The sequence below is a fragment of the Pipra filicauda genome, unplaced genomic scaffold (assembly GCF_003945595.2).
Source record: "Pipra filicauda isolate LSUMZ 115617 unplaced genomic scaffold, ASM394559v2 scaffold279_size1008630_pilon, whole genome shotgun sequence".
In the NCBI taxonomy this organism is placed as follows: Eukaryota; Metazoa; Chordata; class Aves; order Passeriformes; family Pipridae; genus Pipra; species Pipra filicauda.
In genome coordinates this window covers 710,774-999,131 of record NW_024104397.1, presented here as the reverse complement: position 1 = coordinate 999,131, position 288,358 = coordinate 710,774, and the positions used below count along the sequence as shown (strand labels likewise).

At 40.3% G+C, this 288,358-nt stretch overlaps 6 protein-coding genes and 2 long non-coding RNA genes across 16 annotated transcripts; 4 read left to right on the top strand and 4 right to left on the bottom strand.

Annotated features, from left to right (window-relative positions):
- Window positions 1-65,734: 65,734 nt before the first annotated feature.
- TMEM74 (transmembrane protein 74) lies at window positions 65,735-72,701 on the bottom strand. Of its 5 annotated transcripts, none has more exons than XM_039382658.1 (2): window positions 72,635-72,701; window positions 65,735-70,995 (listed from the first exon to the last, which is right to left on the bottom strand). In XM_039382658.1, exon 2 carries the CDS (start codon window positions 70,835-70,837, stop codon window positions 69,896-69,898), a length of 942 nt encoding a protein of 313 aa, XP_039238592.1. In that variant the 5' UTR covers window positions 70,838-70,995; window positions 72,635-72,701; the 3' UTR covers window positions 65,735-69,895. The 5 variants fall into 5 exon arrangements, with proteins under 5 accessions (XP_039238592.1, XP_027599089.1, XP_027599087.1 ...); XM_027743288.2 differs by lacking the exon at window positions 72,635-72,701 and adding an exon at window positions 72,097-72,134; XM_027743286.2 differs by lacking the exon at window positions 72,635-72,701 and adding an exon at window positions 71,781-71,923.
- Window positions 72,702-84,140: 11,439 nt separating this feature from the next.
- On the top strand, window positions 84,141-107,670 carry LOC120323512. Its single transcript, XR_005564027.1, has 4 exons — window positions 84,141-84,227; window positions 84,746-84,896; window positions 106,253-106,374; window positions 107,547-107,670. It is a non-coding gene; the product is annotated as an uncharacterized LOC120323512 (long non-coding RNA).
- A 22,199-nt stretch (window positions 107,671-129,869) lies between these two features.
- TRHR (thyrotropin releasing hormone receptor) lies at window positions 129,870-143,850 on the top strand. Its single transcript, XM_027743290.2, has 4 exons — window positions 129,870-129,931; window positions 132,943-134,295; window positions 141,002-141,388; window positions 142,215-143,850. Exons 2-4 carry the CDS (start codon window positions 133,501-133,503, stop codon window positions 142,218-142,220), a joined length of 1,188 nt encoding a protein of 395 aa, XP_027599091.1. The 5' UTR covers window positions 129,870-129,931; window positions 132,943-133,500; the 3' UTR covers window positions 142,221-143,850.
- Window positions 143,851-165,391: 21,541 nt separating this feature from the next.
- On the bottom strand, window positions 165,392-203,040 carry NUDCD1 (NudC domain containing 1). Its single transcript, XM_027743278.2, has 10 exons — window positions 202,826-203,040; window positions 193,813-193,967; window positions 185,422-185,607; window positions 182,974-183,157; window positions 178,478-178,663; window positions 176,024-176,231; window positions 173,895-174,039; window positions 172,480-172,605; window positions 170,184-170,343; window positions 165,392-169,058 (listed from the first exon to the last, which is right to left on the bottom strand). Exons 1-10 carry the CDS (start codon window positions 202,941-202,943, stop codon window positions 168,766-168,768), a joined length of 1,761 nt encoding a protein of 586 aa, XP_027599079.2. The 5' UTR covers window positions 202,944-203,040; the 3' UTR covers window positions 165,392-168,765.
- A 136-nt stretch (window positions 203,041-203,176) lies between these two features.
- Window positions 203,177-209,020, top strand: ENY2 (ENY2 transcription and export complex 2 subunit). The gene is made up of 5 exons (XM_027743277.2): window positions 203,177-203,236; window positions 203,575-203,668; window positions 205,340-205,410; window positions 207,777-207,851; window positions 208,753-209,020. The coding sequence occupies exons 2-5, from the start codon at window positions 203,601-203,603 to the stop codon at window positions 208,827-208,829; spliced, it is 291 nt and encodes a 96-aa protein (XP_027599078.1). The 5' UTR covers window positions 203,177-203,236; window positions 203,575-203,600; the 3' UTR covers window positions 208,830-209,020.
- Window positions 209,021-210,991: 1,971 nt separating this feature from the next.
- Window positions 210,992-219,051, bottom strand: LOC113999677. 2 transcript variants are annotated; one of them, XR_005564028.1, is made up of 4 exons: window positions 218,584-219,051; window positions 212,715-214,377; window positions 212,276-212,365; window positions 210,992-212,081 (listed from the first exon to the last, which is right to left on the bottom strand). It is a non-coding gene; the product is annotated as an uncharacterized LOC113999677 (long non-coding RNA). The 2 variants fall into 2 exon arrangements; XR_005564029.1 differs by having other exon boundaries at window positions 213,434-214,377.
- EBAG9 (estrogen receptor binding site associated antigen 9) lies at window positions 218,872-241,236 on the top strand. Of its 4 annotated transcripts, none has more exons than XM_027743276.2 (8): window positions 218,900-219,035; window positions 224,946-225,121; window positions 226,041-226,138; window positions 231,712-231,836; window positions 232,043-232,201; window positions 234,620-234,727; window positions 235,741-235,832; window positions 240,682-241,236. In XM_027743276.2, the coding sequence occupies exons 4-8, from the start codon at window positions 231,717-231,719 to the stop codon at window positions 240,800-240,802; spliced, it is 600 nt and encodes a 199-aa protein (XP_027599077.1). In that variant the 5' UTR covers window positions 218,900-219,035; window positions 224,946-225,121; window positions 226,041-226,138; window positions 231,712-231,716; the 3' UTR covers window positions 240,803-241,236. The 4 variants fall into 4 exon arrangements, with proteins under 4 accessions (XP_027599076.1, XP_027599077.1, XP_027599074.1 ...); XM_027743273.2 differs by having other exon boundaries at window positions 218,906-219,035; window positions 231,758-231,836; XM_027743274.2 differs by lacking the exon at window positions 218,900-219,035 and adding an exon at window positions 219,192-219,431 and having other exon boundaries at window positions 231,758-231,836.
- Window positions 241,237-244,930: 3,694 nt separating this feature from the next.
- On the bottom strand, window positions 244,931-285,110 carry SYBU (syntabulin). Its single transcript, XM_027743271.2, has 7 exons — window positions 284,977-285,110; window positions 284,595-284,781; window positions 271,166-271,363; window positions 251,928-252,030; window positions 249,283-249,486; window positions 248,168-248,317; window positions 244,931-247,024 (listed from the first exon to the last, which is right to left on the bottom strand). The coding sequence occupies exons 1-7, from the start codon at window positions 285,001-285,003 to the stop codon at window positions 245,920-245,922; spliced, it is 1,974 nt and encodes a 657-aa protein (XP_027599072.2). The 5' UTR covers window positions 285,004-285,110; the 3' UTR covers window positions 244,931-245,919.
- Between the last annotated feature and the right edge of the window lie 3,248 nt (window positions 285,111-288,358).

Here is a 288,358-nt window from a genome sequence, read left to right as displayed (position 1 = left end):
TTGGAGCAGAAAAGAGTTCAGAGAAACAAAAAACCAAGGAAACTATTAGTGAGAACTTCTAAAAAGTGATGACTGGTGCTCAAAATGTGTAATCGATGGAAGCAGAGGCCACTTGGTTATGGATTCATTTTATCAGCACACAGAAGCAAGTTTAAGACCCATGGGGCAAATTAGAATGAACAAACCCATTTGATTTTGATATTAAGTATTAAGCATATCCCTTTTATGAGCACTCTATGTCTTGGCTGTTATTTCCCTGACTGATGCATTGCATTTCAAGCAGTGGTACTGCAGGGTAAACCTAAATCAGATAAAAGTGTTTAATGGAGGAAATTGGTATTTCTATTTCACTCTGTGAATAGGTACTTTCCTTTAAGATTTTTAAATAGAAATAACAATAGTAATAATAAATGTTGCCAGCTAATGTATTATCTTTTATAGATTCTTTTAACTTACATTAATTAGAACCCTTGCTTCACACATTTCTCCTTTTTGATTCGGATTATCTTATGTTTCAGCTTCCTTTTCAACTTTCAATTTTTGATCTCCTTCATGAGTCAGAACTCCAGAGTACTGAAGATTTTTGCCCCTTTTTGCCTTGCACTGCTTTCACATTTGTATCTATGGCTCCCTACTCCACTTTCTCAGTGCTCCATTTGAGCTCCTGCTAAAACTGAAAGCTTTGGGGAAAATAAATCTAAGATGTCAGTGACTTAAAGCCCAGTGCTGTAAGTTTAAGATGTTTGCCTAATATCACATCACCAAAATGGAACAGATAAAGATGAAGTGTAAAGTATATGTAACAGTTAAGTGCAGTAATTGGAGAATGCAGGCAGCAGATCTGGGAAGGTGATAAGGTAAGCAAAAGCTTCTTGGGAAAGGTAAACTGTCTGAAGAGCTGACAGTGATATGCGCTGACTGGAAGGAACCCAAAATTGTTTTAGCCTTTAAGCATCCAACAGACATTGGAGTAATTGAGTAATCATACACTCTGGGTCCAGTATTCCTGTCACTGATACCCCATGAGTCTCAGTTATTGGTGTAATTTAAATCTGATAGCCACATAATGGACCAAATTCTCTTCTCTACTTTTCAATAAGTTGTCCTATTGGATTCAATATGAAGAATGTTTGCTTAAGTGCGGTGAGCAGGATTTGTGTCATGAGGCTTATTTTGCTTCTCAAAAGTGGTATTCCCTGCTGTAGGTACTCTAGAGCACCATAGAAGACAGAATACTTACTCTAAAGGAAAATTCCCTGAAGCACCATAGATTAGTTTAAATTCTCAAAAAGGTGTAAACTTTCCTGTTTCTTCCAGCGTTTAGGCACTTTTCCTTAATTTTTACACCAAAAATTGTCCCCAAGTCTCTCTTTGGTGCCAGCATTTTGAAAGTTTGTCGGATACTGCACTGTAAAAGATGACGTCTCCCCCTATGTATTTTTTGGAATGACAACTTCTACCTTTCAAGGGTCATTTGGGTCAGAAATTTTCATTAAAAAATATTTGAGTACATGCCACATACCTTGTCTGTTTATTCAATCTTAATATTCAACAAAACATTTCAATATTGCTAAGCAGCCAGATCGGAATAAGCTCATTGCAGCATGGGAACATCTTTCTGTGCTGGTTTTGTATATAGCACCTCATACACTGAGGCTTGGGGTGCATAGGCTGTACTGTGGTGCAGATAATAAATACTAATCATCAGGAGAGCTTTAAGGTGGGACTTTTGCAATGAGCATACAGCTTTGTGGAACAATCTGGCCCTAATTTGCCCAGTAAAATGGGTGATGGGCTTTCACGTTTCTCCCGAGTACTAAGGTGTTTGATCAATATGTATGAAGTGTTATAGAACATGTTAAAAGGATCTGGTCAGCCCCACGGCCTGCAGTGGGTGGAAAGCCAGGCCCACAGCTTAATCCAGAAATTTGGCCCTTGCAGGATTTTTCCAACTAGTAGCACATATGCCATGGGGGAGGCCTTTCTTGACATTATGTAAGTTAGTTAAATTTGGGATTTGTTCAGAAGCTTTGTTTTGCAAAGTCTTCCCTCTACATGTCTCCTTCCATGGTCTCCACTCTCCCCAGCCGTAGGGAAGCTTTCAGGTTGGTTCTAGCAAAGTAGCACTAGTCTGGTAAACTAAATTAGTCTGAACGACTCCTAGTAACCTAAACAAAACATGGCACTGCTGTGCAGTGATACTGTGTAACTGGTAGCACACTTTCTAGCATGATTTGGGCCATGATAACCATCATTTCTCCAAAGAGGTCAGCCAAGGAATTGTTCCAAGAGCAGGCATAGATGAGAGCACCCTCTTGGAGGAGAGAGGGGCAGGGTACAGCTGCATTGACAGGACCTGTGCTGTGCAAAGCCAGAGAACACTCCAGCACATTTTATGCAATAAAATAGCAACAGATAAATGTGCATCTGGGGAAATAGTTCTCTGGTGGCAGCCTGGTTCTGTTCACTGAGACTCTGTATGTAGCTGAGGTATCTTGTCCCCTTTCTACCAGGAAGCAGCCTCCCACACTCTGAGACTTCCCTGCATCATCACTTCTGCAGGCAGCAGTACCTCATGGCTGTCACCCCACCTAACTGACGTATCACCTCCCCACATCTCCACATCTTTCAGAGGTTTCACACCTGGAAAGAGGGGTGAGTTTTCAAAGAGAAAAAAGGGTTGAAGACTGCCCATCCTCTCCAAGACACGACCCTTCCTATCTAATTGCATGGCTAAAGCTCGCCCTGTAGCTTTCATGGGCTCAAGACTTGATTTCTCTGCACACTTTTTCGAGGTATGATAAATGTAGCCTTGCCCTTTGCTTCCATCAAGCATATTGCTGCATGGGTCATCCTTCGGGTTTGTTGCTTTGACCGTGACACTTCTCTTTATCGCTTCAAAAAGAAGCTCCTTTCTCTCAGCTCTTAAAACCTTTCAAAACCTAATTTTCATCCTGCCCATCCTTCAGTATAAGGGATCAACTCCAGCTTCCATTACCCACGTGGCAGATTTTCAGACAGATACTGCCAAGCTCTCTCCCTTGCTGTCCTGCAGCATGGGCAGGGCTCTATCCACATCCCCATTCTTTACAGCCATATGCCCATCTCCATTTTACCTGCTGCCTATGGAAAACTAGACAAATGTGAGGTGTCACCAACTACCGATACCTCATATTTATGCTACCTTGCTGATCTATATCAAGCCATTGTCTTTTGTTTTAAATTCGATTCAAAAGATGAGGTTTGCAAATATGTTTAAGCTTGTCAAACCTATGAATTTTAATAGGACATATGAAGCTCAATGTTTTTTCTGAATTTGGGTATAAATTCTTCTGGAGGAAGGGTGGTGTTTTATTTAAATGAGACAGGTCTAGTAATAAACTCTTAGATGTTATTGTAGAACACATTATTTTTTAAAATAATAGTACTTGGAAAAATATCTGACCCTACTTCATTCTGCAGGAAATATACTCTATCTTCTGCTGCCTCACAGTGTTTGCCTGTTTTCATATGTTACACTTTTGTTCGTCTGGAATAGTAGCACCTCACTACTATTTCTGATTTCAAAGTAGGTGTTGATTCCAGCAATTTCCCGAGATGTATTTTTTAAAGTTGAAATCAAAAGAGAATCTGGTTTAAGGATATGACTGAGAGGAAATGGTACATACTTGCCCGTGTTTAATTCTGAATACTGATAGGAAAAAAAATCTCAAGCCAGTCTCCCCAAAAAATTTCTTTTAGAAAAAGTTACTTAAAAAAGCCAGGCCAAGGTGATTTTTGTGGCAAACAGTTTTCTTGCTGTTTGCTTCCTTCTTTTGCAAAACACACAATTAATTTCTTCAGTGCAAATAATGAACCCCACAAATCATCCAACATGTATGATTTTATGCTAAAAATGGAACCAGTTGCCTTAGAGATTTGTAGATGTTGGAATAATATATGAGATCATCTTTCCCAGTGCCCCATAAAGGTTAGATTTTTCCATTGAGAGATGTCAGCTAAGGTGATTATGCTGTGAGCAGACTAAGCCTTGGGATTTCACAGCAGATCTCAAATGTATTTAGTAAGACTAATTAGCTCATTTTAAACAGGACTTTGGTATTTTGTTAAAAGAAGAGCACATTTATATTTTTTATAGTATTTCTATAGGATCAGTTCAAGGTAATTAAGTGGAAAAACAATGTAATAAATTCTTGGAAACAATCCCCTATAAATATTGGTTTATCATTTGGCATTCTCCTCTCATTTCCACCGGATACCAGTGGGATTTGTATATCCGCTTCCTTTATGTTTCTAATTAAGAAACCACCTCAATTTGTGGAAAACCTACACAATCTGTCACTTTGACTGCTGAGGAATGGGCATGCTTCCCTGACCCCTATCCCCATCAATCTGAATAGATCCAATTTCATTGATTTATATCGAATAGAATTTCATTGGTGGCTACTGCATAAATCTACAATGACTTGCACATTTTGTTTCACCTAAGCGATGATTGGGTGGAATGTGTCTGTTTAAAAGTGACCTTCTCCAGTTTTTGAACTTTGGCTTATAACAGAGGGAAAAAGGTTTTAGTCGTTTCTATTCCCAAAGACTCGTAAAAGTCATCACTGAGTTTTCCAAGGTATTTGGTTCATTTAAAGTTTTTCACCCAAAGTCTGACATTCTGTCACACTTAAAATGCGATTTATTCAGAAAGTGGCTTTAATAAATGTAAGAAGACTAATTAGGATAGGGTTATTGTTTTTTTTTTAAATTACATTTTTTTGTAGAAACGTGCCTTATGTCAGCACCACACAGCTAACAAGGCCAAGCTGAAGTGCATTAAAAAGTTGAAGGCATTTGGTTTGCTTCCTTGTAAATGTTGAGATGAGTATTTTCTCTTTGTGCTGGACTCGCAAGAGGCTCAGGGCTCAAGGGCAGGAGAGTTATGAGGCTGTAACAGTGCCTTGCACACTGCACTCCCGTTCCTGGGTATGTCTCTGAGGGACCTGACAAGTGAGTGAGGATGGTTTGGCTGCTCAGTGCTAGGTGCCTGTGTGCTCACTGCCATCACCTGCAAAGGTGAAGCACACTGCATTTTCGGAGCAGCATACTGTATCTCTATGCAAGTGAAGTAGGCAGTAGCCAAGGCTCTCCTTGCCTTGGGAAATTTTGGAGGGCCCCTTCAGCTGATGCAGGAGATGTCACAGGATGGTTATCACCCACAGTGAGCAGCCCAGATGCAGCCCATGTTTGGGGTGAGGGCACAGGAATTCGATGGTGCAGGTGGGATTGTCACATTTGCATCATAAGCCATCATGTCACATACACTGTTCACAGACAGCAAAAGTATTTAACAGATTTGATGTTCTACTTTAGAGTTTTAGCCACTACTTACCTCAGCCTCACCTGATCTGGGAGCACATTTGCCATCCACAGCATGCATTAGGGTTCATCTTCCATTTTTGGGACTGAAACCCACAGTTGTTTATTCTAGCTCACCCTCCAATTGCAGGAGTTGGGGTGTCCACATAGACAACACGCTGAACCCCAAGACAAGTCAAAACAAACTAGGGCTCAGCTTAGCTTACCAGTAATTGAGTCTCCTCTGCATTGATTTGAATCACAAAGTCAAAGTCAGCTTGCCATGAGGCATTTTTTATGAAGTCTTCTAAAGCACTTCTTCTGCTTCTAAAAGAGACTATTTAGGTGAATCTTTGGTATTTCTGAAGATTGCTTTTTTTTCTTGGTGGTTTATTCAAATACAGTGTTCTTGCATACTCAATTGCTTTCTTTCTGGTCACTGTAGTGCTAATTCCCATTCCAAAGCACTGACAAATGTGATTTTTGTTAGTGCAGTGTGTGCTGCAGGAAGCACTTTTTGTAGTGCAAGATTTCATGACAAGAATCTGTAGCCTTTCTGTCATTGTTTTTGAAGTGCACAGGAGACAGATCACCACTGGGTTCCGCAGGTTCCAGTAGCAGGCTTCCCTGTCAGAGGTTAGTCTTTAGCATTCTGTCACTCTCTTTAATTATGGGTACTGCAAAATTCCTCATCCAGATTAACATATTACATGTAATTACTTACAGTTTTGGAGTTCTGCATCATAAACTGCTCACTTTAAGATATCTGAAATGATAAATTAAAATTTTTATTCCAGAGTTGTAAATAACATCTCCAGCCACTAAACTGGAATGCAATTTTAACCCTTGCCTTACTTTAACCATGATAATTCTTATAGTGGCCTTCTGTATTGGTCATATATCTTCCCTATGTCTGATGTTGGTTTGCAAACATACACATTATGGAATTTTGACCAGCAACAGATCCCAGGCTTGACCAAATGGTTGCATGAACATGCCTTGATATTATGATTTCTGTGTTTCGATCTTTGCATTCTTTCCTCTTTGACATCAGACAAAAAGAGGAGAGAAACAGTAAAAATGAAATGTAGATGTTTCTTTCAATATGCCTTGTCTCCAAACACCTGCAGAAAGACCCTGAGCAGCCCACCTAGGGCGATACAGCTGAGAATATGGTGCAGAAGCTCTTGCACATGCTTGGGAACGGTGTTTGAAGTTGTTTGGGAAAGCACCATATGCACAATCTGCCTGGCAGACACTCAGCTGCCTGTGCCTGGCACTGACAAGGGTAAGGCAGGGAGAGGAGCAAATCACAAACATGAGATAGACTCTGCATACCACCATTCACATACTCTTGCCTTGGCGTCTCACCTGGTAGCCACGGATAAGCCAGCAGTGCAACTTCCTGACAGTTTAGGATTTCAGGCCCTGCCCAGCCCTCCTGCACCAGTGGTGTGTCACAGGCCTGGGGGCAGACAGACAAGAGAGAACATGTCCTCCTTTTTGAGGGGTGCAGGTGTCCCCCGAGCTGTTACCCACGCCTTGGTCCGAGCCACAGGGACAATGCTTCAAGTGGAAGTTTGCAAACGGCTGGAGGGAGATCCAGCCCTGAAAATGAAAGCCCTGTAAATATGTTGATGCTAATGCTCTGCTACTTTAGATACAGATGTAACTTAATGCCTTGGGGCTGGAAGGTGGGGGCTGTGGAGATTACTCTTTGTTTGCTGACAGAGCTCTGAAACATTTGGATAAGCATGGAGATTACTTTTGTCAAACTGAAAAGTCCAGAGCTGTGTAATATGTCTGTGTTCCTGAGATGGAGGAATTATTTCTGATACTTTAGAGGGGAAGAAATCATATATGTAGGACAGTGCAAATGTTATGCTGGAGACTTACATTTAAATGTGTGCAGCAGCGGTAAAAGAGGGAAGTCTGTGTACAGAATACAAAAATTCTATGTTTGTAGTCTCTATATAAAAGATGGAAAAAGGATTTTCAGCTTACCTATGGCCAGAGGGAGCAGGTTATGCCAAGGGCAAGAAAATGTAAGGAGGTTGCACCTGAAAACCATTACACCCATTTACCTACAACGGAGAACATCGACACTTGGCCTCGGAACCATAATGTTCCCAACCTCTATGCTTAGTAAAATTATGCCAGCAGGACACAATCAGAAAATGTTAATTCTGGCCATAAAAACTATGCCACAAAGCCAGCCAGATGCAAACTGATCCCTTTGATTTCTCTGGCTGTCAGAGAGTAACCCAAAACAGGGCAGCAAACGTCACCTGTGAGGGCCTACACCCTCATCTGACTGTGCCACTGGGGTGCCCAGTGCTGGTGGTGCTGGGCAGTCAGCTCGAGCAAGACTGTGACCAGGGGCCCTTCAGAGGCCCCTTCCCTCCCCACCCCTCGCGAAGGGGTGCCTGTGTGATCCGGGGGCAGCAAGCTGTGCCCAGGCCGCCGGCAGGAGGCAGGTATTCATGGGCAGCACTGCCCCTGCTCCTGAGGCGTGGGCAGCTGAGGTGGCGGCGGCTGGGGATTGTGGGGGATCGTGGGTGGGTGGGAGAGCAGGGAACCACTGTAGCACAAATAACACCTCACTACTTAGTTCTGCAGTTCCCTGTGCCCGTAAATTCCATATAGCAGCAACACATGAAAAACAAGTATTGCCTGCATTACTCGGTCTTGCAGTGGATGGAGGCCGGGCAGCTCTGAGGCGAGCAGCAGCGCACAGAAGCTCATTCGGCGTATGGGTTAGATTAGGGCTGCGCCTTCCCGCTGAGGTCAACGTGCTAGGCAGGCTGTGGATCAGGGGAGGTTCCTGCAGTGGCTGCTGCTGCCACTGTGGTGGAATTTTCTCCTCCTATGCAGTTTATTTGCTGCTCCTTCCCATCCCTGGAGGAAATCTTCCTTGTTGAAGGTTTAGTGGAAGGCTTCAACACGCCTCTGGTTGACAGGACATTAAGGGTAAATATTTCACGAAGTGTTTTGAGGGGAATAATGCTTTTTTGTTGTTGTTTAAAAGTGTTTTGACTGCATGTTTTTCAATGCAGAATAATTGAGACATTTTCAGCTTTAATCACAGAAGTTTGGCTTCTGCCAAATAATTTGTTATTAATTACCTCTAGGCCTATATGAAACCTAGGAGGTTTCATATAAAATGTCACAAGTGAGAGAATAGATCATGCAACTGAGAGAATGAGAATTGGGCCATGAAAAATACATCAACATAGAATCATAGAATCATAAAATGATTAAGAGGTCGGAAAAGACCTCCAAGATCATCGGGACCAACCTTTACCTCAGCCCTGCCAGTTCCACCACTAAACCCTGTTCCTAAGCACCACATCTACATGGTTTTCGAACGTTACCAGGGACGGTGATTTCACCAGTTTCTTGGGCAGCCTGTTCCAGAGTTTGACCACCCTTTCAGTGAAGAAATTTTTCCTAATATCCAATCTAAATCCCCTTTGGTGCCACTTGAGACCATTTCCTCTTGTCCTGTCAGTTATTACCTGGGAGAAGAGACTGACCCTCACCTCAAGTTTATTCTCCTGTTATACCTGTGACCCCATCAGACTGCATGTGATAGACCCACTGGTATGTGTCCTGGCCATAGGCCTGACTCATCCCTCAGTTATCCTATACTCACACAAGATTCCTGAAGGTCAGATCTCACGTACATCAGTAACACTAAAGATGTCCTATAAGCATTGTACTTATAAATACATTTTCAGTAAGGATGACACTGCCACCCATTTAAAAGTCACTGAAACTGACTTATTTCCAAAGCTACCTTTCAAAAAAAATATGTGATGGTATAAACAAAAGGAAAATTTTGGCTTGCCTGTAATTATTTCATGTATCAGGTATGTGTGTGGCCTCATTATTGTAGTCAATTTTGAAGTGTTGTATATTCTTGTTGCCACTAGAGAACACACCAGAAAGGTTTTTTGAAACCCCACTGAATTATAGTATTATGCAAGTAAGAATAAGGGCTTTTCAAATTAGTACTTGACATGTGCAACAAGAGAGACAAATCCAGTAGCATCAGCTTAAAAGTCATGTCAAGAGAATTATCCTTTTGGGGTGGTGCTACCCAAATGGTGAGAGATCTTGCCAATTGGATTTTCGAAAATTTGTGTAAATAACCTATAACACTCACTGGGACTGTTTTAGGACTGCAGTATACTAGCTCCAAGGGTTGGGAAATGTTTCAGCCTTGTCTCTCACTTTCCTTAAACAGAGTCACTTACTTTCCTTGTACGTATTCATTGCTTAGTTTCCTTTTTGACTTCTGTTTCTTTTGACTCCTGAATATTTAAATCTTGCATCACTTTGTTAGCACTGACAGCCAAATTTGAAGGCTTGTTTTCCAACGCTTGGTTAAGCATAAGTTAAAATTTTGCTTTCCAGCTGTATTCCTCAATTTGATTTAGAAACATGCTTTCTACTATCTTTGACAATTATGCTGGTCAAAACTGATTGGTTTGATGTTTTCTGCAAACACTACTTGAATATATTTTGCATGATTTCCCTAACAAAATTGCTAGTGAATGAAAAGCTGAATGTAAAATTGCTGGAGAACAGGCGATTAACAGAAATTAAACAGACTAGTTTGCAAAATCAATACCGATTTCTTTTCCTGTGGCATTCTGTAGAATTAAAGAATGCAATATCCTAGTATTACTGTATTATTTTCTTAATCTGCCACACACACATGAAGAATGTTCCCCATTGTATAATACCTGCTTTGAGCAAGAGTTTGGACAAGGTGACTGTCACAGGTCCTTCCAAACTTTGCTAGGGCTGAGTAATAATCAGTAGCTGTGAAATGAAGGCATTCAAGAGAACCTCATCATCTGCACAGCTGAACATTCGTTTTGCAGTTGGTTTTTCTGACTCTGCAGGAAGAGTTTCAAAGGATTCAGCGAGTCACAGAGGTGTTCCAGCCTCATCTTGTCAGTATTTTGGGAAACTGAGATGTCTCAGTGCTTGGTGTGGGCCTCATAGTCAAAGAAGCAGGGCAGGAGCACAGCATGTGACTCCTCCCCAGCTGCATCCCACAATCAACAGGTTGCCAGCTGACCTCAGCCTCAGGTTTGGAGGGAGGTCGGTCAGCAGGATCTGCTATTCACGAAGTAACCATTTACCCTGCAGCCTCTCCCAGCCTGCAGTGGAGAGACTGAGACCATCGTTACATGGGAAATGACGTGGGATATCTGCACGACTAGGTCCGGGCATGGAATCTGTCAGTATGCCAGTCCCTTGTCAGGGTAAGACCCAAGCATGTACTTGTGCCTCTCTGGCACCAGCTCTTCATGACTGTGGTCTGGAAAGGAGATATAGTATATCCGACTCCTGCTTGCACTGAGACCCCAAAGTGGGCTGTGTGGTGTTCAGCCCTCAGAGAAAACCATGTTCTTTGAGCTGTCCGGTAGCTCAAAACTGTTTAGCTCTCCAAGACCTCCAAAGCAGAGGTAATGGAGATGGCCATTTTTGGTATTACAAGGTCAGGAAGACTTCCTCTCTGCTAGAGTGACAGAGTGTAATCCAGGAGTGATGAAAGGGTTTAGCTAGTGGTTCATTCCATAGATCTGACAGGTGGAGGAGCATTAACGACATGGTCGGTGTGCAGTGTTAGTTAGACGGGGTATGTGGGCACAGTGCCCCAGCCAGGTGGAGCAGTAAGGCAGGTGACACTTCACAGCATTGCAGCTTTGCAAGAGGCCCAAAGGACTTTAGAAGTCTACAAGTCTTTGGACAAGATTTTGGTGATATCTTGTGATCATTATAAAGATTAGAACAATGGTGCTGAAAAAAAACCCCAACAACCTATGGCATGTTAGTGAAGTTCCCAAAGTAAAAAATTATCTCTGCCTTTTCCTCAGTGTCTTCAGTTCTGTGTCTCCCCACACACAGTATTGCAGCAGAGCCTGTCATTACAGCATCCTTCATCATAAATGCTGCCATTTCCTTCTGCATGTCACTTGGCAGCTGAAAGTGAACTCACTGTTCAATAATTTAAAAAAAACAGAGGTTATACTCAAGTATTAATATAAAATAGGAATCGAATGTTTGCTTGAAAATCTTATATGTTCTTCTAATTTTATTTACTAACTAAAGACATCAAATTTCTGATATCAGCCCAGGTGCTTGGTTACTGTTCACTCTTTACTCCTGACACACACTTGTAACTTTTCAAAAGCAATTTTTCTTAATGGTTTTCTTAAAAAAATTCTCTCAAGAAATACTGTATACTAGTCCAAGACTTCAGCTGATGCAAATTTCTCCAGGTCTGTTCACTTCACCAGAACTATGATGATTTACACCAGATGGCCCACCATGTTCGATATTATTACATTAAGATATTAGCGTATGTATAATTTGCTTTGTACTTTTCTTTATCAGTAGTATTTGCTTTCTATCAGCTTCAGTGGACTTTTGCAACCTTTACTCAGGGGAATGGAATACATTCCATGTGAATAATCATGATCCATGATGGATAAATAAGAAACTGCTACCACTTATTTGGTGAAAGGTTTTTTAGTCTTAAGACATATTTTGAAAATATTTGTTATAGCAGGGAGTTGTGACTGTGAATGGAGTGTCCTTTGTGTAACAATATTGTGGTTTTCTGTTTTATAAAAAATGTGTGTAATTTGAAATGGACAGCTCTATAGCAAATGCAGGCTATGTAAAATCATACATTTCACCTATACTTCCTCTTGGGCATGAGCTTTTTTTTTCATTAATAGATACAGAATCATAACTAGGTAATTTTAAACTATATATTAGGAATCCTGTCTGTTGTAGTAAAGGGAAATACAGTTAAAGTGCCTTCATAAATAGCCTATAGCTTTCCAAATATGGGTTTTTGGTTTGGCATATTGACTTTGCATTTATGAGGCAAATGTAGGAGAACATCTGGTTTGTTTTATCATTAATTCTGGGAATGTCCATTAATAATGCATTTTTGGGAATTGTTTTTGTTATTCCTGGAGAGCACTGTAATGAACAATCCTATGCTTGTTCTGCCGGGAGACACATTTCAGTTTAGAGGTTGTTTTGCAGTCTTAATTATTTTAGTTGCTATCTCCGTTTTACTGCCAGAAAGTGTGTGCTATTAAAATGAATTTCTGAAAAAGCTGCTAGTGGCCACTGTGGAAAACTAAACTTCATAGTAGTTTAAAAAAAAAGCATTTTGCCTTTTTTTCTTTTTTTTTTTTAATTTAATTCAATTTTTTTTTCTGTAATTCTGTCCTGTATTCATACAACCCTAGGAAAAACACAGTATTAGTAACACACACCTTTTTTGTTCTCAGTTATCAGTCTAGCTATGAAACAGTTATGAGTGGATAGATTGTTCTTGCTGTTGGCAGGAAAATGAGACATCAAACACCTCAATGTTCTTCTAGAATTCCTAGTTCTAGTGTAGCCAGATCACATAACTCCATAAATTGAAGCAAGATTTTCCCAGGTCAGTTAGGCAAAGCAGTGGTATATGTTGGGATGTGATTGAAGGCCCCACCTATGGCAACTTGGCATGGTTAAGGAAAATCTGGAGCTCCCATCAAATCCCGAGGTGAAGGAGTTGTGGGACTCAGCACTGGAAAAACAGCATTGTCTGGTGGTTCAGACTACAGTCAGGAAACACAGATTCTATTCCCCATTTTGGTCTGACGTCTGATCCATGCAAAGTGTCTCCGTAGCATAGCACTTATGGATCTAATGTGAAGCTAATTAAAATAGCATGAGATTCTTTCCCTTAACTTTCTGGGTGTCAGATTGGACCCACACACACGCTCTGGGGATTTCTACCTTGTGTCTGTGTAAACACTAAACCTTCATCCTCTTTTCTTTGTGATTTCATTCTGTTTATTTACCTGAGAAAGAACCTTTTCCATAGGTAGCAGCTGAGCAGTGAGGGGCAGGTGGCAGGAGTGCAGTGCTGACATGGACTGCAGCAGGAGATCTGTGTGCACCCGTGGGAAATGACAACATAACATGTAACTGGACTCCCAGTGGTCACGCCTGGGCTCAGAAACATTACAAAAGACCAGATCTAGACAGTTCAAACATAAATTTCTTAAAGAACCAGGGATTTATTTTTATTTTTTTAACACTGTTTGTATAAACCAAGACTCAAATCAACAGCCTTCTCTTCAGTGAATTTTTCCTAGAAAAGGGGGAAAGTTTCTCCAATTGCTTATGCATTCTACCAACCCAGCAATGTATATAGCATCACTTAGTGCACTGATTTTATAATTTTCCAGGACCAAGTATAGCAGCCTCTGAAGAGATCAGCAGCTGGGGAACATTTTGGATATCTAAATTCCTAATGACCCCAGAATAGTATTCCCAAACCTCTTGGCAGTTCCAAATTTCATGCCAAAATTTGCAGGCATCTGTCTTACATTTTGAACATTTGTCATCAATATTCTTATTTAATTTAAACATCCGCTTAGGGGGGTCATGTATTCTCAATGAATAAAATTAGCTGCATGTAACCAATCTGTGAATTTGAGTTTAATCATAGAGCTCCGGTCTGGTTACAGATGTCTTTGTCCAAGGACTGTAGTTTACTACCGAATGCCTTCCCCTTTAGCTCTGGGATTATCAAGCAAGGATTTATACCGTGTAGAAACCTTTTTCCTTTCTAAATACATAACTGAATGCTCTCACTGGGGGGATTAAATTCAGGCTCTCTGAAAGACCTACAGCTGGTTATCTCCTTTAGTACTGACTTTGCAATCCACACTAAGGTGAGGGGCAGGGCATGGTCTCACTGCCTCGGGAACATAGCAAAGATCAAGTTGCCAATGAAAGTCACAATTCAGTTCCTACTCCCTGTTGCTCTTTGGGGGGGAAGAACAAGGTTGCCACTATCTATTTTTCAGGGTCAGTTTACTACCTGCTACCACCCTCTCAGCTGCATTGGCTAAAGCTTTGGGGATGCTCAGTCAAACCACTACCTCTTGCACCTTTGTGTTAGCCTTTGCTGCTCCTTTTGCTTGTGGTGCCCACTCACTGCCCTGTGCAGGTGCAGAAGGAGGTGCACAGCTGAGCCTGTGGAAAACGACTGGGTTACCTTTCTTTTGAATATCATTGTTATGATGTGGTAATTGGTCACAAACTCCTCAAATCCTTCTTTGTATCATAAACATCATGCACAGATGTGATATCCAGTTCTTCACACAGCACAATTTAATTAATTCATCACTGCAGTTCATTTTAGCAGAATCGTAGCTTTGATGTGACAGTGTGCTAGCAGTGCATAAACTACAAACATTTTAACTAATGTTCTTATTTGCATCTTATCAACATAAACAAGGAAAAGGCAGAAACAAGATTTGAGATTCAGCCTTTGCTCTCCATCCCGGTACAAATAGTGTCTATTTGTACAATGTTTAGGTTATAGCATATGTAAACCATCGTGAATGACAACCTATTCAGCAGATGAAACTGTAGTTCATAAGCTAGATTCTCCCACTTTCATCGTTAAATCTAGAACCAACCCTCCGTAAGGAAGAAATAATACGTACAACTCTTGGAGCTGAAGGGTTTGATCACGATCCTCATGTCCTCACATCTCCAAAGTCCAGGAATAAGTCCATTGAACTGCATGTAAAACCAGCTGATTTTAATGCTGAATCAGTAAGAGGTAAAGATAAAATGAACCTTTCTCTTTGCTGTGATGATACATACAGGTTTTCTTTCCCTGAAAGACACCGGATTGCTCAGTCAATACTGAGTTTCCCTGTGAAGCAGCATGGCCACATTCCTCTTCAAGTAGTAGGAAGTATAGTGGCCTCAGGCAGCTCTGTGAAGGCCAAATGTACCAAGCTGAGTCCAAATAACACAGTGAATACTTGCTGCATATTTTTCCTGAACTTTTTCTATATAAAAACAATATAAAGCTTTCAAACATGTTTGAAATACTGAAAAAGGTGTGAATTTGTGAATTCCTGGTTTAGGGGATTGTTCTGGATAATGCCTGGTATTAATTACTCGGTTGTGAGAATAAATTCATATGGAAAGTAGAAATCAAGGATCATGAAAATTACTTTGCTAAGAGATCTATGAAGAGCTAAATGACTGATGTGTGTGTGTTGTGTAATGAACTAATCCTTCTTCAAGTAATTCTGAGATGTCTTCAAGACACATACTCTTCAACCATTCATTAACATTATCAGATCAAATTCTTGAAGTATTTTTACTCATTACAGTGGATTTAATCCAGTTCTGGCTTTTGCACTGTATGTATTAAAAATCTCTCAGGAGCTGAACGCAGGGACTTGGAGGCCAGAGGAATACACATTGTATTTGTCTTTCTCAGTCATTAGTCTGACAGAAGAGCATAGAGATGTAATTTGGGGTATGGGATGTAAGCCACCACCAGCACTCAGCCAGGCTGATGGGAGTCATTTTCTCTTGTGCATCTTTTCACAGAAACTATTCTAAGATGAACTGGAACTATAACTGGAGATGGTATCTTCTGCACCCTCACAGGTAGAGTACAGACCACAGTGGCTGCTTCAAAGACAAAGCCTGAACTTGCTTAAAATTCTACCTGGGAGCTGTTTGAACTCACCATCCAGCAGTGCCTGGTAGGTGTCTGATGTTTTGCACCTAGTATGTGCAACAGCTTGTGCAACACCTATCATATCCCAAACTGGACATTTCCATTCCTCCCCACGATTCCCTCTTGCCTGTTCAGGTGCTGCCTGAGCACACCTAATTCTCTTCCACCCATGAGTTCTCTCTTGTCTCAACCACTGCAGCATATGGACATCCCATCTCCTGAGACATGGGTCTCTGGCTTGCAATTCTGTGTCTGCTCAGCTGGACATAACCCAAAATTTCCTATCTCAGAGCTCCTCTTTTTCTGTGTTTCCACTGTTCCATCTTCTGTCAATTTGCTAAATAGTCATTAGCATAAAGCCTGGACTCTGGTGACTTTTATATTCCACTACAAGTTTTCCTGATGAGATTAAAGCCAGTTCTGCTTTTTTTTCCTTTGCCTCCTCCAGCTTCATCACACTATGACTAATACAAATAAAATCAGAAGATGGATTTGATGTTCTCCCTTGATCTCAAGATGAGAACACAAGCAGCTCTAGTACTGAGTATAAAACACACAAATCTCTTCTTCTTCCTGACTATTTTCTTGGGGGAAGAAAGGAAAAATCTCAAGAATCACTTTTATTCATTCAGTGGCTCCACAGAAAAGATGGATGTCACCTAGTAATTTTTCTGAGGGATGAAGATCAGTCTATAGCCTTCTCTTGTGCTTTTTCTGTTATATTAAGCATATTGGATTTGGAATTTGAAGGTAATGCCAAGACACTCATTTGAATTTTCCCCATTTGCTGCTGAAGGTAACATGGACAACAGCTCAGAGAGGGGATGTCAGCACCAGGCAGGAGCAACAATATATCCCTGCCTGCTGGCCCTTGCTCTCTGCTTAGGGAAGCTGTGATGGGGCACAGTGCATCAGGAGCAAAAGGGACAGTGACCAGGGGCTGCAGTTATCAGGAGTACCAGGAACCATGTTTTCCCCCGTAAGAACTATGTGTGTGTGTGCAAAATCATCTGGTTGCCAGAGGTTCTGTAGCAGCAGCAGCCAGCGAGGGTTTGTGTCCTCTTTTTCCCTTCCAAGCTATTTTACAGGTATGCAATCTGCTCAGAGAAGAAACAGAAACTGGTGAAACAGAGAGAGCTAAACCCTCTTCCACATTGCCCTCTTTTAGCCCAATAGTGTTGAATCAGAGAGAAACAAAGTGAGAATTCTCCTAACGTGAGAGCAGAGGTAAACTGCTGCTTTGCCATCTCACCAGGGTAGGGGTCCTGGCTGTGAGCTGCCCCCAGGCAGCTGCTGGAAGGGGTGTAGCTGGGGTCTAGAGGTTCAGCAAGGAGCAATGAGCACGTCTGCAGCAAAGTAAGGTCCCAGAGGCTCCTGAAGGAAAGAAGCTGTGAGCAGCAGTGGAGATGACATAAACTAGCACAGCTCAGGAAACCTCTGGGGCGCAGAGCTGGAGGATCCATCCCATCCTGCAAGGACAGCAAGGAGCTTTACTTTCAAGCCTTTTACTTGAGCAGTCTCATCCAGACATTCAGAGTTTTCCCCTATTTACTGAATTTAATGTTTGATTTGTTATTTTGTTCTGTAATAAAAAAATGCTTTAGGGATTGGAGGTCTTCTGGTATGCTGGCTTCACAGAAAGTCTGGAGCAGCTTCACTTCAAACTTCTCGCCAGTTCAAGTCCCATCACAGCATACAGTGGGGAATTGAAGAACTGGATATGTTTCTCCTGTCTCCAGGCTTAGCTCACTGTCTAGATTTATGTCAACTTAGAAAAGCTGGGATAATTAAAAAAACTGGAAATTTAAAAAGCTGGAAAATAATGTCAGCTGTTTTAAGAGAGCCCAGTGGACCTGGGGATCAGTACATGTGGGGTTTGTGGTCTGGACAGGGTCTGTATCTGGTCTCTTTAATGTCATTCTCGTGGTTGCTAGGACAGTGCCGAACTTCCAGAGACTTTTCAGGCAATCTCAGTAGTCTTCCCAGTCCTGCCAAAAACTAGTCTCAGAATTAATATATTTTGTCTGTCAGCTGTCGACTTTCCTTTTAGAGCTGCTAGACCAAAAATATATCTATCTTTTTTAGCTGTAACAGTGACTTGAACAAGCAAGCTGTAAGTACAATTCGGGTGCCCCCAGCTAAGGAATATATCTGGCTCTGCATGGATTCTGCAATCCTTTTGAATTTAATTATTTTTTCATTTAATCTCCCATAGCTACAAAACCCCATAGCTACAAAACCCCATAGCTACAGGACTATAATAGCATCTCCGAATCATAATAACATCCCCAAATCAAATCCCTAGGTTCTTCTCCAAAGCATGGAACAAGGACAGGCACCCACAAAGTGAACAGCATTACCTTGAGCAGACCTCTCTCCCTGTGAGCGGAATACACTCAGGGCAAGGATATGTCTCAGATCACTCATTTCACCCTGTAGTGTGAAAACTTTTCTGTCTCCTGCACAGGGCCTCCAGCTCTCCTCTAAAAGTCACTGCCAGCAAGCCATTTGGAAATCAGCCTGTGGTCATTCCCTTCTTTCAAAATATGGCTGCTCCTTTGACTGGCTCTAATTCATGTTTAAAAGGAGGAGCTGGGCTCCACTCCCTCACATCCTGGCAGAGGGAGTCCCTTCTCTCACTGGTGGGATGAGACAATAAAATTGGAAGGGGGAGGCTGGCAGGGAGGCTACAGGCATGGCCAGTCCTAATTTGCAGGTCCTGGTGCACTGTAGCACGAGCAATGGGCCTCACTGCTCATCAGGAGGACAATGCAGCCACCCTCATCAAACCTTTAGCCCTGTGAAAACTGCAGCACATATAAAATGTCAGTGCCTCCTGGTACATGTAGTAGCTAAATTTCAGCTTTGGTCTTGGGTATTTAGCCTTGGATTGAAGCAGAATTTATCCCTCTCTCTATGTGATGCCGATCTATAAGAATATTTTTAAAATCCCAGGTTGACTTTTCTTGTTTTTTTCTTGCCTGAAACCAGTAGTTATAACTAATTCTTGAGTCTTCTGATCTGTAGGAACTTCATACTGCATGAAGTATGAGTGTGACATTATGCCTGTAGTAATAGAAATGCTTTACATGAAGGTTGCGCTTTTTTGGTTAACAATTGTAAAGGGTGAGGTGCAAAATTCCAACATACTACAAAATGATGTAATTTTCACACTGGGATCTCTTTTACAAAATACGATGTGAGTTTCCATGACACAGATTAAGTTATTAGTAGATAAACTAATGCATTAAGTAAGTGGAAACAGCTAATTGTGTGAGAGGACCAGCGAAAGGTCACAGTCAAGTGTTGTGTGATTTATCTTGTCACTCCTCCTGTATTTAGTTAGCTACAAGCACTTTTGTTGTCTGTTCAAAGCTATTTGAGAGTAAGCTTTGGGGAGAAGCTCCACAGATGAAGTATGAACAAGGGGAGATGACTTACAGTCAGAGAGAGTGCTCTGCAGTGCTCCTTCACTTGAGAGCTGGCACCTGGGGAAGAAACTGCCTTGGAGGTTCTGTCTCTGCACAGTAGAAGAGAGAAGTTACACCAAAGGCATGTAGAATAGGCCAACATTACGAGAAAAGGATAGTGGTCAGCTGTGTGAGAGTTTAGTTAAGCTGAACATGACGAGGACAGAGGGTGAGGTCACAGATCTCACCGAGGCAGGTCGTCACAGACGGTTGTCAGCGTGGCGCCAGGGGACAGCAAGGGCAGACGCTGCGTGTAGAGCAGTTAACACAAAATTCAACAAAACATCCAGACAATGGCTGCAAACAGTGATGCCAGTGCACCTTGGGAGGAAGGGTGATGAGGACAAATGCAACATCAAGCGAAGACGAGCTGGTCTTTAAAACCAGAGGAATTAGCTCCCACTTTATTTTGAGGGGAGAGAAGCAAGTGAAAACGATGAAGAAAAAATCATACTTGTTTCTATTTTAAAGGAAGACTACAGAACTATATTCAAATCTCCCCCTGAGTGGCTGTTTTGTCTTCATGGTCCAGCTTCCTGCCTTGGGCTGTTTTAAGACTACCAAAGCCAAAGCAGCTCCTGGTTATGCTTGGCTTTCACAGGGTGACTCACTGGAAACTCTGCTGCAGCTACTTCTGGTGTGTTTTTCCTTTACAGTGTAAGAACTCCTTGCAAATTAAAAGGCTTCTAGCTGAAGAACTAATCTCATTGCGTCTCAGCCTCCTCTGAATGCAATTCATTTTTTTCTATATTATTATCATTACCTTATAAATTATATTTATTTTCCAAGGCTGATTAGTGGCTGATCTAGGGAGGTGATTGTCAGGCCATCCACATCTTTTCTTTTAGATCAGATTCCTGCTTATAAAGAAAAAGATAGTGCCTCTTATTATCCATAAAAATACTCAGATGATTTTATTTAGTCACATCAATCAGTGATTATTTCAAGTTGTCAAAATTTTTCTCCAGGCAACTAGAAATAGTTCTAAAAAAATATCCTATTATTGGGTTTTCATTAGGAGAGTAAGCCTGTAAAAACCAGAATTTTTAATGGATAATTGGTGGAGGTTTAAGGAAGCATTCCAAGTGGATTTTATGATCAGGTGCTTCTTTATAGCCTTTCTACTCACTGAGGGTAACAGATTCAATCTGAAGGGGGATGTGAAGGTCATGGCTATGTTGAACCACTCTGGAATGAAGGATTGACATAAAGGTTCAGCTGTAAAATGGTACCTACAACTTACTGAAATTCCTTTAGGCAGCATGGTTTACTAAGACCGTTGATCGAAACTGTATATTTGTGGCTTGACATAGCTAAAAGCTGTGTCCTAGGGATGGGTTATGAAAGGTAACTACGATTTTTCTTCTGTATTTTCTACTCCTACTTTGCAAAACTTTGAGGTAATCATAAATATCTGACCTGATGGAAGCTGAATAGTGTGTAGTCTTTGAGATCTGAAGTTTGCTTTGCACACCACATAGTTTGTTAAAGATTGCATGACAACTCTCTTGAGACTGTCTCCTCAGCTAATGGAAATTAGTGTAGTTCCACATGCTTCAAAGGATCTGTCTTTCCTTCCTGCTCTTACGTGTAAACAGCCTCTTAAACTAATGAACCGAGATCTCAGGTTCATGACACAGTTAGAAAGAGAAAGGAGATAAGATGAGCTCGTGCAACATTCACATCTCGAGTTTCGGTTGTTTTATTATTTAGTATATCAGAAGCCAAACTGTAGCACTCAATGTGGGCTAAGAGTAGATCTGGATGGGGCAGGCAGTCGATTTCAGCACACAAAGAGGAACATCATATTTAGTAATTTGTATTGTGTACCCTGGGGTTAAATCTGTGCATCTGAAGAGGAGTATACTGCATGATCAGGGGGCTGAATAGTAAAATGGGATATGCCTGACTAAATGTAGGAATTCTTCAGAATTTCTGAGGTACGGAATGAATCAGAGCCCAAAGGTTCCCTGCAATAGGTTTCACTTCCTACACTAGGAAGTTTCTCTCCTGTGAAACCCTCACTCAAGCATTTGCTTGTGCTATTCATGGTTTGCTCAGGTCTCAGTGCTGCACCCATCACTACTACCTGAGCAAACAGGCTGGGACCACACACTCGTCTCCCCCTGGGAAAATAGTGTCTACCTGGGGACACTGTCTGCCCCAAGCCGTCCCCTGAAGGGACGGTGGCAGTGTCTAGAGTGCTATAGCACGTCCGTAAGGGTTTAAAGGGCAGCAGCAGAATGGTCTGTGGTCTACTTAGACTATGCCTGTGAAGGAAAGTTGGACAAGGATGGCTTATAAACGGTTTTGCATTTACTAAATTTGATATCCATGAAGTTTAACTTGGTTAGGAAATGTACTTACATGCCAACTTACTGATAGTTTAAAACCAGAAACAAATAACTCTGCATGCTACATATAGCAATTAATAACCTTTTAATAGTCTTCAGTGATGGTTTTCAGGAAATAAAGTTGTACTATTAACATTCCTGTAAAACCATTAGTCCTAAATGCATGTAATTGATGGCAGTACTAATGTTTGTAAAATGAACTGAGGCTGATTTATAAGTCTGATAATAAAATAGTTCACTAAAGGGCTTTGATCTAATAGCTGTGAAAGTACTACACACACCTTAAAGATTATCCTTGCAGATATCCATCCTCCTTTCAACTTTTACTAGTGTCAGTCAGGACTTTTTGGAAAGGAAAAATCCCAACTAAATACAGCTTCATAGAGACAACCACTAATCAGTTACACAGTTCTCCTTCTAGACATGAACATCCAGTAGACTTCTTAGGCCATTTGCAGTGATACTTTATTCATTGCTATTGACCGAGATTAAGGAAAATAAACCCCTTACCTGCTTCCTGAACTCATCAAAGATTTCCCCTACCCTGCATATACTGAAGTCTAGCAAACTGGGTCCTCCAGCATGATCTTTCTTCTGCAAAAGTACTCATGCATGCAATGTTATCCATGGTAAATCCCCAGTTGCTTTGCTCTGTTGGATCCACTCACTTCGCTAGTTTTTCTTTCCTTTTCCTCCTTCCTTATATAAATTGTAATTTAAAAATAAAATAAAATCACTCAATATTCACTCCGTTTTTCCATAGTATTGAAACTTTGTTTGCTAAATAAACACTTTCTATCAACTTATAGCACACTTAATAAACTCAAAATATTGCATTCATAAAGCTAGTGAGGGGTAATAGTCTTGCCATATATGGCTCAGTATTTAAGGTCCTTGTCTAAGAGCCTCTCCTGTGTTTGCACCACTTGGTACTGCACCACAAGGTTTTATGGGCTGATTGTCTTAACCCTTTAAGATGAAGATATTGTCCTCTGCATAAATAATTTGGGATTATTGTAGTTGTTTAGCATGTCGACTGTCTCAGCTCCCTCCTCAGTCTATCTACCACAGCTTTTTTTGCCTCAGGCAATAGGTAAGCAGTTTTGAGCAGGAAAGGTTGAGAAGAGCAGCTCCTCCTCAGTGTACCTCCTGGTCTGGCAGGTTGGACACCCTCGCGGAGAGTGGGAGAACTCACATCAACCTCCTGTGCTGAATCAGGCAGCAGGAAGACAGGAATATGAGTCTCACAACCCATATGCATGTAATTAACTACTAGGCAGAAGAGGGTAAGCAGAGGGAAGGGGGAAGCTGGTAGCACTGCAGGTTTCATCTGTTCCTGTGCATTTAGCCTCTGAAATCAGCGTAGCTGATTTGGAAATATTGATGTCAACAGCTCTTCTCTCTTTCTTCTCTCTTTTCTCTTCTCTGTTCTCTGTTCTCTCTCCTCTCTCCTGTCCTTTCCTCTGCTCTCTGCCTTGCCGTGCCTTGCCTTGCTTCTCCTATACACATATGCATGTAATTTAATTTTTAAAAATATGCAAACCTGACAAAGCTGTGGTTTCTGCAGAAAATTACCAATTATGTCCCCCCCACACTAATTTTCCTTATAGATGGACAGTTTTACTTAGATTACTAACTTTGCTGACAAGCTAAAAGTTTAGCTGTATTTATCCACCTGATTGGATCATTATTCAAAAACTGGAATACAATTACTTCATCTTCATAACATAACTTTAAAGGTATCTAGTGTGGTATCAATCCTCAGAATTCATGTAGGTAATAGGCATATATCACATTCCAGGTTATATTTACTTCTGATTTCTTTCTTCTGCTCTGAATAAAAAGTATTTCTTACCAGAATCCAAATCTATTTCCCTGCTCGGTGAAACTGCCATTCACTATGCAAAAATACACAAAAATTGCCTCCAAAAAATCCCTTTGGATTTGTCATCACTCTTTGAGTGATGGTACCGGGAAGAATACTTCATGGTCAGAGTGACTTCAGCCAGGAGGAGGGCTGAGTAAGCTCTGTGGGCCACTCTCAAGCTGGATGTTTGCTTCGCACACGGCTCCGCAGTCATTAATAATGTATCTGTGCACGGCTGACTCATCCGCCCGTATAAATCTGCTGCGGACCAGGCCCGTGTTTGTGTCAAATTAGGCGGAGCCGGGACCGCGGTGTTTGCACGGGCTGCGTGCCGGGCCCTGGCGCTCCGCCAGCTGCGGGGAGACAGAGCCGCGCTGGAGCTGGCACCGGCCCCCGCAGCCCCAGCCCGCGGTATCTGATCTGGCCCGGGGTCTGCCGAGACAAATTCACCCTGGCAGAGATTTTTGAACGCGTCTGACAGCGCAAAATAAGTTTGGTTGGACACTTGGACTGACGCGCCCTCGCTGGTTCCAGTCCCGTCGGAGAGTCCCGGGAGCTGGGTTTGCTCTGGAGGTGCGGGGCCGTGCTGAGGAGCACAAGGTGGGGCTGGCCCGGGGCAGACACACAAGCCCGGGCTTAGATCTGAGATCGTGCCTACAGTGAAGTGTCTTCCAGCTTTTACAACTCCCTTCCCTCCTGTGAGGGCAAAAATGTTGATATGAAGCTAAATTCACTAAACTGGGAAGAGCTTTGAGTTTCCTGAACGGCATAATGTGTAAAAATATGCATAAATATGCATAGTGCAAAAATATGCAAAAATGTAAATGTATCGTTAGAAACTTGAAGCTAAATGAAGAGCTATTTACCTAAAAAAAATCAAATAAGTTCTAACTTCGTATCAGTGTCCTTGCCTTATCCTATGTATTCTTAGTGACAGGGAAAAGCACAGCAGGTAGTGCCTCCCCATGAAGAATTTTTATTTTCTCTTCATTAGTTTCTTCAGTGGAGAAGGGCCACTGCTCACAAGATTTGCTTTTACTTAAATCTGAGCAGTAAAATTCAACGTTTTCTGCTGGAACCATTCTATATACAACCTGTCCATTAGTCACCTAATACATTTTTTATCACTTCATAGTTCATTTTCTTCCTTTGACCTTTAAGGATTCCCAAGGAATTCTAAAACCCATTAGTATCTATGAACACTCACAGTAAATCCATAAATGATTGCTTAATGGTCATTGCTAATCAGAATTAAGCAATCTTGGCATAGCTAAAGCTTTTGTATGTTTTGGGGTTTTTTTCTATGTGGTACACAGATTTTTTTTCTTTATTTGCAATACTTATTCTAAGTATCAGACGATAAAATGAATGTGCATTTCTGAGAAAAAGCCAATAAAATACTGTGTGCATCAAGTGCTGAAGTCATAAATGCATTTAATGAGAGGCTACATTTTTACAAATGATAGAGAGGCTGTTTATGAGCATCACAGGGAGCTTACATAACTTTGATAGGGTTAGATGCAGGATGTCAAAGCAACAGATAATAGGAGCTGAAGAAAGGGATAGATGAACTTCAAAAGATTTGATTTCATGTAGATAAACAACATGGTTCAGATGTTTATCTGCAGTTTATCTAGCTGAATGGCTTAGGGCTGTTGGAAGCTCACAAAGTCCCTGATACCTCTGCTTCCAGGTAGACTAGAAATGAAGTGAGACTATGCACACTTGCAGTATTTTGGCACTTTTGCTTTTATTGCCTGCTGCAGCCTTGAAGTACAGAGGTGAGAGCAAACTGAAAGTAGCACACCAAACACAGCCCCATCAGATCTCCTCCATGCTGGACACTGTACAAACATAAAGGCACTGACAGCTTTGCCTGCCTCAGTGAATTTACCTTCTACAAAGGAAACGAGGGAGGGTTGCACTGCACAGAGTGGAGAGGTGTTGATTTACAAATGTTCTGTAAATTCTGATGGTTTTGCAGTAAAGTGCAACATTTATTTATTGGGGTTTTTATCAATTTTAAATATTAAATTCATGCAGAAGGTATGAATGATGCAAAGCCCTGAGACACACTGAAAAATTCCTGATGATTTCAACAGGCACTTCATTCTCCCATCTCTGGATGACATCAAAGTTATGTGAGTGAAACACATATGCTGAAACACCAAAACAACTGAGTTGTTTCTGTGCAACGTGTTTCTAATATGAGACTCTGTGTTTGGTACCTGTTTAACCTGACCAAGTGGAGTACTGAAAACACAAACTAGACTTGGAAATTTATTGCTGGACTCAGAATTGTTGGTTGCTCCTTTAAAAGCCCCATCCCCTGACATCAAGTGAACAAGGGAGAATCTGAGCTGTGTTTTAAAGATGTCAATTTCCATTTCTAATGACTGCAGAGGTACAAATGCCAAAATATGGAGACATTAATAAAAAAAAATGCTCAGTTTTTACTACTTTTTAAAAAACTTAGTTTTTATAGCCAAATGATTGTTTTCAAGGCTTGAATCATGATTTTGAATATCTTGACACTGAAAGCTTTGACCTGGTTATTCATGATTCACAGAGCAATTACAAAGCTGTAAATAGATTTTGCTTAGTTTTGATTTTTAAATAGTTACATTTCCATTGTGTGCCAAATAATCTCTGCCTGTATTTAAGATAAACGGTATTGGAACCCATAAATTGAGGTTATCTGTTGTTGGGTGTCTTGGAGGAAAGGCAACTGAGTTCAGTATAGGAACGGCTTGAGCCAGAAGCAGATGTCACACTCTGAACATCTGAGGCTCATGATTTTTTGGCTGCCTCGTTCTATGCCTTTGTCACGCATTGTGTTGCAGTCTCGTTTTTGGGGGAGTGGCGAGGGAGCACCAGGGCTGCCTGATGTCGCTTCATGTTGCTGTGTTCCACCATCATTTATGGCCAGGATTCTCATCCAAAGCCCTATGAGATCCAGCAAGAGCCTTCCACTGACCTCCATGGTGTCAGAGCAACCCCGATGTGCTCAGCATATCCCATCTGCCAGAGGGTGGGTTCTGCTCTGCTGAGCCTTACATGAAAAATTGTTGCTTTTCTCTCCTCTAAAGAATATAGCTTTCATATCAGATTTTTCCTAATATTTTAATGTACATTTAATTTAACATTTCAAAAGATACATACTGTTAGAGGAACACTTACATTTGCTTAAACTAACCCAGTGTCTAGTGTATATTTAAGCTGGATTGCTTTCACCACTTAGTGTATCTGTTCTGGTTTTCTTCTTTGTTGATGTGATGAAAAAGGGCTCTTGCTTTCCATTTCATTTCTCATCGGTTTCCTTTCCTGGTTATCATGCACTGCTGTACCATTGGGTATGGTCTGGGGACATGAGCTGGCTGTGAACTGAAGTCAGTGATGTCCCTTGGAGAGCAATAGTGGAGCACACAGGCAAAAGCCCTCAGTTGAGGTCACGGTCTTCAAGGTGCAAACCAGCTCAGGAAACAGAGCACCTTGACGGCTTAGGCCCTTTGTGAGGAGCAGCAGGGGAAAATATATTATTAAATCTTTAGCTGACTGATTTTGTTTCAGGAGACCATAGCAGAAACAAACAGAATAATTGAGGAAATTACAATAATAAACCCTTTTCTGAAATGGTATTTAACTACTGACAGCTGATGAAATGAGTCCAGAAACATGCATAAAACAAGAAAGGAAGAAAAAGAAAAACATGTTCTTGTTCGTGGACGTTGAGCAACTTGGCCCAGATCAGTCTCCATTTGGCTTTATTTCAGCAGGAAATTTTTTGGTAAATCATAAATTCTTTCCCAAAATATACAATGCACTAGTTTAAAAACAATCAATCATTCAATAGAAATTGAGGACGAGTTTGTAGAGACGGCTGTCTCATTTTCAAGTAGCTCGTCAGAGATACCAGTGGGATTCCTGCCTGGAGAGCTGACGCGGTGCCGACAGACTGTCCTCCGGCACTGGGGATGGGCAGGGACTGGGGAGGAGGAGAAGGACGGGCTGGAGGGGCACAGCCTCTTGCTGGTCTGTGCTGCCAGGTCAGTACCAGGGGGCCTCTCGCCTTGCCTCGGGGCAAGTGGCCTGGCTACAGACACTCTTTTCCCCAGCTCCAGTGTATGTACCAACATTTCCATATGTCTCAGGCAGGCAGGGAAAGAGCTTCCAGCAAATCGAGTTTGGGTCCCACCTTGCAGGTAGACTTTGCAGAGCACCCACTGACATGCATGTGGAAAATTTCAGTGAGGTCAGTGTGATTGCTTCCAGACAATGGGGATGGCTGATGTGGCTGAGCGGTGGTAGAGGGGGGTCTGGGAACTGCTCGTGACATCTTCAGAGGTTCTGGAAGAACATGTGCTTTATATAACTGTATTCCCTAGTGCAGAGGCAGCTGCCGGTATGTGTCTTACTTGAGGCTGCCCAATTGGTCTCCATCTTTCACACACACCCTGCTTTTTAAGAAACCTTTGTATTTGTTTTTTTTCTACATTGTTTTTCACATCTGAAAAGTTTGCTAGCTTAAGGATGAATGCTTTGATCTTCATATACAACAAAGTTTGTTGTAAATCCATTGAGAAGGGTGGAACTAGAAAATAGAAAACTCCAAGGCATTTGGAACAGTAAGACAGCAAAAGTGAAGTAGTAATAAAGATGATCCTGTAAAAAGTAGAAATAAATAAAAACCTTCCTAATTAATAAAAGGAAACAACGTTTGAAGCATAACCCGCAAAGATCAAACAGAATTCTTATGTCAATATTATTAAAAAGGGAGATCTCTTTCCCCCTCCCCTCCATATTAAGGTTGTTGAACCCCAGACTAGAAGGTTTTGGAATTACTTTGGATTTTCACCAGTCTAATGAGATCAGAATCTTGTCTTGTTTAAATAAATTATTTGAAACCATATTCCCCAATGGCCCAGCCTTCACTAGATACTGCTGTTGAAAGGCTGGTCCCTTTGTTTGTTTGCCAGAAAAATTACTATATGCATGTGCTTTGGTTTTGAAGTCTTACTATTAGTGGACATGAGTCTGCTTGTCCTGTCAGGTCCTCAGCCAATACTGAACTTGAACTTTACTCTTCTGTTCCAGATCTGGTGAAGCTTCTCCATTTTGTCCAGATGTATCTCATGTCCCAGAAAGGGTATTTTCTCTACTCACAGACATTATCTTGCCCCAGCTCTACCAAAAGATTTTTATAATTTCTCAAATAGTCACAGAAGGAGATTCCTGGTTTGGTTTTTTTTTATTTTGCTTGCTGTAAACATATTATTATTGTCTTTTGAATCTCTTTCACTTTTTGGCCTCAAGGGTCCAGAGCTGTCTTCTCAAGGTGCACTGTCATCAAGGGTGGGAAACTATGCTATGGCATCTGCAGCTTATCATTAATTTGGAGACACAACAGTCCTATATGGGACTGTCCAGAAAGTTTTCACAGACAACTTGAGCTGAATGTGTTTTTACTTGTGCCAGAGATTCTAGGCAAACTGGTTAGACCTTTTAATTGCGCCTAATGGATCTACCTGCCTATAATTTGAAATACTGGCCTTTTCCAGAATAACTTTATTAATTCCCTGGTGACAGTTTCTTACTTTTGTGTGTTAAGAATGCAACTCTTGTAAGGAATTTTATAATGCTGGTTCCAGGAAAAACATTGAACTAACATGGAATTGCAGAACAATGGTTTCAATACATTTATATTACAAGAATTATTAATAATAGTATCAGTATCATACTGACTGATTTTTCTCTGAAACTGCAATTATACCCAATTATAATCTCTGCTGCAGTCATGCAAAATCCATGAGAATTTTGTCCTACAGGCAAATCAACTTATATGTGTGAAGAGTCCCAAGCCAAAGTCTGAGATGTGTGAGTTTTTTGAGTAACTCTGTGTGAATGATGGCAATGCAAATGATCTCAGTAATCCCATTTTGTTCAAGACTGACTCTGCTATCATGGTAGTTCTATTTAGATACCATATTTTTCCCATTAAATGACTCCTTCTGTAGCAAAAGCACTAAGAAGTGGTTGAAAGTTTTAGTTTTCAATTTACTGCAGTTAAACAATGCAGTTTTCTGAGTACAGAATTTCATAGGACTACAGAAGACTGTAAATCCTCAGAACATTTTACACAATTCTTTAATGACAAAGACAGCCTGTATTCTGAACTGCTGAATTTGCAACTTAAAAGGAGATAGGTTTTGTTTCCAGACTTCCTAATAGGAATTGAATGAGGTTTTTTTTCTCTGATGGTCAAAAACCTTCTTCTAATTTTTGTTCAGAGTGTATTCATGATAAGTTTACTTTTCGAGTTTTAATGTAAGCGTTACCTGGTACCTAAATATTTTTACCTGCCTATCCTTTCCCCTCAAAGAAATTCTAAACAACAATCATACCCTAGGAAATAAGTCATATAATTTTTTTGTTTATTCTGTTACTGTAAATTCATATTCTTTTCTTGGAAGGTCGATACACCATTTCCCTTTCTAACCTCTATGTCCTAGATACACTCATTTTCTGCTACAGCTTGGATTGGTCTTTCCTGATGTAATGGTTTTGAGTCTAGGCCTTCCTTCCTGGCAACCAGGAAGGAAGGAAGGAAGTATTCCATCCTATTCCTTTAAGTAATCAAACATATAAATAAGATGGAGAGAGAAGGTTTGGAGACGGCAGGCTCCCGCAGCCAGTCTCACTCGTGTGGGAGCTGAGGCCTGGTCGGGCCTACGGGGCCTGTTGTTTCTGCTGATCCGGGGTCTGGTAGTGTGGCGGCGGTGTTTGGCGCAATTGTGCTATCTAAAGGAAAGTATTAAGGTTTTCTTTGGCTAGTTCTTTATTGACTGTGTATACCTGTGGTTTTTTTGTTTGGTTGGTTTTTGGTTTTTTGTTTTGTTTTGTTTTGTCTCTTTTCCCTTTCCCTTTGGGGGTGTTGGGAGTTTCTTTCTTATGTATATGTAGTCTTTGTAATTGTATATAAATGTAATATAAGTGTAAATAGATTTATATATTGCTTTAGCTCTCTTATTTCGGGTCTCTTGGTTTTTTTTTTCTCTTTTCCCTTGACTTTTGTCGGGGGCAGGGGGAGGCTTTTGCTGTGGTGTCGGCGACTTGGCGGGGAGCCAGCTCCAAACCACCACACCTGACTAGGGAGGGTAGCATATTGCTGATTTTTTTGGTTAAGGTCTCGCATGGGTATATTGGTATTCATGTTTTTCTCTTCTACTTGGTTACTATACATTCTGCAGCTGAACCTGTTCTTTTCTGTGTTGCAAATTGTTAATGGTCCTAATCATCCACTGTCAATTATCACTACACAAAGTTTTATTTTCATGTCTATTTTTTTTTTAAATATTCTTAAAAATCCGCTAAATTTAATTATCAGATTTTGGTTTTGGAAACCTTTCAATAAATTGGATGGAAATTCAAATACAGGAAGTTTTATGGATTTTTCAACTCTTTTTCTGTTTTTTTTTTAATAATTTTAACTTTTTAAAATTACTTGAAATGCTACTTGAAATGGTTAAATATTGATAAATATGATGAGTGTGGAGAATATTCTTCTACAGCATTGTCTATAATGGGAATCAGCAATATCTGAATGCCTGAATTGGTGTAGGACATTAAAAAATTGAACCAAAGTGACTCTTGTCTGGGGTTAATCTCTGAGATTCCACAGAATATAGATGCTTGTTAGTCAAAAATAAGTTGTAAAATACAATTTTTTTATGTACTTTTTGGCTGAGGAAGAGGAAAAATAGTTAATGGACTTGTGAATTATATGTCAGATAAATATATATTCAGCAGTATTCCAGCCTGCTAATTTTGCAAAATTCTGGCAAACATGCATGTCAGACTTAAAAAAACCCCACAAACATCTTTTAAAAGTATCCAAAGAGATCACAGAGCCATCAACCTATAGTGTGCATTGCAAGCAGGGAACATTTGGATTCTATATAAGCAATTCTTGTTTTTTCTCTGCTGTGTAGCAGACACCACATTTGATTTACTACTGTTTTTATTAAAATAAAAATCACACTTTGATAAATATTATATCAGACTAGGTATTATCCCAGACATATTTTATTTTTTAGTCTTTGCTGCCTCTTCAAATTTTGGCACAAAACAGGAGGATATAACAGACTATAAAGAAAAAGTTACAGAGGGTCTTCAAGTTTGTGATGAGTGAGAAGGCTGTCCCAGTTATTAGTGCTACCTAGACATTCAAAAATTGACAGGAATGATCTCAAATCCAGGAAGGGTCTGTCACAGCGTTTATGGTAAAAGGTCATGAGTAAATTTTGTTTCCACTCCTTTAAGCTAGATTTATCCAGCAGATTGTTGCTATTGAAACTTTATGTTGTTTTTTTGAACTTTGAAATACCTTCATATAGTGAAAGGTTCCAATGCACAATGACATTTATTGAGCAACACTGAACTCCATACCAAGTCCTAGGAGAGCCTGGGAGAAGATAGACAGAAATCAAGAAAAAGTGAGTGATGCAGAAATCTGTGTTGCACCTTGCTTTGTTCACATGTGAAGGATCCTCATGCCACAGCCATCCTGCTTATCTGTAGAGTTGCCCAGCTTTCTGTACAGACTGTGTAGGATATGCAGGCTGCTACTTATATGAAGTGATGGATTGACCCTGGCTGGACACCAGGTGTCCAATAAAACCACTGTATCACTCCTCCTCTGCAGCTGGGCAGGGGTGAGAAATTATAACAAAAGACTCATGGGTCGAGATAAGGACAGTGAGAGATCACTCAGCAATTATCACCACGGGCAAAACAGACTTGACTTGGGGAAATTAATTAATTTTATTATCAATCAAATCAGAGTAGGGTAAAGAGAAATAAAAAAGAAATTTTAAAACACCTTCCCCCCACTGCTCCCTTTTTCCTGGGCTTAACTTTACTCCTGAATTCTCTGCCTCCTCCTTCAGAGCAGGGGGATGGGAAATGGAGGCTGCAGTCAGTTCATCACATATTGTCTCAGCTGTTGCTTACTCCTCAAGGGAAAGACTCCTTACACTCTTCCCCTGCTCCAGCATGGGATCCCTCCCAGAGGAGACAATCTTCAAAGGACTACTCCAACATAAGCCTGTCCCATGGGCTCCAGTTCTTCACAAACAGTCCCAGCATGGATCCCTTTCCATGGAGTGCAGTCCTTCAGGAACAGGCTTCTCCAGTGTGGGACCCCCATGGGGTCACAAGTCCTGTCAGCAAACCTACCCTTACATGGGCTCCTCTCTCCAGCGGGCCACAGGTCCTGCCAGGAGCTTGCTCCAGCACAGGCTTCCCAAGGGATCACAGCCTCCTTTGGGTGCATGCCCCTACTCATTACTCTAGTCTGTTTTAGACTGGCAATATCTCTTCTGCCCATGATGGTAACTGGTGAGTGGTCTCTCCCTGTCCTTATCTCTACCCATGAGCCTTTTGTTTTATTTTCTCTCCCTGTCCAGCTGAGGAGGGGATTGATAGAGCAGCTTTGGTGGGCACCTGGTGTCCAGTTAGGGTCAACCCACCACACCAATACAGATTCAGTGTGCATTGTTACATCACTCACACTTCAGAAAGGGCATTGAAAAACTAAGAACTGCCAAGAGGGTACTGGGTTAAAAATCAATAAATTAAAATTGATCCCTAAAAGAGCTGCATATATTTAACTTATTTAGAAAAAAGTTTAGGGGCAGTCATATGATTTTTTTTGTAAATAATCCTGTTGGTACATACTGTTGATAGCAGATTGAAATTTTTAACAGACTCAGTGCCAGGAAACTGAAGTGAGCAAAGTACAATCAGGTAGTAATATCATATTAATGGTGAGCATTTGAATCCTAAAAAGAGTTTACAGAAATGTATAATAAATTATTTACAGCTAGAAGTATTTAAAAGAACCACTTTTCCTTTTGTGACAGGAACAACTGTGACAGTGTACTGCCCACATAAAAAAAATTTCAGGTGTCCTCCACCATGCTCTGGCTATTTCCAGCCATGTGGAGGATATGTGGACCCTGCAGCTAGAGGCTGCTCGCATATCTTACCTTATGGATGACTTGAATCTGATGTATTGCTGAAAATATCAATATTCCTCCACTGTGTAGCAGGCCAGAGGACTCTGTTCATGCATCTAACTCTATTCATTGAATTTCATTTGCATGTGGTTTTGACAGAAGAGGAACCCCATCTGTTAAAAAAAGGCAGCTGAGAGTGAAGCACGAGCTGCGATGGGCCCTTACTTACATCCCAGGGATCTCAGGGAGACTGGAAACAAGAATCAAATAATTTGATAGAAAAATCTGGCAGAGTAGGTGCATGTTGACCACCCCTTCTCCAGGAGATTGACTAGACTCAAGAATTAGTGTAGAGTTTTGTATGGTGGAAGGATTAGGTTTTTATAGTGGCCTTGCTGATCTGAATTGTCTGTACAATGTACAAAATACAAAGTACATATGTAGAAGATGTTTTTAAAAAAGTGAAAGAATATGCCTGAAAGACTTTTTTTTCAGTGTAATGGAAGAGATTAATGCTGAGTCAGTTTTTAAAATGGATTTAAACACAGAAACATAACAATTTCTATACTAGATCACACCCTTAAATTTTAGTCTATTTAATTCAGTATTTAGCTTTAACAAGGGAGTGGTCAGTATCAGACGCTGGAGAGCAGACCATCTATGCAATAATATGCAAGGAATTTCCTAGCTTATATCAATAAGTCACTGGTACTGTGATGGGTGAGTTTCTGATTTTTGTTTTTAATTTAATATAACTACCAGTCTGCTGTGTATTTGATATGGCTGTTGAGAAGAGGCTGAGTTACGTTCCTGTGCCTAGGCTGGGATCTCTTCTTGTTTTATTTGTTAACCAAAGCACATTACCTTAAACTGATTATTTTGTGCTGCTGTCTGATAAAGTAACTTTCTACAGTTTATTATGTTAATATGTGTTGACTGGTTTCTGGTTTTGCCTTAATTTCAGCATTGCCAGTGTAATTTTAAGATTATTTTAAGAACATATAATCTCACAAAATAAAAGATGTTAAAATTTAATTTATGTTTCCTCTTTGGCTTGGTGGTACCTATTGGCAATGAACTCCCCTATGTTATGTACTATGGGAAGAAAACAAATTTATTAACAGCTTGAATCTTGCTCTTTGGTTTTGCTGAAAGTCCATTAAGACGTGAAAGGACATGGAATATTTTTGTACCTTTGTGCTTATTACTTTGACTCCTCTCTCTCCTAAAATGACTTTTACTTTTAATATCTCTTGTCAATAATTTCTGTATTTCTTCGAATATATGTGTAGTTCTATTGTTTGAAACAAGAATGTGTTTTATCCTCCCCAGAAACTACCTGAAAGGTGGTGTCTAGTCCAAGATAGTAATTTAGGATCTCTCAGTAGGAAGACTGAAATCTACGGAGAATCTCACTGCACTGTAAGATGAGTGTTTGAAATAAATCAGACAATTCCCATCCTCAAGATCTGTCTGTCTGTCTTTTAATTACAGAGGGGAATGTAGTCTCCGTTATGAGACTGCACACTGACATTTTGGACAGCTAAAGTTAGGTGAGATCGATCCTACACACATGACCTTACCTGAATCGTGATCCTGGATTTGTATATCACCCAATCTTTTCAGTGTCACATTCCATACCATTCTTCAAAATAACCATAAAATTCTCTTTCTTTTTTTCTCCCACAACCATTGCATAGAAATGATTTAGATTAGACAACATGTCTGGAGATCATCTAGCACAACCTTCTACTCAAAGCAGACCCAACTTAGGTCAGTTTGCCCAGAGCCTGTGTCAATTGAATGTTGAATATCTCCACAGATGGATACTCCTCAGCCTCTCTACACAGGCCTTTCCAGTGCTGGACCATTCTTATTATGAAGACTTTTTCCTTATAAATATATTTCCCTTGCTGTTATTTATGTCTCTTGTGTCTCATTCTTCCACTCTGCACCACTGAGAAGCATCTGGCTCAAGTTCTCTATATGCTTTCATTAGGTAGTTGCAAACAGCAAAAGTGTTTTCTCTTAGCCTTCCTAAGACTGAAAAATCCCAGTTCCCTCAGCCTCTTCTTGAATGTCCCTCCTTGCTCTAGCCCTTTAATCACCTCCAGAGCCCTCTGTTGGACTTCTTCCAGTTTGTTGGTGTTGCTTACACAGAGGAGTCCAGAGTGGGTTACAGCACTTGAGATGAGCTTCCTCTCTTGAACCAAAGGGAATAAACACTTCCCTCAACCTGTTGGCTGTGCTTTTGCTAATGCAGCCCCATATGAGCTTGGCTTTTCAAACTGCAAAAGGTTTGCTCTAAGCAAAGCATTCCTAGAGCTGAACGATGTGAAGCCTGGGTCCTTTTCAGGGTGGATGCAGTTACTGCAGAACTCATTTGATATAATTCCAGTTGTGTCTTTCAGTGTTAGTCACTTGACGTGAAGCAACATGAAATGCTAAGTGCCATTGCTCAGTCACTGGGTGTGGGATAATTTCATCCATCAAAATGTTAGCTGTTGTGTCTGAGCTCAACATCTGTGCTTGCTCTATGGGCAATGGACAGAGAGAGAGAAATCTGCAGAGACTGATTCTTCTCACCTATTTTAGACTGTTATTTTATGAGGAAATTATTCTTATTGGAGGGGTCTGGCTCTTTTCCTTGGTTACAGAATACGCCTGGAGAGTTGGTTTAAACTAAACTCCTAAACATTTGATAGATTTTCTTAGGTCAAGTGAATCTTACCCTTACTGTAGGGTATTTGCAGTCTTCTCTTGCACAGGCTAGGCAAAATATGTTTACAAGTAATCTGATGCCCATATGTGCAGTTTTCCTGCTGTTACCTTTCTAAATGTTTTCTGCAAGTTTGACCTCCAGAGTAATCAAGTGTGATGAGATAGATGAGCCAACTTAAAATTCTATTTTACCAAGCAAAACAGATAAAACTCATCTAATTGCTCTAATAGCCTCATTCATCACATGACCTTGGTGATCTGATGTTTTCCAATCTATTTCACTCTTGTAATTCTTGTAGTAGAGGAACACAGAACCACTGCCAAGTCTGTGCAAGAAGAGATCTCCTTCCTTCCCAGAAGGAAAGTTCTTTTCCCCAACTGGAAAGATGTTGACTTTTTCTTCTTGCTTATTGAAAAAACAGTGGCCCTTTGGTTGATCAGTGAAGATGGCTGCCATCAATACTGATAGCTGCTCAAAGATACCTGATATCAGACAAGAAAAAGTTATGGTACTGTGAATTTGGCTTTATATTCAAATATTTAATTTTAATTATCCTTTTTTAAAGGATTTTTCTACTTTCATGTTGTATTTTTACCAAAGTTGTTTTTAATGCTTCAATATTTGAAAGAAGTGTTGGATATTTGTTGGCAGAAGCAAGTATAAAATTTAAAATGACATGAACATCTTTCAAATTCAGAGCACTGCCTAAATCCTTTGTGAATGACAAAGGCAAGGTGTTCTACATAAAATGGGCCTGTGCTAGCCCTGGATGTCCTGCATCCTTTGGAAGCTTCATACCACTGGCTGAAAATGGAAATATATCTCGCTAATGAAACTGAACTTAGAAACGTTGTCGTCTGCATACAGTCCCCTTTCAGTGGCAAGCAGAAAAGCTGATGGTTAAGCATCTCCTCACCTTTCTGTCTGTCATCAGTCATTTTTAAACCAAAGCCTGCATTTCTCTGTGAGTGGGACAGAACTTTTCTCACCAGAGGGCCAGATGTTACTATTGTAAAATTCATCAGCAGCTTCAAAGGTTCACTGCTGTGCATCAACACTTTGTTCCCCCAGTCCCTTCTCATGCTCAAGCTGGTGACAAACACAGTGAGGCAATTAGGCTGTGTTGTCTTTAACCTATAGAGGATATCCAGTTTTGAACTCTACTGGGGCTCACCTGAGCATCATTCAAAATCCACAGCTGTTGTCAGATGTTGTTCTCGTTGGGTTAGTGACACATCAGAGGGCATTGTGCTCACCCTTTTTGATCCATAGAATTTTTGTTTGTTCTTGATCTGAGAGAGGAGTATGGTTTAGCAGAAACAAAAGGCCTCTGAGAGTAAATGTACAAGAATACATGAAAATGTTTGCTTTAATATTATTTAATCCTGCCTTGAGATAGTTTGAATAATTTATTCAAAGAATGAATAGATTCATACAGTCTATGGGTAGAGTCCCTATCAACCAAACTCTGCTGAAAAAAAGTTCCTCCTAGTTAAAATCTTGGGAATATACAACACAATTTACATTGTGAAGCACAAAATAATGAGACTGATTAGGTGTGTCGACTGCCTGTTATTTTAACATATTTATGTCTCCAATGTATTATTTCAACTGCCGATTTAAAATTCTTGATTTTAAAAAGATCTTTGACCGGTTATTGCTATTGTGAGCTTTTGAAGTGAGAAAATAAAAATGTTCAGTGGAAGACACATCATGAGAAGCATACATTCTTCATTTGGAGTGACAATCTTGGCTACTCTAGATTAAAATGAGAATGAATTCTGGGCAATTTAGATCAGAGACTTGACTTGGGGACAACAAGGAAGTCAGAGGGCAAAATCGAGCTGTTAGTATGAAATGAAACTGTTTTCTTACTGTTATTCTAATGCCAACTAGTCAAAATAAATAAAGTTATTAAAAATGCGTCATCTTTCAGTGTAGATGTATGTAAGAACAGCAAAGCTCCAAGTAAAAGCAAGAAATCCATGGCCTGAGTACTGCCAAAACCAAATGAAATGTCAGAAAATGAAGAACGAGAAAAATTTTTGTTCAGTGTAAGTGCATTGTACATCTACAGAGGAGTTCACATATTTCAGGTGTCACATCTCAAGAAGATGTGAAATTAAACATAAAGAATCACAGGAGGCCAGCAATAATGATCAAGTGTGTGGAAAAGCTTTAACATCAGGAATAAATGGTCTAGGACGCTTCAGCTTGGAAAAGAGATGAATGAGGGTAGAGAGGACATATGTCTATAAAGGAAAGAATAAAGTAAGAATGAAATGGCTGTTCACTGTCTCTCTACATTAGAAATAGAGAACATCAAATTAAATGACTGATTGATAGTTTTGATTAAGAAGAAGATGAGATTTTTTTTTTTTAATCCCTTGCTAGGGAAGCTGTGGAACACACAGTTGTATGGTCAGTGGCGGATGCCAAAAGGTTTACGTAGCTTCTAACTTGAGTAGCCAAATTTGTAGTAAAAGGAAAGAAGTCCCTCAAGAGCTATTCAACACATAGATCCCTCTTCTGGAAAGGAGGTTGCTGAGCTGCAGACTGCTGTAGGCTGGAAGGGGGGTCTGGGGAATCATCACTATATGCTTGACCTGCCCTTGGACTCTTCTCTTGGCCTCAGTTACTGGCTGTTGACAGAGTTTGGCCACCAGATTTTTTGTTTGATTCCTGACTGCTGTTTTTAAACTATCACACAGAGACTGGCAGCACTGTTATACCTGTCAATCTGGCCTCTGTAAAAGTGTTCTACTGGAACACCTTAATTTTGTGTTCTCAGAGTGAGCACAGTACTTGTGCACAGCAGATCATTACACTGATAGTGATGTCCATGAAACTGTATTGAAACAGACTTATGGGCAACTCTAAGACTATCAGTTGTTTGCTGAGGACTTTGAGGATCTAAAATTCTTGGTTTGTATTGGTCATAATAGGCTTCTAGCCATTTTAACTCCCTCCAGTTTATAGCTGAGTTAAAGCTGAGTATCATTTGTGACACCTAATTCAACAGGGTGTTTAAGTGATTACTCAGTCATCATGCCAAAGCATTTTCTTTGGTAGTCCTTAGTTAATATCAAATTGAACGATACCATTTGTCAGTCAAGAAATAGAGTACCTGTTCTTTCCCTACATCCTGCACCTCCTGTAAATCTCTTAGTGATACCAGCAATAAAAATCTTTGGCAGAGGCAGCTGCTTTTCTAAAGGAGTGAACTGCCAAAGGTGTGAATGACAAAGTGGCTCTTACATTATTTCTACCATCCATAAAGCAAAGATGGAAGTGAAAAAAAAGCTCCCAGTGTTCCAGTAATCCCAGACTGCAAGCATATTTCTACTTCATTTGCCAGCATCTTAAAGTCCCAATATTTGCCTTGCTGACTACAGTAGATTTAAATTGTGGGTGAAGGAGATCTGGGAGGACTGAAAATCCAATCAGCTATAGGATGATGTCTTGGCAAACTGAGCTGGAATCAACTGTTGGGATGCAACAAAGGCCAATATGAAGTAGTCTGAAGGAGAAGAAATCGTGAAATAGGTAAAAATAGGTGAAGAGAGATAAATTAGGTCAGTAGTAGTTTAACAAAGAGATTGGGAGTGGGAGGATAATTGCTGAAGACAAATTAAACAGTGGTCAATGAAGACTGAGACACTGTCATAATATATTGTACCTACTGGAGGAGTAATTGAAACGGCTCTGTTAATTTCAGTGGGAATTGGATTAGAGTCTGTAAACTGCTGGAGGAATACTTAAGTTAGTTTTTCACATTAAGTTTTCATGGACATAAAAATGCTTTCAAAGGAAGATCCTAGAACTTCCACCATTGTGGACAATAATGCTCTATTTGAGTTAGTTTCAGGCTAATTGAATTAACACTGCTGAAACATAGAAATATGCGTGGGTGAGTTCCCCTGAAAAACACTTAAGTCTTACAGTTGTTATATAAAATCTGTGAATTTCCCTATTTTTCCTCAAGTATCAAAGCCAAAACCAAACAGTGCATTTTAATACATAAAAAGATGGTTCACTTAAAAGTGGTGAAGCTGTAGTTCTAAAATTGTCGCATCAAATGAATATTCAGTGGCTCCCAATATTGGATTTGCAATCTTTGAGAAAAGCTGTCAATATTCGTACCTCCATTTAGATTCACAGTCTTTTAATATTAGCTGTTAAGGTTATGCTCATTAGTTTTAACCAATGTCTGTAGATCTAAAAGTGTTGCCAAGTGCCAACTGCCTCTGAGCAGGTACTCTAGGGTGGTGCAGAAAGGAAAGCACTGGAACAGAGCTGATGGGCATAACAGCAGATGTGTTGTTAGATGAACAGCTACAGCAGGAGGGATGTCTTTAAAGAATAATTTGTAGACACTGGGCATCAATTGTTTCTTTTTCCTCAGATTTTAATATGATTATGAAGCCAGAGCCAAAGAAAGACAGGCAGCAAGGTTACATTTTATCCAACTACCACGTTTGAAATGGGTTCCAGTTGACAAGTGGGTTTTGATTTTATCGCTCTTGATGCCTAGTTCAAGGACTGGAACATCTGTTATTTCAACAATATTACATACACCCGGCTATGCATTCTAAATAAACCTTGTCAGCTTGGTGTACACAATCTGAGATGAAAACAGATGCACTTCTGTTAAAGGGAAAAAAAAGTTGTGCTAGCAGATGTTAGAAGTGCTATGATAGCTGAGGACCAGAGACTATTTCCCTTAAAATCAATGGAAAGCTCCTGTCCCTTTCAGTGAAAGCCAAGAAATTACAATATCAAGTATTTCTTTTTGTTTTGATGAAACTGTGTCTACAAATGTTCTTTGTTTGAGAAATAACACTGTATCATGAAAAGCACTTATACACAGGGTAATGAGAGAATTTTAGTAGTGTCATTGCTGACTGGAATGTAACTAGTAGAAATGAAAGGGCTTCTGGTATTTTCCGAACCAATATGCCCCGCAAAACTACTCTGCTGATTTTTCGCTACCTCCCTTCAGCCTTAGAGAAGGAGCCTGTGTATTTGCACAGTCTGACTCTAAAGAATTGAGCAGGTTAGATGCATGGTAAATCAGGCAAAAGAAATGGTATTGTGGCAAAACCCACCCATTTATTCTGGAGGCACCTGTGTCTTCTCAGAGGTGTGGAGCTGTGTCAGCTTAGACTCACCTGATATGAGGATGGAAATAGAAAGCATGTATAGAAAGTCTTTGGATGAGATTTATTTATAGGCACTATCTCAATAAAAATGTAGTGGACTGTGTACTTTTACATGTTTGCACTAGGGGGACAGAACAGAAAGCTGCACAAAATCTTTTATCTAGGATAAAAGATAGAATGAACACTTCAAGAATATTGGGGAATTTGTTTGTTGGGGTTTTTGGGGGGGGGGTGTGGATTTGAGACTAAAGAACAAAATACAGAGTTCTTTTTTTATTAATTTCTTTGAGTTTCCTATTCCTTTCTGGATATCCTCTTCCAACTGTCCCCCCCATAGGGTTTCAAACACAGATATTATTGCACAAGTGAATTAAAGGAAAAGAAAAAAGGGGAAAACCCTCTCAATGACAGTCACTAACAATTGTCAATTTGGTGAAGAAACAAGGACTCAAGAAATCAGATGCTTTGTAAACCCACAGGGCTTTCAAAACTGTATCCAAACTCCTGAGGCAGCAGGTAACCTGGCATCATTTGGCATTCCAGCTGATTCTAGGAGGTGGAAGTAGATATGAATGTGAAAAGCATACTGATTTTTTTAACCTCAAAACATTTCCTTAGTGCTGAATTATGGTTCAGGTCAGTTTGTAAGTTATATGAGCCAGTTTGCTGATCCCTGGATATGAGACTCCAGGGAGATAAAGCCAGACTCCAAAACAATCATTCAAAAATCCAGTCAGAAGAAGGATGAATATGATACTTTTGGGGATGGTGGCCTGTGGAGGGAAGAAAAAGAATTTTAAATGGGAAATTACTCAGAAGATCATAAAAATGAACAACGCAAAATGAAAAAAAATGACAGATCTTTGCATTATGGAAAAATATTTTTCTCTGTGAGACTTTGCAAAATAAAAAGGTATCTGTTATTGTAGTTCATACTTTCCCCTGAATTTCAGGTGAGTCTGCCAGAGTGTGGCACATCCAAATGCATGTGCTTCCTGCTTGTCACAAAGATCCTCACTGTGCTCATCAGTAGCAGCATCACCAAAGATCTGTGTTAAAGGTTTGCTTCAGTAGTTCCCAGAACATGCATGGATTTAGTGAAAAAGCAGCATATTTTGGTAGTAAAACAGAAGGGTCACTGAAGCTATCTGCAAAGCTGCATCAAATGCACCTACAGATTTCCTTCATGACATTAAATCCTGGAGTTCATGAGTTTAGGGGTTACAAACATATATAAACATTTTTATGTTTACTTTGGCCAAACAAGAGCTGGATGTGTATTGAAGGCACCATTCATGTGTTTGTCTGGTCATCTCCACATGTAGTTAATGAAATTAAGAATTGTTTTCAGCAATATGCCTGCATTGTGCATGCACATTTCTGCACTGAAGGCATCTGAAAATTGAGCCTATGACCTCTGTCAATGTTTCTATTGGTAAATGTGATGAAGTAGTTCCTTCAGTAAGCACCCAGGGATATTGTGAGGCTAAATGAATTCTTTTTGAGGGCACCTAAAATTCTTGGAAGGAGAGCACAATGTAAGTACAAAGTACTTTTTTGAGTCAAATTCCTCTGTCTTATGTATACAGCTGAAATAGCTGTTTAGTATTAGTCTTAATTAGGAGAGGCCTGCAAAATGTTCTGTGGGTTGTATGGTATGATCATCACTGATGTAACAGCACTGGTGTTGAGGTCCTGTGAGCTGAGTGCTTTCTTATGAAAAAAAAATCAAACTCAAATACGGCAACAGAACCCCAGCACAGGTGACCCTTCTTTTATGAATGTGTACATCTGCTACAGGTGCCTTGAGCCTTGCAATTATGTAGATTTTTTTCACAGGGAAAGGGGATGTCAAATTGTTTTGTTTACATTGATGATATATATTATCGAAGGGTACCAATCATGAAAGCATCTGATGTAGGACAGAGGACTAAAAGGGGCAGCTGGATAACTGCTCCCTATCATTCCTGAAGCACACTATAACTACAACAGCCACAGTGTCACATGAACTTCGTCTCTTTGGGCATTATCCATGGACTGGCATAGGAAATAAGTTGTGTTTTAGTGAGCTACAGAGAGATTGTCTCTTCATTGTAAAGCTGAAAATGAGAATGGGATTTTGAGCTATTAAGTGGAGAGGCGAGCTAGGCAGTCAACCTCTGTAGAACTCTCGCTGAAATTTTCAGAAATAGATCTGTATATTTGGGTAACTGGATCCATCCTTGGCATCCTGCCTTGAATCAGCAATAGTGTGGCCAGCAGGACCAGGGCAGTGATCAACACCCCCCATACTTAGCACTGGTGAGGCCACACCTCAAATCCCGTGTCCACTTGTGGGTCCCTCACTGCAAGAAACACATTGAGGTGCTGGGGTGTGTCCACAGAAGCACAACAAAGTTGAGGAGGAGTCTGGAGCACAAGTCACGTGACGATCAGCTGAGGGAGCTGGGGGTGTTTATCCTGGAGAAAAGGAGGCTCAGAGTAGAGCTTCTAACTCTCCTCACAAGAGGAGGTTGCAGCAAGGTGGGGGTCAGTTTCTTCTCCCAAGTAACAAGCAACAGGACCAGAAGAAATGGCCTCAAGTTGTGCCAAGGGAGGTTTGGACTGGATATTAGGAAAAAATTCTTCACTGAAAGATGGGTCAGCCTTTTGAAGAGGCTGCTCAGGAAAGTGGTGGAATCACCATCCCTGGAAGTGTTAAAAAGATGTGGATGTGGCACTTGGGGACACACTTGAGCGTTGAACATGGTGGTGCTGGGCTAATGGTTGGACTCAGTGATCTTAGAGGTCTTTCCCAACCTTAATGGCTCTATGTTTAAAAAATGCTGTATCTATTTCCACATCTACAGAAGTTCATACTTACTTAGCCTACATGTTTTTACCATGAGAAAAACAGGGACATAAAGACCAGACTGGCTTCTTATTTATGTTAAAGCACCATTAAAAAAAAAAAAAGAGAAAACCACCCATCTAGAAGCCAAGCCCTCTGCCTGGGACTCCATTTGGCTTCAGTACAGCTACCTGCCAGGCTGATTCCAAATTTCAAGTAGTCTAGTGAATTGTGACAAACTGGCGTCAGTCTTGTATTCCTATCTTATGAAACATTTCCAATGGAATATTTTAATTAAGATCAGCTTTGCACACTGGCATTGGTAAACTCCTAACCTTCCCAACAGTCAAATATCAACTGGAGAAAGCAGTAAGCAGTTGACCACAGAGCTGTTGTTTAACTTTGAAACAAGGTGGGAACCTGCTCAGGTTTTCAGGCAGTGTCTACCTGCTGCCCTGCTGCTCAGGTTGAGCTTTGACTCCTCAGTAAGAAAACAGTAATGTAGAAAAAACAGCCATGTATCTTTTCCACAAATATTCAACTCACTCCCTGGATTCAGATGGATTTTCTGTTATTTAACAAGTAAATCTGTAATGGAGTAGGGAATTAAAATTAATCAAAAACAGAGCTGTTGAAGAAATTCAGTGTCTGCATTGATTTTTTATTGTTGTTTTCCCCACGGATTTCAGTCACTGAGCACTATTTCCAGCTTGCCCTGTTGGCAGCATTCACAGGATCCCCGCACAAGCTGTCTGAGGAAATCAGGTTGTTTTTAAACAAAGATGAAGAATGTGGTCACTTAATTTTTTCATCTTATAGATTCCAGGGTACTTAAAGTTCCTTTTAAATGGGGCAGTTGCCTGGGCAGATACAGTGGCCAATCACCACTTCTCCTGTTAATTTGCATATAATGAGTCTATTGTTCATAAGGGATTAGCATCCAGAGACTGTTGGCTGCTCAGTCTGCTCTTTGACGGATTACTTGGACCTGTCATGACTCTTTAAGGATCCCCGCTAAGAGGCAGAGTCAATTACTCTCTGCTGAGCTCTGTGCTGCTGTGGCTGGGCTGTGGTTCATTTAAAACGAATTCAGCTATTACCACACCACACAGCAGCATCTGCTGCAGGCAAAGAAACGTGGGGTTTCATGCAGCTTGGGCAGCGGGGCTCGGAGGGCTCCTCAAGAGCTGTTGGCTGGACTCTGCTTGCAGGGAGGGCAGATCCATAGGGGCTGGTCGTGGCCATGCCACCATAGGCCTGGTGGCTTTGGTAGCCTTAAGGGAAGTCAGTGTCCTTGACTGTCCTTTTCTTAGAGTCTGGTCACTGCCAGGAGTGACTCCCGTTAAGGATCAAGTAAGCATCTTCAGCACACTAAGGAGACCACAGAGGTGAGTGGTGGAGAGCTATCAAGTGCAGTAGCTGTATGTATTTTGCCTCCTTTCCTGGTAAAATAATAGGAGCTATCAAATGAAGCTAGCATGTAATGAGTTCAGGATAAAGCGAGGCAGCTCACTGCTCAGGGTGTGAGGGAGCTGGAGACGTCCTCGCCACAGGAGACTAAGAATGCAGTTCCCATGAGTTCAAAGGGAAGCTGGATCTATTCTTGAAGAAAAAAATTGCTGTAGATATGAAGACAGCAACTCTTCCTCAGAAAGGTCTCAAGCTATCAGATGCTGAAGGCTATGAGAGTATTTTGAGCATGTAAAACTAGATCCTTGTGCTGCTCCTATCTCTTCCTCAGAAATCTGCAAAATCGCCACCTGTGACTGATGGAGACAAGGCACTGGGCTGGACTCACCATCCACTCAGAACAATTATTCCCCCATTTGTCACAGATGTGCCCCTTGCTCCCACCCGCTTTCAAGCCACATGCTAGCCTATTCTTCACAAGCCTTCTAGTTAATTCAGGTATCTTTATTTGTTTGTCACATTACAAATTAAGAGAGAGATTTACCAAGATACTGTGGTCACCGCATAATACCAGTGTTGCAAAGTTTGGGAAGTATTGGCTGATGCGTTTTGGAGAATCTTCTATACTGATAGAACTACTTCTCAAAGTTGAAAATATAAAAGGAATTTAATACTAAAGCTACCAGTTTTCAAACTAGTGAAAATACATTGTTGGTACTGGCTTTGGACTTCTCATACAGAGAACATATATGCCATTTTAATTATTATAAAACGTCATAAGAAATGCCAGAGAACAAAGCTACATTAATCTGGAGTTACTATTAAAAGGACAAAGTACTTTAAGGAGTAAAAAAATGTTACAGGAATGTTGCTATTATCTCAGAACCAAACCTTATGAATCCAGGACATGTAAAGTTAAGTTTCGACAAAGTAATCTTATACTTAAAAAATAAATCTAGGCAAAAAATCTAGGGAATATATACAGAAGACAACTGAACGATCATAACAATCATATTAAAACAAACCTTTAGCCACAACATGAAGAGAAAAAATATGACTAAAGAAAAGTGAATGTGCCTGTAAAAATCTATTTAATCTAATTTGTTACTATGCTTGTTTCTGACTGCAGGGAAGGCCAACATTCTAGAAAGTTATATAACATTTCAGCTAGAGGTAGGATGACATTGTTGTCATCTTCCTGAGGTGTCAGTGGCACAGGCTTTACCTGTTAAGCACAGGTAACTGTGCTAACTCTGCATGGACTGCTTCACCCACTCTGAGACTCCACTACTGGGACACAGCCACTTCTCAGGGGGCAGCAACAGGAGGCTGCTGTGCTGAGTCAGGGCATAGGGATAGGTAGGAAGCATTGCAACAGTACCACCAGTGCTGTCAATAAGGTACATGTTTTTAATAATTTTTTTAATAGAAATTTCCTTATGTGATAAAGAGGGTTTTTTACTCATTTTCGAGTACTAAAATATTCTCTTTTGCACTTGTTCACCATCTGACTATCTCTGTGGAATGCTGATTTCAAAATTCTGAGATTGTGGATTTGAAATTTTTGATGTGTCATGGTAAGAAACATCTTTAGAAGGGTATTTTTAAACCTGAAAGCTTTCAAAACAGACAGTAGCCTAGTTGCTATATATTAGGATGGAGATAATATTATGCATACGTGATTAGTGAGAACTTAATGTGGATTTCCAGTACCTGAATTAATAATTCTGAACCAAGAATAACACTGCAATTTTCAATGAAAATTTTTCCTTAAATGGGAATGTTTTGATCCAGCTCATCTGCTGGCACTGTCTCTGAGCATCCAACCTCCCTAGCCCTAAATAGCAAGCTATGCTTACAGAGGCATCACACAGATGAAGAGCATGAGAGAGGACTGGTGCCAACTGTTTAACCTGCTCTCCCTGCTTCACCTCTCACAGTGCTGGTTGTCTGCCTATGTGCAAACATTTTTTCTTAAGCCAAGGATTTCTGAGTCTGTATTTCTATTTCGGGTGCCTGGTCCTTTTGAGGCTGGAGCTTGTTCTCCTTCACAAATGAATAAATGCTGCTCCCTGCTGGAAAATCTCAGTACAGTAGTCTGCTGATATTTTCCTTATGAAAAAAAAGGTGGTGGAAAATGTAAATTTCTCTTAAAAATCAGACAAGTGCAGTCCCCCAGGGGGTAAGCTCTCCAAGGATCAATGTTACTGCCATGCTGCCGCATCTTGTACCGTCCCTGTTGTTTTGCAAGGCTGCTCTTCCACAGCACTGGAGTTGGAGCCATGAGGACTGGGGCATCCTCTCTATCAAGGCCTTGGAATCACAAGAGAGGAATGAGAGAAGCTGCGCAGAGACAGCCTGGTAGCTGCTCTTGTACCTCAGGTGAAATCCAACATGCCTGCATGCCTGCAAAGGCAGAGCTGTCCCTATCGACTCAGTGTGTAAAGAGCCATGTTATCCAGCGAACAGATGAACCCTTCACTGCCAATCTTATATCAAGCATATAATTCCAGAGAAGCAGGCAAAGAGGAAGTGTTTCTGCTAGGATCGATGGACATTGACAGCAATTATGAACCCGGTCCCTAAAGAATTTAAAGCGTTCCCATCGATGTCTGAAGGCCATGTGGTGGATCCCACTGAGAGGAGACAAGGCTGTAAGAAGACCACAGATGTGATTTACAAGAGCTTGACAAGCTGTTATGCAAATCCATTTTATGCAGGTTAATTTAAGTAGAAAATACATTCAAATGCTGTACTGGATTAGGCCAAATTCTGAACATCTGTTCCACCCACTTGAGTGAGCTTCACAGAATGTGCTGGGAGCAGCAGCATCTAGTCCCTCATGGGAAGAGACAGTGTACTAAAACATTTCCACAAAGTACAGAGACATTCTTATTAAACTGAATCTAAGAGCTTTCAGATCTGGGAGATGTTACATCCTAGCACTCACTGTACTCCCATATCATCTCTCCATGGGCTGCTCCTCCACACAAGGGCTGTGGTACCAGTGTGCTTAGATGTGTCCATATATGTGAAGAGCTGAAAAGACTGGTAGAACTCTTCTTGGTCAGATTGCATGAACCTTAGTTAATTTAGCAGTGCAGCTGCAGTCAGGACAAGAAGTAGTCAATATGAGCTAAGGATGAAGAAATTTGCAAGGGCAACAGCGTTTCAAGGAATAAGAAGCACATCAGAGTACAACAACGTTTGCCTTTTAGCTGTAGGTGATACGGGACCAACTTCAGTCTCGCTTTCCTGTCTTTCAACTTCCCTTCCATATCTCACTTTGGTCTAACATCCATATTTTTTCAACCTTCACCTCTAGCAATCTTTGCCTCAATCTTTGCCTCTACTCCTTCCTCAGTTGTGGTTTCTGAATTATTGAGACATCCTTTTTTGCACCCACAATGTACAATGATTCCTTTATAAATACTGTATTTACTAAGGCCCTAAGCCAGTACTTGGTGACGTTGGTGGGATTCAGTCCACTGACTTCAGAGGACTTTGGAACACACTTTCTCTGTGAATTACAACACTAATTTAATTTCTTAACCCTTTTCTTAAGTGATGGAATATCAGCATGGAAGCCAATATGTTCCCAGCTGCAAGCTTTGCCTTGTCAGTTCCCGCAACAAAACCTGGAGAAGGGAAGGCAGCCAAGGCAGTATGGAAGAAAGCTGAGGTTCTGTTTTTCCAGTTTTGTGGGAAGCAGATGGTAATTGTTGTTAGTTTCAGGCCAGAGTTATAGCTCACGAGCTGGGTCTCAGTCCCTGGTTCCTCTGAGGTCAGGTTGGAAAGGATGAATCAGGGGTGAGATTCAATGATGCGTTAAGAGCTCTCCCAGCAAAAACAGATTTAGAGGAACAAGCAAAACCAAATCTACTCAGTTAATGTTCTTTCCTGAAGTCCAAGAAAAGCCCAGGACAACACATGAGTACATCAAGCTTCCAACTGATCTGCAACTGGAAACAAAATAAAGAGAAGTAGGTGCATCGTTGCAATACTGTACCCTGAAACTACAAAACACTGGGACTATGTGGCGCTTTTTTCTCTCTTCCACCTTATATCCCCTGGTTCTCTCTCAAACTTATCTTTATCCCTGTGCAACCACTTTTGTGGACATTCATGTCTTCTCTGTCCTCTACACTAGGCTCCCATTACTCCTGGATGCTGTTTGTAGTTGTCTCTTTTGTTCATGCAACTTGTATGAGTTCTGTTCTCTTAGCCATTGCTCAGTCAGTCCTGCTCTATCTAAGCTCTTTTCCCTTGCCATAGAATTCATCTTCTCATTCCCTGTGTATCTCCTGGTTACTTCACTTCCAAGTATGACCAGAAATCCCCCCGAAAGTGGTGCGAATCATATCCACAAATGGATTACATCAGGCAGGCACTACCCGCAACTTTAACTTCCCATTAGATGGAGCAATGTCTATGGAATAGGTAAGATTTCTGCATCTGGAAAGCAATTTGTTATGTCTTTAATGTCTATGTCTGCTTTTATTTGAGGTTTCATCTTTAATGTAATACTCTTCAGTGCAACATTTGAACATTTTTATCTTCTTCCTCCTTCATGTGCAGCAGCATCTTTTTTAGGTAAATGCTTTTTTTTTGGTGAAAGATGGAAAGTGATTACTGACTCAAATAGAAATGACAACAGAATATAGACAAGAAGTGCTGGGTATTTTCTGCTTTTTCTTTTTTTTTTTTTTCACTTGTAATTCAATGTATGTTTTACAGAAGATTAACTAAAGCTTTAATCAATTTTGCAAGAGACATCAAGTCAAATGTTAAAATCTCACTGTTAAATAAAATTACTCAAAAAAATCTTTAGGGAGAAGTAAATGCTTGGCTGATAGTTATTAATACGGTGTCAATGCCACTCAGCCTGAACTATTTCCTCTTTCATTTGTGGTAACTCAAACACAGCAAAATGAAAAGAAAGTACAAGAGCAGCAGAGAAAAGTTTTTGTGTTTTGGGTTTCTTTTAAAAACAGTTGGATGGTGTGGAATCTACGATGTTTCATGACTAATGTTCACAGTGGGGAGGAAAGTTCAAAAGCTTTGGTCAGTATTAAACACTCAAGAATTGAGAGTTTAGAGGTGGTGGTAGAGGACAGGACCTTCTGAAGCATTTTTATTGAGGTAAGGTTGCTGCTCCTGTGTTTCAGTAGGATTTGAGACAAAGGGAAAACAGGTCAGTGCTAACAGCCGTATTGATGCTTTTGATATGTTTTGAGTTCCATCACCCAACACCTAGACTCTTACATTCAACATCAGAAAGTATTTCTAAGTGATATTTTATTACAACTGTATTTTTTTGTTCCAAATTAGAAGTTAAACCTCTCTGTAGAGATGGTACATAGTGCCCATTTGATCACTTTTCTGACACTCCTTTCCCCTGTGAGACGCAGCAACTCCTGCCAAGCTTAGATGAGGTGTGAGCTGTACCCCTCACAGCTGCTTCTTGTAAATGCTTTGGCTTCTAGATGTAGAGAGCTGGTTTGTAGTAAGGAAGGGGTCACAACAGTTGCTTGCAGCTACTTAGGGGCATGGTTAGAGGAGAGGCAGATAAAGGGAAAGAGGTAGTTCTTACAACTTGCGACATGGGATATTATGGTTATAAATGTAAGGAAAAATATTCTTCATATGTGGTCCAGTGGTCAAGCACTGGAAGCAGCTGCCCAGAGAGGTTAGGGAATGTCCATCTTCAAAACTCAGCTGGACATGCTCCTGAGCAGACTAAACTAACTTTGAAGTCAGCATTTCTTTCACAAAGATATTGGCCAAAATAACCTCAAGAGGTTCACACATATTCTGTAACTCCTTTTTTATGTCATATATCCTATATAACCCAGGCATCCATTCTGGAATACCTTTACCTGATCTATTAATTACAGGTAAAAATAAAGAGGAAAGAGATCAGATTAAACTGGAAGATGAAGGGAGAAACAGTGTGGTTCTGAAATGTTCTTCACTGACTTCCCAAAAGAGAAGAAATTGGGAATTGACTTCAGGATAAGACATTCTACAGAAGTGCAAATACCACAGTAATTACGAAATATGACAAAGGATGGCTTCAAACATTGAGCTGTTTTCTCTCACAGTAGCATTAGTGAATGAACAGAAGAAAGACATTGGGTTCCTGAAGTAAACATGTCTCTGAGGAGAATACGTCCCAAAGAAAACTTTAAGCCAAGGATCATAAATTCTTGAGTGATGTCTATGGATAGAATTCAAACACAGGATACTGCCTGCATGTGTTAATGAAAGTAGTTGATAAAAGTAATTCTGGCTTGGATGATAGGGAAGACCAGGAAACCCTCTCTAACAGGAGGCTTGTGAGGCAACTGAGAATATCACTAAAAGTGGACTGGACATAATATCAGCAAAAGTATTGAAGAGATTAATCCTACATTTTTGAGAAGGTATAGTGGACAATCAAGATCTTTGCTTGATTATTAAAACAAGAAGTAATTTGTAAAAGCTAAATAACAGCCTTCAGAAATGTGTTAGTAACATATGAATTATGAACTGCATTCTGTGACTTAATATAACTGTAAGGAAAATTGAAAAGTTGGGAAAATGTCGCTGTTCATGTGGGGTATTCTTTTTTACAAGTTACTTTATACTTTTTTCTTCCTTTTTTAATTCTTTTTTTTTTGTCCCTCATGTTCTCAGGATCACTTTCTGAATACATAATTAGGAGATTTCTTCTTTTTGTAGCACTTCAAGAACACTATTTTGCTTCATTCTCAATGTTCAAAGTGCAAGACTGAAGATCATTATGGACCTGATTTTGTCCTTATTTTATACAAAGGCAAGACTAATGACTCTAGCTATGAGGTTTAATTTTTTTATGTCTATTAACACTTTATTGGCATGTTTCTTTAGTCAGTTATATTAGAGTGATTGTGCTGGGACTGGATTATAATTAATTAGGGACATTAAAAAAACCCCAAACCCTAGCAACCCATTGAATTTAATAGGAGATACTTTAACACCTAACTCCCTACTCACCACCATCACCTCCTTCCATTACACAAGTATTTTCTTTTAGTAAGAGTATGCATTCTTGTTTTTCTTTTGGCAGTGTTTATCTTAGGGCTCTCTGTGGCTCTTTGTCTACTTCCATCTCACAAACAGTATAGAAGGGTTTATAAGAGCTTTGTCACGTAATTGGCCAGTATGGTATTGTAAATAGTAAAATTAATTCCCTGGACATGTAGATGTTGTATAGCATTAGATGCACTTGAGTGGAAATAATGGATTTGATTATGTTTCTCTCTCCTGCCTGTGAAAAACAGTTCCCTTAAGTCTTTTATCTAATATCATGTGGCTTAAGTGCTGAGGCTCCTGGTAATTGCCTTACAGGACTGTTCCTCATCTAAGAGACATCTGCAGCTTGTGACTCACTAGGAGTCTACTGAGAATTCCTTTACACTGCTTTCCATCCCCAACTCCTAATTTGTCTCTCAGGCTAAGCAGTATCTTTCAACTTTACATTTTTCTAAGGAAATTCATCAAATGTACTCATGCACAAGGGTAGGAACCAGCCTATTGCTCAGAGAAATGCTCTCAGAGGACACACTTGATATCTGTTCATGATCCTGTGCTGAGAAATCAGTGTTACTTGGAAGCAGGTAAGGTGGGCTGTGCTGTGGGTATTGGCTTAGGTCTTAGTTTGGTGTAGATGCACTTGGTGCATGGAGAAAGGGGCTGTAGCAGGACAACTCATAAAAAACCTGTGAGAGGTTCAGCAGAAGCCTCTGCCTCTCTGCTTACTTGGAATAATGCAGCATAGGTTCAAACTCTAGGTTCGAAACTGGGCATCTGTTTGTCAAGTAAGAGATTAATCCAAGGAGATTCTGCTCGTCCTTTCTGCATTTCACACTAGGCACAGGGAGAAGACACCCAGTTTGAGCTTGGCATTTGCAATCTAATGCTTGTGCAGAAGAATGAAGGAGGTGGAAGAAGTTCTCTGCTGCCTTTGGCTCTCATTTCTATTGCATTGCTTCAAGAGGTGCAGAAATTGCTAATCACTGAAGTGAACTAAGAAGCAATAGGTAAGTAATGTTATATAATAGCTATGCTTAATAAAATGAGAGACATCTGTCAGTTCAAGTTCTACATTTCCCAAGAAGTTAAGAAATAACTAATATGAAACTGCAGCAGAGGCAGTACAGAAGTCCTGTTTCTATAGAAAAAGATGTCTCTAGTAAAAGTATTTTGTTCTGAGATGACATTAGGCTAATTCCTCCTGCCCATTCCTAATAAATTGAATGTTAGTAGTCAAATGACACTTGACCTTGTAAAACTCTGATCACACACTGGAAGAAAATAAAATCTAACAATACAGCGTCTTTCTGATGTAAGTAAATAAGGTTCATTTACCTGTTCCCACTAACCTGATGTTCTATGAGCTGCATTCCAGAAATACTGAGGCAGCCTTTTCTATAATAGCCATTTATCCTGAAACAGTGCAAGAGAGTCAGAGCACTCAAGAACAGCTGCTGCTTCTGCTTGTTCTCAGGGGTTTGAACAGTAGCAATTTGTTTTATGGGACATGACAACCTCCTGCCCTGCTCATGCAAAGAATTGGCTTTTTGTAAGGCCCCTCTGTGCATGCTCAGTACCAGCAGATTGCCTTTCTTGGCACACGCAGACGTTTCAGAGGGAATGTGCGTGGCTCTATTCTGCCTGACAGCTATTTTATTCATATGGGGCTAATTTGCCTTGTTAGCCATCGGCCCAAGTAAGTGTGACACCTCAGAGTCCTGGATCCAAGTTAACCTAGGGACACTGTTATCCAGAGGTAGTTGGGAAATAGCTTCTCTTCCCCTTTTCCTCCGGAAAACAAGGGGATGCATATGCATATTGTATTTCTTCCTGCAGAGGGAAGGCCTTACTCCACTCCTTGTGCCCACTAGCTCATTTGGCTGATGCATAGGAGCAGAGAAGAGATGCTCAGGCTGCTCCTTCCACAGCCTTGCTCTGTAGGGCAGGGATGTAAAGGGAGGGAAACAATATGTGTTGAGAACTGAAGCAGTGTGGTTAGGGTACATGACCTGCATGAGGTGAACCCATGGCTCTAATTCAGGCCAGTAAAGCATGATAAGGCTTCAAAGAAGAGTAATTACAATCAATTACTGCATCTAAGGTCACAAGAGACTGTAATTACCTCTCTGATCTCATGTATTACACAGTACAGAGGGTATCTATTATGATTATAATAATTATTATAGTTATTATTGCTATTACTTTAGGAAAACCATCCATCTGGATTTCAAAACTTCCAGGGATGTAAAAACTTTGGTACTCACCTGGTACTTACTCCAACTTGTTTAAACTACCAGTGCTGGTCAAGCTGTAAATCTCTCTGCTGAATTCAGTAGCCCTCTACTAACAATTTCTGGTCTACAGTAAGTATTGATAGACCTAGTCAAGAACATCCTCTATTTCTGTGTGTCTACCCGTGGTTAACCAATACAGACAAATGGGTTTCACTCTGTTGTGACAAAGGGCTGGAGCTGATAGAGTGCTGTTGATAAGGATTTGCTTCACTGGTGCTGCTTGAAAATGCCAGATTACAACACTCCTTTTGTCCTTTGCTTGTCAAAGACCAGTGTTTCATTTTCTGTTGAACTGCAGATAATAGTATGCCCTGCTTTCCTAGCTTGGTGCTGGGTAATACAGAGATCCTCTCTGTATTATGGATATATACCATTAGACTGCAAAATAACTTAGAGGCAAAAGGTAGTAATTAATCTGCCTATAAATTTCCCAGGAGGGACTAATGTAAGAAACTTGGTCTTCAAAGTGCCTTTGTTTTAGACCTTGTTTAATCTGTACTTTCTTCCTGCCTGCACTGATATAATTTTCATGGGTAATTACTATAGGAAAATCTAGCTTCATCTCTGTGCAAGATTTATTAACAAATCAAATATGCTATCAGAATGGGTAATGTTGAAAGTGTGCACATAAAAACCCAAGTTCTTATATATTACAATCACACTCAACAACCAAGAATTGCTACTAAAATACTTCAGAAAACCAAATTTGTTATAACTGTGAATATAACCAAAGCACAAAACCACTGAAAAAAACCCCAGCCTGGTTCATCCTAGTGATAGACAGTAACTTTTCAGTAGGCCACTTCCACACAGGAAAATAAGGAGGATCCGGTGCTTTCCCCATATATATATATTCACATGAACTCTTCTCTTAGCAACTTTTCTTCCATAAAGTTTGATGGCATTAATCAATCCCAATCAATTTGACACTAGGGGCAGGGGGGGTGCTAAATGCCGCATATATTGCTACATTCAGTGAACATTAGCAATTGAAAAGGAGAGAGGGACCTTTTTAGTTCTCCATCTGAGAGAACAGCATAGCAACAGCTCATGTCTTTTTAGACACCAGACAATCCAAAGAAGCAGAAACAGCAACCAGATCTTTGGAAAAGCTTCAATTAGCGATGAGACAAAAATGTGCTGGAAGTAGCACTTGCTTCATCCTGCTGTTCAGAGGACTACTTAGCACAGCACATCCCTTGGGGCTTTGCTGGAGGGGCAGGAAACTGAAAGCGCTCACACTGCAGTGGAGATACTGTGGTACTAAGCAAACACAGGCTGGGTCTCCCTATCAGCAAGATCAATTGCAATTGTAACCTCAAATTTCATTAGCTATATCTGTTTTCAGAGCTATGGAAGAAATACTTCCTCCTTTTGAAGAATTTTGCAGATTGTGGGCCACAGCTATTGGCAAAACTCCCCCTGATTCAGGGGCAGAGAAGAAACCTCTTTACATGCCATAGTTAATTACAAGCTGTTTGCATTTTTAACTCAGGCTAACAATCCAGTTGGAGGATAAATTTTTAATCATTATTTACTGATTTTTTTTATTGTAGGCCAAGAAAATGGGTATTAATCCAAAAGGGTCTGAACATCTCCTCTGGAAAAAAGAAAGAAGGAACAAAGAAAAGCAATGACACTTAAAATTTCAGAGGAGAGAGAGATTTTATCATGCAGTCTCCTCCTGCACAGTTAAAAGTAAGAAAGTGCATTACATCATTTATGAGCTAAGCAACTGGCAAAATAATGAAATGCCTTTGTCGATGGGAAGCATGAACTGATACATGCCCCAGATATCTGACTCTGTTAATTTAGAAATTGCTTTCTTCAGCTGAAAAGAAAAAAGTTACAATGCCCAATGACTGCATTTTATTTCTGGTGTTTATGAATCAAATCCACACAAAAATGAGGAAATCAAAAGGCACGAGACAGATGTTGAACTGAGATGGGGATGGTTAATAGTGATGTGATGAGAAGTAAAGTTGTCAAAGACTGCAGTTCATGAATAGTTTTAGATGAACTAAAGACTGGGAGAAATTCACAAAATAATAAAATTACCTGTTAACATTCTTCTGCAAAAAGCTTTAGCTTCTCATTTCATGTATTTTAATTTCAAACTGACATAAGCTAAGCCAACTATTCTGGATTTGTTGGGAGAAGGCAAAAACCTGAAACCCTTTCTAAAGCAAAGCATCTTGTAGTGCTTGCTTGCGTTAACGATAAATACCTTTTTTCTTTAGGAGACATCTGTCTTGAAGCAGTGTTTCCCTTTTCACCTGTCTAGAGGTAGAGATCTCTAGACCCAGCCAGAAGGTGCTGAAAGTTGTTTGAAGGTCTGTGCTCATTGCTGGAAGGTCCGTGCTCCTCTGTGTGTGACTGAAGATGTGGTGTTCTGATTTTATTACAGTCAACTGCTCAGCCTGGGGAACAGAAGGCTCAGGGAGATCTTATCCATGTGTATCAAAAACTGAGGGGGTGTGGGGGGTAGATAAAGGAGATAAACCTAGAGCCTTCTCAGTGCTGTGCACTGACAGGGCAAGAGATAATGGGCAAAAAATGAAACACAGGAAATTCTGATAATGATCAGAAAGACTGTGCAGGTGGCCAAACACTGGAAAACGCTGCCCCGAGAGGCTGTGGAGTCTCCACTAATGGAGATATTCAAAAGTCAACTGGATGAACAATGGGCAATCTGCTCTCACTGACTCTGCTTGAGCAGGGACTGGACCAGATGAGCTCCAGAGGTGTCCACCAGCCTCCACTGTGCTTCTGTGAAATGAATGCTTCTCTACTAGTACTTTTTATGAAGTTCTGAAAGCAACCTGACACACTGAATGTCATCCAGTGATCAGCTCAAAGTAAATGAATAGTCACTGGGACATGTTTCTGAGCAAAGAAAATTATTTAACTTCTAATCAATCTTTATTTTGGCAAATTATTTATCTATCAGCTTGAGAGATAAGATCAGACTATGCCTGCACTTCCCACATGTTTCTTTTGCTGGAGATCATTCAGCTAAAGTTTCCTGAATATCCAAATCTGACTTTTAGATTATTATTTTGAAACATTTTGGATAAAAATATATGAATCAAACTTTTCTGAAGAGGCATATAGACCATTTTCCTACTGCCAGCACTATAAAGATGAATTAGCTTCACTGCAGAAGAACAGAAGGCATTCTGAAGGTTTGCTAGAGATTAGTTTAATTAGCTAATAAACCGAATGGAATACACATATTTCATCGAGATAGCACAAATGCATTATCTTGAACAATAAACTCAGCATTTACATGCAGCTCATGACAGCAAAGAGACTGTGAATAATACGAGAGAGATAAAATGAACAAGAGAGGAGATGCTGAACGAGGAGAGGGGTGAGGATACAGGCAGAGCTGGCAGAGCAGTGAGGACAATTGCCATGATGGTTAAGGTCGTAAGGATGTAGAGGCAGCTGCATTTAGCTCAAGCTTTCTTTGCCCAGACTATGCATGAGGCAATTCCACCCCACAAACCACAGAGCTGTGCAGTATGCTAAGAGGCACAGCATATTGCTCAGGCACAGTGCCACACCACGGCAGCTCTGTGCTGCCTGGGACCAGAGCTGGCTCTGTGTCCAGTTAGCTCAAAACCTTGCACAGCTCAAGCAAGGGGCTGTCTGTCCCCATGCACACAGGGGTGCCCTGACGAGTAAAGGCCCAGAAGCATCTTACTTTCTCCCCAGGGTGCTCATGAGTCTGCAATTAGTTCTGAAACAAGCTGAGAAAGGGAAATACATTGTAAAGCAAAGCAAATGGGACATATGAAAACAGAAATAAGAGAAAAAAATTACTTTAATAATCATTAAATAGTCTTCTGCTGGGCCTAACACTGGCTTATAATATAAGAGGGCTGGTACACAGGGCAGAGAAGGACTGCAAGGCTGAGAGAGGTGGGGCGAGTGAAGGAGAAAAAACTGAGAAGAAACGAGATTCCTCTTCGGTACATCATAAAACTGTTGGATTTGTTCAGCTGTTCATGAAGACACCGCCTAAGGTTTTGGGGTGATTTGTGCCCTTAGGGGTACTTGAAGAGTGTAGAGTGTCCTCAAATTAATTGCAAAATCAACTTTTATTCTGAAAGACAACAGAATGATGTGAGAGAGAATTTAAGGTCTGTCCAAAGCAATTAAATTCAAAAAAGTCACTAGAAAAGTCACTAGAAAAATAATTAGTCTTATGTGGTATAAGAAACTCCCTGCATCTGGCTGTCCCCTCCATTAAAACAGGAAAGGGATAGGAGCCTTTGAACACACAGAACATAACTAGAGGACATATTTTATGAAAATGAGTCATTGCTCTCAAAATCAGGACTTTTTATTATTGATGATAAATTGGCTTACTAGGATAAAGAATGACTAATCTGTAAGAGGCCTGCCTTTGGATTTATTTTTTTTTTTGACTCACAGTCTTGACTAGCCTCCTGTACATCAACAGCATCAATCAAGCTGACTCAAATCAATTCAATACAAATTGTGAAATCTATTTCCCCAATAATTATTAACTGTAGCTATTAACATTATGAAATCTATATTCCTACCTGCTTGCTGTCAAGACCTTCACCTCCCTCCCATTTCTTCTTTATAGTTCCATATACTTTCTCTGACAAAAAAAATGAAAAATATTTTTCTTATTTTTCCCCCTTCTGGTCACCAAGTTAAAATAATAAGATGCACAGGTAACTGTGAATGCTTAAAAGACTTTACTTAAAACAGGAACTAAATCAAACATTGCTCTATATACATGACAGTAAACATCGTGTATGAACATAACAATTAGCTTGGGGATCCCATGAGGGAGACTTCAGCCCAAGGTAAAGAAAGATGGTATCTCACTTGAAGCTTTAACAAATTCACATCCTGTGGTGTTTGGATACAGACCTCCTTACTTGGATGCATTGGTTCATCCTGTGTAAGTAAATGACTTTAGTTATTTATATAAGCTTGTTATGTGTCCTAGCATTTTTAATGGGACATAGGGCAGTTTCAGTGAAGAATTCTTGTCGTGTACAAACTCTCCACGTCAGTCCTTCAAGGTCTTCACCCTTGTAAAAAAAAAAAGCCACTAAAAAACTGTTCTGTTTACTGTAGTAAGTAAGACCATGATTTTAAACCACAGTCTTGAGCTATTACCACTGTGCTGTGGAGCTGTTTATCTCTCTGAGTCACAATTCCTTTCCTTTCATCTTGCTCTGTGCAGGAGCAGTAACTTATCACTAGCCTCAAATTTTATCTCAGGCTACTTTGGCCACCCAGCTGAAAGGTAGGCTTAATCCCATTTGAATTGAAGGGAGGTATAAAAGAATTGCATTTTTATTCCTATGCACTGGACCCACAACCAGATAATAGGTAGGACAGCCAAAGAGGAGGAACTAGTTCTTTGTTGGGCCACAGAGCATACACCACGGGCATGCCCATTGACAGATGAGAGTCAGGCCCTCAAATGACAATATACAAATGAGATCTCCATGGATATTTAAAAGGATATTTAAGACTCTCTATGAGAACAGACATGTATTCCTTTTCCAAGGCTTGCGCCTGCACTCTTGGAGCTGCAGTAGTGTCATGTGTCAGCTGGACACTGCCCACGGCCACCAAGGCAGTGGTGTTTGAGTGGTTCTGTTCACCTGTGTGAAGCTTCTGAAGAACTGTGGAGCTGGCATCAAAGTGTACAGCAAGAATAGCACAAGCAGAAATAGTATGACCCTGAACCACCCCAGACATGAACACAAATGGGAGTTGTCTGGATAGAGAAAGATTGACAGCTCTTTGAATCCAAGCACTAAATAAAGACATACATTTGTGGTGCTCCTAGAATGACTCTGGTTCCAGAAATCAATGCAGAGATTTGTTTAGCCCAGTATGTGGCATTTTTCTCCCCTTCTCAGACAGACTAATTTTACCTAGAAACTTGCTGTCTGCATTATATCTCCTCTTCTCTTTTTCTGCAGATGATGAGGCATTGTCCAAAACTGACTTAGCAACAGCAACAAGAGAGATGGATTGTCACTTTAGGTTACTCAGACAGTGGTTAAAGTTAATAAAGGTTCAGGCTGCTTCTTTGTGCTGCAAATGCTGCGCGACAGACCAGCCTGCTGAGGAGCCCAGTTGGAGGTGCTGGGCCCGCGATCGCTCCTCAGACCCCACGGTGGTGGCTGCAGCATCCATTTTCACAGAAATACCACTGGAGTGTGAATGATGTATGAGGTGAACAGTTCCTGCACCCCTCCCTTTTTTTTCAGGGGTTGACCATGATCTGTTCCTACCCTCCTTCCCTCCTACTGTCCATGGATCTAAAGCTTTGACCCTCACTCTCTGAATACACTTCTCCTATGCGCAACTGCTTCCCAACAGGGGCTGCAGAACAAGGCATAAGGCAGCAGCATATGACAAATGATGCTTTTTTTGTAGACTATGCAGAGCTGGAGGTCAAGCATGCTATTAATAATGCTCTGACTTTTTAAAAGCTGTATTCCCTCCATTTGTTGGCAACACGATTTGAAAGGTCTGTACAAGCCACTTAAAACAGCAGCTGAACAGAGGCATTTCAGCATTGTCCAATATTGATTTTTGCTTCTGACTTGCCTCTTTGCTAAGACTGGTTTCAATATCCTGTGAAGTTTAAGTGAAGATATTTCCCATCTCAATATCCATGCATTGTTATTTGATACCATAGACGAGCCTGTAGTATTTTCCTTAGCAACGTGGCTTGGCTCAAAGAGCAAGAGTGTCACAAAATCTCTGTCCTGGACCATTGCTGCCCACATCAAAGAAAGGCTGAGTGGGGAACGAATGGAAGTGGGCTGGAATGGGGAACCCAGTCACCAGCCTGTTCACCAAGCACAACCTGTAAAAAAAAAAAAAGAGCACAGTACAGGGCTGCTACAGCAGATTATTTCTGCCTCCAGTCAATTGGTCCCAAGGAACAAGAAACTTCAGCAAATTCAAAGCACTAATTGGCATGCTCCCACATAACAGAAGTTTAAAGTAAAAAGACACTCAGGAAATTTAGCAAATCCTTAACCAAAATTAAGGAAACAAGAGAAGCATATGTGAAAATATGAAAGTAAAATAGTAATTATAAACATTGGTTTGTCTAACCATGACAGTGACATAAAATTTAAGAAATTTCCCTACTGGGGAAATTAGGACATATATATAATTTTTTTTTTCATTTTTTGGGGGGGGAAGCAAGTGAGATCCTTATAGAAGAGAAAAGGTCATAAGGAAGTGCTCTATATTTATACAACAACGAAAAAAGACAAAGAAAGAACAGGATTTCTCCTTTGTGGGGAGGGAGACAGAAGCACAATTAAGAATGACATTGAGAAGGCTGAAGTGCCTCAGCCTTTCTTTACCTCATTTAAAAAAATCTAAAACTATTCAGGCTATCCATAGACCAGAATTTATTAAGAACTTAGGCCAGTAGAAGGAAGAAGAGGCTATATAGATACACAATGTATCTTCAAATCATGTGAGACATAAAATTCACCCCAGAGTGCTCAGGGAGTTGAGTAAAGCAATTTCACAGGCATGAGCAATCATCTTTGAGGACTGATGGAGGGTGAAAGTTCCAGAAGACTGGAAAATGACCTCTCAAGAGCTCTTCCAGCCATGGTTACCATTCCTGTAAGGAGGGAAAAACAAAGGTAAGACTGTGACTTATTGATTCCTTCTTAAGGAAGCCACAGTGGTGAAACAACTGCTTGGTATTCTCACTATAGGCAAACCATAAAGTTTTGAGAACACAGGGTCAGGCTGGCTCAGATCAAAGGTCCATCTATCATAAAATTGTCTCCGATAGTAGCCTGCAGCAAATACTGCTGTATCTAAAACCAAGTGTAGGGCAAGCATACAGCAGCATGTTCTCTCAGCTCTTAGCAATCAGAAGCTTAGGGATTTACAGAGCTAGAGACTTTGCATCCTTCTGTTAATAGCCCTCCATGACCCTTATTAGCCCTCAACCATTACTAATCAAGAGATCTTGAAAGTGCTGTCTTTATTACATGAAAACAGAAGATAATACATAAAAACTGAAAATAGTCACATATTTTCTACTATTCTGCCTTTCAGTGAATATACTTTTGTTCCCAGCCTGGATATATTGTTATCACGTATACATTCATTTCATGAACAGCTAATCCTTCAGAAAAGAAATACCAAAACGTCAGGATAGCCACTTCATATTATTTACATTCGAGCACGGTTACTCTGGTTAGTTTGTCAGAAGTTGCTTCATGTTCAACCAAATTTATTTTAAGCTATAAAGAGACAAGACAATCTCTTGTAGATGGATACACTGCAGTTGGAGAATAGTGATTAAAGAAATTTATTTACATTTCTAGCTGATCAACATATTTTAGATCCTTCTAATGGGAAGAATTGATTTCTTTCCTCTACAAAAGGGACTTAATCAATTTTCCTTCTGGAAATGTTTTATTCAACAATAGCTAAATTTCCCTGCATACTCATCTGCCAAAGCAGAAACAATTATGGAAAAGAGAATCCTTTTGTGTTGATAAAATGATATCTGTTTTATTATTTCAACATAAGCCTATTGATTTTTTTATACTGTAAAAAATCCTCCTTACTATAATACAAATTCCTTCAATGTGCAAAACCTTTTCCAAATTTTTAAAATTATTTTGTACTTTTAAATTAAACTTTAGTATCGTTCTTCAGAAAAATAAAAAAATATTTGCCTTTTGCCTTTTGGATTATTCTAGTGGTTCTATACTAATTAAGCCCTTTCTGCAGTGCTGAACTGGGACTTAAGAAGCCTTGGTTCTCCAGCTCTCCAGCTGGCTCTCTGGGCAGAGGAGGTTTCTCGATTCATCTGTAAAATGGGGGCACTGTATGTTCTATACAGAGCTTTGGCATCTATGTGCAGGAGACTTCTTGAAAATACTATGTATTGTGCCGTTCAGCATCTCTTCTCAATGGAGATGGAAGAACTTTCAGTGCTATGGGTTATACACTGGGTGCAGATGAATAAAAAATACATGTGTTAGGTTGTAATGATCTCATTCACAACAATGGCCAAAATGCCTTTGAAGTGCAGCTCAGTTAATGGCAATAGCTCAGTATTTTCTACCATATGTAAAGGTGGGCAAATCTACACACAAATAAGCAGAGAGCTCTTTACAAGTCTTTAATATGGCAAGTCTGCAAAAGTATTTTAACTATGATTTTTTATTTAAAATCTAATTAAAACTGCATTTTGGCTCAGTTTCTACAGTGGACATTGCATTTTATTTGCTCAAATATTAACCAGATTCATTTCAAATAAGAGTTCTTGTATTGTTTGGTTTTATGCAAATTTATAACACCCACAATTCAATATAAACTGATAAGAAAATTAGAGTAAGCTTACCTCCCTGCAGTCTACAGGACTCTTGACCTTGCGAGGACTCATAAGCATAAAAAGATATGATTAAGAAGAATCCTTTAAAAAGAGTAAAAATTAATTTGTATATTTGCTTTCAGTTACAAAGCCTCCCAGATCTTTAAGCTGATGGATTTTCATACCTATAAATACATCTACTCTCTTAACCTCTTGCTAACCATCAGTTGCACACCATAGACTGCATTTGGCACCAGTGCAGTCACTGCAGCCAATTTGGCCACCTCTGGGACACATCTATTACTGCTGTAGAGGTAAGAGCAATTCATTGTGAACTGAGGCCCTGTTGTACTCAGTCCTGTGGAAACAGGTAATAAGAGCGGACAGTCCCTGCTCCAGCCTGGACTCACACCCACCACAGCGCTCCCACCCCCATGGTGATTCACATGACAGTGGCAGAGAAGGGTCCGATCCTGTCACACTGGAATGAAAAGAGACCATAACCTGCATGGCACACCTTCATATCGCATTTGGGAGGGAGTAGAGTTTGTAAAAGGTAGTTAAGGTGCTTAACTGACGTACACTGGAGATCTGAGAGGAACAAAAAAAGCCAGCCAGGAGCAAACTGCAGCTCCCTGGAAGTCCTGCTCAGCTGCTGGTGCTGGTCGCTGCTGGCCCCGCACCATCACCCTCCCATCGCTGCCTGCTCTGGCACAGCTCTTCTTGAGACGGGAGGTGAAGCCGGCCCACAGACCTCCTGGGAACACAGCTCCTGCCTCTCCCTGCATCCTCCATCACCTCCAGTGCTTTCTGGGGACCCCATGCCCACCCGTCATCACCATGGCTGGTGCTGGACCTGGCACCATCTGCCCTCCTGCCCTGGCCACAGCCAAGCTGGGCCAAGGTGAGGACGTGGTACTGAAGTGGTCACGCTTGTGATGATGGTGAACAGGGGCTCAACACCCACCTGCTGCCACAGCACCTCCCCAGATGCCTGCTCACACAGCAGCCCTGGCTGCTCCCACTCTCCTTTTCTCTTTTTTGTTCTGGTTGTATGGAGTTGGGTGGGACACATGTGCAGCCAGGACACGATGGAGGTGTGAGCTGGGAACAGGTCGATCCAGGGTGGCCTTGCTGCCTACATGGGCTTCCAGCTGCGGACTAGGGGCTGTGCCTGTGGCATGGAGGGCAAGAGCCAAACACTGGAACCAGTGAGGAGCAAAGAGGCCCAGGACAACAGTGCTCAGCTTCACAGACTTTTATTTTTCACTCTGTACAGAACACGTCTGCGATTGTAATAAGGCATCAAATGCGCTATTGAACAGCTCACGATGGACTGTGATGTTTCGCCCTGTTGTGGATCAAAAAGGAGCTTTACAAGATTAAACCAGTTGCTTTCCTAGTCAGTAAACTTTATATTCATCGCAGACAGATTTTTAAAAGGATTACAAAGACTAAAAAACTGTAAACACATAAAAAACCAGCAGCAACCCAGCATAGCTTCCTAGGAGAGAGTCTTGGACATTTCTGCCATGGGGCTGAGTTCAGGCTGGCAAGGAGCAGGTGAGGTTGGCTGTGCCCAGGAGCCATGCAGGGAACCCGTGGCCTGGGGGCTGGGAACATGGCAATAGGCCTCCATTCCAATGAATATCCATCCCCAGCAGATGCCATGCAGCTCCCAAATGGCCAGCCTCGGCCACATGTGTCTGATCAAGAAAAGGGAACTGAGAACACGGGTTACCGGGGAGCTGTTTGAGCAGCAGGGAGCCAGATGCTGGCTGCCTCCCTCCCTGCAGCACAGGCACCTCCAGGGCCCCTCTGGTGGGAAGGCAGAAGCCAGAGCAGAGCCCAGCCTGCAGACATGTCATGAGGTAGAAAACTGGAAAGCGTCACGTCTGGCAGTTAGGGTTGGTCAGAAATGAACTGACTAAGGGTATAAATCCTGATGCATTTCTGGGGTATTCAGAAATCTGTACTTGGAATCCTGATAGTTTAGAGGGCACCTAAAACCCAGATGGTATATGCCAAAATTTAGATCCCCAAAAACAGAAAGCTCTCCAATGATCCCTGTGACAGCTTTAGCTCAGGCAATGAAAAAGCACCAACAATTCTTCCCACACCTGTACCCTTAAAGCACTTAACTTTTGAGCAGGGGAAATCAAGTTGTGAGGGTGCATGAGAGGGCAATCAGTGTCCCTTGGCCTCAGCCTTTGGTATGGCCTCGTGTGAGGTCCACTGGCTTGTCCACTGGCCAGTGGGCTCATACATTCATTTTCCACCATCGGTCATCAGACAGCAAGTGCTTTGGTTTCTGTCACACCACACAGCACGAGAACCTGAGAGTCCAGAGGTTTTATATCACACCACCAACTCACACCATGCTGTAATTTGTAAAGGTGATCAGAGGAATGTCCTGAGAGTTTTTATCTGCTAAATTCCTGCACTCTGAAGGCCTTCCTTCACGTCTTTCTTAGTACACAGTAACACCAAAGTGAAGAAACTCTGTTAGTCCTGTTGTTTGAATTTTCTTACTCCTCACACTCCTGCAGAGTATATTTAGATTATTAGGTTGACTAAGGTTTCCTTAAAATGCTCAGAGAAAATTACAGGGTTCATTAAAGTATTGCAGGCTCATGATCTGTGACAGGCATTTTACAAAGTGTCAGAAAACTTCTCTCTTGATAATAACATACTGACAGTCGGGGGAGAGTTCGTTTTTCTAGTGCTAATAATCAGCATTAAGGCATGCCATGGTTCCTACAAGAAATCTGTGATCCGTACAGCTTTAGCTGTCATCTTTCTGCAGTAATGGAATGTACTCCAATTTCATGCATATGTATCATTAAAAAATAAAAATAATAGCTCTGAAAACCACCACCCTCAGTTTTAGAGCTTCTGTCGTGTAGGTGAGAACAGTGATTCCTGCTAGGATCCCAGGCAGGTGAAAGGGTTTTCATCCCCCACGACACCCATCCGCGGCCGCACACTGTCTTGCTCACTCCAGCTCAGCACCATTTACCCTCTCACTTGACAAGGCTTTCCCTGGGTCTGTGGAGGCCATGGCCAACCCCTTCCCATCCTCAGGCCAGGATGAGAAGCAGTGCTGTTCCCAACACCCCACCTCAAGCGTTGTGTCAAGCCCTGCAGGCAGCATCCACATACCCACCAGCAGGCAAAGGTCAGCTAAGGAGGAACTCTCCTCCTGTGTCCTGCTTCCTAGGCTATTTCCTTCCTCACTCTCACTGATCACAACAGGCTGAAGGCTTCTTCTTACATCTGAAAGATATTCCAGGTATTTACTCTAGACATTCAATCCTGAATCCCTGATGACATATCCAGAGGGATGCAAGCTCTCCAAAGACAACTGTGGACATGCTGGTCACTGTTGAGTTACTGCCTGTGAACACGCCGTGTATCACGACATAAACTGGGAAAATCATCTAATAGGCAGCAGCACCTCCTAACAAGGCAGCTCATTTAATTACCCAGTGACACTGAACAAAAGCACCGTCTAGAGCAGCATCTCTTTTGCAGGGCCAGTGCTAAAGCCTGCGTACCATGCTCTGCTATTTACAGCAACCAAAGGCATGAATCTGGAGCAGTGCAGATCCTTGAGTCCTCAGTCAAAGGCCAGCAAGCACAAGGGACTGAACTGGCTGAGTGCCAGACTTGGGTGCTGCACTCATCTCCTGACAGAAACAGCCAGAAAACAGGGAATGAGCAACCAGGTGGCAAAACAGCGTTCAGTCTCTCCGAGTGAAGAACCCACGTTTCCACCATCCACTTCTTATTCTGAACTTTGTGCTGCCACATATTCCTGGGTAAAGCGAGCACAAAGGAAATCTTGTCACCCTTTCCCAAGAGAACTCTTCTCTTGTATGTCACAGTGGGGAAAAAAGTATAATTGAAAAAATATTTAATACTCCTGATATTTGAAACCTAACTCATGACTGAAAAGGCTGTGACAGTGAATCACATGCTTCTACTAAGACTCTGCAGAGACTGTACAGACAGAGCTCTTCACTCATGTTTGGTTTTGTCAGGGACACATACATATATAATGACAGACATGTTAGGAGGACATATATATATTAACCACTGTTCAGTAAGAAGTGACAGTGGTGCATAGGCCAATTTTTGTTGGTTTTCTCAACACTGCAAGAACATACCTTCAATGTTCCACAGAATCTGCTGATGAAATAGCATCAGTGGTACAGGTTTTTAGCTATGGTGCCACAGAACTGTGATTAAAGTAACATGTACCCTTGATCATCTATGTTAAGTGAGTCTCATGTCAGCCAGTAAACTGCCTGATACTTAACCTTTGTACTTCCCAGTGATTTATTTTTTACAAATAAATTGGGTTTTATTGAACGAGCCTCAGATAGCTCCTTCCTGACCTTTCCTTGCTGGTTATGAGAAAGCTGACAGCCTAGTGACATAAAACTGAAGTTTCAGAAAGGACTAATAAGATGCAGACAGCCCCAGTATAAGCAAAGCCCTGCAGCTGAGCTTGAATTTCTTCTGGCATCTGTATTGAAGGAGAATCAATCTCAGCATACCCATGGTTTTTTACTCTTTGGGTCTTTTGAAACTCCAGACAAGAGCTCTGTTAATTCAAGTTATGGCAGTTTTCATACAAAGACATCTGTCCACCAGGAAATAAACCTCTTTTATATGGGTCACTATAGCTATCAGAAGTTAATGACTATCAATCATTGCTAATCTGAAATGAAATGGAGCCACTGACCTCAAGCTGAAAGAGCCTTTTGTCTCCTACCAATACCATGAGCCATATGGTTTCCTGCCCTTTGCCTCTTATTTTATATTTTAAATAATCATCACTAATTGTACAATTGTTTGAAAAGATGGCAGGGTTGTGGCAAGTCATGACCAAGTGGTGTTCTTTCTTCCCTCAATAGAAAAGGGATCAGTTGAAAATTAAAGAATAAAAAAGAATCTGTTTAATGAAATATTAGCCCTGCTATTTGATTATTGGTCCTGCTTCTTAACATTTTATCAAGTAGACTGTTAATAATCCTGCAATAATTAGCGGCTTCTAAAGTGTCAAGGTCATTCCTGTTCTATATGGAGAAATAAGAAAATTATATAGGCAAGACACCAGTGGAATGTTTTATATTAGGATAAACGAGTATCTGAGGAACCTACTTATCACAATTTTTTTTATTCAGTGGTTTTCATTATTTTGTATCATTTGCATTTCCTCTGACACATTTCCTCTTTACAAGTGCTCATATATTGCAAACATTTGATTATAGAGCTTAAGATAAAACCATTCTTGTCAGACAAACAAACTGCATCACCAGCTATCTTTAGCTGCATCTGCTTTCTTTAATGAAACTTATTTTCCTGTAGAAATGCTGCCTTAAAAATCATGACTACACTAATTATCTGTGGCAAGCACATCTTCCTCAACTAATGACAGCTCGAGCATATTATCATTTGCTCCAGACTTCATTCTGAAATTGAAAGATCCATACAGCTTTGCAGACTCCTTGGAGGATGCAAACCTGCTCCTCCGGTACAGCTCCCCTTTCCACATGGACATCATCAACAGGCTGGAGAGCACCACGCCCCCCAGGGTTAAGAGACACAGCCCAGCGATAACACAGCGGTCCAAATGAGCACCAATCCTGGCGCTCTCGTTCTCCAGCCTCTCCATCTCCCGGGCAGCCACAGTGTTGGGATCCACAGTCACATCTCTGGGTACCACGTAGGAAATTATCACCAGCAAAATGCCACTAACCAGGAACAAAATGGCACTAATGAACCCATAGTCAACGGATTTCCCGGCTGCCGCCTCCGAGGCAGCATCTTCCTCCTCGGAGACCAGGGAAGGAGAATCATGCACCCATTCAGGTGGCAGCTCCCTGCAGGAATGCTGCTGCAGAAGGGCATCCTGGCAATGTCCACCTGTAGGACTGGGGGGACTTCTTGCATGCTCCAGATTTACATTTTCATCCACGTAGGTGAATGATGTCTCAAGTTCCTGGGCACAGCAGCAGGCTTTCTTCTTCCCTCTGTCCTCCTCCCTGGGTGAGTGCTCGGGTGGGTGGCAGGGCTGGGAGCTGCTGGAGGGTGCAAGGTGCTCCTGGGGTGAGGTGTCCAGGGATGAGGGCTGAGGTGCCAGGGGGGGCTCAGCCACAGGGCCCGTCTGCAAAGGCTTGCAATGCCTTTCACAGTGGAGGGCTGCTCCGGGGTCCACCTCACCCCCCTCATGCTGCTGCTGCTTGTAGGGAGGGGAGGGCAGGCTCCAGCTGGTAGTGGTGCCCAGGGGCACCTGTCTGCTCTCCTTGGCCAGGTAGAGAAGCTCCATGCAAGCCATCAACCTCGTCCCGGTGAGCCTCGACTCCTGGGCTACTTCATCCTCCAGCAAGTGCTGCCCCTCACCTGCAGAAGCGGCTTCCCGGTACTGGAGCTGCTGTATCCCAGAAATCTTCTACTCTTTCACCAACGTTTTGTTAGGGACATGGCTTGTGTCAGCTGTTAAATGATTAAACAAATCCTCTGTGACATTCATTTTTTTTTGGTCTGCAAATGAAATAACAGAAGGGAAAAAACCCAACAACGAAACCAAACCTGACAATCTCACGATGACATATTAATAAACCAAGGAGCAGATAATGCAAATGTAATACATCAGCCTTCCTCTCAACTGATCAAGGGGAGATGACAAACAATGATTGTTTTAACCACGCATTTAAAATTGCAATCCTCTTGCTGATCCAAAATCTATTAGGGAGTCTAATCAACCTTTGACACCATTATCCCATTAAGGCAATAAGTCATCTACAAAGCACAGGATAACCAGAAAAACTGTGTAAAATGTCAGAGAAAAGAGACGTCTGTTGTTTTAGAAGCAAGTAACTTCCCCACCCCCTTCCAAAAAAAGAATTTTACAATCAGATTCACAGACTAATTAGAGAGAAACATGCAAATCCCATGTAGCTCAATAATCCAGGATCTGTATTCTCCAGTAGAAATCTGATAATCCTATGGGAAAAGCAGTGCTTTCCTATAGCAGATCTCCCATTCGATTAAGAGCTTTTGGAATGAAATTATGCCTCAAGGACTGATGACTCAAAGACGGATATTACTTCTCATCTGCAATTAATTCGTTATTACCCCCTTCGCCTGCGCCCCATCCCCCCCGAGGCCGCCCGGTGTCACGGGGCGCAGTCTGCAGCCCGACGGATGTGTTGCATGCCTAGGAAACACATGTGCGCCTACAGCACATACGTGATCGCTCACAGCCGCTGCTCACTCACGCTCTTCTCGGGACCTCAGCGAGAACCGGCCACGCTGGGGAAAGCGATGCCCGCCGGCGCGGGGAGTAGCGGGATCCACCCGCCACCGAGTGACCCGAGCGGTACCGAGGGTACACAGGCACACACGCACAGGCACACACGCACTGCCCGGCAGGCAGGAGCACGCCGCCTTCTCCTCCTCCTTCTCCCCGTGCTCCTCCTCCTCCTCCTCCCAGCGGGGCTCTCACCTGCCCGGCACACACACACCGACACACACCGACACACACCGACACACACCGACACACACCGACACACACCGACACACACCGACACCTACCTCCCGCCCGCCTCCGCCACCGCCGGCGCCCGCCCCCGCTATGCCCAGCGCCGCGGGGCTCCCCCGGGCGGCGGCGCCCGGCCCGGCCCAGCCCAGCCCAGCCCAGCCGAGCAGCGGCGGGGCGGGCGGGCTCTCTGCGGCACGCCGGGAGCTGTAGTCCTTGGGCGGCGGCGGCCGCGCCGCTGCGGCAGCGCTCGGAGCAGCGCTCGGAGCCGCGCCCGCCCCGCGGCTCCCGGGGCGCTCAGCACGTCCCTGCAGGGACACGCTGCCGGCGTTCCAGTCACCGCACTGTCCCCTCCGAGCACCCGGTTCCTGGCACGTGCCTGGAGACGAGCTTCAGTGCAGCGAGCCCTGTGCGTGTGACTAGCTCGGTCATCAGCCAGACTTGTTTTCCATGGTCACGGGAGCTCGCGACTTACTCCAGGGAAAGATAAAAATCAGATTCTCAAATGATAAGTGATAAAATGGGATTCTCAAATGGTCGCAGCACTCCCGAACCTGAGACTTCAAGAGACGTACTCGCTGCTGCAAGACTTACTGGAAGATCGCAGAAGCTCACTCCATGTTGGCAGACTCCACACGCTTCCCCTGGCCGGCACAAATGACTATTAAAAAAAAAAAAAAAAGACTGTTGCCAAGAAATACATAATGAAATGAATGAGCAGTTAGTACAAACCTTCACTGACCTTTCTTGATAGTTCTTTATCTGAAGTGATAAACTAGAATATGAAAATAAATTGTGGAGGAGCAGGAACTGGAGGTTTATCAGAGCTGGATACTATGTGGTTGGAGAAAGACCAGTTTCTGGGGGAATAAAGAGCATTGGCGGAGGGACCTTTCTAAGGAGCTGAAATGAGGATGCACATGGGAAGTAGAAGTGAGCAGCACTGGCCTGCATGGCAGCTGAATAGGAAAGCAGCTGAATAGGAAAGCAGGGGCACAAGATGGAAAGTGAGCTGGGAAGGAATCAGAAGAGAGAAGGACAGACTGTCTGAAGGAGTTGTGCTGACATCAGATGACAGGGTGATTCTGTGTAAGGACTCTTAGCCAGTTCTGAAAGAATGCATTAAGTAATTAAGTCAAAGTTTTGAAGACATATCCTGCTGAGACGCAAAAGACCCAACACAGAAGATTCAAATCTTTATGGCAAAAGCTCCCCTGAATGTCAAAATTGCTTGGCAGGACATGGTAATAACAGGGGACCTGCAGTGCCCATCTCACAGATTGCTCGATGCTGTGGGCTGCTTTGGACAGCATTTCAAAGCAGCTCCAGGCAGTGTTTCCATTAGCAGAGTGCAGTTTCAATGCACTGAATAGTGTATTATTCACTCTTTGAAGAAAAATTGTAAGGAGAAAATTATGGAGTTGCAAAAAAGGCACAGGCTGTCCTTGGAGCTTTTTGTAATAATGCCCTCTTTGAGATAAATATAAAGGAGAAAATAAAACCTAATCAAAGAAACAAAGAAGCTTATCTGTAAATTGTTCAAATACTTTAAGCTAAAAGCAAAGGCAGAAATAAACTCTCTTTAAGGCTATTGTACATTTCCATTTGAGACGTAGCAGAATATGAAATACAGATGTTGGCGACTGACACCTCAAGCTGCACCTGCCACATCCAATAGACAAGTCTTAACTAAGTGACTGATGGGACAAAATATGGTGCTCAGCCCCAGCAATGCAGCCTGGAAGGGCACAAGCACCTCTCCTGGGCCCCAGCACAACCTGTTAAGGCCTTGGGTGGGCACGTTTTTTCTGGTAGCTGATACAAAGACAGGAAACTCTCTGCACACAACAAATGTTGTTGTTCTTTCAAAACCCAGGAGATACAGCATGTATTCTGGACTGCTTACTAGGGCCTTAGTTAATTGTTATTTAACCACACAAATGTCTTGCTGCTCTGCCACCCAATCCTGCCTGTTGTGTGCCAGCATTTGTTGGGCAAGTATATTAATTTATTGCTAATAATTGCACTCCCACAAACTATGGAGCAAACAGAGGGAACCACATCTCTACTAAGCCAAGTGTTGTCTGTTCTTATGTTGTATGTCCCCATGTGATGCTGTGTAAAAACCTTTTCTGCCTGACGATGGGCACCATATGTCGCGGTCCGAAGAGGGGACAGGACACGAGGAAGGATGCAAGCAGAGTTCTTTATTCAGGCGTGCGTCCGATTCTTATCCGTCCCGCCAGGGAAAGGGGGCAGAACATCGGGTGGGGTATCAGACAGACAAACGGGGGAGCAAATCAGAATAGGGCACAGGCAAAAGGGGGAGGAGTGGGGGAAGCAGGGAGCAGGCAAACTCATGGCAAGCCTGGGCATGTACAGTTGTGCACTGTGTAGCGTGAATACAATGAAACCACATAATAACAGTAAAGTCCATAGGAAAGTCCTGCCAATTGCTGTATGCTTTTCTCCATGCCTGGAACTGTTCCCATCCTGAATCGTGTTCCGTCACAATGCTGCCCCTCCTTTGCCTAGTACAGTGCACACACTCTTATAGCAAAATCATTGTCTAGCCACAATCCATAATACTGACATTTCTTTTTCATGCTTTGGATGCAACGAGTTAACAGGATTTTCTTTTAAAGAATGTGATTGTTGCCAATGCTCGGAGATGTGGAGGTGGTGAAATGAATGCGTAGCAACACATACTCTGCGAACACAAGTACAGCTGGTGAAAAGATTAATCAAGTAAGGGCAGAGAGTAAGAACATTTGTCACAGAAAAAATGGCTATGTAGAGCTAGAAATCAGAGTGATGGACACACAATGGGACAGAAATAAAAGACTGGAGTAGACTGTCAGGGTTGATGAGTCTTATTCTCTCTGCTGCAGCCTACCACATCATAAAGCCTTTTCAGAGCCTGAGCAGGGCTATGATACCAACACTGTGACAGTAGGCTGATAAAGGTGTCTCAGTTGAGATACATGCAGTTAAATTTAAACCATGCTCTGGACCTGCTTGGAAGCTCTCTTCCAGTTGACCCACCTATAAATGAATATGCGAACGAGATATATATGGCTTTTCTGTTCTCAATAACCTATGCTCAGTATAAGACTGGAAGGAGGCTTGTGAGAACCTAAAAGCTGTTTCACCCTTTCTATTTGAAGCCTTGTTGAGGGCCTGACCAGACCTGAAGACATCAGAAACTGGAACAAGACCATTCCATCATGGTCTGATGAAGGATGAGTTTAGAAATATTCTGCTTGCGCTTGCCGTTACCAGTTCAGTGCTGCATGGGGTTCTCAGTAGAGCGTTCCCCAAACATTTTTATTCTTTTTATTCCTCTCAGCTTCCTAACATGTACACAACCCTTCAGTGATCTCGTGTTCACAGAATCTTCAATTCCTTGCCTCACATAGGACCTTGAGTTTCCAGCGGTCCTTTCCAATGCAAGTGTTGCAACTGCACAGCTTCTAAGATAAAGGTGCACTCCAACCAGTGTGGCCCAGAGCATAATATATTCAGAGAAGTCTAGAGAGAATATTGCATAAACTTCCCATTTCCACTTGAATAGATTATACTGCTAAGTAAAGGAAATTGTCTAGGGAGGCAATAACATGGCTCTGCAGAAAAATTTAGAACCTACTAAAGAAATATATGGACCTGTGTACTGATCTGTGAAAAATAACAAAGGTAATAGAAAGGAATGAAGAGGTAAAGCTAAGCTTATATATAAGTGCAAAAGAAAAAACAATATAATTTTTTGCTTAGATAATATAAGTATTCTGAGGATAACGAGCAAATATTTGGACAACTCAGTATGAAAAGAAGTATCCAGCATTTCTGTGTGTTTAAAACACATTACTGTCACAGATTTATTGATTTATAAAGCAAAAGTAGACAGGAAAGCAATTTAATTCTGCTTTGTTTGCTTCACTAATGCACATCCATTGTGCATTAATAAAAGACACAATAAGTAAATAATTTTACAGAGATAAAAGAAACTGTAGATGTGTGATATGATGTTCCAGAATTGCCAAGTCTAGATTAAATCCTTGCTAAAGCCTTCTGCTTCCCATGTCTGAGTAAGTGAAATCATGGTTTGGATAACTGGAGCTCCTGAGGATGAACAAAAAAAAGTCACACTTGATCTTAAAACAAAGGATCATCTAGAGGAGCAAAGAGTGGGAGAGTGGTGTTGACCACTTGAAAAACATATTTTTGTAGCCCAGTGTATGAGCTAACAGACATGAAGGACAGGTGAGATTTAATGGGCTGTCAGGCTGATGTCTGCTCCCAGAGCTGCTGTTTGCCACCTGCTATGCCCACACCAGTGACTTGATCTGATGACCTGACCAACCCCACTGCCCCAAGTTTTGCTCTTCATCCTGACCAGCCTCCCTGCTTTCCTCCTTCAGGAGGTCATACTCAGCCATTTTTCCTCCTGAATCCTTAAGCAACTGAGCACCCCTGTCCCAACAGGCCTATCCTTGACTGTGCTTTAATTTTTCTAGTGTCCTACTGACTTTTTCACAGCCCTTTCTCAGCAGTCTGGGCTCAGGTTGCACAGTGGGACATACCTGAGCTGGCCCTGCTCAGCTGTGCCCAAAGCAGACTGACTGCTTAGTGCCAGGTACCTGGATACCACTTAAATGCCTAAACTTTGGACACCAGGGTGGAGGAGATGCCTTCTGCCTCCCTGCATGCCTCCATGAGGCTGAGCACTGAGCTGTGTGCTGTGCTCTGGAGGAGCCTTGGCAGTGCCCAAACAAGTCCTCCTTGCTGTAGACCTGGTATTGCCGCATGTCCCCACAGGTGTCTGCCCGCTGATGGGAAAATACCATCACTGTGCTGTGAGAACCTTTATTTCCCACCATGGTCATACCTGAGACATTAAGGACACATTTCTCCCGGGTTACCCCATAGATTGAAGGCTACAGCCCTGAACCCTCTGTGGCTGCTGAGTGCCAGATGTCATGCACATGCTTGACTCTGGTCGTTGGCTTTTCCGGGTGCATTCCTGGAGGGTTATTCTCTTCATCTTCCTGCGTACTTGCATTGAAAGACAGATTCACCCCCAGTAACCACATGGTAGATCTGGGAGTTGCAGTGCACCTTTATTAAGCACAGACCTAAAAATGCTAATTATGGAATGTAGTAATTTAAAGGAAAAGTGAGATAATAGACTACCTTGGAGGGAAGCCCAGCTGAAACTCAGAGGCTGCTTGGGGGAGAAATAAAGAAATCACCAAGGAGATTTTAAGCAAGGGATTTAAAGGACAGAGGATAGTGCAGAAGAAAAGGGGACTGCTGCATAACATGAGAAGATAATAGCTTGACCCATAAACTAGTGCTTTATACTGAATCTGGAAACAAAAATTACTCATAGCTGTTGCAGTACACATAAAACTGTGGGTGAAAGAAGAAAGTGAAGGCTGCAGTTTCTGACAAGGCAAGGACACACAGCCTTCAGTAATATATATATTATTGGTGACAGAATGAGGTTTTATAGAAATTATCAGGAATAGTATGCAGACATTCTATATTATCAGCATGTGTTGAAGAGTATCTTCAACTGCAACAGAAAAGGTGTGTTCACATTGAGAGATAATGCTGATGATTTATGGAATTTACCTGTGTTAAAAAGACTAAACATAAAAAAATAGTAGAACTGTCTTCTCCTGGTGGTGTTTTAATGTCCACACACTACAAAGTACGTTAAAAAGCTGAAATCAGTATTCCCATTTTAAAGGCGAAGAAAATGAAACATGGGAAACTTGTGTAATTTGTCACAAGCCAGACAACACAGAACCAAAATCAAGGCATCAAAATTAAGATGAAAGAACTGGGCCTTGAGCCTTGTTCCTCTTTCCATCCATTTTAGCCAACTGAATTGGGCAAGTAGTGACATAGTAGGGAACTAAATTCTTCATACCTAATTAGAGGAGAACCACTGTCATGAGGGAAGAGACACATAGAGCTATTTTAAGGTCAAAAATCACAACATCAGAGTAAGATATGCCAGAAAAGTGCATCAGTGAGGTTTTGAAGCAGTGCTACAGTCCATGCAGACTCCTAATGGTAGCATTTGTAGTTAAATTAGCAGCCACAACAACCCATATTCAAGAGGGTGCAAGGCAGAGCTCTCCTCTCCTTTCTCTTCCTCTTTTCCACAGTCCCTTAAGCTGAGTATCATGCTGAATGTGTGTGGAGCAAAGCCTTGCCCATGTGTCTATTCCTGGCCCCATTCCAATCACTATAGCATTTCTGAAAATGATTTCAGCTTTAAAACAGACCAGGATTTCTCACTCTCCTTCCCCAACTCCTAATAATATTAAGGTTCCCTGTAGAATGGTTTCTGCAAGGAGTGGAAAAAAACCCCTAGTGAAATACAACAGCCTAAAACCTGGGGTAGGTGGAAAAAAAACCCAACAAACCAAGAAAAATAAGACTAATCACAGTAATACAGGCCCTGACGGATCTGGCAGACTTTTCCAAAGGGCAGCATTTCTTGTACAAAATTGAAAAACAGTTTGAACAAAGTGCTAGAAAATAAACTGCAAGGAGCAGTCCTTCTATGGGGCCACATGAATGAGCTAGACCATCTATCTAGACATTTTCCTCTCTGACGTCCAGTGATTCGATCCTGTTTACTTTCCAAGGGGGTGTGATCAGAGTTAAACTAGGAGGAAAAATATTTCATCTTTTTAAACAGACAGACCTTTAGTGTCCAGTCTGTCCCCTGAATTTTGAGAATCCAACTTGAGGTTTTTAAACAAGACCTCTATTGATATCAGTGGCAGGCATTGCAGACCAAACACCCACAGAGCAGTAAACATTTAATTCATCAGGTATGGTTAAAGTTGTTAACATTCTTTTTCTTGTCACATAGCCACTGTTCATATTCCTAAGGTCATTCTGTTTGCTGTCCTCCTTTGATAGCCTTGGAGGAAGGAGTAACATCTCTTCTTAAGGCTGAGTTTAACAGGTATCTGGAATCAATGGGGGAAAATTAAAACCTGATTTGATGAGTTTGCTTTTTTTGAGTTAAGAGGCATGGAAGGAAATATGATGTCATCTTCTATATTAAACCAGTTCTTTGAAAGCTTTTAATTGCAATGTGTTTTGAAACCATATATTCAAATAGGGACAGCACACTATGTTGGCTCCTTCACAAACAGTCTTAGAGTCACATGCTGCTACAGAAAATGTTTTAAACTTTTTTATTCTTGACTCATCAGAGTCATTTTTATCTGGTTACTATGTTATGCATGCAAAAGAACTGCAGTGATAGTAAAATCTGCGACATGCAGGCAGGACTGTGGGTACTGTATTAAAAAAAAAGCAGTCACTTACTTGAGCAGTTGAAGAGCTCCTAATACATTATTTATGAGAAATCAATATTTTTTGTAATAAATACATACACATGTCTATCTATCCCTTCAAGAAAACAAAGATGTCTCTATCCCACTGTTGGTGACAAGCAGAAAGCAGGACCATAGAGACATTAGTTCACATTGACTACTTACCAACAGTTCCTCTGTCAATGTCTGGGGAGCCAGCACAGACAGGATGGGTTTTGCAGGAAGGTTGGCTCTTGAAAAAGAGAAGATAATTTTTCACTTGTGGCAAAGACCTGGTTCCTGAGCAAACAGGTCTCCATCACACAACCCTGAATGCTATTTCCATTCTGATGGGGTTTATTTCAGTGTGAGACAGATATGTCTGGTGAGAAATGCCTTAGTGTGAGACCTCCTTGAATGCCATCAGAACAAGAATGTTGGTGTGGAGGAGCCCAGAAGAGGACTGCAGTGATTTAAGCACCCATGGGGGAGTCCCTAGAGTCGGGGTGGGGGGACAGGACAGTGCCTGGTCAGACTGAGCAGGCAGCTTCTGGGTGCAAAGGGATCCCTGCAGGTAGAGAGCTTCTCCTGTATGAGGGGCATTTGGAGGTGGATGAACAAGGAAGGAGGATTTGCTCTTTACTGTGTGCTAAATATATTACTGTTTTGTCTTTCCCTGAATAAAGGGAAATATTTGTTTGTACATTTTCTCATTCCTCATGGGTGGGAAAATCAGACCTAATGAGGGTATGGATTTTCTGGCGCTTCTTGGGTGGGAATTCCAACTTGGTTTAATCATTTGCCTCAAGAGATGTGAAATACGTTGATGCTACTGGTTTCTGCTCGTATTAACCACCTGGCTGAGGATTATATGTACACATTATATTAAGGTAATAAGAATTTTTCAGTTATTCTCACTTCTGGGGCATCCAGGCATGCATACACACATATACACTCACAAGTAGTTATATGGTTATATGGAAAATGGGAGGTTTGGAAATGAATCTCCACTCCTTTTACTCCAAGTGACACACTCTCTCCCCCGCACAATATTATACATAAAATGAACCATGGAGAGCTATTTTCCCAAGCAGACAGAAATGCTGTATTTTGAGGTGGGGAATTGCATTTCAAAGCCAGAAATATGCATGAAAGGTATTTGTACATTGCCATCTGGACAAGTTTTTAATTAACATGGAAAATAAAAAAATTAATAGAGGGACTAATTTCTTCATATTCAAAGGCATAATCATGCAGGGGAAAAAATACCCATGGTTACACTTCCAAAGGATTAATAAAGAGCATCTAACATGGATTTATAAAAATGAAATCAGACTAAGAAAAGAATATTTAAAACATTTTTTTTAGCTTTAATAATTGATTTATCAAGTTAGAAGAATTGTTTTCTTTAAGAAAAGATAGCAGGAAAGGATAATGGCAGTAGGTGAAGAAAAAATTGTGTATGTTCTGAATGAGGGATTCTTTCCTTCTAATCAAATAATAGATAACTTTGGAGGAGGAAGAAAGGAGGGGTATCGCTCTGTTTTGGTGCACACAATATAGGAGTTTAGCTATCTATCCATTACAATGTGATCACCCTTTTTGCTACCTAAGCATCAGAAGTTAATAAAACATGGTTACGCTGGAGACTGAGTTTTCTGCCTGTGTGCTGAAGTTTTGAAATATAGGTGTGTGAGGACTATTTAAATTGCATTGCTTTGCAGTCTTTGAGAAATATTGTCGCTTTTCAACTACTGATCTGCTTCTTCATCTGATTTTCTTGGGGTATTTTTAAACCAGTAGCGTTTACATCCCTATTTTTGGATGATAGGAGAAATCAAAGGTTACTTGTGACCATGAAAGATTTTATTCAGTTTGTCTCAGAACAGATATGTCCTTCTATATCCGTATATACCCACATATCCTTCTTGTCTGCTGAAACTTATTTCATGAGTTCCAATCTGAGAGGTTGGTTTTACATTCTGTGGTTTTGCGCATTGCTACAAATCTGTCTTGCCTTTTTCCTTCCTCATCATTTTCTGTAACAATTTTCTTAATGCTTAAATGATGTTCATATCTTGGAATAACAAGACAACTCACAGTTGAACACAAATGATACACTTTTTTATGTTGAAGGAGAAACAAGCAACCATTAACTCTGCAAGTGTGATACCAAAGGGGAGGGAACACATGTCTCCCATTGGGAGCAGGAGCCAACTGATTCAATGTGAGTAAATGAATGAGGTAACATCTGGACTTAAAGTGATCACTATCCAAATTGGCCAGAAGTTGGGACAGGGGGAGAAAAGACTATGGCTCTGATATTTTGGTTGCTGTAAAGTTACTTCTTTACTCTGCACTAACACCATTCCTTAAATAACTTAATAAGTACAACATCTATGGCAAAGTCTAAATTTAGGATACATACTTCGAACATCAAGACAATGAGTGTTCAAGAGAAAATCTTATTTTATTCCTGACATTAGTCAAGTTTGAAAATGAAATTGTGTCTACTTAGCATGTTAAACCCTATAAAATGTAGTTTATGGATTAGTGCAAGACGTTCCTGTGTCCTCCATATGTTCCTCCCTCCTTGAGTATGTTTATTCTGTGCAGACAGCTGAGACTGTCTTCTTTTTCCTGCTGCAAATTTCTGACTGTATTTTAAAGTCTGGATTTTTCCCTGCCTTGCTCTACCACTCAACATCAAAAATGATCTCTTTCATTGCAATTATTCAAGTGGATTCAATGGAGTCAGGTTTCCCATTCATCTGACTAAATGTGGAGCTGTGCGACCGAGACTTCTCTATTTGAACCAGCTGTGTTGACTAGGGTTGTAATTGTGAAGATCAACTCAACACAGTCAACAGGGTTAACAAGATTCATCTGACCAAATGTAGGCACTAACTTTAGAATTAGGTGAATAGTGCATTAAACTCAGTTGGCTGTGATGGTTGCTCATGTTGCTCTGTCACACACTGGCATTCTCTCTATAAAGATATATGTTTCAGTTAATATCACAATAAATGGGCAGTTGTAATTGGTTTTCAAGGGGATTATGGTAAAAATCCCATTTAAAAAATACTACCTGCCTCCTTGTCAGTAAGGCTCCAGAAACCCCATGCCTGATCTAGAGTGAGGAGGTTTCAGTTTCTCTCATATCTTATCTTCTTTTCCTCATGGCTCATTGGTTTTCTCTGTTACTCTCCCCTCTGCTTCTTCCATGCTTGCCTCGTATGTTGAAAATGACCCCTCATATGTTGAATATGATTTTACAACAAAGAAAAAGGACTGTTTTCACCTCTCTGAGCCACCACTGCCTGACAGATGTTTTTGCTGAACTTATATGTGTTTTGATCCAATATCTGAAGCATTGCTTTGAGTAAGGGACCCAGTCTTCTTGTGGGACTGCACCTGGAATACTGCATACAGTTCTGGAGTGCCCAAAATAAGAAGGACATGGAACCCCCAAAATAAGAAGGACATGGAACTGTTGGAGCAAGTCCAGAGGAGCCCACAAAGTTGATAAGAGGACTGAGTATCTCCCATAAGGAGACAGGCTGAGAAAGTTGGGTCTGTTCAGCCTGGACAAGAGAAGGTTGTGCGGACACCTCACAGCAGCTGTCCAGTATCTGCAGGGGCCTACAGAGAAGGAGGAGAAGGACTCTTCCTCAGGAACTGTAGGGATGGGACAAGGGGGAATGGGCACAAATTGAAAGAGGGGAAATTTAGGTTAGATATTAGGAAGAAATTCCTTATGGTGAGGGTGGTTAGACTCTGGAACAGGTTGCCCAGGGAGGTTGTGAATGCCCCAACGCTGGGAGTGTTCAAGGCCAGGTGGATAAGGCCTTGAGCAACCTGGTCTAGTGGGAGGCCCATGGTAGGGAGGGTTGGGACTAGGTGATCTTTAAGATCCATTCCAAACCCTTAACATTCTGTGAATCATTTTATGAATCTATGATTCAGTGGTGAAATGGGTGACAGTTCTCTAGAATCTAGAATTATGAATAAGAAATAGCAGTTTCACAACTTTGCAGTGAGTATATTTTATTGACCAAGAACTTGTGTCTTACTCACTGCCTGTTGAGACTGTAAATGCCTCAGGGCAAGTGTAGGGTTTGTGTTCTGCATCCACCTCATCATCCACATCCCACTGTAAAACACGGGTAGATGGGTGGGTGAAAGAGGGAAATTACTTAACTACTTTGCTTTCTAGGTTTATATTTATTCATCATTCTTATTTAATCCTTATTCTGCAGAGCATAGAAGCAGCTAGTAAGGATGTGATCAATACTCTCAGAAATTCACATGTAACTATAAATTTGCATTATTTTCTATTACAACAAAAAAGAGTGAATGGATTTTGTATGCAGATGTAAAGATGTAATTTTGGAGATGCAAGCAATAAACAATGGAGATTGCCAATTAGACAAGGTGTTAAAACATATGTATAGCTGCCAGCATATATATAGTCTCACTCTACTTATGTGTTTAAAGTGCCTCTTGGATATGAGCCTAGAAATTACATTTCAAAATAAATGTATTCTCTTATACTAAATTGCATTTCTGTTTAACAATATTTTTTTCTGCTTGCAACTTTAGCTTTTGATTTTTTTTCCCCATAACCAAAATTAAAAATTACCATTTTGAATTATGAATATATATTGATGGGCCAGCACCACATAAAACTTACTTAATTCCCAACTTCAGCTGCAGTGGAACAGCAGTTTGATTTAACTTTTGTCTCCAGGGTCCATTCTAACACCAGTTACCAGAGAAAATAGCCTTACTTTCAGATGTTGAATTTAACTTCGCAAATAATGCTTCATAACTAGAAAGCAGAGGTAGGCAAGTTGTTACATCGTTCTATTCTGCCAGTCTACTCTGTGTAATGTCTTTCCATTCTTCTTTTGAGAATAAATTAATTTGCTATTGTGGAAAAATGTGTTTAAGTAAAGCTGATCTTGAGGCCATGAGGTTATCAGAATATTGTTTGAAAAAACTACAATGTAAAATTAAGCCACAGTGCTTGAATTCTTCATTTTGGACCATGCTTCTTTAGAAGCATGAGATGTCAAGAATTTGGTGGGGTTTCAGAAAATAACTCTGTAGAAACTTACAGGAATATTCATCATATATTTAGGTAGGTGGTAGACTATGATTCTTTCAAGCCTCTTAGACACTTTAGAAGTTATTTTAAATAGATTTTATGATGTTTAATAATAAATAGGGTTTTTTTTATGAAGGGACCCCTGTGATTGATGTTGTTAAAGTGAATATATTTTATAAAGAAGGGAAATTGTAACCATTCTCCAGCTAGAGTTCCACTCAAGAACTCTAACCAGGTTTTTACCCTTCACAGAGAGGCATGCTGAAAATAAAATGGATCAATACTGTGCAGAGCAGAAGAAGAAGAACAGCCGTACAGAGATACAGAGTTAAAATAACTTTACAATGATGTTCAAATATCTTTGAAGATGATGTTACAGGAAAGGACAGAATGAATCATTCAGGTATGTAAATACAGACTTCTAGCATTGGTTTAGGTACTAAATAGGAGATATGACAGCAAAACCCCAAGTGTCTAGAGCAACAGCCAGGTGTAACACCCTAAAGCATCTAAAATGGCACTAGACATCCATGTCTGGCAACTGAATCCCACCCAGAGAGCCTGCCTTGATTTGATAAATAATTCCAGTGTCAGTTTAGAAAACAGATTTAAGTAGCCAGAAGATTACCTTCCAATGAGAGATCTTTTGTTTAAGGTAAAAGCAAGTTCTTGCAATCGTGTCAAAATGATTATCATTGTCTGAAGAGCTGGAGGAAATTTGGAGGCTGTAAAACCAAAAGACGAATTTAACCAGTGATGCAAGACATGCCTGGGGCCTTGATAGCATCCCCTGCCATTGTGACTGAGTGCCTGAACATGCTCATGCTCTCCTTGAAGAGCAGAAGTCTCTTTTTCCTTCAAGATTTCTAAATTATTACTTTATAAGATAGGGAGAAGTCAAAACTTGTGCTCAGAAATTGTTGCGCAACTTGATGGGCTGATGCAGTGAAAGACCAAGGCATGCCTAAGAGTGGAATTAGTCTAGCTGAAGGTTTGAACAGCTATGAAAAAGATCTGTTGCTGTTGTTTTGTTTGGATGAAACATTTTTTCTTATGCTTTTAAATTCTTGTCAACAGCATTTAGAGCACTCACTGGACATACTACAGCATGGAATTTTAAAATGGGAATAAGTAATCACTGTCTTATTTTTTACCCATAGTAGGGCACGACCCTCTAGCACAACATGGGTTGTTGAGGTCAGGCAGGAGCCAGATGTGAAGGTCTCCAGGCATTATCAGTGTTGCAAAGGACTCGGAAAAAATCCCAGTTGGACAAGATGCATTGGATAGCCAAGAGAAACTTTACATGATGTAGAGGAATGTCGTTCCCTCCATCTGCATGACTAGGAGAAGCCATGTTTTCTTACGGGAAAGGAGAAAGGCCACTGGATCTTTGGCAATGGTGATCCAAAATTTGTGGCTTTGAAAACCTCAGTGGGGCTTAACTGATGGCACAGAAGTTCACCTAGGGCAAAGTCTGGAATTATGTTAGTTGGAGACACCTCGGCTAGACAGAAATGAGGTGATGGGAAAAGGGAAGGGTGGGAACAAGAGAAGAAGGAAGCAATTCATGTGATTGCTGAAAGGATCAATATGATGTAGACAGAAATTTTCTTCCCACCCTTACTCAGACTGTCATGTTTTCCTCACTTCTCTCTGCATTTGACTTCCAGACCTGTAGCACATCTCACAAAAGATCATCCTATTTTGCTTTTCTATTCCTCTAAAATGGGAGGAATTAAGTGCAAATGCATGTTTTAATGTTATGTGATCATTCCAATGCCACTACCAATTTAGGTACAGTAAGTTGGCTTTTGTAATCTTTATGCAATGCTACCGGTGTGTGGATTTCTGGTTGTAATTTATTTAGTGTAATGGAGACAAATCGGGATAAAAAAGCCCAAATAAATTACTAACAGCAAATGCAGAATTCAAGTTTAACATGGCTGTATTAATATAAATTCAGTTATTTCACTACAGCCATTGAATTATATGCCTAAATCTACATATTTCCTGTTTGTTAAGTAACCAATGATTCAAACATGTTTTGATATTGATGTGCTTTTCCTCATCCTCATTAAGCCTTTACAATGACATTTATGCCAATGATATGTAAAAGAGTATTATTCCATCAAAGAAGATATGTCATCACTACTGTTTAGTATTGGAATGTGTGGGAGTTTTCTAGTCCAGAAGATTTCATGTTGACATTTTTATAGGTAGCAAATTAATCAGCAAAAGATAGAATGGCATTTAAAAAAAAAACCAAACATCTGCTAGTGTTGTTATTGCCAGCTTCTAATTCAGGAATGACTAGTGTATGTTTTTCACAGTGGAAGATTTTATTTTTCAGTTACTGGGTGCTCTGAATGAATAGCTGAACATGTACTGCTGACATTCATTCCGAGCAATAGAAATGTCCAAACAGTAGTACTTCTATCACGAGTCAACCTTTCTTCTAATCCCCAAATCCATCCATTGCCTGAGCATTTATTCCACTGATAAGCTTGCTACTGAAAAGGGCAAAGCAAGATCTTCCTGGAATAAGAGGATGCCTATTGGTCACAGGGTGACTTGCATTTTTTCAAGGGTGATGTCTGTGCTGTGAACTAATCCCAAGGCATCACAGGAAAATTAGAGGTTGCTTTTACAAAGTAAAGAGATTATTTGGTCTGCTTGCTCATTTTTCAGTACTGACACATTTGAGAATTAATAGCTTACTTTTAAACTTCCATCTTTTTTTTCCATAGGCGTTCTGAAATAGGGCTCTCTTCCTAAGATCTCTACAATAACATCAGAGATTGACTTTCTTGTAAAAAGGCACACACAGCCTCAAGTTCTGTCTCTAAGCCTTTTTTCCCCATGCCTGTGAGTACCTCCTCATATCTACAGTCAGTCAATAAGTACTGGTATTTTGGGAGGGTTTCAGCTGGCTTCATCTGGGCTCCACTGTCCCTGTTGTGCCTGGTGGGCTTCACTCTGATCTTACTGTGTGATAGTAGCCTTAGCTTCTACCAGGAGCAGAAGTGGGTGCAGTGAGGAGCACCCTGTGCTGTGTGCTGGGAAGGGGGTGCAGCACACACAGCACTGTCCTGTGGGCTGTATATAGGAGGTATGGTGCTAAGCAGGGAGAATCTGAGGTGGAGAGGAAACCCACAATATTGTTCAACACTAGTCGTAGACAATTCATGTTGGATTAATTAGAGAGGAAGAGAATTCTTTATCATAAGATTATAAGGAGCAAAAAATAATAGACCAGCTGAAGATATGGGGAATGCTAGATGGCAGTGCCATTTTGAACACATGCTACAATTATTTCTGCCTTTTTGATTATACACATGCAAATATCAAAGGGGATATAATTTAGAAAATCACACTGGAGTGAGGTGACATTATGACCATGTTACTCTTCAGCTACTGCACAGTGACCCATGTAGTCTTCACACAAATGTTCTGGGACACCACTGCAGCAGCAGCAGATGTAGGGTCCATGGACTTGATGCCCAGCTCTGGAGTAAGTAGCTGGTGAGGCAGCATCACTATGTCATTTATGGAAAAGTTTTTCTCAACAGAGATTTGAGAGATATGTACAGCGTGTTGGGCAATATCACCACATTTAGGCCTGAAGTTAATAGTTGCTGTCACGGCTCAGCAGCCCTGAATGGCAGCAGGTTGAGGAAGCTGATGATGGGCTTTGGTACTAGCTGGTTTAAAAAAGTTAACCCTATTAGAAACAGCCTTTTTTTCCTTACTTAAATATTCAGGCAATGTGTACAGGCAATGAAAATATTGGGAAATGAAGCAAATAAAGAGAGATGCTGAAAATACTTAATTTATTAGTTAATATATTATTTAATTAAACATATTAATCAGTATATTAATTAGTTAATTTTTACATTTATTAGTGAATGCTATTTATTTTTAGTATTTATTCTAGAAAATACTATATACCAGTCATTACACTGCTAAGCTGAGAGGTGGGCAGGCAGCTGACCAGCTTGGCATGGCATGGGCCAACAGGGAGGATGGAGCTGCGCAATCCAGGGAGCCTCTGTGAGGAAAGCAGGATCCCGCACAGCACCACCCCAGAACTGTATCTGTAGGGATTGAGTTTCCCAGCCTTCATCTCCTTGAATCTGTTACTCCCATGCATCGTCTCCTTAAATGCTGCTCCTCCTGTGGGACATGCCAACCCCAGCATGCCATCTGGAGCAAACTCTGTTGCCACCATGGTAAGCCTGCTCCCAGGGATGGAGGAGGAGTTTTCTTATTCCCAGTCCCTCTCAAGGAACTCTGCCATTTAAAAATATTTTAAGCAGAGGATAGCAAGAAGAAAACTGAGGGCAGGAAGACTTTAACATTGCATCCTAAAATTGTGCAGTGACTTGTGTGAGTCAGTGCCAGGGCCAGTGCCCCCACTGGCACTGGCTGAGACTGGCAAGGGGCAGCAGACCTCCACAATGGCCAGGGGCCAGTGCCAGCCGCAGTAAACATGGACTCTCCTCTTGCCCCCAAGCAGGACTGAAATACTACTTTTTCTCAGAGGATGACATGGTTTCAGTAGTCAGTGTCAAGGGCAAAATGGTAATATAGGACTATTTGGAAAAGTTATGTGAGAAGCGTTGCCTGCTTAATGGGCTTAATCTATGGAGAAAGCATCTGTCATTTATTTAAGATTCTGGCCTCTATTTAGTTATGTTTTCAATTAGTTTGCTTCATGAGTACTTATAAATAGATTTTCCCTGAAAAATGTAATGACTTCAAGTGAGTAATAGATAATTCACTGACAAAAAAAATGAAATGGTGCCTTAAAAAAATTAATTGGTAATGAAATTCTTCTATTAAAGTCAGATATGAGACATGATTTATATGTAATGCCATTGATGCCAAGAGAATATTCTTTCCATCTCTCCTGAAAACCTTCAGACTTGTGACTTGGTATCCAAATGCACACTTTACTGTCATTGCAAAAAGGAATCGATAGTAGTTCCAGCTTCCCGTTTTGATTCTTCCAGATAGAAATATTTTTTTTAAAGAAGAATGTATAGAATTATAGAATAGTTTGAGTTGGAAGGGACTTTTGAAAGTCATCTAGTTCCAACCCCCCTGCAGTAAGCAGAGACATCTTCAATCAGATCAGGTTACAAAGCCCCATCCAGCCTGACCTTGAACACTTTCAGGGGTGGGCCATCCACCACATCTCTGGCAACCTATTCCAATGTTTTATCACACTTGTAAAAAAAAATTAGTTTAAAGCCACTACCTCTTGTCCTATCACTGTATGCCCTTGTAAAAAGTCTCTCTCCAACTTTCCTGTAGGTACAGGAAGGCTGCTACAAGGTCTTCCTGGAGCCGTTTCCAGGCTGAACAACCTCAGCTCTCTTAGCCTGTCTTCATAGGAGAGGTGCTGCAGCTCTCTGATCATCTTTGTGTCCCTTCTCTGGACTTGCTCCAACAGATTAATGTCCTTCCTGTGCTGGGGACCCCAGAGCTAGATGCAGTACTCTAGGTGAGGTCTCACCAGTGCAGAGCAGAGGGAGAGAATCACCTCCCTCAACCTGTTGGCCATGCTGCTTTTGAGGCAGCCCAGGATACATGTAGCTTTTGGTTTGCACACCGGCAGCTCATGTCCAATTTTGCATCCACCAGCACCCCCAATATGTAATATATACTTATTTCCACTGTAAAACATTTTTCAACTAATACAGATTAACCTGCTGATGCATTACAAAAAACTTTCTTTATGAAATTAAGATCTGAATATAATCAGCAGAAGTTACATAAGTTATATATATATATATATTTCTTCTGGCAAAATCTACAGCTAAGTTAAAAGTTTTTTTAGGATGAGAAACATTTTTATCGTAGAAAATTGTGAAAAAGCACTCTTTTCGTTTTGTAAAAAGAAGGAAGACAAATTTGTCACAGATAAAAATTACTTTCCATAGCTGGCTAAGTTGTTTATTCATTTCTAAGTTACGGCCTTCAGATGGTTTTAAATTCTTCAGAGACCCCACCCAGTACTTGAACTCTCTCTTAAGGTAAATTTTAAAGAGTTTTTTGTATCAAGGTTCATTTATTCTGGCAACCAGGGACATATACAAAGAGCCAAGTCAAAAAAACAAAACAGCACCCAGCGTTTACTAAAAGTTTGCGAAATTGCCTAAGTTACACAGATGTTATGTGACTGAATTAACTGAACACCACTGTAGTTAAAACCGAAGTTTAACTAAGGAGTTTATCAACAGGATCTTTCTGTGCTACAGAAAACCTTGAAAGTACTGGAATTGGCTGAATTGCATTAGATACTTGAGGACAGAGCATATCTTAGCAGCTTTTGCTTTCAAAGCTAATTGAGCAGGGGGTTCCAAAAGGCTTGTATTGGCCTTCACATTATCTACGCGTCTTATTCAAACCTATTTCAGATGCTGATTTTCTGGCATGGGCGTGCTTAGACCCATCTGCCAGAGTGCCTCTGTGCTTCTTCACATCGTGAACTGATGCAGCAGTTGCAGATGAGCAAAGCATCAAGCCCGTTTCAATGTATGTTCTAGGATGAAATGTGCAAAACATGCATATACAATCCTACTGGGAACGACAAGCTGCAAATTTTGTCTATGTGCTTCCTGAAAATGGCCTCTTACCATTAGCAAACACTTTTATCCTTAGTGCCTTTGCTGCACATTTCTGATTTTGTGTTTTCACTGAAAAGAAGAAGCAGTTCTCTGAATGCACATGGTTATTTGGGAGCTCAGCCCTCTGCACTTCAATATAGTGTTTCTTTGTCACTCTGAAGGAGTACTTGGAATAGCAAAATTTAGACCTTTTTTGTCAAAATGAGAAAATGTCAAAACATGACTATCACATGTTCAGAATGACGCATGCCCAAATCCATGACTTCCAATCCCAGCTACAGCCAAAACTTTCCTCTTCTTTATTCTCTCTATCTGCTCCTTGTAGAAAGAAGGCAAACAGTACTCTTTTTCCTTCTTCCTCTCCGTCTACCTCATATAAATAAATGACCGTTTCACAGATGGGCCACATCTGCACCTGCTCAGTATTTCACCAACATAGAAAGAGGACTTAGAGAATTCTGTATAAACTAGCATAAAAACGAATAAACAAATAAAACTGATTATGCTGAAATGCTGCATGAAAAATGAAACAATAAGGAGATGGAAATATAATTCAAATGCCAAGGAGAAATGTCTGGTCTGCTAACTAGGAGAAATGTCTGCTGACTAGTTCAGAGATTAATTCATCAAACTCCAAATCTGTATATGAAAACTCCCTCTGAAACGTCTCCTAAGATGGGTGTTTAAGAGAAAAGGCACCTCAGATAACCCCTTTCAGGCAAAGTGCTTTCTGTCTGATTCTAAATGAAGAGGTTTGCATCAAGGCTTGGTGATATGCACCCAGGCTGACAGCTAAAAATCTGTGTGAAAAACCATATGACAGAAAGGACATCACTGGATGGATGGATCATGGAAAGATTTTAATGTATTTTTGCCTAAGCAAAACCCATGTTTGGGTCGTATACTCCTTTATTGTATCCTTTGTCCATTGAACTTGTCATAGGGAGGATCTGTGATTTGCTACAATGAGTGACTTCCAAGAGGAAAGGATTGCCACCCCACCTGTGGGCTGTCCTATAGGCTGTGCAGCTCCAGTATCAGATGTCCTCGGGATCAGTAGACGACACAGTAATATGGCTCAGAAATTAGTGAGAATAAGCAGAATCCAACTCCTAAGGCATCTACAATCCTACTTTTGTTAATTAAAAGAATATAAAAGGGATGGAAAATGTGATCAGGCTCTGAATACATTTTCCAGAACTCTTCTATGAGGGCCAAAGGGAATTATTTTGATAAGAGGAAAAATATAAAGGATGTTTTTCTGAGATGTTTATTGCATTGAAATATACACAGAATAAAAATAGCTCTGAAGAAAAAAAGAGGGGCATTTTTTAACTTGTTTTCAGCATATTTCATCCTCTGACTAAATTCACCAGACTTCCCAAAACACCCTTTCAGACCCATATAATCAGCAGTGGGGAGGCTTCAGATATACTGCCTGAAAGACAGTGAAGTTCAACATTTTCATTAGGAGGAGTTTGTCTACATGAGAAAAGAAGAGCAACACGGTATTTCATTTTGCTTACCTCTGAGAGAGATTGTCTGAGCCAGGTACTGTAGTTCAGGCCCTGATATCTATTCATGTCCATGCCTGTTCCAGTTATTGGAGTCCCAATGGCACAGCATACGAATCACTGTCATGTCAGTGAAAAAGGAGATGAAGTCAACACAGATTAGAGGATTTGATCACATTTGTGCTTGTGGTGTGTCAATACTGCTCATTTTTTGCAGAAGTCATGCAATGTTGTTCATGCTTGCCCATAGCTGTCACATTGGCTTTAAAACACCTGAAGGCGTGGTGATTGGCTAAGGTTCATTAACTGAAGATACAGCTAATGACCACAGAGGGAGCTGTAACTATCTCAGGCTTTAGCCTCGGGATGTGTCTCATTGTATTCTGACCTCTTTAGCTCAAATGAGCCATTTTTGATGCTTAGGCTGGTGCCTAAGCAGGAAGATGAAGACACAGAGTGAGAGGTTAATAAGCCCAGCACGGAGCATGGGGCCAGTGCTCTTCTCCTCCTGATCCCATTCCCACCTCTATCACCCAGCCACAGCCAACTTAATGAGTACAACCTTTCCATAGTATGTGGAACTTGTGGTCAAAGTGACAACAGTCTCTATGGCTGCACAATTAGAAAACTTGCACATGACAAAGCGGAAAAGTGCCCAGGCTTCTCGTACGTTCTGCCAATTAAACAGACTGTCTGTCTAAGGCAGACTTTGAAATACATTCTAGGTTTTCATCCTAAGGAGAACAATACTTCTTTGTAGCATGTTCTGGCTCTGGGGCAAAATACATTTATATTTACTGAACACTAAGAAGCATTCAGCTAGCTTAAATGATATGAAAGAGAATGATGTATTTATGCCCCAAGGTTTTACTTCTTCTAATGTAAGACTTGTATTAAAAACACCCTCCACACTTAGAAATCTGACATTGTCTGCAGTCTTGCCCGGGGATTCACACCTGCGGGTCTGTAATGAGCTGGGGAAGAGGAGAAGATATGCTTCAAGTTGTGCCTTTCTTTCCTTATGATCAGCAGTTGCACAGAGAGCAAGGAAGGCAGTTATTTTATTTTTTCACAATTTTATCTGTTTTCTTTCGCAATTTTCCAAGGCCCATAAAAATAATGATGAAGAGATCAGCAACACAGTTACAAAATACTTATTTTTTTCCCAGTGAGGGAGCTTCTGGCCCTTTGTATTTTACAAAATAAAAGAGGAAGAATATTAAAAAGGCACAATTAAAAATGAAAATATGTGAAATAAAATAGGGTTTGTCATTTAACTCTTGGGGTTTATTATACTTAAAGTGATCTCGGACATATATCTTTTTCTTCTCCCTTAGCTCTCACTAGTATCCACATAATGGATAAAAAAAATAAATGATTACTGCAACTTTTAAAGCGCCTCAAATTTTCATTGACTTTTGGAAAAATGAATAGACTAATAACCATCAAACACCAAGATTACCCCCATACATCTACTATATTTCTGTGAAGAAGCTGTGCAGCAGGTGGTAACTTCAGCTAGTCTTTATTATGCTTACTTTATTTACATACAAATTAATGGTTTCTTTTCATTTTTATTATTTTTTTCATCACCAGCTCTCCCCAGACTTGGCAAGGGGAGAAATACAAATGACCTTGCACTACAGATATTTGTAACAGTAAATGAAGCCAGCTGTGAACTCCACCTCCTAATTTCAGATGGGACATGGAAAAGTTAATTAGATCTCTGCCTTCATCCATATAACAATGCTTGTCTATCTGTGAAGGATGATGCATGCCCAGATCTTTTAGTGGAACAGCTGAAAGCAAGGACAGAAATTATTTTAAGTGCAAATATTAAGAAAAGACAATAGTGTAACAACTATTTTCTCTTTATAGGTAATGAACCTGTCACTTCTGAAAGTGAAAATATTAACTTGTTCTAGTGATTTCTGCCCTTCTATTTTTGGATTGATGATGGGCCACATATTTATTTAGAGATTTCTCTACAAGGAAATAAGATCTAGTGTTGAGCTGTTATCAAAGCCTGAACTAATAAGACATACAATGTGTCTAAGCATCCTATACGATAACTTGCAGGTTGGTAGCTTTGAAATGCCCCAGAAAGAGAAAAAAAGCCACAGTGGAAGAATTCTGCCTACCATGAACAGCAATGTCCAGAAAGCTTCATTCCCTCTGCTTAATCCAGATCCTCTCCAGTATGGATTTGTCTGATGACTAAAGGGTGGTTACCAAAGGGTGGTTACCAGCATCTTGTCCCAAGGATTGTTCCCAAATTGGAGCTATTTAGTGTCTGCCTGTGTCATCAGATATGACTGTGGTTGTGCACCCTCTGCATTTGCATTGCTGCTGTATCTTTTGTCTCTCTGCACCTCTATGACTTTCATCCTCTTTCCCTCTCTGCCATCTATTCTGGTTGAAATTTTTAAGGACAGCAGTTCTCATTTGAATATGCATAGATGAAATCCACAAGAAGGGCTTTTTTATAGCAGCAACAGAGTACAGATACAGAAACATGCTCCAGCATCAGATTACTGTTGTTTCATTTCTCATGTTCCTATTGAGCCCTCTAACAACAGACTGGAACAACAATTTGTTTTAACAATTCCCTTGTCACAGTTTTAATTTTTTCACCACTAATATTTGGGTATTAAAAATTGTCTCGTAACTGTAGTTGATCATGACTTTTTAAGTTCTCTCTCATCTTGCTATTTTATCTGTCAATTATAGATATATATTGAAATTACAGGTTTCCATGTCAACAAAATTCCTCTCTTTCTATCCAGCGAGTGAGCTCCTCTTGAAAGCTGGACAGCTGGCTTTGGGTTTTTTACCTTGGCCTGAGTTTGTGGTGAAAGTAGAGGGCTTGTATTTCATTTTAACTGTTTGTGTGGAGGTTGATTGCATTGTAATGAATGTAGGCATATTACCTCATATTAAATATAAGCAGAAGACATAGGACACCAGCCTTGACTGTTCTTGGCTTCAAGCATGTATTTTAAATTTGTGTACCACTGGAGTATAGAGAAAAGAGGAGCAATCTTGCACCCAGGAGTGTGTGTGTGAGCTGTAACTGTGCTCAGGTTCTTTATAAAGAGTGAGATGCATATAGAGGGAAGGTTCAACAAATCTGTCCTCCCTGGTTTATGTAATTCTAAAATTTTTGAACCATCTGTCCCATAAGAAATGTACTCCATTTCAGAAAAAAACCTTTAAAAATACCAAAAGAGTGATGGAATAAAAAGAAAAATACACTTGGAAACAGAAAATACGCTCAGCAACATTTCTTAGACCTTTTTCCTGAGGGCAGCAGCTCTTGAAAGGAACCTATTTACAGTCAATGTCAGATCAGGGATTTACAATCAGAAAAATATTTGTTTTATTCATAAGCAAATTAAAGTAGAATGTGGCTGGCAAGTTGGAGGCCAAGACTGAGGCAGGTCAGAGCTGTTGGGGGCCAAGGCAGTTCGATGGTGCAGCAGATCGTGCTGGGCGTCCTCTTTGGCACTAGAGGGTCCTTTTGGGCACCAGAGGTCATCTCCAACTCCCACTGACCATGAAGTAGGAGGAGCATCTGGGTACCACAGCCTGGAGGGAAGGCCAGTGGTCTAGGAGGGAAAGTATGTATGGGTTGCCATCTGGCAAGGTGAAAGGCAACACTCAAGCAAAGAAAAATAAACTTTTAATCATTCTGCAGTCATTTGGTTTGATTAATTTGATTATATTTGCAAAATGACACCTCTGTGTCTCACACACCCTACACACATGTAGTTTTTGATATAGGTGTTACCAGGCATCCAAGTGAAGGCCAGTGAAAGTGTGGGGCTTTCAAAATTATACCTTCTTCTCTGGACCATGCTGGAGGACAAATGTTTTCATTTCTGCCTAAAGGAATAGAGAGAGTTAATAGATTAGTACTCAAAAATGTAGGATGAAGCCTATGAATAAACTCTATGCTGATGCATTTTTATGAACAACTAATGTAGTTGCAAGCAAAATACAACACAAATTAAAAGTGCAGGACTTACAAGGATATTCATAAATGTAAAAAGCTGTAGAAAAAATGAAATCTTTCAGAAACACAACCAAGGAAATGAAAAGATACAAGTAATTCAAACAAGCATCAAAAGCCTGAATTTCTGAGTAGTTGTTGCTAATGAAGAAACAACTGACTTCACAGTGCAGCCATGCTAATGAACTGTGCTTTATAGATGATAATGAAGTATTTTTTATGAATGCCTAATAAAGACAAAACTGTTGAGACAATGAATAATAATGAAAATTGAAAATCTCTTAGAAATTAAAGGAATTGTGAACAAATATGTTTATGCTGTACTGAGAGCAATAATTACTTATATTCTTTTTGCATTTTCAAAAGTAAGAAATATAAAGTCCCAATTCTCTACAGTATTTAAGCATAAACTTGAAGTGGAGCAGCAGATTAAATTTGTGTGGCAGCAGGCAGAAGAATGGCTTAGTATCTATGGAGAGAAACATATATCCATAGATAATGAAATGCATGATCTGATATGAATAAGCATGATGTTATGGTTGCTGTGCTGGGCCATATGGGAAGCCAGTGGGCAAATACACTGTGCTGTGTGGCTGGCAATGGGCGGGGTCTGCCCCAAAAGTTAGGTAATCACAACTGCATAGATGCTGTGGACAAGGGCGGGAAATGGTTTGCAAACTCCCAAAATACAACATGGTGTTTGCAGTCATGAGGTCTACAGGATTAAAATACCATGCTCTGAACACAGAAAAGATCATACAGACTCCTACTTGCTGACTGTAGATTTTATAATCAAAAACTGTGGATTTAGGAAATATTAAAACTACATATGTGATATTTTACAATTTGTTAAGATTAAACTATTTTTCAGTCATTTAAAGATATTTTGTCAGCACCTGTAAGCATGAGAGCAGTTACCTAGTATTTCTTTCCCAGACTGACATCCAGTTGTATAATTAACCTCCTTGTATTTTCAAGGCTTCCTACTTTTGAAGTTCTAGTAAAAATAATGTTCCTTACATCAACTTTGGTTCCAAACACTCCTCAAAAAATAAAATAAAGCTAATCAAATAAAAAATTTCACAGAAAATAAGCAAATCCAGAGGCTTGCAGAGCTACCAGAGCTACCACCAGGTGTCAGTCTGCCAGCGCTGGTTTCAGAACAGCTGTCACATCTGGAAGTAACGCCCTGGGGAGGGCGGGGGGGTTGAAAGGTGTTTGGGAGAGTGGAGGGTTTATTTGCAACTTTTTCTGAACACCTACTTTTCTCTAAACACAGATGTAGCATAAATACTGAGGCACTTGAATATTCTACCATAAACCCAGAAAGCCCTTACATGGGAATAACCCTATATGAATTATTATGGCTACCAAAGGTAGAAATAAAAAATTGTTTAGCAGTTAAATATAAAAAAAAATTGTCATGTTAGTGTGGGATTTAAAATATTTTTACAGGGAAGCCACTAAGCTTTTTTTTGCATGACTCTGAATCATAATCCTTGTTTCTGCAAAAAGCTCTGTAAGTTTCTGGATGTTTTTCCATGTTATCTTGAAATATGATTTTGAAAGTTTATTTGCTCCCAACTTTTTACTCATCTATTGATATGTTCTATTATTTAAAAAAAATTTAAAAAAGAATCTTCTACCTCTTCTTCCTACAAACACCGTTTCTGCAGAACAAGAGCAGTGCTCAGTCCCTGGGCCCATTGATGTTTTATCCAGCACAGCATTTATCCCATTCTGAGGAATGTAGGACTCAGCCTGTGAGCAGAGCTGTTCCAACAGGAGGATCCTTGGGCTTCAAAAGGAGATGTAGGTGCTTCTTGTAGTCTAGAGGGACAAATTTATTCCACCCAAGAGATGTCATGCTTACCTTTCACAAGAATGATTAGGCACTAAAACAGCACTTCTTTCCAGAACATCTTTGCATTGACTCACACTGCTGCAAGGATTCCTGCTGCCTATATGTACTACCAGCTTCTTTGAGCATTTTGCCTCATTCCTGGTCTCTGGGATCTTGCCACAGTCACTCTTGGGTAACACTCAACATATTCTGTCCATCTGTTAACAAGTTTGCCTTAAAGCCCACTCATATGGGTGCACACCACATGAGGATACAGCCCATGCTCACAGGGCTGGTTTAAGTCTGGCTGAGATTTGAACAGCACTGACAGCAAGGACTCCGGCATAGGTTGAGTAAGTTTCCTGGGGAGGGTCATCCCATGCTTTGCCAAACAAGGGCTTTAAGTGTGTGATGAACTGCAGGAGCACATTTAGAACCCACCAGGCACAGGCCTGTATGTCTTATTAATGATGAGAAGGTTTATACTATACTACCTTATTAATCAGCTGCTTATTTTCTTTGCTGTCCTGGAGTCTCAGACTTTGATGTCTCCAGTAGACAGCTTTTAAATGTTTATTTCAGCATCTGGTGTTATTTAAGTGATCAACATGGAAATGTTGTCATCTAGGAAATAACATAATTTTTTTTCTCCTATTTAGGTATAGTTTCTTTATGCAGACAACGAGAGTATCGAATGTCAACAGCTACTCTTACTCTAAAATCAATAAATATGCTTTGTCACATCACTAAAATATTTCTAGATGTTGCTTTCTGCAGGTTGTGCTTTAAATTTGTCCAAAAAAAAAATGAAAATCATTCTGAGCTTCTTCTCAAGCTTCCAATTGTGTGACAGGCACCCATCACAATCTCTTTGTTGGGTTGATTTTTGGTTGGGTTTTTTGTTCATTTGTTTGTTTTGTTTTTCTTTGTGTTTTTGGTTGGTTGGTTGGTTGGTAAGGATTTTTAGTCTAATAAAACATCCTCTTAGATACTCACTTTTCAGTCTGAGGGCAGTCTGAAAATGAATAGATGAGACTAACAGAGTCCTAATGGCCTGTAAAAATGAACCTTTTATTGTGATATTTTGAAGTTCTAAATGTCTTCTCTTTCTTCTGTTTCTGAGTGCAGAATATGTGCACAGTGCTTTAACACGCCAAGTGAATTTGTGTCTTGCTAACAACTTCTTTATCTCAGTATGTATAGTGCAGACTGTGTTCATATAAGTAGGTAAGCAAATAAATAGAGATATATTTAATGCACATATTTAAACTGAAGAGTTCTTATTGCAGTTTGGGTGACTAGTAAACCAAGACTATAATTGCTAGTTACATATCTGTGTTCAGGCTTAGGATGAGTAGGCAGGACTTGGCACAAAGTCACTATATGCCCATAAAAGGAATACATGTGACATTTTAGATGTTGACAGCTTAAAAAAAGTAGAGCAGGGTAGCCAAGAATTATAGTATGACTTCAGTTATTTAATTTATTGACTGACTTGTCTAATGCCAAACTAAAGTGGTGAAGCACTTAGCTGAAGCAAGACAGATGGTCAGTGAATCAACATTTCTGTGGAGAGTGATGCTTTTATCCACTTTTTCAGTTCCCCTAGTGTTATTATCACTGTATTGATCCAAACATTGGATTTTGTATCAATTTACATCACCTGATATCATATGATCAGGATAAGAGCAAATATAATCTTTCTCCAAGAAAGATGCAATTTTAATAAGCCTTCTGAAGAAAACAGCTGTGGCAATTTTCATGGAAAAATAGAGGTCAAACCATTGTTTACATACATATTTAGTTCCCTTAAAAGCATTATTCTGCATACACATTTCTGCTACATTACCTTTAAAAACGTTTTGTTCCTTGCTGCTTATGAAGGTATCAGTGATCCATAATGCAGAACCTCCTGTTTTGAGCACCACTGTACTGAATAGTATTAAACAGGCTGCTGCTAGCCCTGTTTTACAATTTTTCAAAAAGAAAGTATTTTAGGGTTTGGAGATTTTTTTTGATCATCACAACGAGATGTTCATATTTTTGTGAATCAGCAACTTCTAAGATACAAAATGTTACAGCTGCATTTTTGTGACCAAGTTTACTGCTTAGGTGAGTGTTAGTCTCTGCCCTTTCCTGCTTTGGTGCTCATGAGTAGAAAAGAACAAAAAGGGGGTTTTAATTTTCCTCCACATTGTGTATCTGGGCTCTGTGGCAGTACAGACCACCTGTGTAAAACGGGAGTTATGGATGCATGTGGCAGACGGTGGCAGTACACCTGCATCAGTTGCTCCTCTTGGCCATGCCTAAAACAAGCATTACTCTCAGCAAGACAGAGACATGGCTGTGATCTGTGAGATGGTCTGTGAGAGGTAGCCAAGTTACAGCAAACTTTGGTATTTATTCAGTGTGTTTAACTGCAATATTTACCTTATTATCTCTCTCCACCACAGGCATGATGGTTCCCAGTGTGGCTGGTCTGTGAGGCAGCCTGAGCAGGGAACTTCAGAGACTTTGGTTTTCTCCTACTTGCATTCCCTTTTCATATTTGCTTTTTTGCAAATTATTTTTGATCAGAAAGGTGAAAAGGAGATGCCAGAGTACATCATGGTAATTGCAGTGAACTGCAATTCACCCCCAGAGCTTTCACCGGGATGTAAGGAGAGCAGGGCATACACATGCACTACTTCAGTTTTATGTCCACACCTTTGTGTGCTCAACTGCTTCCATTTGGTATAGTCTCATTTCTTAAAACAAAATAAAAAACTCAACAATTTTAAGAATAAGTAACTCTCCTTTACTCTGGCTTTGTAGTAGAATATTGAAGATAGTCTAGAATACAGGTCCTTTGCTTTCAAGACATCCAACCACTTGAACTATTTAAAATATCAAAAGTTGCAGGAAAGGTAAGATATTCTTAAAGCATACTGGAAGTAGAGTTTTATGTGCAGTTCTTGCAACAGGTTGTTGCAGATGCTAAGAGTTTATGTGTGTGTTAAGGGTTGATTTGATGAATTAATGGAAGAAAAATTCTCTGGGGTTTCCTAAAATGCACACAGATTACGGGACTTGTGAAGCTCATGAGCTGCAAATGACTGGAGAAGACCCCTAGGTTCCGTTCTTGTGCTTTTGCCTAGATATCCAGTTCTGGCTTTAGATTGATTCAGTATATTTGCTCTTGTGTTCTGACACAAAAAACTTTCTGAAGAGCCACACCAAAACAGAGGAAGAACTTTTGACTGGAGCATGAAGCACAGTTCCTACGCCATCCTGAGGGAGTGAGTGGTAGGAAACAGTTTTATAGACTCAGAATTTGTTTGTGCTGCAAAGGATTTTAAAGATCATCTAGTTCCAATCCCCCTGCCATGCAGGGAGAACTTCCATGAGACCAGATTGATCAAAGCCCCATCCAGGCCGGCCTTGAATACTTCCAGAGATGGGGCATCTACAACTTCTCTGAGCAACCTGTTCCAGTCCCTCATCACCCTCACAGCAAAGAATTTCTTCCTTATACCTAAGCTAAACCAACCCTCTTCAAGTTTAAAACCCTTACTTCTTGTCCTATCACTACACTCCCCAATGAAGAGTTCCTCCCAATCTTTCCCAGAGGCTCCCTTTAAGTACTGAAAGGCTGCTTTAAGGTTTACCTGCAGCCTTTTCTTCTCCAGTCTGAATGACCCCAACTCTCTCAGCCTGTCTTCATAGGAGAGGTGTTCCAGCCCTCTGATCATCTTTGTGACCCTCCTCTGGACTTGCTCCAGCAGGTCCACATCCTTCTTGTGCTGAGGACCCCATAACTGGACACAGCACTCCAGGTGGGGTTTCGAGAGCAGCGTAGAGAGGGAGAATCACCTGCCTCGACCTACTGGCCATGTGTTTTTGATGCATCCAAGATTACCTGTGGCTTTCTGGCTGCAGCACACATTTATAGGTCATGTTGAGCTTCCCATCAATCAACACTCCAAAGTCTTTCTCCTCAGAGATGCTCCCAATCAATGAATCCCTCAGTTTGTATTGATATTGGGGACTATTCCCACAGGTGATGCCCTTGCACCACCAAGGTGCAGGGCCTTGCACTCAGCCTTGTTAAACTTTATGAGCTTCACCCAAGCCCACCTCTCAAGCATGTCAAGATCCCTCTGGATGGCATCCTCTCCCTCTAGAGTATCAACCATACCTCTCAGGTTGGCGTCATCCACAAACTTGCTGAGTGTCTACTAAATCCCTGACAAAGAGGTTAAATAATACTGGTCCCAGTACCAACCCCTGAGGGGCACCACTCATCACTGGTTTCCACCCAGATCATGAGCCGTTGACTGCCACTATATGAGTGTGACTTCCCACCAGTTCCTTATCTACCACCTGGTCCACCTGTCAAATCTAATTATCTACATTTTAGAGACAAGGATACTGTGCAGGTCAGCATCAAATGCTTTGCAGAAGTCCAGGTTTCCAGGCACTATGTGGTTTGGCTCAGAATTAAGAAGTTGCTGTCACCTGTGTTGCTGGTGGTGGTTTTCAACACACACACTAAAAAGAAAAAAAATCCCAGGAAATTGTTGCTCAAATCCAAACCTATCAGTGGTCTGCTAAAGAAGAGCAATTTTACACATTCCCAAATTAAGACATTTTCAGGTAAAACAAACATTTGTCTCTGTCCTACGCTTCAGAAAATATGGACTGACAGATTTTGGTTATGTCACTTAACAAGCTATTGAAAGCAAATCGCCTAAGTATAAAAGTGATGAGATAGTGCTAGACCTGTTGTTTATACAACAGACCATGTCTCTGCTTTGACTAAAATTTCCTGAATTGAAACTTGAGAAAAACAATTAGGAGTTATTTAAAAGTGACTGTTCCTCTAGAAAGAGTTTCCTGAGAAATGATCCCAACTGCACACACAATCAAAATACAGGCAACAAAGATTCCCTCCTCCTTATTGCTTTACTTTTACTTTTTAGCCTTGCAAATATAATGTTGAAAAATTACTGAATACAGCAATTACTATGCTGAATCAATAATACTTCTCTCAATTGAAAAAGAAAATATCTCTCCTTTGTTTTGGGATGTAAGCATTAGAATCACTAGGGGACTGAGAAAGGTCCTGCTAACCAGTAGTGCACTGGGGAAGCAGGATTAGTCATAAACTCAGTGAGATTTCTCAGTGGCCATGCCCTGTCAGGGCTGAGCAGCCGTACTGCTGTTATTAAAACATGAAATTCCAGTGGTATACAGCAAGATGAAGTGACACACTGGGGTCATCGTCATCCACTACCCCAGTGCAGGTAAGGCTCCCATTAACCTCCCACCCTCTCCCACTGTCCCATAGGCCCTCTTTGTGAGTGATGAAAGTAGCTGCTGGCAGAGGGATGCAGAGGCACAACACCTGTTTGGAGCCCCTGAAACCCTCAGAGGTTACCTGAAGCAGGTATCCCTTTCACCCTGCCCTTGCTGCAACTCTTAGTGTGCAGCTAGCAAAATCTACATTTCAGGAGACGATATCCCAGGTGGCTGTGGATAGCGTTGTCTCCTGGCAGTGAATACGTACTGCAACCTAAATTTCATGTTAAGGTTGCTAGCAGAGGAATTCTGGATTTGAGTTGATCCAAGACAAGATTTTGAGTGAAAATATCCAGAGTAAAACTCTGCACCTCTAGCATCTGCTGAACGGGGGCTGGAACAGCTCAGTTCTGCCCCCAGCTGCTGTTCAATCCTTAGAGATCACCTAGGATGGAATAAATTCTGGACCAGGCACTCCCAGCTCCAGATCTCTGGTTGCAAGTGTCTGTGAGCTAGAGACTGCTGCCATTCCTCAAGCATCAGTGTTTAGTGCTATTTGAGATGCCCTGAACTGCTGAAGACTTCAGCATGGGGCAGGCAGGAGGACAGTGCAGGACCTGTAGCTGATGAGATCCCAAGCTTCATTAGGCACCTGTACATGACATGCTGTCCACTGACTGGAGCGAGAGTTTAGATGCCTGGCTGACATGTACATCCTATATTTAAACATTCTAAAAGCTGAAACTCACCACTAGAGTAACAAACAGAGAAACAGGATATAGTAATAAAGCATTTTGAGATTCATGTACTTTTACTATCAAGTATGTCTTTTTAATAGATCATGAGGGCATAAATCCTTGCACCAACAAGGTCAGATTTTGTAATGGTGATGTTTAATCACCAGTTCATTGTCCCTGTGGGAAGGGGTTTGGGTACTGGGAGAGCAGGACAGAAACCAGCAGGCCGTGACAGGAAGTGCAGGAGCAAAAGCATAGTTGTGTTTAAAAGTCTAAACAGTGGTTGATTCCTCTTGCAACAGCTTCTTCCTGAGGCAGCCTTTACCTACCTGGACCTGAAATAAGTCTTTCACTCATAGGACAGAAACTGGACTCTTGTGTACAAGGAAAGAGCAGAGAATAACATGAGGGTGGCCCTTCAGCTAGTGATCAGTGCTGCCAACTGTAAAAAAATGACAGGCTAGGGACAGATCAGCACTACTTCAAGGGCAAAATGCCACTCCTTTGAAAGAAGGATAAAAATCTCTAACTCAGGTCTGGCACCTGCTGATTTGTAGGCAAAGCCACTTAACTATTGCACTTATGCCATAGCGTATTTTAGCTACTTTGTCATTATATTTTCTTTCCTTTTTAGTTCTCCCAAATAATAGGTTGTTTTCCTTTTCTTTCCTCTCTAAAAGAAGAATTTATTTTCTGCCTTCACTAATATCCATTATTAGCATTTAGATGATTTATTTTTCCTGGTAATTTTTCTTTACTTGTAATTTTTCATAGTAGACAGAAAATTTTCAAGATTCAGAAAGCATTTAGTTATCATGTTCCTCCTCTGGCCAATAGATGGGACTCTTACCTCTGATATCCCTTCTCTCTTTGATCTTATCGCATAGGTAATAGTGCAAAAGCCATTCTTGAAATCTGAAACGTGAGGGATACATGTTACCCCACATCTCTGAAAAACACAGAAACAAGGGACCTCTGGAGCTGTTAACATCTCAAATACGCCAGATATGCAGTAGGTTGGAGACAGTAGAATTTGGGTTTAGAACAGGTTTATCTTTCAGACAGTGTTTCACGAACACCTTAAAAATACTTGTCATCTGTTTTTTTTCCTCCCAGGAAGGATGCATATTATAAGAGTCAGTTAATATAATAAATAAAAATAAATTACCAAACAGGTCCAGTTGATTACAGGAATTAATCATGACTTTGTTCCTGTTGCCTTTTACTCTCAGATACAAGATTGACACACACATTGCTAAAGCATATTAGGAGCTGACCTGCATTGGAATAGAAACAGTGAATTTTGTTGGGAAGTACTTGTTTTGGATGGGACATAATTCCAAGGTGAAGTGGTTCGTGGAAATATCTGTTTCCTTATATTTCTGGTGAAACGTTGGTGGGACATCAATGGATTTCAGCCTAATTGAAAATGCACCAGCTCCTGGGGTAGACTGGAGAACTCCTGTTTTCCAGCTTTCCTGGCTGAGAAGTTGTTGGAAATACTGGGTTATTGTCAGCAGTTCTTGCAGTCAGTGCCCTGAACTCAATGGTAGGAAGGCTGGGACCTTTCTGCTGGCTGTTGTGGCTTGGGGGTAGCCCTTTTGCAGACAGGGAGCTGAATAACTGGAAGACCTACTACAGTTAATGTGGTGTTCAGAAGGTGGCCCTCCAGGTTTAATTTCCATTGCTTTTCCTTTTCCCAGTGAAATGCTTTGATTACTTTAATTTGTCTTTCCAGGTTTCGGAATAGAAAGGAGAAGAGGAAATCCTACAGCAGAACTGCAGCGTCCCACAGTGCAATATATTTTATTTTCTAGCCCTCAAGATGGCTGCAAAATAGTGAGCAGTTTGTCTTCAAAGGTGCATTGCTTTATATTTCTCTTGTTGCAGGGTTATACCTGAACATTTCCTTTTACAGTGTTCCGATGTTTTTGGTTCACCTGTGTATCGTGCCTTGTGCCTACTGCCTGAGCTCCTTGGGGGATGCTCAGCAATGGTCTGGAAAACACCACACATTAGGATACAAATGTGAGTGTGTGCAGTGTGTATGTACAACAAATACACAGTACTGCCTCAAAGGCATTTGTCCACATCGATCATCTGAAAGAGGATGATGCCATCAGGCCCCAGCTGATGGTGTTGAAATGGGAGATGACCATCAGTCAGATTAAGCAGCAACCATGCATGACTTCTGGTATGAAGGGGTCACACAGAAAAGAGATATATGAAAGGCACATGAAAAATTGTGACACGGCTGGGTTTGACACAATTAGAAGCTGCCCAACCAGCATCACCACCTCTGCCCAGGCCAGACAAAGCACCATTCCTGAGAGCATTGGGGGTGCTGGGGAGTGCCCATTGGCAAGGGAGAGGACAGTAGCACTCTGGGGGACCCACACCTGTAGCATGCAGGACTGAAAACACAGGGTGCTGACATTTACATATGTATTAACATTTCATTAAGCGCCTAGCATTGATATATTACTGGCATCATCCTAATTTTACGGAAGACTGTCAGGAGGCTTTGTCTCTATGTGTGCCTAGCTGGACCTTGTGCCCTGAATGCCCACAGGCATTTGGAGAGCAGTAGCTGCACTTCTGGAGTGTGTCTCAGCTCTAAATTCATCCAGATGAATTAAGTTTCACACACATAGAACTCAGCACTCTAAAACCATTCCAAAAGCGTGGAAAACAGGGGCAAATGGGAGTGTTGCTAAATCACCCAGCAGAGCAGCTAGTGCAGATGTGCCCTCAGCTGAGCTGGGGTATGTTCCCATCACATGGATGTCTTAGCCAGCAGGTAGGAGGCAAGAATGACCCACAGCAGAGGGGCACTGAAAACCTGAGTGCTGAGCTGCCTGCAACCAGCACAGCTTTGCAGGTGGCATCTGCCTTTCCCACCCATGTTTCACTAGCAAAATGAATAATGGTGTCATCATGGTCTCATGCCTTTCTGTAATAAAAATCCAAAATAAACTAGATTAGTATTCTAATTCTTTTTAAGTTAAAAGCAGTCCTATTTTTAATTCCAGATAATTCAAATCCCAGATGACAAGGAGAAGAATGTGAAACAACACATTGGCTACAAAACACGGCAGTCTTACTGAGTCATCATCACCTGTGACTGACTACTGTAGCCCCCCTAAGATACCTTCTTCATGGTTTTTTTAATAACTAGTATTTCACCTTATCCCATCTTTGTGCAATAAATGAGCTAATGAAATTCCATACTACAGGCAAACCTGGCAGCTGGTGAAATGAAATATTAATATTTTTTGGTTTTACAGTCTCAAGAGAATTTCCTTGCTTTGAAGCAAGCAAACTCCATCAGTTGCAAGCTAACTCTCAGGTGAGCTGGGTGTACATTAGTCAAGGGCTTTTGGCAAATGTTCAAGCATCCCTCTCATGGCACACGAAAAGGGGTGGAGGCTTTGATCATCCATTTATTAAAAAGGAAAATAGGAAAGGAAGAAGGGAATTTCTTGATCATGCTGAAGTTCTGCAGACAAAATGTGTCATTCTCTTTAACAAGGGCTTTCACTTGTCCCCAGGCCGTCAGCAGGCTGGCCAGACTGCTTAGTCAGATCAAATGTCATGTCAAATGATCAAAAGTTCTGTTTGTTTGCGCTCTCTGCTCTTGGCTTCACTTTGCAATGCTCTCTAACTGTTGTTTGCACAAAGGCTTTGCTCAGGACTTGCTTTAGTGACTAAATGTGAAAGTGTATGTTCTTTACAGGGCAGCTCAATGTCCAGCATGTAAGTATAGCAGAGCATGTTTAGGCAGCATACGTGTCTCAGTTGTTCCCTGGAAGGAGCACACTTTGGCCCACAGAAACAGCTCCTATTGCCACATTTTGTCTAAAATAACTTCCTTTGTTTTCTGAACCAAGGCAGCAGGGTTACAGAATACTGGGTTTTCCTGACTCTTTAAGCTGTTAAATATTTGTCTCATGTCCTAAATGATGTATTTGTCTCCCTCCTCCTATTTGCCCACCCTGCACTCCCCAAAACATGATGAAATTGATGACCTGTGCATTTAGAGAGATGAGAGGAAATATCTCCTCATGTTGGACATGATGAACCTCTAACTTCACCAGTGGAATAGAAAATTACTTCAACCCTACAGGTGTACTTTGAAATGGGCAGAACAATTTAAATGCCTAGTAGCTTTATGGACAAATTTAATTTATTAAGAGTAATCTGTCATTCTACTTTTAAATGCTGCATGGCTGTACTGGAAGACAAGAAACTATATAGTTTTCCTCCAAAAACTGTCCAACTGTTTTTCCATTATACTTTTTCCAAAGTATAATTGTCAGTGTTGATGGCCTGAAGCTGAGTTTATTGAAAGAATAACCTGAAATGTAAAGGCAAACAATTCTGCTTTTCATTGCAACTTGAAACCATAATGAGATGCTGCTGATTTATGACTGCTGTGTATAGTTTTCCTGGCCTTTATGCTTGAGAATGATGAGTAAGAGCCTCATTAAACTGCTTGGAGGCTGTGGCTGTTTGGGTGAGGGGTTAATTCTATACTGTATCTGTGATGGGGGCTGGAGTCTGGCAGCCCAGGATTCAGGCAGGCTGCAGTGCTTATCATCCTCTTGTCTCTGTACCCTTTACTTTTCTCCAAGGGCTCCACACGTCATCCTCAGTGCACAGAATGTGAGGGCATTTTACAGTGTTTTGTATTCCTGGGGAAATGTGAGTGCTGGGTCAAATGGTACTTTCAGCTCCCTCTGGATAGATATATTGATTTAAGTGTAGTCCATTAATGTAATAATTATGAATTCATGACACAGTGTTTTGCTCTCCTGTACAGAACAGTTACGGTCTCATAATGACTTTCCTTGTTTTCCAAGTGTACTTGAAACCCTCAGCGCTATCTACTAGAATGATTGACCTTCTTTGACTCCAAGTTCAGGTAAATTGCATAACCAAACATTTCTACCCCAATTCTCAAAAAAAGATAAAAGCTGAGTCAAGCAAACAATGGCAACAGAAGTGCCAAATAAACTAAGGACCCAAGATGGCCTCACACAAAACTGAAGCTGATCAGTTTAATCCAGGAAAGGGAGCAGTTCTCTCAACTCTACCTGTATTTAAAAATGAGTGTATTAATGAAACATTATAATTTTTTTTTTCTTTTACTGCTGGGAAACTGGGAGACAAGGAAACTAATGCATAACAATACTACCATCTGTTTTGTGAGGATATCTGGCTCCCTACATCTTGCACGTTCATGTTTCCCTCCTCTTCTTCTTTACTCCTTGCAGTGGAAGAAGAGCATCCATCATAGACATAAGCATTGCACAGCTCAGAGCACAGTTTCTCACTCTGAATTGACTCTTTAAGTAACGCACTGCCACAGCCCGAGGGAAAAAGGGAAAGGGACGCGGCACCACACAAAAGGGTTCAGATGCAGCTGAAAGTCTGGGTGCAATGCCAGTTTATTAAGAGAACACAGGGACTTATATAGGGTAAGGGTGAGGGGAGGATTCATAACTGGGGTGGAGCATGGGATTGACAACCAAGGGTGAGACAGGACTGGGAGACAGGGGAAGGGTGGGTGTGACTTATGGGTATCCAAGGGAAGGGACCAATGGGGGCTCACTCTGCACTGCGGCAACTCTCAGCCAGTCAGCGACAGAGGAGCGGGAAAGCGGGGAAGAACAGGGGAGTAAACAACTTTTGGTGGGAAAATCTGAGGGACTGAGGGGAATAACATTGGGGTACATTAAACTTAATATAAAACCAATGATGAACTGGGGAATAACAGTCAGTCCAATAAGATATCAGTCCATTCAGGCTCCACAAGTGTCTCTCCAAGCCTGAAATCTCTCCCATTCTGATTTTCCGTCCTCCTCAACGCATGAAGGCACAGACAAAAAAGTCAGTCTGCTTCCCTTCTGTGCAACTTTCAGGCTCTTCACAGGAAAATCCCAAAAGGTCCCAGGATGTTTCACCTTTCATAAGAACCACTGCTGTAGAGACCTAGGACTTGGTTGACAGCCGCCACTTTTGGGCATTTGCTGTACTTTGCAGTCACTATTCCTTTCCTTTTGGTGGTTGGACTTACCAGTCATTTCTTTTTGCTCTTTACCCCCAGGAAAAAGGAGTTGTCCCATCTTCACTTCTAGTCTCAGTTGTAGGAATACTGAGGGGCAACTTGAGAGCTGGTAGAGACTTCTGTTTCACCACGCTGTGGTGGTAAGGTATGCAAGAGAATGACCATATTTTCTAGGAAAAGAGGGCTGAATTGCCCATGTCTACTGGCCGTGACAGCTGGTGATAACTTGTCCAAGAAAATGGAAATTGGAAAATATGAAAGTTGCCTTTCTGAAGATTAAGACCCACCAGTCAGGTCAGACTGTCTGCGGGGATCTGGTCTTTGCCAAGACAAAGCCACCCACCCTCCCAGGTTCCCTCATCTTTAGCAATCTAGTGCAAAGGAGGGGCAGGTGGACTTCTGCCTGCCCTGGCAGCCAGGAGGGAGGAGCACCCGTGAGTGAAAGCCACCTTGTATGGCTGAGCCTCCTCTTCAGCTGGGAGATCTAGCACTGGGAAGCACTTGTGGAGCAGGATGGCACCTGAGCACCTTGCTTGCCACATTCTTGCAGCCCAAGAGGGAAAGGTATGATGAAGGGCACAGGGTGGGAATCAGAGTTGCCCATCTCCATGCAGAAGAACAGTAGGGAAAGCAGTTTCCAAAACCACCCAGTCAGCTTCCCTTCAGACAGTGGGAACAGCAAATTGCTTAACCTGCAGAATACTGTACCTGACATGTGCCTAGTGTGCACTATAACCTGCATGGTTTGCTGCACCCTAAGGGGCCACTGGAATGAAGGTGAGACTCAACAACACTAATAATTCTGCAGACAAATGAACAAACAGGCATTTGCTCCATCTGAAATGCACAAATGGGTTTTTCCTTCTCCCTCCCCCCAACAAGCTAGCAGTACAAAATTATTGTGGAAGAATGTTTTGTTATCAGTTCCACAAAACTGCACCTTAAAGGAGAGAAAACTCCCTGAAGCATTCAAAACTGGCAGTGCAATGACTATGGTAGAGGTACCTGTCTGCAGAAGGTGCACATCCTGGTGTGCATCTCTACCTTGACCTCACAAAAAATCCTTTCATTGCAAGTGAATCCATGAGCTGACAACAGTTTCACTGAGATGGACTGGAAAGGACTGCCTGTTTCACAATAGCTGCTATGCAAATTACTTACATTAATAACAGTACTTACATTACAGGTCTTTGGGATAGAATGAACTGACTTTTTTTCAAGAGAGGGGAACAAAATAGCTTTAGTCAACACTTTCGTATTTTTAAGATGGAGAAAAAGATGTGGTCCTTTCCACTCCCAAAATATAGTTAGTTTAATTAGAAAATGCAAAATGTAGTAACAGCTTGAATTTCTTGCACTTTTATTTTCCATTCATTGGATTAACTCTGAGAGCAACCCCTCTTAGTTCTTGGTGCTATACAAACATACAAACATACCTGCCTGATGGTGGTCTGAAGAGACAACAGAGACCAAAAATAGGACATAATATCCTCAGTTACAGCTGGGTACCAAGGCACAGAACAGCTAAATCATTTTCTTAGGTCACGGATGGTATGAGTAAACATTTCTTGATCTGGTTTAAGTCCAGTGATTTATACATTAGCATTATGTACAAGTTGGCATAAATGCTCTTTTTAGATTAATCTAGTCAGATGAACAAGCGAGGTTAAATTATAAGATTTTGGACTGGAAGGATCATTGTTCATTGTTACCAGATCATTTTTTTCTATTGGCATGTCGTAATGGGACATAGTCCTGGGCAGTCATACATTTGTCAGACATAATGATAAATGCTGCTTTTGTGATTAGAACTACTTTTCCCTTAAAACAAGAAAAAGTATTTTGGCCACAGCTATTCTTTTCTGGGAAGCAGAATATTATAGTGAATGTGTTGGTCTCATCCTTCTGAGAAAAAATCAGTGGTATATAAAGCAGAGACATCTATAAAAAAGTAGTACTTTATAGAAAAAAGAAACTATTACTTCGCTGGATTTTCAGAAGTGTTTTACTAAGGCAAAAGAAAATTAGAATAGCTAAAGCTATTTAAAGATTCAAAACCAGTGTTCACAGTCTCTTTTGATTCATATGAGAGAGCACAGTAAGAGAGAAAGGAAAGGACAATTTATTTGAGAAAATGGGGGGTTTTGGCCTTTTTTTCCTCCTACTTTTTCCTCCTTGCCAATGTCTTTTTCAGTGCTTCCTGTGATACTTACTTGAATGCTAATGAGTTAAGTGCTTTAATATATGCGACCAAGCTGAGGTACTTGACATTTGTCGTCACCACAGGAGACATCTGACTTTTCTGGCTGGAATCCGAGAAGTTCAGTAAACCCTGTGTTTTTTTGGTGAATTTTAAAAAATGAAGGACGAGTGAAGGAGTTATGTTCCTCATTTGGTGAAATTTTTTTAAAAAATGAAATGAAAATGAAATATTTTTTCTTGAAATTACAATAAAGAAAGGAAACGACAAATGTGAGAATGTGATAACTATCAACCAAGGTGGGAGAGACTTCATAAACTCAGCAGTGTTGACAAGTCAAATCAGTGACAGAGACTTGCACTAGAGTGCTGTATCTAAAAGGGAGTAAGTACACCACACCAAACCCCTGTGCCACTCTCCTGGCTCACATGCATGGAGGGAGGACCAGACAGAGTGACCCACCTGGGGATGAAGGACCCCTGCCTGGTCCATTGGGAAATCAGTTCACTGTCCTCATCAGCCAAGCTCCAAGGTGAGCAGGGACACATCTGTGTTAGATCCCCTCTTCATGTGCAGCTTTGATATACCTTTGTCTTCTTTCATGATTCCATTTTTCACTGGTGATTTTCTCCTCTCTGCATCGTTTTTGGTTCCACTTGATTTTGCAGCACTCCTAGCAGACAGGGCTAGGGAAGGGTGCTGGGTTTTGTACAAACCTTTCACTCAGCTCAGGGTCTCTGAGGTGAAAGTGAACTATCCCAGAGCCCTGGGAACCACATATTAGTATTTTCTCAGCGGAACATGCACATATTCTCTGTCAGTAAATCTGCTGAACCAGAGTTGCTACGATAAGTCATCACTTTTAACAACAAAAGCAGAATAATTTAACCCTTTACAAAGAACTAAAGTAACCTCAAGGTACCTAGACTGAAGTTGAGCAAGAAAAACATGAAATATTGCTGGGGAAGGAAAAAAAAAAGGAAGTAAGATCAAACTTCTTGGTTTGGTTTGGTTTGGTTTGTGTGTTTGATTGGTTGTTTGTTTGTTTTCTTTTTCTTTTTTTTTTTTTAATGTACTTCATATTTGGTGAATAAGAGTCCAGAGCCCAGAGCTGTGGTCCTTGAGGTGTTCATAATTCATCTGAATCTCTTCTGTCATGTATTCATATTGTTATAAAGCCTGGAAACTGACTGATTTAAGCTATGTTCTATGAAACAGAAGTAAAGGATAGCTTTGTTCCAGGAGTTTTTGCAGTCAGCCTGAGGAGTACTTGATGTAAGGAGATGTAAACCAGCAGAGAGCAATTTTTAATTTCCTATGAAACCAGCCAGCATTTTGGGATCCTGCAGATTTATTCTGTCAGAGGAAGAAACCAATTCTGGAGCCTAGTTCACCTTTGATATGATGCCTCCTGTGCACCAAAAGTGTAAAGAAGGTCTTGTTTGCTTGAGCACAAAAGGATCAGGTAAAAGTAAGAATTTTCTCCTGGGTTTGGGTTTATTTTTTGTCCTCTTTTTAGTCACCACTTTGCCAAAGTTTGCATTTCCTTCAGGAGCAATTACCTACTGTAGCTAAGCCCACAGCATTGCTCTGTCCCCAACCCTGCACTCCAGCCTCTTCTCCTGTGGTGCATCTGCCTTCCTTTGACTGCATGAGCCACTCTGACTCACTCAATAGGACACTAATTCAGATAAAAACAACAACAGAAAAAATACTTTAAGCAGTACAACTTATTTGGAGATGAGGCAGGTTTCCGAGTTGGCTGGTCTGGGCCAGGCTGCAGGGTAGGGGGGGCAGCAGCAGCACACAAGAGAGGCCCTTTGAGGGCCACGGAGGTGGTGAAAGGAAGGAAGCACTCTTTTTGCCATCACTATCTCCTGAGTAGCTACAATAATACAGCGTCATACTTCTTTTGGTGGTGCTAAGTCTGCTGTAGTAGCATCCCAAAAATAGCAAAAGACACATAGAAGCAAAGACTCAGAAGATCAATGTTGAAACTTTATTAAGAAGAGCATCGGGGAGGTAACAGATGACAAAAGTCTTTTTCTTCATGATCATTTACTCCTCAGGTGAAATTCAGTCCCATGTCCCAGCCATGTCACAGATGCTGTGTGAAGCAGAGTGAAGGACAAAGTGGCTGAAGTGCAAGAAACCTGATTGTCAAAGGTCTATTTTGCACATTTTGCTGTGTCTTGTGCTTTGTGCTTCAGAAGAGATGAAAAGCAGGAATAAGTCAAATGTCTTTTTGCTCTTTTTCTGCCTAACAGAATTCCCAGAATCACAGAATCATTAGGATTCAAAGAGACCTCTGGACATCATTCAATCCAGCCCCTCTGACAAGGCAGGGTCACCTAGAGTAGGTTACAGAGGAATGCACCCAGGGGGAGTTTGAATGTCTGCAGAGGGGGAGAATCCATGACCTCCCTGGGCTGCCTGTTCCAGTGCTCTGCCAGGCTCAGTGTAAAGTTCTTCCTCAAGTTGAATTGAAATTTCATGTGTTTTAACTTATGGCTTTTGCTGGTTGTCCTGTCACTGGGCACTACCACAAAGAGATGCCAACCTCTTGACAGCCACCTTTGAGATATTTATATGTATTAATGAGATACCCTCTCAGTCTTTTCTCTTCTCTAGACTAAAAAGGCCCAGCTCCCACAGTTTCTCCTCATAAGAGAGATACCCCTAATCATCTTTGTGGCCTTTGCTGGACTCTCTCCAGTAGCTCCTTGTCTTTCTTGTAATGAGGAACCCAGAACTGGACACAGCGCTCCAGATGTGGCCTCACTACTCCCTAGTAAGGGAGGATCACATCCCTCAACCTGCCGACTACACTCTTCCCAATGACCCTCAGGATACCATTGGCCCTCTTGGCCACAAGGACACAGTGCTGGCTCATAGTCAGCTTGTCATCCACCCAGGCTCCTGGGTCAATCTCAGCACAACTGCTCTCAAGTAGCTCAGCCTCCAACCTGTACTGGTGCTTGGGGTTATTGCTCCCTAGATGCAGGATCCTACACTTGCCCTTGTTGAACCTCATTAGATTTCTCTCTGCCCAGCTTTCCAGTCTATCAGGGTCCCACTGAATGGCAGCACAACCCTCAGGTGTATCACCACTACCCCCAGTTTCGGTATAATCAGCAAACTTGCTGAGGTACATTCTATCTGCTTGACTCTCTTGTATATTCACAAGTTAAAAATAAAAACACCAACTCAGAAAAAAATCTCTCTCTAAAATCATGACATTGACAGTGGAGCCAGAGGCAGGTGAAATACCTTAAATGAGTTCTAACTTAGTTAATGTCAAATTTTCTCTCTACTTCCACAGTAGACAACTAAATAAATTATGCATATGTAGATGCAGACATGAACTTGTTTTCATGCATGGGTCATTAAATAATTGAGGTCTGCCATAAGAAAGAAAAAAGTAATTATATGTTCTTTCAGGCTGTTCTCAAATAAGCACATTATCAAGTTAGCAGGAAGGGAATCCAAGTTTGAAGGCTCTGAACTGGCTACTCATAATTATGAGGCAGATTTGAGAATTATAATAGATAATTTTATGTTTAGTTTCAGTGGTCAGGAAGAGTTAATTGTCACTATGCCACTACTTAAATGGATATTTAAGCCTTCACACACTTTGAAGGCTGTGTACAATCATGATATTTTGATTTCAAAAAAGACTAGGTAAAACAACAAAAAAAAAGTCTAGAGAACTGATGAAAGGAAGATGTAAAATACAAGAAGCCATTAAATAGACTAATATATTTCAAGAAGAGAAAAAGGAGTTGAAGTGGTGGAACAGTGGAACAGGTTGCCCACAGAGGTGGTGGATGCCCCATCCCTGGAAACATTCAAGGTCAAGTGGGACGGGGCTCTGAGTAACCTGATCTAGTTAAAGATGTCCCTGCTCACTGCAGGGAGGTTGGACTAGATGACCTTTAAAGGTCTCTTTCAACCCAAACTATTCTATTTGATGCTTGTTTTATAATTCTTGGAGAAAATTATGTATATAGGAAGGGAGGAAGAATCAAACAAATGATTCATAAAAACCAACCACCAACCAACAAACCAACCAACCATTCTTGTTTTCATGAAATATTGACTTAATGAAAAACATGAAGTTACAAGGTAGCAATGTGTTTACAACCACAAAGGCTGTATCCCTTTGCCAACTTCAGGTCACACAAGAGGAGTGATTTCCCTTGTTATAGGAACTGTTGCTAGTGGGACCATTCTTTCCATTTCTTTCAAACCTGTCTTATATACGATTTTTTAATACTGTTCAGTTTAAAGAAGAAATCCTGGAGTTCGGTTTTCTTAAAAATTAGGAAAAACAGCAAAACACAACAAAAGAGATCTAGTTCACAGTATTTGAGTAAATTTCAAATCTTCCTCAAGACATTGCAAAACCTACATGTAAAACTGTTTTATTTCTGCAAATGATTGAAAAGTCATTGCTTCAATTCTTGCATCAAACTGACACATCACGTGGGAAAATATCAGCATTAGCTTAAAATCAGGTGTTATTTCTTATTCTCCTTTGAATATTTTGTGTCATTCACATTTTTCTTTGAGAAATATTTTATTTATCTGAGGTTTTTGGATGTATAAACTACAACTCTGACGTTATTGCACTTTTAGCCCAAAAAATCTTTATTCTTTTTTAGGAAAATAACAAACTAAGAACTGTCAACACTGACTGTGCTTAAAGGTCGTGATCCTTATGAGATTGGGATCAATGTATTTCTTCAATAGCTCATGAGAGCTGAATACCATTGGGTTTGGATATAGAAATTACATCTTCCCCTAGAGCAAGAAGAAGCTGTTTTCCATTGTTAAGAGGTAATACATGATAGAACAGCACAAAAAATATTGTTTAAGTACAGTAAAAAATTTAGAGATTTCTCTTCTTACTTCCTCTTTTTACTGGTTACTATTTCACCTCATAAGTAGACTTTTGACTGTGAAACCCACTTCTCAAAGTCAAGCAGAGGAGGGACTAAAATCTTTGGGGTTTGGGGAAATAGCAGGACCTAGTGTTATAGTTAGTGAGCTAGGAAGAGGCAGTAAGCAGAAAGCTGGTGAGTCAGTCTCCCTGGGGCTATTTTTTAAGAACTTTTGCAGCCCACCTGAATAGAGGGCACATGGAGAAATTCAAATCACTGTGAGGAGGCTGAGTCCAGCTCTCCAGCATGACCCTTGACCACTACCTTCTGGTACATTTTTCACATTATTTTTTTGTTTAGAAGAAATAAGCCCTTTTTTGACTGATAGATGTGTCACTGAAGTGTTTCCAAACACCTTTAATACAAAGAAAAAAAAATCACAACAGTTACCAATGACATTTTCATAGGTTTCTTATTTTTCTGGTAGGCCGTACTTCTCCCATAAAAGAAGAGGCATTTTAGAAGATCTCTTCATTTATGACTCATTCTGCACAGTAACATCTTCATTGACTTGAGGTTGATAAAACATTTCTGTTTTCCTTTCCTATAAATGCATGGCTCTTGAACTTGACTCCAGGGCTTTCTTCCTTTTCAGAACTGTTTTTCTTCCATAATACCACGAAACTTTATTTTGTTGTTTGGGTGGGGTTTTTTTTCCTTGATGTGGGAACTGTTGTCTGTTCAAAAGCTCTGCCTCTTTCCTCTCCTGCATTTTTGACTGAAATCTTGAGTGCAAAGTCATGGAGGATGTCTGCTGTAGAACCTTTCCTTTTCCTTGACCCTGATTTTTGTCTTTTCTTTATTTGCTTTGAGTGGATCACAAGTACCCACATTTCCTAGGTATGAGATGTTGATAAAGACAGATTAGAGAAAATATGCAAATTATATTCTGGAGGCTTCTATGGAGTTACTTTCAATTCATTCTAATACCTCAATTTTGTATCCAAACAAAGCACTATCCTAATCCACTTATTGCTGCATGATAAGGAGTGTGAAATAGACTTTGCTGAGGATTTTTAGTAGCCATTTAAATTCCTCTGAAATAATTTTATCACTTCTGTCTAAAATTACCCTTCTCAGATCATTTATTCTGTGAAATGAATGATGTGTGTACTGTAACTGGCTTTTATAAATGCCAAGTTTTGAGCACTCTATGATTAATGTGCTTATTCTTGTCAGCAAAATGAAGCTGCAGCCTATGAAAGTATCTCAGACATGCCATGGAGCAATTTCTAGAGCATTCTGGAAATGCCTTTGATGCAGCCATGACCCACTGAGAAATAAAGTGGTGCAACAGCAACTGACAGAAAGGAGTGAGAATACGTGAGAGAAAGAGCCCTGTGGACACGTGGTTCAGGGAAGAAGAAGGTGGAGGGGAAGTTTCAGGTGCTGGAGCAGAGATTCCTCTGCAGCTGCTGGTGAAGACCATGGTGAGGCAGCTGTGCCCCTGCTGCCCATGGAGGTCCACGGTAGAGCCGATATCCACCTGCAGTCTGTGGAGGATTCCCATGCTGGAGCATGTGAAGAAGGCTAAAGATACCTGAAGGAGGTTGCAACCCTGTAGGAAGCTTATGCTGGAGCAAACTCCTGCCAGGACCTCTAGCCGCATGGAGACAGGAGCCCACGCTGGAGCAAATTTTCTGGCGGGACTTGTGACCCTGTGGGAGACCCACATTGTTTCTGAACGACTGTACCCCATGGAAGGGACTCAGGCAGGAGCAGGTTGTAAAGAACTGCAGCCTATGGGAAGGACTCAGATTGGAAAAGCTGAGTGGTGGACAGACTCCTGTGAGAGAAATCCCATGCTGGAGCAGGGTAAGAATATGAGGGGTCTTGTGCCAGCATCAATGGTCTCTTCAGGTCCCATGTCTCTACTGCCAAGATTGGTCTCAGGGTATTCACCATGGTTTTGGGACAAGGACTTCTGGAAGAGTGCAGTTGCTGAAAGGGACCTGCACACGCTGCTAGAGCCTCCACAATGCCAGCCTGCCTGTTCGCCACAAGCTCACCGTATTTTGGAGCAACCCTGCATGGAGATGTGACAAGGAAAAAAAGCCTGAGCCCTTTGCTACTTCATCACTATGGACTCTCAGCAAAGCTAAAGATTCACAGAAATTCAGATGTATGAGGGTTGCTGGCTCTGCTCCAGCTCCGAGCAGCTTTTCAAACAGTCGTGTCATGGCAGCACCGTGCCCACTGTACACATCCACACAGAGTTCATCTTTATTTTGAATCCTTTTGGTAGGTCCCATAGATTTTAGCTGCTGTTTTTCTGGTGTTCAAACAATAGGAATGCTTTGAGATTTTATAACTTCAAACATTATAAAATATTGATGTAAAGAAAAATGGCTGTTTCTTTTGACTGAGGACTCAGAAAACTGAATGACACTTCCTGAAAGATACAGTGCCTTTTCCAAACAGATTACTCATTGTAAATCAGGGGATATTCCCAGTTTTTCAGGGCCAAGTGGGATGTTCTTGATCTGTATCACCATCAGAAGGGAGAGAGGAGGTCTGACAGATAGCTGCTGCACTTTTATTTTTAAAAGATAAGAGATGTGATGCCTAAAACTATTTTATCTCTGTTTACATTCAGTTCTGTCTCAGCCTTGAATATGCTGCCTCAAAGGCCCTGCATTTTGTGGGTCTGCTGTTATGAAGATACCTTGTGAAGTAAGATTAAATCTTCTGGAACCTGCTGTCTTCATGCGCCTACAAATTTCAACGTGCTACAGGTATTTAGAAAATCCACAGAGCCTCCATGAGCCTTCGGTGGATGTATTTCACTATTTAACATAATTTCATCTGTGATAAAATGATCTGACCACTAATGCTATGTTGTCAAGGAGATCATTTGACCTCTCTGAGAGTGAGTTCACTATGTGGGAAGCAAAAAGCTCAGAATAAGCAATTCATTTTAAAAGACCGTCCATGCATAATCACTGATACTGTACAAAAAGAAATATACAATAATTCCTTCTTTCTGTCTTCATGAAAACTGGATAACCTAGTCAGCGTTCAAACTGGATGGGGTTTGACCTCTTAGAGAACATCTGTGACAAAGTATTATAGGTTTTTTTATGCCTGTCAGGGAGCAAAGATAGGGAAACAAGCTGTAACTGCTTATTATATAGTGGCAACATAAGAGAATTTATGAGAATGACGTGTTATAAGAGCAGTCAAACTAGAAAGAAAATACATCTCATGCCTAAAAATAACAGGATAAGAAGTCTTTCTTTGTTTCTTTGCACAGCCAGGATCTGATCTGCTGTCTGCTTGAATCAATGAGAAAAACTCCCTCATACTTTGCATTTTGGGTCCAGTCTGTGTAGAAACAGGATTGTGACCAAAAATAACAACAAAGAAGAGCCAGTCATGAAGAAATGTCTTTAAAATCTGTAAAAACAACAGGTTGTCCATGCTCTCAGAAAAACTTGTCCATTTTGAGGTTTTCTACCAACTTGTGGAAAGGAGAGGTAGCGTGAGGTTTGGATTACCTCAGCTCTGCCCTGCAGCAGCCACTGTTTTGACATGGTTAGCCTGATGCATAAAGAAATGCAAAACCAGCTTGAGATACCAGTTGCTCTTTCTACAGAAATTGTGGACTGATATATCCAGATTGCATAGATTAAAAAAAATAAAAAAGGTATTTTCGGGTTCGTTGTTTTGTGAGTGTGAAGTGACAATAAGGTTCACAAGAGCTGTCTGAAATTGGCTAAAGCAGCTCTGTTTCTTGCAGTGTTAAATGAAGATGTACATGTACACAAACCACATTCCACCTCAACATTCTTGGTACCGCTTCATCTCAAGGTTGCCTGTGCAAGGAATGGTTGTTGGGGCCCGGAGCCACAAATTCTCACCTTCTCATAGCAGTGCTTATTTTCAGACATATTTTGTGCTTGTTTAGTTTAAGTCCTGGGGTTTCTAAACTGTTTCTTTGTATGAACTATATTTCACATTTTGTGGTATGTGTTAGGTAAAGGCAGCTTTTCTTTGTTGAATGTAATTTTCCGTGGCCCTTGCATCTACTGTGTGTGTGGGAACAGGAGTGTCACTTAACCAACTTGCTAAGGTAGCATGTGTGTTTTAAAAAATGGCCAAGCCTTGTCACCAAACTATGACTTAATTGTTTCTTGGCAATTACATGAAAAATGATAAGTGCTTGACAAAACCCCAGAATTTTATCCATCTGGCAAAAATATATAAGAAAAACTAACCTTACTACTCTGCTTGTGCTGCTCTGCTATGTTTGACTTCCCGCCATACGTGTGCTGGTGTCAGATCCTTCACTGATCTGATCTGCTCTGCACCCAAACAGGTCCTGGCACAGCCTCCCGGTCTGAGTTCCAGGAACACACTAGAGTCTTTTCCAACATCTCCCTTTAGAGTCATGGAAGCAGGCAGTTGGGAAGACATATCTGGAGATCATCTAGTCCAACTCCCTGTGCAAAGCATTCACAGGTGCATCAGACTGCTCAGGGTCTTGCCTAGGCAAGTTCTGAAAACCTCCAAGTTTAAAGTCTCAAAATCAGTCAACCAAACAGTTTCCCGTGGAACCCGCAGTGCAGTGTTACTGTGGCTACACAGCCCAACCCCACCCAGCACCACTAACTCGCTGTTGATTTCCAGGAGGAAAAGCTGCATCTTCCATCCCTTCATCCCAGGTGGCAGGCAGAAGGCTGAGCACCATGTGGCAGTGGACTGTGTTTCTCAAAGCTGAGCAGCCTTCCAGGTCTTCTCCATCGCCCTCTGTGGTGGGGCTGGGCCTGCAAATGTGGATGAGGTGAATGGGGGGGGAAGGAAACCAACCCCAGACCCTGGGAGACGCTTGGCTGGTTTTGCTGGCTTTGTTCTGCACAGATGCTCTCTCCTTCAGTTCACCCACAGCTCAGTCTTCTTCCAGTGCTGCTGTCAAGATCCACTTGCAAGCCAAGTTAGCCTTTTGTCCTTTTGTTGGTGTTTGTTTGTATTGTGGTTTGGGGGAGGGGGTGTTGTTTTATTTTTTTTTGTTCGTTTTGTTGTTGTTCTTTTTCTTTTCCCAGTTTCTTTATTTTCTGGCTTATGTGGCTTTCTTAACTCTCCTGTTTCTCTAAAAAATGGTCATCAACTGTATTTCCTTCCCTGCTGCTTGTCCCCAAATCTTTTCCTCTAAGGATTCCTAGGCAGTTATTTATCATCCCCTTCTGCTGCCAGTTCAAAGTCTTTTGCAGAAGGCAGGGAAGATCCCTCTGAACAACCAGGCTGTCTCTTAAAGTTGCCTTAGTGGCAGATATCAGATTGATAGTGTCTGTGGGTGAGCCAGGTCACAGGGTGCTGCTGGTCTCACCCCTGGGACAGCTGCACACTCACAGCATGCAGCCTGGAGCAAGCAGGCAGGAGCAGGGTATGGAGCAGAGCCTTTACTTCTGCAGTCCTTTCCCCTCTGTAAAACATTTCCAGATTTCCTCATGGGCCAGCAAGAGGAAAGGAAGGAGGAGCTGAAGTGCTGGATTATATATAAGCACAAAAGAACAGGACTCTCTGTCGTAATGGGGAGTGCGGGATCCTTCACAGACATTCTCCAAGGGTGCTACTGGGGCTCACCACTAAAACTCTGTGCTGGTGCTCTGCCAGCAACTTATGGGAGGCTGATGCTCAGCCAGGCACAGGATTAACATTTCTTTCAGACTATTACATCCATTGTCAATGGTACCCATGTCCTCACTCACAGTTTCTTGTCTCCTTTTTCCTTGTTTTGTTCCACTCTTATTTTTTTTGTCCCTGTCCTCAGGAACAGCATTAATCCCTTTAGGTTCCACATGTGAAGTAGGAATCTGAAGTGTGAAACATCCTTTCTGCGATATGTCATACATTTTGAAGTGTTCTTAACGGTTGCTTTTTCTCAGTAAAGCCATTTGTTTTCCCATGATATTGGCAAATAACAGGAACTGCTGTTTACATGCTCTCATGACCTCATTCATCATACATGCACACTGTGTAAGTACAAAGCAACATCAGGGAGAGAGTCTATGGTTCCCTGTTATGGCTCTGTTGGTGTTTATGGAGAATTGATTTTAGCCTGTGGTGCTAACATAAATTTTTCTGGTAACAACTCATTACTAACACATGACAGCTGAGTCTGACAGTTCACCTTGAAGATACAACCAAAAGATAAAAACAGATGAATGAGGAGCAGCTCCACTGAACTCTTAAATCTCCATATATCATAAAATTACTGGAACAGCTGTTAGGGATTGCAGTGATGCTCATTCATTTCAGTGACTGAGCTCTGGATTATACAACCATACTTCAGTTTCTGTCCCATTTACAGTGTTTTACTGCCTTTTACTTACCTTCTCTGTTGACAGGTTAAGAGGAAGATACACCTGAGCCACCAACACCCCATTGTGCTACTGATCACTTTGGAAACAAAAGGTAGAGCACTGTAATCAGCTAAACCTCCACAGCATGTAATACCAGGCTGAAGTCAACTCAGCAGGTATTTTTGCCCACTGTTTTCACTGTCTTCAGCTTTGCAACTGAATGGGCAAGAACCCCACGTGCCTGTAACAGTATTGACCGCGTCACACTGGGGGGTTTGTGGGGTTGGAGGGGTGGGGGTGGGAGCATGACAGACTTCTTTCCTGCTCCAACCTGCTGTGCTGAGAGCAGCCAGGGGAGAAGATAAAGGTCTCTAGCTGTGAATGCATCTCTGACAGTAGAGCCTCTGATCCTCCCTTCTAAAGTGGTTATGAAAAATATCCACAAAACATATGAGGAGCAGTTGAGGTCACTTGGTCTGTTCAGCCTGGAAAAGAGGAAACTGAGGGGAGACCTCCTTGCAGTCTACAGCTTCCTCATGAGAGGAAGAAGAGGGGCAGGCACTGATCTCTGTGGTGAGCAGTGACAGGACCCAAGAGAATGCTCTGAAGTTGTGTCAGGGGAGGTTTAGGTTGGATATCAGAAAAAGCTTGAAAAAGGTTCTTCATGCAGAGGGTGGTTGGGCACTAGAACAGGCTCCCCGGGGAAGTGATCACAGCACCAAGCCTGACAGAATTCAAGAAGCTTTTGGATGATACCCTCAGGCACATGGTGTGACTTGGGGATGGTCCTATGTAGGGCCAGGAGGTGGACTCCATGATCCTTGTGGGTCTCTTCCAACTCAGCACATTCTGTGACTCTGTGAAATTGTGTTTTAAACCATGCAATCCATTAACAAGTCTGGTAAAAATAAAGCATCAACTCTTAATTATTAATTCCATTATAACATGTATAAATACATCTAACATGCTCAGAAAGTGTGGTGTTGCCTATCTCCTAATGAAGATATTTATTTTGCCTAAAGGTTATTAATATAGCTGTGGTGTTACACAACAAATTAAAGATATTTTCAGATGCTAGCTACGTACTCACAGCTCATTCCCAATACAATTGTAAGAGAAATGAAAGAAGCTCAAAAGGAACAAACTTACCACTTTTTGCACTGCTGCATTCTAAGCAATAAAAGATTATAAGAAAACAAAATCAACATTTGTTCAGCTTTATCTCACAGGATTACTGCTTGAGTAGATTTTATTTGATTCAGACCTATTTGCTCATCTCTAATTAATAACATAAGTCATTTATTTGTTCCTCTGATTGTCTGTTATCATAGTGGGGTTTTTAATTAGCTGTTTCACATGGATAAGTCACTGCATGGCCTTTAAGATTGCACGTCTCATTGTATTTATCAAATCCACACTTACAAAATCAAGGCAGCAGTTGTCAGAACAGCAGAAAAAAAGTAGCTGGTTCTTTGGTGAAATGCATCTTTAATTCTCTGGTGTCGAACAATTCACAAGTTCTGGCCTAAGTTTCTCCCCTATGTTATGGTATGTGTATGACTCTCTCCTGCATTTGTTTTCTGATACCCTTGTTCCAAACTTGCTCCATTTCAGATACTTCCATTCCTTTCTGTCCTTTAGGTACCCAATTGTTCTAATATTTGTCAGCTTTAATGTATTTGAGACTGATAACCTGTCTATGAAATGTATCTGAAGTTCATTAAAGCCTCTCAGAATTACTGAGGTTGAACAAATGGACAAATGAAGAGGCACATTCTCAGTCCTTTCTCATATCAGAATGAAAATCAGTGGGCTAGATTCTAATTTGGTATGGGCCCAAAAGAAGGCAAAAAAAAGCATCATGCTGTCATTTCTGCTTCTTTTGCTATGGACTCATCCTAATTCAAAAAACAACCACCCGACTCTGCTCTACTGCATTTCCAAATCTACTGTTTGTTCTACTTTTAAATATAAATGAGTAAGTGACTTTGTGATTCACTGTTTGCATTAAAGAGCAAGCATGCTCAGAGAGATTAACTGAAGTGAAATCAAAAGAGTTTTCAAAACTTTTATGAAGCTCAGAAGATACAAACAAATAGATTTACGTTTTCAACCATGGAACATGATTCTTTTTTGAATTATTAAAAATACTTGAACATTTTGAAATGACAAAATGCAACTGCTATTTTTATTTCCCAACAAAAGTACTTTACTAGAATTGAAAATATTTGAAAGTTGTTTTGGTCATCCTGGCTGCATTTGTTTCTACACAAAACCTTTTTTGAGATCCCTTCAGTCATTTATAGCAGTAGCTCTGTCCCCTTCCAGAAATGCTACCATCTAATGATGGGAGTGGTGTGTGCAAGAAGTCATGATATAAACCAGTTTTCCACTGCCTTTGCATAGTAGAGCATATAACATGAAGCCAAGGATGTAGAACAAGATATTGTTTTCATATGCTTGTACTAACAGATTTCAGTGTTGTATTTGAACAACCACCCACCCACAACCAACCATCTCGGACTGACAGAAGTGTTTTCCTAAGGTTTTTCACCGTGCTTTGGTAAAGACACCACTGGGATCACAAACTCCCATCTTCCACATGAATGTCTTATGCTGTGGCTACAGTGATAACAGGAAATAGCTGAGCACACCTGGTTAGTCAAACACCACGTTTACCTGTCTTTTGGTATAATTCAGTTTTACACTGATGGTTAGTAAGAAGTTACCAAGCTTTATATTAATTTGGGATCTGGACCCATCTCAAACCAATCCGATGTTCTCACTACGTACTTGGGCAGCTGATGGACTGTCCTTCACCTGGACCCAGCCTGACGCCACACAAGCTGAGAGTTGCTCTCTCAGACACTTTTTCTATTACCTTTTTCTAAGATTTTGTTGAGCTATATATTCATCAAGGAAAAAAGTGCTTAGCTGTCAATTGCTTTCCAAGACCAAATGACTCAATCTCCTTCCCAACTGCTGGGTTAGCAGGTTGAACCCACTGAGCACCTCATTACAGATGTGCCAAACTACCTGTTGGTAATCAAGGTACTCAGGTGAGATGAGTAATTTTCACAGCTAGAAAGAACTTGCATTAAACATTATCAAAAATATATTATCTTAATGACTGGTTTAGTATCCTTGTGTTGAATTTCTTTGGAACATAAAAAGCTGATATTGTGCTGCATTATGACAAGTCTTTCTACTACGAATTTAAATTAATGTCCTCAAATTCTGTCTGATCATTCATTACTTTACCATCTAGAATAATAGACAGGCAACTATATTCTTAATGACACAGCTCTATGCAGAGTCATGGTAAAATTAGTATTTATTCTCCTGACTTGAGATTCTTTAGAGACACAAGACAAATGGCATAAAATTGATTTAACACAGAAACTAGGAAGATGTGTCCTTGAAGTAAAACTATGGGATCTGTGAGATCTAAAACTCATAATCACCAAAGACAAGACCTCTGCTTTGATCTTTCAGGCAGTTATGTTTTCTGGTTGTTTCAAATATTGGACCTCTTATATAGGCAGTTGATTTTAGTGCCTATAACATACATGTTTGCTCATAGAATCTAAACCTTATAGAATGAGATTCCAGCATAATTTCAAAATAATTTTATTTTTATTAAGATTTTGAGATTATGGTCTACATTTTGCCCATAATCACAGAAGACTTTCCATGGTGTTTTTTTAAAATAGGGTCAGCAATTTTAATTTAAAGTACATATATGAAATAAAGCAGACTTTGAGAGTATATATTTTCTTCTTTGAAATTATGCATTATCAAGTAATATTAATAGATTTGTTTAAAGGATGAAAAGACATCATATAAACCAGAAGAATGCCCAGCTTCTGCAGCAATAATTTGCCAAGGTTGGCAGAGTTTAGGCATTTCTCCTTGCTCTGAAGAACGAGGCACAAATGTTATGACCGGACTATTCATCAGATACCATGGACCTTTTTCCCGTTTATTGGAGTCCAGGGGGTAGTTTAGTCTTTCCCAACATTCACCTGAGGGTCTTCCAAAACCTATTTAAAATATGAGTTCCTGTGTCCCACTTTTCTTCTTAGGAAGGCACAAGACAAATGAACACAGACATGTACAGGGGTTACAATGACAGAATCAGAGGGCACTCAGCCCATCCTACTGTTCCCAGAAAGAATCAACCATGTCTATTACAAGTAGTTTTTTGCTCATTCTTAATGCAGAAGCCTCTAGCTTCCCCCCATAGTCTATTCCAAATCCTCTTTACTGGTAAATTCCTCAATCTTTACAATGATTTTTCCAATGCAGGTCTTCCCTGTTGCTGTTTCAAATTATTATTTCCATCATGGATGTGGAAAGCAGATCAGTCATTTTTATTTTGCAGCCTCAGCCTTTTCTTGTGAAGGGTAAGTGACATACATTTGTTCATTGTTTTCCTATGGGTCTTCCTGTCATAGATAGATCTTTCCTCTATCTCTTCTGAGTTGTATCCACATCTCAAAAGGTGTCACCCAAAAGTGGACACAATCCAGTGAGGGATGAGCTCATACATCGTGTTGGAGATGCTTCTGCTGATACACTCCAGAAGAAAGTTTGATTTCACACCAGCTTCTTGTTAGCCCTTCATTCTGATGGATGCATGGCTTGGGATCAGATGAGCTGCTTCTATAGAATTGTTCCTCTTCCAGTTATTCCCCATCAGTTTTGTGTACCTGCTTGCCCCCACCAAAGTGTACCGCTTTGCGTTTGTCCCTATTGAACTACACCCCTTCTTTCTTCAGATCACTTTTCTGTGGTGATTTTGACTTAGCTGATCATGCTTTAAGAGGCAAATCCAAGTGAATGCAAATAATTCACCAAATAATAAAATCATAAAAGCAGTTTTCCTCTCTAAATGTTTTTTGAGTGATCTTTCTATATTTATTCTGGCAAAGTTCCTGCTCCGTCATCAGGCTCTTGTACAGTTTATCTCCACCTGAGTTGGTGTAGACCTCAAAGTCCTTCCAGCCACCTTTGCCACATGATCCCAGTTCTGTCTCAACAAACCAGTGGTTTGGTCCAGTGACCATGCTGACAGGCAAGAGATGAACCAAATTTCTCATGTGAGCCAACTGATTGCTTAAATCCATTTTTTTTTAATTTTCTTGTTTTTTCAGAACAATTAAGTTACAATTCCTTATTATTTGCCTTGAGCCAACACCAGTCCAAGATGAAGATTGAAAGAAAATAAATATAATACAGTAAAACTCACCTTTGAGACAGGATTTGCACTCTCGTGGAGATTAAAAGCCCATAAATCAATAGAATTTGTCGAGTATACGTAAGAGTGCAAGAGTCTCCAACTCATAATAAGTCCTAAACTATTTAGGCATTTTTGGAAAATCCACTCATGATTTTAGCAGTACTTCAGTGTTCTCCAGTGACAGGCAACAAAAAATATTTAGAAAGAAGGATCACTGTCTTGGGTAATGAGATTTATCTCACAGAATAGGTATCTGGTCTCCTCACAATCTTTACTCATGAAAGGCTTTTCCAGGTGCAGATTTCTCCCACAAACCAAACACTTATCCACTGGCTCACTGCATCAGCACAAAAACACAGCCATGTGGTGCAGCAGATGTAGGAGGATAAATTCTAGTTCACCACAGTTGCTACATTATTAACCATCCAGTGTAAATCCCAAACACATTTGGAGCTGATCATGCCAGTAACTCGATACCATCTTTAAAAGCCAGCCTTCGGATGATACTGAAACAATTACTGATGGTGGCTTTTGTTCTCTACAAACTGCAGCCATGGAAACATTTGTACAGCACTAAGCGCTCAGCAATTCATCGGAGGTGGATGCAGAGTAAAGAATCCAACTTCACTGTGATTTTTCATGAACCCTGAGTACAGGCAGGTAATAGAGTACGAAATTGCAGAGTCATTTTTTGAAACAGAAAATGCCAGCTGGGGAAGTGATCTGAGTTAGGGAAACAGAATTAAGAATAATTTGTAACTATCGGGTAAACTGTTTACAGTGATTCAATGTTCCATCTCAGTTTGTGCTTAGAGTTATGAGACAGTTTGTTATGTGTTTGTTGTGAGTATGTCTGCTCAAGTGAGCAGAGATACATTTTAATTGACACAAATGGGAAAAAAAATTGGGCACAAATACTGTTGGCTAAGTGGTACACAGCACAGGTGGTGTCAACATGATGCCTTCCCCTCTCCCTCCTACCCAAGGAGTTGTACCAACAAAAATGTACTAGCAAAAGTCAGCACAATTACAGGTCTTGTTTTTCTAGTTATTGTTGTTGACTTGCTGACTGCATCTGTCCTCATTAGTACATGCAATGTCAACTGATGCCTGGACCAACAGGTATGGGTATAAAATGGGGTAACAGATACGCAGTAAAAGCTTCACAGTGATCTACAGTCCATCTGCTGTCAAAATTTCCCTGGCAGAGCTGCTGGGCTTGCATGTATTCAGCATGTATTCATGCTGAACTGCTTTTGAAACTAGCCAGTATGTTTTGACTGTTGCATTAACACAGCGTTAATGGGGAGAAAAAGTTGATTCCAAGATTCAGTATCTGACCTCTGACTGATGATCACTTTATATAATTTGAATGTATCAGGCAACTTGCATCATACAATGTTTCAGTGAAGTACACAGCACCAGGTGCTTTTATTACACAGAACACATTTATCCAGTCTTGAAATTCCTTCTGCAATTACTGCAGGTTTTACAGAAACATTAAAGGTTGGAGAAGTACTGCGTGGAAAGAAAAGAGAAATATTTCATATAGGATGTTAATACTGTCAAAATCCTCTGAATGCCTCCTATAGATTTACTCCCCTATAGCCATACAGTGACAACTCTATACTTTTGTCACTACCAGAGTGCAACACTTGATAAAAAGACATAAAAAGTGACTGAGACAAGATGGTCTATCCCATCTCTGACACAGACCAGTAGCAGGTGCAGAGGAATGAGGCAAGCATCAGATACTATGTTCTTGCACATCTTCCAAACCTCTGATATTCACTTCAAAGTCACATGGCCTGTTAAATATTCCACAGCTTCTCTGCATCCCGTGCCCTCAGCCATGTCTTCGTGCACAACAAATGCTTACATACTCTCAGATGTGTTAGTTTTTAGCCTCAACTTAGATTATCCATATTGACTACAAAAGTTGGCAGAATATGCAGAAGCATGAGGAACGAGCATTCGTGGTAAGACAGTGTGGCAAAAAGGTGTCAGAAAGAGAAATCAGTCTAAGGAGGCATCAGAACTTTCCAATTCAGCTGAGGTCCCTGAGGATTAAGGGGTTTATCCAGGGTGCCATTTAAATCAGTTTCTTGTTTTGAACTTTGGTTCAGTGTCCTGATGGGTTTGATCCCTGCAGGGTCCCTGAATGCTGACACTAACTCTGTGATCTTTCACTACTGGGCTACCTCGTGGTGTATTTTATTCTATGGGGTTGAATATCTGTAGCTATCCCTGCTATAGTCACACAGCTTTAAAAGCATGGATTGCTAAGGGGTAGTCTGTCCAGTTTGAAGGATAAAATGTTGTGGAGTTTGAAGGGGCTGGGAGGAATCCTTTTTATGACATCCAGGTATTACAGCAGTGCTGACCTTCTTTCTCTTTCAGCTGTGTGCAAAATAACAGGTTCTGCAGATCGTATAGAGGAGAATCAAGATGAGACCCATGATACATTTCTGCTGATATACTGTTGGTCAAGCAAGCAGTATCCTGTGTTTTCCCATAGGCCACTGCAAGGCCAAAAAATCTGATTCTTTTCACCCATGTTTCTTCATCTGTTAAACAGGAATAACAATATTTGCTTTACTTCGCTAAATACTTTTGGGTCTACAGATAAGCACATGATTATGACTGAAATGTGAACAGGCAAATGGAAAAAAAAAAGACTAGAAAACTTTACTGAGTGGCTTCAAACCTCTGGAATTGTTTGAGTCTGTTTTCCTTCTCTGTTTCGGGTGATACTGTCTTTTTGTCACCACCTGTCGTTTCAGTCTATTTAAAAATCCTAATTTGGCACCAGGTGCCTGTGCTAATCCTTCTCTCTTAACACTAAAAACTGTTCTGAAATCCAAGTTGCCCTTCCTCAGTTGTGTAACACTGTATTTTGTTGAACCCTTCCTGAGCAAAGAGCAAAAGCACTTGCCCTAACTGGAAAAAAAAAGGTGGATTTTAAGGCAAATTTACTCTTTAACCTTTTAATGCAATAGCATAAGGAGAAACTACGAGTTGAGGGGCTGCGGTGGGGAGTTGACAAGGGCACTTTCACAGAACCCTGCAGAAAGTTTGCTATTGTTTCATTCACTGAGGCATTTAGGTTGCCAGCAAACGAGACAGGAAAGACCTGCATTCATCTCCAGGTGCGGCTGGGTTACTGCATTGGTAAGACTTCATTTGCATGGCTCAAAGCAGTTATTTCTACCAGTCTTTGATTCATCTGGGGTTTTCCACAACCTGATTTATCACGGAGGAGTTTATTCAACCAGAGGAGACTCTTCCTTAAGGAAATGGTGGGGAGTGTGTGTGTGTGTGTGCACATGCACGTGTGTGTGACTGATCTCATTAAGAAGCAATTTGTACTGTAATAGTTTTATTATTGCTTTGCTACAATTCAGAAAAGAGAGGAAAGGGCTTGGGAGTGATGACAGCAATAGCAATAGAGGTTTTGAAGAGAATTGTCTATAAACCACATTTTTTTCCCTGTAATTTTCAAAAGCTGGGATGTGTTTCTTTCTAAGCCCTGAAGTGACTCTTACAGACCCCTGCAAAGTAGGAGGCAAATGTAAATTACCATTACTTTCACAAAGACAGGGACATGGGGAAGTTAGAATTTTTGAAACTGGTGTAATTTTATTGCCTGTCATCTCTCCTTTGTCTGCCAGCGTGGATCAATATGATCAATATGTGAGATAGCCATCTGAGAACAGAGGGGAAAGCGGTGTGAAGCACAAAACCTTTACAAATCCCTCTCTTTTCACGTCCTGCTGCTGTCTCCACCCTCGGCGCTTTGTGACTCCTCCTGGCAAGCGGTGATGCTGGTCTGCCCGGGCTGGATCAGCTCAACCCTGTGCGGTGTTTAGCAGCTGGTGGTGCAGGAGGGCTCTGCTTTCCCTGCCGCTGCAGGGAGGAAACTCCCACCTCCACACGCTCGATTTCATGAATGCCTCAAATCGGCTATGAGAAAACATCCTTTTAACCTGTGCAAATGAGCTGGAGTCTTAGAGGGATTAACCTGCCTGGTAGTTGAATTTACAAAGACTGAAAGTCCAGGTGCTTTCGGGGGAGTGGAGGATGACACAGGAATGGGACTGTGACTACATGGAGAATGTGCTTTGGAGCTGCAGATCACCCACACTCTGCTCCACTCACCCTTTTGCATGACCATGGAGAACAGGTGCTGAGATCGAGTGCTGGGCAGAAGCAGCAGTGGGCTGGTGAAGATGGAGAATGGCACAGGGGACAAGCAGAACCAAACTGTACTGCCACTATCAAGCCAGGAGATCATTACAGTTGAATACCAAGTGGTTACCATCCTCTTGGTTCTCCTCATCTGTGGACTGGGCATTGTGGGCAACATCATGGTGGTTTTGGTGGTACTCAGAACCAAGTACATGAGAACTCCCACTAACTGCTACCTGGTGAGTCTGGCTGTGGCAGATCTCATGGTGCTTGTGGCTGCAGGGCTACCCAATATCACAGAAAGCCTGTATAGATCCTGGGTGTATGGCTACGTGGGGTGTCTCTGCATCACTTATTTCCAGTATCTAGGCATCAATGCTTCTTCTTTTTCCATTGCTGCCTTCACCATTGAGAGATACATAGCCATCTGCCACCCAATCAAAGCCCAATTCCTGTGCACTTTTTCAAGAGCCAAAAAGATCATTATTTTTGTCTGGGCTTTCACCTCCATATACTGTATGCTCTGGTTTTTCTTGCTGGACATTAATACAGTAGCCTACAAAGAGACTACTGTTGTGTCATGTGGCTACAAGGTGTCCAGGAGCTATTACTCTCCTATCTACATGATGGACTTTGGTATATTTTATGTTGTGCCAATGGTATTGGCAACTGTGCTCTATGGCCTGATTGCTAGAATACTGTTCCTGAACCCCATGCCTTCGGACCCAAAAGAAAACTCTAAGACATGGAGGAATGATATGGCTCACCAAAGCAAGCCTGTGAATTCCAAGATGACTAACAGAAGTTTCAATAGCACTATTGCTTCTCGAAGGCAGGTAGGAACAGCAGTTTGAAATGTCTTTCTGAAATGTAAAGCATACTTGTTTTAGAGTTCACTGTTCTGAAGCTGTGTAAAATATATTCTCCCTTTTTGCTAACTAGTCAAGTTGAAACTCTGTGATATGTATACACATACATATAAATATGTATTTTTTCTTGCCTATTCATTATTACCTACTGCAAGGACCAAAAAAGAAATAGTATTTTATTTCCCATATTAAAAAGCATTTAGGAAACATCAATTATGAATGAAATATTTTCAACTATAGTTTCTTTATTAACAGCCTGTTAGTAATCTTGCCAAATATAGAGTGACTTTTGAGTAATTTTTGGGATCTGAAGAGTAGGATCTAGCCTGGGAGTTTGGGAGACTTGAGGTTTGGTCCCAGTTAAGGTAGCATGTCACTCAGCAAACACAATCATGTTGCCACTTTTCCTGTCTCTAACTCTCCTGCAAAAAGTCTATTTAAGGAAATCTGTATATAAAAGTGCTTTGTAAATGCTAAATATCTTTGTTACTCTGTCTCTCTTTTTATGTATTGATGGCTCAAAACTGGTGTATAGGTTTGACTAGCTTCTTTTTGTATTGTTAAATATGTATGCTGACCTGTGTCATAATACCAGTAGAATATAGTTAGTAGATTGATGCCTGGCTATTTGCAGTAAATCACACTGCCTCATACTCGCACAGCATGCAGCAAGTAGCACAGCTGCTGCAATGCTGAGAAACACAGGGTGCATCCTTCACAGCTGGCTCTTGGGAGCAGGCAGCCTGATGTGAGCGTTGGCAAGCAGTGCTCCGTGCTGAGTGGCTTGGCTCTTGCCCCTGCATAGTACCCCAGTGGGTTGCTTCCCCAAGCTTCTGCTTCCCTACACTGTACAGCTCCCTCAGGAAGCAAAACCGAGCTGTGCACCTGCTCAGACAACCTGAATGCCCCCTATATTCTTCTTATTTTATGTAGATTGCTACTGTTTAATGAGAGGGTCCACATTTTCTTATTACAGAAATGGCACGGACCTTGAAAGTTAACTGAGCTCCTGCTAGAGCACCGAGCACTTGAAGAGCACTAGAGCCTTATTTTTAAATGCACAGCAGAAACTTGTGGGCTAGGTTATATTTAATTATGTTGCCAATTATAGTTAATAGTCAGATAAGAACTGTTTAATGTTGTTTTTCTTTAATTAATTAGTAGAAGAAGATAATCTGATCTTCAAGTTCTCAATATCACTTGAGTACACATGCTTGATTACATGTACTTAGCATCACTTGAAAAACAGACAAATCTTTTACGTTGAAAACTGCCGGATATGGATACTGCTTTATTATGAAAGCAAAAGGTGAAGATTATAGTGTGATATCTTTTATGTCTTGTAAAGACAGCAAGACTTTTTCTAAAAGCCTAAGTAACCTGATTGCTTAAAGTAGCCTCATTATGAGTAAAGCCTGCATTTACATTCAGTACAGCATGGGAAGCAAAGTAAGGATAGTGTGGCATTATTAGTAATATTTTTTATATAATAGCAGCATGAAAAAGACAGCTAGTGGTGTAAAATGAGAAAACACAAGTCCACATTCAAAAAAATCTAGCACCTCAGGAGTTAGTAAGACACACAAGTGAAAATTTCCTGCTGCACTGGCAAAGGCAGGTGTAGCTGACAGTTTAGTTTGGCCTCACAGTGAGTCCTGCTGTCGTGAAACTATCTGTCTTTTCAGAACTATCTTTGCATTACAGGGATTGAGTTGTATGCAATGCCCAGCATATGATCTGGAGAAAATGTGACTGAAAATGTGGTGTACACTTTCTACTTCTGTGGCAGTTCTCATATTTATCCAAGAACATTTCTACAAAATTAAATTTGCGCGGGTTTCTGTGGTGGGTTGGCTCCTCCTGAGGATGGGGAGAAAAGAACAGGCAGACAAACTATCAGTTATTGTTATAGGCAATGCAGAGTTGACTTGGGGAAAATGAATATTGCCAATTTATTGCCCACTGTTACAGTCACAAGTTACACTCAGTCCCTTCCCTGAAGCAACCAGCAGTGTGGGGCCAGGGAGTATTACAGTCAGGTTGCAGAGGTTGGTCTCTTGTCACTCTTTCCTTCTCACTCTTTTATTGTTTCAGTGTGGTTCCTCCACTGGCTGCAGTCCCTTCAGGTAGTGCCAACCTTGCCAAAGGGCACCTCCTCCTCCAACTTTGGTGTTCCCCTGCTGTTTCTCATTCTTTTGTTCTCTTATCCCCTCTTTCTCTCTTTCTAGCATTTTTGCCATTCCTTAAACATGTTTTTGCAGAGGCACCACCAGCTTTGCTGATGGGCTCAGCTGTGTCCTGATGGACCTGTTGGAGTTGGATGGAACTGTTTGTGTCCAGCTCGGGGCAGTGTCTGGTTTCTTATCAGAGAGGCCACCCCTCCAACCTGCTACTGTAAAACTTGGACATGGAAATTCAGTACAGTTCCACTGAATGCTTATAATTATTACTAATACTACTACTTATTATTAGTAGTAGTATTGTTATAATTATAATTATACTTATAATTAACCTACTATGAATTTACACTTATATAATACAACAGAATTAAACAGTAAGTTAGATAGGTTTCTTCAATCCTCATGAAGGTTTAATTAAGGAGTCTCATAACCATTTTTTATGATGATTAATCCAACATGGCAGTATGTAAAGTCATTTCCTCCCCTTAATCTGACCTGGATTGCTTGACTAATCTGGATTAAGCATGACCCAACTGCCAAGTCATATAATTTTCTTTAATTTTCATGGCACTTTCCACTGTATCATCTATGTTTGGAAAGTGGTCCATTGTTAAAAAAGGTCAAAACTTTTTAACCAGGGTAGGAAAGCATTTTCTCCTTGTCATACAGTGTTTTAGTTGAAGAGCACTATCTGAAGCTGTTTCCAACTCATGACAGAGATAGACTCTATTGTCCAGTTGTTTTTTAGACCTTTTTCTTTTTAACCTTTTAACTTTTTATTGTGTTAGCATATAGCATATATATATATAGCATATAGCATATTTGTGTTTCTATGTCTGCTTCCAAGGATTAGACAGTCAATACTTTCTATTGTGAGTCATACTGTTGTGCAATTTCATTTGTTTTCTCAAAAAATGACAATACCTTACTTATGTTGCTAGTATGAGAGTTAGTCCAGAATTAGGAGCTGAAGGACTAAAAATGCAAAGTCCAACTTGGAAAACATCCTGAATTCAATACCTAGGATGCTTCCTCACACAAAACACCAATGGAAAGAGCAGGTCAATGGAGGAACAACCCTGATATGGCACCTAGAATAGCTCTATGTTCAAGGAAGAAGAAAATATAGAATAAAATAACCATTTCCTTACAACTGTGGAGGGCAGCTACCTAAGCTGAGGCAAGGAGGGGTGGGAAGCTCAGGATATGTATAAAACATTATATATATAGATATATATATATACACATGCACACACACACACATATATATATACATGAAAAGTGGGGAGTGAGGTTCTATTCCTGAAGGTGAATGGATGGACCATGTTCAATTTCATTAGAAAGGATATTTGCAGTCTCTGATGTAAACAGACGTAATTCCAGCACTGAATAGGGGTCAAGAGGGAAAGCAAGGTGTCGGTTCATTAATAGAAAATATGTTATTCAAAGTATTCAGAGCAAATTTTGCAATAAAACAAAGGTTCCCTAACAAGTAACAGCAACCAATATTAAATGTTTTTTTACAGCATAGAGTACGAGGGACAAAAGCTATGTTTTTGAGGAGGTGCTTAAATTTGCTAACAGTGCTTCTTTTCTTCTAGCAGCACAAGTTCTAGGATCTCTCAGCATTTCTAAAATTTTCATGTTTTTTCTTCTGAAAATCTGAATAATTTTGTTCTGCTCAGAATCAAGAAAATGTCCTGAAGACCCTGGCATTGTCACAAGGAAGACAAGAGAGAGAGAACGTAAAACTGAAGGGTATAAAAAGGATTTTACTGACATACAAGAAAACTTTGAAAATGTGAGGAAAATGAAATCCTTTTTTTCTAGGAGTATCTGTTCTTGAACTACCTTGGCAAGCAGCTCATTATCTTTTAAAAGAGAGCATGGGACATGGGAAGCAGGTGGGAAGACAAGGAAGGGACCTCTTTTTATAGCAGCTAAGAGTCCATACATTTTCTGGCTGATGTGCTCAAGGAATCACAATCTGAGCTGTGTGCTTCCTTTTCCCTTTTGCACATGCTCCTCATCCGCCTGGTCCTCCAGATCAGATCTTGATGCTGGCTGTGTTGAGCTCTCCCACACTTCCACTTTATCCCATATAGCTCAGCCCACAGATCCCAAATGTTTTTCTTGTATGTTCATAATATGAAGACTGAATTACATATTTGCAGGTAGATTTCATACTGTCCCTAAAGGAATTCCTAGTTTCCTCAGGTATCAAGGGGACTGTGAAAAATAAATACAGCCTTAGAAAGCAAACATGTTGTTTATACTTAAGGTGGGATCCAGCTCACTTAACATTATGTGTGTCTTAAAAAGTTGGTTGCTTAGTCCAATCAAATCATCTAAGGTCATCATGGTCAGTTATAACAGGCAGATTACCCTCTAGAGAAAGTCCTGTCTTAGACAGTGGTGCAGTCTACGATGACCTGCTCCCCTGAGAAATCTCTCTGTTCTGTCACAGCAGAGCAAGCACAGATTTCAGCTTGCAATGCAAGATAAGTTTTGTAAGGCTTACATGAAATCCTCAATCTTATAATTTGGTTTCACTTGTGATGTTAGCCTATCAAGACCTTAATCCTTCTATTTATTTAATCCTTCTCTTCCTTGCATAACTTCCTTTTTATTACAAAACATGGACTGGGATATGCAATCTCTGTGCATTGCAAGGAACACCACCAAGCACAAGAAAGATATTAGTACATGCCTTTAAAACACCAGAGTGATTATCACTTCTGCCTATCAATGTAAGAAAGATTAGTGTTCAAAGGAGAAGGAAACAACTACCAAACTTTGAGTACCAGTAATGAAAATGTATAATAAAAACACTTCCTTAGAATAACAAGGTTTTGGAGCAGGAAAGAAAAGGAGAATACTAGTTCAGAATTAAAATATTGGGAATCTATTTAGTAAAATACATTTTAAATATTTTTAGAACATTCTCGGAAATAAAAAGATAGGGTTTGAAGAATGTGTGCAACCAGCACCATATTCAGTCTCAAGCACTTCGTTGCCATCCAAAATATACTTGAAATTTGCACTAAGCTAGATTTGCTCAAAGCCTTTTAATCATGTTTTCAATCTCCCTAACTAGGAATAATTTGTGCTCTGCATGTAGGATATGCAATGCACATCCACAAGAAAAGAGCAATCAGTGTATCCTTGCCTTCACCTGAGCAATGAATGAGAATGCTAATACTGCTGCTTTCAGAGAGCTTTGGTGTATACACTTATGGGTAATAAAAAGTACATTCTTTAAAAGTTTGTCCTCTTAGAACTCCATGATGTCAAACAATTAGCCCCCTCCCAAATGATGTTTAGTTCTATTTCATATGAAGTGATTTGAAAAAAGATATGGCAGTTTACCTAAACAAAGTGGACCAAAATTTCCTCTAGACTATTTCTGTGCAGCCCCATCCATATCAATAAAGATTTTTGGTGTGGACAAGAAAGCAGCAATTTTTCCTTAAAGACATGCTCAGGAGAAATGTAAATTGTCAATGATTGGTAACAAAGTGCCCTGCAGAGCTTCTGGTAGTAAAATACTCTGATGCTTGTGTAGACTATTATCTACTGAATGACTTACCTGCTGCAACACATCTGTTAGTTAGGCTCAGTCCAGTTATTCATCCAATCTCCACAAATAGTTACTTTCTTCCTTTAGATGTGGATTGTTTTCCATGATGAATGATTATTCTCCATTGAATGGATTTGCTCAGTTTGGAGGCACAGGGTGAAGCTGAGCCGGGGTGAGGTGAGGAGTCCTGAGACTTCCTGAGCCAGAGCAAGTCTGTACTGAGTCACCTCACTGCTTGCTGCAATTTTCACAGGAATTGCTCTTTTAGAAGTGATTTGTAGATAAGGAAAGATCATCCTTTGAGCTACCTAGGACATTCACATTTGCATTTGTTTCTATAAAACGTGCAATAGAAAATTAGAAAAAACAGTCTATAAGTCATAATTAAATGTATCAGGTGACAAGAAAAGGAGATAGTATTTCTGTCTCATTTTTTACTTCTACTGAACACAGCTGTAATGAAATCAAAAGTGAGGGTTAAGGGAGTAGAATTATAAGATAAAATTGTAGCCTTTGAATATGTACATTTGAAGGCAAATAGATAAAGATGCGTCAATTTGTAGAGTAACTTTGCTCTTCATCACATTCTTTATCATAACACCTATAACAAAACCAACAAATTGACTTCTACACATATGTATGAGAAGTTGAAAAATCTAAGGTCTACAGCAATTATCTGGCTGTGATATCACCTGGAAAGAGTAATTTAACAAAAACTAGGAAGAACTGGGAACCAAGTTTTTTGTCCTTCTTACTTTAGAAAAACTTTCTGAATCAAATATTCATTAGAAATTCCCACTGAAAGGCCTGTCCATAGTTTTGCTTTGGCTCTAGAGGTGTAGGAATGCACATGTTCATTTCAAGGTGAGTACTAACCCTCTGCCCTCTTCTGCCTACCTCTGTGTTCCCCCAGGTTACCAAGATGCTGGCTGTGGTTGTGATCCTATTTGCATTCCTATGGATGCCCTACCGCACACTAGTTGTGGTCAATTCCTTTCTCTCCAGGCCTTTCCAAGAAAACTGGTTCCTGCTATTTTGCAGAATCTGTATTTATTTAAATAGTGCCATCAATCCTGTAATTTACAATCTCATGTCCCAGAAATTCAGAGCAGCCTTCAGGAAACTCTGCAACTACCAGCAGAAACAGGAGAAGAAACCTGCCAGTTACAGTGTCGCCCTAAATTATAACATCATCAAAGATTCGGATCACTTCAGCACTGAGCTGGAAGATATTACTGTTACCAATACCTACCCGGCCTCTGCAAAATTGTCCCTTGGTGATACATGTTTGTCATCTGAGGTAACAGTTAATACATTTCAGTGTTTTGTGTGGAGTCCTCATGAGCTGGAGCATGTTGCTGGGCGTGTGGGTGTGCTGAGATTGCTTTCAGCTGGGGCAGCACTGCAGAGGGCTGGGAAAGGCTGAGGGTAGCAGGTGATGCACCAAACAGGGCATGGCAGGGAGGGAGTACTGCCCAGGTCTGGAAAGGAATGCTTCAAAGGACTGCGTGCCAAGCACGATAGGAAGTGGAGGATCTGCAGCATGGGGAAGGATAAGGACAAACACACAAGTTAAGCCTTGTTTTCTGAGGAGCAGAGGGCAATAGTGGAGCATCAGAAAGTGGTGCTCTGTCATGGTGCCTCACATATACCTCTGGTAGGAGGGTGATGTGGATGTCTGAGCTCAGTGATTCCTCCAGCTGTGCTCTGGTTGCCTGCAGGGAGGGAAATGAGGCATTTTCTGGCATCTCACCCCCTCTCTCCAGCTGGGAGTTAACTAGCCCAGTGCCACCATGCAGCTGGTGCTAAGAGAAAAGAGGGTTCTCCTGCACACCAGCACTCTGGTCCTGAGAGTGCTGGAAGCGCAACCCACTTCCGTGCCAGCAGCAACATCCCCATGTGTAGCACTTCTCTCTAATCCAGCTCTTTTCTACATCATGATGCATGTTGCTGATTTCATGATGCTTTTTTATACAATACTACTTAAATGCTGTTTGTAGACCTGTATACTTTAGAACTTATAAATATAGATGATCTATAGAGAGGCTTAGTTTTTATTTGTTTTTGCAGGTGGTATGAGAATGAAAATTTTTTTTTCAGTTTACTTCTTCTCTCCTCATTTTCAGGCCTGAGGCACACCTTCTTCTGTTGTACACAGCCATATAAGACCTTTGGATGCTCTGTTCCTAATGAACTGTATGAAATGTAAAGACATTTCTGCTCACAGAATTGCAGAGTTACTATATATCTCTACACATCTGCCTGTGCCCTACAAGAAAAAACAGCCTCTTGGGGAATGAAAAGAATATACAGCTGAGACTAACTGAACAAAGCACTTAATACAATATAACTTCAGGAGGGTGAGTTGGCTTCCATGGAATACCCAAATGCTTTGTCTCTTTAACTGGCCGAAGAGTGGTCTGCATTCTCAGGAAGAGCAAGGCTTCCTAGGACACATCCATGGACGCAGAGTGGTGCAGTGGTTGATGCTCCCAGTGAATCTGGGAGTCAAGGAGAGGAGCTGCCCTTCTGTGTGGCTGCACTGGGCAGTACCAGTAGGGCCTGTCCAACAGCAGCCAGAACCACCAATAACAGTAATTACCTGCCAGTGACTCCCTCATCCCACATCAGAGCAAATACAATTGTGGGCATCATAGTACACTTTAATAACAGGTATCTGATTGCAAAGAGTAAAAAATCTTTCTCTTCTTGGGTTTATTTTCACCTTGAGCAGCATGAAATAGGAAGACCATTGAATGAAATTGCAGCAGGGAATAAACAAAAAGTTATTAAGAAACTTTTAAATATCTTGGTTTTTTCAGCAATCTAGTTTACAGATGTACCACTTTAAATGTAAGTCTCAGCTACTATTGAATTCTGTCAGAACGTGACACATATTAAAGAGTATTGGACAGGCTTTCACCAGTTCCTCTTACCTTGTTCAATAGCAATTTTGCCTAAGAGCGCTGCAGGGCAGTTATAGCCTCAATATAGGTAATGTCTAGGGAAAAGAGTAAAATTCAGTGAAAAATGACAACTTTAAATTTTTTGTCTCAAAGTTTATCTATTAGAATACTTTAGGACATAAAGTATTGTCAGAACAGAAGTCACCATGGCTTCTCACTTGCCAGCATAGTCGCTTCCATGCTCTTCCCACGCAGAACCATGATAAGCAGCCTGAGGCCACAGTCTCCGTGTTGGAGCTGCAGACAAAACAGCATGTACTGCTTTGGCTTTGCTCTAGACCAGCTCTTGTTCTTGCTAGAATTATATTTTCCCATTTCTGTGCAGCAGAAACAGAAACTGAGGAAGGTGCCTTGTTTTTCATGAACATTTTGCACAGCTCTTGTATATGACATTTAGAAACTTGAAAAAAGACCTTTCTGTTCTAGTAAAAAACCTATCCGGAGTGGGATGAAAGAGCCCCTCCAGCATTGTAAGGCTTTCCTGTCCAGTATTACTTTGCACACCCTGCCAGTTCCCCATCACTTTCATTTACATTCAGCCATGTTTGCAAACTTAAAGAGATCTAAAAATACCCTGATAGGCCTCCAATTTAAATGTTAAACTTGTGAATTGTGAACCTGTGTCTGCTGCATCTAAAAGATGCTATTCAATACTCTCTGTATCGGAAGAAGAAAGTGAATAGATTGCTCAGAGACTTTGTGGAGTCTCTCTCACTGGAAATATTCCAGAACCATCCAGATGCAATCCTGTGCTATGTGCTCTAGGATGACCCTGCTTGAGCAGGGAGGTTGGACCAGATGATCCACTGTAGTCCCTTCCAACCTCAGCCATTCTGTGATTCTGTGATTCTGTGAACAGTCTGTATCCTGCTCTGTCTGCACCCTTGTTTTAACTCCTGTTTTAACTTTGCAGAGCTCCACAGGGACTTTCTAGCTTGGCAGAGTGATGGCAAGGACAAGGGAGGGACCAACAGTAGGAGGTTTTAATCAGCAGTATAGGTCTGACCAACTTCTAGGAACTGGCAGAGATTTGGCTGGAGCAAACCCAGCTGCAGAACCCATGCAGGCTGTGTTGCAATCTTTCCTAAATCCTCTGCATTGTGGCTCTTCCTTATTTATGGGGGGATGAGGCTTGCCAGCTTGTCTGCCTCAGCAGCATAGACCACCAGGCACATCTGGTGGGGTCTGTTTCTGTGCAGATGCTCCAGCACTGTGGCACCTGAACACCCACATGACTGGAAGGGGGCTATCCAGACTACTTTTGAAATAGTAAGGAAAAACTAAAATGACAGAGTAAGGCACAGGCACCCAAGTGAGCAAAGTCGGCTGGGGTTCAAGAATCAGAGAGAAGGATACCAATGTATTCTTGAGTTAGTACCTGGCAGTTGTCTCATAAACAGAATTCTATAGCTGTGACATACACTTTGAATAAACTTTTGCTTCATAGAGCTTGATGTGAAATGACAGGGTTCTATGGCACTTTACTGCTCACGTGTACTTAAAGCTACAATTTGCCACCACAAGTGCAAGTCAAGGAGAGGTACCACCACCTGTGTAACATTTCCTCCAAAGCACCTATCAGAGAGAAATTAAATTATCTGGAACCTAAAGCAGGAATTTATGTTTGCTTAGCCAAGAGGCATATTCAAAGTCAAAGCAAGCTCCTGTATCTGACTGAGCAAAGGCTTTGTGTCAGTGAGCCAGTACCACTTGGAGCTGATGAGAGAAAATCCCCAGATCTGAACTGGAGGCAGAAGGTGTAGAAGTGGCCACAGCTGGCGCCGGTGTCGGAAAATCCTTTTGCTCTTCACATGCTGTTTTCAGTCAGGCACCTTTCAGAGCAGGCTCTGCTTTCCAGTCTTTTTAAAGAGGTAGTAGAACTAGTTCCTTTTCTTAAAACGTGAGCAGATGGGCAGGACTCACATCAGGCAAAGCGTGCATTACACAGAATCCTGACTGTCCAGAGAGGAGCAAAACTGCCAGGGTAAGGACTGAGATCAGTATTCATCTAATGACAGTAACACAAACACTTTTATCTCAACACTTTTCAGAGCACAGACTGAGCTACAGCTTTTATAGACTGACAATATCAGAAGTCAATTCTGCTTTCTCAGCCTCTCTTCCATAATTGTTTTTTCTTGTTTCAGATGTTCAAGTGAGGTATTTAAGTCCATATTCTTAGTGAGGTTTCATCAAGGGCTAAAATCTATGTGGTTTTGTATGCACCATCACTTGGAATAACAAATGAAATGGAATTTTTCTGGTATTTATTTGTGCAAACAGAAATGATGATGCTTGCAAAATTGTGTGCAAAAATGCAATATTTAAAATTGCAGATTTTAGGTAAGGTGTGATTTGAACTCATAACATGCTGTGATTGTGTCTTTATAGATGTTAATTATGAAATCCACGCTAATTATATACTGATTCCCACAGCTAACACTGTGAAACTTTGTCAGGTACGCTAATGTGATTTTAGATCTATTTCTGTGTTTACCCTTCTGTTTATAGCAGCAATCAACCTTTTTTCTTGTGCCTAGATGTTGTAAATTAGACATGTGGGCATGTGTCTATTTAAAAATTTGAGTGGATTTAAATTTATTGATAATGATATCAAACTTCTTTTACTAGAAGTGAAAGTGACTGAATGTCAACTACTGACTGCAGTAATATAACTATTTATCTTTATATACTTATTTTGTGGATAGTAAATTCCTCTGCCACATTTAGTTTGAAAAAATTGTCTGATTGGTACCAGTATTGAAATCCATGCCTATATCCTTACTTAATGTCTTTGATGCGAGAGATTGCATTCTTATTGCACTTTTATTTGGAACTTTACCCAAAATGTAACAGAAGACATGATGCTGTAGCATCTGGCTTCTGGGGCTATGCTGCTTCCTTTGTGAAATACTGAGATTTCAGAAGCTTCTGTGTTGGTAAATTGTCCAGATGAGAAAGGTCTGGTTCGAATTATCATATGACCTCTTCGAGGTCAAAGTTAAGGATATATCAAAGATATTGAAGCAGCTGCAATGTATTGTGAAGGCGTTTATGACACTCCTGTGGAAGTAAATGGCATAAATCAAATGATACTGGTCTCATTAGCATCCCTTCAAAAACAACTATCTAAAAAAATGTCCTGAAGGAATGATCCTACTTCAGGAGCTGCTGCCATAACTCCCCAGCTACACAGTAAAGGCTCAGGTCGGTTACTTAGCCTTCGGAAGTAGACAAATTTTTCTTCATTGTTTTTTATAAAGCTATTTAAAAAACATCAAAACAACCAACCAAAAAAACCCAGATCTGAGCATTGTCACCATGGAAAAAAATATATATGATTTCAAGAATGTGCAAAGCTAAATTGTTCTGTCAACGATACTGCATGTGCCTATTCATTTCTTAACTACGTGTTTGTACAGTTGTTTCATTTGGTACAAACTGCAGTGAAATTTAAAAATGACCTTTCAGTATTTTGTTATCTCTTCTTCAGGCAGAATTGTTTATTTGATGTTTTCTTCTTTTCAATAAGAGTTTGTTTTCTCCTGAATCTTTTGTTACTACTGAGACAAAGTGATACTTCAAATAGCAGTGAATTGGCCCAGACAAAGTGATTTAAGTTCCAGAATTCCTTAATTTGGGAGCTGAATCCTGGAAATCTGAATTCCCCCAAACCATGTAAGAGTAACTGGTTTAGAAGGGATTTCTTTTTCACCTAGGCAGAATAATTCTGATTTCATTCTGACACTGCATGTGGTTTATACATTTGTTAATTAAAATGACTGTGAAATTGTGCAGAGAAATGTACTATTGATAAATGTAGAACAATTTTTGTTCAAAAGAAGCATTTTGTAATTCTTTGGTGCATTCCACTGCTGAGATTAATCTGTGATGGATTTTTGTTGCTACTCTAATAAAATGTTGAACAAGATAATTATACTGCAAGTCTAATTTTTTGAACAACCACCTTTTGTCTTGCTGTCCTTGGCAATGGACAGATAATATAACAGCATCCTTTGTCATCTGTAGGAGAATGAGCATCCTGAAAAAAGCAGACTTTGTTTCCTGAAGAAAGTGTAGTTTGCCAGTAGCATAGTAGTAGTTACAGTGCTTAAATGGGTGAATCCTTGCCCCTGCTACAAGGATTATTTATACATTTTGTTGGACAATATTAAACAAAATAAAACAAAAAAGACCCAAACAGACCAAAAAAACCCAAATCACAAAACCAAAAAAAAACCCAAATCACCAGATCTTTGGAGTAGGGACAGAAATCAAAAGCCACTTTTTTCTTTGGTCACCACTGTCAGTGTAGTTGATTCCTGTACTTGATGGGTATTGCCTTGCTTTTCTGGTGATGGCAGCCACTTGTGCTTGGACCCAGCCTCAAGAGGATAAGTAGAATTACATGGTCTGCTCTGATTTTCCTCAATGTAATGCATAGGAAACTCAGTTTCCTGGGAATCGGGATATACACAAAGTCTGAATTCCCTAGAGGCTAAACTAAAGCCAAATGCATGTCTCTCAGAGGACTCCATCTCCATCTTACTGACTTTTGTGAATCCCAGCTAGGAGGTTTCTTAGTCTTTTCATTTGTACCCAGCTCCAGTTGTCTACATGGGCCTGGATAACCCATACATTATTGCACGGTGGGGGTTGACCAGATGCAGAGCAGCTGTGCAGATATGAGGCACTGTGGATCCTGGTGAACAGACTGAGCTTGAGGCAGGAAAAGGCCTCTGCAGCAGAGATAGTCATGAACCTCCTGGGCTGCACTAGACAGAGCATTGCCAGCAGGTCAGGGGAGATGATCCTTCCCCTCTGCTCAGCCCTGGTGAGATACATGTGGGGTACTGTGCTGTGCCTCTCAGTACGCGAGAGACGTGGGCATACTGGGATGAGTCCCGTGCAGGTCCACAGAGGTGACGAAGCAACTGGAGCATCTGACATATGAGGAGAGGCTAAGAGAGCTGGGATTGTTCAACCTGCATAGGAGCAGGCTCAGGGGGATCTTGCCAGCAGGTATAAATACCTGATGGGGAGAAACTCCAAGGCTCTTTTCAGCAATGCTAAGTGACAGGGCAGGAGGCAATAGCTCCAAATTAAAATACAGCAAATTCCACTTAAAAATTGGGAAAAAGCTTTTATTGTGAATGTGGTCAAACATTGGAGCAGATGTCCCAGAAATGTTAAGTCAAGCTTAAGTTCTGCCCTATAAACTTCACTGTTTAGCTTTCCCTAACTGCTCTAGATTGTATCAACTGAGTGTTTATTTGTTACCACTCAGACGAACTTTTTTGGTTTGATGAAGATGCATAATTGCCCTATTCCTCTGCAGTACATTGCATTTCTCTCTCTTTTATTGCAAGCAAAAGAGGTGATTTTTCTAATTGTTTTGAGTCTTTTTACAATGTTTATAATACATGAATTTTTATTTATGATTTGATGTATAGAGCTTAGCTCTGCTTAGCAGAGCACTGCAGTGGGCACAATCTGGTCTCAGCCAAGGGCACTGGGCTGCTGGTGGGAGGGGAAATGCTCAGCAGGATGGGGCAGGGCACTGGTGTCTGGCAGAGCACTTGCCTCAGGTGGGATTCTGAGGGCCTCAGCATCCTTCAGCCACATAGAACTCCAAGTTTTAGCCCACACTTTACTTAATTTCCCTCCTGAAAACACGAGCTTACATTCACCACTGGATGCAGTTTCCAAAAGCAATACTAATACAATACCCAACACTCTGCAGACATGCACTATGCCAGCACTGACCTACACAGATTACAACTGCCTGATGGAGCGTTCCTCTTTCATCAGAACTCCTCAACCCTTCTCGGGCATTTGGAGTCTCTTTCAGCTCTTGATTTCAGCAGGGAAAAGTTGAGGGAAAGCCAAACTGCATCTGTACTGGGAGAGCTATACCCTGGCTGCATGTCAGACAGTGAGGTATTCCTGCTCTGCACACGTTTAGGATCCAGGCAGAGGAGAAAAGCTCTTGGTCTGCCAAGGCTAAAGCTTGGGACAAACAGACAGAATGCATGAAACCATGGAAAATAATAATGATCTCACATGGTAAACTTCTATCGTGTATAAAGTATATGAATGCTCCTTCTCATTGTTAACAATTATTTATATCTTATAGCTTGTATATATCTAAATAGGGAATAATGAAAATAAGATTATAAGTAGAGACTTTCACCCAAAAGCTTCACTTAACTCATAACTTCCAATAAAATAAGTACAGAAAACAAGTAGAGTCTAAATTAAGAAGCACCCATCCAACATTTGTGAGGTAAGAGATATCATGGGCATACCTTTAGTCTATATCAATTTCAGAATGTAATTGTGCAAGTCTGCTGCCAGCTCCACAGATGTAACAATGAAAAAAATCCCTGTTGATCACAAACTGATTTTTTTTTCTACTTCTGGACAATAACTACATGAAAGAAAACAATAATATGAGCCAGCTCCCAGTGTCTGGGGAAACTACAGGCAGCAAATTGGGTTAACGAATTTGTCTCATTTGCCACGGATTTTTATCTGAAATACAGCAAAGCATATTTAGAAGGCAATTATGGAAAGATTTAGGGTATCTAGAAATGCAGGCCACACTGTGTTCAGGCAGGCATTGTCATTCAGGAGGAAAATTAGCAGAAATTACAAAGGATTGCTAAGTTATTTAGGGCATAGGACACACATTTAGGAGTTAAATGAGAAAAGACAGCTCTGATGGGAGGAAGCCCCTTCAAAAACTGACTCTTTATGATGCAAACATGAAATTTTTTAAATATAATGATAGATCCTATCCTGTTTATGCAGAACAACACTTAAAAGTGTGAGCAACACTGTGAGAGGATAAAGTGGATGTGTGGGAGAGGCAGATGGCCATGTCTCTACTAAAGTGAGAACAGGTTAGTCTAATTCTTTAGAAATCACGTCTAGTAACAAGTTGCACATCAAAGAAACTTCAAAAGCTATTGCTGTTACACTAAAATAGCATGCAATAAGATCTTGAAAGAGACTGCTTTGGCTGATGTACTAGAAAACATAAGGGGCTGCAGTGTGAGCTCAGACAGCAAGATTGCATTTTTAAATTACAAACTCTCGTTTCTTTTCCCCGGTGCTATGTCATTCTGGAGTGTCAGACTGAAGTTCAATAGACCTCTTCTGTTTTGGCTTCTTAAAATAAATATTTTGGTGCTCAGGAATACTATTCTGTAGGTGATAATTGTATGTAGTGAATAGCAGTGAATTCAGCGGCAGCTCAGGATGGGCTCTGTTCTGCTGCTACCAACACTTAAGCTGTTGTACAGTCTCTGGAGCACATCTAGCCCCTGGCAAGTTACACTTTCACAGGGAAAGGATGGGAGTTAGGCTGGCCTGGCAATATTCCAAATAAGAACTTTGTGTGTTGCCACCCCCTTGTTGAAGGTAAAAGAATTTATATGGTACAGGCATGGACCATGTGGTGCCTGTTGGGTCTGAAGCTAGTGAACAGATGGTGGTCTAGTTCGAGCGTTAGCACAGGCACAGCCACTCTCCCTCGTGGGAACTAAATGACTTTACTATTTTTTATTTATGATTTGTATTCTCCAAAACAAAGTTAAACTTAAAGCAGTTGTTTTGTTCTCTGCCAGCAGCTTCATCCTTTACATCCAGATCTGAAATTGGACTTGTGTTCTAGAAAATTTGGAATTTTATTTTTCATAGAATAAGTGTTTTATACTTTTGCAGATTGTGCTGTTCACCAGAAGCTAGTAAAAGGACAAGAGAAATGAACTGTATAGAGCAAAGAAAGAAGACCAACTAGACATGGTTGAAAGCACTATAGAAGGTGTATATGGCGTGTAATTATGGCACTAAATAACTTCAATTTTGTAAGTGCCTTTCTCAAAGATTCTAAGTTTGTGCTGAAGTGTTATTTAGGTTCTTTGTACCACCAAATTGAGTAAACACAAGCATATGCTTAGTGACCTCTTTGTGCTTAAAAGCTTTGAGGAATAGCATTGGCTAATTAATTACAAATTTATTTTTAAAATTGTATTCCAGTGTCATTAATCCCCTTGGCTTTTCACTCTGTAGGTCAAGCTCACAACTCCAGTTGCTGCCTCTGGCACAAAAAGCCTACCACTGGTGCCCTGTTTTCTGCCACAGAAAGCACAGAACAGCTCCACCTTGATCACACACATCAGCTCTCGAGATCATGACCCCTTCCTGAGATCCCTCACTGCACACAGGGAAGCATCACCACTGCCTACATGGAGACAGCACCTTTGCAGACAATGCCTCCCCCTTCCTCCCACTCTCCCATGCTGGTGTCATGAGCATGCTACAGTGTACCTGGATAAAACAGGAGTTGTGACCCTACCAGCAATGGCAGCACCATTTGTCCCATGCCTGTAGCAAGCAATAGATGAACTCTGTCTTTTGTTAAAATTTAAGACTAAATCTGGAAATGGGGGTTATTTTCTCCCTTTACCCCTGTAATAAGATGTGTCAAACTTTTCAAGGCTGATGGAATCTTAGTCCTAAACACTAATCTCCTTCTGGGGACAATAAGAGAAGACACTGGAATGAATTTTCCCACTTAATGAGAGATGTCTGAAGTCAGATTTTTCTGATTATGGTTCAGTAAAATAGCTGGACTTCTGTCAGTATTTCAGAAATCTAATCTCTATGACTGTGCCAGAAGCAGCAAGTCTACATGAGTGTATTAGATGCACAGTAGGGGAACAAAAGACTGCATCGAAAAATATCTCAAATGGGAAATAAATGCTTTTAATTCCTTCTATTTCAATACTCAAAAGACACTCTTTGAAGGGATATCTCTCAGTAAACCAAGTGAACACACTGGATATGTAGGACAGTTGCCATCAGTGAAGTAGCTAAAAGTAAATTTATATTGTATATCTGGTAAGGCTAATCACTGTGTTTATTAATAGTGGCTGTAATCCACATTGGCATCAGTAATAGAAATGAACAACAGGTAATCTCTGAAGCAGGGATTCAATCTCCAGACTTTTGAGTAAAGATGTTTTTCTCTCTAGTCTGTTCAGAAGGATTTATTTTTTATTTTTCCCCCAAAGGAAGCTATCTCATTCATCCTTTCCTTTTTGCTCTAGGCCATTTATCATCCCTAACTGTGCTGTTCATGCTGCAAACCCCGTTTGATGGTTTGTGGCTAGGAGGGAGTTGAAGTTTGATTTTTGACTTAATTTTGTTTCCTTTGTTCACTAACACAAAACAGTGAAACTCTTGGGGCACATAAACCTAGCACAAGTCCCCACAAGCCAAGTGTCCCTTCTGCTCTCCAGAACATCCTCTTTGTGGAGCTACTTACATTTGACAGGTACATGTAAATCATATGCCTCAGTTTCATGAATGATGCTACCCTCTTGATTTTGGCATCAGTAAGGACATTGCAAGGATATTGTCCTGTAATCTGTGCTCTCTATCACTGTGGTTGTAAGAATCAGTGAGTCTTTGTGGAAATACCCACGCAAAAATGTCTTTGAGCATTTATTTCCATGAGTGCTGCTCTGATGTTCTGTAATCTGGTTATCTCAGTCCCTGAGAAGCTCATGGTCTTGGCTGCACTTATTGCCACAGCACAGGTAGAGAGAGGCCGAGATTGTGCCTGTGATGAAGGCACAACACATTTATAACCAGACACACAGGCAGCTTGCAGCATCCATTCTCAGCCACAAATTGGTTCTGCCAGCACAAGGAGGGCTGTGGTGGCCAAGTTGCTCACATCCCTCGGTCTCATGCCACAGGGCAGTCTGCTGCTGAGGCATTGACACGGCTCCCCGTGGTGGGGTGCCCTATCTGTGCAAAGATCCTGAAGAAATCAGCTTCTTGGAGAGTTTTCCTGATGCGAAATGAGGAGTTGTATTTGAATGCAAATTCTTCTTGCAGTTAAAATTTCCAATCATCTCAGTGTCTTTGGATTATTTCCAACAGAAAATTTCTCCCAGTTTGTTCATTCATTTTCAGGACAGTTTCCACTACTTAGAGAGGCTGTATAGAGCATTTCTTGATGTCCTGTGTTCTATTTAACTTATTTTCTTCAGTTGTTTAATTGTTGTTTACCCAATAACATGTCTGGAACAGGCTAATATATCAATTGCAAAGTGTATAGCTAAATAACAGATGCTTTGCATTAATAGGGACTGTGTTTTTATGAGGTTTGAGTACTTAAAGTTTGCAAAGCTCCCTTGGGAAAGAAGTAATAGAAAACTGATCATCAGTACAGCCACCCTGCTGCTTGTTTCCCCAGATAACAAGTCTGTAAAAGAGAAACGAGGACTGAGGGGGAAAGGGGTAAATTTTCTTATTAATTAAATTATAAACCTCTGTAGTGGTCGAAGTGCTGTGTTACTGTGGCATCTTTTGCAGAATGACTAAAGGGTTTGAAACCTAATTTTTGTGACATGAAGAGAGAATATCACATGAATCATTCCCTGCCAGCAGAAGCAGGAGCTGTACCAAACTAATCCATCATTGCTCCAATCTTTAGAATGTCATTTTCATAGTCCCTCTTTTGAGGAAATTATTTGAAAATTAATTAAAATTAAAGTAATGTTTTACTGATCAGGAATGGAAGGGCAGGGCAAAAACACCTTCTACTTCTACATCTGTTACCATGAATCCCACCAATAAACAGGAGTAGGTCAAAAATTGGTTTGAGATTTTTTTTAAGTTTCAGAAGTTGGTTGAAACAGGCAGTATTAATTACTGTCTCTTGTAGAACAGCATTTGTAGAACAGAATTTGCCTTTCGGAATGAGTAGTTTCAGAAATGCAAAGTATTGGAGCAAGGGAAACAACAAGATTGCAATACACTATATGTCCTTTAATAATACCACATGAAACTGAAGGATAAAGTTTGGTAAGAAATATTTTTAATCTGAATTTTATATCAAGAACATGGTTCAGAATTTGCAAACTGAGGAGACGAGTGTCTGGACCTAACTCCCCAAGATCTTAAAGATGACTGAATCCTTCACAACGTGTACCACTTCCAGCTCCCTTCAGCTTCCTCCTTTCAGCTGCCACTGCTTCTCGAATAGCACAGCATGAGGACTACTCAAGGAGCATCCTTGATTAGACTGTTTCTATTGCAGGTTCTTTCACATCAGAGAAACAGCAGAGGCACTCTGAACAAAACATCTGTATAATTCAGAAATTTCTTTCTTCAAGTAACACATTTTAGCATCTCCATGATATAGCACCAAATGGGCCAGAGCATGTCAGGTCCCTTGAGAAGAAGAAATAAGCCTTCATTTCTGTTGTTTTCAGATCAAATATTTGCCTTAAGTTTGCTACAAATATAATCTTTCTGTATTAAAACTAGAAACTCTTCCTAATGGATGAGTAATCAAAGCTGCAAAATGCTTATATTTGGGTAGCTAATCAGAGCTGCAGAGTGCCTGGTTGCTTAGAGCTAGACATGCTTTCATGTTCAACAAAATAATTAAAATGGAATGTTTTTCTGTGCAAAATGAGATACTCAGGGCCTAATTTGCAAAATATTTAAGTATTAGCAGCTTGAATCCTCTAACAAGATAAAGAGGAAGAACCAAAGAGCTTTGTAAGTATCTAGGCTTTGAATTAGGATTTGTTTTCTGCCAGTGGAAATTTAACTTTTCAAAGTAATCAAAGCTGGGGGAAGATGTCTCTTAAAAAGTGCCTGTGTGTCTCAGAGATTCCATCTGTTTCAGCTACGAAAGATTAAAAAAAAAATTCATACAATCAGGTGCACTGCTTCAGTCACAGTAAATATCAAAGTAGTGGAGGACTTGGCAATTTTTGTCACCAATGCCTGGTTCTTGTGGGGGTGCTTTTCAGTTTTGGGCCCTTTGCAAGACTCATTTTTCATCATTGGGATGTTATGCTATAGACTGGGCCATAAAAGTGTCTTCCTTTTGGAGTTTGAGAATACGTGACTCCAGAGTGACTTCCCTCTGATTCTCCAGCTCAAAGTACAAGAATTTTGACTGACATGTTCAGATCCAAAAATAAAGTGAGAATTAAAGGTAGAAGTAGATACTCAAAATATTTGAATCCCAATTCTACATATGGAAATTTATACATCTACAATTTAAAATTTTCATAGAATCTCGACAACTTCATAGATTGCATGGAGGCAAATTCTACTGGGGTACAGAGCAAAATACCCAAACTGGTGGCAATTGCTATTCAGACACAGGAATTTCAGGTAAGTTCTTTTGGCAGAATTGCATATAGCCTAACCAAGCATTGTCAAAGCCAAATTTATGGAGCTTGAGACACAAGAAGGGGGAGTAAAACACTAACATATGTGGCAGAATCCCCACAGACGTCAATGGAACAAGGACTTTCCTCATTTCAGTGTCACCTTACTTTCACTGGAGTGAGAGTGACAGGCTTTACAGATTTATGAATGAACACCAATGTAGAATTTACAACTGTGAATGAAAATTTTAATCAAATGCATTTGTAAACATTCCTCTATAGAAAACTCTACTTTGCAACAGTTCAGCACTTTCAAAAGACAAAAATTTCCTATCACCTCTGGATATGTCAAGGCAACCCTCTGATTTGCAGTTGGCCTGTGACTCTTAGTCACTTCAGACACAAAACAGGGTCACAGGCAGGGTGGATGAGCGTGGGGGAGGAGACCTTTAAAGCAGTTCGATGCATCATCCAAGTCCTATAGGAGAAAGCAGACAACATCCAGAACTGAACTGACGAAAAACAGATATGAGCAGCAGGGGAGGAAAAAAACCCAAACAAAACCATCAATAGGCATCTGGGTCGGGACCTGAAAAGGTAGAAATTTAATTAATTTCAGACCTGGATAAATAGCTAGACTTTTAGCCATGATAATTTAGAGTGTAATTTGTGATGTCTTCCTGTCATCTCTGCTGAAAGTGAGCCTGAACAAACCCACTCTCTCTCAGAAAATAAAAGCAAGCCATCTGAATGAACAAAGAGCACTCAGGTGCTGCAGCGTTTCCTCTTTAGCCAAGCACTAATCAAAGCAGAGGTACTCTTGCTTTCTACTCCTTATCTCATCTGAAAATCCTCCTGCATTTCAGATGTGCCAGCACATACAGAATTCCATCTGTATGATGATGTTTCTGCCCATGTAAGTTATTCACCTGCCTCAGGGTATCCTATCAAATGTTGAGTTTCTAAGATTTCCACATACAGGCTGATCCAAGGCCAGTTAGAGCTAATATGCACCATCATCCTGTTTAAAAACTTTCCTCCAGTATAGGTCCATATTGTCCAGGAGCCCAGTATCCTTTTCATCCTCATGCACTTTCATGCTGTCTCTGCAATTCAGTTGGGCTCCAGACTGACACAGACTGTGCCTGTTTGTTTTAAAGTATTTAGCTAATGATATACACATGCTTGGGAACAAATTGTTCCCACAGGTATTAAGAACAGAGAAATAATTTCTGTTTCATAGAAATTTCTTTGAGGGACTTTCTGGCACTGGTATGAAAGAAAAGTAGCTATGACTGATGCCTTTGCCTAAGCTGTGGCATTTCTAGGATTTCTTTCTTCTTCCTAGCAGCTTAATTTATTAAAAGTTATAAAAATCTTATTTTGCAGAGTTCTTCATGTCTCTGCTGAACTGGGTAGAAATCAGTCAACATAGAAAACCAGGCAAAAAATAAACTATTTTTTCATTTAGTTAGAGTGTACATCTTTCAATTTAGCTGAGAGCATAATCAAGCTGAAAGCATCTTTACATTTGGTGAAAAGATATTTATCTCCCAAAAATTCAGTGAGTGACCACTGTAAATGGCACTCGAAAGCTACGACATATCAAAGGATTAAAGATTTATGTCATAGTGAATGAATGGCTTGTGTGCAACACACTAGATGTAGTCTTTGTGTCACTGAGAATACCACAGAAAACACACCAATTTCCTTCTGGGGATAAAAAGATGAAAAAAAGAGAGAGAGGATAAACCAGGCTGCTGAGATCCACCTTTTTTGATGTAGCAAAAATAAAAAAACTGTCAACTTGAGTCTTTCCAAGAGTCACAGAAAAAAAGGTAATAGGTTTTATTACTACAGAGGTGATAATTCTAGGACATGAAAGATCTCTTATCTTTTGTCCTCATTCTCAGGTTTGGATTGATCTTTTTTCCCTTCTCCCCTCCAGTCTTTCTAGTAGCCCACTGCAGGTGCCAACCTCCTAAGGCAGACAAAAAGCAAGCTCTCATGGGCTGGTTTGCTGCCAGTAAAGACATATGAAAAACACAAAAAATTATGTCTCAGCTTTGAGTGTCTTCAATATTGTGTTCTGCTGTGGCAGCAGAAAGGGAATATTCTCTACTAACAGAGAATTGTCCCTTGGAATGAATCCACACCTGAATGTCTCTGAGTGAGGGTCTCAGAGTGCAGGATAGAGCTGGGAGGAACTTCCCTGACTCCACAGCAAATGGCAGCAGGGACAAGTCAGATCCATGCACAGAACCCAACACACTGAAAAGGAGAGCTTTCCAGAATAAGTGCATTTTCAGATTTTAAAAAAAACCACACACTAAAAAAAAAGGTCTAAGAGCGCTGTTCAACCCATCTCAAAACAAACCTTTGCTGTGAGCTTCCAGGGCTTTCTAGAAGAACACAACAATCTCTTTTCAGCTACTTAACTGAGGAGCTATTATAAAGAAACACCTAAACCCCAACTGGAGAACCAATTGGAATAAAGGGTCTCCAGCCTCCATTCATGGCATAAGTTTTAGCACATCTTCAGTTATGGTAGAGCTGAGTATTCACCAGAAGAACAACTGCTTCACTAAGAAATGTTTCATACTGTAAATCAAATGCTTTTTTAAATATAATTTATTGAGAAAGCAGACCACTAATTTATTTCTCAAACATTTTGCAAACAGCCCTTCATCTTTCTTTCATACACAGCTGCAGTGATGAACTCCAGAACTCATTTGTTAATGATACTGACCTATATCCAGTTCCTTAGTTCTCCTTTGGCCTCATCTTAGAAAGACTGACTGTAAATGAGTAAGTATGAATCCTTTCCAGGAAGGAGAAATCCCAGCAGCTGCAAAGTGCCATAATCTGGCATGAGACACTGTGCTAGGTGTGTCGGAGCCAACACATGTCAGGGAACAGGCAACCCATGCATGCATTTCTCCATCTAACTCACAGGCACCTTCACATTGTTCATCTCAGTCAATGCCAGAGCAGACTAAAAAAAGCAGGTTTTAGCATTTCCCCTTGGGATAACTTTTTAATCCTGCACCAATAGCATTTGAGCCCAAGGGAAAATCCAGCCCAATACAATTTAGCATGAGAGCTACGGCCTAATAAAACTGGTGCCACCCCTGCCACCAGAGAAGACCTGTCGTGGTTTCACATAACTGTTTTTTAAACCTAAAAATGAGAAGAAAAATAACAAGCTGTGCCAAGTAAGACACCGATTTCATATTTATCAGAAGACACCATAAATAAATGACTCTGCATAAATAAGAATCACTAGATCCTCTAGTTTAAACTGCCAATTGGAAAACAGTGTGAGGCTGTAGTTCATCCTACATATTAATCCTCAGTAAGTGGTAACTAAGCATTTCTATTTGTATATACAGCTGAGTGTACAGAGTACCTTACAAATACATGGATCGCAAACAGCTCATGATGTTAAGGCCTGAACTCGCCAATATTTACTTTTTGGCTTGCAAGTGAAAAACAGAAAAAGCCCCAGAAGCAAAAAGAAGTGACATCCATATAGAGAATATGAACTGAACCGAGTAGTTGATGATTTATGTCACATCCTTACCAGAAACATCTTTCTACCCATATTGGATCTTGACCTATGTTTTCACACTGTTACCCTGAAGGCTTCTTGGGATTTTGAGTCTTTACAGTTTGTTGAGGAGACTACTGAGTTATTGAGTTCCTGGGTTTCGGCGTCAACAAAGCAGTTCAAAAAATTAATCTGTCTAGTAATGTCACAGGCAGAAAAATTAAAGTTGCAGCAGTGAAGAAGCTGTTTCAGCATCCCTATGCTCATTTAAACTTCTATTAACTCACCAAAGCCCCTTGAATTTTGACGGCATCACATCAAACTGTGGGATTTTTATCCCTTGACTTGCTGCCGTCCCTGTTTGATGATTTGCAAGAAGTGGCTGCCCTTTGGCTGAAGCTAGACACATCCTTCTCTCTTGACTACAGTGAAATTCAGAACTCTGTGTAGATCCACGCTGTGACACTCAGCCTGACTAGGAACTCCTCAGCCCACCATTCATATTTCTAATCAGCTAGAATGGTTATTAAAAAAAGAAAAAGAAAAACAAACAAACAAACAAACCAAAACTAACCAACCAACCAAAACACGAAAACCACAAACAAACACGAAAACCTCAGAAGATGGCATCTGGACAGAATGACAGAGTATGTTTTTGTAGACAGGACAACTAAGAACTTGATGCAAAAGAATATAGGCAGAGAAGGAAGTTATGATGGATATGCACAGTCATTTCATCTACAGATAAATGCATCCTGTATCCCCCTCCCCAAGAAAAACAAAATAAATTAAAATGCCAGATGATGTACATATGTAAAAAAGTGCTTGTGAACAGAAGTTATTGACAGTCACATCAGCAGAGGGTTTGAGCAATGGTTTGAGACTAGAACACATTCTTCATATTCACCACTCAGACACACACAAGTCTATGGGGCCAAATGGGACCTGGCAGAAATGCTCAGCAAGTCACTTTCTATCATTTACCAGCAGTCCTGGAAAACCAGGGAGGTCCCAGTTGACTGGAGGTTAGCAAATTGACACCCATAGATAAGAAGGGGCAGAAGGAGGACTCAGGGAACTACAGACCTGTCAGCCCGACCTCAGTGGTGGGGAAGGCCATGGAGCAGATCATCTTGAGTGCCATCACATGGCACATGCAGGACAACCAAGGGATCAGACCCAGCCAGAGTGCGTTTGTGAAAGGCAGGTCCTGCTTGGCTAATCTGATCTCCTTCTGTGACAGGGTGATCTGCTTAGTAGATGAGGGAAAGGCTGTGGATGTTGTCTACCTGGAATTTAGCAGCCTTTTGACACCACTTCCCATAGCATTCCCCTGGAGAAACAGGCTGCTCATGCCTTGGACTTGCTGGAGACACTGAATGCTGATGGTTGTCAGTCAATTAAGATCTGATTACATTTCCTTATAAGTTTAGTGATACCACTCTCCACTCTCACATGAATATGATGTGATTTTTAACATTCCTTCAGAGTAGACCTAAACAAACAATGCAATGCACTATTGGTGTTTACCATGCCTGTTTGTTTTCTTTCCAGGAAAGCACAACATTAAGAAGTCCAGCTCATGTGGGGTTAGGGCACAAAGGCCTTGCAAAGTCTTAGTTGAAGTGCAAAGACCTCACTACGGAGGAGCTTTGCTGGGCTGTTAGTGTTCTGCTGGGGGGATAGCTGAAATATTCTCCATACAGCTCCCACCCTCGTGCTGTAACAGTTTCAACATATTCCCCCAGGGAGAATATTATCCCCAACAGCAAAGTAAAACATGTCCCTCGTAAGATGGTTATGTGTCCTGAAGAAAGAACTCCAAATCTCTTTGCTTTGAACTTACCTTTGTGCAGTTTCCAGTGCATTTTTTTCCTGATAAAAGTTTGTGTTTTTGACAGACACAGGAGAAAGGAAGGAATCTTGTATAAAAACCTTTATGGTTTTTATGAAAGGGGAAAGCATGTATTTTGAGTAAAAGTGACTGATGTGTCTAAAGGATTTTTTTAATTACTCTGATTCAGTACTTAAAGATGTTAATATTGATTTAATAAAATATTTTTACAGGGTAAGACAAAAAAATTGTAAACATAGGAAACATACTTTGTAGCTACAGGGTAGCACAAATATATAAAGATAAACAAGCTCATTTTAATCTTACTTGTATTTCAGTCTTAGCTGAAGCCCAGACCTTTTTGGTAAGTCATTTTTAAGGACTTCTCTGAATTTTTAAACTTGGTGCTGGCTTAGTGTTTTGTTTTTTAAATGTTTGTTTATTGATTCAGCTGGTTTCTTAAAGCACAAGCATGAGAACATGTGAACCCCAGCAGGCCCATATATATCATTGCTTAGAGTATTAATTTCCCTAAGCAGTACAGCCATTTGTAACCCACTACCATATGGCTGTCTTCTCTCCTCATCTTCTGTGCACATTTTCATATATATAAACACATATGATACTCAATTTATTTAAAATATATGCTTATTTTTCTCTGAATAATTTCCTCAGTTGGCAGCAATCATATACCCTGTTTCCACTCAAGTATTTTAATGTGAAAAAATCAAAACATTTTAAAAAACAACACACCTTCCTTGGCCTGACTTTTGAAAATTTCTCTGAATCTTGGCTCTGTGCTGCCATCACAGGAGCTCTAACCCACACCACATCTGAAGGCACAAAAGTTTCCTCCATAAAAATGAAGACAGAATAACCAACTGAAAATTAAATACTAATGAGAACTGCTAATTATCTCCAGTTCTGAATTCATGTTCTCATATGTTAATCTACAAGTCTGTGAATAATTCCACTAGAAAATTTGAGTTCTGGGAAGTCATTAATTATAAACAATAAACAACCTGAAGTCAAAATCATGTAACTGATTTGTCATGGTATAAATTGCATTTGATATAGAAATGTATCTCCAAGAATCTAATGTGTGCTCTTTCCTTCCAAACTAGTTAGCAAATCAGTTAGCAAGTTAACTTACTTCTGCTATCATAGAAAATAGATTTGTGATGTCGGGTAACTGAGTAAGAGCACCAAAATCTGCATAGACACATCGGATGGGTTCACACAGTGAAACATTGTGCTAACTAGCCCACAGCTCCCTCTTTGGGCATCTGAGACCTTCCAGTATGTTGAATCACATGGACTTCAGAGACTGCAGCCATGCAAACAGATACAGTGAACCTGGTAAAAATAAGCTGACCTCACTTTTCCCCCACTTCCCAATGGAACAGCTGGCAGTTTAAGCAACTTGCACACTAATTTTTCTCTGAAACACAACTGAGTCAGTCACAGGTACACTGCTGTGCCCATGGCATTAAGACACACCAGGATCAGACTTTGAGGATATTGCATCTGGTTTTTATAGCACAGGACAAAGATTTCTAAAAACAGAAAGAAAAAGGTATTTGTGTACTTCCCAGAAAAAACAGTGAAACAACAATAAAGCAACCTGAGTTTTAGGTGTTTTGGGGTGTTTTTTTATATGGTTTTTGTTTCTTTGCTTGTTCAAGGGTTTTTTTTGTTGTTCATTTGTTTTATGAGAAAACTGTGAAAAGGCAGATTTTATCAGATGTCACGTTGGATTCAAAGAGGTTCAGAACTGTGCTGCTAACAGTAGCAAATACTTTTTGCTTAAATATCTTGTTAACTACTATCCTTGTGAATTTTTCAGACAGCAGCAACCATCTGGAGCTGCATCAGGCAAGAAACAGCACAAAAGGAGTGACTCCAATCATGCCAGCATCCTGGCAGTTTTGCTGATGACTTATCCTTGCCAAATGCATAAAAATGGCAACAGAGGAAGACTTGATCACAAACGTTCTCTTTCTGATTGATCCAACTGCTTTGAATGCAGTATAAGATTTTAAAAGGGAGCCTGTGTATATCATATCTTGCCTAAGCAGGCTTATTCTCCTGTGAAGACAGGAGAATATGTGTTGTGAAGACAGGTAGAGAATGTTGGGGTTGTACAGCCTGGAGAAGAGACGGCTCCTGGGAGACTTTACAGCATCTTCCAGTACCTAAAGGGGGCCTAAAAGAAAGTTGGAGAGGGACTTTTACAAGGGCATGTACCTATAGGACAAGGGCTTTAAACTGAGAGTAGGTTTAGATTAGATAATAAGAAGAAATTCTTTACTGTGAGGGTAGTGAAGCGCTAGGACAAGTTGCCCAGAGAAGTTGTGGATGTTGGTCCAGTGAAGTTGATCCAGTGAAAGGTGTCCCTGCACATGGCAGGAGTGTTGTAACTGGATGATTCTTAAGGTCCTTTCCAACCCAAACCATTCTATGATTCTATGATGATTCTGGACAGATTCCCATATTTTTACTCTTTTTAGAATCTGACATTGCAAATCACAAAAATGTCTTCAAAGCATCAGTTTTTATTTTTGTTTAGATGGTCACCAGCCCTTGATCAAATCAAGAGCTTGAGTTCCTAGTCTCTTTTTGACTAGATATATCCATCTTGTACCTCATGCCTGCATGTTAGATAGTCCATATGCAAGTCTAATTCAGTTACTCAGAACATTCTCATAAATTGTTAAAACTAAAATTACCATAAGGTACTCTATATTTATTAGAGGGGAATACATGAAACAGGGACAACTAATAGCTTCAAAGAGAAAAATCATTAAAGGCCAATCAGCTCCAATTTTCGTGCCTGAAGTGACTGAATTAGTATTCAGTGGATCTTATTTCTTTTCCCGCTAAACATCACTTGTTTTGATAAAAATAAATGCTTATCATTCCTGCATCATTTCTGCCAACTTGAGTCTTCTACTCAATACTTGGCCTCTGAGCTGTTTAAGTTTGGGTATAATGAAATATTGAGATATATCATATTTAATCCTCAGCAGAAAGAAAACACCACAAGACTGATGTTTTCACATAAAGCAGTTACTATGACATTGCAATATATTTATGTCAGACTTACAGGTGTTTGCATTTTGATGTGGGGCAACACGCACAGGAAAACCTAAACAGTAAAAAAGATAAACCAAAACCATTGCAATGCAGATTCCAAGGGCCTTTGAACTAATAATCAGCATTTATTCACATTCAAGAACTTATTCCCAAATGTAAATCCATGTTTTAGAATACAGCAAAGTATTTATACTTAAGCTTCACAACAGAGTCATGAACAGGTTAATAAAGAATCTGTGCTTTGCTGTCAGTAATGTTAAAAGATTCTCCTCTCTGAAGTGTGTGCATATATAGATGTAGATGAAAATACCAATGTACATACACACACAACTCTGGCACATTCAGAATGTAATTAATAGATTAAGAAATGTATTAGTGGAATACACTAGTAGTTAGGGTCTATTCATCATAGCATAATGATGAATTATGTGACAGTCTAAAATGATTAATTTTTAAAAAATTTACGTTCCCCTGTTGTTCTTGACAATTCTTTGCAACTGCCAATTGAATTGCCAAATCATACTGAAATATAAAGGATATTTTGCCTAGAGCATTAATTAGTAAAGATTACAACAAGTATTTTCCAGGTCTGCTTCTGAAATTGTTAATTATATCTATCATCATATTTTGATACTCAGCTACCACTTCATGATAAATATCCTTATGAAAAAGAAGTAATTTTTTCAGGAGTAGCTTAAACCTTTTATAAACCAAAAAAAATATTACTCCAGCAAATACTTCTCCAAGCAAAAGGGACTAAACTTTGAGTTTGAAATGCTTGCAATAGTCTTTGAGGTAGAAGAGCCAAGCATCAGCTAAACCTTTTGGTCAAGACCAGTTATCTTTTGACCTTGCTGATCTTTATCCATAGCACAGATAAAAATGGGGAGGAGAAACAAATCCCACCAGATTTCCAGAAATGTGTTACAAATGGCACATAGGACTGGCAGCACAAATTTTTAAACCAAAATTAATGTGTGATTGACTGCAGGCTTCAAGTTCATCTGGGCTGCATAATGAGAAGTGAAAACATAAATCGACAGAAGGTAAGGAAATTACAAAGTTCTAGTGGTGCATTATTGAAACAAAGTACAGAAAACTGAAATAAAATATAAGCTTCAACCTTATTTCTACTCTCACAGGGTCTACTGCTTCATTAATGAAGAGCCACTTTCTGACACAGGACATACACACAGATCAAATCCTTCTTCTCCTTTACTTTCCTGCAAAAAAGAAAGTGTTGAGGTGGGGGAGAGGAAGGAAGGGCAGATCTCCCTCTTCCACCTAGAAGGCTTTGCCCAGATCATTTGGGTCTTGCACACAAAAAAAGACACAGGATAAGAGGTGCAATGTGCACTTTAAAACAAGAATATACCTGAATACTTATCAACCCCCTCCAGTAACTACCTCTGTAAATTTGTATGTTGGCAGAAACGGAACATTAACAAGATTTCACAGAGATAAGTGAGGAGTGCAATAGTGCCACAGTCTGGCAGCAGACACCCTTTAGAACTTTGCCCTAACAGAAAGCTCCTTAACGTAAGTCTTACTTTAAGGATTTATTTCTATTTTTCTATTTTATTTCAGTAGCATAGGAAGGATACAGATTTGAAATTAACATAAATCCTTTAAAATAATTAAAAACGCCTTTATTAATAAATTCTACATTTTTTCCATTTATTTAAAGTTGTAGAAGAATACATGATACATTTCAGCCAAGGAAAGCACTGAAAAAGAATACTAAAAGCAAATAATGCAAATCTGTAATAGCCAAATAATTTCTCAGAAATTCTGTAAACAGATTGTGATTGGGACCTCTCTGGAAGAACTGTCTCTTAAAATGTAAGATTTCAAGAAATAAAATCCTAGAAAAATTGAAGCATGATTCTCAGTTCTCAGAAGACCATTTATTTTAAAAATCCACATTCTATACTTTGTATAAGCCTACTCAGGATATGCTGAATAAATGAGCCTTAAATGTAAGTGAACACAGAAATGGAAATACTGATAGTGAGTGCATCCCAGTGGCTTGCAGCCATTTAGTTCTTATTGAATGGTTTGGGTTGGAAGGGACCTTAAAGACCATCTAGTTCCAACCCCCCTGCCATGGGCAGGGATACCTTCCCCTAGACCAGGTTGCTCAAAGCCCCACCAGCCTGGCCTTGAACAATTCAAGGAAGAAGGCAGCCACAGTTGCTCTGGGCAACCTGTTCAGTGTCTCATCATTCTCAAAGTAAAGTATTTCTTCCAATCCTAATCTAAACCTACCCTCTTTCAGTTTAAAGCCATTCCTCCTTGTCCTATTACTACATGTCCCTGTCCAAAGTCCCTCCCCAACTCTCTTGCAGCCCCCCTTTAGGTACTATAAGGTCTCCCCAGAGCTTTCTCTTCTCCAGGCTGAATAACCCCAAGTCCCACAGGCTGTCTTCATAGCAGAGGTGCTCCAGCTTTCTGATCATCTTCGTGTCCCTCCTCTGGACTCGTTCCGACAGGCCCACGTCTTCCTTATGTTGGGGAGCCCAGAGCTGAACACAGCACTCCAGGTGGGGTTTCACCAGGGCAGCTGGTTTCACATTTTCACCTGGTTTCACCAGGGCAGAATCACCTCCCTGGACCTGCTGGTCATGCTTCCTGTGATGCAGCCCAGGACGTTTGGCTTTCTGGTCTGTAAGTGCACACTGCCAGCTCATGTCCAGCCTCTCACCCACCAACACCCCCAAGTCCTTCTCTCCAGGGCTGCTCTCAATCCATTTCCTGCCCACCCTGCTTTTGTGCTTGGGATTGCCCTGTAACAGCATGCCAGGTTCCTCAAGATAACAAATCTTTTAAATAATTAAATATCCTTAACTCTCATAGAAAGCAAAATAAGAGAGAGAGTATTTAATACATCCCTTTTGAGAACACCATGATTGCAAACAGATGAGTAACATGGAAAAAGGGATGTTCAGTTATTTCCAGAGTAAACAAGAACTCCCTTGAAATGGACACATATTTGGGCAGAATGTGAGTTTTAGTCATTACATATTGTAATATAGCCTCTGAAGAGGTAACCATTTTATTTGTTTCCACTGTTGCCTGAGACAGCAGAGCATGTTTCCAGATATCTACCTCACAGCAAGATGAATTTGACAAAGCTAAAATTCTCATCTATATTGAAGCTTCCTGCAGTAGACCCAAGGTGACAAAATCATGTTGCCTATGAATCCTTCACTCCTCCATTTCCCAAATATCACGTTCTTAACTCCGTGTTCACAATGATTAAACCTCAGGTTACTAAGTAATATTCATATACATGTAAAAGCACTTTATGCTGCAAAGTAATAAGCTATATCAAATCTTTTCTACAGGACCCCTGCAGGAATTCTACCACCTTGTTTGACATTATTGCCCAACAATTAAAATTTAGATGCAAAACAGTCATGAAATGGTAATACATTCACTGAGCCTTTTGAAAAAGCATTTCCAAGATAGTTTTAAAAGAGCAAGGAAAAACTTCTCAATATTAGATATACGGCATAACCCTGCTGTAAGGAGAAGGAAAATCAGGTTCCTTGGAAAGTTTCTGCAAGGGTTTTTGCAAGGTACAACTGCTTGCCTCCCTCTTAAATTCTCATTCATTATTTAATCAGTTCACCAATACAAGTCTGGAGAATTTACAGGAGAGTAAAAACAATCACAATCACAACTAAAGAAACACTTATTTTTCTCTCAATACTCTTAACAGGGTTCTTAAATGATATCAGAAGAGAGATGCAAACTAGAAGGCCACTTGTATTTGTGACTCTCTCAGTACTTTGGTACCACAGATAACAGCAGCTTTCCTGCCAGTACACAATATATTAGGCATTCTTTGTTATGGAGTTTTAAGCAAACTATGAAAAAAAACCCCAATCCAGGGTGAAGCTGTCACAACTGACCCTTTGGTTTAAATGTATTGACAATGTCAATTTAAAGAAAAAAAAAAACAAAACCAAAAATCTTCAGACACAACTATTCAACTCAACCACAGCCGTTTGTTAAACCAAAGCATCCTCACTGGCCTGAGTACTCTTACATTGCAAATATACCACACCTGGACTTGAGCATCACAGACAGAATGGCTGAGTAATAACACAGCATTTACAGTGGGATCAGAGGCAGAAGTAGCACTTCTAAGTTTCCCATCCCAGGTTACAATACCAGTGCTTTTTACAATATTGGTGCTTTTTCTGTCAGCCATTTTCTCATTGTAAATGAGTCACTTGAGATGAAGTATAAAGTCAAATGAAAATGGCACAACTGAGAGTATAACCAGACCTTAACTAATAGCATTCAATGTGTATTTGCCAGCTATACATTGACCCTTACTTTGCTTCTGGAAAAAGCTACTAGAAGGTATTCTAGTGTCTCTTAAAATATGAACAGATTGCACTGCAAGCATAAGTAAGTCCCAAATCAATAATCTAAAATGTGCATATGCCATGAAATTGCTCCACTTAAGTACCTGTATAAGATACATAACACTCCATTAATTTCATTCATTTACTCAGTACTGCTGAATGTCAAGATATCAAAAGTTTTTGGTCAAGAGTATTTGGATTGGGGATTTTTTTTTTAATGATACATTCTACTTTGCACATCATACGCTTGTAACTCTTTATCTGACTACTTTTGTCATAGGTAAACAGTGGCATTTGAAAACAGAAGTGAATTCTCAAAATTCAGAATTATGGCAAACAAAGTCATTTGGAACAAACAATGCATAAATCTATTCACATGTGCAGTAGCAGCCTCTGACAACTGCTTTGACAAAGCTGTTGATGCAGAAGACACTTTCCCATAGCTCTGAAAAAGCTTATTTCAGTGGCAGAAAAGTCGAAAAACTTTGTCGCTATCTTACATATTCTAATGAAAAAGTTTGATTCCCCTGTAAAACATCCCCTTTTTGAATTTCAGCAAATTGCACTGAACTTGTCAGATCATCTACCTATCCAGTTCTACAACAAATTGTTAACACAAACTACAGCAGAGCACACTGAATAATTAATTTCCAGAGTTCACCTTTATTAAAAACAAGGTTTTTGTTGTGAGAACAAATAATCTCTCATTTGTAGCTTGAAAGCCTAAGATAGGATCATTTGATTCCAGGGTTGCAACTAGCTGCTTAGCAACCTGTCCTACTTGTCTTCCTTCCTTCCTGTTGTAGAGAACTGTGGCCAGAGGAGTCGGCTGACGATAGATGAAAACTCGTCGCAAGCACTCGCAAAGAGCAGCGTAGGAATAATCTGGAGCACAAGCCATGAACTTCTTGTCTTGCTTTGATGCTTGGACATAACCTGTGTAGTCCAAAGCCAAGCAGAATAAGTAATATATTGGTTTCAAGAGCACTTTAACTGGCCGATACAAAACAAAGCTTAACTTAAAAAATAATATGCAATTAGTAACAAAAAAAAGAAGATATATGTTCTTATTACATAAGGCAACAGTTTCTGGAGGGATGCATTAAACAGTTTAATGCCAATATACAATTCTTCTGTACATCATCTTAACTGGAGCTTTTTATACATATGTATGTACAGCTAGATAAAAGCCCCACAAGGTCTTTCATTTTCTCAGCAGGATCATAAGGCACAGATATGGCCCATAAGGGCAATCTTCACCCAGTATTAGCAGAATAACTCTTTTCTCTCCCTTTATCTCCCAGTGTGTAATTACATCTAAAAATTAAGATTTCTGAGCCTCTCTAATCTCGAACAGACACTTAAAACCTGTTTTCTATTTAGAACTGACTGAAAAAAATGAGTTACTTTTCAACACACTAATTTCTGTTAATATTCACTCAGAAGGAGAAAAATCTTCCTTTTTCTCTTTCATAACAGGACTCTATTAGCAATCAGACTTATTTCAGACTGATTTCTTTTCACACTTCTGTAAAGAGGCTTGAGACACAATCTTTGCCAAATGATCTACCATCTTTCTGAAAGGTTATTTGCTTCACTCCCATTGAAGAATGCATGGCAATGGTTATGACATGGGACAATGAGACAGCGAAAATCTAGAGGTCTCTTATTAAAACATCTTACTTTAAGTTTACATATACCTAGACACATAATCAATTAACTGCAGCTATTTCCTGGATGTTTTCTGTGTGGGTGTTAATGTGGTGATTGTGCTTTTCAAGTCTCTAATTCAAGTTCACTTATCCAAGGAACTGTCCTTTTAACTGTGCAGTACTGTGCTTGCATCCTGCACATGGTCTGAAAAGGCTTACTTTCCTTCCAGAGCATAAACATTTTATTTCTATGCTCTCTTCTGTCTAAAACTAAGCTACCACGCTGCTATCAACAAAATTATAGTAACTTGCAATTCAGATTTAAGTAAGAGAAATATCAACAGAAGCCATACTAAAAGCATTCAGATAGAAAAGTTTCAGGTGTGTGACACAGAACTTAATTTCCTACCTAAAGCATTAAAAGTTGCAATGTGTTCCCACATGTTCTCTGGTTGGTCAGAGTGAGGTTGCCAGAGAAGAGCATCAACATCATGTCTCAGGCAGAAGCATGGCATTTCTCTGGGATTCACAACAACTGAGAAAAGATACTGGTTGCTTCCAAGATTAATCTGAAAACAAAACAAATATTGATTCAAAGCATAAAAAGTAGATTCTGTTACACATATGCTAAAGTTAGATGATCAACGTTTTCATGTCTGTTAGTTGACAAAATGTTTGAATACATTATGCTGCATCCCCACTGGTCAATAGCTCAATACATCACAGATACCTAACACATTTCAAACAGATGCAATTAAGTTCCTTGGGATAATATTTAGAGAAACATTACGTCTAGTATACAAGCAAATGGGAATGTGTTTTGTGCAGAAATGGTTTTCTAGGATAGAGGATCCTAACCTGCAACTTCTAATGTTAGGAAAAGATTCTCTCTAAGTAATCATGTCTGGTTTTCTGCAATGCCAACAGGGAAAGAAATACTGTCCCTCTGAGGTAAAAGCTGGTAAGCACTGAAACAAGGATTAGTCAGAATACTAAAACTAGAAAATGTCAACATTTTTAATTTAGTTACAATCAAATAATTACTAAATATCAGATTGGCACACTTGTCAATAAATATGTTTGTAGGAGTTGTGGGTGAAAAGCTGTACCAGCCACATTTGTGAAGGAACAGGCCCCTGAAATGCTAACAAAAAAACCCCCAAACAACTTGAAAGAAGAACTAAATAAAAATACATTTCTGTAAGCTGAAAAATATACTGAAATACTCATATTCCTACACACTCCAACAAGGACCAAGTTCACATAGTTGAAGTTGAAACAAAAATTTCCTATCCACAGTAACTGTCCTTTGTCCATAATGCTTGACACACATTAACCTTTGAATTACTTTTATGTCACCCATTTTAGGAACTCTTTACAAACATTTTGTGGAGTTCAAACTTGCTCCATAATCTCTTGCTGCCCACTAGAAAGCAACCTTTCTTGATGCCATGATCTCATGTTCCTCCTGATCTGGGAAATGTCTCTGGGACACAAACTTCTTACCCTTCAGAGTGAGAAGCAGTAGTTTAGGCTCAGTTATTCAGGACTGTATCTAGTTTGGGCTTGAAAACCTCAGGGATAGAACCCGCACAACTTACTAGGCAACCCAATCCATGCTACAACAATGGTTGTTTTTCCTTTTATTCAGTTTGAACCGCTTATTTCTACTTATGCCTGATGTGTTTGGTGTATCACTGAATAGCTAAAATCTCTTTGAAATGAGTTTCTGTAAAACATCCTCCTACCAATAACAGATTTTTTCTACTGACAAATGTCTATCACACTGTATCCACAAAACAGACTATTTTCTTGGTGGAGCCATGTATCTGTACTGCCAGAGAAAAAAAGACAAGAGATTAAAAAAAAAATCAAGGAAATAAAAAAAAAACAGATAAAACACCAAGCTCTCTAAGATACAGACTTCAGACTTCTTCTCTAGCTTTTTCAGAGGAAACAGAAAATTATGAACTGAATCAAATCTTATCCTGTACTTATGATATGTTTGTACAAAACAGGTTATCCTACATGTACTTTGTGTGACACAGGGTAGTGAAGGGGTGCAAAACCAATGTTTATTACAAGCTTAATAGAAACATCTTGAAAAAAAACCCGAACAACCACGAGACAATGAGTTGATCTGTAATGTTTTTGTAAGATTTTGGTGTTTCCCACTCTAGCCAGATGACCAGATCAGGTTCTAATTTTACTGTTAGTCAAGGTTGCTTACAGCCCAGATCAAGCCTATTATTAAAGCATTTTGCCTACAATCTGTTATTTTCAGTGTGATTGACAAAGAAGTATCATAAAGTGATCTATGCTCCATCTTCTTAGTAAAAAGGGTCCACTTTCTACCAGGTTATCTGAAAAATTACTAAGAAAATCGCAAACTAAGCCATCTAAAGAATATTATACCACTGAAAAAGACCCTTTTCTTATAATTATTTTGACATAACTTTGCTTTTTCAAATGGTTGACTTGTGAAAGTATATATATTTTTAAATCAGAACAAAAGGAGCCTTGTTTTTATATTAAAATGACATTGAAGGACACATCTGGGTGGACAATTTCTGTTGCTACTGTGATACGATGTTATGGAAGAAATTTATGTGTTTTCAAGAGTTTGCAATTTTTGTACCGATAATAGAATTCAATTGCATATAAAAATGTTTTAAAGTATTTCTGTAGTAATTTGCAGTACTTACTATATGAGTAACTTTCAAGGTATCACCATCAAATCTGCACAAGCTTGCGCCATCTTCAAGGAAAGCATCACATTCTTCTAATTCCTGAGCATTACAAGGTGGTTTTTCCTTTTCAGGGTTTGGATTCTGAAATAAAGACAATGGACTACACTGAAAATCCAAACTACAGAAAAAAAAATATATAAATCTCTTTACATAACAACAACAACAACAAAAAAATCAATAGAACTGGAAGAATCATTTGCCTATCCATACATACTGAAAGATTAAGCTATTATGAAATTATTCAAAATTAATAGAACCGTTTCTGGTGTGGAGGATAGCATGAGTGGTAGGTATAACAAAATCCATTTCAGTTTGAGGAAAGGCACATAAGCAACTAAAACATGGTCAATAAATTCCCTTCTCTAAGTAGCAAAAGTATACAACCCTGAAAACCTATGTACATTTAGTAAATGTACACCAGTGTAAGCTTGTTTCAGCCTGTTACTGAAAATGCTATTAAAAAATGGATTAATTAATTTTGTGAGGAGCTCTCTCTTTTAGCTTTGCTAATAAAAATTTTAATTTATTTAAATATATTTAATGTTTTTTAAATTAATGAAAACTACAAAAAAAAAATCATCATTTTAACCTCAGTATGTGTACAAAAGAAAAGATATTTGAAGTTCCCAAAGAATCTATAGTCAAAAGATATACTACAATATTTTACTCACAAATAGTGAGGGAGAGAGGAGAGAAATCAATTTGAAGTACTAACCAGAATTTAGTAACACTTTTCAGCCTTATTTAAAAAAAATAATAATCCAAAACTGATACACCAAGAACCACAAGGAATCACACTTCAAAAATTTTAGATGAGATGCCACTTTCTAATTAAACCAAAGGGGAAGTATCAAGCAAACAGCAGTTAAAAATTACATTTTATTTTGTCTTAAGTAGACTTCCTGCATAACAATAATGCCAGAAAGTTCATGAGTCATGTTTTTAAACATGTCATTTACGCTCACAGTATGTAGGTCAAATACAGTATCCCTAAAGTATTGCTAACCTATTGATAAACAAGAAACAGACAGCCTCCAAAATCAAATTAACTGCTTTAAAACAAACGGCCACATCCTAAATGGTGGGAACAAAGTTTATTTTCAATGTTAAATCAGGCTTCTGTTTGGTGCACAGACACTATCATGTAAGCTAAATTGAGTCTCATATGAAGATGATATTACTGTTGAAAATACATTCACAACTCTAGTCCCATTTGTTTGTTAACAGTTTCAATTAAAAATGAATGTAGTTAGGAGTCTGAATAGTAAATGAACTAATGAACCAGGTCCATGAACTGCAAATTAGGATATCAAGAAAAGACAACATGCAAATGTACGAGAATTTTGAATGCTTTATTTTCAACTCTTTACCATTACTTCAGAAGTCAGATGCATCAGGCTTTCAGCTATTTCGGAGCATTGGGAAGGGTCCATAATGAATTCCCCTCTTGTGTCACCAACTATTAGCTCTGGCCACCGGGATCCCTCATTTTTCTTAATTAGAGAAATTTCCAAACTAAAATGCAAAGAGAATACAAAGAGTAGCACATGAAAACACTATATCCATTTGTCAGATTAGTAAAAAAATCCTCTAGATTAGAGCACTTCTCTTCAAGCTGAATTAATAATGAAAATCACAGAAACCGTTAGCATTCAAATTATAAAACAAACCATTCTAAGAAAAAAATATTCTAAAGAAAAACAGACCAAGGATTGATTTCTAAAAGCCTAAGCACAAACCTCAGGGTTTTCAATGTAAATGAAGTTTCCCCTGAAGCAGACTCATTAAAATATTTCATATACAGCAGGAAATCACTTGTAAAGCAATTTTTTCAAATACTGCCAGACTTTTACTACAGCAGTTTATTTGAAACATAAGTAGTGGTTCCTAGGGCTACTTAAGTGTGGACATCTAGGACAAAAATATCTGTTTTAATAGACTTCGGAAATACTACAACAATTAATTACATATACTATCTAAAATAATATCTCAGAAGAAGTAAGATTTCTGTAACGTAAAAAAACCCAACAGAATAATCATTTCTCAACAGAGAATAATCATTAAATTATTAGGAATAACTAATTAACTAAATGCAAAATAAGACACTTAGCCCGATGCACCAACACAGCAATTCCATTTAAATACTCTCTTAGACAAACACATAGATATAACCATAAAATTAAAGTTAGTTTTATTACACTCAGTTTTTAGATACACTTACAGGGTCTCCAGCAAAAACAGTTGTAGTGTTTCTGACAGAAAACCTTTTAAGTTAGTAACTACTGTATCATAGCAACAACTATTTGGTGAACTCTGAATCAGTTTCTGAAGCAATGTCATTGGTATTAGAAATAGTACACTTTTACAGAAGACATTTGGAGCAAGTTTTAGACTTTTAATCAACAGATTTATAGTGGCACTTCAGTATAAACATTAAGAACCGAGTGCAACTAATTACACTGAAATATGGAATTACTATTTCTCATTAAAGTAAGCCTGAGATTCATGCAATATCACTCACTCAACTGAATAAAAAAATAACTTAGTTGAGTTATTTTTCAGCATGATACCTAATAACCAACAAACATGAAGTCAGGAAGTTTAATATACAGTATTAGTATAATCTATATACAAACATATAATTCTTCTGGAGAATTACTGTTTTTTACATTTAACCTTTTGGGGACCTGATCTTGACACAAATGGTGGCCTTTGCTGTAGATAAAGAGCTATCAAGTGTTAAGTGGATCAACTGGTGATGTACATGTTTCTTCTTGAGTTCATTATAAGAGTTTGAATATCTCCCTGAGTTAGCCTGACCAGCGCAGTGAGTGAATATATGGCTCAGTCCAGGCAGAGTGTGAAAAACGAGACAACTCATAAAACAAAAATCTGACTGTTTTAGGGAGATCTGAATTATTTCCCCCCCCCATTATTTCATATTTTTATTTCAGAAAGAAAACTAAAATTTACTTCTCAAATAAAAGCATGAATATTTCTATTTGTGGTCTACAGCATATTAGGTTCACACAGATTCATTTTCTATAATGTACATAATGTATAATTGATTAGGAAAGTATAATAAGGAAATTATAAGTCAAACCTAAAGAATTTCTGTTACATTATTACTAAAAAAGCTTGTTTGTGGAAAGTTGAAGTAAAAAGAGAAATTATTAACACAAACGAGATACATTCAAGTTGACTCTGCTTACAAATCTATGTTTAACATTTTGGTGTTTGTGTGTTTTGGTTGGCTTTTTTTTTCCTGGCAAGTTAACTGTAAAAGGAGGGTGTGGTGGGGGATTACTTTACAATTAGATAAAAAAACAGTATTGTGAGACAGCATTGCAAAAGACAGTGAACTGTTTTCAGCAGAGGAAACAGATTCTTGCAAGAAGGGACATCGGGTGTAGCATTAAAAGAGCCCATTCCCAGAGAATACAATATAAACTCTGAAATCAGTTCCTACCAACAGGAAAACTAAAATCATATACAATACCTTTTGTTCTCTCTAATTATCCAGGTGCAGCTTTCATGGTCCACAGATGAATAGAGTTTTCCTTCCATTAAAGGAGGCTGGTCTCTCAGTGTAACACATATGTTATCAGGAGAAAAATGCACTTTTATGTCATCTTTAGTGATGTCTTGAGACAGATGAACTGTTATGGTCACGTCATCTTCGGTCTGCTGCCAGTAATAAAGAGGGTCTACAATTGGAAACATGCAGGAAAATACAAACTAGATTATAAGGATACAAGGATTACTGGATCCCACAGCATACAATGCTGGGACAAAGAAATTTGGTGAAAGAGTGGAAATTAACTTTTACTCTGAACAATTTACACAAAATATATTCTGATCATAAAATGAAGAAACACTTTTTTAGCAATCAAGTTTGTCTGTGTCCTTCATTTGGAAAGTAATTTATATTCATGTCTATACTCAAATATGCTGGTAGAGTTATACAATGGACATTAACTATTTCTCTTAAGTTTACTGTAGCATGACAAAATTGACAGCCAAAATGTACTTAAATACACTGAAACATTAATGATTAACAATCTGGTTGAAGAGACATCAGGTACAGTGGTACTTCTAAGCTACTGAATGTTCAGAAGTATATGCCATTCAGAGATGTGAACATGTTTTCTTACATATTTTGCCAGAGGTTATGCTGACTGTTCAACAGAAATGATTTTGGAAGACCAAGTAGTCTTAATCTGCCTCAGCTAATGGAGATGAAATAAAACTGCCTGTCCAGAAGTAGTGATTGACTTTTTCTACTTGGTCTAAAATCTGTCTGATATCTTTCTTTACTACTAAACTACTAGAAGAAGTAGCCTTTTAAGGGAAATGTTTATACAAAAGGAAGGCTATGGCAACATGACTGGGTAGTGCACAGTTGGTCACAGAAAATACAAATACAGATGAATACATTTTCTAAAGAGCAATCTTGTATGAGTGACCTTTCTATTTGGAGAAAAAGTACAGTACTGGCTCCTTTTGGAAGCTCTCAAGTTGTCACAACACGACGTGAGGTTTTATTGATTTAAGTTTCATATCAATAACTGTGACACTGGAAGGACTCTTGCTCTGTTGCCCACTGCCACGAGTTTCCTGTTTGCAATGGATCAGTCACGGGTGCTACAATTATACTTCCCAGAAGCTATTAGAATCTGAGACATGACAGCCTTCAGAATTCTGAACATTGACACAGATTGTATCTGATATTAAAAGTCTTTTATGCCTGCAATTTTATATAACCATGCAAGTAAAATTAGAGCCTACCTTAGGTCTAGCAAAAGACAAATTCTCTCTTAGAGAGGTATTAGACTTTTCTCTAAACTAGGAGTTCAGGTTGCAGTACTTTCTTTACCATTAGATTTTTGTGCCATGGGAAGTTTTCTAAAGGTATTGATGCAAAGAGTATTTCACACATTACAGATTTCTGGGTAACACTCTGTGCACAAACATGCATGAAATGAGTTACGTTAAGAGCCATATAATACTCTTTACTGTGGTTTTTTATTCATATTTAGCCCACAACTCAAGCCCTCAAAATCCTTAAAGCACTGAACTAGCTAATGCAGGTGACACCTGCATAGATATTGCATTATGGTGCTCAATCCACTGAAGAACTCCTTTGCCTCAAATTTATATGTACAGACTATTCTTAATACAATTATGTGTACAACGCTATGGTTATCTCAGTTTGCAATGTCAACACATTCCAGAAATTTGATCTTTTTGTACTGTGTTCCAAGTTAGGACTTGTTCATTAACAAATGCTTCATATTCAAAAGCAAAAATAAAACCTAAAATAATACTATGTAACTACATACAACATAAGTCATACTTAAGAATAAACAACTTTATTAATAGGTTTTTAGATATTTAGTTTTATTTTGATTGCAAAGAAAATAAAGTATGAATGCCTTTTGTTGAAATTATTATGTTTTTCTGAACCGCTTTCCCACTGGAGGAAAGATAATCTTTTACAGGATTCTCATTCTTTGAAAAGGAAAAGGTTTTTTAAAATTATTACTTAAATTTTAGGCAGGAGTAAATTACATATCAAAAAGCTTTCTTAGGAACAACAGTTTGAGGGGGTCAGTGCCCTCCTCCCATCTAGGAAGACTGGCTTCCTAATTTGAGTCTTCAGCCAGATGCATAAATTTAGGTGTTACCAATCCAACTACTATCAAATACTTAGTATAGTTCTGTTTCCAAAATAGCCTCTTTCTTAAGACAGAAAAATTGTGTCTCCTATCCAAAAAAGCACCTCATATAGGTTTAAGCAAAAAACAAACAAACAGAAGTAGCCAATCTGTCTAGAAGACAGATACTAAAACAAACATTTATAGCTAGAGTTTCCAAACAAATGCTAAACTGACAAGATATTTTCTAAGCCAAAGAAGAGAGCAGTCTACATAACTTGCCAGATAAGTCTTACCTTTCTTTTCATTTAATACTTTTGTATCATCATTTTCTTCTAATTTGTCACTTTCACTTTCCATAAATTTGAATGGTTTGTGGGAAACAATCATTAGACCATCTCCACTTTGCTCTATTGCTGCATAATGGGGGACTGATTTTCCTTGTAAAACTCTCCTTTTAATGATTTCATATTTATGAACACCTATAAAAAAAAAAGTGGTAATATTCTTCTGGAAGACAAATTATTATCTGAGAAACACATCACACTCAAAAACACTGTGCAAATCTACTGCTTAAATCACAGGACCGTATTTTAAAAGAAAATTTCTATTTCCCGATAAGTTTGTTAAATATTGGATTATTCTAAGATTGCCTTTTTTATTTATGATGTCTTTGTTCATCACAGCTAGCCCAGCACAGTCTCTGTACAAATAAGTTTTCCAAATAATTTTCAAGCTGCTGTAAAAGCCTGAGAAACAATGAAATAGCTAGTGGTAATATTTTACTCATAATGGAAAATGCCCATATTCCTCAACTCTTTTAAGGCACTGCTCTCTAAAACGGAGGTCCCAGATGTCAGCTACTGGCATCAAGGACCACATCACTCCCTACTGTGCTCTGAAACACATGGGTACTCCTGACTCCAAACACCAGTAAAGTCACAGGTTCTAGCACGTTTGTTCTTTTTCCATCAGAATCTTACTGCCCACAGTCTTCACGAACAACTTGATAAAATTGTCACAGGTGATAAAATCATCCCCAGGAATTGTTTAGTTTTTCACATTTTTGCTTCATCTCTTCATTAAAAGAAATCACTGTACTTGTAGCTACGACTTTACTTGCAAGAAATTGGGAAACCATTAGATTTCTCAATCAGCAGATACATTAGACAAGACCAGAGATCATGATGGTAAAAATCCTCTATGTCCCCCTAGCTCTCCAAAATGAGTTCCTGTTTGACCTCAATGTTAAACTTAGAGAAACATCAAAGTCATAGGAGAACACAGATAATAATCACAGAATTACAGAATAGGCTGAGTTGGAGGGGACCCACAAGGATAATCAAATCCAACTCTTAGCCCTACACAGGACCATCCATCCCCAAGAATCACACCATATGCCTGAGAGTATCATCCAGATGCTTCTTGCACTCTGTCAGGCTTGGTGCTGTGACCACTTCCCTGAGGAGCCTGTTCCAGCTCCCAGCCACCCTCTGGGTGAAGAACCTTTTTCTAATACTGAACCTTAACCTCCTCTGACACAACTTCAGGCCATTCCCTCAGGTACTGTCAATGGTCACCACAGAGAAGAGATCAGTGTCTGCCCCTCTTCCTCACAAAGAAGTTGTAGACTGAGGTCTCCTCTCAGTCTCCTCCAGGCTGAACAGACCAAGTGACCTCAGCCCTTCCTCAGCCTGCTTCCCATCAAGGCCTTTCACCATCTTCGTTGCTCTCCTTTGGACGCTGATGGATAACCCAGGTATAATTTAAATCCTCTCAATTGGTTACCTTCTTTGCTAAGCAAGAAGTGGATTAAAGGTTAGTAACTGGACTATAATGTAACTCCAGTACTTAATGGCGTTAATTAAAGCACCACTCTTTTTCTTAGAAGCTTTGGTTGGACTGGAGGGAGGGCAGCATTAATTGAAGAGATTCAACCATTCTAATTAGAGACAGAGTAAGACATTCATATAATTAGAAGACTCCAAGCAAGAGGGTAACATGCTTTATAACATTAAAAAATTACTTTGGCTTAGATATATAACCAAAAGGAGCATGTTTTTGTTGCAGTGGGTGGTTAGCCACTCTGTGAATAAGCTGTTTTAACTGACAGAATCTAATCATGCACTGAAACATAACAAATTAGTTTGTACGTCTCTCCTACAGCATTTGCTCACTGGTTAAAAGGCATTAAAATATCCCAACTTACCGTTGGGATAAAACCTTTGTAGAGTATTTTTAATCAAACATCAGAACTTCAAAAAGTTTTAAGTAAGTCTCTATGATCATTCTGGTAAGTTTATACTGAATGATTTTTCTTGTAGAGAAGGTCAGAAGAAAGCTAATGCCATATTTTCTTAGCCTGATAAAGCAGCAGGGTGGCTCTTCATTTCAAGCTTTTACAGTGAGGATTCCTAAAACATTGGTTAGCTGAAGAAAATAACAAAGTTTGAAAGGGTATACCTTTGTTACAGTCCTCTGAGGTACTACACAAGATGTGAACAGACCTAACCACTCCCTCCATTCTGATTTATTTTCATACTTCCATTTTTTTTGTTCTTAGGTAATACAATAGTGGTGGGTGTGATTACTTTGTCTGGCCAAGCAGACATGGCAGAGACTCTCACAGTTTTTAGTGTCAAGAGACATAACTATGTTTTAAGGCTTTGCTTTGATGAATCACAGATTTTGGCAATTTGAGAAATGACTTGTTGATTAACTACATACTCTTACTACAATATGATTTGATAAACTGCACCCACAGGCAAAGTTTCAAGAAAAGTTAAGCATAGCAATTGACTACGGATGAAAGAGGATGAAAAGAATTGTAATTCCTCAAAACAGTTTTGTCTTTGAGACTGGTTCATACATCAGTCTGATTTTTGAGTTGTTTATTTAAATTAACTCAAAACTTACTTTTCAGTTTGCTTTGAATCTTGTTATTTACATCTCTACTGACAATAATCTCAAAAATTTTGTCTGTTTCTTGGAAATGCTGAAAACTGGTAAAACTTTTTGAAAGATTTTTAAATCCACGTCTATGGATTCCATGACTATTTGTCTTAAGTTATAAAAACCACATTGTTAAAAAGAATTTGTTCATGAAAATGTACAGTATTAGACAACATAATAAAAATTTGCGTTACTGCTTTCACTAAGCAACAGTCTTAGTGTAGACTGACCGTGTTAGTGATTTAGTTTGCCTTCTAAGTGATAACCAGTAATGTTCAGAGGTTTCTTTTTCTTGTTGAGCTGGTCACAAAAGCATAAGGCAGTCAGTCCCATGTGGCTTTCTGTCTCTCTGAGATATATTGGCATCACCCAAGATTTCAATAGCAGAAAACATATATAAAGTCACTGAGGGCAACACAGCTGATGAAAGGGCTGGAAGGAATATCCTATGAAGAGTGGGTGAGGACTTCAGGCTTGTCTAGTTCACAGAAAATGAGGCTGAGGGGCCACCTCATTGCTCTCTACAGCCTTCCTAAGGAGCAAGAGTGGAGAGCTCTTCTTCCTGGTATCCAGTGACAGGACGTGTGGGAATGGTTCAAAGCTGCACCAGATGAAGTTCAGACTGGGCATTAGGAAGCACTTCTTTAATGAGAGGGTGTTTAAACACTGCAATAGGCAGTTTAAACACTGCAATACCCTAGAGAGGTAGTTGAAGCCCCAAGTCTGTCTGTTGATGCCCCAAGAGGCATTTGAACAATGCCCTTGACAATATACTTTAACTTTTGATCATCTGTGAATTGGTCAGGCAGTTGGACTAGATGATTGTTGTAGGTCACTTCCAACTGAAATTATTCTATTCTATTCTATTCTATTCTATTCTATTCTATTCTATTCTATTCTATTCTATTCTATTCTATTCTATTCTATTCCTACAATATATGTAGGAGATTGAGTAACATTTGACTATTAAGACCACAGGATGCAATCAACTGCTTTAGTTCAAGTATTTAAAGATCTTGTTTCTATCGGTATCAAAATTATACTTCTTGGAAGATAATGAGCAAGACCATATCACAGTCTTGTCAAGAAGGTATATTAATTTAATCCATGCATCTTTCAATCAGACAGTGAAGCATGGGGTCTTGCATCCTTTATGTAAATCATGATATTAATGTATGTATATATGGTCATATTGAACATGAAAAGTACCATTTGCCAAACTTTATTAGGATAATATATTAATAGGTATTAATACACTAACTAATATGTTTTTAATGTGTAGCTTAAAATTAACGTAATAACTTCATACTTTTATTGCAGGAAAACCTAGAATATGCAGCATTTATTTTTTTATGTTACAGCTGTTATATTTATCTCATACTAATTCCAATCCCACTATGTCGTTAATTGGAAGCTACAAAAACACCAAGAAAATCCATAACCAAAGACACATATCCAGCTGTACAACATTATGAAAAGTAAAACAGAGATTAGTTAGGAATAGTTTTGTATAACCTCGATTTTACAAGACCAAGCTAAAACAAAATTTCATTTCATAACATCAAAGTAAAGTTCTATCTTGTTTTTTAATTATCTTCACCACACATACATAAAACTTTACTTCTTCCTGCTTTCCAAATGTCTATCAGAATTTAGGCCTACAACCAATAGCTTGATCCCAAAATGTAAGAAAAAATTACCTATGTAAAATCTAAATTGAACTTTTGGGGAAAAGAAATATCAGCAGTTATGGAAAAGCAACTTCTAAGACAGAAAATAAAAGCACAATTTTTATTTTTTTAAACATTAATCACCAGTAATATAAACATAAAACACTTACCCTCTTTGCTTATCTCTGCAATCGTAACCCATTCCAAGGTAACATGAAATCCACTTCCTTTTGTGTCCAATTCATCTTTTTCTACCCTAAGCAGCAGCACAGCTACTGAATTTGTATCAGATTTTACAAATGAAACACTGTGTGCTATAATAAATGGACTCCCCAGTTCTTCATTAAACATAATCTAGAAGACAAAAATGTAGAAAAAAGTCAGACAGTTAAACCTGGAAGCCCTGATCTTTCACAGGAAGCAGTGAAAGGTTTCAGTGAATATCAAATTAGTAGCATTTTGCCTCCCACAAACCTCTCTGCCAATATGAATCCATGAATGTCACACATTTCTGGCTCCTCCTTCTGTGACTGTCAAAATACTATTTTCAAATTTTTTTAGTTATTATTGTTTATATTATACAATCATTATAAGGGTATATTAGGCAAAGCACAAAGATCCCCAAACCCATCTGCATTTTGGCTGTTTACTACCACATATGTGGAGGTACAACTGATCCATATGGATCCTGAGCACGACGGGATCCCTAAACACTGTCTATCAACTGGGGAAACAGTCTCACACTCAAGATGAAAATGGAGGCATTTCCCCAAGGCCCTCACTGCTTCTCTAGACACCCCAACATTCTGAAAATCTTTGTAGACCTTGACATGTGCAAACATGAAGATAAAAAGGTCCAGTGCATCACTGCCAGTGTTTAATTATCAAAAATAAGGGGAGGAGGAGTCTCTTTATTTGGCTACTATCTTTTGCAAAGAGATTTCATTTTCCTTATTTATGAAGTACTATGAAGGAGAGTAAAAAAGAAAAACCTATAATGAAATTAAGAAGCTGGGGTTAGAATTCTTTTAATTTTTATTTATATATACAGATAGGAAAAGTCCATCCAATATCTGATAGGCCAAGTAGATAAGTATTACTGCCATATTGAAAGGCTAATAAGCACCACTGTGAACATGAAATAATTAAACACAGAAGGACTCCACATTTTGTAGCACAAGATATTTAGCATTTGGTACATATAACAGGAAGTTTTAATTCTAGAAACTATGTATTTCAGCTTTTCTCAAAAAAGTATCCATTCAGAAAAACCACTGGGTGCTCTACATACTCAGGAAATCAATTTAAAGGATGACAGAACCTCAACATATAAAGCTCATGTTTTTGTTACACTGACAACTCCAATGTAACTTGTAACTCCAAAGTATCAGCATTCTCATACAGAACAGAATAAAAACCAGTTGGTATTTATTACCAAGCATCCAAAGAACAGGATGACCAATTTCCTTTACTGAACTCTCAAAAAGTGTAGGGAAAGGAGCTAATCCATCATCCTGAACTCTTCCACTTCACTATACACACCCATATTTCTGCCAATAGTAGAACACCCTTGATTACTTAGGAAACCTCCCCCTAATTAAGAAAATAGATGCAAAGTGCAGGCATTTCATAACAGATTCTTCTTTCATGAACAGAGGAGTGCACCACTGAACAGGAGATTCACAGTTTCAGGTAGGAATGTAACTTATATTTGTTGTGTCCAAGGAGGATAACTAGTACCATTATTAGTGTAGAGATCACTTTGATATGGATACAAAAAAAAATGCTACTTATCAAGACTCCTTAACAGAATTAATTATGTAAATAATTTAATCATAAGAAACATAAAATTCAGCATAAGAAACATACAATCAACAATTTTAAATAAAAATTTTAAGCACCAGTTATTTTCCAGAGCTAAGTACACATTATAAGGAACGAGCCCTACAAGAGAGGTGGAAATAATATTGCTTAAACACTATACCTACTTTTAAAGTAACCCTCAGGGTTACTTATCAAAGCTTCTAATCGGCACTTTTGTTCAAGTTTTATTCTAGTGTTTGTGGATGCATTTTTAAAATGGGGCAAATTAAATGGTGAGTATTTCAAGCACAATTACATCCACTGAGAAAAACATCATGCAGACCAGAAACCTCGTAACTTAAAAATGAACGTAGTTTTTAGCTTGGTTGAGAATAATTTCAAACTTAAAAAAAAAATATATTATTCCACGGGCCAATGGAAAGACTAAACAATAAGAGGTGAAAAGTGGGGGAGAATCCCAGACAGACACATATGAATGGAGAAAGGAAAGGAGAAATGTTTTTCAGAAAAAGTTTAGCTAGATAAGCACCTAACCACCTTTTAGAAACACTCACTTTTACTTAGATTCCTCTTTAGTCAAAAGGCTGTTCTCTTTCAAAAACTTGAATTTCAGGTATTTTGTTTAAAAAGAAATCATTTAGTAATTTAGAACACATTTCTGTATCAGTGATACAGAGTTATGATTTAAAGCCTAATTCTTCAGACATTACATACATGCAATTCTCATAAGAAATGTGACAATAAGAATTACTTGGTAGACATACAAATCCTAAATATGTTATTGCAGGACTCACCTCCCACTTTTCAGATGCATTGTTTCCACGTTTGCCTGATTTAATTAAATACAGTCTTCCTGTACCATCAGAAAGGGTCACCTGTGTGGGGGATGAGAAGTGAATCGAGGCACAAAGGCGATTATCACACGCAGTCAAGTCTGAAGGCAGCCTGAAAACTTCTCTTGGTTTATGTAGAGCCGTGTCCTATAAACAAACAGTCATGAACTAAGAGTCGGTGAGGTATTTATTAGTTTCAGTTAATATTACAGACAAACTAAGAATACCAAAATCTCAGTAGCAACATACCAGCTTCTTTGTGCCATTAAGCATTTTTAGAAAGAAGTGGCTAGCAAGGGTAATTCCCACACATGTGGAAAAGGTGGTGGAATTTCAATAAATTGGTTTCTGTGAGTGTTCCCTAATTGATATTTCAGCACTCTTTTTTTTTCTTTCTATTTTACAGCATTAATTATATTTTGCATTAAATCAAGGCTTTTCATTTCTTCTCCCCTAGCATTCCCATATAATTAATCACTTACCTCATATAATTCTAGTCCCAGTAAAAATAAATTAACTTGGGGAAGAGTGGTTGGAAAGCAGCCCAGTGCAAAAAGACATGGGGGTGCTGGTATACAGCTGCTGAACATAAGCCAGTAGTGTGCTCAGGTGGCCAAGAAGGCCAATGACATCCTGACCTGTATCAGAAATAGTGTGGCCAGTAGGACCAGGGCAGTGATTGTCTCCCTGTACTCAGCACAGGCGAGGCTGTGTCTCAAATCCTGTGTTCAGTTTTGGGCCCCTCACTACAAGAAACAAGTCTGAAGTGCTGGACCACATTCAGCAAAGAACAACAGAGCTGGTGAAGGTTCTGGAGCACAAGTCTTACGAGGAGCAGCTGAAGGAGGTGGGGGTGTTTAGTCTGGAGAAAAGGGGGCTTAGGGAAGACCCTATTGGTCTCCACAACTAACTGAAAGGATGCTGTAGCCAGGTGCGAGTCAGTCTTTTCTCCCAAGTAACAAGTGACAGGACAAGAGGAAGTGGCCTCAAGTTGCGCCAGCAGAGGTTTAGATTGAGTATTAGGAAAAACTTCCTCACCAAAAGGGTTGTCAAGCATTGGAACAGGCTGCCCAGGGAAGTTCGTGGAGTCACCATCCCTGGAGGTATTTAAAAGACATGAGGATGTGGCACTTAGGGACATGCTTTAGTGGTGGAGTTGGCAGTGCTTGGTGATTCGTTGGACTCTATACTAAAGGTGATTTTCAACCCAAACAATTCTATGATTCTACTACTCATCAGGATAACTTTATTTAGCATTCTCTTGCAGTGGCACACTGCAATCTTTCTTAAGCAAAACTACAGATAGTTTTTGAGCATGAATAAACAGACACTATAGTGAACAAATTGCACAGATGATGTGATTCTCCAGTGAACAATAAAGATATGTGGATTTTTAAAAAATTATACATACCACTGTATTTAAAAAAAACAAAAACAAAAACCATTATTTCCTTCTGTATTATCTTTACACAAAACAGCCTGATTCAATAATAGTGTAAAATGAATGCTAGATAACCAATTTCATCTTTATTTCCAGTAATTGTTCTCAGAAGTCCTGCTTTAGTCTTGTGATGTGTTCTTAATTTCCTGCTAATTCTAACAGAAAAAATGGCTTTCCTGCTGAAAATTTGATTTCCAACTATTTTCATTAAGTACAGCAGTATGTCTTCCAGGGTATCTTTTAGGGATTATTCTTTATCTTGTGCCTTCACTCTCACATACAGCTCCTTCTCTGCTGAGTAAGGCTTTGTAACTCTGCTCATTATTTGGTTCAAGGAATGCCAGCAATGTCACTGCCTTCTCAGGACTAAGATTTACCTACTTTTTTTGTGTTGAAGTAATCTCTGAATACCTAAGAGGCTTGTTGAGGAAAAAAACCTGACAAAATCTTTATGATTTGAAAAGAACTTGGCATCACAGTTTAAAAAAAACCAGTCAGGACATCCTTAATCAGCAATACAGCTTGATCTGCTACTCATGATGTTGATCAGGATGCAGTATTAAGAGCACAAATAAAATATTCTCACAGAAAAATATAAGAAGTAAACTGAAGATTCAGTAACATCACAGTCACATCTCTACGATCTTTCAAATAAATGAAATAGAACTTAATTGCTTGAAGTTTTTCAACTGAACTAATCAGCTGTTAAATAAAATGGGCTGGCAGTCTGTCACAAGTGGGGTCCCTCAAGGATTGATACCAGGCCCCGCACTGTTGAACATCTTCATAAATTATCTGGATGATGGGATTGAAAGCATCCTCACCACATCTGCTGATGATGCAAAACCAGGTGGTGACATAGACATGTTGTAAGGGAGAGCCATCTGGCACAGAGAGCCAGTCAGCCTGGAGGAGTGGGATAGCAAGAACATTGCGAAGATAAGCAAAGACAAGTGCAAGGTCCTGCACCTGGACTGAAGAGCCCAGTACAGGCCAGGATCTGTGTGGGCGCACCAGGAGAAGTTTCATCTAGACATAAAAGAATTTTTTTAGAACAAGAACAATTTGTGACTGGAACAACCTCATCAGGGACATGGTAGAATCTCCCTCACTGGAGGTTTTCGAGATGTAACTGAACAGGGTGCTAGATAATCTCATCTAGGCTCCTTTTGCCAGGAAATCTATGATCTTTTGAGATCCCTTCCAATCTGGGTTGTTCTATAACTCTAAAATAAACTCCACACCATATTCAGCACCTTGTCCCTTTCACTGATTCATAGACTTCAGGATCTGATTTGAAGACGTCAAATAGGTCTTCCAGTGATAAGAAAACAAAGGAATTCTTGTTGTGTCTTTTCTATATCTTAGATGAACATTTCTCACTAAGTTATTGTCCTTTCCCCTCATCTCACAGACAGTTTTATATATATATATATATGTATATGTATCATAAACGAAACAAAATTAGATGTAATGGGTTTCATACATATTTCACAAGCTAGTGTACCACTTGTATTTGAACAAATAAAGTAAACTCTGGAGGAAAAAACAACTGCCTGATTGGCCTTTAAAGATCAATATTTCCCTTTATAAATCCAATTTATCTTTTTAATCCAACAACAAATAGACTATGTTGAGAACATAACTAGTGGTCATAGAGCTAACTAAACTATTTTCTGTTTTATTTCACTAGGGTAATTTCCAGTCAGTTGATCTACAACTATTTTTGAAGCTCCACAAATCAGAAACCTCTGTTTAACAAGGAAATTCTTCCCTTGTTACTAAAATCTGCATTAGTGTCACAAAAAAAAAAATGTATTTAAGTAGAAGTATATTTGTAAAAACAGAAAAACAGAATTTGAAAAATATTACAGGGACAGTTTTGAAGATATTTACAAGTATGCAAAAGGAAGCAAAACAGAAGAATATTTTTGTATTGAAAACCTGGGGGGGGAAACAAGTAATTACTTTTGCCACACAAAATATGTCTTAGTCTCAGGCTCATCCTTAATTTAATAAGGCAAGAGACTAAGAAATAGCAGTGAAAACATAACAAACTAAATTCAGCTGCAAACTGGCTAATCATCTTCTGTCTCCCTATTTTCTCTCAAACTATCAGTAGCTTCGGTGGGGGAATAATCTGTATACATATCTACTTCTTGCAAAAGAAACTCACTTATTCTGCTCTGTGAAATAAGCAGTGAAAAATACACATACAAATCACCATCTCTAAAAGAGTACTTTGCACTTGGGTACGTGCATAGGATACAGAAAGAGCACACTTGTGAATGCAAAGCACACCATGGTCTCATTTGCTGAGAATCCAGCATTCGAGGGGATTTCAAATCCTTCACACTTTCCAGATGTTAGTAACATCAGATGTGCATTTAACACATGTTCAAAGGTAAGCAAGAGAAACTGGATTTGGGTAAGTACCATTTTAATAAGCAACAGGAAAAAAAGACCAGATGACAAGCAGATAGCCTGCTTGCCTTTTGGGCCTACTTGAATTCATATTAGAGATTACTGTGTGCTACATAAAGGTTATGAAACCTGCAATGGAAAATATGCAAATTTGATTTTTAATTATTGGAAGCATTCAGGGTCTGTTTGTAGATTCAGTTGTATCATTACACCCCTTGAAATATTCTAATGATTTTAACACATTCAGAAGGGGAGAATGAAAGAATTAAAATGGAAAAAAAAAAGCAAAGAGACCAAACCCACAACCCCAAAAAATATCACACAAACACTAGATATCAAGAATTTTGGCTTACTCATATTTTACTTAATTTTTAGATTTCATTGAAAGGAGTCTTTTCTACAATGAAGTTGTTCCATGGTAACTAGCTATGACTACTGAGCCTAGGAAAAAAGTCAAAATCCCACGTATCTTACCATGAAAATAAGAAGCAGCATTCCTCTTGACATTGATTTATAGGGCTATATTATATAACATTACAGAAGACCACATGTTTGTTAGCCTTCAAGTGAATCTCAACAGTAAGCTTCAAAGAGTTTTGGATGCAATTACAAAAAGAATTATCTACTCCTTTGTCTTCAAAGCTCATATCAGATTTATCAGCACTGAGCGGGAATTTCAGAACTCAATAGATCTGAAAAAATGAAAAATAATCTTCACTACAAAGCCTTTCTCTCAATAGGCAAGAAAGGAAATGTTCTTATTCACAACCTTTTTGTACAATAATTTAACCCTAGGCATTTATTAGAACAGTTTTTAATCTCATTCTGATGAGATTAGGATGGTCTTCCTTGAAGCTGAAACAAAACCTGCCCTCAAAACCCTTCTGTGTCAGATTTGCTTTGTAACTTACTGTTTCTTTGTTTACCAGCTTGTTAACTGGTGTTAACAGTAATTCCCTGCTTCAGAAGTACGAGGGGATAGTGATGTTCTATAGTCATGCATTTTACTGGCAAGAACTGGCTAAAACAACTTCTGCAATTTTAGCAGAAGTCAGGTTTACTCACTGTAATTAGGTTTAAATGGCAGCAACACGGTTTCTTTAAGAAAAAACTAGGTACAGCTTCTTGTCAGTCTCAGTTTTTCATCTCTCTTCAATTCCTACAAAGATTCTTCCTTTGTTTAACTATTTTTCACTCCCCAGTCTCTCTCTTACCTTTTGCATTGGCCTTCAATTCTCGCTTTGCCCCACCTCTATACTGTTTGACAGTGCACTCTGCTTCCTTTTGGCCTCTGTTGTTCCATTCATCTATTCCAGACTTCATCTGGATGCCTTTGCTATTACAACTACCCCTTTGCTTTAAGTAGTTCATTTGCCTCACCTGCCTATGACACTAATCCTGATTTTGAGCCTTTGAAGAAGCCCAGGTTTCAAGTTTGTGTAGAAATTCTGAACAAATGGTTCCTCCACAGGCAAAGTCAGGCAGACCAAGCCAGGCTGTGCATGTACAAGAGGCAAAATGTAAGACACAGGCTTAGAAAGTCCCTCTACTGTTCCTGACTCCCCCATGCCAGGTCCCATTTAAGTAAGGATGTCTTACCTTCATAATTAAGTAGCGACATTTTACTTAGTTTCTTTGGCATGCCTGTAAGACTTAAATTTTTTAAGTTGCATTAAGAAATTGTATTGTTCCAAAGACACAAAAAGTTTGTCATGCTGTCCTGGTTTTGGCTGGGACAGAGATAGTTTTCATACTAATGCTTTGTTCTGGATCTAGTATGAGAATAATGTTGATAACACACTCATGTTTTGGTTGTTGCTAAGCAGTGCTTTCCCCAAGTCAAAGACTTTTCAGTTTCCCATGCTCTGCCCATGAGGAGGTACACAAGAAACGGAGACAACATGGCCAGGACAGCTGACCCCAACTGGCCAAAGGGATATTCCCTACCCTATGGCATAATGCTCAGCATATAAACCCAGGGGAACTGTCCAGCAGGGACCAATCGCTGCTCAGGGATGGGCTGGGCATTGGTCAGCAAGTGGGGAGCAACTGTACTGTTCATCACTTGGTTTTCCTTGGGGTTTATTTCTCTCGTTTTGCTACCATCCTTTTCATTATTATTTTTTTGTTGTTATTATTATTATTAAATTTTACTTTATCTAAATTGCTAAACTGCTCTTATCTCAACCCACGGATTTTACCTTTCTTCTGGTTCTCCTTCCCATCCTACTGGCGATGGAAGAGGGGAAGTAAGAAAGCAGCTTCATGGTGCTTAGTTTTCAGCTGGGGTTAAAGCATGATACTTAGTGTACAAACACATGATATTGCATAAAGGATTTAAAATGAAAATGAATTTTCCAAGGAAAAGACAGGGAATGAGAAAAGACAAAGTATACCAAAAAAGAAAGGAAAAATAAAAAATATAAGTCATATGGCAATTCCCACAAAATAGCAATAACAAATACAAAACTTTATATGAAAAATCAAAATACCTAGGCATTTGACACATCTCTCTAACTGTGAAAAACTGTCCATACCCTGCACTCTGAATAACAAAGAGACAAGTATTTAAAACCCTGAAACAGAACACTAAAAGATTTTGTTATTCTTTACTTTATCTGCTTCCTTATTCTGACTTATTTTAAACAGAATTCCCACATTGTGTCTGGTGCCACTAACAGTTGTTCTGAATTGAAGCTAACTGAAAGTTATGGAAACAGTATTCCACAGCTAATTCTTCTTGGAATTCAAAAAGATGACAAAAAGATGATTCAAAAAATATAGACATCACTTAGGGTTTTAATTAAGCATGAAAAGAGTTCCTGGCACAATTTCTTGATTTGATTATTTGGAAAAAAAAAAGAAACAAAGTTGTCTTTGCAAGAAGAGCTTAAGGTCAAGAAACCAAATCCAAGTATTTAACTGCTAGAGGAGAAAACTTTGAGTAGTTTCCAGCTATATTCAAGTACTACAAACAACAAGCAAACAAAGTTGAGTCAGATGCAAAAAAATGCCCAACCAAAAAAACCCAGCTCAGTAATCCTGTCACTACTCTACCCATTGGGTCTTTAAAGCAAAGTATCAATCAATGCTTCTTATTGAATGAAAGAAGTCCAACAGCTGTAACAGCAGAATGTTAAAGCTATTATACAGCATTTCCAGCCAAATTAGGGTAACAACTTCCTCAAGCTGGTATAAAAAAAACCCACCCGAATACTCATCAACCAACACTGAAAAACTGCTCATGTTGATCACTTTTCTTTTTTCAATTATGTGTGATTTTGAGCAAGCGGCAAGGTATTATAAACACTTTTTGCCTTCACAGATGACATCTTTCTAAACACCTAAGTTGCAAGGATAATTCATGCTTTATGGATAACCAACACACTGTTATATTAGAATCAAAGTTGCAACAAAAATAAGAAATAAAACTGGAAATAATGTGTTAGCCTATGTGTTCTTTCACTCTGGATTTAGGATGAACTTGTTAGCCTGCTCAATCTTCTGTTTTAATGAAGACTGAAATTAATTTTAATTGTAAGCTATACTTGGCCAAAACCAATCTTACTTGTAATATACATTTGACTAATATATGACCAGGCACATTTGTAATGTGACACCTTGTTGATGTTTCTGAACACATATTCCTTTTTATACATATGCAAACATGTTTCCTTTGCAAAACAGCACTGTACTGTGTATTAGGACACAAGATAGTGCCTATTTATTTCACAGTTTAATCAGTTTTATTTCCCAGTTCAGGTGGAACTGAAACTTGTGACAAGACATTAATCAAGTGCCATTGTCTTGAAATTGGTTCTGAGGAAGAATATTTCTTATGTCAATTTACTGCCTGTTGCAAAATCCTTTATCTGCTAAGAAATAATTTTACACACACAGTGCCCTCCTAATAAAGGAATGTAGTGGGTTGTGTGTTGTGCAGACAGGGGGGGCCTGCAGAGGTGGCCTCAGTGGGGAGGGGCCAGGGCTGTCCCATGCCACATACAGCCACTTCCAACTGGCTCCACGGGAGTCACCATTGGGCACAGTTGAGCCTGTAAGCCAAGACAGTGGTGGGGAGCAGAGGTTTGCCTGCAGCTGTCCCCCTGCAGCCCACAGAAAACAAAAGTGAGGCAGATATTCACAAACCTCTGTGTCTTATTTTCTCCTCATCTTGTTGAGCATGGGGAGTGAGAGATTGTCTGGACGGATATCCAGCAGCAAGCCAAGGTTAACCAACCTCAAGGATAAAACACAAAAAATGAGATTGTGACAAGCCACTGTTCACAGAAGGCTTTCCCTGGCAAGTTCCTTTCTTTTAGATGTTTCTACTAGGAATCCAGATGAGTTCAAAAGATTTGGAAGAAGTCCTAGAAGATTATTTTGCCTCAGTAAGAGTCTGCCAAAGGCCCCAACTGCTTCTATATTCTATGAAAAGCAAAGGAACTTTTCAAATTCAATGATTTAAAAAAAAAGTTTATTCTTACCAGAGTCACTGACAGATTCATAATCCTTCCAAACTGATCAACATAGTAGACATTATTCTGGTACCAGGAATCAAGGTGAAGATAATTATACATGCCAAAAGCACGCATGTGGTCAAGGGTATATTGATCATCATGAAGTTGCACTTCTGCTACAGCTGGAGGAAAAAGAAAAAGACTATTTTAACAATTACTTATTTACAAATTAATAATTTGAAATTCAAACTAATAATTTAAAAATAATGATTCCATTTTCATTCCATAGGTCTGCTTTATTTAAAAAAAAATACATTACGTATACATAGTTTAAAATTTCACCATAAAGTTGGAAAGAAAGTCATCCACCCTGAAGGCCACTGCAGTCATTGGCTTTGATCGTGTAACAACTCCTCCCATTTACAGTGGTCTATTGTGGTGGCTTCACCCTGGCTGGATGCCAGATGCCCTCTGAAACCATTCTGTCATTTCCCTCCTCAGCTGGACAGGGGAAAGGAAAATATAACATAAGGCTCATGGATGAAGATGAACACAGGGAGGGATCACTCACCTATTACTGTCACACCTGAGGAATACTCAACCTGAGGAAATTAGTTTAATTTGCTGCCAATCAGAGCAGGATAATGAGAAATAAAACCAAATCTTAAAATACATTCCCCCCCCTCCTCTTCCCTGGCTCAATTTCACTCCCATTGGTCTCTCCCTCCTCTCCTCCAGTGGCACAGGGAGACAGGGAATGGAGGTTGTGGTCAGTTCATCACACCTCTCTGCTTCTCCTTTCTCCCCATTTTCTTCCCCTGCTCAAGCATAGAGTCCCTCCCACAGGAGACAGTCCTTCACAAGCTTCTCTAATGTGAGTCCTTCCCACAGGCTGTAGTTCTTCACAAACTGCTCCAGAGTGGGTCCCTTCCACAGGACCCTCAGGAACAGACTGCACCAGCGTGGGTGCCCCATGGGGTCACAGGTCCTGCCTGCAAACCTGTCCCAGCACGGGCTCCTCTCCCCCTGAGTTCACAGGTCCTGCCAGGAGCCTGCTCCAGCACGGACTTTCCGTGGCATCACAGCCTCCTTTGGGTGCATCCACCTGCTCCAGCATGGGGTTCTCCACAGGCTGCAGATGCATCTCTGTTCCACTATGGACCCCCATGGGCTGCAGGGGCAGCCTCACCATGGTCTGCACCACAGGCTGCAGAGGGATCTCTGCTCTGGCACCTGGAGTGCCTCCTTCCCACTCCTTCTTCACTGACCTTGGGATGTGCAGAATTGTTTCTCTCACAGTCTCATTTCTCTCTCTGACTATGGTTGTTCTTGTACAGCAATTTTTACCCTTCTCAAATACATTATGCCAGAGGTGCTACCACCATGGCTGATGGGCTCATCCTTGGCCAGCAGTGGGTCCATCCTGGAGCTGGCATTGGCTGTGCTGGACATGGGGGAGCTTCCAGCAGCTTCTCACAGAAGCCACCCCTTGTAGCCCCCCTGCTACCAAAACCTTGCCGTGCAAACCCAATACACCTATCCTGTCTCTTACCAGCATGTGTTGAATTACAGTTTATCAATAACCCTCACAAGATGAAACACATATGCAACAACAATGTAAAACCAACTTCTAAATTTGTACATGGGAAAAAAAATTCTGCTCTACAGTAACTCCAGAAAATAGCAAGCAAAAAAAATATAACTACATATAACTACATGGCTTTCATAGTCTTAATTTCTGAACGAAGTTATGAACATTTGCAAGGCAAAAGATTAAAACAGTACAAATCAGTATTAATTCATGGTAATTAAAAAAAATAACAACCAAAAAAAAAATCAAAGCCAAAAACCTCCTATGTCCCTAGTACTCCCACTGAGGCTGAAATCTTCAGGAATGTTCAACATAACGTCAAAATTTCAGGCTAAGTTTTTCTAATTAAAAGAGGCTGCAAAGAATGGCTGTTCACTAGAACAGTACCTTCTTAAGGCAGGAAGTATGCCACCTACAGTCATCCACCTGAGCAAGATTTTTCCAAACAGAAAACCTCTACTCAACTAACAGTAATCAAAACTAGGTTATCTTTCAAAGACTAATCAGGTTGTTATTTAGATTATCTGCAGCTCTTTTTTTCCTATTCCCTATCTATGCAGAGATCAAGCAGCTGTAGTCCCAACATCTTAAAATACATTAGCAGAGGTCTAGTCCATCCTTCTGCAAACAATAGATAGACCAGAACTCCATTTCACTCTCCACTAGTTATCCCAGGATCCTTAGCTTTCCTGTAGAAAACTTATCTTGAACTTCACACAACAAGCAAAATTCTTTAGAAAGTTATAAGTAAACTCTCTCAGTCCATGATGATTAGTACTCAAGCCCAGAGAATGGGGAAAGCACCTCAAGGCTAATTCCTTCCATAGCAACAGTTCACAGTTATTTTAGTTCCTAATCATCCAACTTCTGTTTTCTTCTCTTTTCTGCTGAAAAACAGAGCAAGGAAATATTTCCAGCATTTCACTTCCATCTCACCCCATAAGAGGGACCACTCACAACTCTGTGCAGCAGCACTCATCTTAGATTTCTTAGACTCTTCTATAGCACCCACTTAAAACCTACTGAAGCAGAAGTAATTTACTCTACTCTATCAGAACACCAATTACTGCAAAGAGTTGTTCATTTGGCAGTGCCACTGCACAGCTATCACAAACCCAACAATCAGACAGTCACTAGATGGCTCAGAATTGACCCCATTAGAGACACTGGCTATTAACATAAAAGTGGTTTCAGGAAACTATGCAAGATTATACTGCCTGATTAATAAAAAATCCAGTCATACTATACAAAATGCTTTCAAAATGACAGTATAATTAGCAATTAGTCTCCTAATCACTGTTGATATTTGCAAACCAGCAGTATTAATTCCACTCAGCTCAAATCATTATTCATATTCACCACACAGGAGGGATTTCCGTACTTTTGCAATTAATAAATTACTGTTCCACAAGCTACGGCCCTTCAAAACAAGCTAGGATATCAACAAAGGAGTGAGAAGAAAATACACCTGTCATAATGGCAAAGACTGCTACCCATTCCCATTTCTATTTTAACTAATTAAAATATTTTACAGTAAATTACACTGTAAAAAAACTTAGAAGAATATATTGTGAAAGTGCATTTTAAAGCTGTTTATATAATCAAGCTTTATTATAAGATATTTTCCCCAACAGGACAAGAGATGACAAGACATGAACATTCTGTAAACAATTAAAGACCAAAAGAAATATAATGCAGGATAATTATTTTCAGTGAAATCAAGCACATATCATCTACTTCGTGCATAGCTACATTAACTGATCTTCTGAAATTAGAATACACATGCATAAACACAAAGATTTTTAGCATAAAAATCCTAAAATTGTAAGGCTTCCTTTCACCACTTCTCCCTCCCCACTTCCCTAGATATGTTGCTCTTGTCAGAACTGCAACTAAAACACATACAAATAGTAAAAACAGTCCAAATTAGAGGAATGTATAACTTTTCACAAAAATTATGGGAACAATATACTAATTGATTAGCTGATTGTAATGTTATGAACTTTATAAAAGCTGGAAGAACATGAATAAATTCTCTGTCCTTGAGTTTTCCAGCCTGTAGTCCTAATAAGCCCTGAATAATAAGGGGGGTCAGCATCAGGAGATCCAAATCCCTTGTATTATTGCAATATGTAATTAATTCCACATAAACAGAAGTCAGAGACTATACAATTTGTAGGCGATTTTAAACCAGGTACACTGTCAAAGGTATACTGTCCTGTCATGAAACATTTCAACTGCTTTCAGAATGTATCACACATATATGTTCCATATATGTCAAGATGAAGCAATTAAAGAACCCATTCCATCCTCCATTAATTGAAACCCATATTGTGATCAAGTGAAATCTGTGCACAGCTGCCATCTGCTATCACACATACCATGTACTCAGATAGCTTATATAGGAGATTCTACACTAGGATGAAGTTCATTCCTTCCTTTTTACAGCCTTCAAGGTTTCTTGATGGTCCTTGGAAAAAAGAAGAGAAAACCAACAGAGCTGAGTGAAAAAAAAGTAAAGGACAAAAGAAAGAAGAAATGAAGACTTTTACTTAAATTCAGAGAAAGATAAGTTAATATAAATGGAAAAGAAGAAATACTTCAATCAGATCATCACCTTATTCAGTCTCACAGTTACACAGTTTTGCAGGTTTTTATTTGGTTTTCAGTCAGGATTTTTTACCGATTTGTTGTTGCTTCATTTGGGGGGACGGTTGTTTTTTTGTTTTAGGATTTTTGTTTGGGTTTTCGGGGTGGGAGTTTTTTGTTGTTTATTTGCTTTTTAAGAGTCAGACTAATTAATTCAGTAGCTTCAGCTGTTTGGGTTCAATTAAGAAGCAGCAGTCAAAGGCAGCTATTCAACAGAATGATACATGGCCTCTTTCAAATTTCTGATAAATACACTAATAACTAATAACTGCACCGCTAAACCCCAGAAACATTGATTCATACTGTGTCACACCAGAAAAAAAAGAAAATATACAAAATATACAAATTAAATCTCAGCTTTCAATATTATTTCCCAACAACCCTAGTTTGGTGGGATATTTTGGACCAGTACAAAGAAAAACACAATTTGAGAAAAGTAGCATGGTTATCTTCAGTTCCATGCTTTAAAAAGTCATTTGATTCAAAATAGTTCAAAGATAATTAAGCAAAGATTTTCACTCACAATGCCTTCACTTAAAAGCAAAAGCACTAAATACAAAGCAATTCAAAACAATCAACAGAAGTAGTAACATATCCCTAACCTAACTGCTATAATAAAGTCCCTAACTGGATATTATAATCATTATTGCTCTGAACTGCAAAAAAAAAAAAAAAAAAAAAATCTCTGAATGAAGAATGCTATCAACAAACTTATACTTTAAATGAATAGAAAAGTCTTACATTTGCCATCAGACACATCCCCCACCACAGGCCCTCCATTTTTAGATGTTTTACTGAATACACCAAAGCAACTTTACAATACAGCCAAAGATGCAAAGTAATTATATCAGCATATTTTGTGGCATCAAATATATGCTTGCATGTCATGCCTTGTTTTGCAATGCCACCCAGTGGAAGCAATTTTGTATTTCATACACGCTGATCTACTGGTGGAAGAGATAGTTTATTTTCTAGTATCAGCATTCAAAGATCCTTCTAACCCTGCATTAATGCTTTCTTTCTTAATTTAAAAAAATATTTTTTTATTGTTAATGGCAGTGTCATCTCATTGCTGTTGTTGAGTACAAGTACAAGGCTCGTTTAAGCTACTGCAATAAGTATGTTAATAGAAAAAACCAAAACCAAACCTGTCTAATGAACACGTAGCTTGCTGAAAACAAGCACGGGCTGACGGACACCATGTAATGAACTGGTTTTGCCTGATGAAGTTATTTACACAGGTGTGAATTCAACAAGATCCAAAAACTAGCAAGGCATTTGTTAAAGTATCACTATAGCAATGCCTCAATTTAAAAGCTGACTTGTGCCAGCTGCAAGAATCATTTTCTTTAACAGCAGTTCCAAGGCAGAACCTGCCTCTACATTATTTTTTTTTCCCTCAAGAAATGAAAGTACAACAAAACAGATACATGCCTGAGACACAAACCTTTATGAACTACAGCTGTAAATGTCTGCAAGAGCTCACAATTTCATACTATTTCCCATACATTAAGACTTTTTTCTACATTTAATTTTTCAAATGAAAATGGAAAATGAAAATGGAAAATGAAAATATCCAAGTGTTTGAAACATATCAGTGCCTTTTGCTCCATAAAACTTCATTACAAAGCTCAATGCAAATAAAATGTTTGAAAATAAGTTATGGAAATAAACTAAAAAAAAAGTAAGGAGAAAGATAGGCAAAATTTAGGATGAGGAGTTAGGAATTAAAGGCACAATAGTGTGAGACTCATTACTAGTTGAAATATGTTACCAGGATGAGAGATGAGACAAGAAATGACTGTGAAAGTTTAGAATTAACTAGGGCAGAATGGGTAGGAGTAAGGAAGAAATAAAAGAACATGCAAATCATAGTATTTAAAGGGGAAGGGAAGGTATCAGAATTCCCCCATTCTTCTTCTCTGTGACCATATATTTTAAGAAATTCACTAGAAAATTCCCTTGTACCACAGATCAAATAAATAAATAATTTTTAAAAATTTATTTTGGTGTCAGTTGCACATCTGACAACAGCAAATTCCTGGCAACCACAGTTTGACAGCTGAAGGCAAATTAGAACTGAATACTAGGTTGAACACAATGGTCAGAAAACGAAGCTCACTGTTGTCCACATGAACATGACAATCACCACAAGTTGTCACACAGTACCACATTCTGCTATCTACCTGCTCCAGTGGTAGAACCCTGCATCAATTCCATATGGCAATTTTTTTTATTTTATTTTATACCTAGCAGTGAAATTAATAAAAATAGATAAACATAAAAACACAGATACAAATATTGACAAAAAAGATTGATACTCTAAAACTTAATATGTAAGTTTGTAATAACATTGCATAAATACTTCAACTACAGCTGAGATAAAACTCAGTTTTACTTAAGAAGGAGCACCTATTTCTATTTATTGTCATGTATTTCAATTACTCTAAACCTCACATATTCCTCCTACTGCCATAAAATTTGGGATGCCACACAGGCAAAACTTCAAATTTCAGGTCATTTGAGACAAGCACTCACAAAGTATTTTCCTGGAAAACAAACAAAAAACTCAACAGCCTTTTTAGATTAATCTTCCAGCCTTTTAACATTAATATTCCAGATTCTACTACCATATTTGTTCAAACAGTTGTGAGTAAAATCAGAAATAATCATGCTGATAGAGTTCCTAAACATTTGACATTTCTTTTAGCTTTTGTGCAGTCTCACTTTGAGGAAATCAAATCAAACTTTTCACACAGTGACAATTATTAATTTAATAACCCATAAGCTACCAAGTTCTTCATCATGTTCCAGAGGCTTTGAATCTGCTCACAAATGTGCTGGAAAGTAGAAATTCTTGGCCTCCTCACACAGTATTAGTTTCTTCTCACATGCCATAATTTGAAAAAGTCACAGCTTCCACATCATTCATGGTCTCTACAACTCAGCCCATTGCTCCTGTACAACATAAAACCCAAGTTTTGGAAGGAAACCCTCAAATTAACACATGTGTAGACCACTGACACCAGGAAATAAAAAGTTCAGGTACAGAACACCTCTGCACTGTGAAGAAACTGCCTTGAAAGAAGCAGAAAAAAAAACCATCAAGGAGGAAGAGGCAGCTTGAAGGCCTAAGAGCAGGCCGAAAACAAAACATCTAGAAGACAGCTATAAGGTCTGATATACTTCCTGCTACTAATTTCCAAACACAACAACAGCAAAACCTTTCCACTGTCCAGAGGACCTATATCTGTACTTATATATACATACACACACAGAGAACAGAATAAGTCAGTTAATGTTAATGAGTCTGTAGGACAGATAAGTAAGTTAGACTGAAATGAGTCGGGTTTTTGTGCTGTGAGAAATGGGGAAAGAAAATACAGTCACACATACCAATTCTCTATCACACCAGTTACTGTAACTATTATTTAAAATGTCTGAATGAACAAGAACTGAGTAGATCCACCTGTCCATTAGCAACTCCATCATTTGTGTATTATAATGAAAACCTGTAATCCTCACACTTTAGAACAGGTGCACAGCTGACTAGCCAAGAACCACAAAGCTTGTTTGATCATAGGCAGAACATCAAATAAGGGACAAACTAAAAGACTGCACCGACGCTACGCCGTTGCCACCTTTGACACAACTGTAGCACGCCTCCACACAACTACATTTGGACTCTTTTGAAAGGTGACACCTAAATCAGTCTTACAGTAAAATTGTCAAAATATGTAATAAAAAAGTTACTCATTAGATTTTCCACTCCCACCATAGACAGTACCACCTCGGCTTGTTCCCTTGTCCTTCAATACACAATTTACCTACAACTTCCATCTTACTGCTGACAATTCAGTGTGGCAAACATACCTTTCCGGTCCACTACTGATACAATGCATTCAACACAGCTAAAGTAACATATAATGGGTAACTCTGTAGATAGGTATATTGTTCAGTAAATATATAGAGACAGCAATTAGTATATTACGGTCTCTGCATTATAAAAAAAAAAAAAAAAAGAAAACTAATTCATCCACCTTACAAAAGACTTAAATTTCACGAATCAATAAACGCAGAGTGTTGAGAGATTTCAAGGGGCATGTTGCAGGCACATATTCAACAGGACTTAGCACTAATGTACTCCTCAGTGAATTAGCCTATTAATGGAGCAGCATCTAAAATACTGATGATGCTTGGCAGAGAAAGCAGAGCATAGAATGTATAGGCTGAGGATCCACCTCTGAACTGTGGGCAGAGTAAGAAAGAAAAACAGCTAATTTGCTGAAGTTCGTATAAGATATTAATTTCACGTGCATTTATCTAAATTCCACATTCTCCGTTCACACTCCACTCTGAACTACCTCAGGTGGTTATCAGCCTCAGCTCGTCTGCACAACCCAAGATCAGATATAGCATAAGGCTTTCCTTACCCATTTAAAAACTAAGCCCAAACTTCCAGAGGCAGGGAGCTGCGAGGCAAAGATCTGACAGAGACCTCGGCCCACCATGAACCCACCCGAGGCTGAGGAGGAGAACGGACACCACTGCCAAACCGCAGCCACTTTTACCGAGAGAAGCCGATCGGTCCCTTGAGCCCCCACGGGGCTCCAGCGGGCCGGGCTGTCCCAGCTCCAGGCACCTGCACCCAGGGCCGCTGCCGGGCCGCGCCGCACCGCCGGGGGGACGAAGGGAAAGGCGGGCGGATCCGGCCCCCTACGCTGCCCGAGGGATGCCCGGCAGGATCAGCCCCCGGGGGGATCAGCCCCGCGCCGCGCCCGCCCCGCACCCGCTGCTCACCCGCGTCCAGCCCCAGCTGGTAGCAGGCCAGTGGCTCCAGCGACAGCTTGTACCCCTCGAACTTGGGGTCCAGGAGCAGGCGCTTGGCCTGTAGAGAGCAGTGGGCGGCGCCCGCCATCCCGCGGGTCTGGAAAAACTTCGGGAAGCGCCGCCAACTCCGCGGCCCGCGGGGAAACGCGGGAGCCGCCGCCGAGTTCCACGGGAAGGGGGTGCGCGGGAGCCGCGGGGCACACTGGGAGTCGTAGTTCGGGCACGGCGGCGGCCGCCAGCCCGTGGCGCGCCGGGAGCTGTAGTCGCCGAGACCGAACTACATTTCCCGGCGGTGCCCGCGCGGCAGGGGCGAGTGGCCCGTTGTGCGTGCGGCCCGGCCGCTCCGCCTCCTGCGGTCCCGGAGCGGCGGCGCTGCGGAGGGTGAGGGGGGAGCGCTCCGGAACCGGGCCCTGCCCCGCTCCGATCCGGGGCGCCGCGCTCTGCGGGGGCGCCGCCAGTCGGGAGAGGCACCGGGAGGGCGGGCCGGACTGCGGGGAGGCCCGGCGACGGGGGGCTGCGTCCGCGCGGGCGGCCCGGTGGGCTGGGGCAGCCGGAGGGGGGCTCCACGCTATGAGCTGGCCACACGCCGGCGCTCCGGTCACTGCCCGCGGGGGTGTGTCAGTGCGGACAGCGCGGCGTGTCATTCTGCCTCGGTGACTTCTTTGTGTTGTGGGAGTGACACCAGCGCTTGTCGAAACTCTCCTCTGCTCTCTGTGCAGGTTTGTGGAAAACCCAGATTTCCAAAATGAATAAAGATGCCCAGATGAGAGCAACCATTAACCAAAAGCTGATAGAAACCGGAGAGCGGGAACGGTAAGTTGGCGTCCTACTCCGTGCCGGTGAGAGGCTTTAAATACATCAAACATGAGCTACACCTAGAAGTAGAGATTAAGTAAACTTAACTCTAAATTCTTCAAATGCCTGCACGTGAAAGTTTTAGGCATTATATAAAGCCATTTAAAAAATGCTTTTTGAACAGTTTCATTTTAGTTTTACACTTGAAAAGAGATGCTGGGGAAGTAAAGGATGGGGTAGTTGGCTTATGAATACTTATTCTGATATTTTATGTTGAAATATAAAAATTACCACTGTTATTTCCTGATTAAGAGAATGAGACGAAACTTTCCTTTTTGCTTTTAAGTTTTTCTTATGTTTCTATCTCTTCTGATGTTACGGAAAGAAATACATGGTAGAACACATAAAACAGCACTTGTGCAAGTCATTGCAGAGATCTCCATAAAGACAAACAAGCAAATTGGGCAATGTAATGTTGCAGCCAGTTCTTGGCCTTTTGTTGTCTCTTCCCTCTGTTTTATTTGCATTGCATTTACGTATCATTAGCATGCTTATGACATTTCCCTCATTGTTTCACTGTGCTTGTAACCCCATGCACCAAAAGCTCCGTTTCCTTCACTTTCAAAGGCTTGTATGAGGAGTTTTTTCCTGGGTCATGGTGTAGCCTTGTACCTGGTGTAACCTTTTGCAGCCTGACGTGCTCCACTTCTTTCCTGTTTGTGACCATCCCCTTGGAGATTGCACAGAGCTTCAGCAGAGCAAGCAATTTCTTTAAATGATATTGGAACCTATTTTATCCTAATTTAAGAGTAAGAAGAGTTTTAACAGAATGTCAAAAGCTGTATTATAAACTGGCTTTGTCAGAGCTGTACTGTGATCAGAGGCAGAGCACTTGGAATTTCTTTAATTAAGAAATATCCAGAAGCAGTCTATTTCACCTGTATTGTTATTCTGCTTTTTGTCATCATTTCATCTGCCCTCTACACGATTCACTGAATAAAAGGGATTAGACCTGCACAGTTCAGCATCTTGCTGCAATCCTTTCATTTATAAAACTGGAGTTTTGCCAAGAGTTATTTAGGATGATACAAGATAAGCAGGATTGCTAACTGATGGAATAAAGGGTAAAGATATTAAAGCTTATTTTATCATAGTTTATTTTCATTTTCCCTTCTGATTTTTAATACTAATTTACACTTTTTTAGCTTGCTTTCAATATTTTTTTTGGTATATGGAGGTAATGTGTAACTGGGGAGAGAAACCTGCCGTTGGAGACAGTCATGCAGAATTTTCTTTTCAGAAGGCGGGGGAAGGTTTTACTTATTTTGAAGACTTGGTTTCAAGTGAAATACTCCCAACTTTGAAAGTTAGCATACATCTGCCACTAGAGTAGAGTCAGGCAGTTCAAGTGATGCAAGGGCTTCTACTCCTTTGCTGTGGCTGCAGCATCAACGCTGCCTGAAGAAATTCTGTGAATTAGCTCTTGAGCCACCAAGTCCTCATAGTCCTCAATGTGGTAAACTGAAGTTGGTACTCATTTGGTTTAGGATTCATGTGCTGTTCAGCCATTTCTGCTGCTGGTCTGGGAGTTCTTGAGTAGTAACTGTAGGCTTAACTTTCACGCTGAAGCATATTTAAGCTGTCAGGAGTGTTTGCTGTTCCTAACAAGTTTGTATATTGTCTTAACAGCCTTAAAGAGTTGCTGAGAGCCAAATTAATTGAATGCGGCTGGAAGGATCAGTTGAAGGCACATTGCAAAGGTAACTGTGGTCAAGTAATTAGTATCCTTTGTAGTCAACTGAGATGAAGGCTGCACTGCCTAACAGTCAATTTAAACGAGACCTGGGAAAGAGGAAAGTATCCCTGGCAGTTAGTTTTCCATGCAAGAAAGTGTTTCACTATCTTGGCAAAAAAAATCTTGGAAGAGCTCTGATCTGAACCTTATTAAGCTTCTGAGACAAGGGTAGGAATTGATTCCCTAAATATTAATGATGATACAGCTTTTTGTTTTGAGAGAGATGACTTCATTACTACAGGAGAATAAAAAACAAGATAAAGGAGAATTGAGCAAATAGAGTGGTTTGCAGCTTAGAAACTCTGAACTTACAGAACTTGCAACTTACAGAACTTTGTCCACACATGGGATAGAAATAAGTGCATTTGGACTCTGAATACAATTCTTGGAAATAAGGTGATCTGCTTAGAGGAGCAAAACAAGCAGATGAACTTCTAAATACCAAAATCTTTAGTTTTGAGTTAAGTGTTTAGCATTACTACAATTTACTGATTTGTAAATCATATGAAACTGTTATGAATATTATTTAAGCATCCAGGAATATTACCATGGGATGAAATTTCCTTAAAGCAAATAACAAATCCCTTGAGATTTCACTTTAATTCTGATTTGGTCTATTGTGCCTGGAAACTCAATATTCCATTACAAAGTTGTTTGTTTTTTTCTGTAGGGCTGGGTGTGTTAAATTGTTTTCATAGGTTCAGCAGAGAAGGCTGAAATTATTCATGCTTGCAGTCGTCTGGCTGATGCCACTGCCAGAGATTATCCATTTCAATAGTACAGATAATGAAAGGGATGTTTATTTGCCTTCTCAACTATATGCTTTACACTCTGCTATAGTAAAGAAATGTAAAATTATTTGGCTTACATTAGTACTTTGAACTGTAACTGCAGCTGCTGAGACTGGAAAAATATAAGTTAATTTGTCTGCTTTAAGAGCCTAATAACCTCCAAAAGAAAGGACAGAGAGACATGGAGCTCCTGGAGTGGGTCCAGCAGAGGGTGACAAAGATGATTAAGGGATTGGAGCATCTCTCTCATGAGGAAAGGCTGATTGAGCTGGGCCTGTTCAGCCTCGAGAAGAGATAACTCAGAGGGGACCTCATCAATATTTATAAGTATCCGAAGGGATGGTCTCAAGAGCCAGGTTTTTCTTGGTGATGCCAAGCAATAGGACAAGAGGCAATGGGCAGAAACTGAGGCACAGGAAGTTCCACCTGAACACGAGGAAGAACTTATTTCCTGTGCAGGTGACCGTGCACTGGAACAGATTGCCCAGAGAGGTTGTGGAGTCTCCCTTACTGGAGACACTTAAGAACCATCTGAACACAATCCTGTGCCATGTGCTCAAGGATGGCCCTGCTTGAGCAGGGAGGCTGGACCAGATGACCCACTGTGGTCCCTTCCAATCTTAAACATTCTATTATTGGGGAAGGTTGTTTTGTTTTGGTGTTTGTTTTTTTTTAGCTTGTTCTAGAGCTTCTTGCCATTATGGATTAGGACCAATAATTGAGCAATCCAGGATTAATTTCAGGGAGTTCAGCCAAAAAAAGCAGTTTACAAATAGTTCATGTGATGTCAGTTCAGAAAACATTTAGTGTCTTGGGGACAAACAATCCTATGTATTGACATACAGTTAAAAACATGTATGTTTAAATAATATTTTAGGTTTATGCTACTGAATTGAGATTACTTCTCAGCTTTGACTTCTGCATTCTTCACTAGAGTGCAAGACACGATAAGTAGACAATTGTTTAAATACAGATGTGTATTAATCATACACTATATCTTAATCATCACATTTATTTTGCTATAGTTGTATTCCTTTCTTCCAGAGATACTTTTTGACTTTGCTGAAATATAGAGACATGTTGTTTAAACAAGATAGGAAGAATAGTTAGGATTTACTGTCCGTGCTCTCCCTTTTCGTATGTTCCAAAGTCTTTTTCCAGTTGCATCTTTCTCGCTATTATGTAGATAATGTGTTCTAAGAGATAAACAGCCAACTTGTGCTACAACACTCCAGTAATAGCCACATCTGGTAATGCTCAGATGAGATAAAACTTTGTAATGTTTGCTTTTAAAATATGAGCTGAACAAGATGCATCAGAAGAGACAAGTTCCCATCCTTAAACCTGTGGCATGAGCGAGAAACTAATCCACTGTAAAATGCAGTAGGTACTGAGTTAATAACCTACATTTAGGTAATTTGCTACTTCATATTCTCTGATGACATATGCATGCAGGTTTTATATTCTAATCACTGGCACAGGTTTTGTCTTCTAATGAATGGATTAAAAGACTTAAAATATTGGTCTTGGTCTTCCCCAGATGTCATTAAAGAGAAAGGATTAGAGCATGTTACTGTTGATGATTTGGTGGCAGAAATCACTCCTAAAGGCAGAGGTAAGAAAATGCATACATGGATGTGGTAGTACATCGATAAACATACCTGCCTCTATTTCATTAATGTTTTGAAAGCAACATTATGAACTTGCTTGTGTTGGATTCAAGGAAAAATGTTAGTAGCCTAATTTTAACAACAAATAAAACATGTGAATATGTATTGTGTAACAGTCATTCAAAATCTATAATGAGCTGTGTGTGTAGACTACTTTGCAGGTTACATTATTTAGTCATGTCTGTATTCATCTTTATAATTGACTTAATGGTCCCAAGAAGAGTTGGAGTATGCAGCACAGATGTTTTAAAATTCATGATCCTTTGAGATGGAAAATCTGGACTAACAGCTTTAGTGTAATGGGAATGGCAAGAGTAAAGGGCACAGCATACAGATAGAGGAAAAAGTGGAATCACTTAAGTCTTCTTTATATTGTTCCTCTTGGGCTCCCTAATAAACTTTGATGTTAGTGGGAGAAACATCATTCAGTTTTAAATAAAAATAGGCTTTCAAAATAACTTGCTGGAGACCTTTACTCTGAGGTCATGGCTGAGATTTTTGGTTTTAAATTTGTGAAGAAAAAAGGTGGGATAATCACACTTGTGGTGATTATATCCTGTTTAGTATTCAATAATCCTTTCCCTCAAACTTTGCTATTTTCTAGACTATGACTAGGCAAAAAAACTTACCAGTAACAACAGTGTTCTCAATAGACCTCAATTTTAGCCTATTTTTAATGGGAAAAATATAGATGTGCTATGTGAAAATCAAGTAGTTTCAATTACTCAATGTATTAACAGAACTGTGAGAACAAAAAAAGGATCGATGTCACTGTTATGAGAGTTCGGTATTGGCATATGTTTTGTTTTGTCTTTTTGACTTTTTGCCTTCTTATTTGTGTTTCAGCGTTGGTACCAGACAGTGTAAAGAAAGAACTCTTGCAAAGAATAAGAACCTTCCTTGCTCAGCATGCCAGTCTTTAACTTTGACCTTCATCTGCGTTACAATGTTTCTGTTTCTGTATTGCATCAGTCGCGTCAGGATTGGAATGCAGTTTACATACTTAAGGATGGAAAACCATTAATTTTTTTTGTATGACAAATTGAAATTTCTTTGCACTGCATTGATTTCTTAAACTTGGTGTTATTTTAATAAAAAATTTTGTGGACTCATGGCTCTAAGGCTCTTCTCTCTGTGAGTGCATGTAATACGGTGTCACCTGTTCCAGTTTTTAACGATCTGTAATTTTATACATTTGTGAAACCTTGCTCAGATTTTCAAAAAGAAGCGCAGTTAACAAGTATGGTGACCACGAATGTGAAAGGGGGTAAAAATTGTGGGAAATGGAATATGACATACTATTGAGCACATCCTTTCTGATGAAGAAGTTAGGACTACATGAAAGTGGTGGTGGTGTGCCTCAGTAACATTTTTCTAGAGAAGGAGTTGTTTGAAGGCTCTGACTTGTGTTACAAATATTTACTCAGAAATTCATAAGAGGTTGAATTCTTAAAAAAAAAAAAAGGCAGTTTTATCTTGCATCAATAATTCTTTTCACATTTACTTTAATTAAAGAGTCAGTATTCTAATCCACAACAACTACAATTTTCTAGCTTTGCCCATATTGCTGGTAATTTTTATTTATTGGATCTTTGGGGCCTTCTGAAATTGAAGTATAATTCAGTAATTTGCCAGCATAAGTCTCTTAACGTGATGGATTTTAAATTCTTTGAGGTGTTTGATTGACTATGAAGTGAAGTATAAGCAGAAACTGAATGAGGAATTGAATGCTGTTGTGTCTCGGTGGCTACTGTGAAAAATTAATTGACCCAACATAAATATTCATGCTCCTAACTAGAATACTCTAAAAAGTGCCCTTTAGAAAGTCATTCCTGTGGCAGTGGGCTGTGCCCGTTCCGTGGTCGCTGTGAGTCCCAGCCGAGGAGCCGCTCGGGGGCACCCGCGCCCCACTCATGGGGAGGGCGGCGGCTGCTCCCCCTCCGCTCTCCAGTCCCTCCCAGTCCCGCGGCTTTCGGAGAGAACAAAAACTGCTGTGGTACAGAGCCAAGTGCGTGCTGCCCGCGCTGGAAGCGAGCGGTGCGAAGCCGAGAGCATCACCTGCACTGGGCCGGGGCGAAACAGCAGCGGCAGGATGTCCGTGCCAGGCTGAGAGTGCTACAGTCTGCTCAAACTGGGGAATAGCTGGGAGAGAAGAGTCTGGCAACAGCCAAAGGTGAAATTTGGCACTAGACAGGAGTCTGTGTAACCAGGGCAATATCAACATCAATAAGACAGGATGCAATTGGTCATGAATACCTTTTGTCTACTCAAAAGTGTAATATCACAGGACCCCAGGATCAGCAATCTGCTGAAGATATTCCTCCTGACAACCTAGGCTGTATTGTTTTAAATCTGTCTTCATGTCAGTTTGAGCATACTTGCTGCATGTCACTGTCTCCATGCTGATAAATAATGGTGAGTGTCAGATATAAGAAAGTTCTTTCTTCCACCTAAAGGTCCACCTTGTTTTTGAAAAAGTTTTTTTTCATTCAGTTATGTGTCATGGATTAACCCCAGCTGGCAACTCAGCCCCACACAACTGCTTGCTCACTCCCTCCTTGGTGGGATGGGGCAAAGAATCAGAAGAGTAAGTGAGAACACCCATGGATTGAGATAAAGACAGTTAAACAGGTAAGGCAAAAGCCATGCACACAAACAAAGCGAACCAAGGAATTAATTCACGACTTCCCGTTGGCAGTCAGGTGTTCAGCCATCTCCAGGAATGTGGGGCTCCTAAGTTATTTTGGAAGACAAATACCATCACTCCAAACATCCCCCCCTTCCTTCTTCCCCCAGCTTAATGTGTTGAGCTTGTCATCATATGATCTGGGATGTTGCTGTGGGCAGTTGGGGTCAGCTGTCTCAGCTGTGTCCTCTCCCAGCTCCTTGTGCACCCCCAGCCCCCTTGCTGGTGGGGTGGGGTGAGAAGGAGAAAAGGCCTTGGCTTTGTGTAAGCTCTGCTCAGGGATAACAAAAACACCCTTATATTAACACTGTTTTCAGCACAAATCCAAAACACAGCCCCATAATAGCTACTATGAAGAAAATTAATTCTATCCCAGCCAAAACCAGCACAGTATATTAATTCAGTTTTGGACTGCAACTTCATTTGCTACAAGTATGTTCTGTCTGAAGTGCATATATGTAATTTTTCTGAGCTCTTCATTCTACACTTGATTTACCCAATACTAGTAATTGATGGAGTACAGAATGTTTCTTCACATGATCTAGCAAAATATATGCTAGCTGAGTGTGTTTTATATATGTCAAAGCTATAAAATACCATCTGTAGTCTTGTTCTTAGAGGTCTTTGCTGATGTAATATATTGCATAGGATTTTAGAAGTCTTTGCTTGATGAACGGCTCCAGCATGTCATGGACACACAGCAACTTGCTTCAGTTTCCACTTGATTTCCTTCACTGTGGTGGGAGAGGCTGAGATTTAAGGTATTCATACAGTGAACTGTGGAAGGCTTGTTGTCTAATTAGAAAACATTTGAGATTCCACCTAGAACATGACGGTTCAAGTGCAATTGCTATAAGTGCAGTGTAGTTCTCTGCAGGCAACTCATTCTTGGCACAGAATGAAGACTGAACGCTGTATAAATTTTCAGAAAATTGTGCTGACCAATCTGAAGTTAAAGGTTTGACAAATAGCTCTTTCACTGGCTTCCAAAAATAAGCTGTAAAGTTCTGCCCAGAGTGGCTTTAAATGCAAAAGCGTTCAGAGACCCAGAAGGAAGGGGAGAGAGTGACTGCCTTCCAGAGATACACCAGTGGCTCCTGTCTCAGGTAACACTGGCTGCTCTCTGATACAAGCAGCCCAACGCTGTGTGTTCCCCACATGAGTTCTGTCAATAACACCAGTGCAGCCTCCATTCAGTAGCTAGGCAAAAAACGTCGGACAATATGTGCAGACCCAAATTACACTGGACTATGCTGGTCAGAGGTATCTTGATGGATCTTCTAAGAATGAAGTCAGATTGGGAGCGATATCAGCAATGGGAGATGGTTTCTTTTTACCTGCAGGTTTATTCTCAGATGCATAGGGTAGCTTGTTCTGCAAACTGTTCTCTGCAGAGCCTCAGTTTCTACTCATTTGGTTGAGTGTTGAAAACAGTAACATTCAGGAGTAAGTCAGAACATTGTCCTTATGAGGGTTTTTTTTCCACATACTGAAAAATAAGATGACCTATGTTGTTAAAGGTTCCATACCTGTAGCACATACAGACAGATAGATGCATTAACTGATTTTTCTTCAAAATTTCAGCATTTTCAATGTCACTAAATATATCAGTTCCTTACAGAGGCAGACAGCACACAGAACTAGATAGCCAAGAAGTGACAACTTAGAACTGATGTGAATTACCTTGGCTGTGGGCATATACTTCTTTTATCTGGCAGCCCAGTCTATATACACTCTAGTAGCTGATTTAGCCCAGTCTTTCTGTAGACAAGTCTGCAAAAAAATAAAACCAATTTGTAAATAGACAATGAAAAAATGGGTTGGATAACAGCTAGAGTAAATTGGTATAGCTCTGGATGCACATTAATCCAAATTCTATGTGACAATGAATTGAATAGTTCTACTGCTGTCAATGAAAGGGCAATAGAAAAAAGTTAACTTAGCCTCTCCCTCGGTTAGGCCCTGAGGGGTATAAAGTGCACAATGAACTGAAATTGGTTAGATTCTAATTTGTTTGATAATTATTTTCCCATGAGTACTTCTCCATATTGACATAGTCCAGTCAAAAAATGTTACAAACCAGTGACATCACCAAGAAATTCTGCTGGCATGTCAAACTTACATTCACTTCTTAGACAGATCATTGTGATTTTGCCATCACAAGTTCTCCAGCTGGTTTTTTGGGGTTTATTTCCCTCCTTTTTCCCCCGTTGTTCTTCATTCTTGTTTACTGCTGTAATGTTTCAGTATGGACCTTTACCACTTGGACAATAAGTACATCTGAAATCTGCTCAAATTCAGTAAGAGTCCATTAGTGCCATTGCAAAATATTTATTGCTTCTCATTTCTCTCTGGAGGGTCCTTTGGGGTGACAGCTCTGCAATACCTTGCCCATGTCCTCATCTTATGGAATATGTTTAATTGTAGTGGCACCTTGAGAGTTTGGCTTTAACTTACTTAGTGATTGAGTTTTCATTGGAGCAATGAAAATATCCAGTCCTTCTATCTGCTGTATTTCTTTGGCTTTATTTAAATTTCTAAGTATTTGCAATTGAAATCAGTTGTGTTCTACTTGGCCTGTTTTTTCTCAGCTATTCAGTTTCTAAAAGAAACAGCTGTGGCTGCAGAGCCAAATGCATAATGACTGGAGCTCAAGATGAGGAAAAATAAATTCCTTTCCTCATAAATAATTTATACTTCACCACTTTAGTGTAATAAATTGGTTAATCAGCATTCTGCTTGGAATGACAAAAGGCCTAATCTCACTTCAGTGTATTTCAAATTTACCATGGTGCTTTCCACCTGAACAGTACTATTCTTAAAAACGTTCTTTTTGCTTACCTTATGACTAGTGACGTGATTTAGTAGCAGATCATAAAAAGTTTCTAATAAATCCCTGCTGATTCCTGTTTGTTGAAGTCACTAGGAAAGGGGTATCCATCCTTTAAATCATTGATCCTGAGGTAAGGTATAAAGTTGCTGCTGATAAAATCTGACAAGGGCAGAGCAACCTGGCCTCTTCTGCTGGCTGGCTCTGATCCACTGCCTGTGTACAAAGTCAGTGTAGTGTTGGGCTTTCTCATCTAGTGCACAGGGCAAAAGCAACACAATTCCCTGGAAAGCAATGACACTGGAAATCATAGTGAAAAAATCATCTGTTTCCGTGGGATCTTTGAATACAAATGAGCAGAGATAACATTGATCTTAGCTTTGCACGCTGCATTGGTGAGTCTGACACTCATAATGTACAACTCACAATTTTGAAAGGAAGAAGAAAAAAAAGGAACACTGCAAGAGAAAAGAATTTATTGAGGGCTAACACTGCTAGTTAAGCTTTAAAAATCTCCCAATGTTACTCTATTGAAAAGAAAGATGATACAAAATATGGTTGTGATGTGTCATAATCTCCTCAGGGAGACAAAAAGAAACAAAGGGCACTTTAACAGAGAATGGTGTAAAGAGTTGCTGGAAATAGAAGCCAGACAGATTCAAATTTAAAAGTACAGCTGTTTAATTACTAGGACAAACCATGAAGAAATATGGTGGATCCTTCATTTTTCAGTACTTTCCTGAGTACAACATGTCTTTATGGAAGAACTTTCTGGAAATACAGTACTCGCCAATGCATGTTCCCTGCAGCTGGCAGCAGTTGCTCAGTTTCTTCCAGCAGAGAAAGGAAAACCAAAATACTTTCCATAAGGAGAAATGCTGCTTTAGTTGAACACAAGCAGAAGTTGTTGGGCTCAGTACCAGTGTAGCTGGGTGGAACGCAATGCCCTCGGAAGCTACGATGAAAGAGACGGTAACAGTTAAGCATTACAAAATCTTGTTTTGTAACTTGGATTGGAAAACTACAGCTAATGTTTGTTAACTTTTTCATGCACATTTCATTCTGAGATAAGATTCTGCCCAAATCCTGGATCAATTTGCTAACGTTTGAGTTGTTCAAATTACATTTCAAAATGCCTGTTGACATGTATTTTGCAGGAGGTGTTTCATCAAATAGTCAATGGACAGAAGAGGATTGTTCTTCCTTTGTTGAATAAAGATCAGAAAGAGTGTGATCTAAGCCCCGTTTCTGCCTCCTGACTGCTGTAATGATAAAGATAACTTAAAATGCTTCTTCACCATCATACAGTGAACAGAAAAACTTGATAATGAAGGAGAAAATGTATTTCTTTCCCTTCATCATACCTCGTCTTTGATTGCTGTCTCCCCTAGGCTGTATATACATGAGGTTACAGAGCTATAATCAAAACGAGTTTCTGTTTTTTTCCCCCCGTCAAAACTGGGATCTAGATTTCCCAATCCAAAGTTTACTGAGACAATAAAGTTTGTTTGAGGCTGGCATTGATTTCAGTCAGATTTTGGGAACTCAACACTTCCAATGGCCCCTTGGTCTTGATACGTAGGTGTATGTATAAAAACCCAAGTTTTGGGGCTATCACATAGGTCTTTTTTGCTGAATTGATTTGTTTTTAAATGGGAAAAGGGAGATTTTTTTCTATTAAGTTATTTTCCTAACTTTAGAATAATTATTTTGAAATTAGACAATAAGATCTGGCAAAGAGCATGAATAAAAGAAACTCATGTTTTACCAATAAGTAGAAATTCTTCTAACTAATGCTGAGGTATGACGAAACAAAGAACAGTTTCATTATTCTCTCCCCTCAAAAAACAAACATACAAAACAACAACAACAAAAAAATTAAAAAGAAAATTTTTTGCCTTCCTAAATGCATTTGCCAACAAAACTTCACGATCTTACCTTTCCATACTATTCACTCTCGTTTCCCTAAATGCAAATCATATACATGCAGGCACGAACACACAAGCATATCCATGTGGATAACTATTTTTATAAAGCTACATGCTAGATACTCAAGTATTTAGAGGATTTGAATTCAAATGCTAACACGATGCCTAAGATGCAGCTTCTAATAACTTGAACTTACATATTTTTTTTCCTTGCTAAGAAACACAAGAAAGGTGTGTGAGTCAAGCAAGATTACTTAATATCTACATACAACAGGATGGAAAGGAAGATTTCCTATTTAGTAATGAAGTGATAAATTAGCTGTATAAAAAAGAGGTCCCATTATCCTCTCCCTAATTTGTAGTTGAGAAATATGAGGAATATTGCAGGGACAGGGAAAACTGGGTTCTGGCACATATTCACAGCATTCTGTATATTAACTGACTAACACTAAGTACAGAAACACCCTAGGAAGGAGAAGCCAATGCTGTCAACAGAGAGAAGGACCCAAATAATATCCCCGGGAAATTTCTCAGCATCAGGTTAAAATCACACATTTTTCATCACCTCTAAGTTCTTTACAGCACTGAACAAACCAACCAACCTGTTTCAACCTGAGGTGGGTATTCTGCTAGGCTGACTGGGAGTTCTGCCCCACAAAAGGTCCTGTCAGCTGTCTGGGCTCCAGCATGAAGGTCAGTGTTTCACAGAGAGATGCTTAAAGGAAGCAGGATGCTGAATCATTCTCAGGGGAGCAACAAAATTGCCCACTCCAGTAGAAGACCAAACCTGCACAGTCTCCTCTGAGCTCAGGGAGATCTAGGCAGTCACTGCTGCTCTTTGGGCTCTCTTGGCCACTGCTTCCAAAAAAACTACTTGGGGTATGCTCCTTTTCAGTTTTGAACATGATTTTTTCTTTATTATATGCTTGATAAGAGTCGGCTGAATTTTCCTACAAAGACCTCTCACCAAGATCATTGGCCTGGAAATTTCCCCTACAAGGCACATCAAGCCTTAGTGGGAATAAGGGAAGGAATTTAAGGTATGCTGGCAGACCCAGCAGAGAGTAGAGCTTCAGCCAGGAAGACCTTTAGAGTGAAAAGAGGCTTTCATGAATACTTGACTACTTACTTGGGAAAGGGGTCATATTTTCTACAGGCTAGGCTACATACTTGCCTAGACTTAGTCAAACTCTTTGGACAGTGCTTAGATATTACCCAAAATAGGCGCTTAGAAATACTACAAAGAAATGGAAAATGTATCTAACAGTGGAACTGCCTCTTCTCATCTAAAATTTCAACATGACAAAATTTCAAAGAGCAGAATACGAATTTGTATCAGCTGTATAGAAAATTACTTCTGAATTTTGTAGTAAGAACCTGTAATTTTTCTGTGGTTAGAACTATGAAAACCCTACTTTGACCAGAATCAAACACTTGTTAAAGGTAAGATTTCTTCTGGAAATGTGAAACTTGAGGTACTACACAATTCAACAGGACTGTAATTGAGGAAAGGTACCCTTAGTTAAAAAACTATTTGTAGCTTTAATAAAAGACTTAACAGCAAGAGAGCACACAAGTAAATGAAGTGCATATCCCGTAGGAGGGAGAATTCATATTGAAAGAGAATGTATCCCTTTTACAGACAGAATGAGGTTATTAAATAGAAACATGAATGTATCAGGATGATGGAACCATCAGCCTCTGAAATGATGGAAATTGCTTTAGATATAAAAGAAATGACACTAACAAACTTGCAAATTGTCAGATAATGTGGTTCAATACGTTTATGCCTTAATATCTGTAAAACAAAAGCATTAATTTAAAAAGAATAGGTCCCTCAAAAGCTTGATTAGTTTACTGTAGCAGAACTGCGTTTGATGTGGCAATGAAATATCTAAGATTTCAGAGGATCTCTTTAGGAAAATTAATTGATCCAAAGGAATCCAAGTTTAAAACTTCAGAGCTGAGGGTTAATGAAATTTTTAAACAAAGAAGTATTTATTCCTGTGAACATTTCTTTTATAAATGATGTTTATATTATTACTAATTTTGAAATTGCATAATTATGTTTTTAAGAAGGTAATTATTTTTCATTAGTGGTCTGCCAATTTCCAGGATTTTTTCATTGATGCAACAGCCACACATAGGTCTGTTGTGCACTTGGGAGGATGGTGTGGGTGAACCACTCTGGCAGTTTTTATATTAAGTGTGGGTGTTTATATGCATATGTTAAAATACTTTCTTCTCACTGTGTCATATTCCCTTTTGAGTATATAGACAGTAATGACACAACCTGAATGCATTCCCAAAAGAAATGGAACTGGTTATTGTCATAACCTAACCTTTCCCAGTGTGTCATGCTAGCAGTTTTGCTTTTCTGTGTGACTGCAGATGAAGATTATTTTCTAGTTTCAGCTTTAGAAAGAAAGCTATATTGAGAGGTATAACCCTGCTACACAAATGCTTTTGAAATGGTCTTAAAACCAGAGTTTCTCTTATTGAAGGCAGGTTCTGCAGGCGTTAAGCGTTTCAATCCCACATGAGTAACACTGTAGAAGTGCTTGAGCTTGGCCACAACTGTGCCCTGACTCGCTAAGGACTCTATTGATCTTGGACCAGCACACTGACTCTTGGCTCATCCTCAGATCTGCTCATCACCAGAATCCTGCCCTGCAGGCTGGACTCTGAGCTGTCTCCAGACTGCCCTGCCCCCATCCTGGCTGACGAGGTCTTTGCCCCACAGCCAGCATATCATGCTTGGCTCCGTGTCCCTTTGGGGCCTGTTTCCTGATGAAGCGTTGGGGAAATGCAGTCACAGTGTCTGTCAGGACATGGGACTGTATGATACCAGTGCCTTCTCACAAGAGCCTTCCCCCTATCACCCATCTCCTCACTGCCAGAACCCAGCTACAGAGAACAGCAGCAGGCTGACTGTACTAGCAGAAGAGGAAGGGTTTAAGGGAAGATGCTTAAACAGTGCAAAGAGAGCTGGGCATCATGGCTTGGAGTTGAAGGGAAATTATATTAGTGCTGCCCTAGAATTGACTAGGTTTCCCTGTGAGAAGGGGACAAAACCTCCCTTTACCTCACATACGGAATGAAACAGAAGTGGAGGCTTAGAGAGCTCTGGAAAATCTTACGTTAGATCACTTAACCAGCCCGTTAGATCACTTAACACGGACAAGCACTTCTCGAATCACCTCGGTGAACAAACTGGGACACTGAGGCCGCACCTGTCAGCGGCGTTTGTTTTTTAGTAGCAACCAGATTTACAGCTCAGCATCCCGACGACCACACGGGAACCTTTACTGCCACGTGTGCAGCACCTTGAGTCCGCTAAAATACAATGTCTTTTGATCGCAGTTCCTCCAAGGGACAAAGACCCGGGTGGGACTCCCCCGTGGCCCGGCGGCCGCCGTGCCGAGCCGCGGGGGAGAGGCGGGCGTGGTGAGGCCGCCGGGGGCAGCGCGGCCCGGCCGTGCTCCGGGATCGGGACGGAGAGAAGCGGCGCGGCCGGAAGGGGCGGGAGCGTCTCCCGGGTGACGGGGCCGAGATGGCGGCGCGCGAGGCGGCGGCGGAGCGGCGCGCGCCCGGCTGTGGATGAGGGGCGGCCGGAGGCTGCGGGAGCGGCCGCCTCGGCCCCTGGAGCCCCGCGCTCTGCGGCGAGGCCTCCCCGCCGGGGCAGGTGAGCGGGGAGGGTCGGTCTCGGTCCTGCGCCGCCGGGCGCCGCTTCCGCCTTGCCGGGCAGGGGCCCGGCCTGCGCGCCTTCGCGCCGCGGGGCAGAGCCGCCCTCGCGCTTCTGCCGGGCAGCGCCCCGGCCCCGCAGCGCCGGGCCCGCCGCCTCTGCCCGGCTGGTCCGGGCCCCGTCCGAGGCGGAGAGGGGGGAATCTCACGGACTGGGAAGAACGTGGAGCGACGGGCGAGCAGATAGGCAGCGTTTGGGGAACTGGGAGGCTTGGCAGCCTGTGTCAAAGGGCGGGGGGCGCTCGTCCTGTCAGACCTGGCAGTGGGACGAGGCTGCTTGGGGTTACTTGGTCTGAAACTCTTCATTGTTCACGCTGGCCGGCAGGTTTCATAAAAGGTGATGTGAAGGTTTCTTAGCACACTTATAAAGTCTTGAGAATCTCTAGCAGATCACAGAAAAATTAAGTGCTACCATCTAGCTACAGTGCTTTCTCCAATAACACTAGAGCCTGGCCTGGTCAGGAGAACGGTGGGGCACTGTTCCGTGGTCGTGAATTCACAGCGTAAGTGCCTTAGTTGCACTAACTAGAAACGTTACTTTCATTTAATGAGAAATAGCATAGCTTGCTGCTTTATAGCTCTCTGGCAATACAGATGTGCACTGCAGAAATTTCTTGTAGGCCATCTTGTAGTGTACATTCATTGTAAATAGCTGGTTCTTGCTGAGACAGCATGCATTGCAAGGTAATTTTGTGGTAGTAACAATGAGAACGTGTTAATTTGTCTCTGGCGTTCCATGTAGTTACAGAAAACTTAAGTCCAGGGTGACAGATAATGACTGGAACAGAACTGGGGTCTCTTGAACTCTGGTTCTGTGTCTGAGAACTTTTTCAATGTTGCAAAGTGATTTACATGAGTTACTGCATTATGTAAAAGACTTTTTGCAGAAGTTGTAGTGTAGTATCATGGGACTGTGTTACTTCAATCTCTGTTCTGCATGGTTTTCAGAAAACAGCAGCATGTATAGGTAAGGAATTCTCAAAGAATGACTGTGATCAGTCAGTGGACATAAACTTTCTACTTTAACTAATGTTGCCTTGAAGAGTAGAACTTATTCTAATTCAGAACAGAAAGCTTCAAGAGTCCTCATTAACAAGATTCGAGCTATATTCAGTTTCTTGGAGAGGAAGGGGTGAGATGTGGTGGTATTACTATGGTAGTTTTATGGCTCTAGGAGTGACATGTTTAAAAAAGAGCTGAAACTGAATGTTTTGTATCAGAGTGTTGGGTGTCTAGGAATAACTTAGGAACTGCCTGCAGTCACAAATTTTTGCTGCCTTTAGTTAGAGAGACAAAATATTGTCTTGAATTTTGGTATCTTCTCCAGCTCTTAATAGTCTTGAAATCTCTTCCTGGATTTGAGCACCTTGGATGACTTTACCTGTGATTTATAGGAGTGAGCTGTCTTTCATCACAGCTGCCTGAACTGCCTAGTTAGGATGCTTGCACTGAAAGTTGGAACTTTATTGCTGAAACAACAGTACCTATTACAGAGATATAATTAGATAAAGGAGATGCCTTCTAATCTTCCCTTTGGGTTCTGCTCCTTTGTTTAATGGCATGGTAGCATGGCTTCGAGGTTCAGTCATGCTGTTTATCTACCCATTTATCAAAATCAGTGGTCAAGACTGTGGTAAGTTCTTTTTCCACCACATTCAGTGTTCCTAATATTATGTTTCTATGTAAAGAGATGAAAAAACAAGCAAACAACCAAAGAAAAAACAAACACAGAAATCAACCAAGAAGAGGGAATTTGAACCTCTAATTAGGCTACAGAATCATGGTGGCTGTCTTTGAAATGCAGGAGATGCTGGTTGTGTCTTTTAGTACTTGACTGACTGCTGTTCCTGAATCATTATGTTGCTGTTTTCAAAATACAGAATGTCTTTGTAGCTCTTGTAACGTACAGGATTTGCAGGAGGATTTGCGTGCTTGAAAACAGGGTTTTTAGCTCTATCTACTAATTTTCATGAAATTCTATCTCCCTATAAACCTGCTTGCTCATCATCAGATTGACGTGGCCACTCTACTTTTGTAAAATTTCATACAAAATAAACTTTTAAGAAATCCTGTCCTTGCCACTGAAACCTTGGTAGGTTTCTATCAGCTGTTCTAGTGAAAACATAAAAGCACCACTTAACCAGTATGGAGTTTTGGTGCTGACAAATGTAAATGCTCAAGGCCATGTTAATCTTTTGTACTAGGAAATGAACTTCTCCTTTTACTTTAGAAGGGTGAGGCTTTTTTTGTGGCTCCTTATGTAAATATGTGCGTGGAGGGGAACCTTTCAGTTTCAGACAAGTTATTTTTAATCTTGATTTAGAAGCCATACTTTGGCTATTTATCTAGCTGTGTTTAATATGGGTTAAAGTCGCTGATTCCAAAGTGTCTTCGTGTTTTCATTCTAGAGTCACAGATGAACTGATGTGAAAGAAAATGTAATCAATTCACAAGGCACTAGTAATTCAAGGCAGAAATTGTCTTTCAAAGATGATATCTAGAGTAAGCTGCACAAATCAGTTGGCATGGTAGAGGAACAAAGGAGAGCAGGATAGGTGCTGTGTAATGAGTATTTTGGCATCTTTTTCGCTGACAGTAGTAGACGAGTCCATTAGGAGAAAAAAAGTTTCTAAAGCAATTTTAGTGCCACAAAGTGACTTTATTTTAGAATTAAATTTTGTCTGTTGAAATACTATTTAAGTGGTATTTGTGTGTACAGTTAGATATGAAAGAGGAAGTGCTTCTCCAGGTGACAGTGTGCTCATTGTGCAGTGATGGTGAGTGAGAGCCTTGCTCATTGAACCATAGTTGACTAACCAGTCCATCTGAGGATGGACTGTGCTGGCCACTTCTAGTGAAATCAGAGGTGCCAGGAGTTCTAATGAGGCCACTGCTGCAAGCTGAAAGCACTGTAAAAATGTTTCTGTTCAATAAACTTCTGAACTTTCCTTCCCTTCATTCTGTTTCCTTTATGGATCCATAAAATGTATAAGTTGCCTCATTCCTCTGGCTTGGCTCTAAAGTGTTTAACATCTTGCTGCTGCTATCCTTTAATCCTTTCTGTGTTCATCTTTATGTGAGCAGCTGCTGTGACTTTTTACCAGTGGAAGGCAGGATGAGCTGCACAAGTCAAACTCCATCGAAATTTGACATCTGTTACAAAATTGTTGAGTTGACCACTAGTATTAATTTAATTAGGATTCATGTCTTGATTTACTTGCTTATTTATGTCTGTTGTAAGGAAAGTTCATTTCACAGTAAGTCTGATAAATGTAACACATTAGAAGCAATTTCAATAGTGGGAGAAGGAGATCTCTATCCTATTTTATAAATTGGAAGCTGAGGCATGAGGTGTGATTTGCAGAAGGTTGCATCAGGCTAACAGACAACTCCTGTCAGATTTTCTGAATTTTAGTCCAGTGTTTCACCTTTGCCTCTATCTGTTAAGAAATGTGTTAGGATTCTTGGTGCAGCACTGCCACTTAGTACTATGTCTCTGTCATCCTGTGTCATAGTTGACTGCTGAGGCAGTGTAGTTCCTTTTGGGATTGTTTATCAAGGAAAGGCTTAAAAGAAAAGGAAGACAGAATGTTGTGGCCCTGTCATTCATGAGAAAGGGAAGATACATGGCTGTGCTTCTTTCCAGTGTCTGAGAAGGATGGACAAGAAAAGAATGAAAAGCTTGTTTCACATAACAAGTTTAGTGTAACAGTATCAGGTGAATAAGACTTGCAGTGAACTGAGGAAAATTAAGGTTCTGTGTACATCTGTATTCATACAGCTACTTCAGAGTATTTGAGAAATTTAATTACCTTAAGAAAAATCCCAAACACAAAAAACTCCAACCCCAAAAGCCACCAAAGAAAACTCAAAACCTTTAACTTTTCGGGTAGTGCTGTCCTTAGAGCAACAATGCACATGTTTCAAGTGCAGTTTCAGACACAGAGGACAATGCTTGACCTGTCCTTATCTTGAGACAACAATTGGGTCAAGATTGTGTTTTAAACAGCTTTTAGCATGTTGCTAAAATTAATGCAAATATACTGCTTCATATCTTAATTAGCAGTATAAAAACTAATGTAATATCACTATGGTTACATGATAGCATATTGTTGCCGAAACTCTGGTTGTGCATCTGACAATTTCTAGTTTACAGAGGTTAATTGGGAAGACTGTAGTCAACACTTGGAGAAGAGGTAGACAAAACAGTGCCTACTGTCTTGAATCATAGAATCATTAAGGCTGGCAAAGACCTCCAAGACCATCAGGTTCCACCCTTGAAGGGCCTAGTTCTGCCACAGTTGAAGTGAAATGCAGCTCTAACACAAATATGTTAAGTGGCTGTGCGTGTCTTATCAAAATCTTTGTGTGAGGTGTGGAAAGTGGAGAGACACTAGTTGTCTGGTTGTTGTGGGGAATGACAATACCTATTGAACCCTGCCAAACAGGCATGCTGGTGATATTGGATGTAGTCACTCATTTATAGGAATGACCTGGGAAATGGATTAAAATGGATTAACTTCTGGTGGCTAATTCTTGTCAGCATTGGATTTCACAAGCCTACAAGCCAGACTTCTTGTGGATTCTGTTGGTTTTTTTTCAGTTGTTTAGCTTTATATTGAGAATAAATCTTAAATAGAGTATGCGGTTTAATAAAAGAAAAAATAGAGATGAGTTGAAAAACTGGGCTTATAAATATGTATGCATACATATATATATATGTCATTGACACACCTGAAGGTTTTTTTGGTTTTAGTTTTACAGTTAGCAACCTTCCTACTCCCTTGACTTGCAGCATAAGTAATATTGAGTCTGCAGAGGTTTTTGAGTAATGGTTTCTTCCTAAAACAACATTTTCAATCAATAGTGTGGGTTTTTTTTAATTAAGCATCTGTCTGTACTGTCCAGTGTGGCAGTTAGGTAGTCTGAACAGGGAAAGATGGCTTTACTCTTTCAAATATTGAGTACTATTCTATGCCTTGTCTCCTGCCCTCCAAGCTGGTAGAAAAGTGAATTCTGCTAGAGTGGAGTGAGCTTCTAAACAAGCTTCCTTTCAGAAAAGGTATTCCTTTATTTTTATTTCAGCAGGTCACCTGCTCTTCATGCTAGGTAGATAGCTTCTAGTTAACTCTTCTAAAAATAGTATTTTCTTTCACCAATTCAGTGTTAGTTTACAATAATTTCTACGTGTAGAATAGAAAAATTTCCATCTAATTACTATCCACTCTGCTTTCATTAACTTCTGTTATTTCTGAATCCTTCAAATTCTTGACTGATGCATTCTTTGTCATCTAGATATTGTCAACATTGCTCATTGTGAAAGGTAAGGAAGTGCTTGAGCATGATATGAAATGATGGTCCAGTCTTTTAAACTAAAAGCTAAATGTCTCGGATGATATCTGTTCTTGCTTCTTTGTGGGAAGTCTGGCTGCTTCCTATTTCAGTCAGATGAAGAGCCAACCCACTACTGTATCAGGTTCTCTGTGTTTTTAAGTCTCCCATGAAATGAAATAAGACAACAGCAATGTTGAAGTAGAGTTGACACGTGTCCTATGAGGCCTTTCTCCTGAGCTACAGCTCGGCAGTGTGGTCTGTAATTTGGTGGTTACTTACTGACTTAACCTTCGACTTCGCAGTAAAAGGGCCTGTTTGTTTAAGAGCCACCCGGTATGATTTTTCAGTAGCAGAAATTCCTATTCTGGACTATATGTGAAGCAATATTTCCAGTACTATAATTACTGCAGTGTTTAATAGTAGTTACATTATGTAGCAAATGAGCACCAATAAAAATAAATCTATGCTCCGTGAAGCTCACAAATCCCATTATGTACCTTTTTAATAAAATCCTCAGGACAGTATTGGAGCAGCCTACCTAATGATCCACCTTCCTGACTCTTCCTAACTTAAAGCCTGGAGTATAAAAAGTGATTTAAATGCCATAGCATATTTGAAATCAAGCTGTCCTTCCATGGAATACTCATGGCCTGAGGAAAATGTCACAGGGCTGCCTTCTCTTCTCACCAGGAGGTATGTTAAATTTGCAACAGAAAATGTTGTTACAAGTGTAGATGTACATAATGAAAAGCTATTTGTGAAGCCTAACCTCTTATTCTTTACTCTGACATGTTCACCTGTAGAAGAGAGAAAAGGGATCCTTGAATTGCATCAGATTATTCTGAGTCAGTCTGTACCTATTGGAGGTGATCTGTTGGAATGATGTGGTATACTGAGTATAAATTCTCTAGATTATGAAATTGTCACTGAAAAATAGCTACCAACAGGAGTGACCTCAGCCAAAGATTTTTTTTCTGGGCTGAGTCTGCTATCATGATCCAGTCTGGCGTATAAAAACCAATAGATCTGGGGTCAACTGGTGCTATAGTGCACACAAATGAACAGTCTTTCTTTGATGATGATTTTTCAGTGACACTGATTCTAAAATAAACATTATTTATTCTCATCATACATTTCTCTCAAAATTAAAAGTAAATTTAAACAGCCAATTTTGGGTTTCGACTTAATGGCTAAATTTATAATTTGTATATGCAAGACATGCTCAAGCAAGCATGAGGTTCTCTCTGATGCTTATTCTGTTCTCCTTTCACTGCCAGTGTTGTGTGACTGGCAGTGTCTGAAACAGGTCAGCTGTGCCATCGCTGCAACTGGTTGCCTGCATTCCCCTTTAAAAATGTCTTTAACTATGACTTTCTCTATGATTACGTGCTGTCTCTTTAAAGGCCATATATATTAGATACCTTGTATTATTTACATCAGTGAAATGCTCTGATAGTAGGCAGGTAGCATCTTTGTTCCAGGTACCTCCTCTCTTTTCTTGCATTAATACGGTTTCACAGAATGCTCCTTGCTTAGCAGCAGCTAAGGTAGTTGGCTTTAAGAACTGTATAAAGATGTATAATCCTCTGCATCTAACTTTTTTCTTTTGCAGGAAGGGTTTCTCACCATGGCCATAACACAGTTTCGACTCTTTAAAGTCTGTACTTGCCTGGCAGCAGTGCTTTCTTTCGTTAAAAAGTTAATATGCAGGTAAACATGTCTTATTTAATTTGGTTGCATTTTCTTTTTCAGCTACAGGTTCTTACACTTCTTTCCTTCTCCCAGCACCCACCCACCAATTTTCCCAGTTCTGATTTTACTAACTGCAAAACAATCAAGACAGATGAAAACTAAGTTAAAGTAATTCTTTAATTTGCATATTCCTTCAGAGTTCCAAAAGTCTGTGTAGTGCGTTTGTGAGTGTATTTTGTTGTACGATAGCTGAATGAGGTTTTCTAAACAACTGTGCTAGGGTTTTAAAATTGCCTTTTAAAACTATTCCATGACAAACTAGAAGAAAAGCTGTTCAGTTAATGGCAGCATCCACCCTGTCATCAGGCAGTTGGCTTTCACTATAAATGTAAGCAATTCCTATCCTGCTTTGCCAAAAAACAGTTGCCTGAGACTTCAGATTCTTCTCCCTACTGAAGATTCTTTCAAAAGTTTGGAGGACAGTGATGGAAACTCAGGGAAACTGTTTTTTGGTTTTTTTTTTTATTGTGAATAATGACTTATTTTTTGGTTACTCTTGTAAGTCATACGTAGTGTTCTTTTGAGTTGTAGACCTGTGAATGCAGCATTGTAATACTTAGAAACATTGTCAAAACCCTCAAGAGTTACAGTTGTGTGGTAGTAGAGTTCAGTAGTACAGCAGCAGAGCACCTGAGGCAGATCTTGGCACTGTGCTGTCATGAACTACTGTGCTTCTTGCCACTCTTGAAGCACGTTGTTTTACATGAACAAATAGCGATCGGAGAAATGCATTCTCCTCTTGTGTATGATGATGACAACTTTGCCAGTGAGGTTAAAGCATATGCAGAGTATATAGTAGACCGAAAATAACTGTTTATTTCCTCTTCGCCTTTACTTGTTCCAAAAATAAGGGGAAGCTCTCAATTTGTTGGTGAATTCACGGCAGATCTAGTGAAGCTTTAAAAAGATAAATTTTAATGCTTCATACAACTATATAGGTGTCAATGTTAGTCTGTGATTTGAATCCCAAATTAAATTAAGAATACTTCTGTTCAAGTTCTGAAAGAAGTCAAAACACTGAGTTGATAACTTCTATATTATATGGGCTGCTCATTTCTCTAAGTGTTAAGATAGTTTTTGTGAGCTGATAATTGTTTTGTAGATGTAATGACAGTATTTTCATAGTTTTTTCAAATTCTGAATGAACTAAAACCTTGAAATGAACAGCTGAGAAATTGCTTGGGAGTAAAAAAAAGTAGAAAACCTTTTATTTTGTGACTAGTATTTAGTTGAAGGAATGAAAATTTAAAATCTTTCACATAAACAAGTCAGTGGATCAAATTAATTCAGTTCATTAACTACAGATGTTTCTCCTGTTTACTGTCAGCTGAAAAGTGTAGCTTGATAAATTTTGTGTTTCTGTAATGCATCTCTGCATATGAGTATGCCTGATAACCAGCAAATGTGATTTGATTAAATGTGCATCCTAATTCATTGGATATGAGCTAGTACTTACTTAGATTATACAAGTACCTGTAGAGATTGTGCATCTTCCTAGTAAGCACAGAACCTACATAGAGCATTAGTCATCTCTTTAGTGAAATCATCTTTTGATAAACGACAGCCTGCCTGAATCCAGTTTCCAGGAAATAAAAGGTATAAGTATAAAAAGAGATGAAACGTCCATCTGTTTAAACTCTCTAGTTACTTCCTCCAGCTGAGAAATGTGGATGTTGCTGATTAGTAAGGAGAAACAAAACCAAGAATTCTTGTGGCATTTGATATTCAGAGCAGTGATCAATATCTGTCTAATGATGGTTGTGAAGCAGCTCTTCCTGTAAGCATCTTGTTCCCTATGTAGAAGTGGAGATACGTAGCCTTTCCTCAGTACTGCTCTGTGTAGCATATTCTTTCCCATGTTGTATGACAAAAGCTTTCCTCCTGCCTTCACCCTTGTTAGTGTAATCATAGAATCATAGAATCATAGAATCGATTGGGTTGGAAAAGACCTCCGAGATCATCGAGTCCAACCCTTGGTCCAAATCCAGTCCATTTACTAGATCATGGCACTCAGTGCCACGTCCAATCTGCGTTTAAAAATCTCCAGGGATGGTGAATCCACCACCTCTCTGGGCAGTCCATTCCAATGCCTGATTACTCTCTCTGTAAAGAATTTTCTCCTGATATCCAACTTAAATTTCCCCTGGCGGAGCTTAAGCCCGTGCCCCCTTGTCCTATTGCTGAGTGCCCGAGAGAAGAGACCAACCCCCACCTGGCTAGAACTTCCCTTCAGGTAGTTATAGACGGTGATGAGGTCACCTCTGAGCCTCCTCTTCTCCAGGCTAAACAACCCCAGCTCCCTCAGCCTCTCCCCATAGGACTTATGCTCCAGTCCCTTCACCAGCCTTGTTGCTCTTCTCTGGACCCGCTCCAGCACCTCAATATCCTTTCTGAACTGAGGGGCCCAGAACTGAACACAATACTCAAGGTGTGGCCTCACCAACGCAGAGTACAGGGGAAGGATCACTTCCCTGCTCCTGCTGGCCACGCTATTTTTGATACAGGACAAGATCCCATTGGCCTTCTTGGCCACCTGGGCACACTGTTGGCTCATGTTGAGCTTCCTGTCAATTAGTACCCCCAGGTCCCTTTCTGCCTGGCTGCTTTCCAGCCACTCTGTGCCCAGCCTGTAGCGCTGCAGGGGGTTGTTGTGGCCAAAGTGCAGGACCCGGCACTTGGCTTTATTGAACTTCATCCCATTGGAATCAGCCCATCTCTCAAGTCTATCCAGATCCCTCTGCAGAGCCCTCCTGCCTTCCAGCAGGTCGACACTCCCTCCCAGTTTGGTGTCATCAGCAAATTTGCTGATGATGGACTCAATCCCCTCATCTAAATCATCAATAAAGATATTAAACAGGACTGGACCCAACACAGACCCCTGGGGAACACCACTGGTGACCGGCTGCCAGCTGGATGCAGCTCCATTCACCAGCACTCTCTGGGCCCGACCCTCCAGCCAGCTCCTAATCCAGGAGAGGGTACACTTGTCCAAGCCATGGGCTACCAGCTTTTCCAGGAGTATATTATGGGAGACAGTGTCAAAGGCCTTGCTGAAGTCTAGATAGACCACATCCACAGCCTTCCCCTCATCCACCAGGTGGGTCACCTGATCGTAAAAAGAGATCAGGTTGGTCAGACAGGACCTGCCCCTCCTAAACCCGTGCTGGCTGGGTCTAATCCCTTGTCCATCCTGAAGGTGCTGTGTGATTGCACTCAGGATGATCTGCTCCATAACCCTGCCAGGCACCGAGGTCAGGCTGACAGGCCTGTAGTTGCCAGGGTCCTGCTTGCAGCCTTTTTTGTGGATTGGGGTGACATTCGCCAACCTCCAATCATCTGGGACCTTCCCAGAGAGCCAGGACTGTTGGAAGATGATGGAGAGCGGTTTGGCAAGCTCTTCTGCCAGCTCCCTCATCACCCTGGGATGGATCCCGTCTGGTCCCATAGACTTGTTAGGATCCAGCTGGCTCAGTAAGTTGCTAACTACATCCTCCTGGAATACAGGAGGGCTATTCAGCTCTCTGTCTCTGTCTATCTGCTCTAGAGGCCAGTTGTTCTGAGGGCCACCTGTCTTACTGCTAAAAACTGAGGCAAAGTAGGTGTTAAGTACCTCAGCCTTCTCCTTATCTTTGTTAACTATATTTCCCTCCAAGTCCAACAGAGAATTGAGGTTTTCCTTGCCCCTTCTTTTGCTATTAATGTATTTATAAAAGGACTTTTTGTTATCCCTAACTGAATTAGCCAAATTAACTTCAAATTCCACTTTTCTTTCCCTAATTTTTTTCCTGCATGACCTAGCTCTCTTCGTAAATTCTTCATAAGTAGCCAGCCCTTTTTTCCACAGTCTGTAAACTTTCTTTTTATCCCTGATTTCTTTCAGAACCTCCCTATTTAACCAAGCCGGCCGTCTTCCCCTCCGGCTGGCCTTTCGGCACACTGGAATAGCCTGTTCCTGTGCGCTCAAAATTGCCTGTTTGAAGCATGTCCATCCCTCCTGGACCCCCTTGCCTTTAAGGGTTGTTTCCCAGGGTATGCCCTGAATTAGTTTTTTGAATAGGCCAAAATCTGCCCTCCGGAAGTCCAGAGTAGAAGTTTTAATGATGGCTCTCCTTACATCCCTGAGGATTGAAAATTCTATTATTTCGTGGTCACTATGCCCTAGGCGGCCTCCAACCACTACATCATCCATGATTTTGACTAGATGAATGTTTGTTACAAGCCATTCCAGTGCTGGAATCTTCTAGTTCATATAAACAGAGAAATACACGTAAGTGCAAAGCGATGGCTTAGAATAGTATTAAAGATATGTATGTTGTACAGGTCTGAAGGTGGATGCTTCCAAGCTTGAGTTTCCTTTAGAGATGTCACCGAAGTCTAGTCAATCAGAAGTCTCTACCAGAAGTCTCTAATGTGTTTGAGGAAACAGTGTTTTCACCTTCCTTTACCCTTAAACTCTGTTGCTTTGCAGCTTAAAGGAATAGTTTGTAAAAGGGCTAGAGTGAATTATATTAAAGCTTGAAAATTTGATGATAGCACCTGATCTTTCCTAAGGAGGAATCTATTGGGCCTAAAGTAGAAAAAATACATCTAGTCACTTACCAGCATACAGAGAGGTGATATTACAAGCAATTCAGCTAGTCTGAGTAGATGGTAGTATGTTCTATAATACTAAAACTAATGGATAGAAACTACAAATTGAAGTTTCCCAGTTTTATTCTCGTCAGTAGTAGGAACCAAAACTTAACTTTTCCAAGCTGAATAAGGTCAATTACATGTCTCTTTTCCTACAGGAGCTTAAACTCCTTGGGGAAAACATGAGTGTAAGCCATAATTTCATTCGTTTGTGTTGTAAGGTTTTAAAATATAGTGAATGTCAGCTAAGAATATTTTAATTATTATTTTGATGTTTGAATACCGTCATTAAGTAAATATCTAGGTGGTTTATCTGCAATGCATTAGTGTTTGTTTTCAATTAAAATTATTTGATATAGTTGCTGAAATGCATTGAAACAGTATTGTTTTAGTAGAAGCATGAATTGAACAAAAGCTGTTGACTTGCATAATCTTGTATTACCTCTGTTTAGATTTTGAAGGAGAAAAGGCTTTAGAAGGGCTTTCAAATCAAGCAGCTCAGAAAGCGATTTGCTAGGCACAGCTTAACATCCAAGACAAATAGAAAAATTTCTCAGTGTACAGCAGAAATAGTTCTTTGACAAATGTGTATCACTAGTGCTTGCTTTATAAACACTGACAATCTAAAAATTGTAACTGACTTATGCAAATAATTGAGTTAGTTTGTCCATTTTCATATTTCTCAGAAGTATGTCTCCTCTTCCACTGCAGTTAGAACAATAAATTGCACTTTGAAATTCATGTGAACGCCACTTTAAATTCATGATAAAATTCCTTTGCTTAGCGGACTTTTACAGGCAGTAGTTAATACTAAGGTAATTGAAGCACTAAATGTTTTAGCCGTGACTATTTTCAGTAGTGCTGTTCTCAGACTTCCTTTTTGTTTTTTTTAAACTTAGTGCTCATGTTTTCAGAGCTTGGAGGAATCCTACATTTTTCTTTCAGGTCTGGAAGAGGGAGAAAGTTAAGTGGAGACCAAATAACTTTGCCAACCACAGTGGATTATTCATCTGTTCCTAAACAGGTAATTGTTAAAGTGGTAGGTGATTTAATAGATAATCTCTTAACAGAGCGATTATAGCAGTCCTACAACAGCATTGGTATATTTCCAAGAAAGATATAATACTATTACATATGCTGTATAATATTAAGTATATATCTTAGCAAGATATAAAAAGACAAGTTTTTACTTGCAGATAGTATTAACTTGTACCATATACCTCTGTTCAGCCTGAAGTAGAAGACTGGTCTTCATGGGATGAAGATGCACCTACCAGTGTGAAGATTGAAGGTGGAAATGGTAATGTGGCTGCTCAGCAAAATCCTTTGGAACAAATGGAACCTGATTATTTCAAAGATATGACACCAACTATAAGAAAAACTCAAAAAGTAAGTATTGCACTTTCAGCTATACTTATGAAGGGTTTTCCTTGCTTTAAAGTAGGCTGTAAGTAAGTCAACTTATAGAATGTGCTTGTCAGTAAAATTAAGCTGACCTGTTGAAAGGAGAACAGATGCTTGTGTGTAGTCTAACATGTCCAGTTAAAAATGCTGACTTTGAGATTTTAACAAATGTGATGCTATTTCATGTTTACATCTTTAGTCTTAATGTTATTGAAAACTTAGGAATAATTTCATAGTCTGAAGGTTCTGGGAAGTATAGTGTGAGAACTCTCTAATAGTGGAACACTGCACTGAGATGCTTATGCTCATACCCTTCCATTATTTGAACAGAGACATTCCATGTCCTAGTCTACTGAAGTCTGAGGGAGCAGCACTGCAGTTTCAGAAAACAATGGTAACTTCTTTAATGAAGTTATATTGGGAGGCTGGAATTAGGGGACTGGTATTTCAAAATAGCTTGCTCTTCAAATATCTGTTTCTATTATGGAGACAAGACAGAAGGTCATATCTACAGGAGCATCAACACTGTAAATAGATGCTGATTAACCTTCTGGTAATTACAAGTTTTGTTTCTATGTGCAAATCTTTCAGCTGGTTACTTACAGGTCTTTGAGTCAGTTGGAAAACCTCACAACAAAGGCTGTCAAGTACTGGAACAGGTTTCTAGAGAGGTTCTGCAGGCTCAGTCTCTGAAAGTTTTCAAGCCCTAAGTGGATAAGCCCAGATGACTTTCATCAGCCTCTGAGCTGACAGTGCTTTGAGGAGGAGGTTGGATTACAGACCTTCTGAGGCACCCTCCAACCTGAATCTTCCTGTGGTCCTGTGAACCGGAGGTGATATTGGTGTCAGTTTTCTGTACGTTCAGGATCTGCAGTATTCTGTGAACTAAATTCTTTTAATGAATGATTTTGATCTCCCAAAATCTGAGGGGCAGAGGAGAACTGAGGAGATTTCTCCTTTATATCTACTGACATTTTTTGCCTAATAGAATGACCTTCAGGTTCAGAACAAAACTGGAGAAGAGTCCATGCTGTTTGAGTACTGTATACTGGGTTTATTTTAAGTGTATCTCGGGATGACTGCATGCACTGTAAAGAATACTCCTGTTAACTTGGCCTACTTACTTAGATATGAATTTATGTTTGTATTTCCATCATATGTTGCCTCAATATAAACCCCAAGATTTGAGATAGAATCTACTCGTGTTGCCACTCATCTACACTCACCTATTTGGAAATGGAACTTCAGTCAAATAACAGAGTCTGTCATTGCTAAATAACACTGTCTAGTCCTGTTTCCTTTCTTGCATTGATACTAGCATTTGTACAGTCAGTGGAACTGTGAATCTGCCTCATTGGGAAAAAGCAAAGACTTAAAGTGGGCAAAATGAGGTAACTTTATGACTTGAGGTCAAGACAAGGGAGGGAAACGTGATCTTAGCAACCATGTTAAATTTCATAGAATCATAGAATCAGGCGAGATGGAAAAGACCTCTGAGATCATCAAGTCCAACCCTTGATCCGCTACCACCATGGTTACTAGACCATAGCACTAAGTGCCACATCCAGTCTCATCTTAAAAACCTCCAGGGATGGAGAATCCACCACCTCCCTGGGCAACCCCTTCCAATGCCTGATTACCTTCTCTGTAAAGAATTTCTTCCTAATATCTAACCTAAACCTCCCCTGGCAGAGCTTAAGACCGTGCCCTCTTGTCTTCCTGATAGCTGCCTGGGAGAAGAGACCAACCCCCACCTTGCTACAACCTCCTTTTGGGTAGTTGTAGAGAGTGATGAGGTCTCCCTTGATCCTCCTCTTCTCCAGGCTAAATTTACTAATAGACCTTTTGGGAGAAGCACTAGTGCATGTTTTTCAGCCAAACCAGTCCAATATGGAGCTTTACTAGATGGTATGATAGAGAATTACTTTGCAGCTATTGAAACTGTCTGCACAGATATGCTGTGAAAGTAGCTGAGAGAACTCACACTGCAGTGCAGTGCAGCAGTGCAGACAGCACTACCCTCAAGGGTAGTGTCTTACAGTGATCTATCACAGAAGCAGGATTTCTCCAAGGAATATGTCATGTAGTTGGCAGCTTTTATGAGTTCTAGGAGATATTTGATCTGTAATTCTTTGTGCCCGTTCTCTGTCTTGATACAGTCATAGGTTTCCATGTGACTAAAGAAGGAGCTAATGTAGGGAGGGGGAGTTGTTCTCTTTTGCATTTAACATCTTTCACTTATCAGTTCATTTAGCTGTACAGCTTCCAGGACCTGACCAGGTTTGAGACACAGTGTGGTGGTGTGTAGCTGTACCTTCACAGGCACAGAGTTAAATGATCACCGAGGAATCTGTGTCGTGCTTTGATTTACTACTTTTTGTTCTTGTTTTTGAATATTTTCAGATAGTTATTAAAAAACGAGAGCCTTTAAATTTTGGGATTCCAGAGGGAAACACAGGATTCTCTAGCAGATTAGCAGCTACACAAGATATTCCTTTTATTCACCAGTCTGTAAGTATGCTCTAAGTATTGATCTTGTATTTGATGGTTAAATGACTGTTCTGTAGGGGAAGGAATAGTCTATCTAAGGTGTGCTTTGTGGGGAGTAAGAAGAATACTTGTGGAATAATGTAAATTGTTTTAAAATTGAGTCTTTGATTCAAAGAATGAAGTAGTTAGTCTAATTTTAACTAATATATTCTACTGAGAAACTCAACAGAGAAAAAGGTAAGAAACTTCCATACACTTCTCTGCTTGCAAATCTGCTAAAGCAATGACCTTTTTTGGTTCTACCTAGTAAGTTACTAACAAAAGAGCGGATGGCTTTTTTGAAAGCCTCCTGTGTTGCCTTTATTTTATTATCTTGGACCCAGTTTTAACTTTCTGCTTTTCCCTTTCTGTACAGATTGTATTCTAACAGTCTCCTAATTTTTGCTTTTTAGCCTTTGAAAACATAGTCTAGTTACCTATCAGCATGACCATTTAGCAGGAGATGCTTTCCCTCCCTTGCCCTTTGCTGTCTTTAACAGTGCTTCTGCTTTAATTAGCAAAGTGCAAAAAGGGTCTAGGCAGGAAGCCGTACAGGATGGTTGTACCACCTCCCTGCACTGTCCATAATGAAAATAGTTCAGGAAAGGACTTCTAGCTGATATTGGGCATACTAACATGGATATACATGTTGGTTTGTCCATGCGGCTTCCAGAAATCTTTTACACTATCTACTTATTTAGTCTGCTCAATTTATCCTCCTCTTCCCAGAAATGCACTCCAGTACTTCCTTCCTGCCTTTGTCCAAAAACCCCTTTGACAACTGGAAAACCTCACTGTTAGAGCAGGAAAAAAGGCAATAATAGACAATTAATAGACAATAAGTTGAGAAGCACTGCCATATCTTAAAAACTTCTGTAAATCTTAAGCACTAAGGTTAAAAATAGATATTAAGGAAACTTTCCTGTCTCTACATCCAGGAACCACACCGATGTTTTTTCTTTTTCCATGTGCTTAGAGCTTCTCTTTTGTTTCAGCCTGAACTGGGAGACTTGGATACTTGGCAAGAAAATACTAATGCCTGGGAAGAAGAGGAAGATGCTGCCTGGCAGGCAGAAGAAGTTCTTAGGTAAGTGAAATTGATGTGACACATGTGAAAGAATCAAATTCGTTTGCTTATTTAACACCTTTCTGGTAAGTGCTAAGAATTGTTAAACACTTCTTAATACAAATTATTTTTGTGCATCTAATCTCTATGTAACTGGCAGTTGGTAGAGGACATTTTGGATTTAATCAGTTTAGTGGATGAGATAGTAGGGGAAATCCAAGAATCACTGGAACATTGGAACAACACATTAACACATGCACATGCGCACTAAAAACCAGCCCAATGATGCCTCACCAATCCCAGTGACTTAGTATGTGCAAATAACAGGTTTCAACTTGGTTAAGTAAAATACCACTTGATGTCCTTATAAAAAGGATCATAACCATGTGCTTAAAGTAAAAGTAGTTCAGGATAAAAGACGAAGTACTAAGTATATTCTTGGAATCCCTATAAGAGCTATGCTTTTCTAACCAACTTAACTAAACTAGCTGATAAGGCTGAATGTAAAATCAAAGTCTTGCACAAAGTTAGAGTGAATACTTCATCTGTTCTGTCTATGTTCTTTTTTTCCCTTTTAAGAACACATAGAAGGAGTATGGAGGTTAAAGAGGTGCAAATTGAGTTTAAGTTAATCACACACAATGATTTCACTTTGCAGTGACTTAGGGTTTTATCAAACTTTTATTGGTTGCTTCATCATCAGGTAACCAGCCTCAGATAGCTGCAGCTTCCTAGACTGTTCTCATTTTACTCACAATATCACAAGTACATGGCTTCAGTGGTCCAGTAGTGATAATAAAGTGAAATAAAGATGTGATGTATTAAAAAAATCATTCTAGAACTGTGAATCTTTAAAGGAAAAAAGATAATTTCTGGAAAAAAAAAATTCCAATCAACTATTTATTTTAATGTTTTGAAAAACTTACTTTTTTCAGTCTGTGGAATAAGATGAGGGAATTCACCAGCACACTTTCAATGCAATATTCTTAATTGTTTCTGTTTCTGTTTTCTGTTAAGCTTGCTTTGCAGCAGCTTAACATGTGAGAAGATTGTACTGCAAATATTTTTGTAAACTTAAGCATTTATGTGTACATTCTGGTCAATATATTTTTTTTTTTTAACTTCAGTACTGTTTCAGTCTTGTCTTTTGGTAATGCATAACAGAAGTACAAGCTTTGTGGTATGAGTGATGTGTCTTTGGGCTGGTTTTGTTCCAAGGATAGTAGTTTTTCCCATAAAAAATAACAATAGGCTCAGTAAGATCTTTAATCTCTGAAGTGCAGTCTACTGGGACTTAAATGAACGACAGTGAAAAATGCTGCTCTTTTTGAACTGAGAAGTAAAACAATTACTTTTGCTAACTGCAGAGGCTGCATAGTACTTTACTTAACCCTTGCCACATTTCATTACAGATGTTTTTAGGACTATCAAAAGTAGCATTCAAACTTTCAGAAGCAGGGGCTTGTCCTATACAAATTAGCTACTAAAATGATCTGGTGTATGTATATGCCAGTTTGTCTCTGGCATGTAAAATTTGTGCAGTGGATATTTCCAGGAGGGTCAAAGGTATATTGTCTGCCAGCTGTCAGGTTTGTGCTCTAGAATACTTAGGAAGAGAGATCTCTTATGTGGCAATAGCAGTGGCATTTTCCCTAAACCTTCATTTTTCAAAGTGTCATGTTATTTGGTTGAAGCTATTATAAAGATTTCAGCCCATCTTTACTATTGAAAGGCTTCAGCTCAAGTTATTAATTTTGATGAAATTCCTTCCTGGCCCCACTAAAAAGTATCAAACTTTACTTTTTATAGAAGGGATGTGCATGTGTCTAAATATTTCCAGTAGCTAGAACATGACTGGAACTGTAGCTGTCTCTATGGCATACCACTTGGTTACCTCAGTACAAATGGTCATTGTGTAAGCTGTATCCCAGCTGTGTGAAGTAAAACCTCTTTGTTTTATTCATGACATGCAAATGGCAATGTTTATCTGTAAATGAGCGAAGTGCTGGCTGATTTTTAGCAAGATTGATAGGAAATACTTGCTGGGTTTACACTTTCTCTTTCAGTAGACATCTGTGATATATTTAACATCTGATATTAACGTAAAACTTTAGTATAGTACTTGACAGGCCTGGCTCTGTTTTTGACGGACTGTAATAAGGAAGTGGTATGGAGTCTCCTCTTAATGCTGGTCTGCAAAATGATCTGAAGATCCCATGGCCTCTCTGGTGACTCAGTGCACAAGGATAACAGTTGAAAGAAGCGTGTGTAAGATGCTACTAAATGGAGGAGAGAGTCCTCCTAACATTCCAGAGTGTTAGTGCTGACTGTACTCCAGTGGTGCTTTTTGAGAATAAAATGAGTGTGCAGAAAAAGTGAAGGTCTCCCTCAGCTAGCTGTGTCTAGGTACCTGTTGGTGCTCAGTTAGTGTTTAGAAATATCTTAAGACTAGAATAACTTTTGTGTAGTAATGGAGTGCTGATCAATCATGGAAAAATGGGCTGTGGCCTGCGAAATAGCAGAGAAGACTGTATCCTTTGGCCTCTCTGGTGACTCAGTGCATAAACATAACAGTTGAAATAAGCATGTGCAGTAAGCCAAATGCTCTCTGCAAAGCATGCAGAAAGGCAGTGCTGAGGATTAGGCTACTAGTGCCTGAGGACTTCCTGTAGTCTCTTTTTTTCCCCATTATCCAGCAGGTTCTGGGCTGGGATACATTAAAATTTTCCAGTGATGGATGAATCAGTGTAGCAGATGATAAACTGGATTTTCAGTTATTTGAGTTAGTTGGAATTTGTCTGCAAATTTTAGATACCTATCTACAACTTAGAACTTTCTGTTACCAATGAAGACTTTTTCCCAGTGGGAACAGTTAAGCTCGTGCATTTTTAGTTTATAGTAGCTATTTGTTTGTATTTTCGGGTGACCCGTTGCTCTGTCCGAGGTGACATGAAAGGTCTTTCTCATTTGGGTGTAACCGAATACAATTTCCTGGCCCGTAGAGGGCGCGGAGGCGCCGCTGTGTCATCACAGGGAAAGAAACCTGAGCTGCCGTGATCAGTGGCATTGCTTAATGCACACCTCATGTGGCTTTTTGAAACTACTGTCTCTACATATTGACTGGTGCACAAAGCACTTCTTCCCCTCTGCATCAGCTCAGAGGTGTGGGGAATATAAGAAAATTTGCTACTGTAAAGTGACAAATATTATTACTCTGCATATGCTCGACTGACAGCACTGTCAACTATCCAGCTTTCAGGTAGAAGGTAAATAGTGGGTGATGACCTCAAAAACCCCAAAACTTTTGAGTTACTGTTAACTTGGGAGGTAGATCTTGATGTGAATGATTATTTTCATTCTTCCATGACTGACAGCAGAGCAGCTTAGTAGAGTATAGGAAAACTTCTAGCCATTAATAATCAATCAAGGGAAACAAGGTATTAAATAAGTGCAGTCTGTCTCCTGTTCAATACAAAGATAATATGTAGACTTTGTACCTCAAATATTTCCAAGTTTTGTGTGCCCAGTTTGTCCATAGTTGGAATCTACCAGAGAAGGTTACTTCAGGTGATGATACTTTTTAACTCTATATGTTTTATACACCTAAGTGGATGTGCTCAGGTGATGTAGATACATTTAAATTTAACTCCCTCATCAATTAGAATTCTTTATTCTCTTTTAATAAGCAGTTCTTTATTCTTACTAAAACTGTTAAATTTCACCTTTTCAAGTTAATGAAGCTTCATTTTTAAAGTCCTCTTGCAAGCAATTTAGGATGTTTTTCCATATCTAATAAACTGAATCCAAAGCAGGAGTGACCTACTTAGATAATACAGGAGAGAGCTCCAATGTGTCACTTGGAGTATGGATCCAGTTGCTGGTCCTGCACCACTCAGTAATATGTTCTAGCTGAAGAAGGGGAATAAAATGAGTGAATTTTTCTGGTGTTCTTTCTTTCTTTGCTGTAGTCAGCTATGTATTTGTTGAAATTGCAAGACAGATTCTTTGAGCTAAGAGAGTGATGTCTGGAGTTTTATAACAATTATAATAATGCTAAAAGGATACCCAACTGAAGACTTACTATTTTTTTTTATTCCCATAAAGACTATTGTTTATATTTGTAGCAGACAATAGTGTACAATACAGATCCTCAACTCCTGATGGGAAGTATTGGAAGATATCATCTCATCTGATCATGACAAAAATGTTTGCAGTACTTGCATTACAAAAGGGGTCACTACTGATGCTTCTACTGAGGGAAAGGGGGGACACAAGTCACTGTTCTAAACAAGTCAAAGTGGTTTGGTCTGAATTTGAAAAGATGGGTGCTCTTGCATTACATAGATTTTTATTTTTTGCATTAGCCCTTATAACTGTCCTAAACTCTCACTGATTCACTTTGAGAATTTAGTGGCTTTTAGATTACTAAATAATTGAACAAATATTACTGCCTAAGACCAAATTGGATGAGGTTGGATATTAGAAAAAGGTTGGTTGGGCACTGGAACAGGCTCCCCAGGAAAGTGATCACAACACCAAGCCTGACAGAGTTCAAGAAGCATTTGGACAATACTCTCAGGCACAGGGTGTAACTCTTGGTGGTGTCCTGTGCAGGGCCAGGAGCTGGACTTTGGTGATCCTTGTGGGTCCCTTCCAACTCAGGGTATTTTATGATTTTGGGTTAATTTGAAAAGAGGACTTCAGCACCATAAAAGAGTAATTGTTCTGAGCCTAACAACAGTAGACTGAAGCTCTGTTTTTATTAGTTATAATAAACTATGTATTAACAGGAACTTAAGGTATGAAGTCCTTATCCATAATGAAAATTGGATTCCTGTTATTTAGCAATTCATGTTTTCTTTAATTGCAGACAACAGAAGATAGCAGAAAGGGAAAAAAGAGCAGCAGAACAACAGCGAAAGAAAATGGAGAAAGAGGCACAAAGGCTAATGAAAAAGGAACAAAACAAAATTGGTGTGAAACTGTCCTAACAGAAACCAAGCATCAATGGCAGTGCTGGGGAAAAGAAAATTTCAACTCTACAACATACATATGGGTATTGATTTAACTATTTGTAGGACTTCAGTGCAGTGCTTGGTTTCAGTGCATTCTTCAGATCATCTTGGAAGCCAGGACTTTCCCAAAATATCTTGAACTACTAGTACATGGTTCTTAAAGGAGAAAAACCCCACAGAAAATCATGCCTTGATGGAATGTTTCCTGCAATAGTTCTATTCCAGCACCATTCCTTGGAGCAAAAGTGATTGACAAGGATGTTGATTGAAAAACACTTAATGAACAACTCAAGCCTAGGGAAAAGAATGTAAATATTGAGTGGTGGGAAATCTACTGTATTGTCTGTGCTTACCTGAAACATGTAATTAAACAGTTTTAAAGAACCTTTTGCTTCCTACCTGATAAAAAATGTCTGCTTTTGCCTTTTTATCAATGTATTTATAAACATTTCAGAGTTTTTCATGGGAGATCATATTGACCTGTGCAGGAGAAAATAACTTGTTATGGATGGCCTGCAACTCAAAGTGTGCTCCTGGTAGGTCATGCAACAGTAGAGCACAAGTTACAGCTGAACACTAAAAGTGGATTTCTTGTCACTGTCACTTGCAGCTTCCTGTGCTCCCTTGTTCATTTACATGTGACAATGCAATGGCTACCAGCAGTGGCATCAATACACAAGAGTGGTGCACCTTTTTTATAAAGGCTGATGTTGTGAATGTAAGGGAGTGTTTTAAACACTTACTTGTGTTGGTAAATTTGTATTTCTGGCAGAAATTCTCATACTTCCTACAGTTAAGGAAAAAAATCTTCACCCCTTACACTCATTGCATAGGTAGTGTAGTTGAGAAAAAAAATCATGTCCTGCTGTTAAAAATGCTAGTGTGAAAGTTCAATTACAAGCACTTCAAATTCCATTTTTTTGAACACTTACTGTATGTTTTTACAGTGGAATTCTCAGGTAAAGTATGCATGGTAAATGTGCAGCAGAAGGCAACAGTGCTTTAGTGAAGAAGAGAAGTTTAATGTCTGCTGGAAAGAAGTGTGTAGGAGGAGGGGGGTCTGTATACTGCTTGTGTCCAGCCCAGTACTTTGGTGGATGCCTTTTCCACTGTTGTGCAGATACTATTATCCTGAATTCATGGGTTGTATGGATTACTTACCTTGTGATAGAGGAGTGAAGTTAGCACATTCTGTGCCTGAGAATTTTTTCCTGTGCCTACAGGGAACAGTGAAGTTCTTAGAGAATGGGAAGGGATAGGGGGCCATGTGACTAGATCTTACCTGCCTAGACATCTGATTTTTGAGCCTTCAGCCGTTTCAAAAACCTTTGGGTGCTGCCACCTTTCTGCGTGTCAGTCCTCCTGCATTGCTTTTCCCTTCCGCTGTTACTGTTTTGCTGTTCTTTTGTCTACTTTCCCATACTTAAGCATAGCTGCTCTAGAGATTCCTCCCATCTCTGCTCTGTGCTGACATGAGGGAGGGCACTGCTCTCAGAGGAAGTCTCTTCCACGGTAACAACCGATGCGTTGTTATCTGTTTCATCTTTTTCCTGTGCTCTCTCTTCTTTCCTCCTTCCTATATCTTGATTTTTATCCTCAACAAACATGAGAATACTTCTGGTAAACTTATTGTGAGGCTGCTGTGCTGGCTTTTCCATTGGTTTGGTTTCCTTGAGGGATCCTGTACACCCACTATGTACACTTGTTTTCTTTCCCTCCTGCTGCCATAGGTTCTTCCTTTTCTCTCACTTTCCACCTTACCCATTCTATGATTCTGTGAAGGGTACAGGTGAATCTCTGGTGGCGAGGGGGTTACTGCCTGAGTCTCAGCTTTCAGCAGCTTAGGGGCATGTTGGGTACCTCTTGAGGTGCATATTAAAGAAAGGCTTTTTTTGTTCCTGGGTTAGAAAGAAAATGTTTATTGGGATTATAAATAGGCATCTCTTCAGCCTGGGAAGAAGCTGACTTGGTTCCTGTGCTATAAGCCTGAATTCAATAACATCTGCTATTTTACCCTTAACCTGTGTGCTGCATGTCATCCCCACCTACACATTTTGATACAAGACTTCTGGTGCAAACAGGTGTGGGTATGAGCATCTTCTAAACTCGGAAAAAAAGATGGGAGTTTTTATTGAAGTGCTTGGAGGCTGCTGTCCTCTCCTAGCTACTCTGTACAACACCAGTGGTATCCAGGTGACACATCACTAAGACTAAAGTGTAATATTAGAGGGGAAAAAAATTAGGATGGTGTGTTTTTAACAATTGGCATATCCTCTATGGATTTTGGAACAAAGTCCAGTTTTTCCCTGAAGTCTGGGACTGCAGCATTTATTGTGGTACTTTAGGCCTCTTCTTACAAAGGGCTCCTTGAGCTGTCTACATCCCTGAAGCCGGAGGAGGAAAGGTGGAGGTTTGGATGCGAGCTGAATTTTGGATAGAGATCAGAGCAAGGACTTTTTACCAGGAATGTTGGGAATTCTGTCACCTCTTGCTGAGTGCAGTTAAATGCCTTATGAGAGTTGAGCTGACTGAAAGATTTAAAGACGGGAAGAAGCTTTGATGTTATGCTGGTGTTAGTCTTACGTCTTAAACAGCGCATTTAAAACCACTTAAAAACATTTAAAAACATTACTGCTAAATGTAGCCTGCCCAAAACATGGTTTGAAATTAGTTTGGCCTATTGACATTTTTGAGTGTAGGTTTGTGCTGCTTTGTTGCCTCTTGCTGCAAAAGAAACCCACGTAGTTGCAGGTGAATGCATCTCCTAGAACTGAAGATTACTTTTTCCTCTGAATTATGCTCCATTTCATGATCCCTCAAAGTGAAGATCACTTAAACAATATTGGCAGTAAAAGAGAAATCCAACATTGTAACATCACGTATAAAATACTGCTCGCTTGGCCTTGCACAGACATACTTCGAAGTAGGAATAATAAGGCATTTTCTGTAATATGTTTCAGTCCCAAGAGGAGATATCTAGGAATTAAAAAAAATTCCATGGTTGTGTAAAATTTACATTAATCCCTCTAACTATCAATTTTGACTCTAAGTCCATATAATTTAAAAGCTTTTGAAAGTGACCTTTGAGCAGTATCCATTGCAGCAGTGTCAACAAGGCAAGCCAGCTGGCTGCAGGCACCCAAGATGGGAGAGCACGGAAGAGGAAGTTATGGCAAAGCAAGCACGATGCTCTCATGTCCATCTCTGTGAACTCTTAGGGACTGACTATTTACATCAAATTATCTGTTAGATTTCTCTTAATTAATGTAATGCTTAATTAAGCCTCTGGAATCTCTGTTGCAAACACATAATAATTCACAACCCAGGCATCACAGGGACATGAAAGGTGCCCAAGTTGCCTGTGTAAGTGTCAGTGCATATCACCCTCTTGCGTGTTGCAAATGCTCCCTGTACACTGGCCAATTAATTATATTCCTCCTTTGTGAATTACTCATAACTCCCTTCCCAAAAGCTGCAGAGCAATGTACAGCAGTGTCAGGCTTCACTGGACCCCTTCTGCTCTGGGTTGCACAGGGAAATACTACTTGTTTTGCTGAAGGGGAAAATGGGAGGCCAGTGAGGTTTAAATAGCCAGAGGTGGTGTTGAAAGCTTGGCTGGAGCGAGAGAAACTGCACTGTTTCATCTGTTGGGTAGTGTTCCCCTCCTCTGATCTATCCACAGATCTCAGGTTTTGGACATGGAGAATAGTTTGATGGTCACAGTGTGCACACTGAGACTGCATGACTGTCCAGGAGGCCTCCTGGACCTTTGTTAAATGCCAGAAAGACTGATATTGTCCTGGGATTGCCGCAATGAGAAGTTCCAGGTTTCTGGCTGATCGCATTGGGTTAAAGATTAGGTCACATCTGTGAATGCAGCCTCGGGTGGCAGAGGGTGTGGTGTGTGCATCTACAGACCGACTGGAGCCTTTAATGAGCCTGGCTGAGTGCTTACACTTGGAGCTGTACTCAAGTTTCCTCAGTCTTAACTGTTTCACTGTTACAGGACCTGATAGAGTGCTTCCTCCAGCTCAGGCCGTACCTGACAGCGCAGCTGGGATGGGCTATTTTCTTATATCTTTGCTACAGTAAAACTCTCACACGTTTGACATTTCTATCATGCTTTACTTAATTTTGTGATTATAAAGATAATTTACAATTAATCAATTAAATAAACAATAAGTTAAAACACAATACATTTATACATAGTATTTCAAAGGGCTCAAAAGACTATCCGGTTCCAATACATTAAGACTTTAAAACAACATTAAGAGTCAAAGTGTATCCACGCCTATACTTATCATTGTAACAAGTGTGAAGACTCCCAACAGTGTACATTTTTGGTTACAGTCCCTGTATACGCACAAGACCAGTGAAATGCTCAAGCAATTGCACAATTGAGAAGAGCACTACACAAGACAGGCACAAACGATGTGCTGGAAGCTGCCTGGGGAATACGGGTTTTACCTCTAAGTGGAATTGACACTTGGGACAACAAATGGAAAGCGCTAGCATGCTTTCAGGAGCACAGGTGTGATACCCTACGGGGAGTGAGTCTCCACGTCACTTACTTAACACTGTAGTTTCACAGATGTTTCAGGTTAGTGCTGTCTAGAGAAATACCCCACCCTTCTCTGGCCATTTGTCCCCGTGCACATCTCATGCCATCCTTGAACCAGTGCAAAGTGCTCGTACATTCGCCGAGTGAACCATCCAGAGAAAGTGACTGAGCTTAATGCTAACTCAGCAATCGGACATAAGGAGCACTAGCTATAGCTCCTGATTTCCCTGGTCATGTTCACTGTGCAGATGCACTGGCACAAGAAAGACACCAGCACAGGGGAGGGATCCGTGCCTGGGAGCAGGAGGAGTATTTCTGTAAGCAGCAGTACTGTTAAAAACATCTGTTAAAAACATCTTCATCTTTTTTATTTTGAAACAAGGAACATGTTTTTGAAGTGATTTATAGTGCAAATCAAATAGTCAAAAGCAAAATGATGGACTCTGCCAGAATATACAGTAACTTTTTATAATCTATTTCATCCCTCCTTCTCTCTGCCATAGCCAGTTAGTGCCCAGGGACAGAGTAGACTTTAGGTTTTGATATTGAAGGGTGTTCGGCGTAAAGAGTGCAGGGCCACCAGGCAGCAACCACGAAGCAATGCTCCAATATTGTAAATAGGATCTGTTCCTCCTCTCTGAGTACTCAAAGCCCACACAACAGTTGGTACAACAGGGGCTGCTACAGCCAGAAGATCTCCAAGAAGACTGCTGCTCCAGTATCTCCTCTTTATTCCTGTATTGACATACTCAAAGCCTTCATCATCATGAGGTTCTGTAAAATCAAGTTCTTTCATGAAACGATTTTCATTAACTCCGTGCTCCACCTTTCTGCATGGAGACTCCATGGGAGACAAAAGGATGGCAGAATTGGGATCACTTGGAGTTAAGTCCACTATGATACCAGAATCACTGAAGCTTTCAAGAGAAAATTCACCCAATTCCTTCAGTGAAGAAGGTGGGCTTAGAGGGCAGGTATCTTGAGCTCTGAAGATGTTTTGAATGAGCTGCTCCACATCTAGGCTATATGGCACCACGTCAGTCTGGATGGCCTGCTCCACCATCATGTTGTTGCTTTTCTCTGCCTCCTGGCAGTAAGTTAGTTTTCCGTCCAGAACGATTTCAAGCATTTCTTTAGTTACAGAAGCACTGAAGGGAGCAGGATCACTCAACTCGGAGGTTGTGGTGGTCAAACTCTCTCCAGATGAGTCAGTCCCATGAGCTCTGTCTTCACTAAGAAGCAGCTCACTGTCTGCCACTTCCTCCAGAGTTTCTTCCTCTGTGATGAGGCTGTCTGGCACAGTGGCACACAATGAAGCTAATGGCTTCCCCTCTGAGTCGCACGTGTATTCCAGGCACTGCTCATCCCTCACAGAGTGGTTTTGAGCAATCTCCATGCTCTGCAGCAAAGATTCCAGTTTCTTGTTTTGAATGTTTATGTCTATGAAGTATTTCTGAATTTTTTTGTCTTTCTCAGCCAAGCTGTTTTTCATGGTTTCAATAACCTGCTTGAGTTGTTTAATTTCACTTCTTGCTTCCTTTAAGGCGAGCTCTGCCTCCACACGATTGCACTCTTCCTCAATCCAGTCTTCCCTCATCCGTCCCAGTTGAGCTTTAAGCTCTTCTATTTCTGTTTCCCTGTAGCAAAATAAAAATGTTGTAACACTTCTGCTGACTGATCAGTTGAAGTCATCATGAGGCTTCATCACACAGGCATGGCTATGCTGCAGAGATGCTCCAAAAAGGAAGGAAATTCCTCCAGGTGCTATTTGCAGCCACCTCTGAGAGAGCCAGGACATGCTGGTTGATTGCTAATCAGTGTCACTGGCCTTGCCACACAACCAACAGCCTTGTGGGCTGTGCCACATCTCAGACATTTTGAGGCACAGGTGGTCACCTCTAGGTCAGGTGTAACCAGTGCAGTGCTTAACATCTCACCTACTGCCTCACCCTAGAGGAAATGGGAAACAGCTGCTGGGACTCATCCACCATGCCTGCCAGCAGCTTTTCAGGTACAGCCAGAGCCAATGCTGGCCTCAGACAGCCAGGTGGGTCATGGCTGCAGGCATCTGGCTTGCTTTTCCCAGCATGGAGCCAGAGCCTGCTGCAAGCAAGTGGGGTGTGGGGGCCCCTATCTGAGTTGCAGCCCTTGCAGATGCTGAGGTGGACCATATGGGATCCTGGGGACTGTCTTGGGCCTCCATTCAAACTGCCCTCTGTACCCCCTTGGATTGTCTGTGCTGGAGAGCCAGTTCTCAGAGTGCAGTTTTTGTGAAAGAGACAACATCTGTTGCTGTGTAATGCACATTGTCACTTCTTTGTCAACATCCATACAAAAGGTTATTGTTAAAAATTCAGTATATAAGCGACAAAAATACAAGTGGGCACACTGGTTTGAGTGTGAGGGGAACATTCGCAGTCATATTTCACTGAGAGAGGCAGAACAGGACACTAAGGCAATATATGCTGGCAGGTAGAAACTGTTCTATGTATAAAAGGCCTCAGTGCTAAATCAGACTTGTAAAAAGTTATCCTTTGAAAATATTCAATTATGAAAGTTCCAAAAAGGGAGAAGAGACAGCTATATTTATAACCAAGCAGACTAAACTGCTTGGTATGAAACTTGAAACACCTGAAAACAACCTAATCATAATGATCATATTTCAAATTTCTTAATGGAAACTTTATGTGATCAAGAAATGAGTAAAAACATTCAGGACTCCCACCCCCAAATGTTCCCAAATAAATCTTTCCGACACTGATTTCTGAAGTGAAGTTTACCTTTCTTTAAGTTTGCTCTCAGATTCTTTCAGCTTGGTTTTCAAATGCCGTACTGCCACTTCTTTCTGCTGCAGAGGAGTCAAATACTGCTCTGGATTTTGTGGTTTAATGCTGTGATTGTCACCACAAGAATTGTATCTCCCTGATCGCCTGAAAAAAACCCCAAACAAACCATCACATAACATCACTCCTACAGTTCTTAAGTCTTCGCAGAAAGAAAAACATCCCATTGACTGATAAATGCAAAGCTTGACTCATTTAGGGCTTCTCAGTGTTCATACAAGTGACTCCTCTGGCAAATCAAATTACTTGAATGAACAGCAGATCTGAGGCTATAGCACAAAATGTACTATATATGTACTTGGCTTCAGTGTCATTACATCAAATAAGACTTTAAAATACCTAGCCATCCCTTCACCCGAAATGGATGGTGTGTCCAAGAGCAGGCAGCTCGGCCCCTTGCAAGGGCACCCAGCTGCAGACACAGCCAGGAGAGGCAGCGCAAGGAGTTCAGCTCTGTGCAGGAGTTAAGAAGCTGAGCACGCCGAAACCTACATTCATCCCATCTAGCTTTAGGTGTGTGTCTGACGTGCTTGGCTGTTGCCTGATAGAGAGACTGAGGGAAACAGCAGCAACATGGTGGCAATTTCTTCTCTGCAATACATGTCACGTGCTCTGGCAGGTATCTGTGCTCTTTCCTGTACAGGAAACTGCACTCCTTAGGGAGGCAGGCTGAATTTTCACCCGAGTGTATCATATTTCCTGTACTACCCCACCCAACTCTCTTCAAAGTGAAAGAACCCTACAGCAAAAGAACCAGTAAATTCTCATGAGAACTGATGACATGAAAACGCATGAAGTAGCCTGCCTTGGAGTGAAAACCAACTGCAAAGGGCTTTGACTTACAGTAAACTTGAATTTTACAGTGGTGAAACAATAAAGCTTTTACATGGTATGGAGCACCCTGTTGACTCTCAGGCCAGCAATAAGAGGAATCACACCTACGCTGAGGAACAAGGTCATCTGCACAACAACTCCTACAGCTGATCCCACACTACAGTGTAGAGAGGGTAAGTCAGCGCGATGAACACCGGGAGGCTGAAATACAGACTTACCTCATCACTGGGCTGCTGTCGCTTCCTTTGTATGAGCCTGAGTTGCTGCTGCTGGCTGAAGAAGCCCTGTAACTCTGATGGATATTAGCAGGATTCAGATGGGTTTTGCACAGTGTTGACGAAGGGTCCTTTCCATGGGAAGCAGGTGGGCTGGCTCCAGACTTGTAGGATAAGGATCCGTTATTCCGACCATAAGGGCCACGACTGGAAGAGAACCGAAATGGTGAAAGCATTATCCTCATCACAGAACCCATTATATGTCTCATTTTACACACAAAGTTCTCTAAATGCTAAACCAGAGAAATAAGTGAGTGGCCGGAAGGAAATAAAGTCCTGATGTTATCAGACAGTGCATGTTCTTTCACTGACTGGGGTGGTCTCAGTCTGAATTACGTGATCTAGGGAGACCTCAGCCATTTTCACATTTCTCTGTGGACAGCACAGTTCCCAGTGACTCTGTCAGATCGTCCATGTTCTCTGAATCTCCTTTAAGTAATGAGAGGCCTGTGGTCTGGACTAATGCCAAAAGAACCACACTTCAGCTTTCCCTGGCCAGGCCTGTGGAGTGGTGCCTGCATGTGGAGGATTGCTGTAAGGCTGCTTTCATGCTCCTCGGCAAGCAGCCTGAGGGATCACAGCGTGCAGCGAAAACAGATTTTGTTTGGGCCACTGTTCTTTTCTGCCTTTGGCATAGTGGGTGCTTCATCTGTCATGGTCAGCTATTCATTCGCTTAGATATAGTTTGAACTCCACAGAGAGCAGGCTGAAATAGTATTAAAATAGACGGTAGGAAACACAGCCTTTTCTTTCTTTCACCCAGTTTTTCTCATACATATCTACCTTCCTTTTCCCACTCTTTATTAAATAATCTATCAACTGTGTTTGCTTGAAATGAGTTGGTACCCTCACTGCCTGACAGCTGCCCAAGGGCTGGAGCACTCTGAGGACAGCTTCCTGGGATGCATTACTCTCCTGCCTCCTTGATTTGTCATCCTGCACAACTACACTGCTTCCTTCATTCTCCGTGGAAGTTGTTCTTCTAAATGGTAATTAAAGGGCAGGTTAAAAAAAAAACCACAACAAACCCCCTAAAACAAAAACAAAAACAAAAAAACCCACAAACCAGAAAAAGTTAAATCCATCCAGCGAAAGAGAAGACTTGAACATAAAAATTTAAATACCACAGAACTATGAAGCAACATCTCTTCTTTAAATTGTTTCACTTGGTTTCCTTCCTTCTCTGCAAATGGAACAGTTTATAAGGAACAGATGGTTAAGTGGCTGCTGTGAACCTTCATCACACTGCTGTGGTTTGGGTGATTTTATAATTATTTTACTATGAAATGCAGGACTGTGGTTTGTGACAACACTGAAATGTTTCATAGTGAGTTAAGTCAAACAGTTAAAAAAGAACATATTGCAACGGAGATATCTCTTTCTACTTAACACAGTGTATCATCAGCTCTGGTGTGCAGCAGAACTTGCACAGGCTGCTTAACACAGCAATGTATCTGAAGGAGCCTTATTAGACTTCTGTCCAATGAAGTAGGTCAGTATGCTCTAATTTAAAGTTATATTAAAATGCAAAGTAGTACATGAAATGATACATAATCTTAGTGAAAGTAAGGTGATTAATCTTACTGAGAGTAAGGTGATTTTAGGGCTTCAGATTATACTTAGTACCATTTTTTTCCCACAGCCAGTACCTTTATTTGTTAGATGTAATCTAGAGAGAGCATAAGTAATGTTTATTTTTCTAGCAGTCTCATGATACAGATAGGAAACCACTCATTAAGCATCATTCTGACAATCTCTGTATGCTGGGGCACATTGCAACCATGAAGACGTCTGTGGGACTCAAGCATACGGGTATCCCGCTGCCGGTCCCAGGCTGCCTGCCAGCTCTTTCACAAAGGGCAGGAAACCAGTCCTGTCAATTTGAACTCTTTCCTCCTACTCCGCAAAATATAACCAGCAGGGATTGCGGGGGCAGAACACAATGTGTGCTGCTCCATCCCAATGCCCCTGTATTCGCAAGCTGTCTGAATTTGCCATTCACACACGACAGGGAGAAATCTTACAGAAATCTTTCATGAAAGGTTCATTTACAAACATGATTTTAAAAAAAAATTTGCATATAGTTGTGGTTATCTAAAGGTTGGGCAAGGGTATTTCAGAAAAAAACCCCAACAACCCAACAAAAAACCATCAAAGGCAATATTGTCTACTTCTTCCTAAAAAAAATGAGATCATGATCTCAAGGGTGTATACCAAGCTGATAATTTATGACAGAGATAAAACAAAGTGATAAGACCAAAAGGTTTAGATTAACTGGCTACAAGTACTGCTGTTAACTAACATAAACCCAGTTGCTCTCTCCTCCACTGCAGCCAATGCCTTTTCTTCCTTACCGAGTTGTATCGCCTATATTTGTTATGAATACACAAGAAAACCCCAGCAGTCGGCTGATCTGGCATATGGACAATTTTTGTGCACCAAATACAGAATTCTCCTTTCTTATTTCACAGTTCTCATCAGTGTGCTACCCAAGAGCCTAGTCCTACCCTGATTGTTTTAAAATGCAAGACCTTACACAGTAGTCCATCTTCATACTGGCAATATTCAGTAAAAATTGCTTTGCTTACTTGCGAGAAAAAGAAGATCTTTTGCTTCCAGCAGCAGACATATGGACTTCAGGTGCTGAAATACTGCCCGTGCTGCTTGAAGAGCTAAAATCAGCTTCACTGCCTGGAAAGGAAAAGGGAAGAGTAAAAACATGATGGAAATTATAACTCAGATTGTTTTCAAAATAACAGTGAATCACAAGCATCCTTCCTTTGTCTTGTTCTGGGTGAATTTCAGAAGTTGCATGGATTTTCAAACATCCCTGAGGACAAGTACTGGATTTGTTCCAGATTTTCAGTATTTCTTCAGAACTGACACTTCAACAAGAACAGAAGAAACATTTGGACACAAAACCCTCACGCTACAGAAGCCATTTTAGGACTTGGATAGGAACACTTGTTGTGACAACCTGTTTGTTTTCTCGCAGCCATCAATAGAAGAATGAGGCTGTTCACGTGGTTCCTTAAGGAGCACAGTGATTATAAACACACAATTGTAACTGGATATTTCTCATGCTTTAAACCATACAGAAACACTGCTTCCTGCTTCTATTTTGGTTTCTGAGATGACATACACATACATGTATATAAGTATAGATGAGGATAGGCTAACAGGGTATTCATATATGTATGTATACACACGTGCAGGTTTCATGTAGTGCAGAAGCATAGTGAGGCAGTTCTAATAACTTTAAAATAATCCAAAACCACATGTAGCTCTCAAGTCCTTCTCAGTTACTAAGTCATCTTTCTGATGACTGTTTTTCTATGCATCACGGTTTTTATTTCCCAAGCTCTGGCATATACAAGGAAAACTGCTCTCATTTTGCTAAGGTCAGTAGTAGGCAGATATACTAAGAAAGTCTTACTCTCTGGAGAAAAAAAAACAACACCTCAAAGTTAGACATTTTTTCCAGTCTGTCACTCAAATGGCAAATGTCCTAAGCCATACCCCAGTCTCTTGCTGTAGAGCCACAATAGTGAATGGTGACTTCAGCCGAGGGGATGGAAATAACTTTCCAACATCGTTTAAGTAGCTAATCAGGGGGAGCATCTCTCACCTGCGAATTTCTGGGTGCTGTCCCATGCACAAATATCCCCAGACAGCAGCTGCAAACTTACCATTTTTGCTATCTTTTCCATATAGGGGAGATATAGCTGCAGCTACCACCATCCCCACTGTGGCAGATGGACCTTCAAGTGCTCAATCTCTCAAATTCTTCACAGAGCTGATGGTGATGGGTGCATTTTGCACCCCAGAATACCTGGGACTGGGAAAAGGCCTTCAGAGGCTGGCTTCACAGCCTTAAAGAGGCTGAGACAGCCAGCAACCATGCTTACCATCTGGCAACACTTAGCAACTGGCCCTAGGATCGGGCATGTTTGGATTTAACCCAATACTTTCCCTACCTCATCAGGTCCAAGACCAGCCCCCACTTCTCTGTGCCTCTTCATCAGCCCAGCCCAGAATATTCCTCAGCCCAATTTCAAAGTGCTCAGATGCAAAGCTTATCTCTTCAAAAGGGGATCCTGGAGACCCAGCTCTACCACCTCTAACCAGCTCTGTCCAGTACAACACCCCCGATAATCAGACCCAAATCATCACAGCTGTAACCAGATCAGAGCTGCGTACAAATTTGCAAGAGGAGGGAGAGCAGCAAAGCCACTTGGTTTCACAGGGTATTTATATCATGTCTACAGATGCAGATGTCAGTGACCCTCTCCTTGGGGAGGCAAAATGGTCATGATGTCCAAAGCTGCAACAGAGTTTTCCTGATAAAGAAAACATTCCCATCTACAAGTCTAAAGTACACTTCAAATAATATCTCAGTACCACACTACACCCCAAACTACTTTTCCAAACAAGGCCTGAGCAGGTAAACATGTCACATGGATGTCGTACCTCTGGAGTTTAGGTCCCCAAAACATTCCTGCGCTTGCAAGACACCAGCAGCTTTCCCAAGGCAAGTCCTGGCTGCAGCACAGAGAGCAGGAGCCCCAGTCAAGGCTCATCTCTGGGTAAGTAGATCACATCATAATCAGATCTCGCTATCGAAAGCATTTCAAGGTAGCAAGGCTTAACAGTTGCCTCTCCCTGAACTGCCTGGCTTGGAGCACCAAGAGCTGCAGAAGCTGGCACAGCTGATAAGAGCCACCGGAGCCTGAAAACACAACCACACCAACAGCAGAGCTTTCGGAAAGACTGAGCTGCATCTGAGACCAGGAACTGTGTCTGCAAAGCACAAGCTAACCTTTCTAGCCCCAGTTCTAATAACAGCTACACACAAGCTTAACACTTAGCATAAGAGACTACTTATGTTTAAAATTAGACATGTGGCTATTTATAGGGTCTTTGAGAACATTTTATAAGTTAAAGGGGTCACTGCTAGTAATGATTCCAAGTGTGTAAGTGATGTTCAAGCCAATTTTGTTGTGTAGCAGTGCTTGACAGCAATGCTATTAGGAGTCTTTAAAAAACATTTTCTCCCATTTGGTAGACATCTCTAAGCAAAACAACATGGCATCTATCCATAAAATGTCAATTGCAACATATTCTCCTGGGTAACTTCTGTCTAACAAATATTTTAGCAAAAAGGTGAAACTCCTTGTCTAACAGCAATGTGAGCAGGAGCTGAAGATGACCTCTCATTCTCCTAACACCATTCTCCAGGCTGAGAGCTCCCTAAGGATGCCTGTTGACTACATTTGTTACTGACAATGTGATTGCAAAAGCCCCAGAACAGCCCACTAATTCAGCATTAGCCATGAAAGAGATCGACATTTCTCAAAACCACATTGCTTTTTCCTAACTGGCCAGAACACTTGTTTAACTCTGACTGGAGACTTTCCTGCTAAGGTCTTACTAACCCTTTCCTGCAAAAGATGCTACAGGTTGAGTCACCAGCTTCGACGGTGTCTCCTTTGGAATTCATTCATACATATTCTTCCGTGCTGCAGCCACCAGTGTCGCAGCGCACAGAGCCTGCCGGCAGTCGAGCCAGCCCGGGATGCGATGCTGGGAAGCCCCTCGCTCCGGCCTCCCCCGCCTGGCAGCGGGCTCCGAGCAGCAGCACGCCCACGCCATGGCAGTGGAGCTGTGTACTGCGCTGTGCAATGGGAGGGACAACACAAGGATGGCCAACAAAGTACCGTCACATTTTCCAGGATTGCTGCTTGCCGGGAATGAGTATCTGAGAAGCAGGAGTGAAATCTTGTAGTGTCTAGTGCTGTCCCTGCACTTTATTGCCCCATAGGCAGTGGTCCAGAGCTAAGAGTGCGCTTCAGGCAGCATCACGCCTTGTGCTGCCTTTTCGTCTCCTCCTGCCCTGACGGAGTCGCGACAGTCACCGAGCTCAGCTGACACGGAGGGAGAAGAAGGGAGCTGTGACGAGGCGTGCGGGCAGTGCGGGCCGGCACAGCCCAGGCAGAGGTAGGGAGGGCGATGATGGTCCTGCAGCCGCGTGTGCTCATCCGCGACCACAGCTCAGGGAGCTAATGCTGTCCTGCCGCAGCACAGGAATCCACGGGGAAACCAACTACGAATGCCCTGGAGGGCAATTTCCCCCCTTGCATGTGATGCAATTACAGATTTCGGGGCGGGATGGAGGAGATGGAGAAAGCTCCTTGTGCAAGGGCCAGTACGCCTCCAGCTGGCACTACTGCGTGTTTATCCCACTGGTGCAGGGCAGCCACCACGCCTACGTTTTGGGTGTAGAAAAGCCTCACCTTTAACTCTACCCTCTGCACTGCCTCAGCCATAGTGCAAGGACAACGACACAGTACAGTGACTGTATCACACACTGCATTCACAGCTTTTACAGGTAGAACAGATTAGGTACATCAGGCTTACCAGAACAGTATGCTAGCACAAAAATACCATGTCAAACCTTCTTACACAAGATCACACAATACCCCCACGTGAACTCCTGGAGTATGGCATCCCAGTCTTCTATTTCTAGCCATTACAGATGCTTGGAGACTTTGTTGTATGGTCTTCTGGCCACAAAATCTTAAAATTTTGCTTGCACTTTAGCATTTAATGTTTTTCCTTCTGTAAGAATAAAGCTCAGACTTTCTTGTGTGCCTTTTGTTGCCCATTTGCCATCAAAATACTAGATTAAAATAAGGTAAAAAGGAAAAAATGCAAGCAATATCTGTGACAGGAACACTGACAGCTCATCAGCAGAACTGGACTCCCCAGACTCAGAATGCATATGGGCTTATTAAAATTTTGGTTTTTGTGTATGTCTTTCCTATTTGCAACTTCACCATTGCTTCATAGCTGCCAAAGTATATAAACCACAAAGCTTATCTATTTCTGACTCCATAAACATGACCTCTTTATAGGTATATCTGTCTTGAAGCAGGTTTTGCATATAGTCAGTGAAACAGAGCTGTAAATAAAACAGTGCTGACAGAGACAGCTTGTCCTCAAAATGTAAAGCACTTAAATTTGCTGAACCTTCTTGCCTTCATAAGCACCTTGTTATACAGCAAAGAGACCAGAATAAGCAAACATTTTCACCACTTTGGTGCAGCTACTAGAGGAATAGGTGGCATGCTGTCTCCCTAGAGAGCTTTATTTAGAGACCCCAGGGACAGAATTTGGGCCTGATTGCATAAAAAAATTCCCAGAAAAATCACTAGAAGCAGCTGAAAAAGTAGAGAGAATTCAGTTGTAATATCTGCTACTGAAAAGACTTGTATTTGTAATAGATTTGGTTTAATTTATCTTGAGATATTTAACTTGCAGCTACATCTCTAGCTCCAATATTTTACAGCATAAGCAGTATATATCCAGGAAACATTAACACTGCTTTTATTTTTCTATTTAATATGGAGTTGTTCCTGCAAGATTGATTTTGCACACCACAAGCAATCTAGGAAAGAAAGCCACATGCATTGACGGATGTAAGAAAAAGAAGCTGCAAAGAAGTGATGAAGTCTTGCTTTAGCATTTCAGGCTTTTCTTCAGATGAAACCCTTAAAAATGATCCATTTCAAAGGTAAGGTCTCCTAGTGGGAAATGCACTGAATTCACTGTCAAGACCATAGATGGGTTCCAGTCCCTGGCCTTTGACTTAGTACTTATTTTACTTCTATATATGAGGCTCTTATCTTGGATTTAACTATTATATTTCACACCAAACAGTAACTGGGTAAAACCAGATGTAACCTTGGGAGCAAGGAACAGGACACAGCTCTCCTCCATGTGGACTGCTCTAATCTTTGGGTGACAGAAGCTGCTCCCCCACACTGTGCCTCTGCCTCTATGTATTTTCCACTATAATGAGGTCCAGAGTCAGGGGAAGAAGTTGAGGATGCCCAGTAGGTCACATTGGAGGGCACTGAACACAGATCTTTTCCTCAAGTTCTAACTGCTCAGCTCTGGCACAACACAGCTAGAAAAGAGGCAATCAGATGGGATGTGAGGCATAGCTCTTGGTTGGCTCTCTATAAATTGTTCAAACCTTCTGGGTGAGGAGATCCAAGAGCAGACAGAAAACTTTAGGGAAGGACTGCTACACAGATCCTGCTTCCCCGTGTTTGAATCTAAATGTGCTTTTAAAAATTATTATTTATCTTGATTTTTGCTCATCTTTCTTGCTTATGCTTCTTACTTTGGAAGGATTGTTATCAAATAATTAAAATTTATCCCATTAAGCAGTTTTCTGATCTCATCTAAGTACTATGGTTTTGGTAGTAATCTGAACCACACTAATGCAAATTATAAGCACTGCAGATCTCAACATGAATACAGAATGTGATTTAGTATGCTGTGAAACCACAATCAATCAAGCTCTTCTCTCAAAACACAGTCACTACAAACTAATTACTGATATTGGCTGAGAGCCATCATGCATATTCTGCATATCACTATGATCTGGGCTTGTGTTTTTCCTAATTGTTTTTAATTCATGGATTTGTAGAGCAGCCACAAGCAGATGTTGTAACAGACAAAGAGTATTAGAAGCTGGAGTTTTTTGATGCTTCCTATAGAAATCAACCTCACCTAATTATTTTTTTCATGCTTCTATATGCAGTTTGACCCATTCCAACACCACCTTAAAAATGGCTCCCATAAATTTACTCTTCTCAGCCTGAAGTGACCTTTGTTAGGGGGAACATATGCTCATGGAGCAGAAGGGAACAATCTGGAGAACTTATCTTCATGTTCAAACAAAAAGGTTCTTTGTTATCAGAGGTGAAAGGATGCTGCTTTCCTACACCAACCTCAATACAAACATTGAGACTGGAGGTTCAAAAAGTATAGTGAGAGTTGTATAACATGACACTCAACTTGCATTCAACAGTTTTATAAAATATATTTCTAAATCCACCTAAGGACAAGTATTTTTTATAAGCAAGCATGTAGTGTCACCTTGGGAGATTTTTTTATGTACCTGGCAGTACTATTTGGTCTGTTTGAAGGGAAATGGATCGGTTGGTCAGAAGTATTTTTAGAAACTGGAAAATATCATCTCTGGCAGGGATGACTTAACAGTACACAGAAAGGCAGAAAAGTCCATCACAGACTGGGAAAAGATCCCAGCACTCCCATCACATGGGTGGCAGAAGTTTAGCAAAGGGCTTTCAGAGGCCCCTTCAACACACATCCTAAATGTGGTTCCCATGCATAAGGAGGAGAGAAGCTGTCCGGGGCACAGCAATGAGCTGCACAGGCACACGTGCACAGCATATATGCAAATGCATGAAATCACATGCTAAACCCAATTCAACTGAAAACTTTTGCACAGTCACCCTTAATACAAGACATATGGCTTTCATTATAATGTGCATAAAACATTTTAAATCAGTTTGACATGTTTTCAACAGGCAAGAAAAAACCACTGGAAGGATAAATATATCTGGGAGGTAACTGACTAAACAACCCTGCAGTCTCAGAACGAAAAGCAAAATTTGTCATAAGCTAATCAAATATTTACTGATTATAAAAAACTATTAAAGTTCAAGTGTCATCTATAGAAAAGAACAGTAAAACCTAACCCAGTATATTGATTGGTTGCCTAAATTATCTTTTTTACAGTAACAAAGCCAAGGTAGGTCTGAAGGCAATGCATTTCAAGATATGACTGCTGTTATTTGCTGCTTTTTCCCCCCCAACAGCACTCTTACTGTTAAGAAGCACAAATGACAGACAAGAAGTCTGTGCTTTTTCAGCTTATTAATTCTTGTGGGTTTGTGGTCAAACTGTATTCCACCAGCTCTAGCAAACAGTCACAGCCTGCCCAGATTTCAAAAGTCAACAGTTTCCTATTATTTACAGAATTTCAGAAGGGTAGAACACAGACCTGTAAAGAAGTGCTTCAGCATGGAAGCAAGACAAGGCTTGTAATATCAACAAAGTATGAAACAAGTTTGACAGAATTTTCTTTTCTTTTAAATACATTTTATGTAACGGTATATCTAAGATACACTGTTAGAAAGTACGTTTACTATTTAGTTATGTCACATTAAAGGCTCCTTGGGGAAGTGATGTTCACCTTGCAGTGGCTAGAGACTGGATGTATGAAAGGAGGCCAGGTCTCCAGCTCCCAGGGGAATTGTGGAAGTGGCACTGCCATCTCAACTCAGAAACACAACCCACCAGTCTCAATCAACAAAGCTTCTCAGCTCTGCTAAACTCTTGTTTCTGGGCATGCCTAGAAACAGGTCAGCTTTAAAAGTGCTGAACAGTTTGGTGCCTCTTTCTAAAGACCAGGGTGGGTGTTTTACACTACACCACATAAATCAGGTTCCACACAAAACAAGTTCAAGGAAAGCTCTTTTATGCTGCCTGCTTTGCTGGCGAAAGAAAGGATCCACCTGGGATTTTTAGAGACAGGTTTAGCTTTGAAATAAAGGAGGACACTGCACATCATCTCTCCATCACACCTCCAGGAACTCCATCCAGCAATAAGAACCTGATAAAGTCGTTTCAGCTTATCACGCCCTTCTTCTCCAACTCCTCAGTAAAACCACTCAGTTTGGAACGCATGTCTTCATTAACCCTCCTACATGGGTGATATCCATTTCCCACAGCTCCCACCTCCATCAGGAGAGCCCCACTCAACCCCTGCACACAACACATCTGAGAGAACAAAGCTGTGCCATCTAAAGTTTTGGGATGAGTTGGACAATCTCTATCTAGTTCTTCTTCTGGCTGCTGGGTTTTATTTATGATTATTAATTGTGGTTTCTTTACTGAAACAGGGCCTGGACATGCATTTTTCCTTTCTCCTAGGTTCTTCCCAAGCTCAGAATCATTAACTTCAAGTGAGAACCAAAAGAGAGTGAAGATATCTAAACCATGGTTTCGTCAGGATTTAGATTATCTAGGTACATAAAAGCAAGAGAAATACCACTGCTTAAACCAGCCAAGAGTTCAAAATTATGAATATCTGCAAAGACCTAGTAAGTTGTTTATGACTGACCTTCCACTTCGGAGCCCAATCACCACCTACTCACACGATGTCTTTATAGCACAGTGAAATCATATAAGTGAGATTTGCATGACTAAAGACATTCCCTTAGCTTTCCATGCCTATGTATAAATACAGATATACAAACACAAGGAATATATAGGCTAATTCTCTCAATATTGCTCAAAAAGTATTTAAAGTAATGACTCTGAGGGAAACGAATATTTTAGGTACTAATTTGGTCACAACAAAACAAAGATCTGAGAACACTGAAACTATTTGAAGTCAAACATGCACAGAAAATGGAAAACCACTACTTTCTGTTTGAAATGATGCTTTAATTATAAAAGTAAGAAATTTCTTTATTCTTTTAAAAAGGCAATAAAAGCATAAAAAAACCTCCCCAAAAATTCAAAATATTTTAGATTGAATATGGTCTTTGTTCAGTCTGAAATGAAGATTTTCTTTAATGTTTTGATTTGGCAGCGATCCTCAAATCAGTTATTTACATGGCTCCTCTTTGAACATAGTAAGATATCAGACAAAAAAGCAATAGGGAATGTAAGGGAAAATAGAAAAGGAAATAATCTATCAATTCTTGAGTAAACATTGCTCAGAAAACAGTTTAAATCCCAGGATTCTCATTAAAAAGGCATTAATAACATGGAGGAATTCCAAAAAAGGTCAACAATAATGATAACAGGATTACAGGGCACTGTTTATGAAGAGAGATTAAGAGAATGCAATTTGTGCATTCTAAGATAAAAATGAACACTGGCAACATGGTATATCATGGAAGGAGGAATGCAGCAAGAAAACTGTAACAAAAACTGTGTGACAGCAACACAGGCTTCTGGCTGCAATACATGTTATTTTGTGAAAAATTACTTGAAATAAAAAGTGATGGTGAGTGGGAGTTGTGCATAGTAAAAAGTATCTGGAGTAGGTTCAGAATACTTTAACTGGAGAATCAGGAAGCTATTTTAAACATTGGCATAAATAATACAGATTGTAATTTAAAAGCAGAGAACAAAAAACCTCTCCTAAGGGAAGATACATAATGGCCTCTTTTGTATGCACAGTATTTCTTTCTGTGGAGGTGAAGTGGGCTGAAACCCACAGAAAACAGCCAGAAGGAGCAGAAAAATCACTACAGTAAATATAGAAATTGCAAAGCATGTTCTAGCTTGACCTTACACACATTTTAAAATAAATACTTAAGAGTGTGAATAGGATTGGTTTCTCCATTTTGGCTCATATTCTACTCTGGATTAGCAGAAGAGGAAAAAAACCAATGAAAAACCAAAGCTGCTTGACCGTACAAAAAGGTTTTTTCTAATACTAAAGATCACAGCTATTGCCATCTTCCATACCTCCTTCAAGCCTGACCTCTAAACCCCTGGGTTCTTCTTATGCCAGGCCCTCAGCTGCCTCTTCCTGATGCAGGAGCACGTCCCCACAAGCCCCACGAGACCTTAATCTCTACCAAAAGGCATTTGGATCTAAAAGATGTATTGTCTGGCAGGGATCTCATCCTGTGCAGCATCCCAGGCATTCCCTGCAGAAGTCCCATATCCACATCCCCTACTCACTCTGATTTGCAGTTAGAGCCGTGGCTCTCTCCTGGACCAAGTGCCAGGCTAAGCTCAAGGCTGCAGGCATCCTCAGGCGAGAATCTCCCTTTAACAGTGGCTGTCCCACTTTCTGTATGTCTGGAGCAGTATCAGGACGATTAATGGGCCAGGGAGGGAGAGACAAAGGAGTTACGATGTGCCTGCTGGGAACTCGGCTTCAAACCACCAGTAAAAAAGTAACTAAATTAAAATGGAGCAGCTTCCCTGGGAGCAGACACCTTGCATCCCCTTAGCCTGCCCAGCAGTCCTGTATTAGGGCACTCCTCTTCTTTGTGCTAAAGCCCATCCCCAAAAAGACACATAAGTCTAAATATAAGTTGCTTTTTCCTTTACTGAACTAAGTAACAGGGACCTTCTCTAATTTATTAATTTATTTTTATTTTGTAACAAAGGAGTCATTATGTAACTGCAGAATATTTGTGTCCAAGACTCTGAATTGCAGGTGGCCTGTGCCACCAGCCCACATCTGGGCAGGTCACTATGTAGGACAGGTAGGACTCAGGCTTTCACCTTTTACTTGCCAATTCCTCCTCTGCAACATGCTGGCTTCCTTTTCGGATCCTCCGTTTTTGCTGAGACATCTGGGCACTTACTGCAGCCTACGAGTCTTCTGCACAAAAAGAGAGATATGCCTAGAGAGGCCACAGCCCAACCACTAATTGCCTATGTCTCTACTAAGCACCATCCAAAATACTTTTTCAGAAGGGGGTGGATTATAAAATTTGTGACACAGAATTAAAATATTGTTTTTCCATGCCACTTTAACAGGAAATGGCAGATTAATGGCAGTTAAATACTATAAAATGCTTCAAAGTCAAATCATTACTTGTAGCTGTTACTTTGCTTATTCATGTTTGAAATAAACATTTGGCTATTTGAACATGTTTTCCACATCAATTCAAGCAAATTTGTTCAAAGTTTAAATTGACAATATATATGAATACAAACTAAAAAAGTAGTACTATGCTAATAATTTTAACCTACCTTTCTAAGCATCTTTTGCTGAAAATATTTGTATTCTTGTTATATTCCAGTATTATCTTTCAGAAGTTACTGAGTGCTTGTTTCACTTCAGTGCCATTTAGTTAGCTTATGCCCAAAAAATACTTTATTCCTGTGAATCCATAGTGCAAAATGAGATACAGAATCTCCCTGTGCAGTGCTAGGTAGCTTGGGCAGCAGTCCTCAGAAACAGAACAAACAGAGAGTGCCTAAGGTTATCAGGGATGAACAGAAGAGGAAAGGGCATCTAATTAGACCTATTTGAAGATCCATGCATGATCTTCAAGCACAAACTTTCTCCCACAACTGAATATCTAAGAATGACTTTCCTTTCCATTAAAAAAAAAAAAAAAACAACAAAAAGAAAGAAAGAACTAAGGAGAACTAAAAGCCACAGAGACTGTGCCTGCCTTCATTAAAGGCTAACAGCAGAATTGTCAGAGATGTGATGAGAACATGGGAGATAGGGGTAGGATTCACCTGACTAAATGTGGATGTCTCCAATGTAGACACTCATGTCCAAGCCAACCTTGGTCCTATTTTTAGTCAACAGAAAGTTAATCACCATAACCAGTGAATCCTGAAGTAAATGCTTAAATATTTGGCCAGAAAGACCATGCACCAGATTCACTGGTTTCATTTGTTCTACCTCCTTTAAAACACAATAGGACCTTAGTGCACTCATGCAGGAAGAGATAATTATCACTACATTAGAGATGGGAATTGAGGTCAGATAAATTACAGGCCATCTCTGCTCTATTCAGCTTGGCTAAAGACCGTGAATTCACATCTTCCTCACCTCCAAAACAGTTCATGTAACCCCCAGAAGGGAAGTGGCGGATTCAACTCTTAAAGCTGTTCCATGTCATTTGAGCAATGGGACCAGTCACTTGGACCAGAGAGTCAGCCCCCATCAACAGCCCACAGCTCCTGAAGGTTGTCTAAGGAGATACGTACATTCAAATTTCACCTCTTCTGAATCACAAAAGCCAAGAGATTTATGCCAGACAGAGAAGCTCCATTGGGATCTACTGGCTGCACCGTGTCTGTTGACCCAACTACACGGAAATATTCAAAACTGCCATGAGGACCCAGACATTCTTCAGTATGCTGGGGAGGCTGGGCTTTGCAAATGGCTGATCCCCAGCAGCACCTCCCCCACTGCCATCCCCCAGACCTCACAGGCTGGCCACCTTCCAGACCTCACAGCACTGACTGCTACAGTCACCAAATCTCCACAGGGTGACACCCCTCTGGGCTCAACTCCAGGACAAAAGCTATGAGGACGGCATGGGCTTGAACTGAGACACAGCATCCTTGCTCCTGGAGGATGAGATATGCATGTGCCTCCCCTCACAGCACAGCCTGGTCCTCTGGGACCTGTGAAACCAAGGCCTTAATAACTCCCTGTGCTGGCAGGTCAGGTAAGCAAATCTACACAGCACCATAGCAACAGACGTGAAATTAAAGCAGCTCCCACCAGTAAAACATGCAGGAGGGCTCAGTGCATACAGAAACAATTTTGTTTAGAAAAATCAGCAGTAGCTATTTTTTGTGGGCCCAAAATGAAAGGTGAAGAGAAGGAAGACAAGCAAAAGTAACTGAAGAAAAGGAATAGGATTGAAAACTGCAAGAATTGTATTTGTTAGGCTCTGTATTAGAAAAGATCTCAGAAACTTCAGTATCACAAATAAAATTATGAAATGCACATATAAGAAAGGGAGAACAGTGTGATTAAAACTGTACAGGAAATAAATGTTGCATTCGTTGGATTTGAGTGTCAGAATGTTACAGTGGCTGCTATCAGGTGTGGGACAGAAGTGAAGCGTTTGAAGCATGTGCCTACATCTGAGAAAGATGACACATGTTTAAGTGCTTCCTCTCTTTTTATTGGTAAGGTGCTGTTTTAAAAAACAGATCAAAAGCCTTCCAGAAGCACAAGTAATTGACCATTGCGTATCTGCTCTTTGCCAAATACCAAGCTGCTTAAAGATCTAATGCTCAAATATAAAGCTCTCCTCATCTGGTTTAAATTACTCAGGGAACCTGGGCTTTTGCTCTTCCTCTTTTCACTTGCAAGCTTCTCTGCACCCCTCAGAGAATCTATGCTTTACAATAACCATGTTCAGATAAAGAGATTCATTATTATTAATTCAAATACTTTAAGGGGAAAACCTATAATTGGTCACAGGCAAGATGTTCCATCATTTTCTATCAACTCACTTCATTTGGTCCATCTTCAGAACATTTTTTTGTTCCATGACCATTTATTCAATGTACACTGAACCTGGTGTATCTCATTTCCTAATTTCAGCATTCTTATGCATGTGACACCAGTCACATATTTAAGTAATTGAATATTCCTAGAAATGGAATTTCCCATCTTCACTGGTCAAGTAAGGTTATGACTGGTTGCAGCATGGGAACATGGGGTACACTGACTAAATACTGCAGTTGTAACTGGATTAAATGTTCCATGACATACCCTTGTTCTTAATTATCCCTCCCGCAGAAAAGGGGCAGTCTTGGAATGTGGGTTATGAAGTACTGCTATATAAGTCACAGCAGAAAGAGAGACATCAGTCTTCTCATCACTCTTACTTTTGTGAGATTCTGCTTTTAAAATGAAGAATGCCAATATATTTTAGGGATCAGTCAAGCCAGTTTGCTATCTCCAAATATGGGTTTTCCATTTTCTGCTTTTTTTTAATTTTGGGTTTTTTTAAACAATCAAACAGTGTGACTGTGTCAGAATACATAGTACACTACTGGCATTTTTAAAACGGTTTCAACATAATAAGTACTGGCTAGTAGCTATAAAGAACCATAAATTTCTTTGCATGCCATAGGAACTGTTCAAGTTAGCACATTCTGTAATGTGATTTTTGTATTCTGTACTGTTGCTGCTGAACAACAAGGACAACAGTTCTATTATTTTTCCCACTGCTTGCAGAAATTTGGTACAGAGAATGAACAAAAGTCATGAAAATACCAGATACAATATTCTTGGATAAATGCACCAGTAAAACACGTCTTTTTAATATTTTATCAGACTTACCAAGATAAAGTCCTACTTTTGTATCCTTTTGCAATCAGAAAGAAGTTCTTGAGAGTGAAGTTTATTTCCACAATTACCTCTAAGACAATCCTCTTGCAGAACTTAAACACAAACTCATCTGTTTTTCAAGTGAAGCACATACATACATATATATCAGAGCCAGACACTGTTATTCCTTCCCACACTATCATACTGAAATGAGGGAGTGAGTTAACAAAAGAGCTGTAAAATGATACAGCCAGATGTCAGGAATATAACCTAAATCAGAGCCTTTTTGTTTTGTTTTTAAAATAACTGAAGTGACTGCCTTTAGAATACAGACACATGTAGAAATAGAGTGGCAATATGGATAAACTTATCTTCTAATTTTATACTACAGATTAAGTAGTCACTACTCTTTGCTTTAACAGAGGACCTCCAGAAATAAGTTCCTGGACATTTAGTGTCCTGGGAATCTAATCCTCACACACCAGACACTAAACAAAATTAAAAAAATCAAGAAGAGCATTGCATTTTAACAGCTAGACATTTATAATAGATAATCTGCAGCTAACACCTGTACTTTCTCTCTGATATGTTTGGCTTATTTAAGATCTAAGCTTAATATTCCCAATCATTCACGGTAATTTCCCTTGCCTCCTTTTTGATCACTATCAGCTCCAACACTGAATAAAAAAGCACCTGCACCTACTAAATACTAACAACCAAATAAAGCCAATACATTCTGCTTCACCTGAATCTTCTAAAAATCCTAATAGCCCTAAAGCTTTCAAAGATTAATCCATTCAGACTGGGATATCCTGCCCCAAGGCTCATTCATTCATGACTTAATATATTCACTAGGAAAAAGTAGGAAAGATCATTCTGACAACACATGTTGAGTACAACGCTACTTACTTTGCCTTGAAGTAAAATGGCATTTTAAATTAAATAGTGATTCTTAAAAGTTACTTTTTAAATATATTTTCATTTTTATAAACTTACACGGCCAAGAAAGGGCAGGAAAAGCACAAATTGTGCCTTTCAGATCTGGGTGATTCACTATTTAAAGGAAAAAAAGTCTAGCAACACAGGATTACAGAATCGCTGGGAAGTGAAAGGAACCTTTTGAGACCACCTAGTCCAACACCCTGCTCAAGGAAGAGTAGATGAAACAGGCTACCCAGGACCATATCCAATTGAGCTGGAGACTCCACAACTTCTCTAGGCAATCTGTGCCAGTGTGTGATCACTGTCACAGTACAAAAACTGTTTTCTTGTGTTCAGATTTGATTTCATGTTTTTCAATCTCTGCTCATTGCTTATTGTACAACAAATGTAGATGCTCTATGTGGTGAAAGCCTCTGAGATTTTCCCACTGGTTGGAACAGAACAAAGTTTTAGTGCCTAAACTCTCAATGGTGATCACCCTTCATGAAAAGTAATACATAGCTGTTTGACGGCACTGTAATCCAAAATGTTGCTATTTTAGCCAGATGCAGTAATAGATGCACAGATGTTTTATTAGCAGTGAAAAAAAATAACTTTTTTTGCATAATCTGCTGGTACCTGGAATGGTTATTACTGAACCAAGCTGTGAATGACTGACATCCAGTCCTTACAAGGTTTGGGAGCTGACCTTAACTGTGGCTCAGTTAGGTCTCCTTTCGTGCAGTGGTTCTTACTCTGCAGGGTCCTGAAGGGGCGATAGGGTCTGGAACAGCCTTAATGCTTTTTCTTAAGTCTTAATAATTTCATGTGAAATTTCAGAAATTCCATGGGCTCTAAGAAACAGTTCCAACAGTAATCTCAGCACATTCAATAAACTGTCCCAAGTGTGCCTATAACATTAAAAGCAAGAAAGACCAGACCTTTGTCAGAAATGCTGAACACAGGCAGCTGATCAGGTGCCCTTCTCAAATTCTCTTGCTCACAGAGATTTAAACACAACTCTGTGTTACTTTAAACATGCAAGGCTTTTAAAAGTTATTGACACAACTACCACTACAGATTCTCTTCTTTATCCATGTCTTTGAAATCAGTACTTTGCAGCTTGCAGATCCAGACTTTGACTCCTTTCATTAAGTATTGTACTGGAAGCCAAAAAAGAAGATGAGAAAGACTGGTAAAGGAAGCAAAACAGTTCTTGCTGTCCTTAACAGGATGTGGACATGAGCTGCAGGAATTCAAGATGGATCCTTGCAGGAGGACTACACCAAGAATGCGATATGTAGGTGTTCATGATCCTGTTTATACAATTACAAAAACTGTAGGATTCGGCACAGCATTTTGATACAAAACTTAGACTAATGTTAAATAAGTATTTTTCTGCCTTCTTGCAAGGGCATTTTCTGCAACACATTTTGCATTTCTTTTAATATTATATAGGTGAATCACATGCAAAAGAAACAACAACTTTTAAAATCCAGAAATTTAAAGGCTTGTAACTTTCTCCTGGAGTGGATGTTATGTATCATCCTTAATGTTCCTGCCCTGTCCCTCCTTCCCTGGGAAAGTAGGCACCGTTTTAAGCCAAATTCACTTCTGCAGTGCTGTGATTTGGATTTAGTGCACAACAAAAACAATTATCAACCCTCTCAAATCTATAATTTCTCCATGATTATAAATATTTTAGAGGTTTAGCAAGATGCATTCCAGAATTATGTATGGTTCTCTATGCAAACAACATAAATTATGAATGATATCCCAATCTAGCTTGTGAATACTTCAAGAGGTAAGATGACTTAGATCCATATAACAAGACCTTAGGCTGATAGAGAAAAAGAAAAGACCTTGTGTATTTTGAAGTCAGAAAAGAAAGATGAAGTGATGAAACTAGAACAGCAGAAAAATATCAGAGCTTGGGAACAGCTTAAAAACATCTCAGGGTTCATTCTCAGTGCTATCCCATTCTGACATTTCCTGAGTTATCTAAATATTTATGTATGTATTTCTTCTGACATTCAGCATGTTCCAAGAAAACACTCCTGGAAATGGATAGATTTTCAGCAAAATGATAGGCATTTTGAAAGTGCACACTGATTGATGTACTTGCCTACAAAAATGTAGCCTAGGACATGGCAAAAGATAGTGGAAGTCTGGATTTTTGTCTCTCATGTGTGACTTATGCTATGTGGTCATTATCACAAGACATTTCAGATAAGCATGAAATAATCTCCATAAATCAAGAAAGGATTTTGGTAAAGAGAAAATTATGCACAATTCCCTTTATGTATGACAACATGTATAACACGTTGCTGTTATTCTCCTCCCGTATCCCATCTCCCTTCTACTAGTTCACTGTTACTCCTTGTGCGTTTTGCTACAGGGTGATGCCTCCTCTTTCACAAGGGCTAGATCTTTCCAACTGAGTCACTAGAAATTCACGCCAGAGAAGGTCATGGGGAAAAGACTGGATTCACCTGAAGCCAAAAGACAGCAATGGAAGAGAATCACATTAACCTCTGTGGCCGTCACTGAGGAAAATGAACGCTGGCTGTCCCCTGTCATGCTTTCCATTTCTGAAATGTTCCTCACTTGTGTTAGCTCTCACACTGACTATGACATGATTTTGAAAATCTTTCCACAAAAAAAAGTGTGAGACATTTGGCAGGAGGAACTCAGAAGTACCCTGTAAATTGAACCCAGTTGTTGCTCTGAGAGTTTTAATAGATCTCAGGATCGACACACTTGAAATCTAGAGACAGGTTTTGCAATCTTAGAGATCAATGCAGAGGTACTGATGGGTATGTAGTGGCCCACTTACAAGAATATGTAAATACCTAAATTAAGTCTGTTCAAAGATTTGAAATAATGCATTCAATAATATGACTTCTGACTATTACTGCAAAAGGCTAATAATTTGATGTTTTAAGGCAATTTAAGTGTAAAATTGAAAACAAATAATTTATTGAAAAAGTCGCATAACTCTTTTCCTTGTGTATAGGATTCTCCAGTAGAAACAAACTTTCACAATTCATTATCCACATTTTGCTAAGCCACGTTCATATTCACAAACAAAACTGTTGTGGTAGCCACGGCTGCAGATTTGACTGTCTTACAACACATTCACTGCATTCTGCCTGCATTAGATTCCTTGATTTTAATGGAACAGAAAACAAACCTTGAAAAAAATATTATCTATCATTCATTATGCACATCAATAGGAGACTGGGAACACTCAAGTAACATGGTGCTATGAAATGAGCTGAAGAACTTGCAGAGACAGTGGTAAATCAGAATGACCAATCCAGTGAAGAGATTTTGCAATAGATTCTCTACTGTTTCTGGATTAAACATGGTACTGGCAAATCTGAGCTGGTTTTTCATGAAAGTGTATAAATTGCTTCCAGAGGTAAAATGACTCGAAACAATATAACCAGGAGGTACCTGAGCCGATAAACCATGTCAGTTCTGCAGCTGGCTCTGTACAGGGCCAGATCTGTCTCCATGATTAATTAAATAACAGCACAAATATCCTGACCATTTGTAATCAAGAGCTGCCTGCACATGAATCACAAAAATATTTCATATCTACTCATTAAAATTACAGCAACCAATGGCACAGTAGGGTATTTAGTCCTGGATGTGTGACAAGCAGGTGCTGATGTAGCTGGTGGTCTGAGGCGGCCCATTAGCCCAAGGCACAGGGAGACACACTCATGATTCATCCAGTGCAGTATTGGGGCTAAAAAAACGCCTGAATCCCACATATGGACTGCCCGTCCTCTTGCCTTGGTCTGACATGTTGTATCTCCAGAGCTATCACAGCCTGGCAACCTAAACTTTAGGCAGGATCCAACAATAAATCTAAGAATGTCACGAGACTTTGCTTTCATATTAAGAGTCATTTATCTTTGGGAAGTGAAATATGCGTGTAATTACTATGAAACGTGGTAAAATCCATTTCAGTTATTTGACATCACCACTGAGCCTCATAAAAGAAAGTGAAGATGTCAATTAATTATATTTCCATGAAAAAGACAATACCAATAGTGTTTTCACATCTTGCAGGTGGCTCCATAGCAAGAACCCAACTATTTTTTTTATTTGCTATCAGCATCAGTGGTATCACAGGCAGCACAATGCCATGTATGTATACATCTGTAAATGTACCAGTCAATTAGAAAGCGTAATTAAGGAAATGAAAGGAATTATACTCACCGGGCTTTACAAGGCTTGTCTTTGTGTCCTTCTTATATCGAGCCAGCTGTATGTTCCCTTCACTCATTGACCCTGGACTGAATTTCTTCCTGGAGAAATCTCCATCGCTACCAGTGCAAAAACTGATTGGACTTTTTCCAGCATCAGGAGGAGTCTTAACTGGAGATACTGACTGGCTACTAGGACAGCCAGTGTCATCTGAAAAGGGAAAACATCAACATTTTTAACTAATAAGTACATTAAAGTTAGCAGAATAAAAGGTTTGAACTACAACTCTTTACAGTAAGTGATACACACAACCTTGCCTCTGAAACCTGGTGAGAAGCTAGTTGTTTCACCTATTTTGTGAAGAAGACTTGAATAACTTATGGCAGACTAACAGGGCAAGTACTTGTTTTGCTAAGTCTGACAAAATACAGAATCAGGGGCTACCTAATGAAAATTCGTATTTAAGATTAATTCCTTTAGCTAGGTTAGGGAACATTATAGCATGAAAATACATGAGACACAAAAATGCACTGCGTAGTGCATGCTGGATGCAGGGCAAGCATGGGCCACATGCTCTCCTTCAAGAAGTGTTCCCCTATCTGAACAACAGACACAAAAGAACAACCTACAGCCCATATGCAAAAGTCAGGAATTTCATTTAACTGGAATTAATAAGGGTTCCTCAAAATTTTCTTTCCTTTAAAAGCAACTGTGAACACAGAACTCTTCCATTCTTGACCAAGTGTCTGTGTGGTACCTAGTTCTGAAGAGAGTGGGTTATACACAGTCTGCTTTTGTTTAAAGCTGAATTCCTCTGAGGGCACACCAACGCTCCAGGGCATCAGCAGCTACCTAGGGAACAGACCCGAGTTCCTGACCTCTGGGGAAACAAACACTCCAGCTCTTAACAATTGAATGCAAAGTAAAAAGCCTGATTCTAAATGAAATCCACACATCAAACCCCTGCTTCATCTAATCACATCCCCTGTAATCTGGAGTAATCGCGGTTCCTCTAAAAGTCATGGTGGTTAAGTGATACACAACAAAACCAAACATACTACTCTGACTCTCCTGGAAAAATGTAAATGCTTGCTCTTTCCCAGGACAAAACGAAAGCTGTCATCTAAATTATGCAATTGCAATCTTCTCCTGGTGCATTATCTTTACCTAACATGAAACCCAAAGAAGTACCTGCAACTGAGCCAAGTAATTTGCATGACCATGTTGCACTTACCACTTCCACCCTTTTCATAATTTAGGTCAAGCTTCATCTTGCACTGAGTTTTGCATGGGCAGATTGATTTAAAATTCAATGTATGACTGCGCATTTATGAGGCAGTCCCATATCTATCTAATACCTCCCTGCCCACCTCCCCTCTGCAGGAAAGAGCAGCTTTTGCTACTGTTAACTACTGCTCCCTCAATACAGTAGAAAAACCTCATCCTTTCATGTGATCCGATTTTCCTTCATGACTGGTCAGTTATTCTACCCCCACCTATCTGTTTCAATGTTCTGCTTCCCATTTCTCCATGTCCTGCCTCCAGTCCTGAGCAAGGCACACATGGGTGCTGACCCTCCAAAGCAGAGCTTGTAGGAGCAGCCAGCACCCTGAGGTGCTGCATCCCAGGTCTCTGCCAAGTGTCAGGCATGATGCCAAGCCATGGGGCAACCCAGCCTACTGCCTGAATCACTTCCCAAGGCACAAAGGACAGTAAGAATGCAAAGCACCTAATACGGCTTAATCATATTTAATTCTTTCAAATCATCACAATTAAGCCAACAAGCATCTCCTTTTGCCATCTTGCTGCTGCCTTCTGCAACTCAGAATATGTCCCTAGCAAAATAACAGGAAATAGAAGACTGCTAATAAGTTTTCAGCCCATCCTCACATTCGTCCTGACTGGACTGCTGCCCAAATGATTTTAGTTTACTTTTTATCCTTTCCAGTCCCATAAATATCACAATATAACTCAATACAGAGAAAAGAGAAGGTGACAATTTCCTCACAGATAGGCACCCCTTTCCTTTTCTCCAGGGTTCAGAATCTCTTCTGCAGGCAGAGTGAATGCTGCCTACAGGGCAGTCGATCAGCATTGTTGAGTGAGCTTCTGAATTGCATTTAACAGCTTCTTTAGCTATGTCCAAAGCATCCTCACTTTAGAAGCATTTAAGCAGCTTCTTTAGCTATGTCCAAAGCATCCTCTCTTTAGAAGCACACAAATATTTGTAATCAAATATACTCAGAAATTAGTGACAGTTTGTGTAATTTATTTTTAATTTTGACTTTTCCATTCAGATGTTTCTGTATGAGGCAGCATTTTCCTAACCTTGTGTTAAAACAAAAACAACAACAAAAATAACCCTGCAACAAACTATTTACTTCATCTGTCCACCAATAAATTTACTGTGATACCTGCACATGTTCTGCAGACCTCACAGATACGTTTTATATGGGAGATTTTATATACAAGTAACTTCCAAAGCTATAGAGATGCTACCTGGAAGAATCGCAGGGGCTGATAAAACTTTAAACAATGAAAGAAACAACAGTGTTAAGAACTGAGACATTAAAAAAACCAAATGTGTCAAACTAGCTGAAATAATGAAATAAGGTAGCTAAAGAATGAATACAAAAATAGCATAAAAAATATTTTATTTTCCACCTGCTGACATTGCCTCTGATATCATACTGGTGACACTGTGCCATCAGATTATGTCATATCTACATATCCTTGTTTTACCCTTAATAACTTCAGCTTTCATTTCAATGGGGCACTTTTTAAAGGAACAAATGAGCCTGGCACAAAGAAGAACAGCTCTTCTTTATTTGCATCCCTCATGACCTTTAGATACACCAAGAACCAGGTGAACACTCCCACTCCAGCTGCAGTAAATGAATGGTTTTGTTGTACTCCCTCTCCTCTGATCACTTGTTATTTTTTATGTAATGTACATCTTCTACTCCTTCTACTTTGTATTAGCCAGAAACATGAACAAAATTATAAATTTTCTGAAACTAGGGCAAGCTGCAGGGAAACATTTTTGTACGTCAGCCTTTTGAATAATCCAAATGTTTACTACAACAGAAAGGAAGAGCTGCCTACGAAATGCTGGTGCTCACCAACAAAGGCAAGCAAAGCTCTGCTGAACACTGGGGAGATCCACCTCCCACCTGACCCACAACTCACTGTCCTGGCACAAGGAAAATTCCTGGTGAACAGTGAGGTGCTCTCCAGCTGTTCACATACCTGCACATACCTCTGTCCTTCCCTGCTTCCTTCCTGTCCTCCTATCAAAGCCTTAACAAGTATTTATTTGTATTTAATGCTGCAGGTGAACTCTCCCCCACAGGAGAGCAGCAGACTTCCCTGTAGACCCTGACAGCACATCAAGCTGATTCCCCTCCATCTCACAGCCAGCCTGACATCTGCCCTGCTCACTGCTGCAGTGAGAACCTCTGCTCCTCATCTGCACACAGAACGATGCAACTGCGGCACTGTGGGCTCAGTATTTCCAGCAGACCTGTAGGTTCCTCTAAAACCCTGCTGACAACTCTGATGGAAGGAGGTGAAGGCCTCCACCTGCCTGGAAAAGGGACAAGATAAGGAGTCTTTCTCCAAAAATAGGGTAACAGGAGCATATGAGCCCACAATGGGATTCACTTTGTGCTGAAGATATGATATATTTGTAATTTTCAGCAAGGTCAGCTAAGGATTTAGTCCTGTAACTCGGCAGGAGTTTTGCCCCAGTAAGGATTTCAGGTCCAGACTTCTCAGGACTACAGGTAAACCTGATTTACCTTCTCAGGCACATGAGCATCAGGAAGACAAAGGAGAGAAAGTTGGCAAATAGTGTTGTGAAAGCCTGTACTTCTGATCTTGCCTGAATTATTTACTTGCACAAGAAGGAAAATGACATAAATTTATAACGCACAACTTTCATTGCTTTCTTTCATGGTGTCTTTTTTCCCCAGTGGCCTCCTAAGAGCGTTCTGGGAGTAGGCTTTTTCTTTGAACATCAGCTGGATTTCATCACTGAAATTCTGTGTCCAAGCCCTCTCCCAGATCAGACACGCCTGCCAAGTTTCAAAGCCAAGCATGGGATAGTGTCTCCTCACACAAACAATCAGGAAAGTTGCTCAGAACACTCTGACATTTGCATGCACTGACTAACTTTTAAATAGCAAAGTCAAAATATAAACAACAGAGTGAAAGATAATAATACTATTAACAGCTGACAAATATATTGTTCTTATAGACTTTTAGGCTATATGTTTTGACGTGATGATTTTCTCTGATTTTCTGGGCACACAGACTTTAGAAGGTTCACTGGAAAATCCTTAAACATTCTTCAGACAATTACTGCCTTTTCCTAAAGGCTTCAAGAAACACTGAATATATAACCTCCTTATATAACACATCCAAATAATTAATGATGCTCTCACTGAGGAAGCGCTGACTTCTTTCTGCTTTCACTCTTAGCTGCCAGATCTAGTTAGGCACTCCTGGGAGACCGAACTCTCCAGTTTCTACCTGATCCCTATTCCACTGCCCAACTTTCACTTCCTTCTAGGGTTCTCTTGACCAATGTTCAGGCTGTACATACTCTGAATTTCCACCAAGAAATGTGGATTCCAGAATTAAACATGTGACTCTAATGAAATTTTAAATATTCAGCGTACCAAGACAAAACCAATTTCCTGGCGGTTCCCTTTCCATTCACCCCAGGATCTGTTAGTTGGGGTAGCCACAGCTCTGCCATGATGGTGCACTGCAAGCTGGCTTTTGACAGTGAGGGTACCACCATGGGTATTTCAGAATTTTTCAGGGTAATCTCCCAGCCTGCTTGTCTGCCTCACATTTTTTGACCCCCTACAAATGCTTTGGTCTTCTTTTCATGATTGGTCTTGTACCACAGAGGTGTTTTATGCAACAATAGAAGTTGCTGACGGACACCAAAGCTTTCACCTGTAAGGTTCTTTCTGCATTAAACAGAAAGAAAGAGGCTCCCCTGGAGAGTGAGTCATAAGGACAGACTAATTCTGAGTCACTGCCTGGAGGATCTCTCCTCTCTCCATGGACTAGCCCAACCACTGCTCTGACTTGGGCAGCTGAACCAGTGAGGGCTCAATGCCCAGGCAGAAAACAGCGCTAATGGAAGACTCACAGCGTCCTTCTGGAATAACTGGGAAATGCAGTAAAAGTAGCAGATGAAACATAACAGTATAAAATTAGTAGTACACGAAGAAAGACAGAGGCAGAAGCATATTAACTTCCACACCATGAAGGTCTCAACAGGCATAACCTCATCACAACACAGAATGGCCCTCTGGAGGTACCCTCATGTGCCCAGTAACCAGCACAGCTTGAGGTAAGAACTGTGAATATTCTCCTCAGCTCCTGATTGTACTAAAACTTTTCAATTTTACTGAAGCAATTCCAATAGGTGATTTCATGTACTCTGTAAGGTTAATGATTTGTTACTAACAATTTGTCACCTGCAAAATGACACAGACTGTTGTAAAAAATACTCAATAACTTCACTAAAAGTAGGGTCCTAAAAATGCTACTAGATTTGGTCATTCTGATCAGTTCTAAACTCATTTCATAGTTAAGAAACTTATTTTTAAAACCTGTTTGGCTTGGTATTTAAGAAAATGTCTTAGAATATCATGTTCTTCTGAGGCAAGTGTCTTACCAGAAGTCAAACACACCAAAGAAGGGCAGAAGGGCAACCAAAACTATAGCCCTGTCAGGAAAAGAGAGGAGGCCTACTTATACAAAATGCTGCTAAGCAAATTAATTCCACATTTAATCTCAGTGTCTCTGCAGGCAGAACTGGAATTAACTATGCTCCATTTTGCTTGTGAACAAAGGCAGTCTAGCAGCTCCACCACTCCCTGAGGTCACCTACAGAGGCTGTGCAAACTCTTGTCCTTGAAGGGTTTCTAGTCTCAGAGTCTCAGCTCTCACAAAGCCTTGGCTGCTGTGACTTAGTGCTGGAAACAGGTCGGCTTCAAAAGGGAGGCTGGATGAAATCGTCTCCAGAGATCCCTACAACCTACATGTTTTTTTCTTTACATTTGTAAGATATTCCACCCTGTTATTCCTCGTTTGTCTTTCAAGCTGGAACTATTGATTTTAATGTTCTAGTCATAAAATCTAACCCAGTAGTCAAGTAAGTAAATTCAAGACTAAACATCTTTGATTTCTTCTGGTGGTTGCTGAGGTTCCCATCATTGACATACAGGCAACTTTCACATCTGTTACTCAGCAGCCCCTTTGACCTTTCTTCTGTCACACCCACAGGCTGACCACTAATGGTCATTGCTGAAAATTTAGCATGAGAGCTGCTAACTGAATTTGGTAAGCGGCCCTCTCTGCTCAATCACAGCATGGCAGGAATGCTGACAGGCTAAGATAATGTAGAAGAGGGGAGAGGAAGGTGAAAAAAGAACAGACCGACCTGCTCCTACAGCTTGGACATCTTTTACAATGCAGGATTTCCCATAAACATGTCCTTAAAGGTATCTGCTCTCGACATCTAACTGTACAAAAGCTAAGTCATACTGAAGTAGCAAATTTTAATTGACTTCAGCAGTAAATCTACTAATATTCCTTCTATTTGAACATTTCCCTAACAGGAGGGCTGATGTGAGTTCTGTGAAACCATGTGAAAAAAAGGACTCTATAATTGTGGCTTTCTGGCCCTGTCATTACATTTATAGCCCCACTAATGGTATTAGCATTATGAAACAGAAGCATAAGGGCTTACCAGTAAAAATATCAATAAAAATAGTACTGTTACTAGGAGAGCACTGTGGTCAGGAATAGAACAGCTCCTTGTCACAGATAACATTTGGACAAGGGGTTTACGATGAAAAAGGATGAAAAATCTTTTTAAAATTTTTATACAAAAGTTTTAACTAAAGGTAAGGTCAGGAAAGAGACTAAAAAAGAGAAAAAGAAGAGTCTTTTCTATTTGGTATGGAGTTTTTTAAGCACTTCAGTAGACCTTACTAACCTTTCCTGAGGACAATAGCCGGAAGCGGAACCACTGCTCCTACCTTTAGTGGGAAAGCATTGACTACATCCAGTATAAGAAATACTACCCATAGACGAGTTTCTGTGTGTGTGTTTTAATGTGTTTTATTCCATTATGCAGCAAAGGAAGAAATTATAAATATTCTTTCCAATTCTGAAGGCACAATTTTTGAAAATAAAAATTTTCAACAGACCACATAGAAATTTGTACTTGGTCCTCAAATGTTGCAACACTTTATACTCCTTTGTTCCCATACAGCTCTGCCTCCATGGCTGACAACAGCATATGACTGTGACCCTCACAGCTTCAATATCATCTCATAAGGTTGCACTGTTCACCTTCTAATAGAAGGAAACTGCCTATATTCCATCCATTGTTGGATTATGCATATTTTTTCTTAAACTGTCCTCAAGCCAAGATTGTCACTCAGCATCACCATAGAACCCACTCACTGTAACTGGTGATTCATACATCTCAAAACACTGTTCAAAAATTTCAGTGATGTATATTAACCCTATAAATGCAGGGTTAAAAAACGTCATGTTGAATTCTCTTAAAACATCAAGATTCTCTTTTAGCACAAAACAAATCAAAGACTTTTGATTAAAGTTTCACTCCTCCTACAAGTTATGATTTTCTTCAGTATGCGTGACATCATTCAACTCAATAGAAAGTTGTATGAAAAGCACTGCAAAAAAAGTATTAGATTACGTATTTGTGGTGAAGAAAATACACAATATTATTTAGAATTCAGCCTGTAGTACAAAGCAAGCTATGACAAACAGGGTAGTAGGAAGGGTGAGGTGTAGTAGAAAGGGTGACTATTCTCAGGACACCATCCAAAATGTGCCAGAGTGAACAGGAACTGTTCTACTGACCTCAGAAGGCTCTGGCTCAGGTTTTAAAGGTTCACAGTACTGACAGATGCATTAAAAGGTGATAACAAACATTCAAAAGGTCAAATATTTTGGCTTCCAGATGTTGTTGTGTGGCAAGAGGGACAAAAGGATTGTTACTTAGTAAGAGAGAATAAATAGTGATGTTGAAAAAGAAGCAGGGAAATGCAAAAAACTGAGGAACGAGCAGGCTTTGCTCTTTAGTACCTAGACACTTTTCTCATTTCCATGTTTGGAGCAGATCTCTGTGCCATGGAAACAGAACTTGCAGCTCAAAATGTAAAGCAATAATAAATTATTGCGCGTAAGCGGATCCAGCAGGAAATTCTCTAGGGAAGCAGCAGTGAGAAAAGGAAGCATGTCACCACTGTCACCCTCATGCTAAATGTCCATATGTGCATTTTTGAAAGCAGACTTGGTTTCAACATTTTTGTAAATTAATATCACAGTAGTCACTGAACTGCCTTACAGAGTGCATCAAACAAGCATGCTGGAGAAGACCTCCACTTCAGAAGTCTGAAAAAAAAGCAAATGGACTGTGGAAAAGCATAGCATAAAGGACTGCAGGAAAGAGAAGTTAACTTGCAGTATCACATACTTGAGAACTTTTAAGCATGTCTCTTTGAATCAATAATTCAGACTAAAAATCAAAGGAACTATTTAGGCAAAATACTTCCTCTGATAACCAGAAACATGGAAAATGGGAGAACTCACTATTTCCATAATAATACATACACACATACACACAAATAATAGGAGAAATTATTTTCAGTCATTTATACTAACTCCCTGGCCTCAAACTGTTGACTTGTTAAAATACTAAAAATTTGTTTTCCTGTATCTATTTCTATTCAGGAATACATATTTAAGTACACATACTTTAATAGTGTAGCCTCCAAGGCTAGTTGGTTTACAATGCAACTCCTTCAATGCTCTAACAAAGAAATGATTTACTGGAGTGCAAGAAAGTACAACTTTTTCTTCAGCAACACCTGTTGAAACCCTATTCTTCTTGTCTGTGGCTATCAATATGGGTTGCACATACACATGGACTTCAATAAGCCTGTCTAAAGCCTACGTGCTCTTTTTACATCCTGTGAACTCAGCCCCAGCATGGATCAATAGCAGAGCCAATTGGCAAATTATCTCTGAGTTCGAGGGGACTGTGCACAGGAGCAAGTGAGCAGGGAATGGCAACACTATGATTCCTGCTGCAGCACCCAAACCCCCTGGCTTACAGTGCAGCCACTGTACAGATGCACATTTATTGTGTCACACATGCAAAGGACAAGATTTAAAAAAAATGGTTACACCAGGAAAGAATGAGTTATGAAATAAGGATTGAACATGAATAAGCATTGAACTAAATCTTGAAATTTTAAAGAAAAAAGTAAAAAAGAAGCTTCAACTCTTATTTTTGAAGACTGCGTTGGAGAGAGTCACAAACATTGAAGTACAGAGATGCTACTGGTTTTCAATAGCCTGTAGGGCTATTCAGTCTAGGTAAAAAGATGATTTACAGGTAAGCCCAAGAAAAGAGGAACTGTTTGCTATGGGCATAAAACAAGTCCTCTGGCTCAAAAATTCTTTTGCTGAAGGAATTCTTATGCTGAAAATGCATAAGTGCTTCCTGAAAAACTCCATCTCAGTCACCAAAGCTTCACTGCAGAAATTCAGGTGACTGGCTTCTGAGAAAAGGCTGAAGGAGAGCTTGGGCACTGTTATAAAGGTAGCACATAACAAATCTTCTTCATAAAGAGGAATTTAAAAGCTGAGCTATTCAGAAACCGATAGTAGAAACAAAATATATCACAGACTAAATTCCTTTTAAAAAGAAAAGCTAAACACACTTACTGAGCTTAGCATGTCCAGGCTGACTTTGAATCAATAAGCAACTGGTTTGGTATCAAATGGATATGTACACCAAACTCAAGCATAATGCCTTGCCCAAAGTTTCACATTTCTTACAAGGCAAACACTGTAACTGGAATGACCAAAGGCCCAGCAGCTGCTCTGCCATGGACCCATCAGCAGATGGCTTGTTTGGGTGCTTTAAATTGTGTTCTCTGCCCGACTGACAAGGTAAGAGCACACAGCCACTTTGAAGCCAAGTGCAACTTATGAGAAAAACACGCGTGACACGGGCAAATGCTCAGTAGCATTTGAGCCAGACAAAGCTGCTGGGAGAGTGCTTTTTCATCGTTTGACATCATATGAGTCCTGTGGCTGACATCCAAGCCATAGAAGAGAAGTGCTCCCGTATCAAATGACAGCCAGGACCCCAGATGCTCTAAGATTTTAAGGAAGGATTGTGCACGGTGAATACTGATACAAAGGCTTAGCTTGCCTACACAACATCCAGACAGCATCCATGTTCACTTGGCAGAAACAAAGAATATTAAAAACATATTTCAGGAATATCACAGAGAAGACTAACAGTCTCACCGTGCTTCATATGGACTTACAAAGCAAAGCTGACATAAAGTCAACTACAAATAATTGACCAACATGGTCAAGTGAGTCTCTGATCCGGTTAAACAAGACAAAGAGGGAGCTGATCATGCAAATTTAAAACCTATCACAGCCAGAACTAACAAGTTCTTCAAAAGGAACTAAGCATTATGAAAACTGTCTCTTTTTTGTTGCCAAGAGGTATTTTTTGCTGTTGCCGCCATGCTTGCAGCATTGCCATGGTTCCTAAAATAACATTAATAATACCTAGAGGATCCCCCTACTCTCATTTAGAAAGAAAGAACTCTAAGCCTTCACTTATGAATTGGGACCAGTGTAAGCACACAGGGAAAATGGACAACACCAGAAGCTCTATGGAATCAAGCAGAAAAAATATATTTAATGGATGAAGAGAAAAAATATAATTTCTACAGGGGTAAAAAGAAATCTACTGATATAACTACTCGGTGTCACTAATAATGGAAGAAAGGTAGAGAACAACTTGAAAAGAGAAGGGTAAAGAGGAAAGGAATTACTCCGGGGACCAATTCATACTATCTACTGCTTATCAAGAACATTTTGGAGTTTAACGCTCCAAAGAAGCTACAAAACAGACATTTATCCAAATGCTTATGAACTTTTTCATACTGCTACATTATTGCTCATATGATACATCTGGTCCTCTCTTCGACTGTATTACTTGTTAATTTTAAATACCTTTTCTGCACATGCCACTTCTCAATTAAGATGAAGCACTAGGAGAGGCAGGGTAGAAGCTGAGGCCCCTCCACTCACCTCTCCATACGGCTCTTTGCCATCTCCTCCCCAGAAAGAGGAACCAGCAGCCACCTGCTGCTGCTGGTGAATTTCAATCTAAATTAGACATACTACGATAAAGAAGGATCATAAGTGGAAGATAGGGAAGAGATGTCAGAAAATGAGGAAATCAAGTTAGTGACTGTTGTCATACCTGCATCACAGTGAAAATTCCATCAAATCTAACAACAACTGACAAGTTCTGACATGGAAAGTAGTGCCTTGGCTGATCCTTGGCTGCAGAAGGTCTGAAGACTCACAGCACTGTCAAACTGGGTAAGCAGCTTTAGAAGCACAAAGCTATCAGCATGGGGAAAAAAAATCAAACTAAATCAATGCAACATTCATGGAATAATAAAAATTGAATAAAAGAAATAAAAGAGATGAGCAGTTGTGCTTGAGATGCAGGTAAAGAGACCAGCACTGTACTCTCCAGTACTTCTGCGAAAGGTGCCCTAAAACTGTCAAGCCATGAGATCAGACACACCCAGACTAATACAACATGCTGCTGGGACTCAAGACAGCCTATATAGTGCAGTGGGACAGCAAGGGTATATGACTCTGGCAGCTACACGTTGAGTAGATCTGAAGAACCTGGTACAAACCCAAAAGATGAAAAAAATGTCAATAATCAAGATGAAAGGCTTGTCAACACACAGGGAAAAAAATGGATGAAAAGCAGCCATTTGGGAGAGATCATAAAAAATAATGTATTTCTAGAAAGCTTCAAAAGATTTTATTTCTCTGGAACAGGCAAAAAGGGCTTTTCAAGTAGGTAAGGTGAAGGGATTAAAAAAGCATGGGAAAAAGACTTCAGCATTCCTATAATTCTATGATGTTTGTTTAACACACTGCATTGTTCATTAAACAATAACCAAACAGATCATTCCACTGAGACTGAATTGCAAAATCTGGCAAAGCTAGACTCAAACATGGATATTGTGTTTCTCATCTAGGAAAACTTGTACGCTCTGTTCAATACACTGTTTTTTGCTAAAGGAATTTAAAAAATTATAATAATCTGATCCAGTATAGTGAAGACCAAGATAAATATGAGCATTTTGGTCTGTTCCCAGGAAAATCTCTGGTAAATTAAATACTTTATGAATAAAAAAAAAAGGAACATGCTCTGATATTAACTATTACAAAAATACTCCTTATTATTCAGATTTTTACTTAGAGGTCTTTACAGCCTAAATCTTTCTATGATTCTGTGATTTTCTAAGGTCATCGAGTCCAACCATTAACCAAGCACTTCCAAGTCCACCACTAAAAATGTTATGATCTCCGAAATATGACTATTGAAAACAAATTTTTGACACCCAAATACCTTTAAAATTACCATATGTATATACAGTCCGAGGTGTTCATGATGTGACTCTCAATTTTGTTGTCTGTGTGCATAATGTCGTACATGGTGAAGAGTTTCACTGAATTAAAAAATCACTCACCACTAGTAGGCATCTGAGTCTTTTACTGCTAGTTGAGGCACTTAAATTGTGCTAAATTCCGTAAAGGGCAAATATTTAACATAAAAAAATCTAGTTTTAAGTTGTTTCTCACTTAACGGGATGTACTTATTTTGAAGAGCAAATGACGCTTTGGTGGTCTAGATTTGGAGAGTAATAATTTACTTCTGATCTATCACCCAGCCATTGCCCTCTCTGTGGAGAATCCATTATGCCCAACTCTTGTCTGGCAACACACTCACCAGGAGAAGCCTAAGTTCTAAAATAAACAAAACTCAATTCAATATGGTAGTGAAAACTTCAGCATATCCTGTTCTGATTCATGGAGGTCATCGTCACAAAACCAAAAGGAATTGCAGTCTGACACCCTTAAAAGCAACTCCTCTGTCCTACAGACTCTTGACTTAAGGGCTTTTCAAAATGCCTCAAACCCATGCTCCAGTTTTTAAGGCACATCTCTCTCTTTAAAGCAACTCTTTTGCCGCAATAAAACCGTCAACTTTTTTAGCAGCAGATAGCAGAACTCGAAATGGAAACATCTGGTGTCGCTTACGGACATATATTAAAAGAACAGATACTAGATTTCCCTGGAAAAATCAATGGTTGCTCTTCTTCATCTGCAAAGCGGGCTGCTCATCACGGCTCGATACGAGCCCGACCCACAGAGTCTGCGTCTGGGTATGACAGCGAACCCTCGGGGGTCGGCGCGGTGGGCACAGCGTGTCCCCCGGGGACACCGCGTCAGGGGCGTCTCTCTGCGGTACCTGAGCAGAAGCTGTTGCTGCTGATGGTCCTGCCGGAGCGGCCGGAGGAACTGGGCGGGTTGAATTCCCGGCTTTCCTCTTCCGAAAAGGGCGATTCGGAAGCTGGGGATACCTTCTGCTGCGGCCGGAGGACCAGGCGGGGGATGCGGCTGCGGGACACCTCCCTTTCCAGCTGCGTCTTCTGCTCCTGCTCGGGAAGGGACACCCCGGCGTCAGGGACCTCTCGGATGTGCCCTCCTCTTTCCATCATCGAGGCAGGGGCAGGCAAATCCCGGCCCCCCCCCCCCGCCCCCCCAGGGCGGGGGCAAGACGAAATCTGCCTGCCCCTGCCTCTCCTCGCTCCCCTCCGCGAGAGGAGCCCCGTCCCTCCGCGGCTCCTCACCTTGCCGCTCTCCCGCAGGGGCCCCATCGCTCCTCAGTCACGGCGCGGCCGGGAACAGGCACCTGGCATGGACGAGAGGGATGCGCTGAGCCGGGCTCTGCTTTGCTTTGCTGCCGCTGCGGCGCTGGGGGTGGCGGCGCCCGCCCGGCCCCGCCGCTCCCCGCCCCGACACGTGGTGCCGCCGCCGCAGCGCCCGCGGCCGCCGCCGCTCCGCCGCCCCAAGGGCGCCGGGCAGGTGCGGGATGGGGCGCGTCCCCCCGCCCGGGCGGCAGCCGCATCCCCTCGGCACCGCTGTCGGTGGGATGCCCCGGAGGGGACCCCGCTGCCCGCCCGCCGCCTGCCCTCCGCCAGCCCCTGCTGCCGGCCCGGGCCGCGAAAGGCAGAAAGGAACGTAAACATACAGAAATGAGGGCAGGCCGAGTGCGGTCTGTGTGTGCCGCGTTAAGGTACCAAAGCAGATGCGTAACAGAGGGCAGATGTTACCAGTACAAATACGATGGATGTTATATAAGTAGCAAAATGCGTCGTCAGATTTTCCCTGCTCCTTATTCGTAGAATCACAGAATGTTAAAGGGTTGGAAGGAACCTTAAAGCTCATCTAGTGCCAATGCCCCTGCCACTAGACCGGGTTTTTCAGGTCCTTGAACACTGCCAGGGTTGAGGCATCCACAACCTCCCCAGACAACCTGTTCCAGTGTCTCACCACTCTCACAGTAAAGAATTACTTCCTAAAGTTAAGAATTTCTTCCTATTGTTATTCAATAGGAACATGTAGAAAGAGAAAAACTTACTTGCTTCTCAAACATAAAAATGTACTTGATTCTCAGATAATACATGGCACAGTATATTTAATGATAGTATTTTCTCTCTCACCTTCCATTGAAGTAGTTGTCATGACCCTCCTATTGATTAATGCACATGTTCATCTGCTCCCCAGAGCATGCATTAGCAGGGCTGCAATCTGGCCTGTATGCATATGCACACAGCGGTTGAATAGGACTGCTTTTCCACAAAAAGAATGATGAAATTCTTGATGTGAAGTTCATTTGAAGTTCCACATAGATGTGTACTTACAGGACTTAGTGAACTTGCAGAGGTTATACTTTCGGCAATCGTATTTTTGGGCAAAGATTCCCTTTGCTTCCTACTGTCCTGGTTTCATCTAGGATAGAGTTAATTTCCCCATGGCACCTATAAAGGGCCCCAATTCCTGGTGGGAACTTCTGTTTGCTATTAGAGCATAAATATTAAATATTGTCTCAGAAATAGTTAAGAGCAAATGTGCCTTTAATGTGTAGTGCAGAGAACAGACTGGCAGTAACAGGAAAGGTGATGCGTTCATCTAGACCTCAAAGAGGAAAGAGGACACTGGTGAGTACTGACACACTGATTGTTGCATATCCAAAGAGTTATAATTACTAATTTATTAACCTGGCATCAGAATTGGATCCATTACTTATGTAGAGCTCCAAGCTATGCTCTGCCAAAAAGATGATACCATCCTCCCCTGGCAGTGTCAAGACATCTATAATTCAGAGAAGTGAGATAGTTACATCTGAAAAAAAATGCTTAAAATTCCTCTCTTAAAATATCTATGTGCTAAAAAAATATATTCTAAGCACTGGAATTTACCTTCCCGAGGCACAAAAACGCAGGAAGAATCCTGAACCTTTCCCTACTGCTCCAAGACTGTTTCCATGGAAAATTGCAAATCACATATTTTAATCACACGAATTTGCTCTTCCGTTCAGTAGGCACCAGGGCACTTGAGACCATGGGCTTCTCCTGCGAGCCACCCATGGCACATGTGGGGTGGAAATTTCCCATGTACATTTGCAAAGCTCTTGTACCAGTAGTAAGAGTAAGAAGAAGCTGTGCAGCAGCACTGCCATTGCCATAGTAACTCAGCTCCAGAGCTGCTGCTGATGATTCAATTGTCAGAGCCTGTTTTATCTTTTTCCATTTCAAGCTCAAGTTTTTCCCTTGTTAAGAAACAAGATATAAGAAATGAAGTCTTCAGGCTGCCTCAGGGTTCATAATGGGATGTGATTCCCTTTGATCTCCTCTTCTCTTGGCATAGAGATTTATAGCCTTATCATAAATCATAAAACAATCATTAACTTTCAAGCAAACTTTTACTCCCCCTTACAGTCATGTATATCTAATAAATATTGAAACATTAAGTCACTTTTCAGCTTATTAAAATATTTTTACTAGTTAATCGTCAGTACTGGGAGGAACACATACTTGACATGAGCATGTGATACCACTCTTATTCCTCTCTTATGTCTTTTACAAACCAGCAGCATCTCTGTAATACCTATAAAACTAATTTTCATAACCAGTGTGTAATTCTGAACAAATCTGTATTTGCTGTGTAAAGAAAAAATGTTATACATTTATGAAGGCCTCAAAAAACCTACAGAATACATTGTATTCTTTGCCTTTTTCTTGCTTTACTCCCTTCTGAAAAATAACAGCTCTCCAGGAAGCCGAAGAGGGCTGCAGATTCAGCAGGAGTGCCTGGACTCCAGGAGCTGCCAGGGGAAGCTGGGCACTGCGCCAGGCCCTGGGGTTAGACCTTATGCTTTCCTGAAAGGGGAGCAAGGTATATGAAGCAGTTTTTGTTCCAGGCTTTGCTACCAAGATCTTCACTCTGCTGGAGTGCTCTTACAGAAAAAGTTGCAAAGGAGAGAGGATGGGGTGAATTTTAGAGGATCACAGAGTATGTTTTGCTGTCATCTCTGCTCCTGTTTTGCTGCCACCTCTGAATCTTCTCAGTTGGAGGGGGAGTGGGGTTCTGATGCAGCAGAGTTTTGCTGATTTTGGCCAGCAGTTAGCTGTGTCCATCAGCACAGTCAGAAGGAACTCAGTGCATTGCCACTTCCACATCTGAACTGCTAAGAGAAAAGCTTTATCTAATGTTTTTGCAAAGCTTTCTGTGAAATTTAGTTTTCTAAGTTTATTTGTTCTATCTGATGGCACACTGTTTCTAGACATCTGCAAATGCTGCTTTCCAGTTTGCTTTCTTGTAGTATAGTAGTTTTGCTCTTGAGCTGTCAGAATAACAGCAGGAGAGCAGTACAGTAAAGGTCCCAACATCCTAATTAGGTATCCAAATACCTCTTCATAATTGGGCACTTCAGAAGAACAAGCAAAAACCATAATGTACTCAGGACAGAGTTGCCTAGAGCACAGCAGTAGGTACAAGGGTCCCTTTGCACCATTCCACACAAGTGGTTTATTCATGCTGCTAGCAGGGACCAAGTCTCAATTTTGACCTTCTCGGTGGTACAGCCTTGCATATGACTTTCTGATTCCATGAATTTTCCTTCTCTTCTATGCAGTCGTTGAGCTTCAGCAAGAAGGATTTCACTCCTCA

Coding starts and splice junctions, on each gene's coding strand:
- ENY2 (XM_027743277.2), top strand. CDS start 203,601: ATGAATAAAGATGCCCAGATGAGAGCAACCATTAACCAAAAGCTGATA. Junction 203,669..205,339: donor GAAACCGGAGAGCGGGAACG/GTAAGTTGGCGT, acceptor TTGTCTTAACAG/CCTTAAAGAGTTGCTGAGAG. Junction 207,852..208,752: donor AATCACTCCTAAAGGCAGAG/GTAAGAAAATGC, acceptor TTTGTGTTTCAG/CGTTGGTACCAGACAGTGTA.
- TRHR (XM_027743290.2), top strand. CDS start 133,501: ATGGAGAATGGCACAGGGGACAAGCAGAACCAAACTGTACTGCCACTA. Junction 134,296..141,001: donor CTATTGCTTCTCGAAGGCAG/GTAGGAACAGCA, acceptor GTGTTCCCCCAG/GTTACCAAGATGCTGGCTGT.
- SYBU (XM_027743271.2), bottom strand. CDS start 285,003: ATGGGGCCCCTGCGGGAGAGCGGCAAG. Junction 271,364..284,594: donor CAGCAACAGCTTCTGCTCAG/GTACCGCAGAGA, acceptor TTCCCTTTTCAG/ATGACACTGGCTGTCCTAGT. Junction 249,487..251,927: donor AGATCTTCTTTTTCTCGCAA/GTAAGCAAAGCA, acceptor GTTCTCTTCCAG/TCGTGGCCCTTATGGTCGGA.
- TMEM74 (XM_039382658.1), bottom strand. CDS start 70,837: ATGGCTTGCATGGAGCTTCTCTACCTGGCCAAGGAGAGCAGACAGGTG.
- NUDCD1 (XM_027743278.2), bottom strand. CDS start 202,943: ATGGCGGGCGCCGCCCACTGCTCTCTACAGGCCAAGCGCCTGCTCCTG. Junction 178,664..182,973: donor TGCAGAGATAAGCAAAGAGG/GTAAGTGTTTTA, acceptor TTTTTTTTATAG/GTGTTCATAAATATGAAATC. Junction 172,606..173,894: donor ATCTGACTTCTGAAGTAATG/GTAAAGAGTTGA, acceptor TCTTTATTTCAG/AATCCAAACCCTGAAAAGGA.
- EBAG9 (XM_027743275.2), top strand. CDS start 226,056: ATGGCCATAACACAGTTTCGACTCTTTAAAGTCTGTACTTGCCTGGCA. Junction 232,202..234,619: donor CTATAAGAAAAACTCAAAAA/GTAAGTATTGCA, acceptor GAATATTTTCAG/ATAGTTATTAAAAAACGAGA. Junction 234,728..235,740: donor TTCCTTTTATTCACCAGTCT/GTAAGTATGCTC, acceptor CTTTTGTTTCAG/CCTGAACTGGGAGACTTGGA.